We start from the raw sequence: 237,843 nt of genomic DNA, 5'->3' as shown, positions 1-237,843 counted from the left end.
CATGTGAGCCCCAGCCACCTCTCAGTGTTTAGAATTTTACTTGGGTAGGAGTATGAGGCACAAAATTAAAGAGGGCTTCTCTTTCCACCAAATCCTAGGGTGGTGGAAGCGTCGCCAATGCCGCCTCTGTCTTGGGATGGCTCCCAGACCAGACCTCTATTTGGCCCTCCTTTACAAGTGGGGAACATGCTTCGGTTGAACTCATTCGATGCTTCCTTATATTCAGTGGCTGGATTTCAACTATTTTATTTATTCATTGTACTTTTAAACCGCCCAGTAACCAGGTTCTCTGGGCGGTGTACAATACATTAGAAACATAAAATACAAATGTTAAACGATAGCCCAGAATAAAATGAACATAAACCCAGTAGCAAAATAAAAACACTAAAAACAGTTCTTAAAATGCCAGGGAGAACTACTGAAGGAACTCCACGCAGACAAGGAGCTCTCACATCTGTAAACATTCACTGGAGTGCAGAGACTTGCTATGGCCCAGCAAAGAGGAAGGGTCCCTCCTCGCTAGTGCGAGACAATTACGCTTATTGGTGTGGCTCATCACAGAAAGCAGCTGTTCTGGGTTCTGGGCCACAGTCAGTTCTGCTAGTTTTCAGAATTATCTTGCAAGCATGGGAGCGCAAATAATGCTCTTTAAAAATGCTCAGAACACCATACTACGCACCAGTGGAAACAAAGGCATCCCCTGAGCTCAAGGGGTTGTGTCCAGTCATGGCCTTAGCAGAAAGAGCTTCTCCTCGTGCGAGTCAGAGCACCAATTTTTTGCTGATTAAGCTTCCCCTCCCCAAAAGCTGCTCCTAAGGTTTTGGGGACCCTTTGAGACAGAGCGCTGCAGGAGATAGGGATCTGCAAAAACCGGGGCCCCCAACTTGCACAAGCAGAAGTACTTTCCACTAAGGCAAAGGCGCTATTGGGTAGAACTTGAAGCTTCATCAGGCCGGCAAAGCAAATCACACCTTGATTTAAGATCATGGGTATTGTGCATTGCAGGAGTGTGAGTGCAACAAGAGGAGAGAGAGAGTCCAAAGCCTGCATGATTCCCATATGAATCTGTTTGGAAACTTCACTCATTTGTCATTTTATTGCTATTATCTGTTTTGTGTTTTAATTGTCATAGAATCATAGAACAGTAGGGTTGGAAGGAGCCTACAAGGCCATCGAGTCCAACCCCCTGCTCAATGCAGGAATCCAAGTCAAAGCATCCCTGACAGATGGCTGTCCAGTCTTATCTTGAAAGCCTCCAGTGTGGGAGAGCCCACCACCTCCCTAGATAACTGGTTCCATTGTTGTATTGCTCTAACAGTCAGGAAGTTTTTCCTGATGTTCAGCCGGAATCTGGCTTCCTGTCACTTGAGCCCATGATTCCGTGTCCTGCACTCTGGGATGATCGAGAAGAGATCCTGGCCTTCCTCTCTATGAGAACCTTTCAAGTACTTGAAGAGCGCTATCCTATCTCCCCTCAGTCTTTTCTTCTCAATGCTAAATGCTCAGTTCTTTCAATCTCTCTTCATAGGGCTTTGTTTCCAGTCCCCTGATCATCTTTGTTGCCTTCCTCTGAACCCTCTCCAGTTTGTCTGCATCCTTCTGAAAATGTGGTGCCCAGAACTGGACACAGTACTCCAGATGAGGCCTAACCAGTGCTGAGTAGAGGGGGACTAGTACTTCCTGGGATTTGGAAGCTATGCTTGTATTAATGCAGCCCAAAAGAGCATTGGCCTTTTTTGCAGCCACATCACATTGTTGGCTCATATCTACAACAATTCCTTCTCGTTTGCCGTGTTGTTGAGGCGCATATCCCCCATCTTGTAACTGTGCCTTTGGTTTCTTTTTCCTTGGTGCAGAACTTGGCATTTATCCCTATTAAATGTCATTCTGTTGTTTTCTGCCCAGAGCTCCAGTCTATCAAGATCCCTTTGAATTTTGTTTCTGTCTTCCAAAGTATTAGCTATCCCGCCCAATTTTGTGTCATCTGCAAATTTGATCAGCATTCCCTGCACCTCCTCCTCCAAGTCATTCATAAAAATGTTGAAGAGCACTGGGCCCAAGACTGAGCCCTGTGGTACCCTGCTCATTACCTCTCCCCAGTTTGAGAAGAAATCTGCTCCTGAACTTGCATGAAATAGCATCGGTTGGGAGAGAAGAAAAGGTCCTCCAATCCTGTACTAACATCCTTCTCCTGATCTGTAACCATGGATCCTAATAGTGAGTACGGCATAATTTGTGGAAAGCACTTTTGCCAGAGCTGCAGGGAAGGAGGGAAGAGATGTGAGTGTACAACCCTAATATTTTAAAAGCACTTCGTAAATTCCTGTTCTGTAAACTATACACACTGGTTGCTGAGGAAGCTGTAACTTGGAGAGAGAACTGAGGAGAAATAAAAGGCTGGCCTGACTGCACAATCAACACAAGTTGTGCTGATAATATTTTAGAGGTACCACTGAAATTCCTCATTACCTGAGAGCTTCTTCTCCAGTCTACTTGAAGATAGCAGGGGGTTACTGGAGGGAGGGCCTCGGGGGGGGGGGTACATTCTGGGAGTACTTGGCACCTTTATTACTTTTTAGGTACACTGCTAAATGTGTTGTAGTCTCCCACGCCTTTAATGGCTTTTACTAATGTCTGAGGTGATTTTAAATCACCTTCAGTTGTTTAATGGTCTGGTTTTACTGTTTCCCCCCACTTCTGTTTATATAACGGGTGATTTTTGTATTTGAATTCTGTTATTGTAAGCTGACTTGGTACCATGAGTGACTGCATTGTAGAAATCAAATGTAATTAACACCGGAAGGAATTTGGAGTGTTCATCTCTTGGCTCTTGGGGTCAGACTTGGTGTGCCAGAATTCTCTGTGATTCAGAGACCGACCTGTTCTGTTACTGAATTTTGAGCAAAAATTTCCAATCTCTGGCGATCCAGAAGAAGCAGATTTAGATGGCTTCTTCCGGGAACTGTGAGGTCCCCATCCCTTTGTCCCCAGTATTTTGCCCACAGTGAAAGAAAGGCAAGAAAATCAGGGCAGATATTTTTAATGACTGCTCTCATTCAGATCATATATTTCTAAATGCAGATTCAAAGCAAAACCACTTCAGTTTTCCTCTTGCTGTGCTTTGACATGGAACATTATCTTGAGCTGGAACTAAGACCTTTATTCTATACTCTTCGTAATTTCTAACCTAGGAATCTTTGTCTTAGCTTGTTGGCAGAGAAGACTTGAAACTAATTGCTGGATTGCTCAGTCTTGAAGTCTGGCGAGACCTGCCTTCAGGACCTTAGATCTGCATTATCCAGCCACTCCATCTTAGTAAAGTTCTCAAAGTGGGAGATAAGGAGGTAAACTTTAAAAATGGAGTGTCATTTCTTTGGTGGGAAGGCAGGGTATCCATCAGTCAATAAAGGTGTTCTGCACTCGGAGAAGGGAGGAGGCAGACTTGTGCTGCTTACACGTGCCTTTCCCCCTTGTTTCATAAAAGCAAGAAACTTTGCCCGCCCACCCCAAATGGAAATCTGCATTAAAACAAAGTAATCGGAGCAGCCAACTTGTTTTCCACCCTGTACAGTGACACTACATGTGTGCCCTAATCTACGTTGTTTACAGATCTGTGCAAGCCAGGACGTGGTTTCCTTCCCCCTCCTCTCAGCAAGGTGGGATGTCCTTCACTCTTCACGGCCGCATCTCAGCCTCTCCAGCAACAGCTCTTGTCACTGAAGACCGGTGTAGGTCAGCTGGGCCATGCCGTCGGGAATGGCCCGGAAGTACTGCAGACTGGTCCTGTGGACGCGCCACTTGTACTTGCCACAGGCCTTGACGTATTGGAGGAAGTGGGGTGCCCCAGGGAAGATGACGCTGTCAGCCAAGATGGTGGCCCCCTCAGGTAGAAGGTCATGGGCCTCCAGCAGCTGCAGGTCCCGCAAGTAGCAGCGCTTCCAGTGGTCCATGAAGACCAAGTCCGCTCGGGCCAGCCCATGCTTCTCCTTGAGCTGGGGGATGACTTCCTCCGAGGGCCCCACGATGAGCTCCACCTGTGTGGGGGAGGAGCGGGGACAAGGTCAAGAGAGAGGCGCTGTGCTCCCAAGCTCCTGCAGCCCCCTCAGGGGGGACGTCAAGAAGGACTGCCAACCATGCTGGATCAGTCCAAGGATCCGTTGAGTCCAACATTTTGCCCCTGTCAGAGCTGTCTGAAAGCTCCCTGGCCGGACACGGAAGAGACACTCTCGCCCCTGCCGTTCGTCCATCCCCGTTGCCTGAGAAAACCTCCTCTGAAGATGTTAACTCAGCCTTCCCCAGCCTAGTGCCCTCCGCTCTCTGGGCCATTCACAAAACAAAACTTAGAACCATAACATAATAGCACAGTCAAACATGGTAGAGAAGCCTTTACATTTTAAACAATAAAACCAAAATGAAAAACCAAGAGAAAAGCCAACAGCAGCACAAAGACCTAAAAACGCATTAACACAATTTATAAAAGTGAAGGACTAAACAGCCTGAGAAAACAAGGAGGTGCCAAAATGACCACAACAGAGGTGCCAGGGGAGGGCCTTCCACAGCTGGGGTGCCACCACTGAAAAGCCCCTCTCCTTGCTAGCGACTTGGCCTGTTTCATTTGGTGGGGGCACCCAGAGGAGGACCTCTGAAGACTGTCTTACTGGCTGAGCAGGTATATATGGAAGGTGACCTGCCCCCAAGCCATTTAGAGCTTTGTAGCTAAACACTGTGCTGGCCTGGGGATGCTGGGAGTTGTAATCCAACACATCTATGAAATAAATAAATAAAACATCTAGAGGGCAGGAAGTTGGGGAAGGCTGTGTTAAACTAAGGCCATGTCTCCCGCTCCTTGCCACGCTCTCTTGGGAATGCAGAGGCTTTCACTTGGTGGCTCTGCTCGAACTGGCTCTGTCACGTCTCAGGCCCACCGCCCAGGGCCATTCCCCAGCCATTGGGAGGCACTGTGGCGGAATCTAGAGCTGCTCACCGTGTCGTCATCAAACCCAGCGAGCCGGATGGTCTTCTCTGCCACTGATGCGTTGCGTGCATCCATCTCCACAGTGTACAGCCGGGCACCCAGGGGCAGTGACTGGGCAATGAGGATGGTGGCATAACCACAATACGTGCCCAGCTCCAAGACGGTGAGGGGGACCTTCTCATAGATCAGCCGCTCCAGGATCTTTGCTAGAAGCACCAAATAAAGATCACATGGAGGTGGGGGACAGAGGAAGCATCGCAGCCGCCCAGCAACTCCAGCCACCTCCTGGTTTCTTAGTCTACTACAAAGTGAAATGTCACAAGTCTGAATCTCAGTTGAACTTTAGAAAATCAAATCTAAAACTTTGAACCCTGGGGATTTAACATTTGATTTTAAAATGTGATTTGGAGGGACACTTTTAAAAATCTAATCCTTGAATCAGTGTTTTAACTCTTAACATGTTTTATTCTTTTACCATGTTGTTCACTGCTCCGAAATCTTCTGATGTGGAGCGGTATATAAATATTGAAAATAAATAAATAAAATAATCTGGAATTAGTTAAAATGGGAGGCTTTTGCAGGGGATTGTTCCCAAATTGTTCCCAATCCCAAATTGTTCTTTGGGATTCTGATACAGGATTAGTAGCTGTGTTGTCTGCTTTTGACGTTTCACTGCTTCCACAATGCTCTGCTTGCAAACTTGGAAATAGACACATAATAAAAGGGCACAAAGTCTCCAGGGCTCTCTATCATTACAAAGAAACACACCCTGTAAACTAGGAGCCATTTCTGGAACATTTGCAACAGTACTTTTATCCAGTTACCATATGTCTCAAGCCTTCAGTATGGGATGGATAGAGAGAGGGAGGGAGGAAGGGAAAGGAAGGAAGGAAGGGAGGGAGGGAGGGAGGGAATTTAGGGTTCTTTCTTTCTTCCCTGGATCTTCATGTTCCCAGTCCTCACCCTTTTGAGGTCCTAAATTGCTGAGGTACTCGCAGTGGTAGCTCCACTGGTCAAAGGTCTCCAAGATGTGCAGTGGGTCACCAGGGATGGCATGGGTCAAGACATACTGGAAGGCCCTTTCCTCCTTGGGGATGCCAGTCAAATAGTCCTGCAGCCGTCGAACCAGCACCGCTCGGTAAAAGAGCAGGAAGTAGTGGCGGTAGCGGATGAGCAGAGTGACCACGAAGGGGATAAAAGCCAGCGCGATGGCTGGGGAGACCATTGCGGTGCACGAAGAAACAGCAGGCTGATCTTCTCGGTGCTGTGGGAGACACAGATGGGCAGGGAGGCCTTGTTGACCCAGGCTCTGGTTTAGGCTGCAGTCCTATAGCTGCTTACCCAGGTTAAGCCCTATTGAACTCAATAGGACTTGCGTCTGTGTAGACATGTGTACTGCACAGTTAGTCCATCTTATTTATTACATTACTGTGACTGTCCAAAATCTGGTGAATATCGATCACTGCCGGCTCCAGGTTTTGAGGGCCCCTGGGCAAGACGCCCTCCACGGGCCCCTTCCCTCAGTGGGTCTGCCTTCTCACCACTGTTCTTGCTCCTCATCCTCTTTCTTATCATTGCTACCAACTGCATGCTTGGCAGGCAGAGAGCCAATGAGTGAATAGGCTGTGGCATCTCCTGCTCCTCCTTCCCACCACCGCCCTTGTCTGGGCCAGAGCAAAAGGCAGGTGAACAAGCAGGTTGCAACGTGGAAGCGGAGCAGCAAGTCCAGAAGGTTCTTGTCAGTGGGCCCCTACTGGGGTGTGGGCCCTTGGCAGGTACCCAGCTATGCCTACCCTTGATGCTGGTATTGATGTCAAGCATGTGGGAACACTGACCATCTCACATTAATTTCCTAAACGTCTGAAAACAGATATTCCAAACATACATCAGTGGATTCTGACCATCAGGTTTAGGTGGCTTGCAATTATTTTTATTGCATTTATATCCCCACCCCACCGCCTTTCTTCCAAGGGGCTCATGTTGGTGTATGGGTCTCTTCCCATTTTATCTTCACAACAGTCCTGTGAGGTAGGTTAAACAGAGTGGCTAGCTTAAGATTCCCAGCAAGCTCCATGGCTGAATGGGCATTTGCATCTCTGTCTCCCCAGCCCTAGTCCAACATTCCGACTGCACTGGCTGCCCACTCACTGGTGGGCCTGAGTTTAGGGGCCTAGGTGAAGCTGCTGGCTGTTCAATATTTGTTGCTTTTAATCAACCTCTTATGTATGTCGTTAATTTGGTACCCACCAGCTGCCACCATGTGGATAGTCGTAAGATGCATTCAGCATGTAAAACTGAGAAGTAAAAATAATCTGAAGGTCACTTCGCTATCAAAATGTTGGACATAATTAGGAATCAAAAATAAAACTGCCACTGTCATACTGCCCTTCTGCAAATCTATGGAGGGGCCACCTTTGGAATACTGTGTACAGTTCTGGTCACCTAAAATAGGATACTGTAGAGCTGGAAAAAATGCAAAAAAGGGCAAGTACAATGATCAAGGGGCTGGAGCAACTCCCCTATGAGGGAAGATTACAATATCTGAGACTGTTAAGCTTAGAAAAATGGCAAGTGAGGGGGGACATGACAGAGGTGTACAAAATTATGCATGGTGTGGAGAAAGTGGACAGGGAGATAGTCTCTCTCCTCCACCCCTCATATAATACTAGAACCATGAAGCTGATTGGTGGGAGATTCAAGAAGATAAAAGGAAGGATGTCTTTACAGTGCATAATCAAACTATGGAATTTGCTACCACAAGATGTAGTGATGGCCACCATAGAATCATAGAATAGTAGGGCTGGAAGGGGCCTACAAGGCCATCGAGTCCAACCCCCTGCTCAATGCAGGAATCCAAGTCAGAGCATCCCTGACAGATGGCTGTCCAGCCTCGTCTTGAATGCCTCCAGTGTGGGAGAGCCCACCAGGTAATTGGTTCCATTGTCATATTGCTCTTACAGTCAGGAAGTTTTTCCTGACGTTCAGCCAGAATCTGGCTTGTTCAATTTGGATGGCTTTAAAAGGGGATGAAACAAATCTATGGAGGAGAAGGCTATCAATGGCTACTAGTCCTGATAGCTCTATGCTACCTCCAGTATCAGAGGCAGAGTGCCTGTGTACACCAGTTGCTGGGGAACACGACCGGGAGGGTGATATTGGGCTCCCATCCTGCTTCTGGGCTTCCCATTGGGGCAGCTGGTTGGCCACTGTATGAACAGAATGCTAGACTAGCTCTTCTTATGTACAAATGTGGATGTGAAAAGAAACTGTGCCCAAGTGAATGCTGAAAACCCATTATACATTTTCCAAACAGCCTGGGAGAAGGGAGGGGGTTTGCATTTGTGGAATGAGAAGGAACAATGATGTAGTCAAGAAAACCAAGGGGATTTGGTTTGAGGAAATTGGGGATTTGGGCTGTGGGAGTTCCTTTCTTTCCTGTGTCTTACCTGAATTGGTAAAGGCACTGCTGGCATACAGGAGCTTTTGTCACTCTTGTCAAGATGCTGAGGACAGGAAAAGCAGCTCTTACCTGCCTGTAGCTGTAGTTGCCAGTCAGTTCCTTGCTGGAGACTGAGATGCAGAGCCCCTCTAGGTTCACCCCAGCATCAGGGCAAGAGACCAACTAGTCTGCCAGCCCATTCATATAAATGATTGATGATGTCACGGAAGCTGCCTCTTGGGTTACCTGCTTGCACCTGTCATCCTGGAACAGGTATGGAGGAAGAGTGAACTCTCCTTCCAGAAGCATGGCAAACTCCTCTCCAGCCTCATGAGCTCTATAAAATGACCCTTAATCTAGTGGTGTAGTGGCTAGAGTGCTGGACTGGGAGTCGGGAGATCCGGGTTCTAGTCCCCACTCGGCCATGGAAGCTCACTGGGTGACTTTGGGCCAGTCACAGACTCTCAGCCCAACCTACCTCACAGGGTTGTTGTGAGGATAAAATGGAGGAAGGAGGAGGATCATGTACGCTGCCTTGAGTTCCTTGGAGGAAAAAAGGCAGGATATAAATGCAATAAATAAATAAATAAATGTCCCACTCACTGCAAACTTTGGTGGGTTCATTGGTGCAATAAATAAATTGATGTATTCATCTCAGATAAGAATTTTATCCCCAGTTATAAGTGGAGCAGCTGATAACAAATACACCTTCCCCAACTGAGGACTCTTATAGACATGTTAGCATTGTCCTCTTCTGGAGTTTTGATGAAGGAAAAGAAGCCGGGGTGGGGAACCTCCCCCTGGAAGGGCCGGAGGAGGCTCTGTGGGCCAGATTAGCTCCCCAAGCTGGAGAGAGCATGTAGATGGTGGTTCTTCATATACTCTACAGTGCTGTCTAAATGCTAAACATCCTGTTGTTGTTGTTCAGTCGTGTCCGACTCTTCGTGATCCCATGGACCATAGCATGCCAGGCCTTCCTGTCCTGCGCTCTCTCCCGGAGTGTGCTCAAGTTCATATTCATTGCATCGGTGATGCTATCTAGCCACCTCATCCTCTGCTGTCCCCTTCTCCTTTTGCCTTCATTCTTTACCAGCATCAGGGTCTTTTCCAGGGAGTTTTCTCTTCGCATTAGGTGGCCAAAATATTTGAGCTTCAGCTTCAGTCCCTGTCCTTCCAATGAGCACTCAGGGTTGATTTCCTTTAGGATGGACTGATTTGACCTCCTTGCAGTCCAGGGGACTCGTAAGAGTCTTCTCCAGCACCACAGTTCGAAAGCATCAATTCTTCGGCGCTCAGCCTTCCTTAGAGTCCAGCTCTCACAGCCATACGTTACTACTGGGAAAACCATAGCTTTGATTATGCGGACCTTTGTCGGCAAGGTGACGTCTCTGCTTCTTACTATGCTGTCTAGGTTTGCCATAGCTTTGCTCCCAAGGAGCAAGCGTCTTTTAATTTCATGGAGATGCTGCCCATGAGACATTTTGGATATTGGGCTGCAAACGTTTCCGCGAGAAAAGCATAAAAATAAAGAGCAATAACCAAATCCTGCTTCCCTGGCAGCCCCCTGCCCCCTTCCCAGACGTCTTGAATATCATCTAACCACCCAGATATGATTTCCCGTGGGGAGTGGGTACAGAGTAGTAAGAACATAAGAACAGCTGTGCTGGATCAAACCAAGGTTCATTTGGTCCAGCACTCTTTTCACACAGTGGCCCACCAGCACAACAGGAAGCCCACAAACACACAAGCACAACAGCACCCTCCTGCCCATGCTCCCCAGCAACCGGTGTACATAGGCTCACTGCCTCTGCTACTGGAAGTAGCACAGAGCCATCAGGGCTCGTTGCCACTGATGGCCTCCTCCTCCTCCGGGAATTTGTCCAATCCCCTTTCAAAGCTATCCAAAGTGGTGGCCATCACTACATTTCATGGTAGTGAATTACCTAGTGTGACTGTGCTGTGTGAAGTCCTCCCTTTGATCTGTCCTGAATCTCCCACCCCTCTGGGTTCTGGTATTAGAAGAGGGAGAAAGGTGCCTCCCTCTCCACTTTCTCCACACCTTGCAGCTTCGTACACCTTTATCATGCCCCCGCTCACTCACCCTTTTTGTAGGCCAAACAACCCCAGCTGTTGCCACCTTCCCTCGCAAGGGACATGCTCCCTCCAGCCCCTTGATCACTTCAGGCGCCCTTTTCCAGCTCTACGATGTCCTTTCTTAGGTGCAGCGGCCAGAACTGTACAGTGTTCCAGGTGTGGCCGCATTTTTTACAGCTCTGCAAAAGTGGGAGCAAATCCCCATCGCGCCAGCAGCCTCGTCTCCCTTTAGAGCGAAGCTCTTTCACAGAGTTTGACGATGGCTGCGACATTCCACGCAGTCCCCTGCGAAGAAGCCCCATCGGACCGAGCGGGACCTCCTTCTGAGTAGACGCGCGCGAGATCGATCGGGCGCTGCGTCCGCGCTACACCACATCGTCGAGAAGAAAGCAGGCGCTTTAAGCGAGAGACGTTTGCTCAGATCAGGGAAGCTTCGAAGCGGCTGTTTTGGGGTTGTTTTTATTCGTTATTTATTTCACACGTGCAACGTCCCAAAGCAAAATCGGGGGATCATGTCAACCGCCTTGGGCTCCTTGCGAGGGGACGCAAGGCGGGATAGACACGTAATAATAGTAATAATAATAAACCACGCGGTCACTATGAATAACAGCGGGAGCGAGGACGACGGAGCAACACAGGCGAGAGCCGCAGGCGCGCGGCTCCGGAAAGGCGCTGCGCAGGCCCCCGGGGGGGAGCCCGGCGCCCCGCCGCCCGGGCGCGCCCTGTCCCCGGCCGCGTGGCGGGCGCGGCGCGGCGGCCGATCCAGGGCGCGCCCCTGCAGCGGCGCCTTCCCCGGCGGCCAGGCCAGGCCGGCGGGGAGGGGGACACGCGCTCCCTTTCGCGGCCCGCGCGCCCTCGGAGGGCTGGGCGCGCGCACGCTTGCACCGAGCACGCGTCGCTGAGCGCGTGCGTGTGAACGCCGCCCGAGCGAACACTGCGGCAAACAGAAGCGCCGCACGGAAGTTCTGCCGCCCTGCGGGCTTTGCTGGGCCACGGTCCCATCATCCCCAGCCAGCACGGCCAAGGGCGCGTCGGCTGGCGACGATGGGCGCTGCGGCCCGCCCCCTCGGGGCGGCCGGCGCTCCCCGCCCCCGGATGGCGCCACGGCCTCGCGCATGCGCACTGGGCGGCCCCGCGCGGCCCAAAATGGAGGCCTCTGCGGAGACCGGAAGCTGGGTGCCGGCGCATGCGCGGGCGGAGGGGGCGAGCGCGAGGCAGAGATCTCGCCCGCGCCGCTCGAGCCGGGGGACGCGCCGGTGAGGAGGCGCCCGCAGGCCGCCCGGGAGGGGCCGCCCGGGGATGAGGCGGAGCCTGGCTTTTGTTTGGTGGACGGGGCAGCTGGGCGGGCCGAGGCCGCAGGCCCCCGCGGGTCCCTGGCCCGGCCCGGCCCGCCTTCGTGCTGACAGGCGCCTGGGGCGGGGGGCGCGGCGGGCTGCGGCCGCTCTGCGGCGCCCCCGGGCGGGCTTCCCGCGCGCCACCGCCGCGCTGGCCGAAGGCGCCACGGCCGGTGCCGCGATCAGGCCTCCGGGGGCAGCGGGCGCCGGGCGGCGGCCTCGTGGGTGGGCGCGAGCCCGCGGCGCCGCGGGAGGACGCGCCGTGTGCGCGCAAGGGCCGGCGGGACCGACGCGGCGCGCCAGTGCCCCGTCCCGTGGCGGAACGGGCGGGGCCTGCGGGAGGGCGAGAGCTTGCGCGGCGTGTGGCCGCGGCCCGGCGATGCAGCTCTGGCCGGAGGTCCCGCGTGGTCGACGCCGGAGCTCCGGCCCTGCGGCAGCCGCCTGCCCAAGGCTGCGCGCGGGAAAGCGCGGTGGCGCCACCGCCGGATCGGTGTGATGGACCCCGAGGGCGGTGCGTTGCGGGGCGCAAGCGCGGCCTCCGGGTGGAGGGCTGTCTCGCGGCCGCGCGGGCTTGGGTGCTCGGCCGACCGGCGACTTTGAAGCGACGGACCGAATAAACGACAACAACGAGGGGTCAGGCAGGATAAGGAGCAGCGTAAGGAGGCCGTTTCCTCCAGAGGCTGCTGCTTCATCTTCTGTGCAAGCAGAACTAGTACAGCAAGAAGTTCACCTTGTTGCCATTGTGGTGGAAGTTCCGAAAGGAACTCGGGGAAAAATGGGGATTATTTTGAAACTATTGGGGAGTAGGCAGTTTGACTCTGGAGTGAATTGATAAGCTTTTAGGGCATCCTGCGGCATAATACTGTTGGTTTAGGAATTTTGAACTGGAGTGCACACTGTCTGGTGGCGCTTGGGCAAGAACTAAAGTAGTTTTAACTAACCTACCCAAGTTACCTGCTGTAATCTGTATTCAGGGAACTTGGCTTGTGACAGAATTGAGTTTTGTGATTTCAAGTTATGTTGCACTTTGTAAAGATGGGGATTTTGGAAGGGGCGGAGGTGTTGCCTTATTTGTTAGAGAGAATATGCATTTTGTGGAATAGGAGATTCAAGAAACTTTCTGTGTATTTTTCAATAGATATCTCTGTAGATCTGATGGACATATTGTAGGTTTTTTAAATATATATAAACTTTGTCTTCCACTAGATGTTGAGGGAGTGGGTCATTTATTGAAAACAAACCTGGACCCTTTACAGTTATGTGGGGATTTTGGCTATAATTTTCTGTGGGGAAATCTGACTGATGCAATTTGATATGATGGAACCCCTACTTGGTTTGATTCTTGTAATAGTACTTTCTCCTGTCATAGGAAGCTGCCTTATCCTGAGTCAGACCCTTGGCCCATCTAGCCCAGTATTGTCTAGCCTTACCTGGAGATGCTAAGGACCGAACCTGGGACCTTCTGCATGCAAGGCAGGTGCTCTCCCACTGAGCTGTGGCCATTTCCTTAATTTAGGGATTGATTTGGTGATTGTGTCTCAGGCTATTGTCTCTAGAAATGGGTGGATGGTAGTGCATGAAACTAATATGGGTAGTGATCCAAGAATTATTTCCAAGATTTACCATTTACCAAGAAGTAGAGCGCAAAAGCTGGTTTGAAACTCAACATTAAAAAAACGAAGATCATGGCATCTGGCCCCATCACTTCCTGGCATATAGAAGGGGAAGAAATGGAAGCACTGACAGATTTTACTTTCTTGGGCTCCAAGATCACCGCAGACGGTGACTGTAGCCATGAAATTAAAAGACGCTTGCTCCTTGGGAGGAAAGCTATGGCCAACCTAGACAGCATAGTAAGAAGCAGAGACATCACCTTGCCAACAAAGGTCCGTCTAATCAAAGCTATGGTTTTCCCAGTAGTAATGTATGGCTGTGAGAGCTGGACTATAAGGAAGGCTGAGCGCCGAAGAATTGATGCTTTCGAACTGTGGTGCTGGAGAAGACTCTTACGAGTGCCCTGGACTGCAAGGAGGTCAAATCAGTCCATCCTAAAGGAAATCAACCCTGAGTGCTCATTGGAAGGACAGATACTGAAGCTGAAGCTCCAGTATTTTGGCCACCTAATGCGAAGAGAAAACTCCCTGGAAAAGACCCTGATGCTGGGAAAGACTGAAGGCAAAAGGAGAAGGGGACGGCAGAGGATGAGATGGCTAGATAGCATCACGGATGCAATGAATATGAACTTGAGCACGCTCCGGGAGAGAGCGCGGGACAGGAAGGCCTGGCGTGCTATGGTCCATGGGGTCACGAAGAGTCGGACACAACTGAACGACTGAACAACAACAACAAGGTTTTATTTGAAAATTATATGGATAGGGCCCCTCAATGGAATTTTAGGAAGGCTAATTGGAATTTATTTGAACAGCTATGTCTGGAGTTTGTTAATTTGTGGGGAGGTAGTACGGATATTGAGGATTTTTCTGGCAAGTTGACGTGGAACTATGGGAGCAACTATACAGGCTATTCTTAGGCAGAAACAGGTACAAAAAGGTTGGTAGTTAGTTCCATGATGGATGATTTAATGTAGTGAGGCAATATGGACAAGAAATGTGGCCTTTCTTATTTATTTATTTATTTATTTATTTATTTCATTTCTATACCGCCCAATAGCCAAAGCTCTCTGGGCGGTTCACAAAAATTAAAACCAAACAACACACAATAAAACAATTTAAAATATATAGAACATTAAAACCACAACCTTTCTGAAGGTTAGGCATATGTTAGCAGGGGAGGATTTGATGGAGTATAAAGACTGTAAATAACACTATTAAAGTGATTCAAAGTGCTAAGCGGAAGAGTTGGAGCTTTGCAGGAATCTCACTGTTGATGCACCAACTTTGTTGATGTATACACAGATGAGAAAGATGAATGGTGTACTTTGGTGCTTGATGATGATAAGGTTTGTACCATGAGTGTGGATAAAGATGAAATATTAGTGGATGTTTTTCAGAGGGTTAGGAATGAGAATTGGACTGAAGATCTTGGATCGTATTGGAATAGTTCTTTGATTTGCATGGTGTGTTATTGGGTGATTGGAGTTCAAGGAGATGATTCATTAAATGCAGATTTTTCTATTTGAGAATTGGATAAAGCATTAGATTGTTTCAAGAACCAGGAGAGGATGGAGTTAATTATGACATGTTAAAACATTTGCCTAGAGAATGTTTATAAGTATGTTGTTAGGATCTCCAGACAGAATTATATAGATCTGTGTCTTACCAAAGTCCTGGAAATGTGCTATTGTTATTCCCCTAGGAAAACCAGAGAGTTGGGAGAATTATCTGACCCTTTTTCGTATAGGCTAATAGCATTCACCTCATATGTGTAAAGTTATGGAACAAATATTAAATGAACAGTTAGGAATTTTTTGTAGAAATTTCAGCGAGTGGATTTTGAAAGGGACGGAGCACTTGGGATCAAATTTTACGTTTAGAGATTGATTTTGGGAAGAGTTTCTGTACGGAGTATTTAACCACTGTTTTTAGATATTGGGCATATGATATAGTATGGAAGGAAAGGCTGTTGTACAAGTTATATCAGGTTGGTGTGTGGAGTAGGATGTTTTGGTGGATTTTTGAGTTTTTACGAGGTAGATAGATTTGTGTTTGGGTCAGTTTTATCTGAATCTTATTCAGTGATGAATGCTATTCCTTCATATAATGGGAGTTACATCCGGATTAGAGACCACTTTGTTTCAAAAGAGGGTTGCTTTTAGACATTTTATTTATTTATTTATTTCATTTCTATACCGCCCAATAGCCGAAGCTCTCTGGGCGGTTTTGCTTGTTCCTTCTTTGCGTGGTTTGTACTCCCCCAGCAATAGTTCTGAGTCATGTAATGAAAAGGTCTATTAGTATGGGAAACATAGATATTAAAAACAGAGTTATTGAGTACCTTTTGTCTAGTTGGGGGTTCTTATTGTAAAATGTATATTGATGGTTCCAAGAGCATGTGAGATGTTAGGGTAGCTATAGTGGTTTGTGTCTGGGGTTGGAGTACAGAAAAAGTACAGGTTGTCTTGACTGGATTTCTGTTATGATGGCAGAACTGATGGCTATAGTACCAGTATTGGAATAGGTTTGGGACCTCAGGGCAGAGAGGGTGGGGGCGAGGTTGGCATTACCTCCTTGTTATCTTCGCCTACAAATGGTGACTGTAGGCACCACTGAGATTTAGGCTGTGTAGGGCATAATCCTATGGCTGCTAGACAGCCATAGGATTTGTCGGTTTTTGGGAACTGACCCCAGAGCCAACACTCCAAGGTCAGTTCCCAGAAAACTGCCTACCTGTCTCCTCCCCCACCCCCTCATAGGCAGCGCGGTTCATCCCTGGCTGTGCCGCCGGAAGAGTGGGGGAAAAGGGGGTGTTCCTGGGGGTGGGGAGAGGATGGAGGAAGTGCCAGTACGACACTTCCTATGCGCTGTCCAGTTCCCTCCCCCTGCTCTGAGCCATGCTGGTCAGACAGCCAAAATCAGCTGTCTAGGCACAAATGCAGGGCGGCCGGAACTTGGAGGAGAAGATCCACTCCGTCTGCCCCTCATTAGATAGTTGGTCATCATCAAGTTTGGAGGCGGCCAACTATCCTCATAGGATTGCGCCCTTATACGTATAAGGCCCTTAGCTCAGTGGTAAAGGCATGCGGAAGGTTCCAAGTTCAGTCTCTAGCAATTCCAATTAAACTAGAGGAGTTGCCATCAGCCAGTGTGGATTGAGAATAGGTAACTTAATCATATGTTCAGTTAAATCCAAAGAATTCGGTGGGATTTACTCCCAAGCAAACATGACTTAGGGTTAAATCAGTAAGATTTTTGTCCGTTGATTCTATAGCAGCAGGGTTCCACCTATAAGTTATTTCTCTTCATATAACATTCTTTATATAAAACTCCAAATAAACACATTCAACTTAGTTAATATATAGTCTACTGGTTCAGGGCATCACATCATCTGCCACCCTCTTAACAATCAATCCTGTGTGAGTGCGAGAGGTCACTATATTACTACTTTTTTACTCTCTGGGAACAAAGGCTAGGAAATGATGATTGCCCAAGACCATTCAGTGAGTCTGCTGTGATTGAACAGGGGCTTTGAGTCTCAGATGCTCAAATAAACTGGCTTTTGATAAGAATTAAAGATTTTAAAGGTATGTAAGGAGGTCCTCTTATTTAGTCCCTTGACTTGAGCCGTTTCTGATCTAGGGTAATGGGAGCAACTGCAGATCCTGTGTGGAATTGTATTGGTGGTTTTAGTCAAAAAGTTTGAGAAGTTAAAACTTCTGCTCTGCAACTCTTTCTTGTGTTTGAGCAGAAGATGCCTGCTGACAAACCTCAGCCAGAAGGTAGCATTCAAGGACAGAATCATGGTGCTGGTGGGAGTAATTCAGGTCATGTGGAAGTAACAGAGGCCAAACAAGGAGGCGACTTGTCCACCAGTAAAACTCACATGGGGCACCACCGGGAAGCGCCGGCCTTCGAGAGCAAGTTACTTGCATCAGCAGCAGATGCTTCTTCTGGAACACCGAGAAAGGGACCACTGCTGCTCATTGATAGGCAGCAAATCCAGTCTGTGGCACCTGGCGCGCAGGCAGATGAACTCAAAGGCCTCGATGTTGATGTATATGACCAGGATGTATTGGAACAAGGAGTTCTTCAGCAAGTAGACAATGCAATACATGAAGCAAACAAGGCAGTGCAAGTTGCTGATGCAAAAAAAGAGCACCAGTCTGTATTGGATGACTTGAGGTAAGCTGGGTGACTTCTTACTTTTTTTTAGAAGATAAGTATATACGCATCATGGGAATTAGATTTTATATATATATGTATGTATGTATATGTATATCAGATTGGAGGAGAGGTAGGACACCTTCCACCAGCTGAACTAGGAGCCTTATCCTGTACTTCAGTGAAAGCTGATTTCATCCCATCCAGTGTCTTCCTTATTTGTGTTTTATGTACATCACCCTGAAATCCTTTTTGAGATGAAGGGATGGTTTATAAATTTTTCAAATATATAAAATGTTCAGAACCTGGTCAGCTGATCCAGCACTGAAAATATTAAGGTAAAATCCACTGGTTGCTTACACTGGCTAAGTCTCATTGAAGCCAGTGGGACTACTCCCGGATGATTATGATGTAGTTTGTGGAGTGGTGCCTGCAGGTGAACACCTGGTTCCACCCATTAGAGCCCCACTGCTGGCCTTATAAACCATTGCCGGAACATCACAGCTCAACGTAAAGGAGGAGGTGTCTTGCTTTTCTCATAGTTACCTTCATGACCCGGCAGTGGAGAGCTGCCAGTTGTGATTTTAGGCTGCCATCCTGTTCCATTGAAGTCAGTGGATGCTTTCTCACGAATTTCTATAGGAGTCAGACTGTGCTCACAGTTACCTCCTTCTGTATAAAAAGGCATGAGCCTTGGCATATGGAGGGCTGGCAATGCTCTTTAACCTGAATTACTCTCCTCCCATCAGGGTAGTGGGCCAGCCCAGTGAAATGGGGTGGGTAGGGTTCATATAATATACTCTTAGCCCTTGATGGCCTTTACCATTGCTCTAGCCCTGTGTGTACACCTCTACTGCTGTGATGATGTAGATGTCCCTTGTTGTACAGAGTAAGTAACAAACGTTGGCTAAATAAAGACTGATAGTTACCAGGGAAATATCTGCAAACAAGCTTTGTGGGGGTTGCACATATAAAACAATTTTAAAATTACTTTATGGATGTACACTGTTTCAGCAGATATCTGTGGGCCATTTAATAGATGGCTTTTTCAGTCAAAATCTAGTTGCGTTCAAAATAAGCTAGTGACTGGTCTTAGCGCAGATTATTATTATAACAATTATTTTAATATTCTGAACTGCTGAGAGATTTTATTATATTCAGCGGTATATAAATGCCACAAATAAATAATAATAAGTAACAAATTACTTGATCATCTACCCTAAATAATTCCCAGTATGATCACAGAGTACTATGGTATAAAATAGTGAATGTGTAAGGCAACATTTAAATAAATTCTAGTTGAGAGTTAAGCAAGAATTCATTAACCAAGCTTTTTTTTGCTTGCAGAATAAAAATGCTGTAGTAAGAATTGCTGTTTGTCATGTCTGCAAACTTGTAGGTTTTATGAACTCCTGTTTTTTTGGGCATTTAAACACCAGCTACTACTTTAGAGAAACAATATTGGGTTTTCAGGTTTAAACATTGCCCAGTATTTCAGTTGAAGATGCTCTTGTTTGTCAACGTTTAAATCTTCACATTGAAGCTTAGTAGATGATTGAATTTGCATTTTCAGGTCATGTACAGCATCCCTGAAACAAATCACTGCCATTATTGAACAATTTACTCCTCAAGCTGCCAGTAACAAAGATATTAAGAGAAAACTAGATTCCGTGAAGCGGCAAAAATACAACAAGGTAATGGGAAGTTACTATTCTATGTGTGTGGTGTGTGAAATTCCCTTTACATCTTAAGTTTTGATGTTAGAATGAAGTCTGTATAAGCCTCTTTGAAAGTCATTTGAACATAACAATTTGTGGCTGCGGCTTCAAGCATCAGATTTATTTTTTTAAATAACTGCTGTAGATGTAGGTTGCAGTTCTATTAAACTGTTACATAGTTTTCAGCAGTCATTGGGCTAGGTATATTTGTGTGTCTGAAAATGAATATTGGTTGTAGTAGGTTCATATTTATTTTGAAGTTCTCGGAGAACCAACCAGTAGCTGTTTTTGAAAATGGTGAATTTTTAGAAGATGTCTTCATTGGAGTTTTTTTTTTTTAATAAAACAAACTATAAACCATGAAGCCTCATTAAGTTTATATCTTAACTTTTTCTTTTTATTACGGGTTACTCAGTTCCCCAGAACAAGAGTTATTGTCCTAATTCTGCAATCACTTGTGTTTACTTGCTTCTCATAATCATCACTTTTACAGACATTAAAAACTAGTGATTTTTTTTATCCTGATAGCATATTTGCTGAATAACATATACAACCTGTAGTTAAACAGCTAAAAAGGTGGTCACTTGTAAAAGTCCACAGTCCATCCTCAGTCATTTGCTGAGCTTGTGTGATGTCATGGAGTGCTCCAGCAAAGGAGAACCTGCTGCCTTCCTAGGCAGTGTGTTCCACTCTCTTAACACCCCTTACCATTAGGAAGCTTCTCCTAATGTTTAGGTGAAATCTGCAGTTTCCACCCATTGCTTCTAGTCCTTCCTTCTGGAGCAACAAGGAATAAGTCTGCCGCATCTTCTGCATGACAGCCTTTCAGATATTTGAACACTGCTGTCATGTCTCCCCTTAATTTTCTTTTCTCCAGGTTGAATTGGCCCCAGGAGTGTAACCAAGTCACCTGTAGTGTTAGAGGGGCCTGGAGATCCATAATGCTTGCTTAAGTTCATTATTGGTGCAATTCCATTGCTAGTAGGCCTCTGAGCATGTTGAGATGAGTCAAAGGCAGATATCAAGATCTGCCTGGGAAGCGAAGTTTGTTTGTCTTAAAGCTGCAGGTGGCTGTGCTGAGAACCAAACACTTCTAGCCTATGCTGGGAATGAACGCTGGGTGGCACTTGCTGCTGTCATGCTGCCTCACTGCCCACATGTATAGTATAAAACCCATTGTACCCCATGGCTCCGGGTTCAGAGAAGCTGTCTGATCCAACCATTGGGTACGCCTGTGTGCTGTAAGTTACCCAATAAACTACTCCTTGTAAGTAAACCCAGGTCTGATTTATCACTATCTTGGCACCTCTAAACTAAGAGTTCAAAGCCTACGGCCGGGGCAATACACGGGTTAAACATATCCACCTCTTTCAACTGTTCCTCATAGGACTTGGTTTCCGCTTTCCAGCCCCCTCACCATCCTGTTTGCTCTTCTTTTGATGCACTGCAGTTTATCAATGTTTTTCTTCAATATTCTTCTTAAAATGTGTCACCCAGGACACAGTACTCCAAACATGGCCTGATTGATACAGAATAGAACAGAGTGTTTACTTTCTGTGTCCTGGACACTATGCTTCTGTCTTAGGCTGCATTAGCTTTTGAAGCAGCTGCATCACACTGGTGGCTCATATTCAGTTTGTGATCCATTAAGACAGCTAGATCTTCCATCACACGTACTACATGCAAGCCAGGTTTCCTCCATCCTATGCTTGTGCCCTTGATTTTTTGTACCTAAATGCAAGATTTTACATTTCTCTGAATTTCATCTTGTTTTTGTTTATTCATTCAGTCGCTTTCGACTCTTCGTGACTTCATGGACCAGCCCACGCCAGAACTTCCTGTCAGCCGTCGCCACCCACAGCTCCCCCAAGGTCGAGTCCGTCACCTCCAGAATATTATCCATCCGTCTTGCCCTTGGTCAGCCCCTCTTCCTTTTGCCTGCCACTTTCCCCAGCATCAGCGTCTTTTCTAGGGTGTCATCTCTTCTCATTATGTGGCCAGAGTACTTCAGTTTTGCCTTTAATATCATTCCCTCAAGTGAGCAGTCTGGCTTTATTTCCTGGAGTATGGACTGGTTTGATCTTCTGGTAGTCCAAGGCACTCTCAGAATTTTCCTCCAACACCACAGTTCAAAAGCATTTATCTTCCTTCACTCAGCCTTCCTTATGGTCCAGCTCCCACAGACATAGGTTATCTACTTCTGCTTCATCATCTGTGGTTGGGGCGTATATTTGGATCACTGTGATGTTAAATGGCTTACCCTGAATTCAAATTGAGATCATTCTGTCGTTCTTTGGATTGTATCCAAGCACTGCTTTAGCCACTTTATTATTAATTATGAAGGCTACTCCATTTCTTCTGTGGTCCTCTTGTCCACAGTAGTAGATCTGGTGGTCATCTGATGTGAAGTGGCCCATTCCAGTCCATTTCAGTTCACTGACACCCCAAATGTCTATATTCTTGACATCTCCCCAGTAACCACATCCAATTTGCCCTGGCTCATAGATCTTACATTCCAGGTTCCTATGGTGTGTTGATCTTTAGAACATCGGATTCGTCATTCAGCACCAGCACAGTCAGCCGTTAGCCATCCTTTCGGCTTTGAGCTAGCTGCGTCATCACATCTGGGGCTAGTTGAACTTATCCTCTGTTCCTCCCCAGTAGCGTTTTGACCATCTTCTGACCTGGGAGTCCCATATTCCGATGGTATATCGACATATCTCTGGTTGTACTGAATCATAGAATCATAGAATAGTAGGGTTGGAAGGGGCCTACAAGGCCATCGAGTCCAACCCCCTGCTCAATGCAGGAATCAATACTGATCCATTGAGTTTTCACGGCAAGAATACTGGGGTGGGTTGCCGTTTCCTTCCCCAGGGATCGTATTTAGTCTGACCTCTCTGCCATGACCTTCCCATCTTGGGTGTCCCTTCACGGTTTAGCTCATGGCGCCATTGAGGTGCTCAAGCTCCAGCACCACGACAAGGTAACGATCTTCATCTTGTTAGTTTCGGCCAAAGTTCCAGGCTGTCAAGGTCCTTTTGATCTTGATTCTGTCTTCTGTGGCGTTGGCTGTCCATCCTAGCTTTGTGTCATCTGTACATTTGATAAGCAGCCCCTCTACATCCTCATCCAGATGTGACAGTATTTGTACACATATGAAATACATTGTTACATTTGTCTTTACATGTATACGCATAAAATGCAAATAGTTTATATTTAAAACAGTTAAAATGCAAATCCAACCGAAATGTTGTATTTTTATGGTACTCAACAAAATTTAAAATGTGCCTCAGAACTTGTGCATAAGAACCTGCTAATCTTCCCATTATGTCCTGCCTTGGTTTTTGAGAATAAAAAATATGTTTTAATGTTTACTCTCCTTATGTCAGGAACAACAGTTGAAAAAAATCAAAGCGAAGCAAAAGCACCTTCAAATTATTCTCGGTGAGGAGATTCCTGATGGAATAGGTGATGCTGTATTTGAACAAGATGGAGGTGAGGAATGAAATGGTGGGTTTTGGGTGCTATTTTCAAATTTCAACACTTTTCAACTTTCATTACTTTGCTTAAAATAATGAACATGGATTAATAAATTTCATTGGGCTGTTTTTTGGAGAGATTTAGCACTGTTTCAGTTTTGTGCACCTGCAGAACTGCTTATCTGAGTACTCGTATGGAATCTTCACGAATGAAAATAAATCTTGGCTCAGTTCAAAAGGGATGTCTGTTCTCTAGAAACACTAGAGCATTGCTCTCAATAAATTGGAAGTGTTAATCAGACTAGCTGTGCTGCAAAAAATGTTTACGTTGACAAGCACTGATTGGATTAAATCTTCCAATGCAGTGCTATCAACAGGCACAATTGTTAACATCTTGACTTGGTTCACATGTAACGATGGCCCATTGGTTTAAAAGGCAGTGGGTTGTTATGTGTGAACGGGTTGGTAGAAAGAAAATGGTGTACAGCAGCCCTCCCCAATTTGGTGTCCTCCAGATGTGTTGGACTGCACCTCCCATAATTCCCAGCCAGCATTGGCCATGATGATTCCCAAATCTGTCTGCTCCCACCTTTGGGTTGTTGTCAGGTCCTATTGCTTCTTTCCCTTCTGCATCTATAGGAACCACCCTTCTGTCTGTACCTATTCCTACGTTCATTCCCTCTGTCTCTGCTCTTTATTCAGTTCTCTCTGTATTGGTTCTCTGCCATTTCTCCACCTCTACCCTGTGCTCCTGCTGTGTATAGCACAAGGTTAAAACCACACTTCATTTGAACTCCAGGAAACTCACTACAGTAAACAATTTGTCTTGGGGACTGCTTCATATACAACACTTCTCCTACATGGATTAATGAGTGCACTTGTCTTTCTTGCACAGATTATTTCCATTTGGAAAATAATTATGTATAGATTCTTTAAGACAAAGATTGATTTTTAAAAGATGATTATGATTATTATTTGTAGACCCTGGTCCCTCATCCCTTGGCAGTATGCTTATGCCCATTCAGGAAACTGAATGGGAGAAGCTTGTCCGAACTGGTCAGATGACTCCTTTTGGAACAAAAATACCCCAGAATCAAGGAAAGAAGCCTCGTCAGATAATGCTAAATGAAGCATCTGGTTTTGAAAAATATTTGGCAGATCAAGCAAAGCTCTCATTTGAAAGGAAGAGGCCTTCTGTTCGAAAAGGGACCAAGCAGAAAGCACCTTCAGAGAAGAATCACACCAAAGCTCCAGTACATCTCACAAAAAGCAAGGGAAACAAGAGGAAAGGGCTATCAAAAACAGACAGCCGCCTGAAGAAGCGTATGAAAAAACTTCAGAATCATGTTCTTCAGATTCGGGCGAAGACCAGACTCCCTAACGCTAGGGAGATAGAGGGAGGGGAACAACAGGAAGACAGCGAGGAGTCTGAATATGTGCCTGATGAAGAGCTCAACAGTTCAGAGGAGGAAGAGGCTTTCTTTCAAGATAGTGATGCTGATGATTATAAAGTGAAACCTCTCCCATGGAGAAAGAAATATTCATTAACAGAAGGATTCCAAGAAGAAGAAATTGGGGGGTCTGACTTTTTCCCAAGCTCTGATGAAGAGGATGTTGTTGGGAAACGGAGAATAAAGAGACACAGAGATGATGGCAATGAAGATTTCTATAAGCAAAGGTTAAGGTCAGTATAAAGCAAATTGTTGCATCTTGGGAGTCCCAGAATATGGATTGGATCCAGGCAAAGTTAGTTGAGTTTGATTCCCATTGAAATCGATGGGAGAAAGTAGATATGTCCCATTAATTTCAGTGGGAGTTAAGTTCAACTAATGTAGTCTGGATCCAGCCCTATATTCATATATGCAATCAATTTGTGGTTGGGTATGGCGGTGGGAGGAGTAAAAGGTATAATCATGAAGTGTTGGATTTCTTGCATGCCTAGTCTGCTAATATTGCTAAGTAAGTGACGATTCTTACTGTTATTCTAGGAGGTGGCACAAACTGCAACTAAAAGAGAGAAAGGAGCAGCAGATGGCAAGAGAAGATTCTGATGAAAGTGATGCTGAATTTCTCGAGGGTTTTAGAGTTCCAGGTTTTCTCTTCAAGAAGCTTTTCAAGTATGTATGTTAAAGTAGCTAGTAATAACTCGTTGTGTGTATGGGGGTGGGGGAGCATTACCCTAAATGGTTTAATAACTTATGATATAAACTGAAAGTTTAAGGCAAGTTGTCAAGGTTCTGTCCTGACATTCTACAGCTGACTAAACAGCGAGCATCTCAGTGTGTTTATAAGTACTTTTTATTTTGGTCTAGTTGCATAAGGGGTTTGTCCATCCTACACAAGCATGATCAGAGTGTACAGCAGAGGAATCTTGTTGCCCCATTCATACATCTTTCTATTCAAGCCGTTTTAGCAAGTGATTCAAACAGAGTAACTTATAAGCCACCACATTACAACACTTGGTTGAGCATCGTGTTTTGAATAGTGTTTAATTCCTAGAACTCCCAGCTTGGTTAATATGTCCCTCATCAACCGCTATGTAGACTTAATAGTATGTTATGCGGCTGAGACCGTTATTCTCCAAATGTATCTATGATCAGGGATATCCAAAGGGAAATCAGCCAAGACAGGCAACTAAAAATGAGTCTTGGCAAGATAACCCTCCCTAATGAACGGTAACCTCATGCAAGCATGAGTCAGCTGGCAAAACATCCTGAGTTGTTAAAAAAGATCACTTGAACTGAAAGACTTGTCTGTTTCACTATTTAAAAGCTGGGATCTCCCCAGCAGGTAAGGGAGCTAGCAGTCAGTATGCATTAGAGCCTGTTCTGAACACACTGGAGCACAAAGATGACAGTGATGGATCCTGAGGCAGATTAACCAAATTCCAGATGAACTTCTTCCCATCTCATAATTTTCCTTAGCAAACCGTCTGAAACCTGTCATCTTGTAAAGCTGTTCTTTTCATTGAGGATGAATGAGAGCAAGGTTGTGGTCCATAAGTTATTCAAAAAATCCTGGAATATTCAGCTTTCCGTTAAAAAAATACTGTTTCTGTCCTTTGCATTTACATTTCTGCAAAATACATTTGGAAAAGTGCTGAAGGGCTGGAAAAAGGGGCAAATAGGAAGGAGTTCATTCATGTTTTCCCTAGCTCCTGGGAGTTCTTTTCATATATCAATAATATAATGGCTTGGATCCAGATTTAGTCATATTTAGAGCAGACCCATTGAAACAACTTGGGACCAGGGTACCTAGTAGGCCGCCTTCTCATATATATTCCCTGGCAACAGCTGAGATCGTCAGGGGAGGCCTTGTTGGTCATTCCAAAAAGAAAGGAATGTCGCCATGAAAAACCCCAACGGCGGGCCTTCTCTGTAGCAGTACCTACACTCTGGAAAACCCTCCCTCATACTGTTCAGGAGGCAGAAAATGTGGCATCTTTCAAGTGCCTTCTAAAAATGCACCTTTTCACCCAGGCTTTCCCTGGATTGTAACTGCTGTTGGGTTTTACTTTGGTTTTACCTGCTGCTTTTACACTTTTAAAGTCTTACATTAGGTTTTATTGTGTTATATTTTATGGTTTTAATTGTTGTGAACTGCCCAGAGACCCTTGGCTGTTGAGCAGTGTATAAATGTAATAAGAAAGAAAGAAAGAAAGAAAGAAAGATCATTGGGACTTAACTTACTCATGACTAGCTTAAGTCTCGGTGATTTCAGTGAGTCTATTCAAAGTATGAGCAAATTTAGGTCCAACCCAATATGTCCACTAATTGTGATTTAATATGTACTGTATTGCTGAAAATTATGCTAAGTTGCATGCAGCATATTGTCAACTAATGTAGAAAGGCACAAGAAACCAGGGACCAGGACATGTGGATGCAACTCTGGTAGGTCCACTGAGCCCATTCATTTTCAGAGAACTTAGCCCACTCACTTTTAGACTCTCATCCCTTAGGATGAGACAGTTGCACTTTTGTTACAATGAAGCCATTGGACCTCATGGTTCACCTTCAGCTGCCAAATTCCGCAGATATGCAGATTCTAGACTCCTTGGCTTCATAGCTGTGGCATAAAATCTAGGCCAATAAAACACACACCTAGACCCCAAATTTGGAATTAGATGGTCAGCGAATGGTTGTGTACATGGTCTTGGGAAGGAATGTAGTTCTCATGATTACCTTGGTTTGAATCATAATGAATAACGTCTGAAGGAGCTCTCAAGTACATTTGGCAACTATTTCTGTATTAATGAGATCTACACTGAGAAGTGCTGTTTCAGCTTCAGATCCAAAATCCATGAGGACCAAATGACACGTGATGCTAAATGTGTCATTGGAAGCAGGTCAGGTTTCCTTGTAATGCTAAGTGAGGAGCCCCCAGCTTCCATTTAGACCTCAGCATGTGGGGAAGGGGCTTTAACTCATCTCTGCACTGCAGAGTTCGGCCTACAATTCCTATCAGCCCTAGCTAGCATAGGTAGTGATGAGGGAAGTTGTACATGAAAACATTTGGAGGGCCTTGGTTAATGTTTTTTCTTAGGAAAGTGAAGCTAAAAGTGATGTGATGCTCCTCCAGTAGTAGTTTTTAGACCTTCTCTCTTAGTTGTATTGGCAGAAAATTATGCCCCGTTTGTTTTTTAAAAAATGATTAAAAAAACAGCAAAAAGGGGTAAATCTCCAGAGTCCTCATTTGAAAGAAGCTGATCTGTTAGTATCTTGGTATGTCTTCATTTAATGATAAATATTTTTAACATTGCATGAACATTTTGTTTATCATAACTGATATCTAAGGGAATAAAAACATGCAAAAACTGTAAATATGGCCCTCATGTAAAACATTCAGCATGTTATAGTACCTAACTTTAGAACCTCATGAATGACTCCTTCATGAGTTGTGTCTGTTATGATCTGTATTTGCCATCTTACTTTGCCTTTTTATTTGTAGGTATCAGCAGACAGGTGTTCGGTGGCTCTGGGAATTGCACTGCCAGCAGGTGGGAGGAATTCTGGGAGACGAGATGGGGTTGGGCAAGACCATACAGATCATTGCTTTCTTGGCAGGTCTGAGCTACAGCAAGATCAGGACTCGAGGTTCAAATTACAGGCAAGTGCTCTTCTGCCGGTGGTCAGTCTGTAAAGCTCAATTAATATTTCATTGGCTGTATTGCTGTGGAGGAGGGCCCTGTGAATTATTAATGACATTTCAGTTTCAATATTCCTTTAATTCTTTTAGTGGGGGACATCAGAAGAATTTTATTTATGAGACTAGGGATCAGGAGGGCAGGAAAAATTAAACATATCTTAACACTCTTAATGAATTCCAAGCACTGATACTTCATTTTGCAGATGAATCTCACCAGATACTTCGGGTCAGTACTGGGTCTAAGGTTAGATGGCACAGATGGGTTGCTTACAAACTCAATTAGGTTAATATTGATGGTTTACACAGTATGGAATTTTCAAAGATGTAGTTAGCTTTACGTTATTTTATTATGTTTTACATTAAAATATTTGCTCTGGCAGGATACCAGGTGACTATTTTATAGGAAATTACAATCCTATTGTGATGATGGAAGTGAGATTCAAGAGCAAGCAAGGAAACCTCTTTGCAAAATCCTTTCTCAGGTCAGCATAGACAGTTGATGTTCAGGAATGGTGAATTGGCTTTTCTTCTAGAACATTCTCCATATGTAGCTATCCAGCATTCAGAACAACAAGGAAGAATGTCTTGAAACTCCTAGAAGACCAAACGAGCACCCACAAATACAGATGTAAAACTTTTTGAAATTTTGAAGCCATGGAAAAACCTGCTTTTCTCCAGGTTTGTCAGAAAAAAGAGAAATTTGGGGCAACATCAAAATTATTTTTTATTTATTGTACTTTTAAACTGCCCAATAACTGAAGTTCTCTGAGTGGTGTACAATCCATTAAAACATTAAAATACAAACACTAAAACAAAGAAATAAAAACAGCACAGAATAAAACTAAGATAAAACCAGCAGCAAAGAATAAAACCATCTCACCATATAAAACCAAATTAAAACCAGTAGCACAATAAAATACGAATAGCACTAAAAACAGTTCTTAAAATGCCCAGGAAAATAAAAAGGTTCTCACCTGGCTCTGAAAAGATCATTGCTTAGACACCAGGTGAGCCTTTCAAACGGGATGCCACCACTGAAAAGGCCCTCTCTTTTGTAGTCACACACCTCATCTCATTTGGTGGAGGCACCTGGAGGAGGGTTCAGATGATCTTTATGTCCATGTAGGTAAGTATGGGAGAAGATGTTCCTTTTGGTAACCTGGCTCTAAGCCATTTAGCTCTTTAAAAGTTAAAACCAACACTTTGAATTGGGCCCGGAAACAGACTGGCAGCAAAGCACTGGCATAATCACATCAGCCAGCTCCAGTTAGCAGTCTAGCCGCCCTGTTTTGAACTAAGTGAAGTTTCTCAAAGGCAGCCCCACCCATAACATGTTGCAGTAATCCAAACAGGAGGTTACCAGAGTGTGAATAACTGTTGCAAGGCAATATACAGTAGTTATTTTCTCCCCTTCATGGATCACTACCTTGTTGTGGTGAAGGGGCTTGCGTAACTCAGTGAAGCCATAAGCTATGCCGTGCGGGGCCACCCAAGACGGACAGGTCATGGCAGAGAGTTCTGACAAAATGTGATCCACTGGTGAAGGAAATGGCAACCCACTCTAGTATTCTTGCCAAGAAAATCCCATGGAACGTATCACAAGGCTAAAAGAGATGACACCGGAAGATGAGCCCCTCAGGTCGGAAGGTGTCCAATATACTACTGGGGAAGAGCAGGGGGTATTTCCAAGTAGCGCCAGAAAGAGTGAAGTGGCTGGGCCAAAGCCGAAAGGACACTCAGCTGTGGATGTGTCTGGTGGTGAAAAGAAAATCCGATGCTGTAAAGAACAATATCGTTTAGGAACCTGGAATGTCAGGTCAATGAATCAAGGTAAGCTAGAGGTGGTCAAACATGAGATGGCAAGATTGAACATCAACATCTTGGGAATCGGCGAACTCAAATGGACAGGCATGGGCGAATTTAATTCAGGTGACCATCATATCTACTATTGTGGGCAAGAATCCCGTAGAAGAAATGGAGTAGCACTCATAGTCAACAAAAGGGTGGGAAAAGCAGTACTGGGGTACAATGTCAAAAAGGATAGAATGATCTTAGTACGAATCCAAGGCAAACCATTCAACATCACAGTAATTCACGTCTATGCCCCAACTACTGAGGCCGAAGAAGCTGAGGTTGATCGGTTCTATGAAGACCTACAACACCTTCTAGAACTAACACCAAAAAAAGATGTGCTCTTCATCATAGGGGATTGGAATGCTAAAGTCGGAAGTCAAGAAATCACCGGGATAACAGGCAGGCATGGCCTTGGTGTACAAAATGAAGCAGGACAAAGGCTAATAGAGTTTTGCCAAGAGAACACGATGATCATAGCAAACACTCTTTTCCAACAGCACAAGAGGCGACTCTACACATGGACATCACCAGATGGTCAATATCGAAATCAGATTGATTATGTACTTTGCAGTCAAAGATGGAGAAGCTCTATACAGTCAGTAAAAACAAGACCTGGAGCTGACTGTGGCTCAGATCATGAGCTTCTTGTTGCAAAATTTCGGCTTAAATTGAAGAACGTAGGGAAAACCACTAAACCATTCAGGTATGACCTAAATCATATCCCTTATGAATATACAGTGGAGGTGAGGAATAGATTTCAGGGATTAGACCTGATAGACAGAGTGCCTGAGGAACTATGGACGGAGGTCCGTAACATTGTTCAGGAGGCAGCAACGAAATCCATCCCAAAGAAAGAAATGCAAGAAAGCCAAGTGGCTGTCTGATGAGGCTTTACAAGTAGCTGAGGAAAGAAGGGAAGCGAAAAGCAAGGGAGAAAGGGGAAGATATATCCAACTGAATGCAGAGTTCCAGAGAATAGCAAGGAGAGACAAGAAGGCCTTCTGAAATGAACAATGCAAAGAAATCGAGGAAAACAACAGAATGGGAAAGACTAGAGAACTCTTCAAGAAAATCGGAGATCTCAAGGGAACGTTTTGTGCAAAGACGGGCATGACGAAGGACAAAGAAGGCAAGGAGCTAACAGAAGCAGATGAGATTAAGAAGAGGTGGAAAGAATACACAGAAGAACTCTACAGGAAATATCTTCATGTCCCTGATAGCCATGATAGTGCGGTCACTGAACTTGAGCCGGACATCCTAGAGAGTGAAGTCAAGTGGGCCTTAGGAAGCATGACTAACAACAAAGCTAGTGGAGATGACAGTATTCCAGCTGAGCTATTTAAAATCCTAAAAGATGATGCTGTTAAAGTGCTGCACTCAATATGCCAACAAATTTGGAACACTCAACAATGGCCGCAAGACTGGAAAAGGTCAGTTTACATTCCAATTCCAAAGAAGGGCAACGCCAAAGAGTGTTCAAACTACCGCACAATTGCACTCATTTCACATGCCAGCAAGGTGATGCTCAAAATCCTACAAGCTAGGCTTCAGCAGTATGCGAACCAAGAACTACCGGAAGTACAAGTTGGGTTTCGAAGAGGCAGAGGAACTAGAGATCAAATCGCCAACATTCGCTGGATCATGGAGAAAGCAAGAGAATGCCAGAAAAACGTCTATTTCTGCTTCATTGACTACGCTAAAGCCTTTGATTGTGTGGATCACAACAAACTGTGGCAAATTCTTAAAGAGATGGGAGTACCAGACCACCTTACCTGTCTCCTGAGAAATCTGTACGAGGGTCAAGAAGCAACAGTAAGAACCAGACACGGAACAACCGAGTGGTTCAAAATTGGGAAAGGAGTACGACAAGGCTGCATATTGTCACCCTGCTTATTTAACTTATATGCAGAGTACATCATGAGAAACGCCGGCTTGGATGAATCACAGGTCGGAATTAAGATTGCCGGGAGAATTATCAACAACCTCTGATATGCAGATGATACCACCCTAATGGCAGAAAGCAAAGAGGATCTAAAGAGCCTCTTGTTGAGGGTGAAAGAGGAGAGTGCAAAAGCTGGTTTGAAACTCAACATTAACAAAACGAAGATCATGGCATCTGCCCCCATCACTTCCTGGCATATAGAAGGGGAAGAAATGGAAGCAGTGACAGATTTTACTTTCTTGGGCTCCAAGATCACCGCAGACGGTGACTGTAGCCATGAAATTAAAAGACGCTTGCTCCTTGGGATGAAAGCTATGGCAAACCTAGACAGCATAGTAAGAAGCAGAGACATCACCTTGCCGACAAAGGTCTGTCTAATCAAAGCTATGGTTTTCCCAGTAGTAAGGTATGGCTGTGAGAGCTGGACTATAAGGAAGGCTGAGCGCCGAAGAATTGATGCTTTCGAACTGTGGTGCTGGAGAAGACTCTTACGAGTCCCCTGGACTGCAAGGAGGTCAAATCAGTCCATCCTAAAGGAAATCAACCCTGACTGCTCATTGGAAGGACAGATACTGAAGCTGAAGCTGAAATATTTTGGCCACCTAATGCGAAGAGAAAACTCTCTGGAAAAGACCCTGATGCTGGGAAAGACTGAAAGCAAAAGGAGAAGGGGACGGCAGAGGATGAGATGGGTAGATAGCATCACCGATACAATGAATATGAACTTGAGCACACCCCGGGAGAGAGCGCAGGACAGGAAGGCCTGGCGTGCTATGGTCCATGGGGTCACGAAGAGTCGGACACGACTGAACGACTGAACAACAACAACAACAACTTATTTTCTTATTAAACTTAAATTTATTTTACTGCCTTAACAACATTAAATGCATCATTCATAACTTAGCATATAAAATGGTACTATTAAGCATACTTATGAAATTTACAGAGCAATTCTATGCGTGTTTATTCAGAAAACCCACTCTGTTCACTGGAGTTTAATCTCAGGTAAGCACACACAGGATGGCAGCCTCAAAGGTATAAACTGCTTACTTTGTACAAGCAACACTCTGAATATATCCAGTACTAGAGAGAGATGCAAATGCTGCACCCTGCAGTACCTAAGCACATGTATCTTAGTGTTCTGCCATCTGACAGGAAAAAGTAAACATTGAAATCACAAATTTCGGAGTAAACAAAAGTATATTATTTGGACAGAAATGGTCTCATACCATCACAATATTAAGAATTAACAGCATATTTGGATATCAAGTTAAGCTATGTAACAACATTGAATACAGATTAGCATTGCATATGTCTACTGTATACACAAGAATTCTTGTTTCTCCTCTTCAAGGCCCCTCCATTTTATTTATTAATTAAATTTGTTACCTCTTTTCATTATAAAATAATCCCAAAGCAGGGTACAACTAATAAAACACAGTAAAATCATATAACATTGACTTCAAGGCAGCTCATATCTGTCAATCAATCTAATAATAATAATAAAAAAATTGATCTAATAATAAAATATCATTGATCCACTGAACAGCAAAGAAACTCCGCAGTTGAGACTTAGCAGTATTAGCAGCTGGAGTCCACAGTCACCTCTAGCCAGCCCCTTCAAAGCCCTCCTGGAATACAAAGGTCTTAACCAGTCTCTTAAAGGCCGGATGCCAGATATTTCCATGAATGTATGTGTGCCCCCACTGAGTATTGATTGGAAATAATACAATAACAATACTCATTTCTGGCTTGAATAAAAAGTTGTACGTGGAGCTAATAGTTTATTTCCTTGTACAATAGGCAACTTACTCTGACTGCTCATAAAATGTCTGCTACTTATCTCATGATGCTGTGGTCTTATAATCTATGATAGGTTCAAAGGACTTGGTCCAACAGTGATTGTGTGTCCAACCACAGTGATGCATCAGTGGGTGAAAGAGTTCCATACTTGGTGGCCTCCATTTAGAGTAGCAGTTCTGCATGAGACAGGCACTTATGCCAACAAAAAGGTACATGTTCATTCAAAACTATCAAGTCAGACTTCCACGTTTTCTCTACGCTTCATTGATTCTCAGTATATGAACAGTTTGTATTTAATTCAAAGGTTCTAAAGTTGCAGCCCTTTAACCTGTAAATAGCACCTGCTTTATTTGTGGAGCACCTTAAGAATCGGTGCTGCTTTTGTAGCATATTTTACACCCTTTTCATTTGAAGTTGCCTGAGATTATTTGTCCTAGGTTGCCTATAGTGAGATACCTAGAGTGTTCTGCAGTAGACCATTGCTAAGAAATAAAGATGCAATAAATGCATTTTGAAAAAAACATGCATTACTGCCCTGCAGTTGTGGTTTCTTTTATGCAGGCCGTGTTAGCCTAATGTCAGATTTTGCTATATGGGTAAGTGTTCATGTATTTCTCGATCATTGATACTGGAGGGAAATTCTTTGACTCATTTTACAAGCATCACTGAAGTTGAAATTAAGCCACTTACCTCAGGGCAATCAACACTGTATGGGTGAAGCACATGTCAGAGTCAAAGGAAGCAGGGGGTGTTTGTTTGTTTGTTTCATTTCATTTCCATACTGCCCAATAGCCAAAGTACTCTAGGCAGTTCAGAGATTTCATTTCACCTGTATCCTGCTCAAGGTAGCATACAGGGATCTATTGGGGGTTGGACTCGATGGTCTTATAGGCCCCTTCCAACCCTACTGTACTATTCTGTGATTGTCCCTCATCTTCACAAAAAAACTGTTAAGAGAGTTACTGGCCCCAAGGACATCCAGGCAACTCCATGACTAAGTAAGGATTTGAACCTGGGTCTCTCCAGTCCTTTTCTATAACTGTGTTCACACATAATGGTGACAGATCATGGGTTAATTAACTCAGTTTCCCATGCTGCATGTTGGGCATAAGCTGCTTCCGCTTTGCATAAACAGTCTGCGATTGGCAGGTGTGCAAACATGCAAACCTGGACCCAGCAGTAAACCCAATAACAAACCATGAATTAACCACTGAGTCGTTTAGCCCCTAAGCAGCTCAGCAGTCCAAGTTCACTTGTTATGGTCACAACCTCCAATCAGGGTTGTTTAAGCAGAGCGGAAGCTGCTTGCACATGGCATGCAATGATTTGCTTCATTTGTGTGAACCGGCTCCGCCACTCTAACCATTACAGCACACTAGCTTATTATTCACATGTTCCTTATATATGGGGTGGTTCTGCATATCACTGTGGGTGCAAATGCTTAAGCAGGAAGCACAAAAAAGCGTGTGCATCTCTCTCTCTCTCACACACACACACACACACACACACACTTCTTGCATTGTTCAAACCTGCTGGAAACCCTTGGTTTGAAGTGCTAGTGTCGCAATCCCTGGGCTCCGGGATCTGTTCATTCATCTGGAGGAGGAGGAGCTGCCAGCAGAGCAGCTGCCCAAGTCACTGTAGCACTTCAGCTTTCAGTCTGCTGCTCTGCTACAGTCCCACATGAGCCCAAAGTGTGTTCTCAGTATTTTGTGCCTCTCTGATAAGTCTCAGCCATATCTGAGATGGTACCACATCTTTACCGCTTTCATGGTCAGAAACGAAAGCAGGTGCCTTAACTCGAAATGTCCATGCTTTTGGAGGGCATGAGGTAATTTGTAAGCCCTGTAAGTGATCCCTTTAAACTGATGGGGTTTTGTTCCTAGAACTTCTTTTTCAAGTCTTGGTATTTTTCTTATGGTTTTGGAATTAAATGTGTTCTAATGCATGTTTACCTTCTGTAACAAGTGGTGCTATGTTACTGCAGCGGGAACATTAGTAATGCATCCTTTATTTGACTTCTCAGTGTTCTAATAATTGGCAACGTATCATTCTTTGCAGGTGAAACTGATTCGGGAAATTGCAGCATGTAATGGTATTTTGATAACTTCCTATTCATATATTCGCTTGCTGCAAGATAACATCCACGGCTATAATTGGCATTATGTGATTCTAGATGAGGGACATAAAATTCGGAATCCAAATGCTGCAGTTACACTTGCTTGCAAACAGGTATGATCCTAAAAATCAAGTTTTTAAATGAATGCTAAACTTGGTCATAGATTATCCAGTCATTTTTTGCCCCAACCCACTCTAAATTCTGTCTTGAGAAAACCCAAATACTGTGGCATATTATATAAGTGAACACTTACCTACATATTTTCTTCCTGTGGTTTTTCTCTGCTCCATTGAGATTTTGGATGGGGTATAAACTTAATAATTTTGTTTTTTTCTAATTGCATTTATTTTGAACTTTGTTTAGCTCTTTACAAAAAGACAACCAAGTTATGAGAATATATAATTCTTAGGAATGTGGATATTGTTTATCCAAGTGGCATGTGGACAATATATACAGCATGGACTTTACAAAGAAAGTCAAGACACATGTACTCTTCTTAATTAATTTTTGTATATATTTCTGGAGCCCAAAGATCTACTTTGGACACACTCATGGACTTGAACATGTCCAGTGGGATTTTTTTACTTTCTTCTTTAAACAGTACCCCCCCGCCCCAACTGCTTCTGGAAGTCCTCTCAGTTTCCATTGGCAGAATTTATACTTTTTCTGTATTTCATCATAACCTGAACATTCTTGCTTATTTCCTGTTGTAGTTCTGCACTCCTCATCGAATCATTTTATCTGGATCACCTATGCAAAATAACCTAAAGGAGCTGTGGTCCCTCTTTGATTTTGTATTTCCAGGAAAACTGGGAACACTGCCTGTCTTCATGGAACAATTTTCTGTTCCAATAACCATGGGAGGGTATTCCAATGCCTCCCCAGTTCAGGTACAGTAAAGTATGCAACCCACAGTGGATGTGATTTGAGCAAGTCCCGTTGAAAGCTCAGTTGTAGGTCTAATGAGCAGAGTTAAGTACAGTCAGTAAGCAAATCTTAGCTAGTGTGTGTCCATTAGCCAGGGGGAAAACCCATACTAGGAGAGAGTCCTAGAAGCCTTAATCACAAAATAACTACACGAGACCATAAACCACTTAACACCTGGAGAAATGAAATAAACATAAATTTCAGAGTTGCCACTGAGCACAGCGATTGGCAGAGTAGCTCAGAGTCTGAAGAGCAACCGCAAAACGTGGGGGAGGAAGTTTCCCAGGCCTGGACAGAGATGGATAGGCAAACTCCTCAGGCTTCAAAGGCACAGCTGGATGGAGAGCGCCCCTCTTCATGCACCCCTGTGAGAGATAGCGAACAGAGAGAAGTGGGGCTGGTAGAGCCTGCATTCTTAAGACTCCAGGCGCAGATGCAGAGCCGAGAGAGATGGGGGCGGAGCTTAGGCGATCTGCCCGATTGGCCCTGTGGGAACAGCTGTGCTTAGTCCTCGCGAGATAGAGGGAGATTCCCCCCCCTTAAGTTAGGATAGCAAGCTCGCCTGTTCCTCAAAGCAACTTTTGTAGCTTTCCTCTGAACTCCCTGAAGGCATTTCCTTTGTAGACTGTGGGTCACTGACAATTAGCATCTGAATGACCCAATGAATTAAGTGGATTAAAGAGCCTTGGAACTGAAGTCTCTGGTCTGTGTTTTGATTTGGCTTTTGAAGTTTACAGCAGGGGCAAAGGGAAATGTGACAATAATTAGGTCTGGCCTGTGCAGCCCTTGACCCAAGGGAGATTGGCCACCCTTGCTCTCAATCAAAGGAATTCCACTGGGTAATTAATTGCAAGGTGAATGATGGTTCTGAGGGGCGCCGTTACTTTAAATACAACTTGTGGTCAATGTGAGTTCTCTTAACTCTGGGTAAAATCCAACCTATGTCCTACTCAGTGTAGACCCATTGAAATGAATGAGACTTAAATTAGTTGTAACTTAAGTCCCGTTCATTTCAATGGGATTTTTCTAAGTAGGGCTGGATGTTACCCTTTGACTTTTAAGTGTAAATAAAAACAGACATCTGTAGAAAATGTCAGCATTGCAAATTACTTGCAGTTTTCTCTATCTACTGAAGAAGCATTATTTTAAAAGTATATTAAAATAACAATCCAGCATAGCATATTGATTTGAGTGTTGGGGAGACCAGGGTTCAAATCCCTGTTCTGTCATGAAGTTTACTGGGCAACCAGTCTGTCACTCAGCCTAAAGTACCTCATGGGGGGTGGGGGTTGTCAGGATAACATGGGATAGCCTCCATGCATGTCATCCTGAGCTCTTCGTAGGAAGCGTGGGAGAATAATGTGGGAAAATGAGTATCACACTAGCGTTGTAAACTAGCATTGTTCTATTCTTCAAAAGGTGAAAACTGCATACAAGTGTGCTTGTATTTTACGGGACACCATTAACCCCTATTTGCTGCGGAGAATGAAGGCAGATGTTAAAATGAGCCTCTCACTACCGGATAAAAACGAACAGGTACTGTTCAGTTGTGCCATCTGTGTGTTTGGCATCTTCATACCTCTGTAAAAGTCTTTGTGTATGAGGAAGTGCCTTGAGCATCTCCCTCTTGGGGGAGAGACCTTTAGTACATTAGCCCCCACAAGGTGAAAAAGGAGGCCCAGCTCATTTGAACTTGCTGTCGGTTTGCTTTCTCATGACACGTGAAGCCACTCTTGATTTAATGAAATCCTGGCACAGCAGTAGGAAGTGTTGTTTTAAAACCTTAAAAGAATAAGGGATTGATTGATTTTCCTGAAAACAACACAATGGGGTGGGTGGGGATGAATAGAGGCCAGAACCTCCTTAGACAGAGAGCAACAGGGACAAAAAGGCTATAATACTCCAAAAACTTCTTATAGTCCAGTCAGATACATAAAGCCTGTGTGTTTCAGGAGGGACCTTTTTAGTTTTGAAATTCATAGCTGAGGAAGAAGTTTAGTTTGGGGGTCCACTTTCCTCATTTTTGGCCACAGATGCCGTATTTCAAATGTTGCTATCTCTGTTCCTATGAGGTTGGTTTTGAATTTTTAAACGGCTTTAAATAGGCTTTGCAATAACCTACAAGATTTTGGTGAGCAGTACCTACTATTTTGGAGCCATCAGCCTTTCAGTGCAAAATAAAAACATGACAACCTCTTTTTAAGACATAAAATATGGCATATAAGCATATATGCTCTTAGTGTTTTGGCAGCCTTATCTTTTTGCTGTTGTTTCTTGAAAATTGTGTCGGGAAGAAGGGAACATGCGGGAACCCAGTTCACGTGTAACGTTGCTGGGCGCGAGCGTGCTGCCCGCCTGCTGCTTCTGCTTCGCATCTGACTTCCAAAACAGCCCAGGAATGGGTTAGAACTCTGGACTGTTTCCCCCCTCAATACCCCAGAGTTCTGGGTTTGTGTATCATGGCAAATGGAAACTGGATGTAAGGTGGAAGTGGGTGGGAGGCATCACGCTCGTGCGTGGCCCTGACTATAACCAGGGGTTGTTTAACCCATAGTCGGTCATGATGTGTGAGCTTGATCAATGTTAAATATGGTACATGCAGCCTCCAAGCAAATGCAGCATTATAGCTGTGTTAGATTAGTGCCAGACAATCGCTTTCCTCAAGAGGTTTCCAGGGATTTGGTTGGCTGCAGATTGAGCAGTATAGTAGTATATTGGCTGTATTCACGCAATGCTAAGCCAGGACTTGTTAACCGTGGTTTGTTGATGTAACCATGAATTGCCTGGCAGATGACATGACGTGAGGCTTGGCAGATAATAAGAGTCCAAGGGCTGTGGAATTGCTTATGGAGATGCTAATCCCTGTAATGAAAGCAACCTCTATACGCGTTCCTTGATTGTAAGCTCTTTGGGGAAGGACTTGTACCTGCCATTGCTGTGTGTAGTTCCGTGTTCATTTATGATGTTTAAGTATAGTAACTGCTGCAGTATCTTTCTCTAGGTACTGTTTTGCCGTTTGACAGATGAGCAGCACCAAGTTTACAAAAAATTTATTGATTCCAAAGAAGTTTATCAGATTCTCAATGGAGACATGCAGGTCAGTGCAAATAAAGAATAGATTGCCAGGTTGCATGAAAGAAGTGAGAGCAGCTAAACGACCCAGGGTCAATCCCTCCCTCGGCTGTTTAATGATGACCAAACCAGGAACTCTGGCTTATTGGTGAAGAGAGAATCCAGAGTTCCAGGTTCGGATGTCAGGCCCTGCATGAGCTAGGTTTCCTGCAGTGACTTTGACTCTGGATGCATCCCCATTATATGGGGGGAGTTTTAATGTTGAATTCAGTGGGGGAGCCCCATGTGCACATTAGAGCAAGCATGGAGCTTCATATTGGAGTGAATAGTCATCAAAGAAATTAGTAACAATTGTATTCAGCATGGTTATTTATAACTTGATTTATGGGCCATCTGCCTTCCATTTTTGCATTACTTATGTATAAAAGTTCTTTAAACCTCCCTAATAGTGGTTTTAATAGATGCTGAAATAATTCTGGGACTGCCCTACTACATTTGTGCTTCTTAGATTTATTTCAGTAAGGCTTCTGCAGAGAAGCTCAGTGAATTTACTTTGAATGAGTTCAAATCTCCAGGGCCAGATGAACTGCATCCTAGAGTCATAAAGGAACTGGCAGAAGAACTCTCAGAACCGCTGTCTATTCTCTTTGAGAAATCATGGAGGACCGGGGAAGTGCCAGATGACTGGAGGAGGGCTAACGTTGTCCCTATCTTCAAAAAGGGTAAAAAGGAGGAACCTGGGAACTACAGACCAGTCAGTCTGACATCAATCCCTGGGAAAATTCTGGAGCAGATCATAAAGCAATCCATCTGGAAGCACCTTGACAACAATGCCGTGATTACTCGAAGCCAACATGGATTTGTCAAAAACAAGTCCTGCCAGACAAATCTGATCTCATTTTTTGATCAAGTCACCTCCCTTGTAGACCGTGGGAATGCTGTGGACATCATATACCTCGACTTCAGCAAAGCTTTCAACAAAGTGCCCCATGATATCCTGATGAGCAAACTAGCTCGAAGTGGGCTAGATGAAACAACGATCCGGTGGATCCACAGTTGGCTACAGAATCGGACTCAAAGAGTGCTTATCAATGGGACCTTCTCAAGCTGGGGAGAGGTAACGAGTGGGGTACCGCAGGGCTCAGTCCTGGGCCCAGTGCTCTTCAACATTTTTATTAATGACTTGGAGGAGGAGGTGCAGGGAATGCTGATCAAATTTGCAGATGACACCAAATTGGGCGGGATAGCTAATACTTTGGAAGACAGAAACAAAATTCAAAGTGATCTGGATAGACTGGAGTGCTGGGCAGAAAACAACAGAATGGCATTTAATAGGGACAAATGCCAAGTTCTGCACCTAGGAAAAAGAAACCAAATGCACAGTTACAAGATGGGGGATACGTGGCTCAACCACACTACGAGCGAGAAGGATCTTGGAATTGTTGTCGATCACAAGCTGAATATGAGCCAACAATGTGATGTGGCTGCAAAAAAGGCAAATGCTATTTTGGGCTGCATTCATAGAAGCATCGCTTCCAAATCCCGGGAAGTACTAGTTCCCCTCTACTCAGCACTGGTTAGGCCTCATCTGGAGTACTGTGTCCAGTTCTGGGCACCACACTTTAAGAAGGATGCAGACAAGCTGGAGAGGGTTCAAAGGAGGGCAACAAAGATGATCAGGGGACTGGAAACAAAGCCCTATGAAGAGAGACTGAAAGAACTGGGCATGTTTAGCCTTGAGAAGAGAAGTCTGAGGGGAGATATGATAGCACTCTTCAAGTACTTGAAAGGTTGTCACAGAGAAGAAGGCCAGGATCTCTTCTTGATCATCCCAGAGTGCAGGACACGGAATAATGGGCTCAAGTTACAGGAAGCCAGATTCCGACTGAACATCAGGAAAAACTTCCTGAGTGTCAGAGCAATACGGCAATGGAACCAATTACCTGGGGAGGTGGTGGGCTCTCCCACACTGGAGGCCTTCAAGACGAGGCTGGACAGCCATTTGTCAGGGATGCTCTGACTTGGATTCCTGCATTGAGGAGGGGGTTGGACTCGATGGCCTTGTAGGCCCCTTCCAACCCTACTATTCTATGATTCTATGATTCTATTCTATGAATTGTGCCTGCAGTGCCTCAGATAATGGAGGATGTCTTGGCTTTGACAATTATATTACCATTGTAATATTGTTATTGAGGTCTGCTACTATTGAAAACTCTCTCTCTCTCTCACTCTCTCTCACACACACACACACACACACACACGAACACACGAAAAAATGGCTGCGTGCTTTCATTTTGGCCTGTTTGCTGGTTTAATGTGCAAAAGAATAGGATCACTTTGAGAATGAAAGTGTTTGGCTGTGTCTTCTGTGTAGATTTTCTCCGGACTGATAGCCCTGCGGAAAATCTGCAACCATCCAGACATCTTTTCTGGTGGCCCTAAGATTCTGAAGGGTGTACCTGATGAAGAATTAAATGAAGAGGACCATTTTGGATTTTGGAAACGTTCTGGGAAAATGATAGTTGTAGAGTCTCTGTTGAAAATATGGCACAAGCAGGGGCACAGAGTACTTCTCTTTTCTCAGTCTAGGCAGGTAAGTGCAGGTAAGATACCTGGCAGGTAAGATACATGTTTGGTATCTACTGTGACCTGTTGCTGTAAATGAGAAACTGGTTTGCAGAATACTCCAAAGAATGCAGTGTTTTAAAACCATCTAAGTGGGGAGGTTGCCCTTCCTTGCTGATCAGTTCTGATCAGAACACACACACACTTTTAACCAAATTCTGCTGCTCTAGTAGATGCATTCCCTTCCCTAGTTCAAGTTTGCAATAATACCATCTTTAGGTGGACCTGGGCTATGTATTTGTATTCTTCCACAGTAAGCTAGTGGAGTGTTTCAATGGCTGCAGAAGTATGATCATCAGGAGTAATTCCCACATTATGCTTGGAAGGCATCTGTGGAGGGATTCACCTTTCTTCCAAGAGAAGCGTGTGTAAAGCTTAAATGTAAGCATTCAGCTGCATTTTTTAAGATAGCAGGCAAAGCAGCCCTTATAATCTCTGCCAGGAGCTCTTGCGATATTAGGTAGCTATTTTAATTTTGGTGCCCTGTTCAGCAAAACCCTTTTCTCTTAATGCTGCAGATGCTGCACATCCTTGAAGCATTCCTGGAGCAGAGAACTTATTCCTACCTCAAAATGGATGGCACCACAACAGTCGCATCAAGGCAGCCACTTATTGCAAGATACAATGAGGTGAGAAACTCCTGGGCAGACTGTTCCTGATACTCATTTGAGAAGCATGGATTAAAACATTTGGTTTGGTAAGGGTTAAAAGCAGGAGGATATTATGCAGACATACAAATTAGTAGCAAACTTCTGGAGCTGTACAAAGATTTATTGGGTGCAACATTCCAAATGTATTTCAAATGAGAGTTCTTAGAGATGGGGGGAGGGGAGATTTACTCAAAATAAAATACTGGCCCAGTTCAGATGATATTCTTCTCTTCTTGCTGTTCGCTTTTCGGGTATCTGAAACTTTCCAAGTGCTGTACAGAGATCAAAAGATAAGATAGTCCCTGCTCACAGGATCACAATTTAATAGACATGATACAAAAGGAAAAAGGAATGGAGAGGGAAGAGGAAAATAAGCCCTGGAGCAGAGCATCCTTTCGGGTGCGGAGGAGGGAAGTAAGCTCCCTGCAGCTGCTCCTTCTCTGACTGATGGATGGGGCCAGGTTGGCTGATCTCGTGTGTGTGTGTGTGTGTGTGTGTGTGTGTGTGTGTGTAGAGTGAAGATGCCTTGCCTTCCCACCCATCTGGTGCACCTGCCCTGCCTCAGATATCCACTCATAGGTGGGAATAGGATGTATGTGAATGTGCACCGTTCTGATGTTACGGCCACACACGGATTCCAGTGGGAAGATGCAATCTTGCTACCAGTCCACCACCACACATAGGAAGATTTGGGAAGATTCGTGGTGCTTCCAGCCAAGGCTTTTATGCATCATTCACAGAATTTGACAGGAGGTCCAGATGCTGTTGTCTTCCACTCATGCCCTCCCACGTTTTCCTGCTGCTTCTTCCATCTTTTCTCTTACCACAGATAATCTGTTAAGACAGAAAAGATGGAATATCTGCAGAATGCCTTCTCATCTGGAAGCACACTTTGTTTACTTGTTATTTCTGTTCTGGAATTTCAGGCTGGTAGAGTTTAAATCTGGTTTCACATTTCAGGTAGAACAGTGAATAAGTGAATCATGCCCATCTGCAGTGTGGTGACTGGTTGTTTGCTGAACAAAATCCCAGCACTGAGTAGTCAGGCAAACCATCTTTAGAGAACTGACCACTGTCAGGCTGTTTTGAAGTGTGATATCATTTGATTGACTTTTGAATGAAGTTGATGCTTTCTTTTGGCCTGGTACATTCTTTTGGATGTACCATCCAAAAATGATTATCCCACTGCAGAGGCATGGGATATCTGATCAGGTTGTATATCACCAGCAGAACATAGGCAGGCTGTTGAACAACTCTACCCTTGTATGCCCTGGCCGTGGGCTGCTAAGGTTTGGAGGTGCCGAGGTAGTGATAAGCCAGATCCAGGTTTGCTTACAAGGAGACTTTATTGAGTACTTACAGCACACAGGCGTACCCAATGGTTGGATCAGAGAGCTTCTCTGAACCCAGAGCCAAGGGGTACAATGGGTCTCATACCATACATGTTAGCAGTGAGGCAGCATGACATCAGCAAGAGTTAATTAGCGTTAGTCTGTGCTGGAAACGTTGCAGATGAACAGCCCCACGTCAGAGGGGAAACAATCAGAACTTTCCCAGCACAGACACCTGTAAACAGAGCCTAAACAGAGCCTCACTTCTCAGGCGCATCCTAGGCATGATAAGATAAATGGTAGCTCATTAGCATGGAATGTGCTGAGGCAGTGGTATCAACCTTTGACTCATCTCACAAGCTCAGAGGCCCACTAGCAAGGAAATTGCATTTAATAATGAACCAAAGCAAAGCATTATGGATCTCTAGGCCCCTCTAAAACTACAGGTGACTTGGTTACAGGCCTGGGGCCATTACAACCCTTCATCACTGGAGTTAGCAGTTTCAGCAAATCTCACGGTTCTGTTTCTCCCAGTGCCCCCACAAATGTGTGAAGTTAAGTAGCAAAGTTTTCCTGAAAACTGGCCTCTGTTTGTTTGAATTGATGATGTTGGGGAAAAAGGGTATCTCGAAAAACTAAACTGGATTTTTCTGCCTTGACCCAACCTATGCAAGCAAATAAACTGAAAATTCGTAATTGTGGGACGATTTATATTTTGTACTGGGCTTGAAAGAGGAATGATAGCAAATGTATGCAAATCCTTTTCTCTGCAACCCCTCAGAAAGGTCCCTCTTTTGTACAACAGTTTCTCGATGATGGTTATGATCTCTGATTCTGTTTCCATATTCATTTATATGTAATCACCTTTGTTTGTCTGCACACCAAAACATAATTTCCGTGGCACTTTTCTTTTAATCACCTTGTCATTCTTAACTCTGAAAATTTGTCAGTGTTTGGCCTTGCGCCTTCTAATGCACACACAAGGATTGTATGTTACATTTGCTGTGTGTGGATCTTTTGATTTATTCTCAGACCTTGATGAACTTTAGCATTAATTTCCCTTACATGCTAATCCTAAACATGTTGACTCAGAAGTGAGTCCCCATTGATTTCAATGGGACTTGTTCCCAGGTACAGATGCTTAGAACTGTACTGCCTTGGGCATCCAAAATGCATGTTCAGTTCTTTCATAGGCTTGCAAGACCGAATATATGCAATTTTAAACTTTTCCTAAAAGTGCCTTGTGTTGTATGCCTTTACAGGATACATCCATATTTGTATTCCTTCTTACTACTCGAGTTGGTGGGCTTGGTATTAACCTGACAGGTGCAGACCGAGTGATTATCTATGACCCTGACTGGAATCCCAGCACAGACACCCAGGTAGGTTTTGTGGAAGAGAACCATACATCTGAGACGGACCTAATAAGTAATGCAGTGCAGCCATGTTCCTCGAGTCATGATACCGTAAGTACATGTGGTGGATAAACGTGTAGCTTTGTCTGAAGAAGAGAAGAATGAAAACAAACATTCAAAGGCATGCAACATTCAGGATGTTTAACTCCTATGAAAAGTCTTTCCTGGCATATGAAGTTACTTGCTAAGGGCCAAACTACCCATTACATCAAAAGTCTCATAAACTAAAGCATTAATGAAATGTTGTAGCCTAATTTTTTCTCCATATTTTTATTAATCACTTCCCAGTATTTTCTGCCAAGGAACTTTCCCACCATGAAAGATAGAAATCTATTTGTTTCTGACACTTCCAGCAATTAATCAGGATAGTTCTCCTGCACAGTTTAAACATTGGGAATTGGCCCCTGAGGCTGCTGCTGCCGCCTCCAAAGATAAATAGCAGGGTTGGCAGATAGTTTTCAGCAAGAAAATAGCATTGCAAGTGTGCATGACAGGCTAGCCAGTCCGGATTGGGAGGCCTATGGCTGCTTTTTCTAAAGAAAGAGATGTGGCTGGTTCTAAGGACATTATATTTATTTATTACTGCATTGATATCCCGCCTTTTTTCCTCCAAGGACCCCAGGGTGGCTTACATGGTCCTCCTCCTGTGAGGTAGGTGAGGCTGAGAGTCAGTGGCTGGCCCAAAGGCACCCAGTGAGCTTCTGGCCAAATGGGGACTAGAGCCCAGATCTTCTGAGTCTCAGTCCAACACTCAAACCACTACATCACACTGGCTCTCAATGTTTTTAATGCAACAATGTTTTAAATGTAACTGTTTAACTCTAGGACAGGGTTTTCTCCATTTTGTGTCTGAAAATGTCATTTGCAAACACTTCTGTGTTCTAGGCTCGAGAACGTGCATGGAGAATAGGCCAAACAAAAGAGGTGACAGTGTACAGACTTCTTACTGCGGGTACTATTGAAGAAAAGATTTACCACAGGTCTGTGGGACTGTATTAGTGAATTAACTTGTTTTACCAGATGCAGCTCTAAGGAGCAGCATTTATTTAAGGGCTGCAGTTGTGGCTCTACATTAAGGGTGAGTCAGATGAATCGCGTTCTGCCATTATATTCAGAAAGTGGAGGGCAGGCAGTAAGACCTTTGGCTTATATTCGGAAAATGGCTCAACGGATTGATCTGGAACTTGGCAGTGTAAGAGAGGCACTCTTTTTCTTACTCCTCTAACTCTTCTGCTCATTCTGCATTATTTGGAAATGTACGGTACAGGATTTTGGTTTCAGGATTATAAAACTAATCAAAACCCTGTCGGAGATGCAGAGAAGGAGTAAGAAGGAATGCTTTACCTCTAGCTATACTGCACTGAGCAAGGGGTTGAAATGATGACCTTCAAGATCACTTCCAACTGTATCATTCTATGTATTTGTTGCCAGTTGCATGCTTATAATGTGGAGTGTTAACTTCAGTTGCCTAGACTCTGTGTGTCTATTCCAGTGAACAAACAAATCTGGACCATAGGTCCACCCCTGCCTCTGACTGCTGTCCAGCGCCGAGGTAGAGGTGAAGCTGGAACTAACCACAGCATTGGGTACCATGCCCAGCCATGTTACCTAAATAACATGTCCGTTAAGGATGTGGCCTTTAATAGTTTCCATTTATCAGGATTTGGAGCTTGAGAGAACATGGAAAGCCCTTAACACAAATGTTAAATAGAAAATTTTTGTGTTAATTGAATTAATTACATTTGTGTTGCCCCTTTTTTCCATTATGGAACTTAAGATTCTTAGGCAGTCTCCCATCCAGGCGCTGACAAGACCCAGACCTGCTTCGCTTCTGCCAGCTGGCCATATCATGTGCTGCAAACCATGCCCTGAGCATGATAATGTGTCCTGTATATGGGCTGGTGTCTTTTCATTTATTTGGTTGGCTCGGTTTGGAGAGAGGAAAACCCAAAACAAAAGGAGACAATGGGGGCGGATCCGAAAGGATTTGTTCTATTTCAGGGGGAGAAACAACTTTTCTGATAAGAGTTCCATAGATAGGGTTACGACAAGCCAAACTCTCTTAGGTTCATGTTCTCATCCCAACCATTTTTTCCCTTTCAATCTTTCCATCTCACCTTTAGAAACTGAGCTGACTTCATTATGGCTTGTTGATTTGGATCCCTCTGCTAACTTTTTGCTGCATTTTAGCATTTATTTTTTCTTTCCATCGCTCCTTTATATGGATTTCTTCTTTGTAAAACAAAATGCAGAGTTTTCAATTATTTGTATGTTCTACTAGTGATAAACAGTGTCTCATAGAATATTTATTTAGTATGTTGTGGGATTTTTAAATGCAGGAATTGCATGGTTAGCAGTTGGTGAATTGCTTAAAATTTACCAAAGTAAATCAGAGCATCTGTGTGAAACAAGAATTTTGTTGCACTATATAATTGTTCTCTAGGATAAAATTCATATCTTTACTTTTTCTTGTGGCGCCTCATATTCAGTGTTTTGAACAGATCGCTACTACTATCTTACCACAACATTTTACTTTTCCAGACAAATCTTCAAACAGTTTCTAACAAACAGAGTGTTGAAAGATCCAAAGCAAAGGCGCTTTTTTAAATCCAACGATCTCTATGAACTCTTTACATTGAGCAGCCCAGATGGAACTCAGGGGACAGAAACCAGCGCTATTTTTGCAGGTATGTCAAAGGAAGGAATTGTAACATCTTTACAACAAAATCGGGGACAAGAACAGCTAATGATTTTCTGCGTAATGCATTCCAGGTACTGGTTCTGATGTTCCGACACCAAAGTCACAATTAAAGTGTAAAGTCGCAAAACTCTCTGTTGTTCCTAAAAGATGTCGTCATCTTGCAGAGTATACCTCGTCCACATGCACCAAACTGTCAGATTATTTCTCAGCAAGACAACATGATAATTCACCGAGAACATCAGTAGAATCTGCTGGAAATATCAAGAGAAACTTGGAAAGGTCTCCGTCCAGTCTTCCAAAATATGATGCCCAAATTACTGCTGCTGATACAGGTTCATTCATTAGAGTGGAAGAGAAGCCTTTAGAATCAGTTGAGGGATCACAGCTGGAGAAGAAAGGGGCATCTGAGAGTATGGGATTGTTGAACTCCTTGCCAGTTGCTGAATCTAGTGTAAGTGATGAGAAGCAGCAAAATCTGGTAGAGGAGAAAAAGAGTCATTGCAGGGAGCAGGATGGTAATGTGCAACTGCAAAATAATCATAAGCACACCTCAAAAACAAAACATCATGAGGGCAGCCTAAGGAAGCACAAACATTCCCGAGATGCCAGGTTTGAGGGTGAACGAATTCCTCACCTGGTGAAGCAGAGAAAGTACCAAAAGGAAGACAATGAGGAAGAGAAAGATCCAAAGAAAATTGATGACTATGTTTTGGAGAAACTTTTCAAAAAATCAGGTAACTCTTTCCTTGTACATCATTTTGTAAAAGAGAACTAATCCTGAGATAGATCCAGAAAACCTATTACAAGTGGCAGCAACAATAGGAGAGAATCCCAAATTCTGCTACTGGAATATGTAAATATTTCCTTATTTGCATCCTTTGTTTCGGTTTTCTTGAAACAATTGAAAAGCTTGTCAATAAGTGCATGCTTACATACATACGTGCATGGTTATATATGCCAGCTTCTGTTAATCAGGTGCCTTAGGCCAGGGCTGGCATGACAAATAAACTGAACCAGGTTTTTTATCCACCCTCACTTAAAACCTGGTTTTTATCACCCCAAGATGTAGTTGCCCCATTTAAAGGCATAAATGTTTCCTAACTGAATTTTTTTTCTGTTAATACATACCAGGTTATACTGGATTGCCACTCAGTTTAGTTATATAAACTGTTACAGGGTTATGCAAATAAACTCTTGTCATACAAAAACTAATAGAGTACTGGAGAGCATCCCCCTTTTGTTAGCCAGTCCATACAGCTAAATCCACTCTCAGCTCTATTCCCCAGTGAAGTGGCCAAGGCAAGAAAGGAAGCAGCCACTCTGGCTGGCCACCCTTTCATAGCCTTCTAGCCACTCGCCTTCATTGCCACCCTTTAATTCCATCTGGAACTTAGGCAGTCTAACCCTAGCCCAGCCTGCCCCCTCACCCAAACTAGGACTTCCCCCTTGCTGTATTTTCTCTCTGTTCCTGTTCCTCTGTGTTGCTGCTAGGTTTTATTTTTTATTTTATTTTCATTTTATACTGTTTTAAACTGTTATATTATATCTTATGATGTATTTTATGGTTTCAATTGTTGTAAACCACCCAGAGAGCTTCAGCTATTGGGCACTGTAGAAATACAATAAATAAAATAAATCCCAGGCCTTGAGAGGATGGGCCCTTGTCCTGACCCAAAGGAACAACCTGAAGGGCAGTCCTCTTTGCTACACTTTGCTACACCAAGGCCAAGGAGTGATATTGATGTCAGGGTGCTCTGGCTGGCTGTGACATCTGTCACCCCATTGGATCTCCAGGGTTGATTTGTGCAACTCTCTTTGTCACTCCCTGTTGGGGTGACCTGTCCCCCGTGGCAGGCTTCATAATACACTGCCCACTTCTGGGGAGTGAGCCAACAATGTGATGTGGCTGCAAAAAAGGCAAATGCTATTTTTGGCTGCATTAATAGAAGCATAACTTCCAAATCCCAGGAAGTACTAGTTCCCCTTTACTCAGCATGGGCTAGGCCTCATCTTGAGTACTGTGTCCAGTTTTGGGCACCACACTTTAAGAAGGATGCAGACAAGCTGGAGAGGGTTCAGAGGAGGGCAGCAAAGATGATCAGGGGACTGGAAACAAAGCCCTATGAAGAGAGACTGAAAGAACTGGGGAACATGTTTAGCCTTGAGAAGAGAAGACTGCGGGGAGATAGGATAGCGCTCTTCAAGTCCTTGAAAGGTTGTCCCAGAGAGAAAGGCCAGGATCTCTTCTCAATCATCCCAGAATGCCAGACACGGAATAATGGGCTCAAGTTACAGCAAGCCAGATTCTGGCTGAACATCAGGAAAAACTTCCTGACTGTTCGAGCAACACGACAATGGAACCCATTACCTGAGGAGGTGATGGGCTCTCCCACACTGGAGGCATTCATGATGAGGCTGGACAGCCATCTGTCAGGGATGCTCTGACTTGGATTCCTGCATTGAGCCGGGGGTTGGACTTGATGGTCTTATGGGCCCCTTCCAACCCTACTATTCTATGATTCTGGAAGGGCCACCATCCAGCTAGATGTTCCTCAGCTTCCTGGGGTGGCTGACAACTCGCTGCTGGTTCTCTTCATCCTGCTCTCACCCTTCCTGTCTCCACAGCCACAAAGGCACTTGGGAAGCCAGATGGAAAAAAACTCCCCCCGGGCAGATGGTGCCGTACCCTCCAAATAGAGTATAGCATTCCATGAGTGTCGTGTTCCACATGATTGCTTATTTGCTGTGATGGATGATCAGACAGCTATTCCTACCATGAAGTGGAGGAAGGGAAGTACTTTAGGGGTTGGACCCGATGGTCTTATAGGCCCCTTCCAACCCTGCTGTTCTGTGATTCTGTGTACTGATCTCCAGTTGCGTTCATCGTAGGATTGTAGAATAGCAATCCTTACTGTTTGGACTTATGCCCTGTTCTTTTTTAATAGGAAACTGTTGCAAGTGTTGTAAATACTTAAGCTTCTCCATTAGTACTGTAACACATAATTTTAGATGGTTTAAAAAACAAGCCATGTTCCTCCTCCTCCTCCTCCCAGGAATACATAGCGTAATGAAGCACGATGCCATCATGGAAGCCTCCAGTCCAGATTATGTGCTAGTGGAAGCAGAAGCCAGTCGTGTTGCTCAAGATGCCCTCAGAGCCCTCAAGATATCTCGACAGCGATGTCGGGGAGCTGCTTCTGGTGTTCCCACTTGGACCGGCACCAGCGGCCTGCCTGGCTTTCCAGCAAGAGTCAAGTAAGGCCTGTGATGGCTCTTCCAGATTCATTGGCTGGTGCTAGTTTATATGTTTGAGGTGTGCGTTTAGTATGCCTGCCTGCAAAGCAGAATTAAGAGAGGTGAATGGCCAACCAGATCACAACTCCCATGCTTTTTACTGACCCCTGCGACTTCCCCACTTCAGCCCTTACAGTCTCCCGCAGAGCAGCACTTAACTGGTCCAGTGTCTAAATGGAAGACTTGCAGAGCGTACTGGTGCTGCCTTGTGCTGCTGAAGAAGGCAAAGAACAAGTTCGTTGGTGCTCCTTGGCTCTTTGATTTTTCTGTTCTATAGCCGATTCTGAAACTCGGGCAAGACGAGAAAATGTTACCTCATTTATCTCCATGCTTCTTTGTGAGGTGGTTAATCATGGTTCCCATTCCCCCGGTGGTAAACAGGGCGCGACAGGCACTGATTTGCCTAGTGCGATTGTTGCCCTGGTCGAAGTCCGGCGGTGTACACCAGGAGTCCCCAACCTTTTTGGACCTGTGGGCACTTCTGGGAATTTGAGACCATGCTGTGGGTGCCACCACAAAACGCCTAGTCAGTGGATTGCGACTTTGGCGTCTCCTTGTCATGTCTCAGGGATCTTAGGCTGTGTCTTACTCAGCCAAAATATTTGTTTCGTATCCATTGTATACAGTGATGTCCCTTTAATAAGGGACAATCTAATTTGGCTAATTGCTGGCAGTGCAATGCAGTTAATGCTTCTTTTAAACGTATGTTCTGGCAACTTCCAGTAGTTGCTGCATTTGAGGAGGTTATTACATGGATAAATTTTATCTACCTGCTTCTTGGAAATTAGTAAATGGATTGTCTGTGCCCATTTGACAGCTAAAAGACTGATATTACAATATTGGAAGGATAAACGCTCAGCTTCTATATTGCAATGGATTGAGGACCTTACAACACTTTCAATATTTCAATGGGTAGCATATTGATGCCACCTTCAAATGGATACTTATTTGTATATTTGGTCCACTTTTGTTGCAGCCCATGTATAATTGCTAGGAAGTTGTATGCATTTCGTACAAATCTGTGTATGTATATTAAAAAAAATAGGGGATAAATATGTTGTGGATCCATTTGTGGGTGCCATTGGAGGTGTCCGTGGGTGCTGTGTTGGGGACTGGAGTACACTTCTGCTGTTCAGGAATGACCCTAGTGCTAGATTAACCCTTCTGATACTGGCCCCCCCCCCCAATTATGCCTTCCACAAGGCAATTAGGCTTAAGAGAAAGGGTCCTGTTTGCAGAAGGAGGGTGGGGAAAGGAAATGGTTGTGTGAATTGGGCGGATGGGGGGGTGGATGGATGAATTTGTGAATGGGATGTATATGTGGCTTTAACCCCGCCCACCGGTGGCATGCAACCCTTGGGCAGGAACAGGTTTCTCACCCCTGTGTAATGTATCTTATATTACTGTCTGTTTGTAAAGAACGTGTCTCTAATTCTGTGGTATGTTTCAGAAGCAGGTTTGGTCAGAAGAGGAACCCGAATTTGGTGATACCATCTTCATCCTCTCCATCTCTGGGAAAGAAATGCAAGGTGAAACATGAGCACATTATAGCTACCACAGACATACAGCATTGTAAAACATGTTAACTGTTTGTTCATTCTAGCTCAATAAAATGTATAACAGCCAGTAATGAGGATCATAGCATTATCCCTTTATTGCAAATTGGGGCTTGCCTAAAAGTTCAGTAAAAATGTGGTTTCATGTCACATGAAAGGCAAAAGAAACTAAAATAAACCTGTCTTATTTTATCCCTTCAAATCCTATACTGAACATATAAAATTCTAGAAATAGGTATTTAGGGGAACATTTCCAAAAGGCAATTTAAGAATGACTGTTGCTTTAATATGACAGAATGTGATATATTTCTCAAAGGTCAGTGCTATCACAAGCACTAAGGGGATTTTCCTTTCATTTCCACTTACAATAGCTTTCTGCTTACTTATACACAGAATATGTAACTTGGTTAATAAGTTCCAGAAAGATAATAAAAAGTGCTTAAACATGCTAGAAATCTCTTTAGAAGATAATTGCTGTCTCTGTCACCTTTATCACAAAACCTATAATAAATATATCATATATGGAAATTACAATGACCTTGAAGCATTTTAATTTTAAGGAAATTTAGGAGTAATTTCCCCCAAACCATAGAACTGTTATCAAAATGGTAGACTATTCTTCATTTGTTGGGAGTAGGCCATGCAAGGTATTGAACCTTCCGTGCTTAAATATCATGTCTGTCAGTGAGATCAGTCTGAGGAAGGGCTGCTGAACTGGAACAGCTCACATAACCCCCCCCCCCCATCCATTTGCTCAGTATTGTATGGTACATCCATGAACAACTGCTGCTGTTACTGACCAGGTTCCAACAATCAGCGGAGGAAACAACACGATGTTGGTTGTTTCCCTTGCCCATGCTGCTCGCGCAACCGGGATTATCCTAATTACCTACGCTGTGGCATCCAAACCTGTTGTGCAGTGACTGTTCACCCACCCTACAATCCATGGCTTGCAGTAGGAGTTGTAAGGTGGGTGAAAAGTCATAATGGTGACACCGTGCACTGGGTTTGGATGACATGGCAACCTGCAACGCGGCGCGGGTAGTTGGGGTAATCCTGGTTGCGAGGGAGACAACTGACACTGCGCTGTTTCCCCCGCTGATCATCTGAACACCCCCAGGTCAATTGTGTGGAATGCTACTCAAAGCTTTCTCAAAAGCAGTGATAGCGCAGTGTGTCCAGGTTTTCACCAGGTTAATCATTGTACAGGTAAGCTATTGCCTCTTCAACAGCTCTTCCATTTTGGAAATGTTCCCTTAAATACTTTGTTCTAGATAGTTGATTTGTTAAATACCAGATTTGAATGGGTAGAATAAAACAGGGTTGGTGTGATGTCAGCCCCTCATTGCCACTGGACTACGGATCACTTAGTGAGTTCATGGCTGAGGCAAGATTGAACTGGGGACTTTGCGCTCACGCTTCCTTAGCTGCTAACCTTCTACGATAACCCTCGTTCTTGTTGTTGGTCAAGCCATCAACTGCTGTTTTCCCCAGTGGCTGCATTCCGTAAATGTGAGAGCTCCACCCAAGACTTTTCCATTTCTGTTTGCAGGATGCTGAGAGTGGGAGAGAGGAGAATAAAAATATTTCTACTGCTCACTTCGATGGAAATGTGGAAGCTGGAGAGTCCTCTTCAAGTACCCTGAACTCCTCATCTTTGCTGGCTAAAATGAGGGAAAGAAATCACCTGGCTGTGCCCCAGCGAACAGAGAATCAAATGGAGGATAGTCTCCAGCAGCCAGCGGCTGCCCTCCCTGTAGCAACAGACCATGACGAATTGCTGGTGGATGTCCGAAACTTTTTGGCTTTCCAGGCCCATGTACCTGGTCAAGCTAGCACTCGGGAAATATTGCAAGAGTTTGAATCAAAGCTGACAGTGGAACAGTCTTGTGTCTTCCGAGAGCTCCTGAGGAACCTTTGCACTTTCCATAGGCAGTCCAGTGGGGAAGGACTCTGGAGCCTAAAACCAGAGTTCTCCTGACAGTTCTTTTGGGATGCATAGTCCGCATCCCTCCTTCCTGATTGATGTGTTTTTAATCCTCTTTGAAAATGACACTTCATGGACTGGTGCGTGTCGTTCCACTTCTGTACAGTATTTTATGTACGCAGTGCCTTCTACCTCATAATGCAGCAATAGAATCCAAGCAGACCTTTGCATGAAAAAAAAAAAGGGATCTTACAGTGGATGGACTCAAAATGGATTTCTGTTAAGCTTTCTGATGAACTAGGCCATACATCTAGACTGCACATGGGTGTTGGTTTGGATGCATATTGCACATTATATCTTAATCAAATGGTTAAACATAGTATTTAACAGCATTAGTAAGAATTATTATTTTCAGTGCAGTCTATTCTTTTAGTGGCACTTATTCTTAGGGTGTGTCACCCATATGAGAGAAATTCTGGCACTCAGAAAAGTTAATTGAAAGATCTAGAACCCAATAATCTCAGTGGGTGTTGGAAATTGGGATGTAGCAGATTTCTGTTTCAGTACTGCAGGGCTCACCTGTTGGGAGTGGCTGAGCGGAAGCACAGACTTGGTCTTGCAGTACCCTCTTCTGTGGGCAGAGAGAGGACCTTGTTTTCCCTGGTTACCAACTCAATGCGCTTGCACCTAGCCTGCAGATTAGTGTTGCGTTCCCCTTGTGATCAATTTCACATTTTGGTCATTCCAGTGTATTTAAACGTGAGACACTGCTGCTTTTCTGGTGCCTGTAGCTTTGGTGGTTTGTCCAGCATGACATTTTCAAGCATTCTGCCAAATTTCAGACAGATGGGTGCCCGTTTTAAGGGCAGTTCAAAAAGGCACATGACGTAATGGTGCAATCCTATACATGCTTGTTTACTGAGAAGTCCCACTGAGTTCAGTGAAGCATATTCCCAGACAAATGGCTATAGGGTTGTAGCCCAAATGTTATTTAAAATCTCATCTATTTTTAGATCAAGTCTTGGACAGTAGATGCTCAAGAGAACAAAATAAAACTCTGAAGCAGATTTGTGAGGCTTAGGGACTGATGAGCAAGCCCAGTGACCCCCCAAGCTTTGCAGGGAAAGGAGGTGGGCAAATCTAGAGCTCATTTAACCAGGGTCAGAGAAAGCCGGCCTGAGTCAAGAAGCAACAATCTAGGCAGCCGAGGTCACTTCTTCCCCACCCCCTTCATCTCTTTAGGTTATGGTGTGACTGAGGCAAAAAAGACTTCCTTCTGCATGCCTGAGCAAATGTTGCTCCAGACTAGCTTAAGAAGTCTGGGAGGTCTGTGAACAGGCTGGCTATACAAATCATACTACATGCTGGCAAGCACTGCCCAGGGTGGATGGGGACCGTTCAGGATCATGCCAGATATGGCTTTGTGCTGTTGGCAGTGCAAATAATTGGTCTGACAGTGATCGCAGCAGTCCTATCCGGGATTGGCAGGAGGAAACCCTGAAACATCTAGAGAACACAGCTGAGCTTTCCTTTTGTTGGGTGTGCCCTGTGATTTTGTAACTTGTGTTGAATGGTGTTGATTGGCAAGTCTCCTCAAATGAGTGTTGCTGCTTTCTAGGGGCACGAGCTGGTGGTACTTGGTTCAGTGGAATACTTCTAATATGTATTGCACAGCAAGAAATTGATGTGTCAAGAATCCACTAACATTAAAACAGTTTGTAATAATCAACACTTCTGCAATCCAATCTGTGATCAAATATTAGCATCACTCGCTATGAATAGGGTTACTTTATAGGTCACTGTCATTCAGCTAAAACAACCTTCCCCATCCTGCTGTAACAGGTAGTGCTCTCTGGCTACCACTCAGAATAGACGCAGCATCATAGGAATTGACTTAAACTACTTGAGTATAAAAAACACAAGCTATTTTTTACTCAAATAGTGTAACACAGTGGGGGCCAAGAGCCTCCTAACTCCAGCCGTCTTAATGGTAGCAGCCAACCAAAACAACTTCCCTGCATCCTGCCCCTAAGAGGTAGATGGGCTCTTTTATATTAGCTCTCCATTCAGCAGAGTCTGTTTCATGCACTTTACCAAAGAGCCTTACAAGTCTTAGCACTGATACAATAGCCCTGCAGTATTTCCAGTTTATGGGATGATTCTAAAACACACATACAAGGCATTAGCTGGGTGTGTGTGTGTGTGTGTGTGTGTGTGTGAAAATGAAGGGACCGATTCCTTTTTGTTCAGGAAGGCTTACTTCTGAGTAAGCCTACACAGGATTCCAGCAGCATGCCCTATTCACTTCCCTCTTCATCAATGTATCTGTCAGCCTTAAAATTATCCCACATGTGTCTTGGTTGACAGTTTTCTGTTACTCCTCCGGCACTGGGAGAACTGACTGCACTGGGAATGCTTGACTTCTGTGATGAGAAGATCGCATTGACTTGAATGGACTGGGCCACTTAAAAGCTAACTAAAAACAACCACTGAGCTAATCTCTAGTTTATTTACTGACTATTCACAAAACTCAATTTATCCAACCATTATTAGCTTTCCACCTAGATGTCAAAGGCTTAATATTTACAATGGGAAAACTCCTATGCCAGTGTAATTATCATGCTTGTTTGTTTAAAATGCCAGAGAAGGAAGCTAGCAAGTCAACAGTTAGTTTGCTGCCTCTCTTTTACGTACATACGTTCTGATTTTTACTAGCTCCCTGTTGGAACACTAAGAAAATGTACCTTAGCATACTCAACTTAAAGTAATAATGATGAACAAATAATGAGGGAACACAAAGAGGTATGTCACGTACCCACACAATAAATCCTTTTAATTCTTTTATCATATTTGTATCCTCAAACAAACCCCTTAGGGCAGCTTGCATAGTTCTTGTCCTCTCTGTTTATCTTCACAACAATCCAGCGGTGCAGGAGAGGCTGAGAGAAAAAGGTGTTCGCAGAACTAAAAAGGATTGTGCTTCAGGCATCCCGCAGGCAGCTACACTTTATACCATTACATAAAAGGAGTGTTCATACATTACAGTGAACACATATTCATGCTATGTACACACATTCAGCTATTTGTGAGAATTTGTCTACATACTTTTGTATCTATACACGGATAATAGATTCTCACTTAATCCAGGGTGCAGATGTGTACAGCTGTATCTGGGCTGAATGAAGACACACATGTGTGTGTAAACTGATAAGTCATTTGAAAAAGAAAGTACACCCTCTTTGAGTTCTATAGTTTTACATATCAGGACATAATAAAAATCATCTGGTCTTTAGCAGGTGGAGAAGCCATGTGTGAAAAACGAAGGACACCCTTACTGCTTCCATTGGTGTGAAGAGGCTAAGTAGCAGCCAGGTGCTGCTAATCAAATGCCCTTGATTAATTGATCATCAGCAAGTGTGTTGTTCAGTTGTGTCCGACTCTTTGTGACCCCATGGACCATAGCATGCCAGGCCTTCCTGTCCTGCGCTCACACAGCAAGTGTGGCCACCTCTATAAAAGCCGAAGTCTCGGGAGTCTGCTGGTCTCGGGCATTCAGGTGTGTGTTAACAAAATGCCAAAGAGTAAAGACATCAGCAGTGATCTTAGAGAAGCAATTGTTGCTGCCCATCAAGCTGGGAAGGGTTATAAGGCCATTTCCAAACAATTTAAAGTCCATCATTCTACAGTGAGGAAGATTATTCAGAAGTGGAAAACATTCAAGACAGTTGCCAATCTTCCCAGGAGTGGACGTCCCAGCAAATTCACCCCAAGGGCAGACCGTGCAATGCTCGGAGAAATTGCAAAACATCCAAGAGTTACATCTCAGACTCTACAGGCCCCAGTTAGCATGTCAAATGTTGAAGTTCATGGCAGTACAATTAGAAAAAGACTGAACAAGTATGGTTTGTTTGGAAGGGTTGCCAGGAGAAAGCCTCTTCTCCCTAAAAAGAACATGGCAGCACGGCTTAGGTTTGCAAAGTTGCATCTGAACAAATCACAAGACTTCTGGAACAATGTCCTTTGGACAGATGAGACCAAAGTGGAGATGTTTGGCCATAATGCGCAGCGCCACGTTTGGCGAAAACCGAACACGTCATATCAGCAGAAACACCTCATACCAACTGTCAAGCACGGTGGTGGAGGAGTGATGATTTGGGCTTGTTTTGCAGCCACAGGACCTGGGCACCTTGCAGTCATTGAGTCGACCATGACCTCCTCTGTATACCAAAGTATTCCAGAGTCAAATATGAGGCCATCTGTCCGACAGCTAAGGCTCGGCCGAAATTGGGTCACACAACAGGACAATGATCCCAAGCACACCAGCAAATCTACAACAGAATGGCTGAAAAAGAATCAAGGTGTTGCAATGGCCCAGTCAAAGTCCAGACCTCAACCCAATTGAAATGCTGTGGTGGGACCTTAAGAGAGCTGGGCATAAACAAAATGCCTGCAAAACTCGATGAACTGAAGCAATGTTGTAAAGAAGAGTGGGCCAAAATTCCTCCACAATGATGTGAGAGACTGATAAAGTCATAAAGAAAACGATTACTTCAAGTTATTGCTGCTAAAGGTGGTTCTACAAGCTACTGAATCATAAGGTGTACTTAGTTTTTCACACGTCTTCTCCATTTTGGCTTTATTTCTGTAAAAAAAAAATAATGGCACAGTGTAATACTTCACATCCCCTTCATGGATCACTGCCTTGTTGTGGCGAAGGGGCTTGCGTAACTCAGTGAAGCCATAAGCTATGCCGCGCAGGGCCACCCAGGATGGACAGGTCATGGCAGAGAGTTCTGACAAAATGTGGTCCACTGGAGAAGGAAATGGCAACTCACTCCAGTATTCTTGCCAAGAAAACCTCATGGAATGTATCACAAGGCTAAAAGATGTGACGCCAGAAGATGAGCCCCTCAGGTCGGAAGGTGTCCAAATACTACTGGGGAAGAGCAGAGGGTATTTCCAAGTAGCGCCAGAAAGAGTGAAGCGGCTGGGCCAAAGCCGAAAGGACACTCAGCTGTGGATGTGTCTGGTGGTGAAAAGAAAATCCGATGCTGTAAAGAACAATATTGTTTAGGAACCTGGAATGTCAGATCAATTAATCAAGGTAAGCTGGAGGTGGTCAAACATGAGATGGCAAGATTGAACATCGACATCTTGGGAATCGGCGAACTAAAATGGACAGGCATGGGCGAATTTAATTCAGGTGACCATCATATCTACTATTGTGGGCAAGAATCCCTTAGAAGAAATGGAGTAGCACTCATAGTCAACAAAAGGGTGGGAAAAGCAGTACTGGGGTACAATCTCAAAAACGATAGAATGATCTCAGTACGAATCCAAGGCAAACCATTCAACATCACAGTAATTCAAGTCTATGCCCCAACCGCTGATGCCGAAGAAGCTGAGGTTGATCGGTTCTATGAAGACCTACAACACCTTCTAGAACTAACACCAAAAAAAGATGTCCTCTTCATCATAGGGGATTGGAATGCTAAAGTAGGAAGTCAAGAAATCACCGGGATAACAGGCAAGCATGGCCTTGGTGTACAAAATGAAGCAGGACAAAAGCTAATAGAGTTTTGCCAAGAGAACACGTTGATCATAGCAAACACTCTTTTCCAACAGCACAAGAGGCGACTCTACACATGGACATCACCAGATGGTCAATATCGAAATCAGATTGATTATGTCCTTTGCAGCCAAAGATGGAGAAGCTCCATACAGTCAGTAAAAACAAGACCTGGAGCTGACTGGCTCAGATCATGAACTGCTTCTTGCAAAATTTCGGCTTAAATTGAAGAACGTAGGGAAAACCACTAAACCATTCAGGTATGACCTAAATCTTATCCCTTATGAATATACAGTGGAGGTGAGGAATAGATTTCAGGGATTAGACCTGATAGACAGAGTGCCTGAGGAACTATGGACGGAGGTCCGTAACACTGTTCAGGAGGCAGCAACGAAATCCATCCCAAAGAAAAAAAAATGCAAGAAAGCCAAGTGGCTGTCTGATGAGGCTTTACAAGTAGCTGAGGAAAGAAGGGAAGCGAAAAGCAAGGGAGAAAGGGGAAGATATACCCAACTGAATGCAGAGTTCCAGAGAATAGCAAGGAGAGACAAGAAGGCCTTCTTAAATGAACAATGCAAAGAAATCGAGGAAAACAACAGAATGGGAAAGACTGGAATTCTCTTCAAGAAAATCGGAGATCTCAGGGGAACGTTTTGTGCAAAGACGGACAAAGAAGGCAGGGACCTAAGAGAAGCAGATGAGATTAAGAGGTGGAAAGAATACACAGAAGAACTATACAGGAAAGATCTGAGTGTCTCTGATAGCCATGATAGTGCGGTCACTGAACTTGAGCCGGACATCCTCGAGAGTGAAGTCAAGTGGGCCTTAGGAAGCATTACTAACAACAAAGCCAGCGGAGATGACAGTATTCCAGCTGAGCTATTTAAAATCCTAAAAGATGATGCTGTTAAAGTGCTGCATTCAATATGCCAACAAATTTGGAACACTCAACAATGGCCACAAGACTGGAAAAGGTCAGTTTACATTCCATTTCCAAAGAAGGGCAATGCCAAAGAGTGTTCAAACTACCGCACAATTGCGCTCATTTCACATGCCAGCAAGGTGTTGCTCAAAATCCTACAAGCTAGGCTTCAGCAGTATGCGAACTGAGAACTACCGGAAGTACAAGCTGGGTTTCAAAGAGGCAGAGGAACTAGAGATCAAATTGCCAACATTCGCTGCATCATGGAGAAAGCAAGAGAATTCCAGAAAAATGTCTATTTCGGCTTCATTGACTACGCTAAAGCCTTTGATTGTGTGGATCAGAACAAAATGTGGCAAACTCTTAAAGTGATGGGAGTACCAGACCACCTTACCTGTCTCCTGAGAAACCTGTACGAGGGTCAAGAAGCAACAGTAAGAATCGGACACGGAACAACCGAGTGGTTCACAATTGGGAAAGGAGTACGACAAGGCTGCATATTGTCACCCTGCTTATTTAACTTATATGCAGAGTACATCATGAGAAACGCCGGCTTGGATGAATCACAGGTCGGAATTAAGATTGCTGGGAGAATTATCAACAACCTCCGATATGCAGACGATACCACCCTAATGGCAGAAAGCAAAGAGGATCTCAAGAGCCTCTTGTTGAGGGTGAAAGAGGAGAGTGCAAAAGCTGGTTTGAAACTCAACATTAAAAAAAGAAGATCATGGCATCCGGCCCCATCACTTCCTGGCATATAGAAGGGGAAGAAATGGAAGCAGTGACAGATTTTACTTTCTTGGGCTCCAAGATCACCGCAGACGGTGACTGTAGCCATGAAATTAAAAGACGCTTGCTCCTTGGGAGGAAAGCTATGGCCAACCTAGACAGCATAGGAAGAAGCAGAGACATCACCTTGCCGACAAAGGTCCGTCTAATCAAAGCTATGGTTTTCCCAGTAGTAATGTGTGGCTGTGAGAGCTGGACCATAAGGAAGGCTGAGCGCAGAAGAATCGATGCTTTCGAACTGTGGTGCTGGAGAAGACTCTTACGAGTCTCCTGGACTGCAAGGAGGTCAAATCAGTCCATCCTAAAGGAAATCAACCCTGACTGCTCATTGGAAGGACAGATACTGAAGCTGAAGCTCAAATATTTTGGCCACCTAATGCGAAGAGAAAACTCTCTGGAAAAGACCCTGATGCTGGGAAAGACCAAAGGCAAAAGGAGAAGGGGACGGCAGAGGATGAGATGGCTAGATAGCATCACTGATGCAATGAATATGAACTTGAGCACACGCCGGGAGAGAGCGCAGGACAGGAAGGCCTGGCGTGCTATGGTCCATGGGGTCACGAAGAGTTGGACATGACTGAATGACTGAACAACATTTCACGTGCTGTTGTTCATCTGAGGTTGTATTTACCTAATTTTAAGACCTGCTAAGGACCAGATGATTTTTATTGTGTCCTGATACGTAAAACCATCGAACTCAAAGAGGGTGTACTTTCTTTTTCAAATGACTGTATATGTTAACTTTATGTAGCTATTTAAAGTGTAGCTTGGTGTACTGAATGTAACATATCACCCCCACAAAGCGAACGTGTGTTCATCAATTCACAAGTATATGTGCGTTCATTCAACCCAGGCTCAACTCTATGCATCGTCTGCATACCATATGAAGGAGGATTCTAGTCCCTGCTTATAAATCAGGTATGCATACATGTAGACAGTAGCCTTATTCAAGTGTTAAAAAATCTTAAGTGTGGGGTGGAGATGGGGATATACCACACCATCAACAGAATGTTCAGGCTTACCATGGCAGAACCTTTTTTGGTGACTTGCCATCCCCCTTATTTCTACACAAGATGAAGACAGTAGACACTGAACACAGTCAGTCAAAAACTGACTGGCAAATACAAGTAGGCTGCATGCATGCACACAAGCAATGAAAATTCGGGGAGGGGGAGGAATTTAAATAGGCAGGAGAAACAAACTACAATTGGAAGAACTAAGTGAGAACTTGGATTGGAAACAAACTACAGGATAAAGACACAATAACGTGATAATGTAATGGCGACGAATGCCTGGGTGGAGGCTGAGAGCCAGACCAAACTGAAATGCATTATTTGGCAGGTCCGGCATTAAGGCTAGGCACGGCCGGGCACCTGCTCAGGGCCCACATCCCAGCAGGGCCTCCTGGCTCTCTGCCCGTCAAGCAAGCAAGTGGCAGCAGTGAGGAAAGAGGACGAGGAGCTACAGCAGCTGGTCACAATGGCCATGAGAAGGTGGGCTTGCAGAGGGAGGGGGCTTGCCTAAGGGCCCACAGACACCTGGAGCAAGCACTGAGACCTGGCTTGAGCCGTGTGTGGAGCGAAGGGAAGCCGTGGCCAGGCGTTGCCTCTAGCACTGGAGCTTCCGCACTGCCCTGGAGAACTTCTTCAGCTCCGTCTCCCCCTGCCGCCACCTCCTGACCCATGAGATGACCAGCTGGCCAGCAGCCCTGTGCCCCATGGCCAGGACCACGGAGCCTGGGCCCCCCGCCAGCTCCTGGCAGGAGCAGGCCTCTCCATCGGTTAGCCACAGGACTGGCTTTTTCAGCTCTGCTTCCGACCAGCCATCCTGTTTGTATAGCGTGCGGCCCCGGAGCTCTGGAACCACTTGCAGGTCTCCCTCCAGGCCAGAGAGAGATTTGATGCTCATTTTTAAAGCTGTGGGAGACGGAGACAAGAAGACAGAGACAGGCTGAACGTCAGCGTCTGTGCTGCTGGTTTTCGGCCATTCTCTCTCCCGTCAGTTGCCCCCGCGGTTCCTCCCATCTCCCGCCCAGCCTGCGGAGAGCACCCCAGCCCGAAGTGCCTCATGGAGCAGTGAGTGGACGGCAGCGCTGGAGCTCCAGCTGCTGCCGTCGTCCTCACCAGCATGGACAGGCCAGGAGGAGACTCACCAAAATCCTGGCTGCAGACGTTTTCCAGGAATTCTTTCTCACCAGGGCCAGTATCAAGACAGGCTGCACACACCACATCTGGAGGAGCAAAGGAAGACGGGGTGGGGGAACAGCTGGAATAACAGCAGCTGGAGGCTGAGCTGGAGCAGCCGAGGAAATGCACTGAACCCCCACGCCTGCCCTCCTGCGCCTTATAACTCTCATAGCTGAGAACCCAATGGCTTTCTGATCCACACTGGCTTCTACTCCATTTCTGGGCCCAATTCAAAGTGCTGGTATCAATTGTTAAAGCCCCAAACGGCTTGGGGCCAGGTTACCTGAAGGATTGCCTCCTTCTGTATACACCTGCCCAGACCCTCAGATCACCTTCAAAGGCGGCCACCAAAGGAGGCGGGGCACCCTGTTTGTGGGATTACCTCCCCAAAAGATTCAACAGGTGCCTATAGTGTGGTCTTCTCATCACCAGGTGTAGACTTATTTATCTTCCTGGGCCTTTTAGTCCTTCGGGCTTGTTTTTAAATGTGTCATTGTGTTTTTAGATCTTTACGCTGCTGGTTTTTTGCTTTGGTTTTCTTCTGTTCTCAACTGTTAGAGGTTTTATATTATGTTTTATCATGTTCCATTTTAGGGTTTTAATTTTTGTGAACTGCCCAGAGAGCTTTGGCTAATGGGCAATTTAGAAATGTAATAAAGTAAAATAATAAACTAACAATTTGTGCCCCTGCCACTAAACTGCATCTGAACAGCAGCAACCCCGCCCCGCCCAGAAATGCGCCAGTGACCTTAACTACTGGCCATCTGCTTTGTGGGTGCGTTGGAGAAAGAGATGCTGGGGTGGGGAGGAGGATGCGGGATGGGTGGGTGTGGGTGGGGGGACAGATCTACTGGTGAGACTGCAGTGATTTATGATACATCAGCCAGGGCTTCTGACCCCCAATTTAACATTAGCCACAATAAAGAAGCCTCCCCCCGACCCTTCTAAATCAGGTGAATAGAATCCCTGATCTGTTATAACATAAAAATGTTGGTTTGCACTTGTCTATACAGATCATCCTAGGACATGTCTGATGGGGGTGCAGGAAGCAAGCCCCCCCTCCGCCATTTTGTGCCTGGCTCTGCTTTGAGGATCTTGGCCTTATAGTCACAAACTAAGTAGATGCAGCAAGCCGCGTGGTCTAGTACAAAAGGATTTGACCTAGAACTAATTGCAACAGAAATTATTCCTTCTGTGTTATGTTTCATAGACCATTAAAAACAAAGAACTAAAAATCTAGAAAAATCTAGATAGGGGAACACATTCAAAATGGTGGATTCAATATGGCGGCTGCTCCTAAGAACATGACAGGTTTTGCCACATAACCAAAAAATCTATCCGTCTAATTAAATTTTTTGTAATAACCTTTTTTATTTATGTTCAATTAAGTTTTCAAACCCCATTAAAAAAACCCTAAAATCTGTTCAATAGGTCTCAAGAAATATAAATCCCCCCCACCCCCCACGCCAGCCATCTCTACAAAAAGAAGCCCTGTGGGGAAATTCAAAATTCACCCATGGTGGCTTCCTGACGTGCACACTGGGTCCCCATTTTTACTATCGTATTGCTTTTATTCTGTGTTTTATTGTGGTACGCCGCCTTGAGAGGGCTCCTGCTGTGGAAGGCAACCAAGAAGTATTTTAAATACGTGAAATACATAAATTCTCTGCCTCTGATCTGCAGTGAAAATGTCCTGTGTCCCTGATCTGGCATCACACATGCACAATTTCTCCACTCCAGATCACTGCATGCTGCCAGGTTCGGCCAGGTGCGGAAACGCCTGATGTGATGACATCGCCAGGGAAGAGGAGAAGCTTCACTGCAAGCAGAGGGGAAGCAGAGAACTATTTTCAGTGGCTTGTTGTTGTTCAGTCGTTCAGTCGTGTCTGACTCTTCGTGACCCCATGGACCATAGCACGCCAGGCCTTCCTGTCCGGCGCTCTCTCCCGGAGTGTGCTCAAGTTCATATTCATTGCATCGGTGATGCTATCTAGCCATCTCATCCTCTGCTGTCCCTTCTCCTTTTGCCTTCAGTCTTTCCCAGCATCAGGGTCTTTTCCAGAGAGTTTTCTCTTCGCATTAGGTGGCCAAAATATTTGAGCTTCAGCTTCAGTATCTGTCCTTCCAATGAGCAGTCAGGGTTGATTTCCTTTAGGATGGACTGATTTGACCTCCTTGCAGTCCAGGGGACTCGTAAGAGTCTTCTCCTGAGCTTCACTGAGTTACACAAGCCCCTTCGCCACAAGGCAGTGATCCATAATGGGGCTGCCCCACGGTTATTGCAATGCACAATCCTGCACTCAGGCTCTGCCCAACTCTAAGCGTAAACCAGCTTTAGAGCACTTTAACTGCCAAGGTTAATGAGTTCCTACAGGAACTGTGGATGGGAGGGGTGCTGATAGCTCTAGGAGAGAAAAGCACAGGGGCAGCATCTGTGCAGAACCACTGTCCCCAGGCGCCTTGGGGCAGGTGTTGTGATGCAAAACCAGTTTGCAGTGTAGCCTGGTGTGACTGTTTAAGTAAAGGTAAAGGTGTCCCCAGCCAGTCGTCTCCGACTCTAGGGGGTGGTGCTCATCTCCATTTCTAAGCTGAAAAGCCAGCACTGGCCAAAGATGGGTCTGTGGTCATGTGACTGAACCTATTTATCTACTTGCAATTTCTTGCTTTTGAACTGCTAGGTTGACAGGAGCTGGGACTGAAGACGGGAGCTCACTCCGGGTGTGACTGTTAGGACCTCATAAAAGGGATCTACAGCCTCCCTTCTGTTTGTTTGGACAAACATTTCATAACGTTTCCCGTTCCAGCCATCATCCCACATCTCCTCTCCTTCGTTAACCCCCCCCTTTTTTTTTTTACATAAGCTCATCAGCCAGTCCTATCAACTTCCTCTCTGCCCCCCCTCTCTCACCAGGCATTGCCCCACACTTTTAATCTTCATTATCATAGGGGCTAGAAACGTCTTCATTTACAGCAACGGAGTTTCTTAGGAAGCGGGATTCTGCAGCGACTATTACACTGCAGCATGCTTCCCCGCCACCCCTGCGCCAGCGGTCCTGCAGCATGTGCTCTCCCTTGGTTCCAATGTTGGGAGGGGTGCACAGCTGCCTGCACGCATGTGCTGTGATGAAGCAAGGAAGGAAAAAGCCAGCCCAGAGCTGAGAGCTGACCATGATTTCCCTGCCCCTGCCCCCACTGGCGTTTCACTCCCCATCTACCGAGGGGCTTCTGTGGACGCTTTCCCAGCCACTCCCTCCCTCACCTTCTTGGAGGAGCTGCTGCCTGTCGTCCTGGCTGAGGGGCGGGATGCAGAGCTCATTTCCTCGAGGGAACCTGCTGCAGTTGAGCATCTCTGGCCAGGGGAAGCCGAAGGTGGCCATGACGGGGGTGCAGCCGTCCCGGACGGCCTCGCAGAGGGAGTGGCAGGGGAAGATGGGCTTGTCCAGCTCGCTGATGCAGACAGGGGCAAAGAGGGAGCAGAGGAACCTCTTGGTGTCTCGGTGGCACCGCTTGGTCAGCAGGGGCACCCAGGACGCAGCCTGCTGCAGCGCCTCCTTCATGGTCTCGTGGCCCAGCAGGTTGGGCAGCCGCATCGCACTGTAGCCCACGCCGTGGCACAGGCTCATGCTGCTGGGCACTGGCCTGCAGCTGCTGCGCCGGGAGCTCAGCTGGGCCAGGCGGTGGGGGAAAGCAGACGGGGAGGAGGAGAAGCTCCAGGCGGCCAGCAGGAGAGCAAAGAGGCCCCGGACAGCCATGAGGAGCCTGCGGGAGGAGGACATGCACAGGAGCAGGAAAGGAAGCTGCACGCCTGGGGCGGGGAACGGCCCGGAGAAGCTCTTGGGGCCGCATCCCAGTGGTGGGATGCCTACTGCAGCTGAGCCCGCTTCCCAGCGGCTGAGCCCCAGGCACAACGGCACAGAGGCCGGGACACCACCAGGTGTTCGCCAGGAAGGGGGAGGCGGGGGAGGGGCCCCGGAGAGCCCCAGGGGGCTGGATTTGGCCCCGGGCTGCCCGCCCCTGCCTTAGGGGGAGGCCTGCACGCCGGCTGCCCCACCCCCTGGCTGCAAAGGCAGGGCACAGCCCCTGCTCCACGAGCGGCCTGCAGGCCAGATGGCGGCGGAGCGCCCGCAGCCCCGGCGCTCCCCGGCGGAGCCCGCTGGCAGGCGCGGCTGTGCGTCACGGGCGCGAGGCCCGCGTGCGCGCCGGCCCTCCGGGCGCCCCCCTCCCGAACTAGCGCCGGGCGGGGCAGGGGGCCGGCCTGCGGCAAGCCGGGGGAGCGCTGCACAGGTCGTCCCGGGCAGCCGCGCCCTCCCGCGGGCGCCCGCGCCCGGCCTGCTCTGCAGCTCCGCGGAGGCGGGCTCCGCACCGAGGGCTCCGTGGGGCTTTCCGGGCGGCCCGGGAGGCGCCGCGCGCGCGGACGCGCCGGGGCCGGGCCTGCGCCGCACGGCCCGCCGTGTGAGGGGCGCACCGCGCCAGCGGCACGGCCGGGGACCCGCCCGCCGCCAGGGCGGGGGCTCGAGGCGGGCGCTGAGCCGACGGCCGGGCCGGGCCGGGCCGACGCGACGCGGGTGGCGCCCGGCGAGGCCTGCGGACCCACCGGCCGCCCAGGCAGGCCCCGCCCCGCGGAGCGCGCAGGCAGGTCTCGGGGGCGGCCGGGCGGAGCAGGGCGGCGGCGGCTTTCTCAGCACAGGGGGCCGCGGCGGCGGCGAGCAGGGGGCCGGCGGAGCGAGGGGGCAGCGGGGACGGCCGGCGCCTGCGGGAGCTTTGCGCACGGCACGGCACGGCTCGGCTCTCCTGCCCCGCCCAGCGCGGACTGCAGCGGCGCCCCGGCGTCTCGGGCAGGGCCTCTCCCTACCCGGGGGGCGGCCGGGCGGGAAGCGGGCCCCCGCCCGCCCGCCTGCGAAGCACGCGCCGCCCCGCCCCCCCCCCCGCGAGGCGCTCTGGCCCCGGGCGCGCCGGCGCGGCGAGCCGCTCCTGGTCCCCGCTGGCCCCCTCCTCACCGCCGCCCCGCCTTCCCGGGAGCCCCCGCTCCGGCTTACCTGGGAGCCCCCGGCCTGGCCGGAGGCCCTGAGCCGGGGCGCTCGCCCCCGGGGAGCGCGGGTCCGCGTCACCGGCCAGGCTGGGGAGCGCGGGCCGGCGCGTCCGCTGGGCCGGCACGAGCGAGCCCACGAACGCAGCGCGGGAAGCCCGAGGCGCCGGCGGGGGCGGGTGGGGCGGCGACCCCGCGCGCAGGCCTGGGCTTCCGGAACAATGCCGCCGGCCGGGGGCTGGCTTTCCCCCGCCCACCCGGCCCCGGCGGGGCGTGGGGCAGGCTGGAGGGCCTTCAGCGCCCCCCGCAGCCGCCGGAGGAGGCGCTGACCGGCTGCCGAGGAGCGCGAGGGTCCCCCGCGTGGGGCGCAGTCCAGGGCGCGTCTGGTCCGAAGGAGCCCCGCGGCCCCCGAGGGGCTGTGCTCCCTGGCCTAGCGGGCGTGCTTGGGATCGTGGCCATAATAGTGCCCCCCGCTCTGTAGGCCTTGCGGGGCGCGGCCCAGCAGTGCTCTTGCGCACGCCGCTCCGCAAGGCCGGTGCAGGAGGGGGGCCCCTCGGTCGCGCCTGGCCCCGGCCGGCTGCCGCGCTCCCCCGCCCCCTCCGTGGAGCGCCCTGGCGAGGGAGATCTGATGGCGCTCTTCAAGTCCTTGAACGGTTGACCCAGAGAGGAAGGCCGGGATCTCTTCTCCATCCTCCCAGCGTGCAGGACACGGAATAATGGGCTCAAGCGACAGGAAGCCAGATTCCGGCTGAACATCAGGGAAACCTGGCTGTTACAGCAATGCGACAATGGAACCCATTCCCTAGGGAGGCCTTCAAGACGAGGCTGGGCAGCCGCCTGTCAGGGATGCTCTGACTTGGATTCCTGCACTGAGCAGGGGGTTGGACTCGAGGGCCTTGTAGGCCCCTTCCAACCCTTCTACAATTCTGTGAATCAGGCATATTAGAGATGGAGGGACTGAGGCTGAGACGGCATTGCTTACCTGAGGCCATTTCATGAGTTCATGGTGAAGTTGAGATTTGAACCAGGGACTTCCTGATTCACAACTCAGTCTCTTAGCCATTGCACTGTGCCAGCACAGGGAGGGTACAGAACCGGTGGGCTTCCCAGTGCCTTTCCATGTTCAACATCAGCTCTCATCGCAATGAATTAAAAGGTATCTGAAAATGATGTCTGGCGACAGAGTCAGGGTTTCTCCTGTAAACCATCCCAGTGAACCAGAGTGTGTGATGAAAAAGCTTCGTCTCACAATTTAGAGGAAATATGAAAGCAATTCGGCTTAAGAGGCCTAGAAAGGGGCAAACCATTCCAGCCACTGTACTCTTCCCAGGACTGGATTAGCAGAGGGTGCCCTTCTCGAAGGGCTTGTCTGCCCCAGGCATGTGAGGCATCCATTTGTCTGGACTAGCCTTCCCTGGGGCTGCCTCTCAGGTCCACAGTGTGCCCTCACTCCTGTAGCTTTCCATGGGATCTTCAGAAGATAATCAAGATGACCCCTGAAAAAGCTGTGGCAGCGGCCCCACTCCCCGGAAAGACTGCATGCGCCCTCCACTAGGGGAACTCTCGGCATCTTCCCAGCCAGAAGGCACTTTCAGCTCATGTCGAGCGATAAGAATGTAAACGTGACCGTTGGGCTCGTCTCCTTGCCACGAGAACTCCATTTGCAGAGGAACAGGGTAAGGCTGCTGACACCTTCCTGCCTCCCTGGTGGGCTTCTCAGAGGCATTTCATAGAATCAGAAGAGCAGGGTTGGAAGGGGCCTACAAGGCCATCGAGTCCAACCCCCTGCTCAATGCAGGAATCCAAGTCAGAGCATCCCTGACAGATGGCTGTCCAGCCTCGTCTTGAAGGCCTCCAGGGTGGGAGAGCCCACCACCTCCCTAGGGAATGGGTTCCATTGTCGTGTTGCTCGAACAGTCAGGAAGTTTTTCCGGATGCTCAGCCGGAATCTGGCTTCCTGTCACTTGAGCCCATGATTCCGTGTCCTGCACTCTGGGATGATCGAGAAGAGATGCTGGCCTTCCTCTCTATGAAGAGTGCTATCAGATCTCCCCTCAGTCTTCTTCTCAAGGCTAAACATGGCCAGTTCTTTCAGTCTCTCTTCATAGGGCTTTTGTTTCCTGTCCCCTGATCATCTTTGTTGCCCTCCTCTGAACCCTCTCCAGTTTGTCTGCATCCTTCTTAAAGTGCGGTGCCCAGAACTGGACACAGTACTCCAGATGAGGCCTAACCAGTGCTGAGTAGAGGGGAACAAGTACTTCCTGGGATTTGGAAACTATGCTTCTATTAATGCAGCCCAAAATAGCATTGGCCTTTTTTTTTTTAGACACACCACATTATTGGCTCATCTTCAGCTTGTGATCGACAACAATTCCAAGATCCTTCTCGCTTGTAGTGTGGTTGAGCCACGTATCCCCCATCTTCTAACTGTGCCTTTGGTTTCTTTTTCCGAGGTGCAAAACTGGGCATTTATCCCTATTAAATGTCATTCTCTTGTTTTCTGCCCAGTGCTCCAGTCTATCAAGATCACTTTGAATTTTGTTTCTGTCTTCCAAAGTATTAGCTGCCCAGTTTTGTGTCATCTGCAAATTTGATCAGCATTCCCTGCACCTCCTCCTCCAAGTCATTAATAAAAATGTTGAAGAGCACTGGGCCCAGGACTGAGCCCTGCAGTACCCCACTCGTTACCTCTCCCCATTTGGAGAAGGTCCCACTGATAAGCAGTCATTGAGTCCGATTCTGTAGCCAACTGTGGATCCACCGGACCGTTGTTTCATCTAGCCCACTTTGAGCTAGCTTGCTCATCAGGATATCGTGGGGCACTTTAGCTGGCTGTGGTGGCAAACAGACTGTTGGGCTAGATCAGCCTTCCCCAACCACTGGCCATGCTGGCTGGGGATGATGGGAGTTGCAGTCTGACACATCTGGAGGGCACCAGGTTGGGGAAGGCTGGACTAGATCAGTGGTGCAGAGCCTCTTTCAGTCAGAGGGCCGAATTCCATTTTGGAGAAGCTTTTGGGGGCCAGATTCCAGAGGTGGGCAGGACTGAAGGCAAAAGGGGCAGGGGCAGAAATACAAAACATTCCAGCCTTGTGTGGCTTGAAGCTCTAAGTGCCCGGAAGGAACTCTGCCATGGGAGGGGCACGTCAGCCTTTTAGGATGGAGGGGGAAACAGCACAGAAGCCAGGAGACCTCCTGAATGATCAGTGGCTGGGGGGAAGGGCAGGGCAGGCGGCCTCTGCGCTGCTTGGGGCTCAAATCAGTCGTTCTGTTTATAAGGGGATTCGCCGGATCCCTGGAGCAGACAGGAACAGGCAGACGCCGGGCGGCCTCCGCCCCGAGGAGGCTACAGCCTCCTACGTTGTGCACGTGTATTTTGGTGTTTCTGTTCTAATCTTGTTTTGCGTGACAAGCAGTACAGAAATACTGTTACATAAATAAATGAATGCATCTAAAAGCACCCACGGGGCGAAAGGGAAGAACTTGGAACTTCAGGAGCCCTTCTGCTCGAACTCGCAGCTTGGCCTAGTGGTTGGAGTGTCGGGATGGGCAGAATCAGGTTCGCTTGGCCATTAAGCTCACTGGGTGACCTGACAGCTTCCAGCCTAACCTACCTCACAGGGTTCTTGTGAGGATAAAATGTTGGGGAAAGGAACCATGCACTGCTTCCCTGAGCTCCTTGGAAGAAAGGTGGGATATACGTGTATGAACTAATGAAATTACAGATATACAATGTTATTTATGTATATTTACATCTTACAGTCCGCTTCTCCTTGTACAATGATTTACAGTAGGCATACCAGAAAGTCCATCCCATTCTGCTGCAGCAAAGCCTGATCAAGAGCCATCGGAACAGAGAAAACTGCCATGTCCTGAGCCAGACCCTGCTGGTCCATCTAGCCTGGCACGGTCCACGTTGACTGGTGGCTCTCCAACGGTTTTGGGCAGGATTCTTTCCCAGCCCCATCTGGAGATGCTGCTGGGGACTGAATTGGGGGCTTCCTACATGCAAAGCAGGGGCTGTACCCACTGAGCTACCCCCCCACACACACCTCCTGCAGAGGGCAGGCTTTCACTGCCCTTTGCAGGCGGAGACCCCCCCCCCCCGCCTTTCTCTTGCCTGGCCAGGCCCTCACCTTCAGAGTGAAGTGAGGCAGCCCACCGCCCCCACTTCCTAGCAGTCATGCCTTCATCTTTTGGGAGGGCAGCAGGCTCAATAGGAACCATGTTTCCGGAGGCAACTGTAATGGCTCCACCGCCGTCTGTTTGTGGTTGAGACTCCACTCAGGGCACAGATCTTGGCAGCCGCCTCCTGCTGTTAGCCGCCTCCTCTGCAAATACCGATGGACCTGGATTGAGTTTCCGCCCTCCAATAAATCAGTTAAATTAAGCTCCAGTTTAAGCTGGTTTCCATTCCCAGATGGTAATTCCTCCTCAGGACTCCTGCCAGACTTATCCAAGCAGCCCATGCTGGTCCTTTACTATAAAAAAATATAACGAGGACCAGGGTAAGAGCATAACAGCAGCCTGGCTGGATTAGGCCAAAGGGCTGGCTGTTTCAGCAACTTGCTACCCATAACAAGGGCACCTTAAGGCGCAATCCTATGCATGTAGGGAAAAAGTCCTACAACACCCAGCATTCCCCAGCCAACATGCTGCAAGTCGTCAGACTTTTTTCTGTCTTAGCAGGCATAGGATGGCACCCTTAAAGGCTAACACACTTAGGGCACGATCCTGTGCAGTTAGGCGGCCGCCTCCGAACTTGGAGGCGACCGCCTATCCAGTGCAGGGCAGGAGAAGCACGGAGGGGATCGTTCCACCCTCCCCGTCCCGGAACGCCCCGTTTTGGCACTCCATGCTCCTCTTCCGAGCATGGAGCGTGGGGCCATTCCGCGCTGCCTGCAAGGCAGTGCAGAATGGGAGGAAGGTCAGTTTTCTGGGAACCAGCCTCGGAGCGTGGGCTCCAAGGTCAGTTCCTGGAAAACACGATATCCTATGGCTGTCTAGCTGCTGACTAGCAGCCATAGGATTGCTCCCTTAGTATGGCATAAGCCAGGGATGGAGAGACATTCTGCCCAGCCGGTCTTGCCAGCCAGCCTGACGGGGTCCCCGCCACTGCCCCCACCAAAATCCCTCCCTCTGAGCCCCTCCCCAAACCAGCTCCACTTGCGCCCCCGAACCTTTGCCCTTGGCTCCTGACGGAAGCACTGCTTCAAGGTGCCCCTTGAGGCAGCAGGCCCCACAGGCTGCCCTGGCCACCGTGGGAAAGGCTAGGAGCAAGTCAACCCTCTCTGTGTGTGTGTAAGGATGGCAGATCTGAGGGGGGGGGCGGGGGGATGTGTCCAAGAAAGTGCACATGGGGGGCCGGATGTCAGCAGTGCGGGTGGCCCTGCCCATGACTGCCCTGCAGCTGCTAAGCCATTCCGCTCCGTTCCGCCCTCCCCCTCCCCTCCATCCACTATGGATTCCTGTACCGGTGTGCGGAAGATGCTTTTTGCATTGGGAAGCGACACGTGCATCTCACGAATACGGTCACTGGCGTCGTGCTTGCCCGGAGCTCGCACCGGCCTCGGGCGGAAAAAGCTCCCTCAGCCCCGGGAGCAGCTTTCCTGGAGCGGGGAGCCACGCGGCGTCGCCCTGAGCCAGCGCAGACAAGGCCTGCAGCTCGCTGCGGCGCGGTCTGGCCAGAGCGGACTGGTTCGCCTCCCGAGGGCCGCAAGGCTCCTCCTCGGCGTGGCTGAAGCAGGCGCCTGCGCAGCGGCCGTCGCTTCCCTGGGGCGGGTCGCAGCCACGAGGCGCTTGAGGCCGCCAGCAACAGCCCCGCCCCCCGGCCCCCCCGGCCCCAGACTTGGCGCTGTTCTGCCCCAGAGCACAGGCTGTCCGTGGCGCGGCCCGGGCACCGTGATGTGGCCAGAGCCCCGCGGGCTCCTCCCGCGTCGCGCCGATCTGCGCTTCCACGGCGTTCTAAGCCGAGCCGCGCTGCGCGGGAGCGGTCGGCTTCTGCGGCGCATGCGCAGTACATGCCGCCCAGAGGGGGAAACTGACCACGTCACGTGGTCGGGGGAGGGGAGGAAACGGGAAAGTCCTCTTCCTTGAGTGCGCACGCGCACCGCATGGGGCACGTGAGCGACAAGGCCCGCCCTCCGGGGGGCGGAGGAGGAGCCCCACGCTGCTCCGCCCGCCCGCCCGCCCGTGTTTGCGCCCCTGCGCGCGGCGTCGAGTCACGTGAGCGCGCCCCGCCCGGCGGGCCCGGATGTTGTGGCAGGGGTGTCACGTGCCCGGAAGGAGGAGGACGAGGAGAGCCCGGGGTCGGGCGCCGCCGCCTGTGACCGCCCGCGCCGCCATGGGCTGCTGCTACAGCAGCGAGAGCGAGGCCTCGGACCAGGTCGGGCGGGGCGTCGAGGGGCCTCCGCGGGGCGGGCGGGGCGTCCCGGGCCCGCCGCTCTGCGGGCCCCGTGCCTGGGCTTGCGCGCCGGCCCTGCCGCGCCGCCCGGGAGGGGGCTTCCGCGCTGGCCGGGGCAGCCCGGCGGCCCCCACGAACGGCGGGGGCGGGGGCGGGGGCGGGGGCGGGGGCGGGGGCGGGGGCGGGGGCGGGGGCGGGGGCGGCCGCCCTTCCCCAGCCCGGCTCCCTCCGGGCGGGGTGCCCTCGAGCTGGGAGCCGGCCCGCGGTTCCTCCGGGCGCACGTCGTGGGGGGCGGCTGGGCTGGGCTGGGCTGGGCGGGGGCGAAGCCGCCTCGGGGCTGCCGCGGCGGCGGGGCTGCCCGGCCGGGCTCCTGGGCTGCCCGGCCGCCCCCTCGGCTCTTCCCCTGCCTTCCCGCCTTGACGGCGGCGTGTTCTCTCGCCCCCGCAGTCCGCGCTCCCGCAATCCCCTTTCCAGGCCGGTGGTGCTCCGGGCTGGGCCCTGGTGAGCCTGCAGCGGTGGCTCTCGAGCCCGTGCGGCTCTTGGCCACGCAGCGCAGGGCAGCGGTGTGAAACATCTCAAGTGCCTGTTGTCGCCTCGCAAAACCCGCCGGTGCCTAAGGCACCAGAGCAGGCTGGCAGTGCCTTCGGGTTGGGTTCCACCTGCACCTGAACGGTCTTATCCGTGTACGCCGGTGGGGTGTGACCGCAGGAGAGCTGGCCCTGCCGCTTCCTAGCCTGCCTCTCCTTGTGGATAGATAAGCTCAGTCACAAGGGGCTCCCTGTCATCGCCCTGTCGTCTTCTTCTTGCAGTGTATGTGATGAAACGCCAGAAGGCTTTCCGTGCACCCGGGCCTTCCGCGCGTGCTGGGGTTGCCACATTTGGCGTTCCCTTTTCTCTGAAGCACAACTTCCTGAATTCAAGCCCTGTGAAACTTCCTATAAGGCACTGAGTGGTCTCTTCCATTATCACCAGTACGGTTGTGCAGGCAAGGAAGGGATCATAGACAGGTCTGGAAAAATATTTTGCATTGTGAGGAGCCAGCTCTGGACATCGAGCAATCTTGGAAATTAGTCAACATGTTTTTACTTGCCTGTTAGTCCACACTTGTGCAAGCACACTGCCAGTCTAAAAGAAACAAGCACCTCTACAAACCTCTCTGCTTGGTCACCTGGATACAGCCCATTTGCTGTAGGTGACCAAATGCGTGGCTGGGGTGGGGACTCTTGTCTTTTAATTTTTAAAATGTATGAACCTCCCTTCGTCCACAGGATACCAGGGTGGTATGCATAACATTAAAAACAAAACAATCTACATATAGACTGTGATAACATAGAATCAGTAAATGGAAATATAACCATGAAACGAGTGTATTGCCATCCACTCCAGGGATGTGAAGCCTGGGAGAGAGCCCTCCTTGCTTTTGAAAGGGTTTTTGTGTAGAATTTCTCTCTCCAAAGATGTCTCTGCTTTGGCCATGTGTTTTCTTTGTGTGGGGGTGGGGGGAAGAGTGCTGAAAATCCCTTGGCCTTCTTCCACGCCTGAGCTGCAGCATGGCAGCACTTTCCCTTGGCAGGCCCAGCCAGATCAGCTGTCCTGGGCTGTCAGTCTTCTCCCTTTCCATCTCTCCTGCTACTATTTCTCGTGACAGCTATCTCTGTCATCTCGAATAGCACTGAGAAACTTGGCCTCAGAACCTGTAAAAAGTTATAGTTTAAGCTTGGTGGGTTGCATGTAGTGGGATCATTGAAGCATTTGTAGCAGCCTTTCAGATATTTGGGTTGGCAGCTTTCCAGCAAGACAGGACGGGTCTTCCCTCAGTTTAGGTGTGTCTGCTGAACTTATCACAGCGATGGTCTTGTAGGCCCCTTCCAACCCTACTATTCTATGATTCTGTGATGGGAGTACCCGATTATGTCACCCCGATTATGGCTTCCGGAGCCATCTGGTTTGTCCTCTGTCATGCTTGGCATCAAGGCCTTACTGTATAAAGCTTTCTGCGTTCTTCTGTTACTTGCGTGTGGAATATGGACTGCCTGAAAGGGAGAAGGAGTCCCCAGGCTCCCCTGCCCCCCACCAGCCCCCAAGTTAAAGGAGATTGTCTACCAGTTTGCCTTGAGACAACTTTTTTTTACTTGGACCATTGGTCCAACTCGATATAAGGTGAAATTCCTTTGGTGGAATCACAGGTAACCAAACCACTCTTAAGTACCTTTCTCAGGGGTGGCCCCCAGTATGGCTTGGTGGAGGCAGAATGCAGGCTTGGAGTTAGCACAGACTTCCAAAGAAAAAGAACTGATCCGTAGAAGGTATTGCCTTGCCCATCTTCCATAGGTTGATGACAAATGACAGATACTGTAGCTGAAGCTCAAATATTTTGGCCACCTAATACGAAAACTCCCTGGAAAAGACCCTGATGGTGGGAAAGATTGAAGGCAAAAGGAGAAGGGGATGGCAGAGGATGAGATGGCTAGATAGCATCACCGATGCAATGAATATGGACTTGAGTACACTGCGGGAGAGAGCGCAGGACAGGAAGGCCTGGCGTACTATGGTCCATGGGGTCACAAAGAGTCGGACATGACTGAACAACAATCCTTTGGTTCACCTTCTTAACCTTGGGCAAGAGGGGAAAGTAAAACTTCACAGGCACGGTTCTACAACATTTCTAGGCCACTCTTTACTCACAAAGGTGTGCTCTAAGGTAGTGTGCAAGGATAAAATAACACATCAACAATACAGTAAACTTCTGGTTGCTGCTTTACGCTTACTGGGTTCTTTGGGGTGGCCATCCCTCCATGAAAAAAATGAAAGCTCTCTTGCATAGACAATGTGCAGCTGCCTAGGCAGCTAGGAGCAAGGAGACCTTTTTGCTTCTGCCTTCCAGGCTGTGCAAGGCTCACAAGGTGGCTCAGATTAGTAAGGAACTGTAAGTAGGGACCAAAAGTCAGCCCTTGCTTGGTGGTTGTAGGGACCCACGCCTGGAAGTCAGGCTTCGGCTGCTTCTGGCAGTGTGTGAGCAGTGGAAGACTTGAGTGCTGTTTTTAGTGGAGAGGTGGGAGACACATTTAATAAATAAGCCGGCCTTGGGGAAGGACTGCTTGTGGTTTGTGAGGCCTGCCTTGATGCTGTTTTGGGACAGCACCGCCCATGCCATTGGCTGCACTCGTTAGATTCCTTTTCGGCCTTGACAGCGGTCAACCGGCCCTATACTGCTGCCCCAGGACTTCTCGGGGTGTGCTGGCCGCAGCCTCCCAGCCAGCGGGGGGACTGGCTTCCAGAGCCAGGGGCTCCAGGTTGTCCCCAGGAGTACGGATGGAGCTCTTGTCAGGTGTTACCATGGGAGCAGACAGGCTTCCGGGGCAGGCGCTCAGAGCCTGATTCGCAAGGCGGCAGTCGTGGCAGCTCTGTGGGAAGGTGACTCAGAGGCTCGGGTGGAAAAGGCCTTGGACATAGGCATGGGTCCTGTGATGCCTTCCTGCAGATGGAAAAGCAGTCTCCATTGTGCCGAGGTCCTCACGTGCTTTGTGGGGGGGCCTTTGGGGAGTTGCTGCACTTAATGGAGGGGGTCAGTGTTGTGGGTAATGCCTGCTGGGGGAAATGAATAGTGTGTGTGTAGACTTTGAGTGGGAGCCCCGCAAGCAGCAGCTGGGGGAAGAGGCAGCTTGGCCCTGTCACTCAGCCTAGCCAGTGCTCAGAGACACCCAGTGGACTCCTGCCGTGTGGCGGGGTGCTCCTGCAGACCTTCAGGATGAACTTGCCGGCTGGCCCTTCTGTGCAGCAGCAGGGCTCTGCCGCTGGGCATTGGAGGCCCCACGTGCTGCCCAAGCAGATGGGAGCCGTGGGATTTGTGGTGGATGGGAGGTCCTGTAAGGTTAAGTTTAGAAAGGGGTGTGTGGGGGGGGGCAAAGTTCAAAGCATGTGGAAAAAACACTGCCTGCTACAGAGCCCATTTTCCATTGTCAGTCTTCCAGAACACCTGAAGGTTACTCCAAGGCCTTTCCTGCAAATAATTGAAACCTTGGCGGGAACTGGCACCTTTGGATTTGGAATTAGAAGTTAACTGTAGCCTTATGAATAGGTGCCCAGAAGTTACTAGCTTGTGTCTCCATTTTGGCCACGGAAAGGGGGGGGATCCCTCCTCCCCAGCCAGCATGGAGAAACAGGACACAGGGCTCTTGGCAGGCTAGTGAAAAGGTTTTTTCCTTTTGCCACGTGGGCCAGCGTAGGAGGCATGGAGCTGAGGGTCGGGCTTCCCTTTCTCTGCAGCCAGCACCAGTTCATGAAGGATGAAGCTGTCAATGACTGGTCAGGATGGCTCTGTGTCACCCCCAGTATCAGGAGGCCAGTTACTGGGGAGCAGGAGGGTGCTGTTGCACTCAGGCCCTACTTGTGGGCTTCCCATTGGGGCACCTGGGAACAGAACACTGGATTTGGCGGGCCTTTGGTCTTATCCAGCATGGCTCTTGCATTCTTACGACGGAGAGATCTATTCCTCCTCTTCCAAGCCATTAACTCATGTGCAGGGAATTTCTTGTCACCTGCAGGTGCCAGGCAAGTTGTGAAATACTAGGCTGGTATAATGTGCCCAGTCATGATTATACAGATGGAGAAGTTCATGTTGACTGAGAGGAGGCTCTGCCTGTGGGTCTCCCTGAGGCATCTGGCCAGCCACCTTTGGCGGGTGCAGTGAGTGGGACCGTTTGCACGGGGGCCTGTCTTGCGTGGGAAGCCATCTGTCTGAGAGGGGCTTGGACTGCTCCTCCATCATGCGTAGCCCTGCCCCCCCCCCAATCTATGGCTCAGGAATGTGTTGGGCAATTCTGACGGCTGCTCGTGTGTCCTCCGCAAGTGTGCGTGCAGCAGGCAACCAGAGAGTGCTGCAGCTGCCCATTCCCTTGCTCGCTGGTGGCCTGAGGCGGACATCTGAGGTCCGCCGGTGGGCCTGGAAACTTGTGCCCCAGCGCTCCGGTGCATCTTCTGCAAAACCGCAGCTTGATTTTTCTTTTTCTTGCTCCTCTTCCTGCTTTCCGGCCTCCAGGGGGAGGAGTCCAAGCCCCTGCTGCCACCTGCCCCCAACCAACCCAACAAATCCTTAAATGGAGCAGAGCCCAACTGCTACAGCCTGCTTTCAGCCCGGACGGATGAGCAGGCTCTGCTGTCCTCCATCCTTGCCAAGATAGCCATGTAAGTGTTTTTTGTCTTGCACAAAGGAAAAAGCCAACCTCCCCCCCAAAGCAGGGTATATTGTGCCAGAAGCATCTCTGTTGGGGAGCCTGTTGAGCTTTCTTCTGTGGACCCATGAGAGTTACATGGAGCCTCTGAACTCAGTGGCAGTCTACCTCTGCATGCTAGTCGCTGGGGGGCAAACCGTGAGAAAGGACTGTTTTGGTGGTCCTGCGTGTGAGCTTCCCAAGAGGCATCTGGTTGGCCACTATAGGGAATAGGGTGCTGGGGTAGACAGGCCCTCCCTCTGCCCCAGAAGGACTGCTTGTGGGTTCCTATGAAAGCCTCCAAGGAAGGGTTCGGCTCTGCCGTGCCCGAGACAGCTGCGATGAGCAGCCCTTCCAGTGTGGTGGCTCCTCCCGGGGCTGTGCCTCAAGAGGCGAACGCCTGGAACCCTGCATCAGCAGAAGGTCAGTCCTGCAGCCGATGGACCCGAGGGCCTGCACGTGCTTGGATGCTGGCACGGTCCATCTTCAGGACTTCAGCCATGTGCTTGGCCCTGTTGCCGAGTGTTTCTGCAGCAATGTCCTGCCTGCTGCAAGATGCTTAGCTGTCTTCCAGCAGTGCCCTGGGCAAGCTGGCTGGCACACTGCTTTATTGGTATCATGAAAAATACTGTTGCCCCAGTGAGCTATACGGGATGTTTGTGCAGTTGGTCTGTCCAATGTCTCCTGGCTCTGTTTGGGCCATCCCTTAATATTGCCCCCAGAAGGCCCTCCTCAGACTGAGTTCATGTGGCTTTGGGATACCATCTCTCTGGCCACTGTCAGGCTGTGGTTCAGCAGTCTCTCTGCCTGAACTTCCCAACCGCAGTGAATGTGGTAGGACAACAGGGCAGGGGGCAAGTCTAACCCCAGCCTCTGCCTCCTCGCAGCAACATCATTGACGTTTCTGCTGCAGACCAGCAACAGATGGAGCAACATGAGTACATGGACCGAGCCAGGCACTACAGGTACGCCATGCAGCCTTGCAGCGGGGACCCAGCGCAGGGAGCCCTGAGCCTGCCACCTACGTGCTTCTCCTTCTCTCATTCAGCCTTGCGATGAGGTAGCATTACGCGTATTCCAGCCTAGAGTGTCGCATTGACACTTTGGAGGAATCTTTCCCATGCTGTAGAAAGTGCAGCTCCGGCCAACGTTGTTCTGAAACCGCAACACTTAATGCGGACTCCCAGATACTCGAGTCGGGTGCCAAAGGGTTGGCAAATGCTGTGGCCTGTGACCCTGGAATTCCAAAACTGGTTTGGGACTGAGTACTCACAGGCTTGGTCACAAGTCACTTTCTCATTGCCCTGAAGTGGGGATAACTCACTTGGAGGGGGGGGGGGGCTGCACCCAAGGCCGCTGCGTGTAGGTGGCATGTTTCCCACCCCTTCCTTAAAGCAAAGTGGCAATGAGTTCCCGCATTGCTCCGTGGTGTTTCTGCTGGGGCCTCCTCCTCACCCTCTTGCCTTCCCTCCAGTACCAAGCTGGCCACGCTAAGCAGCAACCTGATGCACTGGAAGAAGCCGCCGCCACTCCCGTCGCTGACCAGCCAGCCGCATCAAGTGCTTGCCAGTGAGCCTGTGCCCTTCGCAGACTTGCAGCAGGTTGGTGTGTGGGCGGGCAGGGGCACAGAGCTGTGGTGTCTTCCCCCGCACTCCCCTAAAGCACCTGGTGGGGTTGCGTTTGCTCCTGGTGTGTTCATTGCTCAGTGGAAACTGCCGTCGGCGCACCTGCGCCATCTGTGCCCAACGGGTGTGCTGCTGCATCCGCCCTTCCACTCCAGTCGCTACTTCAGATCCCTGTGAGGGAGTCAGGCAAGCCCATCTCAGCAACAGCCTTATCAGCAGGTCTTGACCACATAGCTGTCTGCAGCCTCTCTGCACCAAGAGGGCTGCTTGTGGGATTCTGGGTTGGGTGGATGCTCGGATGGGTCCAGCAGAAGGGGGCGCTGGAGCTGCCCCATGTGCTAGCTGTCTGTGCTGGCAGGGGCCAGGTCTGACCTGTCACTTTCTGTCCTCTTGGCACGGGCTTGGTGGGCGGGGGAATCCACTCCTGGACAAGGCTGGGAGCAAAGCAGGGGGTGGCGTAGACCCTGCTGGGAAGAGGTGGTGGGCCCAATTTGGCCCTGAAGGCCTGTTTGAGGGATATCTGTCCTTCCTGAAGACACCGCGCAATTGATGCTGGCCCAGCAGAGGCACGGGGTGGGGAGCTTCTGTGGCATTTCTTGTCTTCTGTCAGTCAAGCTGTACTGCTTTTGAAGGGGGGGCTCATCTTGCTGGGAAACCTTTGAATAAAGTGGAACGTGTGGGGCTTCTTTAAGCCTCTTCCCCAGCTGAGCTGGTCTGTTCTGGTGCCCCCCCCTTGCTTGTTCCCTTGAGTTGCTGTTGTCCCATTAGTCTGGCACAAGGTGGTTCTAGACCAGCTGGGCCCATTTTCAACTTGGCTCGTGGAGGGTGGGGTGGATGGAGACGTTCTTGTGAAGTGTCCCCCACCCCACCCCCGGAAGGCTCACCCCCCTCTTCTCCCCCTCCCCCCAGGTCTCCCGGATAGCTGCATATGCCTACAGTGCACTCTCCCAGATCCGAGTGGATGCAAAAGAAGAACTGGTTGTACAGTTTGGGATCCTGTGATGCCAGTCGTCACTCATTTACTTTTGTTTTTTTCTTCACCTTTATTTCTTTCCTTTCCACAATGGGCTTGTCACTGCAGTGGAACTTGTACAGATAAGACACAGAATCTCCTTCTCCTTGCTACAGAGACAGTAACCTGTGAAAAGCCACCTATGGCGGGGGCTGATCTGACCCACACGCCCCCCCCCCCCCCCCGGTGTGGGGTGCATGTTTGGGCAAGCCAGGACATGCAGGGCTGACTGAGGGGGCCCCTGGAACGCTCGGCTGGGCTCCGAAGAAGCGCGAGACCCGCGCCGTGATGGCCACCGCTGGGAAGCCGGGGGCGCGTCGGGGGGGGGGGGCAGCTGGCATGCTTGAGCTTTTACCTGATAAAGCTCTGAGATGCTGATGTCCTGGGTGGGGGGCTGAGGGGGGAGAGGGAAGTGGGTTGCAGAGTTGGTGCTGGCCTGTCACTTCCGACTTCGTTTACCAGAATTGCTGCTCCTCTGCTGCCCTCACCGTTGGGGTTTTTTAGGCTGGGGAAACGGGGAGGAGGGGGAACGGGGTCTTTTTAAGGAAAAAAGCAGCACAACAGCTGAAGAGGAGTTTTGTGCCCCAGCGCTCTTCTTGGCGTGTAACCCTCCACCCTGTTTTACATAGCTGAACTGTCATTTTGTTTTAATTTTTTTGTTTTTGCTAAAGTAGATAAATACATTCATCCAAGCCACAGGCTCTTCTTCATTTGGACTGCAATGTGTTTGACAGCGTAAGGAAGGGTGGGGGAGCTGTTGCCTGTGTGAGAGCTGCACGTGAGGCCGGGCCTCAGAACTGCCTTTTTGATGGGGAGGGGGTGGTTTGGAGATGGCCCAAACAGCAGGATGCGGGGGCCTTTTAGGAAGTACCAGCCAAGTAATTTGCTCCTGGCCTGCGCTCCCCTGGCTCTGTGGTCTGCGCTACAGTGCAGGAGGAGGCGGAGCACCTCCCAGACAGAGGCATCTTTTATCAACAGAAGCAAACACACTCCCCAAGCCAAGGGACTCTTTGCTTTTCAGAGGCATAATTGACCCGCTGCACATACTTTGGCTGGCCTCCATAGCCAAGCCAAAACTTCATTGCCAAACCTTGCCCCTCCCATGAAATCCTTTGCGTTTACTCAGAAGTAAGTTCTACTGTGTTCAGTGGGGCTTACCCCAGGTGAGCGTGTTGAACCCAAGTCCCTGGCTTTGTGGTGGGAGGTCAGGGACAAGCCTTTCTCCAGCTCCAAAACCTTGGATCTTGGGGCCAGGGGCTTGTGTTGATAGTGGTCACCCAGCTGTAATCTCCCCCAGTGGGGGAGCTCACCAGAAAGCTTTCCTGCACAGTCTTCACAGAAAGGAGCTGGAGCTGTACACAGACACCGATGAAGCTGCCTTATAACTGGCATTGTGTTTGGGAGCCGCTCTCCAGGGACTTGGGCAAAGAGGCCTTTTCCCCATTGCTTGCTCCCAGAGCTCCCTTTAATTGGTGATGGTGGGGATTGAACCCAGGACCTGGGTGGAAAGCAGGTGCTCTACCCACAAGCTAGGGCCCCACCTCCACCCCCGGACCGGCTTTGCAGCTCCTGTGAGCTTCCTGCTGATTGATGGAGATAGCTAGCAAAGGGGCTGTTGTCCTTCTCTGTCCCCAGCCTGAAGCTACCTTGCTCTCCAGCGCTGCTGTGGGCTGTCTCTTCGTAACTGCCACCTCTTGGTCGGTGTCACCCTGCAGCTGCATCATCTGTGCATGTGGGAGGGTTGCGTCTGTAGTACCACTGTTGGGGTAGCCTTGGCAGTGGCTAGAGCATCTGAAGTAAACGCCACCACTGCCCAAAAAATGAATGGGCACATGGGCTGCAGCCAGAAGAAATGATGCCCAGTGGCACTCTTCAAATCCCCAAAGGACTGTCATCTGGAAGAGGGCAAGCCTTGTCCTCTGCTGCCCTAGAGGCCTGGCCTGGGTCTCGTGGGCTTAAAACAGGATGGGGGAGTGCAGTTAAAATGCAGGATGCATGTCTTGGCAGTAAGAGCACTTTGGCCGTGGAGACCATGGCCTGGGGGTGTGGGCTGGGCTCTCCTTTGCTGGAGGCCTTCAAAGAAAGGCCAAGCAGCTGTCTGTTGGGGGTGTCCTTGCTCTGGATTTCCTGCCGTGAGCAGGGGGTGTTGGGGCAGGCAACTGGGTACCCTCCAGACTACAATTCCCATCAACTCCAGCCACCATGGCCACACATACAGAATACTCCTCAGTCTACAAAACACCTGGAGGGTGTGTCACTGCTTACCCTGCAAGGCCCTCTCCAACCCCCACGATTCTATGGTATGTGCCAATTTCCTGTTTTGCACAAATGGTGAAGATGGGGGGGCACAGAAGGAGGAGAGAGAAGACATCGCAGGGAAGTGGTGCTTTATTCCTTCCCTTTTTGATGAGGCCATCTAGAGGGCATCTTTTCCTTCATCCCCACCAACCCCCTTAAAAAACACACCGCTAATCCTGGATCTTTTCTATGTGCACCTAGAACATTCCCTTTCTAATCGAGAGGTCTAGCTCAGCTAGAGCGCTGTTTCCCTGGCATTCTCCCCCCACACCAGTGCACCCCTCATTCCCATTGCTATCCATGATCTGCCATGCAAAAGCTGCTCTAAAGCTTTATTCCTAAGCGATGGCACAGCCTGCAAGGCCCCCTCCCCCCTCAGCAGCTCTTCTGCTGCCCCAGCCGCCAGGCGGAAGCAGAGCGGCATGGTGCTCAGTAGTCATCCCTTCTCTTCCGGACCACCTTGGGCTTGATGTTCATGCGCCTCCAAACAGCAGCAGTTGAGCGGTCCAGCTTTGTGACGCCGCTGAAATCGAAGGACTTCAAGTGGGGCAAGGTGGACAGAACGTAGCTCCTGCGATAGGGCACAGAGCTGCGGTAATTTCTGCTCAAACCTGGGGCTCGCTCAACCAGAACATCGGGCACCGTGGGCGCGAGGGAGAGCTTTCTCCCCAGGGGTGCGTGCAGGGAGTAGTAGCATCTCTGCAAGCCAGTTAAATCAGCCTTGCTAACGCTCAGAGTCGTTGCCCTGGGGCTGCCGAGCAGTTGCTGCAACAACACCCTGGGCTTATGCAGCACAATGCAAATGGTACATTTTTTAGCTTTTTCAAGTCCAGAGAACATTGGTCATTGGGCGGATTAAAAACATAACTCATGAGTAAACACAGTAACGGTCTAGCTCCCTCCCCTGCCCTTCACCACCGAAACCAAAAGGGAGGCTGGAGGGGCAGCTGCCACAGTGCACGCAGCGGGGCTGTAGGGCTAGTGTGGCTGCTTAGAATCATAGAACAGTAGGGTTGGAAGGGGCCTAGAAGGCCATCAAGTCCAACCCCCTGCTCGATGCAGGCATCTCAGGTCAGAGCATCCCTAACAGATGGCTGCCCAGCCTCGTCTTGAATGGCTCCAGTGTGGGAGAGCCCCCCACCTCCCTAGGGAATTGGTTCCATTATCGTATTGCTCTAACAGGAAGTTTCTCCTGATGTTCAGCCAGAATCCGGCTTCCAGTAACTTGAGCCCATTATTCCGTGTCCTGCACTCTGGGATGAGTGAGAAGAGATCCTGGCCTTCCTCTCTGTGGCAACCTTTCAAGGACTTGAAGAGCACTATCCTATCTCCCCTCAGTCTTTTCTTCTCAGGGCTAAACATGCCCAGTTCTTCCAGTCTCTCCTCATAGGGCTTTGTTTCCAGTCCCCTGATCATCCTTGTTGCCCTCCTCTGAACCCTCTCCAGTTTGTCTGCATCCTTCTTAAAATGTGGTGCCCAAAACTGGACACAGTACTCCAGATGAGGCCTAACCAGTGCTGGGTAGAGGGGAACTAGTACTTCACGGGATTTGGAAGCTATGCTTGTATTAATGCAGGCCAAAAGAGCCTTGGCCTTTTTTGCAGCCACATCACATTGTTGGCTCATATCTACAACAATTCCTTCTCGTTTGCCGTGTTGTTGAGGCGCATATCCCCCATCTTGTAACTGTGCCTTTGGTTTCTTTTTCCTAGGTGCAGAACTTGGCATTTATCCCTATTAAATGTCATTCTGTTGTTTTCTGCCCAGCGCTCCAGTCTATCCAGATCACTTTGAGTTTTGTTTCTGTCTTCCCAAGTATTAGCTATCCCGCCCAATTTTGTGTCATCTGCAAATTTGATCAGCATTCCTTGCACCTCCTCCTCCTCCAAGTCATTAATAAAATGCTGAAGAGCACTGGGCCCAGATGCTGGGCTTGTGCTCACCTTGCTCTTAAAAGGGCCACACTGCTTCCAGGGGCTAAAAAGCGGGAGGGCGAGCGCAGCACGGTAGGTGCCGCTGCTGCTATCGCCAAGGAGGATGCAAAAAGATGACCCAGCCACACTGCACGAGGTGGCAATGTCCGGGGGAGCAGGGGGGAGGTGCACTCCTGCAGTTCAGCTTCTCAAAGGGAAGGAGCTCCCAGTTCTCAAGCGGTTGACTTCACACTCCTTTTACGAACTAAGAGCTCCGCACTTCACATAAACAGCCAGTTCAGACAAGGGATGTGTATTCCTCTAGGCTGCTTTGCCATGCGCGAGGTGCCATAAAAGACCCAATGGGCCCAAAGGCAAGGCAGACTGTGGAGGTCCTCTGCAAGGAATTATGCTGATGCTTTTGAAGATGGGAGGGGTCTTCCTATCGACTCATCTAGCACTGGACTTCTGGAGTTTGGGCTGTAGCAGTCTCGCATTATCTGATTTCACTACAATCAGTACTACTCTTTGGCAGATGTATAAAATGTATGTTTTTATACTCGATGTATGGTGGTTTGGTTTCCTTTTGAGGCCTCTTCCTCCCCCGGCCCACCCAGCCCACCCCAGGCGAGTGCCTGGAGCGTTCTCCAGCTGGTGTGGGCAGTCAGTCACCTGGACCGGCAAAGGGGGGGCCTTGTTTGCTCAGGAACCCTTCTTATGCGCCAAATCAGATTGCATGGCGGACGCTGGTATCCAAAACAAGATCTGAAGAAGGCCACATTTCCCCTCCCTACTCCATTATCTTCTCCTCTCCATTACCAAGTTCCTTGCCATCCTTCTGCTCCCTCTTTTCACTACGTAGTTCTCCACTCCCAGGCCTGTCTTCACAAACTTGTCTAATGTCTTGGGCTGCAAAGTTTAATTGACTAGGGGCCAGGAAGAAAATCCTGCAACTCCCATCATTCTCCTGCCAGCCTTTCTGGCTGAGGAATGCTGGGAACTGTAGGACTTCTTTCTATCTAAACATGCAGAAGATTGCACCCTAGTTTGATTGATGAATTAAAAAGCACCTTTTCCTCAACTAAGAACATGCCTTAACTGTGGGTGGCAAGAAGACCTGTCTTAAGAGGTATTCCTTCCCGTTTCCCTCCATCAGGTGGGAAGGCCTCTTCTAAGATGATGCCTGCTGTACATATCCTCCAAAAAGCAAAGCACAGTTTTCGCTTCACAAGGACAGCTTTTACTCTGTAACTTACTAAAGAAACCTTTTAATAATAATACCGAAGGTTTCTTCTAAGCTGATGAACACTATCTTAAAAACAAAACAAGCATACATTTTTCTTTAGAATTATTGTTTTTCTAAGATCAGATTTAATCCATTGATTAATTAATATACTAAGTCTCACTCAATTAATTAACCAGGATTTCTTTGATCGGCTGACTGCCCTGGGACAGAAATGGCTCTGAACGCTAGGAATTCTGCAGCCACCACCATATCCTGCACATCACTGGGCTACCGTGGAGTGGCTGCACACCCTCTCCCCGCCCCCAGGCAGGATTTGCCTCCCTTTCTCCCAGAGCTCTGCAGCAGTTACCTGTAGCCCTTCTCCTCTTCGATGGGGTTGCCGTGTAGCGTCAGGCTCCGCAGGTGAGGAAGCACAGCCAGCTTGTCCACTTCAGACAGTTGCTGGATGCTGTTCCCATGAAGGTTGAGGTTGTGGAGATTGTAATAGGTGGCCAGCATCTGGGGAGAGACCAGCAAGCAGTGGGCTTAGAAGGGCAGGAAGGGAGAGGCTGGATCTCTTCATTTTCTCTCTCTTACGTGCATTTTTGACAGAGGGCACAGCATTCTGCAGAGATTGCCACATTTGTACCCTGCCCAAAAGGCCCACAGGGCAGCTTACAGCAGTGACAAGGCAGTTGCTGCCCTCAGACTTGCAGTCAAAAATATGTGGCAAAAGAAGCGGGGAGAAGGGACTGGGCGGAAGGCGGCCTTTTGATGAGGAGGGTTGAATGGTGTGCCTTATGGAGTCACTGTGAATCTCTGCAAGAAGCCCAGGGAGAGGTCTCCAGTACCGGGTCGATGTTGGGCAGGTCATTGAAGGAGAGGTCAATCCAGTAGATTTCCTCCGGGTACTCCACCAGCTGTGCCACGATCTCTGGGAAGTCGGTCAAGTCGCTGAGCGTGTTGTTGTTGAGCCGGATGGCCTTGGTCAGCAGCCGGCCTGCACCCGACCGCTTGATGGGCTTGATGCCGGGGCGTGGCTCCTCCGTCAGCAGGTCTGGCAGGGAAAGCCGAAGCAGAAGAGCCATTGGTGAGAGTCTGAGGGCAATGCAGCCAGAGCCCAGGAGCAGCATGTGTGTGTTCCATCCGAAGCCTAGGCAGGGGCGTAATGACCTAGTTTGCACATGGCAACCCAGTGTACAGGTTGAATCTTGAGTTGTTACGTGTGAACCCTGCACTATGGTTTGTCTATGGATTGTTAACCACCAACAACCTAGGAAGAGAACCTATGGTTTGTTTGTTGTTGGGTTATGAACTCTGGGTTAACAACCCATAGTTATACCATAGTGTAAGTACGTATGAACTCCTACATAACAACCCACGATTCAACAACCCATGATCTGGGTTGTCATTATGTGCAAACCAGGCCAAGGTGTGCCAGGGCCCAGGGGTGGGGGGGAAGCAAGCTTGAGTGCCTTTGGAGGCATATCCTTTGCCATTGTGCAGCGACAGGATCCCCACCATCTACACATCAAAATGGATGCCGGGTGACATAGACTTGTCTCTGCCTGGGATCTTAGAGAGGCCCTGCTAGCCGGTGGGTGACAGCTGGCCAGATAATCTGAGTCCGTCAAAAGCAGCTTCAAGTCGTTCAAGTTCTGCTATGTTTCTGTCTAAGATGTGCCTTTTTTAAAGGAGCCATCATTCTACTTGGATCCAGGAAGGCTATCAACACCCCCCCCCGCCCCCAGTTTCACTGATCTAAGCTCTAGGGGAGTAAATGTGTCTCAGGCCCAAAAGACAGATGATCAGTCACTCCTCAGCTATGAGCAAAACCCATCCAGCAAGTCACTAGTGGGGAAATCTGATGAATATAAACCCACACCACCACCCAGCATCCTGCCTCTGTAGTCACCCCACAGCGCGTTTCTGGAGTGTACAAAATCTTGTGACATGCTGAAGCAGAAGCACTTACACACGTGTCCGCAATGTGTCCCCATTAACTGATGTGTGAAGAGGCACACCGAGAGCCTTTGCATGAGACATAAGCAGGGCTTTATGGAGGGGCAACTGCACCTCTACCCCAGCACCAAGTGAGGATAGGTGCCAACTACCCCGGCCCCAACTAACTGACACTGTGTGCACACGTGTGCGTAGGGGGACGGGGCGATGAAAGAAGTGCCCGAACTCCATGGTGTTTTCTGCCTAGCCTGCCATTTTTCTGGCTTGAAGAACCTGCCAGTGCTCTGGGCAAGAGAGGCAGCCAGCAACGGAACTCGGTCGTACCTTGCACAAAGCTGATGCCCCGGAAGGAGTAATCCATAGGAGGCGCCTGGATGGAAGACGTGCTGTAATTCCACCGCGTGCACATCTTTCCAGCTGTGCTAGCAAGACACAATCGCCCACGCAGAGAAGTTAACACAAATCGCCCTGTGGAGCTGTGACTGTCGGGGTGCATTAGCGTAGCTGCCCCAAGCTATGGTGTCACGGCTGCTACTTGGAACTTCTTAGCAACCTGTGAAGAACCCATTTTCTCCATCAGGCAAAGAGGGGATCCTGAAGGAGGGTTGTTCCAGGACCGAACATCTCTCCCTGCAACACAGGCCTTGCCTCGAGGTCCAATGAGAGGAGGGCATGGCAGGTTTGACGCCCCCTCCCCCAAGGGTAAAGTGTTGTCTGTCACTGGGCCGATTTTGGGTTACCTGGCAGAGGCGGCAGCCTGAGCAGTATTACAAGCAGGCCCAGGTGGCTGAGCCTGGGTGCCACTGAGTGCCCCACAATGCCCCAGAGTGATGCTGTGCCAGCGGCATTGTGAGAAATCAATGTGACAGCTGCCTGGCCCCCAGCACTGCTCAAGAAGGCTGGGCTGGATTTTTAAATTTTTCAACGTGTGTGTGACTGATTGTGGCCCTGGGAAATGGGAAAACTGCTTGAGTTCTGGGCTTGTGCCCTGGCCTTCAGGATGAAAATCCCTGTAGACCTGTGGGGGGTTTAAGCAAGCTGTTATCCCTCAGCCTCATCTCTCCCCCTGTAAAATGGGAACAGCTGTCACCTCCCAGGTACAGTTGGTCCTGGGGGGGGGGGGCTGGAGACAAAAGTGATGGGAGACTGATCTGGCACCTTAGGGAGCAGGGCGGCCTGCAGCCTCTTTGGCTTCGTCTCGTAAAGAAGCTTCCTCAAGGGGTCTTTTCAGGGCATCTGCAGGCTTGTCCAGCCCCGCCTCCGCTGTGCAGGTATTGCTGGCCCAAGAGACGCTGGAACACTTCCCAGTGGCTGGACCACACAGCCCAGCTGGTGCAAGGCGTTCCGGGGCACTGTGAGGGACGCTGGGGCACTCTCAGAGTGCCCGCTGCTGCTGCTGCTCAGTGATTTGGAGCATGGTCAGAGGTTGACCTGCTCCGTCTCTATCCAGCAGCGGGCAGCACAGCACGCAGCCTTGCTGTGAAGAGAGCGGGCAGCACTGGGGCTGGATCGAAGGGCAGCTCTATGGCGATGCTGCCAGCTTCTGGGCTTGGAAGTAGGTCTGCCGAGGGGCTGCCCCCGACCACAAGCAAAGCAGGCAAGGCTGTGGGTGGAATTCATGAATAAGCCCTCTAGACAACCTGCCCCAACGAGAATGCTGCCCTGCTAATAAAATCAAGGCTCCCTGTATTTGCCATTTGCAATGTGGAAAGCAAAAGATTACGGGCATGATCCACCAGACGCGTCTCCTGTGCTCAGGGCCCAATGAAATGATGGACTGGTTCTGTTGCTGATTTTGTTCCTGGTTTTTGTGTGGCTTAATACTTTATCTGGTATTGAATGTTCTTTGTTTTGATTTTACTGTATTGCTTTTTAAATGGTTGCTTATGTCTTTAGTCTCTGTCACCTGTTGGGTGGAAAAGCAGTCTATAATGCTTAGTATTTAAACGAATAAATACAATCTGTGCCCGCCCACACTCTCATTCCACAAGCCTGTTCATTTCAGTGGGTCTTGCGTGGGAGATTTCTCAGTGAGTTGGGCCCAATATTAGCATGCCATAAGATGGCTTTTGTGCTAAATCAAAAAAGATCCCAGAATCCTTTCCAGGCCTGGAAAAATGTTTCACATTCCTGGAGACCACCAGCAGCAAATCTGGAGTGGTTTACAGCAGCAAATCACGCAATAGCAGTTTGCAGCATGCCACCAGCTGCATCTGTGTGTGCTCAGATTTGGCATGAGCCTGGCTTCAGCCTCACAGATGCATCGGAACTGGGCGCCTCTGCTTTCAAGGTGCCCCTGCTGCGATTAACACCCCCCCCCCCATAACTCCTCCTTGTTTGCAGGAGCTGGAAAACCTGGAGTGAATCTCTAGCAATGGGCGCTGCTGTTGTGGCTCACACTACACAAAAACAACTCTGGGTAAAGACCCTGGCATGGAGCAAATGTAGGATCCCCCTCTGAAAAACCCTCTCCTCCCCGCTCTTGCTGCCTAGATGACATGGTTTCTGAACTAGTGAAGAGGTCTAGGGGGTCAGATTGGAAAGCGCTCCAAACACGCTGCTTTGCAGCAGGAAAAACGTGTGTGTGGTGCTGCGGCTGGTGGTAGCAGTGGTGGCGGCAGCAGCAGCAAACACAGTGGCTGGGAAACAGAATCTGCCCTTTCACTGATGGGGGACTTCCACTCACAGAAGGTCCCCTCCCCCGACCCCAGCTCACCCCCTTCAGCAGGGTCCCTTGACTTTCTGTGTAGCATGTTCAGGGGGCTGGAAGGGTGGCAGTGGGGAGGAGGGGGTGGGGACAGCCCCTTCTGCCAGCCCAGCTGCATGCCTCCAAATCTGGATCCGACCACACGTGACGCAGTTCTATACATATGCAGTGCAACTGTGTTAAGGTCATAACCCACCTGGGAAAGGATAGAGCAGAACTCGCCTGGGGAAGACATGAAAAGAAGAAACACCCTGTTATGGACAGGGAGACCAAACATGCACAATGCCATCTGCCGAGCCCCCCGCCCCGTGGCCACGCCAGGGTGGGTCGCCTTGTGAAAAACGAGGATAGCAAGAGAGATCCCACAATGGAACATTGCATCGCCCTTTCTGATTTTGGATGTGATGCTCCTGCAGCACACACTGCTGGAGCATTTCAGTGCACATGGGCCGCCATCACTGTGGAGGCCTTCCCGCAAAGGCTGACAGAGCAGGGCTGCTTCTGAGGGGGCCGGCTTGAGCAGCCTGATGCTTCCGGCTCTGACTGGTGGCCCAGTCCTGGCTTAGCCTGCTGGAGTTTTTGTGTGCGTCAGTTGAGGAATGCCTGTACAGCCCAGCCTTCCCCAAGCTGCTGGTCTTCAGATATGTTGGGACTACAACTCCCCGCATTCCCAGGATGCTGGGAATTGTAATCCAACACATCTGGAGAGCACCAGGTTGGGGAAGGCTGGTATAGCACGTAAATAATTTTGTTAAGCCCTAGGCAGATCCATTCTCTTGCAAAACGCTGAACCCTGGAGAAATCCACCAGCGCAGGCAGGGCGCAAGTCTGAAATGAGCAGACGTTTTTCTTTCCATCGTGTCTGTCTGACTGCTGACACTTGTTGTTGTGACAGCCACTGTCATAAATGGGGTTAGGTATTTGCAAAGACAGGCTTGCGGGTGGCTCCTAGCCGGAACACTTCCACGTTTAGACACAGGTCATCTGACCACGAGAGGCAGGGACTGAAGGCTGGGACAGGGGCTGTCCCATGTGGTCTGGGAGCCTCCCAAAGGCCGCTCCACCTGGCACTGTCAAGGGGGCCGGTGCTGGATGAGCTCTGGCCAAGGTCCAAAGGGGCTTTTCTTCCTACTGTCTTGTGTCCTAACGGACTGGAGCCAAAATGACCCTTAAAACCTGGGACCCAGAGTTCTGTAGGACCTGTTCCCAGTTCTGACAGAGCCCCTGTAAGGTCGGGCTCTCTAGCCTCCTGCTTCAGATTCAGGATGCAACGTAATGGCAGCGCTGTGTTACAATATTAGTGTTTAAAGAGCTTCTAAATGGTGTAGGATCAACACGGAAGACAGAGAGATGCTCTGTTTACCAACAGTAGTGGCAGGCTGTTTCTAGCTGCCTTGCCCCCCTCCCCACTAGTTTAAGCCCTCACATGTTCCGCTGAATGTCTAAATAGGGCTGACATCTAAATCAGGTAAGGCTGAGCAAGTCCTGGATCAGTGCCTAGACTCAGTAATCCACCGCACGAGTGCCAATAATCTGAGGCTCGGCCCAGGCAAGGCGTGGGGCGAGCAGTGCCCAAGTCCAGGAGATAAGAGATGTTGCCTGTTCTGGATGGAGTTGCACTTCCTCTGAAAGATCGGATTTGCAGATCTTTGTCACTGGAGGCCCAGGTGGCCATGGCAGCTCGGAGTGCCTTTTATCAGCTCCAGCCTCTCCCGGACAGGGATAGCTGGCCACAGTGGTAGAGGCGACAGGCTGGATTACTGCAACGCGCGCTGTGTAGGGCTGCCCTCGAGGCTGGTCTGGAAGCTGGAGCTGGTGCAGAACGCAGCAGCTCGGCTGTTGTCAGGAGCTGCCCCTTTGCAGCATGCAATGGGACAGGTCTAAAGTTTTGTGCACTAAAACAGTTTTGTTTCTGACACCCATTGAAGACATTTTTATTTAAACAACTATCAGCTTCCTGTGGCTGGTGATACCAGTAGCACCCCTGCTATCATCATCATTATCATTAATTTCATGTCTATACTGCTCAATAGCTGAAGCTCTCTGGGCGGTTCACAGTGCTATGAGAGGACACAGAAGAGGCACCTGCCCAGGTAGGCCAGTGAGCTTTATCATCCTGCTTCCTGACTTCTACCTGTGGTTGCTCCACAGAGACCTTCTGGGGCCACCAAACAACTGCCTCTTTGCAGGACCAGACCCCTGGCCTAGTGCTCTCTGTCTCGGCTTCCTGTGGCTGGTGCAGAAAAAGTGAGCAGCCTGGGGCGGCACGTGTTGCGTGAGTGTTGCCCCGTTAAGGAGGCCACTCTGGGGGTGAACGAGGGCAAAGGCCATCCCGTCTGTTGGACCCTGGGGAGGAGGGGAGGGACTGCCTGTGTATCTGCCTTCTTGGGTATTCATCGTGTTATTGGACCTACAACTGCTGCCTGTTGTCGGGAGAGATGTGTTTTCAAAGGGCACAGGAGGTGGAGGGGTACAGGGGGCGGCCACTGGAACAGGAGAGGGCAGAGGGAGAGCCAGCTGGGTCACTATGGGGGTGGGGAGCGCACCAGGGTGTTGGCTGCTCCCAAACCATCCCCCATATCAGAGACCCCGAGTCGCCCTGGGGACAGTCCCCCTGGGGTGAAGGTGCTGCTGAGGAGAGCCAGGTTGGTGCGTGGGGAAACAACCACCATCTACACCTCGATCCTGGATGAGCATGCGGACCTGGCCTGTATCACGGAAACCTGGCTGGGGCATCCATCTGAGATGGGACCAGGAGGCACAGTTATATAGTGGCTCCGGTCCTTCTTGGAGGAGTGATCTCGGAAGGTGGCGCTGGGCGATTCCTGTTCACTGCTGTGGCCACTAGCCTGTGGTGCCCCGCAGGGTTCCATCTTTTCCCCATGGCATTTCACATATAACACGTTTAACATATAAAACATTGTAAATAAAATATACACGAAACTGCTGGGAGAGACTGTCCAGAGTTTTGGGGTTCGGTGCCACCAGTATGCTGATGACACCCAGCTCTATCCCTCCTTTCCATCTATATCCAAGGGAGCCGTTCTGGTTCTAAATCGGTGCCTGATGTTGGGAATGGCCTGGATGAGGGCAAACAAACTGAAGCTTCATCCAGACAGGACAAGGGCGCTCCTGGTCAACTGAAAGGCAGATCAGGGAACAGGGACTCAGCCTGTGCCAGATGGGGTCACCCACACCCCCTGAAGACTCAGGCTCGCAGTGTGGGCGTGCTCTTGGGCTTGGTCCTGAACCTGGATGCCCAGGTCTCGGCGGGGGCCAGGAGTGCCTTTGCCCAGCTGAGCCTGGTGCGCCAACTGCGCCTGCCCCTAGAGAGGTCTTATCCGGCCATGGCTATGCAGGCCTTACTTATATCCCGTTTGGACTACTGTAGCGTGTTCCCCGTGGGGCTGCCTTTGAAAACTGTTCAGAAACTTCAGAATGCTGCGGCCAGACCGTTACAGGCAGCACGCAATGCGCTTGTTGCAGCAGCTGCACTGGCTATGGGTCCGTTTCCAGGCAGAATGTAAAGTGCTGGTTATGACATATAAAGCCCTATACAGCTTGGGACGAGGCTACCTGAATGACTGCCTTCTCCCATATGAGCCTGCCCAGTTCTTAGGATCTTCTGGAGAGGCCCTTCTTTTTGGAACCCCCGCCATAAGAGATGTGTCTGATGGCAACATGAGAGAGGGCCTTTTCGGTAGCTGCTCCCAGGCTGTGGAACTCTGTGCCCAAGGAGGCTAAGTTCACTCCCTCTCTGCTATCCTTCCAATGGCAGGCAAAGACTGCTTTATTCAAGGCCTTTGGACTGGAAGTGGGTCTATAGGCTGGGTGCTGTTTTTGTTCTGCAACTGTTATGTTTTTATTGTATTTCAATGTACTGTTTTGTTTTAATCAATTTTAATTGTTTCTGTAAGCTGCCACGAGGGCCATTTTTTGGTAGAAAGGCAGGGTACAAATCAAATAAGTAAATAAACTCTCCCTGACTAGCCAGCCATGGTTTTGTTTGCATACTCTGCTTTTAAAGATTTTATCTCTGTTTTTATTCCTTTTTTAATTATTCACCACTTGGGAATTGTATTGGATGCAAGGCAGCATATGGATCTTGTAAACAAGCGCGGGCGCAATCCCTGCAGGACAGCGGGCTGCCTCCGAAGTCAGAGGCGGCCGACTTTCCTGCGCAGGGCGGCCGAAGCACGGACGGGGTCCTCTCCTCCGCGCTCCGCCTGCCCCGCTTCTGCGGCGAGCCGGCCAGCTCCGGCTGCCTGGCCGAGGCGCGTCGGCGCACAGGGGGGAAGCCGCGTGGCGCGCGGGAAACCTTGCGAGCACCCCGCAGCCCCGCCCCTCCTCGCCCCCGCACTCCGTCCCCGGCGGGGCGAGCCGGCCGTGGCTCCGCCGCGGTGCCGGGCTCGGCCGTCCCAGGGATGCTGCCCGGGCCCGTCCGGCTGCGGCGGAAGCGCCGGTGCGGCGGCACGGGGAAGGCGGCGGCCGAGGGCGAGGCGGCGGGCGCACCCCGGCGCAAGGAGGGCGGGAGGGAGCGCGGCAGGGAGGCCGGGGGCCGCGAGGAGCCGCGCCCGGCGAGCGCTGGGCAACGCGCTGCGGCGCGGCTCCCCGTGCCAGGCGCGGGCTTTCCAAAACGCCCGCCAGCCCGTTCGGGCCCTCGCCGCCGCCGCCGCTGCGGGGCCGGCAGAGCGGCCGACGAGGCCTGCGCTGCGCGCCCCGGCGGGAAGCAGCAGCCCTCCGCGGCTCGGCTGGCGGGGCGCGTCCCCGGGCGGAGGCTGCCGCCGCTCGCGCGCAGAACGCGAGCGCACGCACCGCGCGCCTGCGCTTCGCGGCGCGCCCTCCCCGCCGGCCCTGCGCGGCCCCGCCGCCGGCGCAGTCGGCGCTCGCAGCCGTGCGCGGCCCCGCTCGCGCGCCGGGCGCCGGGCCGTTTTCCGCGGCCCCGCGGCCGCCCGCGCACTCACCATCTCGCCTCCCGCCGCCGCGCCGCGCCGCGCCCCGGAACGCGGGGCGGGGCGGGGCGTCGCCGCGGCAACCGGGACGCACCGCGGGGGCGGCGCGGCCCCCTCCTGCAGAGCCGCGCGCGCCGGGAAACGTAGTTCTCCGCCTCTCGCCGAGACGCCGCCGCGCGCCGGACGGCGGCCAATGGGGAGCGGCGCGGGGGGCGGCGTTTGAACCCGCGGGGCGGCGGCCGAGGAGGCCCGGCGGCGCGGCGGCGGCGCTCGGTCGCGGCCTGCTCGAGCGGGAGGCGCCCAGGCCCGCGAGGCGAGGCGAGGTGAGGGCCGGCGCGCGGGGGAAAGGCGCCGCGGGGCGGGGCGGGGCGGGGCGGGGCGGGGGCCGCTGCCTGCCCGCGGCGGCTTCCGCGGCCCCGCGCCCCACAGACCGCGCAGCCCTGCCTGCGGGGAGCCCCCGGCAAAGGGGCGGGGCGGGGCGCCCCAGGGGCGGCGGGGTTTCGCCTCTGCTGCAGCAGCGGGGCCGTTGCCCCTGCGCGAGGCCGCCTCCGCGCCCTGCTGCTCTTGCTGGCGCTGACGACCCGCCTGCCCGCCGTCGTGCTCGCTCGCGTGTGATGCACACGACCGCCCTGCAGGGTAGGCTCGGCCGAGGGGGTACGGGCGGTGGACGAGCGACTTGCGCATGGCCGAAAGAAGAGGACACCGATTTGCATGACGTGCTTATGCAAGTCTGTGGGTACTGGTGCGAAGCTAGTTGTTGTTGTTGTTCAGTCGTGTCCGACTCTTCGTGACCCCATGGACCATAGCACGCCAGGCCTTCCTGTCCCGCGCTCTCTCCCGGAGCGTGCTCAAGTTCATATTCATTGCATCCGTGATGCTATCTAGCCATCTCATCCTCTGCCGTCCCCTTCTCCTTTTGCCTTCAGTCTTTCCCAGCATCAGGGTCTTTTCCAGGGAGTTTTTTCCAGGGAGTTAGACACAATAACTATGATGTGAACAGAAGCGCGAAACCTGCCGGCTGCAGCATAGGAAGGCAGAAAGCTGCCTTATCCTGAGTCAGGCCGTTGGCCCATCTAGCCCAGTACTGTCAGCAAAAACAGCACTGTTTTTCCCAGCAGTCCGCTGTCCGGGCGCTGAGTATGGACGGGCAACTGCAAGCCCCCTCGTTGCTCTCCCTCCTTCTGGCCTTTGACCTTAGACCTTGGGCTGCACGGCTCCTCGAAGAGAGGACACCTTCAGACCCACGACTGTCCTCTGCAAAGTAGGACACGTGGCCACCTTGGTGACCACCCCAATCGCGCCCAAGCAGGTATTTGAACCTTGGTCTCCCTGGCCTCAATCCAAGGCCCCTGCTATTAACAGCGACACTTGTTTTTCTTTTGCAGACAAGCACGCTTGCATTCTGCGGCTCTGTCTTAAACAAGTGAACTCCCCCTCCCTCCCCGTGCAAGGCAGCCAGCGAACCTTGGTGGCCCATTAGAATACGCTTAGCAGGTGAAATTGACCAGAATGCAAATAGTCTGTTATTCATTCGCCGCCGCCACCCGTGCTCAACAGAAGATCCACATCTTTCCGATACTGTGTTGTTTTGAAGCACTGCGTACGTGCGAGTGAGAGGGCCTTTTTGGTCATCGTGGTGCCCCAGTTGTCCTCTTGAGAGAGGCCCACCCGGCCACATTGCTGCTGGGTTCTACAGCTGTGCTTCCATGACTGGCAAGACCCTCTGGGCTGGGGCAACTTGAGTTCAAGCCCCCCACCCAGGTGACCTTGTGCCAGTCGCTGTCTCTCAGCCTAACCTGCTTCACGTGGTGGTTGTGTGCGGGAAGAGCAGGGTGTAAGTGCAACAAAGTGCCCCAGCAGAATCTCTGTGACAGCGATGGAGGGGTGTGGTTGACTGAATCTCCTTAGCAAGGGTAGAGTGGGGCTGTTCGGGCGAGGTCAGGTAGGGTGTGCTGGATTCCCTGGTGGTGGCCAGAGTCTGCCCAGGGCTGACTCTGTTCTGTTTTAGGCATCAGGTTAAAATGGTTATTTAAGTAGGGTGAGAAAACTAGCAGGGCATTTCTAACGGCTTGTCATTATGTAATTGCAATTAGTTGTCTATGGTTACATTGTGTTAATTATATTTTAACTGTAACTATTAAAGACAGATTTGCAAAGCAGGTCACTGATGTCTTACAGATTGATGTAGCCCAGCCTTTGTGAACCTGGTGCCCTCTAGATGTGTTGGACTACAACTCCCAGCATCCTCAGTCAGTATGGGGATGCTGGGAGTTGAGGTCCAAAACATCAAGAGGACACCAGGTTAGAGAAGGCTGTTACAGCCCTTTCATTTTGTGCCTAGTAATTGTGCTCTGTTACACTTCTACAAAGCAACTCTGGATAGTTATCTTTAAAAAAAAACACTCTTACTCCCCTCCCCTTTGCCTCCCAAAGTGTGTGCACCTCCCAGAAATGTATTGTTAAAACCAATGCAAATGATACAATGCAGAATATACTTTCTTGCATTTGGTGTTTTGCACAGCAATGTATCTGGACTAATGCACTCTCTTGCATTGCTTGACCCTTCCCACACCTATTCCCACATGTGCTTATATACCTATCAGCCTTGCAGACCCCCTGAAAGCATCTGATGAAGCTTCTGCCACAATATATTTCTTAGTCTTTAGCTGACACAGGATTCTTAGTGCTTGGCCAGTTAGTGCTTGCCTCCCTGTTTGTCTAGCCTCCCCAGAAAAACTGAGATAGCTGCTAGGGGAGGTAAGTGGTGAAAGTGTTGGACTAGGTCTGGAGAGACCCAGGTTCAAATCCACATTCAGCCATGAAGCCCACTGGTGACCTTGGGCTAGTTGCTGTGTTTCTGCCTAACCTATTTTACAAGGTTGTTGTGAGAATAAAATAGAGGGTCGGGGGAAGAACCTTGAACTCCTTGGACAAAATGTGGGTTAAAATGTAGTAAGTATTTTCCCCCCTAAGACTTTTTAGTTGCTCTGTTGCTGATAACTCTCAGAGTAGCATACAAAAAAAAAGTTTTAATTCTTTTAACATGCTGTTTTATTCTTTTACTGTGTTGTTCACCGCTCCAAAATTGTCTGATGTGGAGTGGTATATAAATATTGTAAATAAATAAATACAATAAAAACACAAATAAAATCTAAAATCCACATAACAACAACAACAGCATAATAAAACAATCAGCTGCAGCAGAGGCTAAAACAGGCAGTAGAAGGAGGATTAAAATATCAAACATAAAACTACTTCAAAACACAGCGGAGTAGCAGAAATAGAGAGGATTAAAAGGCCAGTCAGAATTAAAAAAAAGTCTTTACCTGGCATAGAAAGGATAATATAATGGCGCTAGGCAGACCTCTCTGGGGAGGGTATTCTGTAAGGGAGGCAGGGGGGCTACTACTGAATAGGCATTCGTGAATAACCACCCGCCATACCTCGACACAAGAGGGCTTTCTCTCTGAATAAGGCCTGTAATTATGACCTCAGGGTTCGGGTAGAAATATATGGGAAGAGGCACTCCTTCAGCAAGTAGACCATGGACTGCTGCTTCTGCCAGACTGCTTCCTAAACAGGGTTTCCCTATCCGTTCTTAACAGTTTCCTGCACCTTCCATTTTAAAACATTGCTGTGTGTTGCACCTGTTCTTCTGTGTGTGTGGAGGTGCCTGCTGGCTGGGCCCATTTAAAGATAAGGTCCAGCACATCATAAGGTGGATTATTGGGCAGATACGTGCAAGCCTCTTTTGCAGTTGGTCTCTTTCCAGAAACTTTTAAGATTCATCATATTACTCTGGAGTTGTAAGACATAAATTGACTGGTTGGCTCTCAGTAACTTTCCAGACCTCTTCATTCATGTATAATCACACGTTCGCGTGTCTGTGTGCTTATCCCAGAGTAATTCCTACTGTGATTCCAGTGCTTTTTTTCATCTGCGTTTGCACACATGAGTCTGAAGCAATTTCCTCTCACCCTTCCATCTCCATTTTGTTCTCTTATTTCTTGTCTCCCCTGCCCCCAAGCCTTACTGCATTTACATCTTAATAGCACACTCCTGGAGAGAGCGGAGGACAGGAAGTCCTGGAGGACAGGAAGGCCTGGCTATGGTCCATGGGGTCACAGGACTTAACTACTGAACAACAACAACAACAACAACAAGCACAGCTGGGCTATTTCCAGTGGTGTCCATCCCTGCCCCCCCTTGGTGGAGATACTGCTAAGGTCTAGACTTGCTTAGTCCTGGATCTCCCTATTCTTGGCCTTTGTGGCTTCTCCCTTGCTAACCCTTGAAATTTCTGTCAAAAGCCAGTTCTTCCATGAAGTCTTTGGTTTAACCCCTTTTTGTCATACCCAACTGAAACGCAGCTGAGCATGTGCAATTGAATTCTCCCATGCTGCTTCTCCCTTACCTGTCTATCCTTCTCCAAATACACTGCATGCTCTGTGGGGCAAAAATATGTCTTTTGCTCATGTTACCCTGTGAAGCACCGTATAAGAACATAAGAAGAGCCGTGCTGGATCAGACCAAGGGTCCATCTAGTCCAGCATTCTGCTCTCACAGTGGCTGCAGGAAGCTGACAAGGAGGACATGAGTGCAACAGCCCCTGCCCATGTTCCCCAGCAACTGGTGTACATAGGCTTACTGCTTCTGATACTGGAAGTAGCACAAAGCCATCATGACTAGTCACCACTGATAGCCTTCTTCTCCAGGAATTTATCTAACCCCCTTTAAAGCCATCCAAATCAGTGACCATCACTATGTTTTATGGTAGCAAATTCCATAGTTTGGCTATGTGCTCTGTGAAGAAGTACCTCTTTTTATCTGTCCTGAATCTGCCACGAATCAGCTTCATGGGATGACCTTGGGCTCTAGTATTATGAGGGAGAAAAATGCCTCCCTATCCACTTTCTCCACACCATGTGTAATTTTGTACACCTTTATCATGTCTCCCCTTACCCTCCTTTTTCCAAGCTAAACAATCCCAGCTGTTGTAATCTGCTCTCACAGGGGAGATGCTCCAACCCCTTGATCATTTCAGTTGCCCTTTTCTGCACTTTTTCTAGCTCAACAATATCTGTTTTTAGCTGTGGTGAAGGTTTGCAGAAGGGCAGTATGATAGTGGCAGTTTTATTTTTGATTCCTAATTATGTCCAACATTTTGATAGCAAAGTGACCTTCAGATTATTTTTACCACCTCAGTTTCACGTGCTGAATTCCTTTTCTAATTATGCACAACATGGAGTTTTCCTTTTTTATAACAGCTGTGCAGTGTGTTGACATTTTCACTGAGCTGTCCACCACAACCCCAAGTACACTGAACTGCATTTGCCATTTTTATGTCCATTCTCCCAGCTTGGAGAGATTCTTTATTTTAACCACCCTAAATAATTTGGTGTCATCAGCAAACTTGGCCACTTCACTGCTCACTCCTAATTCCAAATCATTTATGAACAGGTTGAAAAGCATTGGTCCTAATACAGATCCCTGTGGGACCCCACTATTTACTTCTCTCCACTGGGAGAATTTACTATTTATTCCTACTCTCTGCTTTCTGTTCTTTAACCAATTACTGATCCATGAGAGGACTTCTCTTATTCCATGACTGCTAAGTTTGCTCAGTGGAGAGGGACTTTGTCAAAAGCCTTTTGGAAGTCCAAGTAAACAATGTCTACCAGATCACCCCTGTCTACATAGAATCATAGAATAGTAGGGTTGGAAGGGGCCTACAAGACCATCGAGTCCCCCTGCTCAATGCAGGAATCCAAGTCAGAGCATCCCTGACAGATGGCTGTCCAGCCTTGTCTTGAATGCCTCCAGTGTGGGAGGGCCCACCGCCTCCCTAGGGAATTGGTTCCATTGTCACATTGCTCTAACAGTCAGGAAGTTTTTCCTTATGTTCAGCCAGAATCTGGCTTCCTGTCACTTCAGCCCATTATTCTGTGTCCTGCATTCTGGGATGATCGAGAAGAGATCCTGGCCTTCCTCTCTGGGACAACCTTTCAAGGACTTGAAGAGCGCTATCCTATCTCCCCTCTTCTCAAGGCTAAACATGGCCAGTTCTTTCAGTCTCTCTTCATAAGGCTTTGTTTCCAGTCCCCTGATCGTCTTTGTTGCCCTCCTCTGAACCCTCTCCAGCGTGTCTGGATCCTTCTTAAAATGTGGTGCCCAGAACTGGACACAGTACTCCAGATGAGGCCTAACCAGTGCTGAGTAGAGGGGAACTAGTACTTCCCGGGATTTGGAAGCTATGCTTCTCTTAATGCAGCCCAAAAGAGCATTTGCCTTTTTTGCAGCCACATCACATTGTTGGCTCATATTCAGCTTGTGATCTACAACAATTCTGTACCAGTTGTTTATTAACACTCTCAAAGAACTCAAAAAGATTAGTGAGACAGGACCTACCTTTGCGGAAGCCATATTGATTCTTTTTTAGCAGGGCTTGTCCTTCTATACGCTTAATAATTTTATTTTTAATATTGCCTTCAACCAATTTACCTGGAACAGACGTTAAGCTAACCAGCCTGTAATTTTCCAGATTCCCCCTGGACCCCTTTTTAAAAATTGGTGTTACATTGGCCATCTTCCAGTCCCCTACTATAGAAGCTGATCTTAGGGATATGTTGCATATTTGTGAAAAGATCAGCAATTTCAAATTTCTGTTCTTTAAGAACTCTAGGATGGATAGCATCTGGGCCCAGTGATTTAGGGCACAATCCTATGCAAGGTTAGACAGAAAAAAGTCCTACAACTCCCAAATGCCCCAGCCAGCTATACTGGCTGGGGCATGCTGGGAATTGTAAGGAGTGTGCCCTTATTTATTTCCAATTCATCAATAAGGTAGAGAACTTCATCTTTTCTCACCACTGTTTCCCTCAGTTCCTCGGACTCCCTTCCTGAAAACATCAGTTCAGGCACAGTTACTGCCCTATATTTTCTGCAGTGAAGACAGATTATAGTAATTCATTCAGCTTTTCTGCCATCTCCTTATCCTCCTTTAGTATCCCTTTAACTCCATTGTCATCCAACAGTCCAACTGCCCCCCTAGCTGCTTTCATGTTTCTGGTATATTTAAAGAATTCTTTATTGTTGGCTTTGGTGTTGTTAGCAATATGTTCCTCAAAATGCTTTTTTGCATCTCTTATTGCCTGCTTGCATCTCCTTTGTGCAAGCTTGTGCTCCCTTTTGTTTTCCTCATTTGGGCAAGACTTCCATTTCCTGAAGGAAGCCCTCTTTTTTCTAATAGCTTCCGTGACACTATTTGTTAACCATGCCGGTGACCTCTTACCTTTCCTAACCTGTGGTATACATTTTAGCTGAGCTCCTATTATTGTGGTTTTGAGTAACCTGCAAGCATTTTGAAGGGATTGAATCTTCTTGACCCCCTACCCCCCCCCTTTAACTTCCTTTTCATCAGTTCCCCCATTATAGAGAGGTTTTCTGCTTTGAAGTCAAATGTGACTGTGCTGGACTTCCTTGTCAATTTTCCACTTAAATATATATTAAATCTGATAGCGCTGTCATTGCTGTTTCCAGTTGATTCAACAATATTTACATCTTGTACTATGTCCTGGCTTCAGCAAAGGAGATCATTACCTTGTCGTGGTGCTGGAGCTTGAGCACCTCAATGATGTCATGAGTTAAACCATGAAGGGACACCCAAGATGGGAAGGGCATGGCAGAGAGGTCAGACTAAATACGATCCCTGTGGAAGGAAACGGCAACCCACCCCAGTATTCTTGCCATGAAAACTAAATGGATCAGGACAACCAGAGATATGTCGGTATACCATCGGAAGATGGGACTCCCAGGTCGGAAGATGGTCAAAATGCTACTGGGGAGGAACAGAGGATAAGTTCAACCAGCCCCAGATGACGCAGCTAGCTCAAAGCCGAAAGGACGGCTAGCAGCCGATGGTGCTGGTAGTGAATGACGAATCCGATGTTCTAAAGATCAACACACCATAGGAACCTGGAATGTAAGATCTATGAGCCAGGGCAAATTGTGATGCATGCCATATGCCAAGGTGATGCATGCCATATGCCAGCAAATTTGGAAAACACAAGAATGGCCAACAGATTGGAAAAAACCAACCTATATCCCCATACCAAAAAAGGGAAGCACCAAAGAATGTTCAAACTATCGAACAGTGGCACTTATTTCACATGCCAGTAAGGTAATGCTCAAGATCTTGCAAGGTAGACTCCAGCAATTCATGGAACGAGAATTGCCAGATGTACAACCTGGGTTTAGAAAAGGCAGAGGAACTAGAGACCAAATTGCCAATATCCGCTGGATAATGGAGAAAGCCAGGGAGTTTCAGAAAAACATCTATTTCTGTTTTATTGACTATTCTAAAGCCTTTGACTGTGTGGATCATAAGCAATTGTGGCAAGTTCTTGGTGGTACGGGGATACCAAGTCATCTTATCCACCTCCTGAAGAATCTGTATAACGACCAAGTAGCAACGGTAAGAACAGACCATGGAACAACAGATTGGTTTAAGATTGGGAAAGGAGTACTCTCACCCTACCTATTCAGCCTGTACGCAGAACACATCATGCGACGTGCTGGGCTTGATGAAGCCAAGGCTGGAGTTAAAATCGCTGGAAGAAACATTAACAATCTCCAATATGCAGATTATACCACTTTGATGGCTGAAAGCGAGGAGGAGCTGAGGAACCTCATGACAAAGGTGAAAGAAGAAAGTGCAAAAGCTGGGTTGCAGTTCAACCTCAAAAAAACCGAGATTATGGCAACCAGCTTGATTGATAACTGGCAAATAGAGGGAGAAAATGTGGAGGCAGTGACAGACTTTGTCTTTCTAGGCGCAAAGATTACTGCAGACGCTGACTGCAGCCAGGAAATCAGAAGGCGTTTACTTCTTGGGAGGAGAGCAATGACAAATCTTGATAAAATAGTGAAGAGCAGAGACATCACAACAAAGGTCCGCATAGTTAAAGCAATGGTATTCCCCATAGTAACCTATGGCTGCGACAGCTGGACCATAAAGAAGGCTGAGCAAAGGAAGATAGATGCTTTTGAACTGTGGTGCTGGAGGAAAATTCTGAGAGTGCCTTGGACTGCAAGAAGATCAAACCAGTCCATCCTCCAGGAAATCAAGCCAGACTGCTCACTTGAGGGAATGATATTAAAGGCAAAACTGAAGTACTTTGGCCACGTAATGAGAAGACAGGATACCCTGGAGAAGATGCTGATGCTAGGGAAAGTGGAAGGCCAAAGGAAGAGGGGCCGACCAAGGGCAAGGTGGATGGATGATATTCTGGAGGTGACGGACTCGACCTTGGGGGAGCTGGGGGTGGCAACAGCCGACAGGAAGCTCTGGCGTGGGCTGTCCATGAAGTCACGAAGAGTCGGAAGCGACTGACCAAATAAACAACAACAACTATGTTCTGGGCGACACAACTTAGGATTAAATGCAAAGTCGCCTCCCCTCTGGTCAGTTCCATGTGACCAACTGTTCTAAGGCACAGTCATTTAGCACATCAACAGATTTAACCTGTTTGTTGTGACTGGAACATGCATTTATCCAGTCAGTCTGGGAGTAATTGAAGTCACCCATCATTACAACTGTTAAGGAAATATCCAACACAGGTTGAACAGTCAGAAATTTATTAAAGCACATCACAGCCATGGAGAGCAGACGAAACTGTGTCTTCCTCCAAACAAAAGAATTTATTCAGACTGAAAGTTGGAGAACAAAGAAAATACATTATGCGTGCTCAGAAACCAATTAGTACTCAGCAACAGTCCTATCAGCACAGCGGCCTTCTTATCTTTAGGGGTGAGTTACTTTGGTGGATAGGAATTTCTTGCTTTTGAGCAAGTCACAATTACCTTCTCATGGTCAGACACACACCCACACTCTCAATCCCATCAGGCACCTCCCCTGAACCAAACTACTTACAATCCCTGGTCAGGCCTGCTTTCACAATCCCCCCTTTGAGCCTATCAGGCTCACCATCTATGCTTGTATTGTCAACAGTTGTTCCATCTCTTTACCTCTCCCTTTCTCTTCTTTTCACATTTCTCTTTGCATTCTACTGACCATCTGGTGCAGCTCAGCTTTATGTATAGTTTTTGTAAAGAATTTGATAGAACATTTAATCAAAGCAATGATCACATGGAACAAAACAATACAAACAACAATTATGCTTATTACGTTGCACATCTTGCTAGGTGGCTGTTTCTGGTAGATCTAGGTAATAGTGTTTAATCATTTTAGTCTGATTTAGTGGGATTTGGATTATTGGTGTGCCTCTATGGGCATGAACTGGCACATGGCCGCCGATTTAGCAGTTGGATACGTTCTAGTCTACTTGAATCTGGTTCACTTTCTTTGCTTTCATGCAACTGAAGATGTCAGACACACACACACACTCAATCCCATGAGGCACCTTGCCTGAACCAAACTACTTACAAGGCCTAGTCTGGCCTACTTTCATGCAACACTTGCTCGTTTGGGGGCCTCCCTGATTTCGTTTTCCATCTCAAGGTCACCCTGAGCCTCCTGGTCTGAGGGATGATGGCATGGTCCTAGTACTAAATTAGTTTTGGAACCACGTATTGTCACCCACAGTGCTTCTGTGGAAGAGCCTGCCCCTTTTAGGGGCAGCATACACAGCATAGGCAGCATACACTGCTGCACACACGGATACTGTTACATAAATACTAGTGAGCACCATGAATCTTAGGTGAGTAGGGAGAACTGTACTAGATTTATGTGGGCTTGTTACATACATCACCTCCTATTTATAGAGCTGCAGGAGTGGTTCTGTAGTTAAGGTGGAGTGGAATTTTATCATTTGTAAAGTATTAAAATTGCTACCTTTATAAAATCCACAGCAATTTGTTCTATTGATATCAGCGATAGTATGGACAATCTCCTTGGTACAAGCTGTTCAAATATCTGAAAAGTCAGATGTAAAAGGCTGAGTTGTCACAAGTTTGTAGCAGGGGGAGCAAGAATCTTTTCCTTTCTAGCCAGCTCTTCCCAGTGAGAAGTTACCTTCAAGTTGTCATGCTCAAAGTTGAAATAATTCCAGAAGTATTTTGCTGGGGTGTGCCTTTCATGGTGTGGTTCTAAAGTTTGGGGAAAGGCCATTGCTCAGTGATAAAGCCCTTGTTTTGCATGCAGATGGTCCCCGGTTCAGTCCCTAGCATCTCCAGGTTAAGGTTGGGAAAGACTCTGAAACCCTGAGGAAGCACTGCCAGTCAGTGTAGACAATACTGAGCTGGATGGACCAAGGGTCTGACTCGGTATAAGGCAGCTTCCGATGTTCAAAGAGTTCCCTTTTTTCTCAATGGGGAGAGAAGTGTGCAAGCTATGCAGCGCATACCACTTGTAGATCGTGAAGGTAGAATGTCTGCAGAGGGGAGAGTCTGCAGTAACACGCAGCTCCAGTTTAAAATGGTCTGACAAGGAGGAGGAGGTGGTGGTGGTGGAGCAGCACAGCAACAGTGTCAGTGGGGAGCATGAGTGCGTATACGGATGTGAAGGCCTGTGTCTTTCTATTGGGCATGTGTACATCCACAGTGAGGTGTGATGGTGTGCTTTGGGCAAATGTTTTCTAGATGCTTAATTTCTTGGCCATATGATATAAGCTGATGTGTAGTCTGCTCTGCATGTGTTATGAGATCTCTGCCATTAATTCACAGATCGTCCTTGATTCAAGGAACTCTTGTTTTCAGTATTTTCAGTTTGTAACATAAGTAAATGTTTTATTGCAGGAGTGGGGAACCTGCAGCCCCCAGATATTGTTGGACTCCCAACTCCCATCAGCCCCAGCCAACATGGTCAGTGGTCAGGAACAATGGGAGTCCATCAACATCTGGAGGGCTGCATGTTCTCAACCCCTGTTTTTTAAGATGTGCAGTAAGTATTTAGGGCCTTACTTATATGCTAGGTGCATATATATGGCAGTTGTTGTGTAGTCTGTGGCTGGAGTCTGCCTGCACTTAGAGTCTCTGCTTTGTGCTTGTGACACATTTATAATCCGGATTGTGTTAGGTTATAGCCTGATATGATGTGGCAGCACGCTTGTAAACATGCCTTAGCTGTACAATGTAATGAACAGAGCATGTTCCGCATATGTAGCAAATCATTAGGAAAGCTACACATGTTGAAAGTGTACACTTGTTGCTGTGCTGGTGGAGTACTGTGCATGTGGTGGAGTACATGGATGTATCAGGCAGAATCATGAACTAAGTATATAACTAGTGTTTTGGAATGCTATACCTGTTGAATGTCTTCCTGTAATTAATACTACACTCCTGACTGGAGAGAACAGCTCTAATAGCGCCCAGTAATAGTCTTTGAAAACATGTAGGAAGAAAGCTAGACCATGAAGCACGTGATCTTCGATGTCTATATACTAATGCCCAGAGTATGGGAAACAAACAGAACAAACTTGAACCCTTAATACGGGAGGGAAATTACGACTTGATAGGTGCAACTGAAACTTGGTAGGATGACTCCCATGACTGGAATACGGCAATTGAAGGATATAACTTGTTGAGAAAGAACAGAAGGAACAGAAAGGGAGGTGGGGTTGCACTATATGTGAAAAATACTTATCTCTGCACAGAAAGACAGGAGGAGGAGCTTGGTAGCCCCATCAAGAGCATCTGGGTTAGAATAAATGCAGCAAAGAATGAAAGGAACATGGTGGTCGGAGTCTACTACCGGCCACCCAATCAAGGAGAAGACGAGGATGAAACTTTTGAAAAGCAAATAGCCAATGTTTCAAGGTAGCATGATGTAGTAGTAATGGGGGACTTCAATTTCCCTGATATTTGTTGGGAGACAAATTCTGCAAAACATGGCCCCTCCAGGAAATTCCTGACTTGTGTGGCGGATAACTTCCTCCTACAGAAAGTAGAGGTAGGAACTAGAGGATCGGCTATCCTTGACTTGATCTTAACCAACAGAGATGACTTAGTGGGTAAAGTAGCAGTTACAGGAACTCTGGGGGAAAGCAACCATGTTGTACTTGAGTTCTTGGTTCTAAAGGAAGCAAATGCTGAGTGTAGCCAAACACTGATTTTAATAAACTCAGCTGATTTTAATAAACTCAGAACAATGATAAGTAAGGTCCCATGGCAAGCGACTCTGACAAGAAAAGGAGTCCAAGATGGGTAGGAGCTTTTAAAAAAGGAAATTCTCAAGGCAAAAATACAAACAGTTCCAACAAGAGGAAAAGGTGGAAGACAACAGAAGAAGCCAATGTGGCTTCACAAAAAGCTTAGAGATGACCTGAAAACAAAAAAGGACACATATAGGAAGTGGAGAGAAGGACAAGCAACAAAGGAAGAGTACAGGCAGGTAGCACAGAATTGCAGGGATGGCGTCAGGAAGGCTACAGCTGAGAATGAGCTGAGGTTAGCGCGGGATGCTAAAAGCAACAAGGCGGCTTTCTTCAGCTACGTGCATTGTAAAAGGGAGAGGAAAGAAATGGTGGTTCAGCTATTCAATAAGGATGGCAAAATGATAACAGATGACAAAGAAAAGTCAAAAGTGCTCAGTTCCTACTTTGGCTCAGTCTTCTCTCAAAAGAGGGTCTATGACCCTACTGGCAAAGGCGAAGTACAGGTTGAAGGGGCAGGATTGCAGCTTGAGATCGATAGGCATTTGGTCAAGGAACACCTAATTACTTTGAATGAGTTCAAATCTCCAGGGCCAGATGAACTGCATCCTAGAGTAATAAAGGAACTGGCAGAAGAACTCTGAGCCACTGTCTATTATCTTTGAGAAATCTTGGAGGACGGGTGAAGCGCCAGATGACTGGAGGAGGGCTAATGTTGTCCCTATCTTCAAAAAGGGTAAATAAGAGGAACCTGGGAACTACAGACCAGTTAGACTGACATCAATCCCTGGGAAAATTCTGGAGCAGATGATAAAGCAATCCATCTGTAAGCACCTTGAAAACAATTCAGTGATTATTCGAAGCCAACATGGATTTGTCAAGAACAAATCCTGCCAGACGAATCTGATCTCATTTTTGGATCAAGTAACCTCCCTTGTGGACTGTGGGAATGCTGTAGACATAATATACCTCGACTTCAGCAAAGCTTTCGACAACTTGCCCCATGATATCCTGATGAGCGAACTAGTTCAAAGTGGCTAGATGAAACAATGATCCGGTGGATCCACAGTTGGCTACTGAATCGGACTCAAAGAGTGCTGATCAGTGGGATCTTCTCCAACTGGGGAGAGGTAATGAGCAGGGTACCGCAGGGCTCAGTCCTGGGCCCAGCACTCTTCCACATTTTTATGAATGAGTTGGAGGAGAAGGTACAGGGAATGCTGATCAAATTTGCAGATAACACAAAATTAGGCGGGACAGCTAATACTTGGGAAGACAAACAAAATTCAAAGTGATATTGATAGACTAGAGCACTGGGCAGAAAACAACAGAATGACATTTAATAGGGATAAATGACAAGTTCTGCACCTAACAACACTACAAGCGAGAAGGATCTTGGAATTGTTGTCGATCGCAAGCTGAAGATGAGCCAACAATGTGATGTGGCTGCAAAAAAGGCCAATGTTCTTTTGGGCTGCATTAATAGAAGCATAGCTTCCAAATCCCGGGAAGTACTAGTTCCCCTCTACTTAGCTCTGGTTAGGCCTCATCTGGAGTACTGTGCCCAGTTCTGGGCACCACATTTTCAGAAGGATGCAGACAAACTGGAGAGGGTTCAGAGGAGGGCAGCAAAGATGATCAGGTGACTGGAAATAAAGCTGTATGAGGAGAGACTGAAAGAAGTGGGCATGTTTAGCCTTGAGAAGAGAAGGGGAGATCTGATAGCACTCTTCAAGTACTTGAAAGGTTGTCCCAGAGAGGAAGGCCAGGATCTGTTCTCGATCATCCCAGAGTGCAGGACATGGAATCATGGGCTCAAGTGACAGGAAGCCGGATTCTGGCTGAACATCAGGAGAAACGTCCTGACTGTTAGAGCAATATGATAATGGAGCCAATCCCCTAGGAAGGTGGTGGGCTCTCCCACGCTGGAGGCATTCAAGACGAGCCTGGACAGCCATCTGTCAGGGATACTCTGACTTCCTTCATTGAGCAGAGGATTGGACTCAATGGCCTTCTAGGCCCCTTCCAACCCTACTATTGTATGATTATATACAGAGATAAGGAATAACTCACTCCATTGTCCAGAGATGGTTAGCACATGGAATAAGTTGTAGGTGATCATGTTGTACCAATGTAGAATGTCTTTGATGTTTCTATGACATGGTAGTTTAACTTGCAGTCTTTATGCTTTTTAGTGCACGATTTGTAAACGTCACAAGGTCTTATAAACCAAGGCTTTCTGCTCGTAGATGTTAATATTAACTGGCAGTTGCTACACAGGACATGAATGGAAATGACCTGGTCTCCGCTCTAGGATCTTACTGTCAGAAGTAATGCCAATGGGGCAAAGGTGGAAGGTGCAGATGGGGCTTGGTAAAGGAGTAGCATAGAAGTGGGAAGATCTGGTAGCAGATTTGGGATGGAGAATTTTCCAAAACAGAATATTTTCCAGTGCTTTATAATTTTGTGGAAATTTTTCATTTCATAAGTTCATTAGGAACAAAGTAAATGGATGTCAACTGCCATAACATTAGGCAAGCTTGTCAGTTTCAGAGTTGTCGATGAGCATGGTCCTCAGCATATCTTGCACAGTTTTGTGGGTTGCTAAAATTTATTAGTGTGTCAACAATTTTTAGTACTTTTGTTTTTTCCTTAAATGTAAATAATGTAAGGGAAGGACATGCTGTTGTCTTTAAATTTTTAACAAGTATTCAGATTTTTTTTTACATAATCTAACATTTAAATTGCATTCAGTGTGTTTTAATTCTCCCCCTCAAATATTTCAGGTCAAATAGTGGTGGTGTATTGGGACAAAAAGTTAACATGGGGTAGTTTTGTTTAGCTGTGTTTACGAAATACAAGTAAAATAAACATGCTAAATTAGATTACGCTCCATGGTGGGAGTGGCCAACTTGTGGCCCTCCAGATGTTTTGGCCTCCAGCTGTCATCAGCCCTAGCCAGCATAGCCAGTGGTGAGGGATCATGGGAGTTGTTGGCTAAAACAGCTGGGAGGCCACAAGTTGCTGATCTCTGTTCAAAATGCAGAGGAGAAAATGACGGATTGTGTTTCTCTGCTTCTGCCTGGGCTGGTGGTTTTTCAGTCCAGGACTGGAAAAATTCCAGGACCATGGTGATTCTATATGGATGGCTAAGAAGTGGCATTTGTTTGGCATTTTTTCCATCCTTGCACAGAGTCAGCTCCTTACACATTTGATTCTGGCTTGTGCTTAGGAATTGGATTTTCCCCCTGAGCCCTGGCTCAGGGCTCATGTGAAGGGGAGATTTTGTGTATGGTGCAAGGTGGAAGCTGAGGTAGTCAGAAAATGGTGTTTATATCCAGATATTGTGGTGGCCTCATTAGGAGCCCAATAGTTCCAAACATCATCTCAACTCTCTCTTTCTCTCTGTATATATAGCAAATGCCTTATAGTCCATGGGTAGTGAGAGATGAATTTAAGCTAAATTGTATAGCCTGTCCTATACCAAAGGGCATAGTTAACTCAGTTACATCTGATTATATTAAATTAAAACCTGCCGAAACCCTATCTCTGACTCATCATATTCCATTCAAAAGACAAACAACGCAAGTGTGACCTTTTGTGATGAGTGTTTGATTTCATCATCACCACTGCTTGATTCAGAAATCCAATGCAAATTTAAACCACGTGGCATGCCATTCTTCCCTCAGTATATGTTGGGATCATGAAGGATGCTATACTCTGATGCTTAATGTTACTGCATTCCTGAGCACTATGTGTCCTTGGAGAAATGAGGAATGTCAGAAATGAGGTTACTTAGTGCCAGAATACAGTCTTTGTGCTGGAACCACAGAGTAGTTCCTTGTCATCTCTCAGAGCACTAGCACAACTGTTGACCTATTAGGGACACTTAATGTGTGACATTATTCCTATGTAGAAATAATGTCAGTGGTGCAGGCCATGTACTCAGCAAAATGTTGGGGTAGCTGACCCCACCCCAACCCGAGGCTACCTAAAGACCTGGGTGTCCTCATATAAAACCAGACAAGGAGGGGCTCGTGCCAGAGAACATATGCCAGCAGCTCCTGAGACCACCAGTAGCCCTGGCACTCCAGCTGGGATAGCCCCCCACCTTCCCAGGGGCAACTTAAAGGCCTGCATGCCCTGTGAAGGAGGCAGAAGAGGAGACAGCCAGGCAGGGGGGCTCTTGTCATTAGCTACCTCAAGAGACCACCAATGGCCTGAGGGAGTTCTGCTATTTTACTGTTCTGTCTTTTGCATTTTTTTATTTTAGTATTTTAAATTGAAAATCACCTTGACTGCAGTGGCAGAAAAGAGACATATAAATAAATTGGAATAATGTCCCACTTCATACATTATGATCATAATGTGCATACTTTAACTTGTCTGAAGACTCTTTGTGTAGGAAAATAGCCACCCATGAACCATTCAGTTCCGTGCCTGGGTCAGTGCCCTGAGAACTCAAGGAATTGGTCTTGGCAGGATCTGGAATGTTAACAGGTAAATCCAGTTGTGCTGGGTGTGCTGTGAGTAACTACCACGAGCATCTGTAACAAGCTGGCCTGTGCCGATGCTTCAGTCTTATCAAGCTAATTGCTTAGTGCACGTATTCTTGTGCACTCTAAAAATGTAACCAGAGCTGTGATTTTGAGTGTCAGGCCAATGTCCCTCAAAGGGGGCGGGGGGAGACAATTGCTTGGAAAGACTTGATGAGAAGCAGCGTAGGTGTGTGAGTGGGAGCAAGCCTCACATTTTGTAGGTGCAGTATGTTGGCATTACTGAGTGTGGCTTTCTGTAAAAGTTGGATAGAGTTGGTATAGCCCATGTTCCAGTCAAACGCTCCCTTGTCTATGAGTTTGGGTGACTAGGCTAAAAATTTACACATAACCCAACAACTGTTATCTGTTGGTGAAAGAGCAAGAACAATATTGAGGGAGGGAGAGGGAACAGAGAGTGATGCACCTCCCACACGCTGCTTGAAGATTACTCTCTAAGCACTATTTCTGATGTAACATTGATCTTCAGGAAATACATGAAAATTTTACTTTCTTTTATCCTGCTCTCCTCCAAACAGGGTAGCACATGTGGTTTCCTTTCCCCTTTCATCCTCACAACAACCCTGTGAGGCAGGTTAGGCCGAGATTGTGACTGGCCAAGCTCACCCAGTGAGCTTCATGGCTGTATGGAGATTTGAATCCAAGTCTCCCTGAGGCCAGTACTTTGCCCACTATACCACACTGGTTATCTTCAAAACTGCCATCCTCATGACTTTCTCAGAAAAGAGCTATGGTACAAAACCATGTGGCCACAAATTTTGGCAGACTTTGGCAGTCACTGTTATTTTGTGGATGCCACTAAGTGTACACCTTGCCTGAGTCTTCTGGTAAATACTTGGGAGAACGGGAGAGGTCAGTCTCTTACTTCCTGGGGTTCTGGAAACATTTGGAAGGCTCTAATTTTAAAATTCTTAATAAGAAAATTATGAATTGCATTGTGATGCCTTTCCCACAAGGTGTACACGTTCCCTCCCCCTCTCCTTGCCCTGAGGCTCTTAACTTGCTTCTTTCATTCATGGGTAAATTATCATGTCAGGGTTATTGCCTCGGTCTGCAAAGATGGGAGAAATACGTATTTCTGGCCTGTGAATGACACTATAGAGAGCCACAGTATGCTGCTGAAACACACTGAGCCTACATGTGGACTGGGATGGCTTCTACAGAGGGATCTTCTCTGGCATCCACAAAATCAAGCCATGGATAGAATTTCCAGAGAGGAGGGTGTGGGATTTCTGCTTGTGCAACAGATAAATTGAGCCAAAAAATGGTTCCCTGAGCCTACTGATGAGGCCTCCTTCTAAGGAAGCCAAACTCAGCTGTTGCTGGCTGACACTAACCAAAAAAGTTTACAAAAAGCCAGTGCTGTAACCTATAAAATGTACTTTCTGAAGCATATATTACAGATTGTTTGGTTTGGTCCTGCTTTTACTGTGAAACTAAATTTAATATTTTTTGCTAGGGGCATAACTTGCTGACTTGCCAGGAGCATACTTGCTGATAAGTATCTATTTAGTTTCCTCCCCACCCTCTCTTTTGCTACCAAGTAGGGAAGACTACCAGTCATCTTTACTCATGAGATTTGAATGGTATAAAACTGCAGAGTAAATTAATAAGAATTCGTACATGCTTCCATTGCTCTTTAAAACTGCAGCCTTAGGCATGCTTAAATTGTAAGTTGCCTTTCGAGTACTATCTGGACCAAAAAACAATCCTTAAGTATCTAAATAAATAAATGCTTGCTTGGGGGCAGGCCGCATGAAACTTAGTGGGACTTCTAAATAAGCATTCATATGACTGGGCTACATGGCAGCAAGAACCTTCCAACCTTTTCCTCATTCATCCTTGTTATAACCCTGTGAGGCCGGGCCCCATGTGCACCTTTTAAAATGACAGATGGGGAACTGAAGCTGAGTGAATTGTGCAAGGCTGAGAATCTGGCCTCTAGTCTGGTGCCTCCTCTTTGGCATTCTGTTTATGGCCCTCAGCTTATATAATTAAAAGGTGCCGTGCGTACCCAGACTGTGTCCAGGGTCAAAGATAAGATGAGCTTTCCCAAATGGCAGAAAGGTGGGACACAAATTTAATAAATAAGTAAAAATAAAGCTCCAGCTGAGTTCAGAACACTGCAAGTGGCTACCTATCCTTGTGTGAAATATCAGTAACAGTGAACAGATTACACTACAGCAAGGTTTGTGGAATAGTTTGCACATAAACATTGCTGAGTTGCTTTTTTCTGGATTGTTGGTAGTGCTGCCAGATGGCAATCCTGTAAACAACTTGAAGTAGGCAAAGACAGTGCAGCTGTCGTGTCCCTTGCTCCATTCATCCACTGGTCCCTATGTCCACCTCCTACCCTTTCTGTTGTAGCAGTTTTACCTCACGGCAGACGGGAGGAGGCACAGCGGCTGCAGCTTCCTCTTCCTCCCGACCCTCCACCAAGCACGCTGGAACGCTTAAAGGGAATGTCCGGATCTGGGGTGCAGTCTGGTATCCCCAGTCACTTGTGTTGGCCTTCCTGCACTCTCATTAAGGAGAGTGTAGTACTAGAACCCAACAGGGTCATCCCATGAAGCTGATTGATGGGAAATTCAGGACCAATAAAAAGAACAATTTCTTCACGGAACACATAGTTAAACTATGGAATTAGCCACCAAGGATGTAGTGATGACTTTAAAAGGGGATTAAGCAAATTCGTGGAGGATAAGGCTATCAACACCCAGTTCTCATGTCACGGGGCAAATCGTGGGTTAATTAATTAACCCACGATTTGATGGGTCACATGCGGCATATGAGCCACTTTTGCTTTGTATAAACTACCTCTGATTGGCCTGATTGTGGGTTTTTTGTGGGTTAAAGAACCCAACGTTAACCTAAGAACAATTTGTAGGTTAACGTTGGGTTGTTTAACCCACAAACGACCCATAGTGCCCAGGTTCACATGTCATGCAACAACCTACAAACAGGGTGTTCGTAGATTGTTTATGCAAAATGGAAGTGACTTGCATGCAGCTCGGCAAATTGTGGTTTAATTAACCCATGATTTGTCACTGTGAAGTGAGAACTGGGTTACTGGCTTCTAGTCCTGATGGCGATATGCTGCTTCCAATATCAGAGGCAGTATGCCTATGTACATCAGGTATGTGTGTGCTATGTTCTACTTGTGGATTTCTCACAGGCAGCTGGTTGGCTGCTGTCTGAGCAGAATGCTGGACTAGATGGACCTTTGGTCTGATCCAGCATGGCTCTTCCTCTGTTCTTAAGCCTTGGGCAATTTGGAGAAGCACTGGCATGAGTTAGGCTTAGTACCAGGCCTCACAGCCCAAGTTACATTCCCTTTAAATAGGAAGGCATTTCTTTCCCTGGTAGGAAGGCGGTTATGTTTTCCAGTGTGTCACAGTGCTGCTGTTCTGTACCTAGGTGTTCTGTTGGTCCACACAGCAGCCATTGTGGTCAATCCTTGAGGCTGGACCTGCTGTGAGCAGACTTCTTCTGGTCCTAAAAACATCATTGCGTTGGTATTTAATGTTGGAGAGCAGGGGGGTAAATAGTAACAAGAGGCAAAGTAAGCCTCTCTTCATTGGTTGCCAAATTGGCCAGGCGTTTAAGATCCCTAGGGGCTATTGCAGGAATGTGTCTCTGTTTCTAACAGCTGTTTCTAATAAGCTGTTGCAAAGGGCAGCTGCATTTCAGCAGATAAAAGGTTAATAAAGACTTTATGGTCTTATAGGCCCCTTCCAACCCTACTATTCTATTATACTATTCTATGAAATACATGTTGTTGTTGTTCAGTCATGTCCAACTCTTCGTGACCCCATGGACCATAGCACACCAGGCCTTCCTGTCCTGCGCTCTCTCCCAGAGTGTGCTCAAGTCCATATTCATTGCATCGGTGATGCTATCTAGCCATCTCATCCTCTGCCGTCCCCTTCTCCTTTTGCCTTCAATCTTTCCCAGCATCAGGGTCTTTTCCAGTGACTTTTCTCTTCGCATTAGGTAGCCAAAATATTTGAGCTCCAGCTTCAGTATCTGTCCTTCCAATGAGCAGTCAGGGTTGATTTCCTTTAGGATTGACTGATTTGACCTCCTTGCAGTCCAGGGGACTCGTAAGAGTCTTCTCCAGCACCACAGTTTGAAAGTATCAATTCTTCGGCGCTCAGCCTTCCTTATAGTCCAGCTCTCACAGCCATACGTTACTACCGGGAAAACCATAGCTTTGATTAGACGGACCTTTGTCGGCAAGGTGATGTCTCTGCTTCTTACTATGCTGTCTAGGTTTGCCATAGCTTTCCTCCCAAGGAGCAAGCGTCTTTTAATTTCATGGCTACAGTCACCGTCTGCGGTGATCTTGGAGTCCAAGAAAGTAAAATCTGTCACTGCTTCCATTCCTTCCCCTTCTATATGCCAGGAAGAGATGGGGCCCTCGTACAGGTTTCTCAGGAGACAGGTAAGGTGGTCTGGTACTCCCATCTCTTGAAGAATTTGCCACAGTTTGTTGTGATCCACAGAATCAAAGGCTTTAGCGTAGTCAATGAAGCAGAAATAGATGTTTTTCTGGAATTCTCTTGCTTTCTCCATGATCCAGCGAATGTTGGCGATTTGATCTTTAGTTCTCCTGCCTCTTCGAAACCCAGCTTGTACTTCCGGTAGTTCTCGGTTCACATACTGCTGAAGCCTAGCTTGTAGGATTTGGAGCGTATCCTTGCTGGCATGTGAAATGAGCGCAATTGTGCGGTAGTTTGAACACTCTTCGGCATTGCCCTTCTTTGGAATTGGAATGTAAACTGACCTTTTCCAGTCTTGTGGCCATTGTTGAGTGTTCCAAATTTGTTGGCATATGGAGTGCAGCACTTTAACAGCATCATCTTTTAGGATTTTAAATAGCTCAGCTGGAATACTGTCATCTCCACTAGCTTTGTTGTTACTAATGCTTCCTAAGGCCCACTTGACTCTCCTGTATAGGTCTTCTGTGTATTCTTTCCACCTCTTCTTAATCTCATCTGCTTCTGTTAGGTCCCTGCCTTCTTTGTCCTTTATCATGCCCGTCTTTGCACAAAACGTTCCTTTGAGATCTCCGATTTTCTTGAAGAGATCTCTAGTCTTTCCCATTCTGTTGTTTTCCTCGATTTCTTTGCATTGTTCATTTAAGAAGGCCTTCTTGTCTCTCCTTGCTATTCTCTGGAACTCTGCATTCAGTTGGATATATCTTCCCCTTTCTCCCTTGCCGTTCGCTTCCCTTCTTTCCTCAGCTACTTGTAAAGCTTCATCAGACAGCCACTTGGCTTTCTTGCATTTCTTTTTCTTTGGGATGGATTTTGTTGCTGCCTCCTGAACAATGTTACAGACCTCCGTCCATAGTTCCTCAGGCACTCTGTCTATCAGGTCTAATCCCTGAAATCTATTCCTCACCTCCACTGTATATTCATAAGGGATATGATTTAGGTCATACCTGAATGGTTTAGTGGTTTTCCCTACGTTCTTCAATTTAAGCCGAAATTTTGCAACAAGCAGCTCATGATCTGAGCCACAGTCAGCTCCAGGTCTTGTTTTTACTGACTGTATAGAGCTGCTCCATCTTTGGCTGCAAAGTACATAATCTGATTTCGATATTGACCATCTGGTGATGTCCATGTGTAGAGTCGCCTCTTGTGCTGTTGGAAAAGAGCGTTTGCTATGATCAGCGTGTTCTCTTGGCAAAACTCGATTAACCTTTGTCCTGCTTCATTTTGTACACCAAGGCCATGCCTGCCTGTTATCCCGGAGATTTCCTGACTTCCTACTTTAGCATTCCAATCCCCTATGATGAAGAGGACATCTTTTTTTGGTGTTAGTTCTAGAAGGTGCTGTAGGTCTTCATAGAACCGATCAACCTCAGCTTCTTCAGCCTCAGTGGTTGGGGCATAGACTTGAATTACTGTGATGTTGAATGGTTTGCGTTGGATTCGTACTGAGATCATTCTGTCGTTTTTGAGATTGTACCCCAGTACTGCTTTCCCCACCCTTTTGTTGACTAGGAGTGCTACTCCATTTCTTCTAAGGGATTCTTGCCCTCAGTAGTAGATATAATGGTCACCTGAATTAAATTCTCCCATGCTTGTCCATTTTAGTTTGCGGATTCCCAAGATGTCGATGTTCAATCTTGTCATCTCATGTTTGACCACCTCCAGCTTACCTTGTTTAATTGATCTGACATTCCAGGTTCCTAAACAATACTGTTCTTTACAGCATCGGATTTTCTTTTCACCACCAGACACATCCACAGCTGAGTGTCCTTTCGGTTTTGGCCCAGCCGCTTCACTCTTTCTGGCGCTACTTGGAAATACCCTCTGCTCTTCCCCAGTAGTATATTGGACACCTTCTGACCAGAGGGGCTCATCTTCTGGCATCATATCTTTTAGCCTTGTGATATGTTCCATGGGGTTTTCTTGGCAAGAATACTGGAGTGGGTTGCCATTTCCTTCTCCAGTGGACCACATTTTGTCAGAACTCTCCACCATGACCTGTCCGTCTTGGGTGGCCCTGCACAGCATAGCTTATGGCTTCACTGAGTTACGCAAGCCCCTTCGCCACAAGTCAGTGATCCATGAAGGGGATGAAATACATAGCCGCCCTTTTAGTCTCTCAAAGGGCACTTCCCTGTATTTCCTCCATATATAGATTCTTTAAGCAATTAGTAGAAAGGTAATAACCCACTGTGTCAATGGGTATTTGTACACATATCAATATCAATGGGTTATTGTACACATATTGTGCTATCATGTGATGGAGAGAGGACTGTAGTTACTAAATATTGTCTGTCCAAGTGCATTGTCAGCTTTGGAAGGTGTATTAGCATTACACTGAACTGTATTAGCTTTACAGTGTCATGTGTGGGGAAATCATGAACTGTGTGTTGAACTGGGCCATTAGGCTTTTGTGTTACCTGGGTCTACTTAGAATCTTGGACTGTGGTTTAACTTGGCTCTCAATGTTGTGTGGAAGACTGAGGACATAATTGCATCTCCTAGATTCAGAAACCAGAACGCCAATGAAAGGGCCCTGATATTTCTCAAAAAGAACAGTGGCTCTTCAAAGACCTGATTAGTTGTGTCAAACAAGGTTAGTCTGGATTTATTTTAGAGACATATCTTTTCAGAGAACTCTGCAGGCAATCCCTGAAGGCCCAAAATATATGGTACAGGGCTGAAACATGTTAGGGTTAATTTGAGGAATAAACCTATATATTTTTTACATCTTTAGACTGTGGCATACTGGTTTCTGATGGAAGAAGACAATGAAAGGACCCTGATATTCTTTGAAAAAGACAGTGGCTCTTTGGAGATCGAATTAGTTGTATCAAATAAGGGGTTAGCCAAGTATTCTTGGTCTTTGCAGCTGATTATAAAAATAGGGTTCTCCCACTCCTAAAATGTTTCCCCCTCCTCCCCAAAGATTGGTGCTGTATTTCTGCACCAATCTGGCAATCTCTTCACCTTCTCCTTAGGTCTGAGTGACTCTCTTGGAGAAGTAGAATCATGGCAATGGCCCCCAAGTTAAACTTGATATCTTAGTGTGCTCTGGGTGCCTAGGCTGCCTTGGATATAGTGTTAGACTATGAGACAAACTCCCGATTTCTTTTCCAATGTTTAAGATGCTAAGGCTTCTGGGCAGGGTGTTGAGGATAGCCTTTTGGGACAAGGATGGCTTGTTTGTTAATTGCTATACTGTTCCCTAGCAAAGTTCCCTGAGCACAGCATAATAAAACACAAAACTGAAGAAACAGTGAGCAGTAAAATAAAAAACACCACTATATAACAATAAAACATTAAGCACAACAGAACTTTAAAATTCTAATTTAAAGCCAAACTTAATAACTGTATTCTACTTATTCTATTTTTATCCCACCTTTTCTCCTAGGAGCTCAAGGCAGAGTATGCAGTTGTCTGCTGCCTGTTTTATTTTTACAACAACCCTGTGAGGTAAGTTAGGCTGAGAGATGATGACTGGCCCAAGGTCACAGTGAGCTTTCTGGCTGAGCAGGGATTTGACCCTAAGCGTCTGCTGTTGACGTACAGCACTCATCAGCCACTAATGAAGTTTTTGCTTTCCCCCTAAAAGACTGTGCGGACGGTGCCAAGTGAATCTCCCGGGTAGAAACCCTCCTACTTGGGTGCCACCAGGCTGCTACAGCCCCCTGCCATACTTCGGATGGTGGAGGTGCACAAGAGCCACCTTGGACAACAGGGACAGGGGAGGAGGCATCCCGTTAGACAGGCAAGACCCAGATCTCGGAGGGCTGTAAAGGCCAAATCCAGCCCTTTGAGCTGAGTCGGCGTGAAGCCAACAGGTATCTAATGCAGGTCTTCTAGGACAAGGTAAAATTCGGTCTGCACTTTACGCCAGTTGATGTTTCGAGCGCCCTCAAAGGTCGGTCTTACTGCCTTTCTTGCCAGAACCCAAACCTCCGCCTGGCGAATTAGCCCCTGGCCAGCTTGCTTGGGGCAAGTAAGGGCTCCCTGGCCCGCAGGCAGGAGCCGGCCCGCGCCCGCAGTGCCCGACAGCGGGATGCGCCCCTGGGTCCAAGAGCGGCTCGGCGCGGACGGGGCCGAGGAGAAGGGCCGGTCGCGCCGCGCGGGCTCCCCTCCCCTCCCCTCCCCTCCCGGGATGCAGGCGGGGCCGCGCCCTCCCTGGGCCGGGCGCCTTTAAAGCCAGCCGGCTCCTCGCTGTGACGTCCGCTGGCGCCCGGCCCGGCCCGGCCCGGCGAGGCGAGGGGGGAGGGGCGGCGGCTGGCGCGGAGGGACCGCCTCCTCCCCGCCCGCCCGCCGCCGCTGTCAGCCCGCCAGCCCAGCAGCGGAGCAGCAACTTCCCTTGTCCTCCGCCCGCCCGCGCCGCCCCCTCCCCGCCGGCCTCCTCTCCAGATTTTAAACACTAATGACGGATTAAAAATCCGGCGCCCCGAAACTGTGGCTTTAGAAGTCCGGTAAGGCCTGAACAAAGACGCTCTCGCGCGCGCCCCTCCCTCTGCTGCCTGGCTCGACCTGCGCGGCGGCCCGCGGGCGGCCCGGCCCGGGCGAGGGGCCTCGCCCCGCTTCCCGCGGCCGGGGGGCCCCGCGGGGAGCCCGCTCCGGCGCCGCCGCCCCCTCCGCCCGCCCCTTTTGTCCTTCCCGCTGAGGCGGCGGGGCTCGCCAGCATCCGGGAGGCGGCCTGCTGGGCGCGCTCCGAAAGGGGCCGGCCGGGGGCGGCGGGGCTGGCGCCTCCCGCGCCCAGGCCTGCCGCTGGCGCGGGGGGCTTTCGGGGCGCCCGCCCGCCCGCCGCCCCAGGGGCGACCCCTCCGTGCGGCCCGTTGGCGTCTGCGGCGGCTCGCGCGCCCTCCCGCTCCGCGCCAGAGCTCGGCGGGGCGAGAGCGTAAGCAAGAGCGGCCGCCGCGCGCCTTCGTGTCGTGTCCTGCCGCCGGCCCCGCGGCGCCTTTTCGGCAGGAGAAGCCCGCTGGTGGCGCGCTCCGCTGCCGCCGCCATGAGCGCCCCCGCCGCGCCGCCTCGCTGCTCTTCGCCCCGTCCCCAGCGCCTCTGCTCGTGGCCAGATCCAAGCGCGGCAAGGAGCGGGCCGCGCCTCCTTTGTTCCCCGCGTTAGGGATCGTTGCACGCGCGCGCGGCTTCGGGAATAGCCTCGCAAGAGCCGCCGTGTATCCTGCAGAGATGCCCGGGAAACGGGGCCGTTGCAGCCCTTGTTTGGAACCTGGGCTGGCAGGCGCCGCGCAAGGCAGGGCCTGGCTTTCGAAGTTCAGACGATGCGGCCTGCCTGGTTCCATTCCGGCCTGCTGATCTGCGTTCTCTCTTCTCCAAACCGGACGCTTTGCCAGAATGCAGAGCTCGCGGTTTCTAGGCCTGCAGTCTCTAAAGCGAGGGAAGGAGCCGATAAAAGGAAGGACTTCGGCGCACAGTGCGTAGTTGCGGAATTCACTACCACAGGATGTAGTGATGGCCACCAATTTGGACGGCGTTAAAAGGGGGTTAGACAAATTTCCTGGAGGAGAAGGCTAACAGTCCTGATGGCTCTGTGCTCCCTCCAGCATCAGAGGCAGTATGCCTCTGTACACCAGTTCCTGGGGAGCGTGCCGTTGCACTTGCGTCCTGCTTGTGGGTCTTCTCTCGACAGTTGATTGGCCACAGTTTGAGCAGAATACTAGACTGGATGGACCTTTGGTCTGATCCAGCAGGGTTCTTCTTATGTGTAAGAGGGGCCTCTCTTTGTTCTCTGTAGGCAATTGGGAATATGCAAGACTTTGCCAAGAACCATAGAACTTGGCAAAATTCATGGCTAACTTGAGGCCCAAGGCTGGAAGTCAGGAGTGTTTGTTTCAGGAACCTCTATACTGCAGCCCTCTCTTAGAGTGTGTACACGTATTCATTTCTAAACCGTGATCTATTGAACTCCTTTCTGTTGGACTGTAGTATGCAAAGAAAATGGAGGAAAGCCAGTATGACTGCAACGAAGTGTTGCCCTATGTCCTCACCACGTATGAGGAGCGCTGCCACTCTGGGTTCCAGACAGCCTGAAACAGGAACCTTACAGTGGTGGTTTGGTCTGGGCAAGGGTATTTCAGGAGGGGGGAATGGGTGAGGGATACCTTTTCTCTCCTCCCACCGTATCCTGCTGTACTGCATAATGCTAGTTGGGTGGCAGCCCCAACCTAAGCATTTTATTGCTATAGCATTGGGGGGGGGGGGGAATCTGGAAAGCAGGAAAGGTACCTTTCCCTTTCATCCTGAAATAGCCATGTATGGTGTAGGAAGAGAAGTTAAAAAAAAAAAAACTCAATACAAATCCCACCCCACCCCAATTGCTCCTTCCCAGAAACTTACTATAAGTTGCTAGGGGCTTGAGCTGGTGAGTCTTGCTCTCCATTTTCTTTTTTTTTAACTGACAGCCTAATCTTCCATATCAACTGACTTAAATAGACTTAATTGGTAGATTCAATTAGTCCTGTTGAGGTCTTTATCTTACTCTTTAAGTAAACATGTGAGTGGGGAGTGGGCTGTGCTGAGTAGTTCGGCCCCCCGCATCGTGTAGCCCACCCCCCTGATGCATACATGTACAGTGCAAGCATCTGTAGAGAGGTTGCCTCCACATGTACAGCCGTTCCTCCTCTCTGCAGATTCTTGCATTATATGTGCAGACAGGAAGGTACTATATGATGTATGTGATGTTGGGTGGAGTTAGTTGGCCTGGCCCCGTTCCTGACACATGTTTTCTTAAAGTGTGAATGCCTGAATAGGGCTGTAGTTGGCCTCACCTGGTTCCTTTTAGACCCTTCTTTCATTCCACTGGAGCAGAAGTAAGAACTGCCTGTAATTACTCAAATATCTATACTGTCAGGATTCCACAACTCCTGGAAGCCCATGGCCATTTTGGTGGTGGTGCTTTTTTTACCTTTTACCTTTTAATTTAAAACATATCTTTTTGCATACTTAGGGAGTTCCCTGAGTATGAAGAAACCACTATCTTATTTTTGAGTGCACGGTTTCACTTCAAAATTGATAGGCACTCAACCACCCAAGTTCGCTATTAGAAGGAATAATATGTTTCCACTGCAGCTGTGTGTCCTGCTTAAGCAAGCTAGCTGCTGTTTAAATATTAAAAGTTTAAAATTTTAGACTGAAAAGCCACTTCACTGCAGCTATGTTGCTGTTCAATAGGGTAGCTTTTCAGTCAAGATGTTTAAACTTTAATATGTGAAAAGCAGCTGACTTGCTTGAGCAAGTACATGCAGCTGCAGTGGAAACTTCCAAGGAGCCTTCAGCTGTGAGCAGTCAGGGTCAAGGTAAATGGGGAAACATTGATAGGTTTACATATGCTCTATTTCACGGTGATATTTCAGTCAAGCCGTTGCTATTCTGGGCCTATTCTTGCATTAAGGCCAATAGATGGGAGGCCACTTGAAAGACTTCCACATAGCAGCTGCTCTGAGCAGTAGCAGCATTCAAAAGTTACACACCTTGTGCATCACCAGCATCACCAAGCCTGCCTGCTTTGAAATGCTGGTGATGCCAGTGCTGAGTAGTTCTCCATAAATTATGGCTGCTTGTGTCACCATGTGGAAACCTTCCAGGTGACTTCCCACATGGCTTCAGATAGTATCTTGACTGACAAACACTCAGTGACATGAAGCTGACTCAAGCTAGCAGCACCTATCCTCTAAATTAACAATTCATTGCCTTCTTTTCACCCCACACATCTGGTAGAGCTCCACTGGAGAGCAGAAGGAGTGGCATTTTAAAAAATGTGGAAGCTGTTCATGTAGTTGTAACATAAGTAAATGTGGTCCCAAAAGACTGCCAATTGGAACAATAGTATGTGATTAAAATTCAATAATTGCTGAGATACAGTGATGCTCTGATAGAGTAATCATCCACTTGAGACTTCCTATTCCCATTATCTCAATAACTAACTAACCAACATATTGTTCAAGAAGGCCACAAAAGGTAACTCACCCATGCAAATGTGAACTACTCCTTTCCACATAACTGCATTAGTCATTTGTGGCACATAATTTGCCTGAAACGCCCCTACTCCAATTTACATGACATATCCGGTCTTGGTACCTGGAGACAATTCTTTCTGCTGGCTATCAGACAATTGACTACCTACATGTCTGTATTGAAAATACCTTCCTTCAGGAAAGCTTTAAGTAGAAACATGCTGCCTATATGTGGGCTTGGATGAGACCCAGTATGTTTTATAAGTGACCCTCCAACTAGGCTGTTCACCCTTGTCTCAAATTTGTCTGTTTAATGTCTCCTTCCTGCCCAGAGTTAACAAGGTAACAAGACCGGATAGACTCTTGGTCTGATTCAGCAGGGGGTTCTTGACTTAAGAGCAGAAGGCAGCCTCATGCTCACTTCTTTGAATTGCAGCATGGGGGCAGAACAGCATTTCATGTTTTTCACTGGAGTTGTGAGGCTAAAAGAGACTCAGAAAAGAACATGTGACTGCAGCACTTACAGAAATAGAAGCTTTCCACCTTGTAAATAAGTGCGGAAGTTAGTAGCCTGAAAAAAATTACTAGCCTACTGGAGGCTGATCGAGGAGGGATGCTTTGTGCCTCATATATAAACCCACCACATTTCTGTGCTGGGCACAGAGGAGGGATGAAGCTCTTGATCCCTCCTTGCCAGTCCACTCAATTTCCTGCATGGAATTTCTTGTAGTCCGTGGCTATCAGGCGAGTGCTTAAATATAAAGCTGCTCACTGCTGTAGCATTTGTGGATTGGAAAAGGACAAATGTAAGAAGAGCCATATCTAGTCCAGCATTCTGTTCATATAGTTTCCTCCAATACTGGAGATAATATAGCCATCGTGACTAGCAGCCATTGATGGCCTGATCCTCCAAGAATAGGAAGATTATCCTTACAAAAGCCACACTTTTGTGCTTACCTACTTCAAGGGTAGAGTATTCCTACAATGAACTCTAGGATTATTGTTTTCTGGGGTTAATTTGACTGGCTTGTTTATGTCTGGAGATGGATTATTTTCCCATAGCGTTCTTTGTCTTGCTTCTGAACAGTGGGGTAAAGTCCACAGGGGTATTGCAGAATGCTGTGGTAGCAGTTGTGTCTGTCATGGGTCAGGGCTACAGAGTGCCCATTGGATTTGTCTCAGGTCTGTAAGACAAGGGTAGTAGGTTTACACACAGCGTACAAGCGGAACACCAGAAAAAAAGTGTTCAGGCCAGCTGTGAGAACAAATGCCTTGATGCCAAAAAGAGTGCTAGGGGATTGAGCTTATGCAGGTTTAACACACACACACACGGTGAAAAAAAAATCCTAGATACCTGAGTAGGCACATGGGATTTTTCCAATACTTGAACCATATACAAGGCATGAGTAGGTTTGAAAAGGTTGCCATCTTTTCCTGTTCAGTCTTGTCTTCTTTTTTTCTTTTTTTAATGTAGAGTGCAAGTACTGATTGTATCAGGTCTTACGTTCTGAGCAGAACCTTTTATGCTATTGCCATGTATTTAATACATCTGCTATAGCCCACCTTTTTACCCAATTCTGGATCCTCAGTGTAGTGAACAACCATAAAATATACAATTTCATTGAAGGATGTAGTATACATTCCTAAAATAAATATATCAAAACAACAACCACCCACTATAAAGTTAATTCTAATGTACACATGAAACAGTAGAAAATTACAAGCCTAATTCCCAAAGAACTAATGAAGCAAGTGTTCAGCTGCTTCTTAAAGAAAGTCAGCTGTTGTCTATCTAGCCTAGAGGGAGAGTATTCTGCTGAGAAGCCCCTGCTCCTTGAGCAAAGGGAAAGCATTTGGATCAGGCCCCCCAGCAGATGACATAAGTGCCTTGCAAGGTCCATGTGGGGCTGAATAAATGTAGAATACATATTGGCTGTTGACTTTAAGGGAGCCCATTAGCAAAGTAGAGGCCTGACTTGTCTAGCTTTGAGAAATGGTTGGTTGATATGCCTTGGATTATGGCCAGGCACTGTTGTGGCCTATGCTGCTGTTTTGGGATGGGCATCATAGATGTAAAAAGCCGAAGCCACCAGAAAAGCACCTTTTGCTGCCCCTGCCCTGGATACAGATATAGGCAGTATGGATTTGTTATACCTAGGCTTTGTTTTCTGTGTTGATAAGGTGAAAAATGTGCTGTTAAGTTATACATATTTCAGCATATACCAAACAGTACCAATCATGAAATAAAAACATGTACAGTCTTTAATTTTTATGAAAACAGCAATTACAGATTATTTATATAGTACCATCAGTGTGCATGGAGTTTTACAGAGTATAAGAGGACAGGCACCGGTAGAGCTTTCAGCCCCATTTTATTTATTTACCATATTTATTTTCTGCCTTTCGGCCAGTCAACTCCAGGCAGTTTTCAATTCAAAATACAAAATAAAACAAAATACATTAGATGGAACAGTAAAATAACAGAATTCCCTCAGGCCATTGGTGGTCGTCCCCCCCCTTCTGCCTCCCTCTCGGGGCCCACAGGTCTAAGTAGCCTCTGGAAAGGTGGGGGAGGGGCTGTCTCTACTGGCCTGTCTCACATCAGGGGTGGTCTCTTCAGGAGCTGATGTCGGCTGGCTGGCTGGCGGGCCAGCTGGCCAGCCTTTTCCTTGTAGAGCTGGAGCTGCAAGGTGCCTCAGCATCTATATCTGCGGCTTGGCCAGAAGTGAAAAAGAACCGCAGGGGCTTGCAGCAGAATGTTGTACGTATCCCCCCAGCCTGTAGGAGGCTCTTGCCGAGGGACCCAGCTGGTGTGGAACAGGAGCCTTGGGCTCACAGAGGATGCCTTTCAAACGCTCGTAAAGCTTCTCCAGCTGGGTTATATAGCACGAAAGGGCTCAGAATCAGGGTTGGTGCCCAGTGCTGAACCTGTATGCTTTGCTTTATGGCTGGGGATGGGAGTTCTGCATCTTTTAACCACATGGATCCCGTCCTCTTTTTAATGTAACACCTTCAACGTTCTATGGTTCAACGGCTCCTAATCAGTATTTTTATATTATTGTTGAATGTTTTGTTTGTATTTTTGTGTTTATATATTTGTAAAGCCAACCAGCCAAACATATTTTGTAGGGTGGGGCAGAAATCCATTCTAATAAATAAACCATAGACTGACTGACTAGACTTTCACAGTCTTCCTGCCTGCTTGCCAGTTCCTTTAAACCCTTGATTTCACCCCGCCCCGCCCAGGGTGGACGTGACTGCTATGCATAGAAAACAGTGGAGAAATCCAGGATTTTAGCATAGCTGTGATTGAGCAGTAGGATGGATTCCCCACCCCAAACAAAAGGTACAAGTAAACAGAAGTTCCTATCTTTGGTATTTATTTATTTATTACATTTCTATACCGCCCCATAGCCAAAGCTTTCTGGGCGGTTTACAGAAGTAAACACAGATAAGGCATTATCAGTGAATCTGCAACTTGCCTTCAGTCCAGATGATATGAGTTACTCTACAGTTTTATTATCTCTATGCCTTGAACATTTAAAAACATACCAAGGGACTCCCCTGAGTATGTAGAAACCATTATCGTATTTTTGAGTTCTCCATTTTGCTTCCAAACTGATCGGCACTCAACCATCTGACTTCACAGTTAGAGGAATGATACTAAAGAGCCAGATGTTTGTTGGAAGCTCCCACTACAGCTATATAGTTTGCTTAACAGGGAAGTGGCTTTTCAGTCTAAACCAACCAAGCTTGCTATTAGAGGGACCTGCAACAATGTTGCAGTTTATCCTCACCTTTTAGTTCTGGTAGGTAACCTATTGCCTCCATCTGTTGGGCTCCAGTTCCCATCAGTCCTGGCCAACATGGCAAGTGGTTAGAGGTGGTGGGAGTTGTAATCCAATAACATCTGGGGGCAGTAGAGGTTCCCCATCCCTGCCTTAACTGTAAGAGGTTCAAGCAGGCCAATTCTCACTCCCCTCTACCCTCCCAGTTTTCCACTTTTCCAGGTGACACTCAACATTCCATGGGTCCTGGTTTCTGCAGACAGGGCCTAAATCCTCCACTTCGGGCTTAGGAAAATGTTTTCTAAACTTTTCAGTCTCCCCCCCCCCCCCCGATGCGTCACATTTCTGGATTGATGCGTGTTCATTGGGCATCCATCTCTTCTCTCTCCGCCTCCACTCTTCCATCCACAGCTTCCTTGTGTAATGTTTGCCTCCCTGATCACTTTGTAGTGATGCTTCTTGGAAAATGGCAGGCCCTAGTTGGGTGTATCTGCTGGGTTTACTGCCAAAGTGCTATTGAGAAGCTCTTGTAGAATGCACGTGTAGAATCCCAGCTTTAATTTGATGTGCAAAGTATTTTCTAGCTCTTATGATTGTAGAGACATAGTTGGAAGTGGGAGGGAATGTTAGGTGTGGTATGCACTTGCACTCAAACAGTAATTAAAAGCAGCCATCCCATGAGCTAGTATTAATTTAGTCCTGACATTTACATATGTATACACTACTATTTATTTATTTATTTATTGCATTTATACCCCGCCTTTCTCCCTCTCGCAAGGAACTCAAGGCAGCTTACATTATCCTCCTTCTCACCGTTGTATCCTCACAACAACAACCCTGTGAGGTAGGTTGGGCTAAGAGTCTGTGACTGGCCCAAAGTCACCCAGTGAGCTTCCATGGCCAAGTGGGGACTAGAACCCGGATCTCCCGGCTCCCAGTCCGTCACTCTCACCACTACACTACACTGGCTCTCATACTAGAAATTAGTTGCCAAATGTTGTGCCTTCATCTTAAATTTTTAGTTATTACAGTGATGTAGATAAGTGTTAAGAAGAATCTACGTGCCCCTCAAGTAACTTTATTAACCTGCTCACTTGAAAGTGTTTGTGTGTGTCTTGAGTTTGGCAAGTTACTCACATTGGGTGGGTTTGCATGTCACTGCAAATAAGGTATGCAGCATGGGTTAGTTTTGGAACAACCCGTGGTGCACCTAACAGATGATCGGGCTTGCCATGGGTTGTTTTCCTCCTTGGACTTCCAGCCAGTATGCCAATGTCCTTCACAGCAGATGCCATCTTGGCTGTCCATCCCATCCCCCTCCCATTCCTATCATGACCCTTTTTTCTCCCCCGGCTTTAAAAAAAACAGCCCCAGGAATTTGCACAAATGGACCTGTGATCTAAGCCCTCCCCTTTTCGTGATTCCCTTTTGCAGTAACCGCAGCATGTGGAGTTAACTGCTCTGAATGGGAGTCGCGAAAGGGGGGTATCGCCTAGATCACCCTTTTCTGGAGCAGCTGGGAACTCGGGGAAGTGCTGGATGGAAGCTGGACCCTGACAAGGTTTAAATACCTCAGGGTTTTAGGTTTAAATACCTAAAACCCTGAGGATCACCTTGCTAAGTGGCCGATCTTGTCCCAGACTGCTTTTTGGTGCACTTTTCTGACTTGTCACTGTTAATGGTTTATAAATTAGCCAGTATGCAAGTCTCCTCTCGTCAATTTCCTTGTATGTTTCCTACTGTACTTCCTTCCCTTTGATAGCTGAAACATACAAAGGCATTGACAAGGCTGTACATACTGGACAGCTGTAAGTATGCACTTGCACACCTCCAAAAAACTGACAAAATAATAATGAAAAAATGTGGCCCCATTTGTGCATATTCTGGGGCCGAAAAAAGTTAAAGAATTATGGACCCAGTTGCGCAAATTTCTGGGGCCGAAAAATAATTAAAAAATGGAGTTGGTGAACAAGTGACGGCCCCTCCAAAGTGCCATTTGGGCATCGTTGGAGGGCCAGTCATAGGCAGGGGAGGCTTGAGGCAGCATGAGCGGGAAGAATGGCAGCAGTTTTTGCTGTTCTTGACAAGCGGCTCTGTGCCCGACAACCCGTCAGGTTCGGATGACATGCCAACCTATCATGGGTGGAACAACTCCTAGAACAAGCCATGGGTTGTCAGGCTGGCTTGTTGCCAAAAATAAACCACCCTGGGGGAAGTGGTCTGAGTTCGGACAACAAAACAGCCCACCATGGTTAGTTATCCACGATGGATTGTTGTGTTGTGCAAACACAGTCACTGTCTCAGTTGCAAACTTGTAAGGCTGTGTTAGACCTTGTGAAGGCCTGAAACATCAGCAGAAGGCAATAACAAATGTTTAAATACATATTTTGCTGTTCAGTCTCAGAGAATTACTTGGTTTGCAAATAACACTATCCCATGGTTTGTTTATTTAAGTACTTGCATGTAGAGTGGCTGGCTTTTTTTGCTACTCTTGCTCGCCCTCTCTTTAGTGAAGCAACCCACCGTTCTGGGTTCACATGTAACGACACCTCATGGTTTAAACAACCCTGAGTTTACAACCCAACAACAAACCATGGGTTCCCTTTCTGGCTTGTTTGTTGTTAGCGAATCATGGTTTGTTAGCATGACTGGGTTCGTGTGTCACAACAGCCCAGAATTCAACCAATGGGTTAAATATACCATGGTTTAGTGTTATGTGTGAACTAGGTCAGTCTTTCATATTAAACTTTATAGAGTTTTCCAGTAACATGCAGCTCTATTTCAGTTGTCAAAACTGTCCTTGTAGTAGCCTGTGAATTTTTACTAGCCAAAGGGTACCACTGTAAGTCATTTGTGGCACATCAGTACTGTGAACAAAAGTGTTACTATTCCTCAATATTTGAATGCCTAGGGAAGGAATTCCTTACTAAAGCTGTCAGATATCATAACAGAAATAGAACTTGCATGTATAATTCATTCTGATCAAATAAAGTTCATATGTTTGGCAAGTTGAAGAGGCAGTATGTGTAACAAGCTGTAGACTAGTAAACATCAAGGCACGGGGGCACCATTGAACAAAATGGTCACTATACGCAGGGTGTACACACCTACCAATACTGAATGTGTGCTTTTTAAATTTCTCAGCCTTTTAGCATGCCGTGACTGCACGCTTGCAAGTTTCAGCCTGCAGTTGTGAAACCTAAAGATTTCCTCTTTTGTCATGTGAAAGCTAACATTGCCACATTTGATATCCTAGCACAGAACCTGACTACTTGAGTAACATGAAAAAGTTAATGGAATTAGGTACTCTTAGGGGCAGCTGCAGGTTCAACATGTACTCATCACATGACCTGCAGAGCCTAATTTGATTGTCTGCACAGACCCTTGCTCCCTAACTTCATCTTGGGACTCTGAACATGCAGGCACTGTGACTTCACCATCAAGTCAGGGAGTTTTCTTCCCTATTCTACCCCCACCTCCACAAACCTGCTTTTTGTAACATTTTGTCTGATGAAGATATCTGGTGATCTCAAAAGCTTGCATATTTTCAGTGATCTCTTCCTTGGCCTAATACAGGTATTATGCTTATATGGATTAAGGATGATGTACTTCTCTTTTGTACCATTCACGTAAACTCTTGAGAGAAAATTAAAATGGTATTTGAGGGGGGGACCCATTAAAACAAAGCAAATTAGCTTGTTAGCCATAAAATAATAAAAAGCAGCATGTCAGCTGCCAAATGCCTTCCAGAGCAGGTGATGGTTGCACACACACCCGAACCTCCTCCCCACCCCCGGTGAAAGGAGGAGAGGAAGGGACAGCTGGGAAATCGTTCCACAGCTTTGGAGCCATTACAGAAACATCCTGATCCTTTCCTGCAGATGGTTTTCACTTATAGCAGAATTTGACCAGTAGAGTGGTTGATGTGAAGGGCGAGGCTCACGCTTAGAGGGACAGTCTCCAAGACATGTAGATCCAGCCCATGAATTTGAAAGCAAGCAGTGGTACTTTTAATTGGGCCTGGGAGCAGATAGGCAGCCAGTGTAACTGTTGCATTGCTGGCTGGAAATGTTCCTTACATCGTGCAGGTGAGCAGTGATATACTGCAGCAGCCGTGACTTCTTGGTTGTCTTCAGGGGTAGCCCAGCATAAAGCAGACTGAAGTCGTCTATCCTAGAGATTATCAGAGCATACATAAGCATGGCATGATCCTCCCTCTCTAGAACAGGGGGACCACCGCACTAGAGGAAGCTGGTAAAAGGCACTCCCAGCCTCTTCCGCTGCCTGCTTTTCCGGGGGTATTCCAGTCTCTGAGCCTGCTCAGGCGGGAAATGGCTGTTCTGTTGAACACAGGCTCAAAACATCCCTCCAGTGCATTACCCACCAGGATCCCCTCCATCCTGTCTGGATTTCCACTGCAGCTTCTCTACTAGCAAAATCCCATGGTTTTATTGTGTGACTGTAGTTCTGTGGGTTTCTAGACCCCTGGCAGTACTTGGGGTGGTGATGGTGGGGTGATGGAATAGATTACAAGTGAACTGCTCATCTCTGCCAGATGTTTGATCTCCTTGACAGCTGTGATTTGACAGCCACAGGAAGAAAAAGTTGCTCTAGCTGAGGTGATGTGGCAAGAGCTAGTGATATTGAGGCTGCGTGTGTGAGCATATGGGGTAGGACTGGGCAGTGGACTGCTTATCTCGTCCTCATGTCACTGCTATTTTTCTTTGTTTTGCCACTCTGTAGACTGGAGCTTCAGCAAGTGGTTTCTGTCTCAAGTCAACAACTGTGTAGTGTTCTGAGTGGGGGAGACTGGATCTTAACCCTCATGCTGACACACCTGAAATGATATACATTTTCAGCAAATTTTCAGTGGAGAAAGAATGAATAGGCTTGGTTGCTTCCAAAAATGACCGTCTTGAAAGAAACATTGTGGTAGTCTTAGTGATACTTGCATTTTGCGTAAAGCTCTGGAATAGAGCAAGATTGGTGGCTTTTTTGTAACTAAACTGGAAACATCCCAGAAAAATTATAATTTTAATTCTATAGGTAGTAGTTTATAATACAGACTAAAGAATGTGTGAACAAGCCTTTGAGGCTGTGTATCTGCTATGATGTTTATGCTAAGCTTCATAATTTCTGCCCCACTTCTTAGTGTCTGAACTGTTTTACAGCAGTGAACTTCAGGTTTGTGGGATCTGCTTTGCTTTTTACAAGAGCGTTGAGGTCCACCAGCTGGAGCCAGGGGCAAAATGGTGAGCCAGGGCGGAGCCTGTTGCCTGCTGTACTCTGGGATGACCTGTATCTACAAAATACAATTCTGCATCTGAGTCACTAAAGATCAGGGATTCTAACAGCCTAGTAGAGGGTGGAGATGAGAACCATTTTAGTACCTCTCTACTTGCAGGGCTGAGTGTATATGCAGAGCCAGACTTTTGAGATTACTCTTCCCTTCATCCTGTTGATCTTTTGGGTGTAGCTTGCTGCATAATGAAGGAATAGCCCCTGTTTAGGAATCTTTGGGCTGTGGCCAACATTAACAACCCTAAGTTCACATTCTGAGCCTGACTGTGCTTGTGACAGGGCACATTCGATGCACAGATACGGGGACAAGCAATATAAAATTAGATTTTCATTTATGGCATTTTACTAAAACCAATTTATATTTGAAAGCTCATAAAGCCACTTTATGTAAGATCAATGAATCAAGGTAAGCTGGAGGTGGTCAAACATGAGATGGCAAGATTGAACATCGACATCTTGGGAATCAACGAACTCAAATGGACAAGCATGGGCGAATTTAATTCAGGTGACCATATCTACTACTGTGGGCAAGAATCCCTTAGAAGAAATGGAGTAGCACTCATAGTCAACAAAAGGGTGGGAAAAGCAGTACTGGGGTACAATCTCAAAAACGATAGAATGATCTCAGTTCGAATCCAAGGCAAGCCATTCAACATCACAGTAATTCAAGTCTATGCCCCAACCACTGAGGCCGAAGAAGCTGAGGTTGATCGGTTCTATGAAGACCTACAGCACCTTCTAGAACTAACATCAAAAAAAGATGTCCTCTTCATCATAGGGGATTGGAATGCTAAAGTAGGAAGTCAAGAAATCACCGGGATAACAGGCAAGCATGGCCTTGGTGTACAAAAGCAGGACAAAGGCTAATCGAGTTTTGCCAAGAGAACACGCTGATCATAGCAAACACTCTTTTCCAACAGCACAAGAGGCGACTCTACACATGGACATCACCAGATGGTCAATATCGAAATCAGATTGATTATGTCCTTTGCAGCCAAAGATGGAGAAACTCCTACTGTATTTACTGTATTTTTTACTGTATAGTCAGTAAAAACAAGACCTGGAGCTGACTGTGGCTCAGATCATGAGCTTCTTGTTGCAAAATTTCAGCTTAAATTGAAGAACGTAGGGAAAACCACTAAACCATTCAGATATGACCTAAATCATATCCCTTATGAATATACAGTGGAGGTGAGGAATAGATTTCAGGGATTAGACCTGATAGACAGAGTGCCTGAGGAACTCTGGACGGAGGTCCGTAACATTGTTCAGGAGGCAGCAACTCAATCCATCCCAAAGAAAAAGAAATGCAAGAAAGCCAAGTGGCTGTCTGATGAGGCTTTACAAGTAGCTGAGGAAAGAAGGGAAGTGAAAAGCAAGGGAGAAAGGGGAAGATATACCCAACTGAATGCAGAGTTCCAGAGAATAGCAAGGAGAGACAAGAAGGCCTTCTTAAATGAACAATGCAAAGAAATCGAGGAAAACAATAGAATGGGAAAGACTAGAGATCTTTTCAAGAAAATCGGAGATACCATGGGAATGTTTTGTGCAAAGACGGGCATGATAAAGGACAAAGAAGGCAGGGACCTAACCGAAGCAGACAAGATTAAGAAGAAGTGGAAAGAATACACAGAAGAACTATACAGGAAAGATCTGAATGTCCCTGATAGCCATGATAGTGCGGTCACTGAATTCGAGCCAAACATCCTAGTGTCAGGGTGGAAACTGAGCCAATAGAGCCCCAGAGCAGTTCTGATTCTGAGGAGGAACAGCAATCCGTGGGAGAGGAGCTCGCTCATCTCTCACAAGCACAGCAGCTGGCAGAGATTCCTCCTGCCAGCATTCCTGGGATAAATAGTGACCCTGGCAGTGAGAGAGCGCAGGTGGGGGGCTTGCTGGATGTTCGGCACAGACGCAGGGAGCAACGACAGATGGAGGGCGCAGAAAGGAGGCGTAGCGCTCGTTTGGCGCGCAAACAACAGTTGCGGCCCGAGGACCTAAGGGAAAGAGGGAGGATCTCTCCCTAGCCCATAAGTTCAGTGTCTTCTCGTGGTTCTCCTTCAAACAGGGACCAACTGCCTTCCTGGAGCTTAGGCTACTCTGCTATCTTTCCCCAGTGCTATTCCTTGGTTTGTCGCTAGTGATTAGTATCTGAAAGAGTCATAAAGTAATAGAGGAATAATGTCTTGGAAAGAATCCTCGTCGTCTGTGTCCTGAGTTGGCTATTGGTGGGGACTGCAAGAGGCAGTTAGGGCGCTCCTGACACCTAGAGAGTGAAGTCAAGTGGGCCTTAGGAAGCATTACTAACAACAAAGCTAGCAGAGATGACAGTATTCCAGCTGAGCTATTTAAAATCCTAAAAGATGATGCTGTTAAAGTGCTGCACTCAATATGCCAGCAGATTTGGAACACTCAGCAGTGGCCACAAGACTGGAAAAGGTCAGTTTATATTCCAATTCCAAAGAAGGGCAATGCCAGAGAGTGTTCAAACTACCGTACAATTGTGCTCATTTCACATACCAGCAACGTTATGCTCCAAATCCTACAAGCTAGGCTTCAGCAGCATGTGAACCGAGAACTACCGGAAGTACAAGCTGGGTTCCGAAGAGGCAGAGGAACTAGAGATCAAATCGCCAACATTGGCTGGATCATGGAGAAAGCAAGAGAATTCCAGAAAAACGTCTATTTCTGCTTCATTGACTACACTAAAGCCTTTGATTGTGTGGATCACAACAAACTGTGGCAAACTCTTAAAGAGATGGGAGTACCAGACCACCTTAACTGTCACCTGAGAAACTTGTATGAGGGTCAAGAAGCAACAGTAAGAACCGGACATGGAACAACCGATTGGTTCAAAATTGGGAAAGGAGTACGACAAGGCTGCATATTGTCACCCTGCTTATTTAACTTACATGCAGAGTACATCATGAGAAATGCCGGGTTGGATGAATCACAGGTCGGAATTAAGATTGCCGGGAGAATTATCAACAACCTCAGATACGCAGACGATACCACTCTAATGGCAGAAAGCGAAGAGGATCTAAAGAGCCTCTTGTTGAGGGTGAAAGTGGAGGGTGCAAAAGCTGGTTTGAAACTCAACATTAACAAAACTAAGATCATGGCATCTGGCCCCATCACTTCCTGGCATATAGAAGGAGAAGAAATGGAAGCCGTGACAGATTTTATTTTCTCGGGCTCCAAGATCACCACAGACGGTGACTGTAGCCATGAAATTAAAAGACGCTTGCTCCTTGGGAGGAAAGCTATGGCAAACCTAGACAGCATAGTAAGAAGCAGAGACATCACCTTGCCGACAAAGGTCCGTCTAATCAAAGCTATGGTTTTCCCGGTAGTAACGTATGGCTGTGAGAGCTGGACTATAAGGAAGGCTGAGCGCCGAAGAATTGATACTTTCAAACTGTGGTGCTGGAGAAGACTCTTACGAGTCCCCTGGACTGCAAGGAGGTCAAATCAGTCTATCCTAAAGGAAATCAACCCTGACTGCTCATTGGAAGGACAGATAATGAAGCTGAAGCTGAAATATTTTGGCCACCTAATGCGAAGAGAAAAGTCACTGGAAAAGACCCTGATCCTGGGAAAGACTGAAGGCAAAAAGAGAAGGGGACGGCAGAGGATGAGGTGGCTAGATAGCATCACCGATGCAATGAATATGGATTTGAGCACACTCCGGGAGAGAACGGAGGACAGGAAGGCCTGGCGTGCTATGGTCCATGGGGTCACGAAGAGTCGGGCACGACTTAACGACTGAACAACAACAAAGCCACTTTCAGTAATGCTCTTTAGTGAGTCTTGCTGTGTAACTTGTAGCAGATACTAAGACACATCCCATTTCCCCCACACACACTTTCCATTTTAATCCCAACATAGTTCCCCCCACGCACACCTTTTCTTGTTGACAAGGCCACCTAGTCCATTTGATCCTGATTCCCCATTGCCTGGGCAGTGAAAACACTCATGTTGGTGCCTGGAAAAGCTGAGTGGGTGCGTTGGCCATGCACAAGACTGTTCTCTCCCTTTTCTCTCCCCCTAACCACCCCCAAATGCTGGCATGACAGAACTGGAAATATTCTTCCAGCCTTACATGTGGTTTGCTTTTTGTTTACTAAAATATTCCTATCTAACTTTTGCATGAAAAAATGCTCAATACTGAAATAACCAAATACATTTAAAAAGAAAAAAAACATGAATTCAGATAGCATACATGAAGATTAAAATTAAACAGATTAAATATTTAGTAGGTTAGCAGATCAAATGCCTGTTGGAACACGCTATTATCCACTTCTGATTGGTTGTGGGATTAGCTGCTGAGGTCCATGGATGAACTCTGCTAAGGCCTCTGGTGCTGGAGGGAGGAATTAAAAGAGCCCTGTGTTAAGGGGTGGGGCCAGTATTGCCTGCCCTTCACGGACATTCCTAGGGTGCGCACGCGTGTGTGTGTATGCCTGCCTTTTCTCCCACACTGGTGGCATTCAAGGTGAAGCTGGACAGCCATCTGTCAGGGATGCTTTGGCTTAGATTCCTGCATTGAGCAGGGGGTTGGTTGGACTCGATGGTCTTGTAGGCCCCTTCCAACCCTGCTATTCTATGATTCTATGATTTGTAACTTGCATTCTCAGTCAAAATGGTGCTCGGAGCAGTCTACATTAAAGACCTGTCCAAAAAATCCTGGAAACATCAACCTAAAAGCCAGATTGATTCAAAGAGCAACAGTGTTTGTGGCTTACACTGTCATTTGAAGGGGTTTCTTGGCTCCTTTGCCCTCCATGCTAAGGAGAAAAGTAACGTACGTGTGTGTGTGAGAGAGAGAGAAAGACAGACAGAGAGAGAGAGAGAGATGGGCAGAATGGAGGGAGAGATGTTTTTGTGTTTGCTTGCACTGAGCAGGGGAGAAGATTCTGAAAAGGGAACTCCACCTTGCTGTGGTTATGTTCTACTTCCAGACTGCCCATTCTGTCTCTTGTAACAAACTGTGTCCAGCTGTGGACATCACACTATAAGAAGGATTCAGATAAATTGAATGAGTTCAGAGAAGGACGTCAAAGGTGATCAGGGGACTAGAAGTTACTTTTCTTGTAGGACTTAGCTACAAGGAAAGATTGAAAGAACTGACAGAGGATTTGATAGGATTTTTCATGTACCTAAGGGGTTGTCACTCCGAAGAGGGTCGCAACCTGTTCTCTGTCATCCAAGACTGTAGGACATGAAATAACAGGTTTAAGTTACAGGGAGGCAGATTTCAGTTGAACATCAGGACAAACCTACAAACGGCCAGAGCAATCAGACAATGGAACCAACTGCCAAGGGAGGTGGTGGGCTCTCCGTCGCTGAAGGCATTCAAGCAGAGATGCTCTAAACTGGATTCCTGCACTGATGGCCCCTTCCAACTCTGATTCTATGTAAAACATCCCAGTGGGAGATAGCAATAAAATCTTGCAGATCTTGCAGCGATATTTCTAATCCCAAACTCCCTGCTATTTCTTTAGTGAAAACCATACAGCAGTAGGGATGCATCCAGCAGTGAAATTACTAGTGCTAACCCGTTGCCTTGCACACTTTGTATGTGACACTGAAGTGAGCTCGGTGCCTGTGGCTCACCATAAATGCAATGTGAAAACAGAAGGAGTATCCACCCTCAGTGGTGCTCATCATCTTGACCGTGATAGTCAACCTCATGCACCTGACGGAGGTAGGCTCTTGCCTATGAGAACTCCTGCCTCAATGGACTGCTATGTCTTTCTGATACCACAGGGCACATGCTTGGTGTTGGGATAAGAATGCTCTTAAATGCTGCCTGGAACAGGTAGATGTTTCTGGCAGGCTTAGTTTGGATCTTCCTAGGAGCATAGCTTTAACTGCCCACTGGCCAAGGCCATGCTTACTAGAAGCTCCTTGTTCAGCTGGAGTTGGCAGTTCTCCCCATCCAGATGTATTATTTGATTTTTAAAATTATATGCCACCTCTCTAAATGCTGGAGGTAACTAACAGTCTAATAAGCAACTATGTCTCCTTGTTGCTGTAGCTGGACCTGTATCTCCTGGCTCCATTTGAACTGCAGATTGCTCTCCCATGTCTCTGTGTGTGCATCCCCTCCCCACTTACACACGCTTCAGAACATTGATCTCAGTGCCCACCCTGGAGATAGAGGTGATCTGGGTAGTAGTAAGTGTCAAAACCTCCTTGGCTATGGGCTACTTGAAAACATTGTGTGATCACTAGTAAGGATTTCAGCACAAAATATGGTCACCTAGCAGCTGCTAGAATATTTTTCAAAAAATAAAGACTGTCTTCAGAAGGTGATGATTTTCAGGAACAGAGCTTTGTGTGTGATGGCCTCCTTGTGTACCTCTCCTCCACTGTTTGCCTCCTCCCTAGACAACTTTGCTGGCTGGTGAGGTTGCAATCTAGCTATGAAGAAGAGAATATGGCCTGTTCTGCAGAATCTGGAATCTCTGAAGTCTCCTCCTCCTCCTCCTTTTTAAAAGAGCTCTCATGGTTGTAACAGCCTGCATATTTATGGACGATTATTGATGAAAGCATTGAAACTAAGGAAGAGTTCTAGCCCATGGTTTCCCATAGTTAGGGAGGATGTGGTGTTGGCAGCACTTAATTTAGCAAAAGTTCCCAGTGTTTCCTCATGGGCCTTGATCATTCCCTCTAATAGAGAACTTGGGTAGCTGACCTATCATGTTGGAAGCAAAACAGGGCCACCCAAAAATAAGTTAGTGGCTTATACATACTTGGGACACTCTACATATGCAGAATTACAGAAATTTGTTCATTTAAAGAAAACATTTAAAAAATGAATGCTGAACTGACAGGAACCTGTGACCTTACATAATGTTGCGGTGTTGGGACGGGCATGCAGGTAGATGTTTGAGCCTACTATCTGTGCCCCTTGGTCGGTCAGTCAGTCTCTCTCTTTTAATGGCTGCGATCTATGTGTTGGCAGTTACTAAAGCCAATTTTTGAATACATGCCAAATACTACAAGTGCATCCAATAAAGTGAGACTGCTATGCAGATTTGTCTGTTCTGCACGTTTCCATTTCAGCTGCAGAATTTGGTGCATATTAGCACAGAAGTCCAATTCAGTTGCCCACGTGTTTCCTATCAGCTAGCTGATTTCCATGTTGAAGATACACACATTCTAGGGGTAGAATCATAGAATAGTATAGTAGGGTTGGAAGGGGCCTACAAGGCCATCGTGTCTAACCCCCTGCTCAATGCAGGAATCCAAGTCAGAGCATCCCTGACAGTTGGCTGTCCAGCCTCGTCTTGAACGCCTCCAGTGTGGGAGAGCCCACCACCTCCCTAGGGAATTGGTTCCATTGTTGTATTGCTCTAACAGTCAGGAAGTTTTTCCTGACATTCAGCCAGAATCTGGCTTCCTGTCACTTGAGCCCATGATTCCGTGTCCTGCACTCTGGGTTGATGAGATCCTGGCCTTCCTCTCTGGGACAACCTTTCAAGTCCTTGAAGAGCGCTATCCTATCTCCCCTCACTCTTCTCAAGGCTAAACATGCCCAGTTCTTTCAGTCTCTCTTCATAGGGCTTTGTTTCCAGTCCCCTGATCATCTTTGTTGCCCTCCTCTGAACCCTCTCCAGTTTGTCTGCATCCTTCTTAAAGTGTGGTGCCCAGAACTGGACACAGTACTCCAGATGAGGCCTAACCAGTGCTGAGTAGAGGGGAACTTGTACTTCCCAGGATTTGGAAGCTATGCTTCTATTAATGCAGCCCAAAAGAGCATTTGCCTTTTTTGCAGCCACATCACATTGTTGGCTCATATTCAGCTTGTGATCGACAACAATTCCAAGATCCTTCTCGCTTGTAGTGTTGTTGAGCCACGTATCCCCCATCTTGGAACTGTGCATTTGGTTTCTTTTTCCTAGGTGCAGAATTTGGCATTTATCCCTATTAAATGTCATTCTGTTGTTTTCTGCCCAGCGCTCCAGTCTATCCAGATCACTTTGAATTTTGTTTCTGTCTTCCAAAGTATTAAGCTATCCTGCCCAATTTTGTGTCATCTGCAAATTTGATCAGCATTCCCTGCACCTCCTCCTCCAAGTCATTCATAAAAATGTGGAAGAGCACTGGGCCCATTTATGTGTGACACAATGGCAGGAAAAGCCTCTCGGAGTTCAGAATGAAGAAATGCTGCTGCTGAAAACTCATGTAAAATCTAGGCTGTCTCCATTGTGTCACACATAAACCAGGGCTTTGTTGCAGATTTGAAGTGACCAGGTCTACTCTTTATTCTGATTTGTGCTGTTGGCCTGTCCAGCTTCGCTAAAGAGCCTGAAACTGTGGAGCTTCGCTAAGGAGAACTGCTGCTTTCTGGAGCAGCAGTCTCTTTGAAGCCCTGGAACAAGTTATGAGGAGGATGACTTGGGCTTCCTTGAGGAAACAGGAGTCTGTCAGGTATCGGCTACAGTATTATAGGATGGCTTTGGCATAAGTTGAGACTTGGAGCTGGGTACCAGAATTGTGGCTCTCCAATCTTCTATCTGGGCCAGAAGTGCTACTCCCAAGGCTTTGTAATGCCTTGACTTTTTTCTTTCTTTCAAGCAGGTATAACAATCAGCACTCACCCCGCAACCCCCACTTTCATATCTGTAAAATAGGTATAATTGCCTTTCACACAAAGTCATGTGGATTTAAAAATCAAGGATTTTTAAAATTAAAAATTTATATGAGTGCCTCTAAGACAAATAATCTGGTTTAAAATGATATCTGAATGTAATGCAAATATATAAAAATGACTGTCATAGTATTTTAAAATTGAACACAACCCTCGATTAGTCACATTGAATTAAATGTCTGTTTTTTTTATATAAAAGGACAAACCAGGAACAAAAGTACACAGTAGGGGCAACTTATTATTATGCAACTTACTAATATTTAGTCTTTGTCAGCCAAACAGCATGGATATTTACTCTTCATGTCATGGAGCAACATTGCTCTGACCAGTAGCTACCAGCTCTTGCTTCTGGAAAGTTCTGGGCACTACATTCTTCAAAGGAGTGATCTTTCTTAGGGTCCTTACATGTGGATAGGGAGTCAAAGAGAAATCCTTTTATTTCACATTTGTTCCTGGAAGCAAGCATAAATTCTGTAGTGCAAAAGGCATGTGGAGTACATAACTAGAGGTTTTCGATTGTGCTCTCAACTATTACAGAGGGCTCTATTTAGTGGAAAGCAGACTTTTAAACAAGTTGATACTTTAATACAAACAATGAAAATGTGACACCCCCCCACACACACACACACACACACAATAACTCTAAGGTAAAGTTCCATATCACTTGTGAAAAAGTTTAACATTCAAGACAATAAGGGAAAAATGCAATCAAAGAAGATGGCAGTTAGGTAGACCAGTAAAAAGCAGGAGGTTTATACTTGGTAAAACAAGAAAGGATGCCATTTTGGCGTCTGTCGAAAGCTTCAGGTTTAAGCAGTACCTTGGAAAGCCAGATTTGGTTAGCTGTTCCCCTCAAAGTTGGCAAGCAGACATCTTTTAATTGGTGTAGCAACCAATTACAAATCATGCTTGTTTAAAAAATGTATGACATAGAAAGCTGAAACTTGATTTAGATAATTTCATCCTGCTCAGGGTTGCTGTGAGGTTGGATGAGATGAGGATAGTAAGGTAGTCGCTCTGGATACAGGAGTGCTATATAAATGAATCATTGTTTCCCCTGTTCTCACAGCGGTGTTTGTGGAAAACAAAGCTCAAGTTATGTAAAGTTCCAGCTTCTAATTTAAGATTGTATGCAACTGCGAGAAGCTTTCATGGTACGAATTCCAAAAGGCAATGTCATGTTCATCCCTTTCCTTGGAATCTTGGTTCATAGCAGCCAGCCCCAGCTCAGCATTTCCCTGATAACAGTTGGCAAGTTGAAGCTAGCTGAGCAGCACCCAGCTCTCCCTCTGCCACCACATCAGGGCAAACAGCAGCTGTAGCTTGGGGCAACTGAATCATGTTTTGATTGTGCTGAAAGGCTGGTGTTTGCTTGCCTTGCTTCTGGGAAAAAATATTCTACTTCTTCAAAGTCACTGAAAGTTCTCTGTTTCCCACAGAAACGTCTTTAGTTTTCCCCTAGTCCTGTACTGGGAAATCCTAACAATTTGAAGCCAAGATCTAAAGCTTTTTCATGACAGTCATGTCCACGTAGAGCCAGTCCCAGCACTTAAGTACTAAATAGGACTGTGGCAACGTACATATGTTTTGTGGGGAGTTGTATATTTGGATGCACCCTAGCATACTTTTGCCTGTGCAGAGAATTCTTAATCTGGCAGAGCTTTCGAAGATATGAACCTCCTTGTAGATATGTGAGATGGTGCAGTCCTGTGTAAATAACATAATGGCTGTTCTTTACAAAATAGATTATTTTTCATCAGGGGAGGAGGTGAGTGACTTGGGTATTATGGAAGCTGTTGCAAGTTATGGGGATAGAAAGATTGGTAGCTGGAGAAATGAGGATAGATTGGTTTTATATCACTGACATGACATCCATTTCCCATTTGCATGTCCTTGCTAGAGAAAATGCATACTGAGTGGCTGGTATAACTGTGAAACCTGGTTAATACGAGCACATCCTGTACACACATAATGTCCCAGGTTCAACCCCCAACGTCTCCAGGACTAGAGGGGCCAGTAGTCACATCTGTATATGGTAGATTCATACAGTAATAGAATAGCCTTCTTACCATCAAGGAATGTAACACTAAACCTTAGTCCATGCCTTTTTCACTGTAGTGTTCTCTTGAATATGAGATTTGAGGTGCAAGAACAGGTTGTGAAAGGAGTTAGTGTGTTTTTGTCTGTATACCTCAAGGACACTGAGCAAGGCCATTTTCTTGAATACTAAGTGCCAAGAACGTTTTAGAAGCAAGGGGTGGTGGTAAAGTTTCAAACCCTTTTTTTCCTTTTGTGAAAGATGTTGTGATTTCCACAAAGACAGAACAGCTGCTTTTACTTGTGTCTTGCTGTTGAAGTGTAATTTCTTGAACGGGGATGAAAACGTCTCAAGACGTTTAACTGAGTTTTCCCTTTCTTTTGGCCTTTCTAGGTTGGAAGGTAACCTGACAAAGCACAAAGATGTCTCTTCACAACACAAGAGCCTCAGCTCTCCTTGCCTGGGTAAAGTATCCCTTCCTTATTTTTGGTAGGCACTTGGGACGTGATTGCCACTTGAGTTGTAGCACCTGTATTTACCTCCAGCCTTACTGTGCTGTGTGATCACTGTTCAAAGTGGTAGTATAACTGATTGTCTCCTTTGCACTGCTGTCTTGCCAATCCAGCTAATACTCCTGTGAAAAAAGGACAGTTGTAAGAACCAGTTATTTTTCAGGGACAAGTGAGGAAGACTGAAGGGAAATGAAGGCTGGAGAACAGGAGCAGTAAGCAGTGCAGGAGTCCAGTGACTTTTATGCAGTCAAAACAATCACACTTAACTTGGGTGGTAAACTAAGGAAGTTGTGCAAGTTTATTTCGTGTAATTCTGGGTGCAAAGTTTGATCAGTCCTGTGGCGTTTGGGTGATTTGGGGAATAGGGGGCAATAATGTGCCGTAAAAGTTGGAAAGACCTTCTCTCCATCCACCCCTGCCTTGTGGAAAAGGAGCTCGGGAATGGGTATACTGTATGCATCTGTACGTTTAAGGCGTTGCTCATTTTGGCGGTGGGGGATTGCCTTGCCTCTGGGAGCTGGAATAGCTGACTTGGAAAGACTGAAATGGTGGGGGGGGGGGTTTGCTCAGTCTCTGTCTAACGGGGTTTGTGTGTGTGTGTTTAATTTACTGGAGGGATTTGTACCTGGTCTTCAATAAAAACCCAGGGTGGCTTACAGAATTTCAAAACACAATAAAACAAATGAAAACTATACAGATGAAAAACTTACCAAAATAAATTAAAAACAATAAACTCAATGTGAGCAACATAAAAACAACAAATCCAGCCAAGGCAAAGCAGGTCAGATTAAAACAGATGGAAATAATTAAAAGGCCTGAGAAAATATAAAGGGTCTTCACCTTGTATTGAAATGACATCAGAAAAGTTGCCAGAGGGAAGTACCTGGGAATGCTGTCCCCTTCCCTGGCGAAATCACTCCGTAGTCAGGCCACCTTTTCCCAGTAGTCAGGTGTCATACCTCAGGTGGCATGGGAACCTGGAGAAGGGGTCTGCTGAAGATCTCTGTGTAGCGACAGGCACCTGTGGAGAAGGGCAGTCCTGGTCCCAAGCTAAGAAGGGATGTAAAGGTCAAAAGCAGCCCTTTGAACTGAGCCGGAAAACAGACTGGGAACCAGTGCAATTGGTGATGCACCAATGTCACCATGTCTTACCCTAGTGGCAGTAATGAACAACAGCATGCAGTTTCTACTGAAGTTCCAACACTTAGAAAGAAGTGCTGAAATTTTCATAATGCAATGGCAGAAGCATCTGAAATCTGGAAGTGGTGTTTTTGAAAGTATCATAATTGCCCAGTCAAGACTTCTTAAAAAGTAAACCAGGCTACATTGGCCTGGATACAAAGAACTGTGCTTAATGTATCTAAGGGAGGTTTGGGCTTGTGTTTCCTGTACAGGAGTGCCCCCCCCCCCATTTTGCCACAGGGCATATCTCTTTTTTAAAAACAAACAAACAAACCAACACTGAAAGGAATTCCATAAACAGTTGGATGTGGCATATTGAGAAGAGGGCTGCTGTTCCAAGGGAAATGGTGAGAAATTCCACTTGCACGTGCCTAAAGTAGTTCTTTGGATCCTGGCCGTTGTGTTAACTTGCGTTAGGAAAACTCCACCGCACAAACAGGAATAGGTTTAGGAATTTTCCTTAACTTCCTTACAAATAGAAACAGATGCTGTATGCCATTCTTCCTCTGCCCCCAGTTCTTTCTGCTTCAGGCTTCTAAGATTATTCAGATGTTTCAAGGACTACTTGCTGAAGTTTCTTCTGGTCAGACATGAAATAAGATCCTAAAATATATTATGTATAACTTGGTTTGCTCATAAAATGATCACGTTTGGCATATTAAATTTAAAAGTATAGTTTATTCAGACAATAATTACAAATTTACTAACTGAATTTACTTATAAACATTTTAAAATGTAACTATAATTTTATAAGCAACCCAATTATATGTAATATAACTTTAGGAGCATGAAGGCTGCTTTATAGTCCTTAAGCAGCCGTCCCTAACCTGGTGCCCTCCAGTTATTTTAGACTATAATGCCCAGCATTCTGACCATTGACCATGCTGCCTGAGGCTGATGGGAGCTGAAGTCTAAAATATCTGGAAGGCACCAGCTGGGGAAGAGTGCTAAAAAAATAGGTATTGCTTATTTTTGTATTTTTCCCAAAATTTCCTTTTTTCCCTGAAAACCCCAGGGAAAAGACCTATTTTTTCCCATGGCTTTCAAAATTTCCAGAAATTTTTGCAGCTCTATCCCCAACAGATCCCTGATGAAGCTTTTATTTTTAAGCCTTTGAAGATGGGAGAATTCTATCATAGTTGGCTGCTTCCATTTCTGGATAACTTCTAAACTGGGGCATTAGGGGAAAGGAAACTATCTAATTCTGCCATATCCTTCAATAAATAGGTCTGTCTTGGTTAGTGTGTGTGTGTGTGTGCCTTTGTTTTGGGCTGTTCCATGGAGCTGAGGCTTGGATTTCTGCCCTTCTGATTAAAAGTAGTTTTTTGTTCTGGGCTGGCTTGAAAATTTGAGCACATGATTGGATACAGGAAGGGAAGCATTTGCGTGGCTTGGGAGGGAGGGCTGAAGTGGTGGTTCCTGGCAAAGCAACAGCTCCTTGCATGCCAGTAGGGTTGGGAAGCTGAATCTGAATGCAGAGAGCCTCTTCCCAGATCTCCATTAACCCTTTTGGTATCAATGTCTCAAAGAAGCATCGATAACCAGCACAGATCACAAATGGAATCTTTATTTCCAAGTTGCTATTCCTAAATGTTCATGGCCTTTAGTTTCTTGTTGTGAATGTGGTACTGGACTGGGTCCCCGTCACTTGAACTTTACTAATGTGTCAATATTTAGAGCTTCTCTGGTAACTTAAACAAATAGCATGACAGTATTGGAAATATGGAAGTGCACCAACAGCCATTGAACAAAGGGTGATGGATTTAAATGTCCTGGCAACCAGGGAAGTATCATATACAAGAAACAGTAGATGCTACACGTTTTTCTTAAAATATGGATACCAAATGGAGTCTTTATCTGAAGGCAAGGAAAAGTGTAGGCACGTAGAGGGAGTATATTTTTTTAAAAAAAAAAAAACCATGAGCAATTGACTAGTTAAATGTTGATCAGATGTCACTGAAAATTACTTAAAAGCATTAATTTATAAGGACAGTGTTATGCTGTTTCCCAAACTGCTGTCTAGATGGTTCACCCTGTCTCCCCAAATCTTTAACAGATCAGATGGAGACTCCCTGTCTCTGCACCAAACAGATTGGCTTGGATCCTGACTTTTCCATGCACAGACAGAATTCATGGAATGGGGCTTTCCTACCTCCCCCTTTCCATTTCAGCTCCCTGCACCTCCCCTGGAAATCCGCTTCTGCGGGAGTTGGCAGACATCAACCGTTAGGTGAACAGAGAAGCAACGTAGGATCCAAGCCTGTGGCTGTCCTGGCTCCTTGGTACTTGTGACCTATGCCACTTGGAAAATGGGCTGTGTGTATTGTTGCTCAGAAATTCCAGTAGGAGAAGCTGGCTGTGTGGCTTAATTGGGAGGGGAGAGAGCAGAAAATGTCTAGTGAGTTGTAAGGCAAGGGGTGCCTGCTCTTAAATGGGGCATGTGTGACCCTGACTCGTGTAGGGCTGGAGAGCGAGTGGGTCTTGCTCCTACCATTGCTACCACATGACACCCATGTTGCAGTTAAAAGGCAGGTTGCCATTTATATGAGCATACTTGACCTCATGGATATCCGGCAGTAGTTGACCACAGTTGAATAATTGGCTGGTGTCCCAGTCTGGTGATGCCAAGACACTTTGTCTGCAGTTTTGTGATTTTAGGAGTTCTTTGTTGTTTTGACTGTTGGATGGTATGAGATACACCAGAGAGGGTACTGATTACTTCTTCTCAACCTGGGGAGAGGTGACAAGCGGGGTACCGCAGTGCTCAGTCCTGGGCCCAGTGCTCTTCCACATTTTTATGAATGACTTGGAGGAGGAGGTGCAGGGAATGCTGATCAAGTTTGCAGATGACACAAAATTGGGCAGGATAGCTAATACTTTGGAAGACAGAAACAAAATTCAAAGTGATCTGGATAGACTGGAGCGCTGGGCAGAAAACAACAGAATGACATTTAATAGGGATAAATGCCAAGTTCTGCACCTAGGAAAAAGAAACCAAATGCACAGTTACAAGATGGGTGATACGTGGCTCAACAACACTACAAGCGAGAAGGATCTTGGAATTGTGGTAGATCACAAGCTGAAGATGAGCCAGCAATGTGATGTGGCTGCAAAAAAGGCAAATGCTGTTTGAGGCTGCATTAATAGAAGCATAGCTTCCAAATCCCGGAAAGTACTCATTCCCCTCTACTCAGCACTGGTTAGGCCTCATGTGGAGTCCTGTGTCCAGTTCTGGGCACCACATTTTAAGAAGGATGTAGACAAACTGGAGAGGGTACAGAGGAGGGCAACAAGGATGATCAGGGGACTGGAAACAAAGCCCTCTGAAGAGAGACTGAAAGAAGTGGGCATGTTTAGCCTTGAGAAGAGAAGACTGAGGGGAGATATGATAGCGCTCCTCAAGGACTTGAAGGGTTGTCCCAGAGAGGAAGGCCTTGATCCTCCCAGAGTGCAGGACACGGAATCATGGGCTCAAGTGAGAGGAAGCCAGATTCCGGCTGAATCTGACTGCTAGAGCAATATGACCATGGAACCCATTCCCTAGAGAGGCGGTGGGCTCTCCCACACTGGAGGCGTTCAAGACGAGGCTGGACAGCCATCTGTCAGGGATGCTCTGACTTGGATTCCTGCATTGAGCAGGGGGTTGGACTCGATGGCCTTGTAGGCCCCTTCCATCCCTAATATTCTATGATTCTGTGATAAGCATTTTTTTGAAGTTGGCTGTGGGGGATAATGGGGTTTTACTTACAGTCGCAACCATTCTAGATTTAAAAGTTTAGCAACCTAATGTGGTTGTAAGCAGGTTTGCAATTAGCAATTTGTCTGTGGTGTGTAACAGAACTGCTTTTGGGTGAGCACCTTTTCAGACCAGTACATAAATGTCCTGTGATGCACATGTGAACAGATGGGTAATCTTGGCTTGATCTGTAAAGATCTGTTCTTCTTCGTGGTCTCCGTGCATCACACACATGGGCTCTGCGCCTGCGCAGAGACTCATTCAGGAAACTTCTAAAGCTCAGCAGCGTTTGGGCGGGAACCCCTCCCCCACCTTCTGTAGTATACACTGCACGGGTTCCCGCCTTTCCCTCGGTTCCTTTTTGACTGCCTTCTCGGTTACCTCATTGGGAGCTTCTGTGACTGTTTCGTCAACACTGAGCTGTTTTAGTGACTCTTCACTAGTTTTTTCTTTCTATTTATTTGGTTGCATTTAACCACTGTTTTATTCTTATCATGTTGTTCACCACTCCAAAATCTTCTGATCAGGAGCGGTATATAAATATTGTAAATAAAATAAATACATAAATTTAAAAATGTCTGTGTGTATATATAAATTATTATGAAGACAGAGGAGGACGGGGAGAGGTGTTGCTCCATCGACGACAGTGGCAGCCTTTGGCCCAAAAGGCCCCTTTCAGAAAATGTACAGCTTGTGGCAGTAAAGTGCCTTCCTCGAATGGTCACTCACTCTGCCTAATTTGTTTGGGTGAATCCCACAGGGTAGAATCCTGCTAACGTTGCCAATCGCTCTCTAAACAGGCATGTAAGAATCAGGCAGACCGACTAAAGGACATTCTTTGGTAACAAGCCCTCCAGGCAGTAGACATGCCTAAAGCTCAAACGCCTGGTGAGCAGGCTCCTGCAGCACAAAAAGAGGGGCCGTGACAACCAAGACTTCTCCCCCTCCACTGATAGCGGAGGAAGGTAGAACGGATCCACTAACACTGGGTAGATCCTTAGCCATTTTGGTGGCGAGAAAAATTTCTAAAAAGGTTAAACGCCTGAAACCTTCTGCTGATGCACCAGCCAAGAAAAAGAAGGTGGCTGAAAAGTCTGAGAAGGAAAGGGGCATCCCACCTTCGCCTCCTCTACTTAATTCTCCAATATGTGCGGTACCTACCTCTCTGCCTCATATAGTGGTCTTGAACCCAGTCTCCATGGCCTTGGAGGGTGAATGTAGAGACAGGCCGCCTATTCCTCCCCATCCGACCCCATCAGATCGGGACCACAGATCCAGGTCTCCTACTCCAAGTCGCCCAGAGGCAATGTTGCAGTCTCCTCATTATCGACCTCAGTTTTTGCCTAGACAAAGAGACTTACCTCCTTAGTGTTGTTGTTGTTCAGTCGTTCTGTCGTGTCCGACTCTTCGTGACCCCATGGACCATAGCATGCCAGGCCTTCCTGTCCTGCGCTCTCTCCCGGAGTGTGCTCAAGTTCATATTCATTGCATCGGTGATGCTGTCTAGCCATCTCATCCTCTGCCGTCCCCTTCTCCTTTTGCCTTCAGTCTTTCCCAGCATCAGGCTCTTTTCCAGAGAGTTTTCTCTTCGCATTGGGTGTACTGATCTCCAGATCCATACCAGTCCAGCTCTTGATGTGGTTATTACGATCGGGACTGATCTCATTCTCAAACCGGGAATGGGATCGCTACTCCTGACTGATCGTCATCCCCCCATAGGATCATGGGGGGATGACGATCAAGTAACCTCCCTTGTGGACTGTGGGAATGCTGTAAACATATACCTCGACTTCAGCAAAGCTTTTGACAAAGTGCCCCATGATATCCTGATGAGCAAACTAGCTCAAAGTGAGCTAGATGAAACAACTCTCAGGTGGATCCACAGTTGGCTACAGAATCGGACTCAAAGAGTGCTTATCAATGGGACCTTCTCAAGCTGGGGAGAGGTAACGAGCGGGGTACCGCAGGGCTCAGTCCTGGGCCCAGTGCTCTTCGACATTTTTATGAATGACTTGGAGGAGGAGGTGCAGGGAATGCTGATCAAATTTGCAGATGACACAAAACTGGGCGGGATAGCTAATACCTTGGAAGACATTCAGCACTTATATACTAAAGGTCTGAAATATTCATCCGTTAAGGTATATGCTTCAGTGATATCCACGATGAGAACTCCTTTACACTCTGCTTCGGTTTTCACCCATCTGCTATGTAGACAGTTTTTACAGGGGCTTAAGGATTTGGCACCTCGTATAAGAGGTTTCATTCCTCAATGGGATTTGTTGTTAGTACTTCAGAAGTTAACTTCGGCCCTGTTCAGGCCTCTCGTTACCATAGATTTAAGGCTACTTTCGTGAAAGGTCTCTTTTTTGATAGCGATTACAACATCCAGGAGGGCTACTGAGCTTTCTGCTCTACATATAGACTCTCCTTATACCATTTTCCACAAGGAGAAAGTGATTCTCAGACCGGACATAGCTTTTCTTCCAAAGGTTGTTACAGATTTCCACGTAAATTAGCCTATTGTTCTCCCTGCTCTTTTCCCTTCTACAACGGATCTGGAAAGAAGCTTCACACTTCGGATGTGAAGAGGGTGCTAGCTTTCTATAAGTCGAGAACTAAGCCCTTCCGTAAGTCACAATGTTTATTTCTGTGCCATGGAGGATTTACTAAAGGGTGTAATGGCCCCAGGCCAAGTCACCTGTAGTTTTAGAGGGGCCTAGAGATCCATTAATGCTCTGTTTAGGTTAATTATAAGTGCAGTTCTCTTGCTAGTGGGCCTCTTGGTTGGTAAGATGAGTCAAAGGTCAATATCGCCACCTCAGCACATTCCGTGCTAACGAGCTCTGAATCTTACAGGGCCTGGGAAGCCCCTGAGATGTGAGGCTATGTTTACAGGTGTCTGTGCTGGGAAAGTACTGATTGTCTCCCCTCTGATGTGGGCCTGTTAGTCTATGCTGGAAACGTTGCAGATGAACGCTACTTAACACTTGCTTCTGTCATGCTACTAACATGTATGATATAAGACCCATTGTACCCCTTGGCTCTGGGTTCAGAGAAGCTGTCTGATCCAACCATTGGGTGCACCTGTGTGCTGTAAGTACTCAATAAAGTCTCCTTATAAGCAAACCTGGATCTGGCTTATCACTTTTATGGCACCTGCAAACCTTAGCAGCCCACGGCCGAGGCATACAAAGGATTACCAGTATCTTCCCAGAGACTAGCATCTTGGATTCTACAGACTATTAAGTTAGCCTACCGGGTCTCGGGGAGGGAACTACCACCTCGAATCCGAGTGCATTCAATGCAGGGAGTGGTAACATATGCTGCTTTTGCAAAAGGAGTGCCTTTGAGGGACCTATGCAAAGCAGCCACTTGGTCCAAGCCTTCGACTTCTATTAGGCACTATAGATTGGATGTACAAGCCTGATCGGACTGTGCTTTTGGCAGAGCTATACTCTCGTTGGTACTGAAATGAAACACCAACCTGCCTCCAGTAAGTTAGCTTGTTATTCACCCATATGTGTGATGTACAGAGACCACAAAGAAGAAAGAGAGCTTCGGCTATTGGGCGGTATAGAAATGAAATGAAAATAAATAAATAAATAAGACAGGTTGCTTACCTGTAACCATAGTTCTTTGAGTGGTCACCTGTGCATTCACACAACCCACCCACCGTCCCCACTTCAGTGTCAATGTTTTTGAGTGTATTGATACCAAGATGTATTCTCCTCGAACTTGCAACTGTCATTTGTGGTCTTAAGAAACTGAGGGGAAAGGCGGGAACCCGCACAGTATATACTATAGATGGAGGGGAGGGGTTCCTGCCAAAACGCTGCTCAGCTTTAGAAGTTTCCTGAACGAGTCTCTGCACAGGCACAGAGCCCATATGTGTGAATGCACAGGTGACCACTGAAAGAACTACAGTTACAGGTAAGCAACCTGGTTTTTTTCTACTGCATTTATGCCTTTAATGTGTAACAAGCAGGGGACGGAGGTGTGCATGCGTGCGTGATTGATTGATTGATATTTATGAATCACTTATATTAAAGAAATTTCTAAAAACAGGTCTTCACACAGAGGACAAGTTACCTTCCTGTTGGAAAAGGCATTCAGTAGATGCCGAAAACCCAGAAGCATTGGTAACTGCCTAATCTGTAGTGGTAGGGAGTTCCAGAGAGAGGGCACTGCAAGAGCATTACCTTCCTCTTCTGCAAAAGCTGAGCAACTAGTAATATTTTTAACAACTTTAACATCAGTAACTTATAAAACAAAAAAGCTTGCACGTTCCATTAAGTGGTGGTAAAGAGAAGAAAATTCCCCTTCCAAGTCAGTTTAACACACACCCCCAACCCAGCTGAAACAAGAAAGCTTGACACTGTCAAGCTTCCAGTGTGAGGAAACTTCACTATTTGAGGGAGAGCCACAGAATGCCTCCCTGCCCTTTTCGGCTCACGGGAGGGTATGCTTAGTCAAAGACAGTGGTTAACCCAACAACAAACCATGGGTTAACCACTGTGTTGTTTAGCCCCTAAACAACCCAGTGATCCAGGTTTGGACAACCTGCTCAGCAACCCATGAAGGAGCCGATCACGGATTGCCGATTAAAACCGGAAGTGGGCACGCCGCAGGCAGACATCCGCTCCCTCCACTCGTGCATAACAGCCTGTGGGTTGTCAGCCTGTGGGTTGTCATGTGCGAACCAGGTCAGTACCTGTGAGAAGTCTTCCCAAAGCTGTCTGAGAGAACTCCTAGCAACATTTGTTGTCCTCTTTCTTTTGGAAGAGACAACAGTTGAGGATCTGTAAAGCCCTACTTGCTCTGTAACAGACCATCATGGTTTTGTTTTTTCATTAGGCTTTGGGGCATCCACCTCTTCGGGTGTCATGGCCACTGTCATTTGCTCTTGAGGCAGATTGTCTGGATTTTGGGGTGGGGAGGGGTTGGCCCTACCTGCCAAGGGACAAAGCTCTGTATCTTTTTCTACCCTCCTTTCATTGGGGAGGGATATATTTGGACAACATGGAGATATCAGTGCCTTATGCCAGTGAAACCCCTTTTTTAGAGATCATACATCTAGAGATATACAACATATCCAGGCAGTTAGCAATGATGCAAATACAATTCAAATATAAATTATAGCTAAAACAATCAATTATACAATAAAACCAGAAGGCCCTAATTGAAAATCATTGTTGTTCAGTCGTTAAGTCATGTCTGACTCTTTGTGACCCCATGGACCATAGCACGCCAGGCCTTTCTGTCCTCCGCTCTCTCCCGGAGTGTGCTCAAGTCCATATTCATTGCATCGGTGATGCTGTCTAGCCATCTCATCCTCTGCCGTCCCCTTCTCCTTTTGCCTTTGGTCTTTCCCAGCATCAGGGTCTTTTCCAGAGAGTTTTCTCTTCGCATTAGGTGGCCAAAATATTGGAGCTTCGGCTTCAGTCTCTGTCCTTCCAATGAGCAGTCAGGGTTGATTTCCTTCAGGATGGACTGATTTGACCTCCTTGCAGTCCAGGGGACTCGTAAGAGTCTTCTCCAGCACCACAGTTTGAAAGCATCAATTCTTCGGCGCTCAGCCTTCCTTATAGTCCAGCTCTCACAGCCATACGTTACTACTGGGAAAACCATAGCTTTGATTAGACGGACCTTTGTCGGCAAGGTGATGTCTCTGCTTCTTACTATGCTGTCTAGGTTGGCCATAGCTTTCCTCCCAAGGAGCAAGCGTCTTTTAATTTCATGGCTACAGTCACCGTCTGCGGTGATCTTGGAGCCCGAGAAAATAAAATCAGTTGCTGCTTCCATTTCTTCCCCTTCTCAATGCCAGGAAGTGATGGGGCCAGATGCCATGATCTTAGTTTTTTTAATGTTGAGTTTCAAACCAGCTTTTGCACTCTCCACTTTCACCCTCAACAAGAGGCTCTTTAGATCCTCTTCGTTTTCTGCCATTAGAGTGGTATCGTCTGCGTATCTGAGGTTGTTGATAATTCTCCTGGCAATCTTAATTCTGACCTGTGATTCATCCAACCCGGCGTTTCTCATGATGTACTCTGCATATAAGTTAAATAAGCAGGGCAACAATATACAGCCTTGTCGTACTCTTTTCCCAATTTTGAACCAATCGGTTGCTCCATGTCCGGTTCTTACTGTTGCTTCTTGACCCTCATACAAGTTTCTCAGGAGACAGTTAAGGTGGTCTGGTACTCCCATCACTTTAAGAATTTGCCACAGTTTGTTGTGATCCACACAATCAAAGGCTTTAGCGTAGTCAATGAAGCAGAAATAGACGTTTTTCTGGAATTCTCTTGCTTTCTCCATGATCCAGAGAATGTTGGCAATTTGATCTTTAGTTCCTCTGCCTCTTCGGAACCCAGCTTGTACTTCCAGTAGTTCTCGGTTCGCATACTGCTGAAGCCTAGCTTGTAGGATTTTGAGCATCACCTTGCTGGCATATGAAATGAGCACAATTGTACGGTAGTTTGAACACTCTTTGGCATTGCCCTTCTTTGGAATTGGAATGTAAACTGACCTTTTCCAGTCTTGTGGCCACTGTTGAGTGTTCCAAATTTGTTGGCATATTGAGTGCAGCACAGACAGATTATTCCTTGACTAATATAGTGCAGATTAATCTGTGTCGATCCATCAGTAATGGCTCCTGGTGCTGTTAAGAGAGTCATATGTGTCTTCACACGAGTGCTGGCTCTTCCACAGAGCCATAAGCTCTCTTGTGAGAGCAAGCCTCGGCCAGGTTGCATTGAGCATGGGGGGGGGGGCTTGGCCACTGCTTCATAGCTAGTGTGCTGAGTGCTATACTGATGATAGATGGTTCCATACTAATTATAGATGTGGAGACATAATAAAGAGCATGGCAGGAAGCACAGCAACAGGAGTGGGAGAAAGAGGCAAAAGAAGTTGCTTAGGATGTACCAGTGGAAATGGCCATGAACAGAACCTGAGAGCAACCAGAATTACCTTAACTAATATCTGGGAAATATTGCTTGGCTCTTGATCGGGATGGGGCAGATAAGGGGAGTGCATCTCTTTTTGAATAGCTAGAAATCTCTGCTGCTTCCTGGCATTTCATTGTTTCTTCTGTGCTTCTTGGACCTCAGGAAAGATATTGATTCACTTCTGTATATTTAGAAATTCTTCTAGGGCATGATACATATGAGAGCTGCTTAAACTAAGTTGGCTGTAATGGAGAAGAAATTTCAAGTGCCACCACGCAGTCATGGGGAATGAGAGTTGAGGGTTCATTTAAGCTATGTTCTACTACGGCTCCATTCTGAAATATGAGGGCAGAGTACCTTCCAACATCACATAGATAGGGGGGTTGGTTTTAGTTCGTACGTGGGAGCTGGGGAGGAAGGTTACCAAGGCAGAGGCAAAAGAAGAGCCCTGTTGGAATACAGACCAAAGGCCTGGGAGGGCAATAGCCCTCTCTCACTTTTTTCTCCTCAGCTACTGGCATTGAAAGCTACACTACCTCTGATCCTGAAGGTAGTATATAGCTGTTGTGATGGACATGCTCAGGTGGAGTTGCATCAAACAGGAGGCACAGAAATAAAATAATTTAAATTTCTTTTGCATCTTCTCCCAAAGCTTCAGGATTGGTTGCAGATCCCTGTTTAATTTTATCTTCACAACTGCTCTGTAGGGTGTGTTAAGCTGAGAGTTGGGAACTTGCTCAAGGCCATTCATAGTTGGTCTGGGATTTGAATCCCACCACCAAGCACAGCACTGGTTTACGCTGAATCATGCCCTGTATGTTATATATTGTTAACTTTCCACATATTTTCCTAATGGGAGTTTCCGCCAAGCATACATACAGGTAGACCGCAGTTCACAGAGTTGATGTCTGTTCACAGATTTCAAAATGACACGTTAGCAGAGCTGTAAGGTGTTGACTCTGTTCCTTAATACTGCATGTTAAGTGGGTTGCTAGCCTGTAACGTGGTTCATCTCTTCTGTAGGTGAACAGTCTGAAGTTGGGTGATACCTTGAATTCATTGTCTCAGCTCCAGGACTGCAGCATCTTCATCAAGATCATCAACAAAATGTAAGAAGCACCGAGGATACTTTTCCTTCCTTCCCGCCTTCAGTATGTTGCCAATGTGCACACTAATGTAGAGGTTTCCTGCGTTGAAGTGACAAGAAAGGCTGAAACTACAACCAGTAAAAAAAAAATTAAAAATCAACTAATATATACAAATTTGGTGAGCATAATTCTGCTAACTATGGAGGGCACTGAGACCCCATTCCCTGGCCACTGGAAGGTCTACCAATTAGCCAAATTAGTCTTGGGAACAGTCTTGGTAAAGCGAGATGTTGGATCACGTTTTTGTGAACCGCCCAGAGAGCTTCAGCTATTGGGCGGTATAGAAATAAATAAATTTTTAAAAAAAATCCAATGGGACTCCTCCATTCTTTCCTCCCCCCTGCCCCCGACTCTGCTCCTGAGGGTTCCCCCAGCCCCTGGAGCAGATTTGGGGCACACGCAAGGGGCTGCAGAGGGAGGGGAAATCTGTTACACTGTCGGAGGGACAGAGTTGGATCCTACCCAAGGAACTGTAGCTCAGTTGCTTGTTCAGATATATTTCTGTAGCACTGAAGACAAAGAACATTAATCGGATCAACATCCACTCTCTTACAGTAAGGCAGACAGCGACAGCTGCCCCCTACTTGTGCACAGCACTGACTAATTGGCGGTATAACGACAATGAATCAAGCGGTTTTGTTTCTGGTTCTCACAGCTGATAATCACTGATAGTTACATTCATAGAGGACTGACCTATTTCTAAACACAAGTTGTGTTAGTGGCTATTTCACCTTCTTGTGGCACTGGGTTTTAGCTATGCCTTGCATGAAAGTATATCTTTTATTCATCCTAAGTGACTTTCAGTTGGTTTCATTCACTGATGCTGAATTCTGGCTTTGTTGAAAAAATACCTTGTCTATTCACTCTCGCAGCACTACTCATAATCGTATACATTTCTATTGTGTCCCTCCTCAGCAGTTGTCTTTTCTGAGCTAAAAATCAAAATTACTTAAGGATTTCCTTTTGGCGACAGGGATAATGAAAAGCCTCTTGCCCAGATCCTGAATTAAATGCGGAATACATTCCAGTATAATGATTCTTTACTTGATGCATGTTAGTTTACATTGTACCTCTTCTGGGTGCTTCTTGACTCTAGTTATCTCTCCTGCTGGACAGCTGGAGTTGTGCTCTTAGAAGTGGGCTCCAATTGTGCTGGAGGCATCAAGGAAGAGGTATTCCTGGAGGGGCTATATTGAGTCAAACCCAGCTTAATCCCCTTCCATCTGGAACTCAGGTTAACACATTAGCCAAACAAGCAGCCAGACCAGACGCTGTGCAGTGGAAGGGTCTTTAAGGATCTGCAGGTTTGTACAATTGGCTGGCTAAGGAGATTTAAAAAACAAACATACACAAACGCCCCACTCTGTACTGATATGAAAACTACCATGCAAAAGAATGTCAGGTTTTTCCTATTTCCAAGGGGTAGCTATGTTAGTCTGTAGCAGCTAACAATATGAAGGAAAATTCACAATTAAAATACTAAAAGCAATCAGACAATTGCAAAATGAACAACAGCAAGAATCGAGAAATCAGCAGGTTAAAAATTAAACCACTAAAACAGAAGAGCACAATTAAAAGACCTTCTTAAATTTTGGTTTTAAAACGTTTTAATCTGGTGCCCAAGTATTGTTAATGAGTGTGCCAAACAAATCTACCAGAGTGCTCTAAAAATGAGGTGCCACCGCCGAAAAGGTTCTCTCCCTAGTACACAGCATCATCTCACCAGACCTTTGAAGATCTCACAAGTTGGGCAGATTTATATGGGAGAAGGCGGTTCTCAGAGTACCTGGTCCAAAGGCATTTGCTATCCTTTATCTCCCTGTTTCAGACAGTTTGCTGTGAAGCAAATCCATTCCAGGAATTTTAAGAGCTAACATTTTAATCCTTGGAGGCTTGCTGTGTGGAACCTCCAGAGTAATTTGGGTCCTGCTGAGCCAAGAGTGATGAAGTTGGCCTGCCTCCTAGGCAGCTAAAAGGGTCCACTGTCCAAACCAGATTACTTTCTGAAATTCTGTTAAAAGTGGTTCTCAGCTTGATGCTTCTGGGGGGACATAGCTTTGGGCACTTGGCCTGACATTTAAAAGGAGTGTTGCAAACTTGAGGAGCAGACCAGTCAGCTCCTCCTCCTGGCTCCCTGGATGCTTTATCATTCCCTCACCAACATGACCAGCGTCACTGGTCATGCAAACAAGGAAGTAACGGGAGCTGTAATCATTGGTAATTGAGTCTGGGGAGTTCTGAGTTTGTAAGCAAAGGAGAAGTGGAGGACACGAGAGACGAGAGACGGCAGTCCGCTGTCAGAAATGGATGTTCTTCCCCCTTTGCAATAAATACCACAAGGAGACAAAGCTTCAGGCTAGGACTACTTTATTTTGCTAGAAACTAGCCTCTTTACAAATGCAGATTCCAGGAAACTCAGACTGCCTCAGGCCCCTAAACGACTAATCTGCAATCTCTAATTAGAGGAGATGAACTGAGGGTAGTAAAGTTTGGGCGTGAACCTCATGGCCAGACTTGCTTCACAGTGATGCCCCTCCCTTAGGGTGGCTCCCTCCTATGTTGGCTTCCAAAAGTGGCTATCCTGACTGAGCATCTGAGCCCTGCCCCTAACTTTTCCCACTTTGCTGTGCGATGTGCCCTAGTGTCTCTCAAGTCATGCCCCTCTTCCTCCTCCCCTTCCTCAGAAACTTGAGTTCGGATGGTGGAAGGAGGGGGAAAGGACTCAGCCTGGGCCATCTGTTTGTCAAGGGTTTTGGAGGAATCTCTCCCAGCGTCTTGGCTCACTAGGGAAGGTCCCTCCCTCAGCCTCTGATCTAGCTGCTCCAACTCTGATTCGGAATCGGAGCTGTCAGACATCTGAAGGTGCTTGGAGTCATCCCTGACATCCTCCTTCTGAGGGTTTTTGTTCTACTTGGTGGCAGTCTTCAGTTGAGTCAAAATGCTCAAGATCTGTGTTCCCCATCCCCATCTCCACTGATAACTTGTAGTAACAACCCACCTAAATGCTTCAGATGTCTCTGCCCATGTAGAAGAGCCAATGGCATGAATAAGCACTAGGTAATTTTGGATTTTACTGCTACTACCTTTTCAAGACGAATTAGACAAATTAGTGGAACTGTTATTTCTAATAGCCATTGATAGCTCAATTGAGCCTCCATGTCCAGAGGTTGTGTATCTGATTGCCTCATGCCAAGGATTCCCATCTTGTGAAGTTTCCTGAGGCGTCTGGCTGGCTACTGTTGGAGCCAGGGTACTGAACTGGGTGTTGATTTTGCCCAGCAAGGCAATTCTTTACATTCTTTCTCTTCTAGTTAGATCTCCTGCTTCATTAATGGTTTAGTAAATGAAAGAGTGAAGGTCTCTCCCCTTAATGTAATTAAATGTCTGTCTGTCTGTCTCTGTCTCTCTCTCTCTCACCCCCCCCCCCCATACACCAACCTCTTAAGAACTGGCCATACCAAACTGCCCAGTTTCATGAGGGTTGCGTCATAGTTGGGGTGTGGTTTTGTCATGTAAATAGCTTCAGGCTTTGAAGATAAATCTGTTGTAAGTCCTATAGAAAACAGGCTGGGCACTTCTTCCCCACTCGTTCCTGATTCTTAGTTATTTCACCATAGGGAGACTTGTCAGGAATGAGTCTCTCTCTCTCTCTCTCTCTCTCTCTCTGTTGAAGTGACCACTTTGTTTTCTTCCAGTCATGGCTCTGAAGAGGGACAGGGCATTTTGCAGCAGAGTGTGCAAGATCGAGTTGCCTACGTCATCAGCTTTCTTGAGAGTAAGTGCTCCTGCCACATGGTGCCTCTTGATGCTTTGTGAGTTATTAACTCAGTCGGCTCCCACATGCATCAGTCAGCGATCTGTTACCCACACACCTGCCTCAGACCCTCTCTGCCCCACCCACAAGATGGAGGGAGCTGGAAAAGTGAGATTAATGCCCAGTCCTGTAACATCCCCATTCCTCCACCACTTGTAGAAGATAGTGAGGAAGGTGAGGGGGCGGCCGCCACTCCTTCCCACGGTGCACTGTTAACAGGGGCTGCTGTTTTGTTTTCCCGTGTCTCTCCTTCCAGAACTTTGCAAGCGCCAATCGACTGCACAGAGCCTGGTGTCTGAGGAGAGACTTCTGGCTGCTGAAGAGCTGGAACTAGCCAAGGTGATGGTGTGGATGTCGCGCTATGCCTGCTGCACCCTGTATGGGGGGCTCTGCCTGACCTGCGAAGTTGTACTGCAGGGGCTGGGAGCCTATTTGATCTGGGGGCTAAACTGCCAGAGGATGCCAAGAGCGCGCCCCCCCATGACATCATCCAGTCCCACCTCATCCCAACTGGAGTGCAGGCTGGGTGCATCTTGGGTGCTGCTCACACCCCGCTGGGGCACCAGCAGCGCACAGCGGGAAGGGACTCTGCAGACACTTGCAGGACCAGCTTTTGCAGGCACCTGCTGGCTTGAGCTTCGGCTTCATGCCTGCTTCTTGTTTCCAGTTTGGGGAACAAGAAGCAGGAGTGAAGCACCCTTGGCTGGAGCTTGTGCAAGCACCAGCCAAGTGTGCGGTGACTCCCCTAGGGGAATCCCCTTGTTGCCTCCAATCGCAAGTCAAAGAATAAGGACATTTTTCTCCCCAAGCCTCCAGGCCAGGGAGGGGGCAGGCTGTGCAGGATACCTAACTCTCCACTGGCCAGAGCTTCCCCACCCCTGCCTGACTGGGTGGAGGGAAACATGTTTAGCAATGCCATGAGATCAAGTCATTGTCTTGAGCAGCTGCACTAATGACCTGGCATGTGGTGGGAGCTATTGCTGGGCTGTAGAGGCCAGGCTATGATGAGAAGAGAGCGGCCAGCCTTGAACCTACATCCAACTTACCTTGAAAAGGTTCTTAGGACAGCTGCGGAGTGCAGTCAACCTTATTCATGGCATCTGGCTGCCGAACTGTGTAGCTGGAGTCCCTCTTGTTTGCCTTTGGATATGGCATGTGACTTTACTTCTCTCTGTCTCTGCCTCCCTCCAGGTGGTCACGTTGCTGCTTTACTACGCTTCCATGAGTGATAAGATTCCTAGGGAATGGACCACGGTTGAGTATGACCTCCAGGTAACATTAACCGTCTGCTTCTGGCTACCAATTCCTGTCCGCTAGGTGGCTTGTTTGGCTTCTCTTCACAGCTTCTTTTTTATATATTTGAGTTCCTGGCTAGTTTTTCTCATGTGAACCCCACTAACACCTGAACAATTACTTGTGATGATGGTTGGAGGGGGGAAATACTCCACAATGGTTAGCCCGATCAGAAGTTGCACAGGAGGGCCTGGGCTAAGGGCAAAAGGCCTTTTCCCTTTGCAGCCTCCTCCTAGCTTGAGGTGTGCTCAGGAGCACAGCTGCTCACATGGCCCTGCCTCTCTTCTTCCTTCGCCCCCACCCCCTGCACACCCAGGCGGAGATGGCCAAGTTCCTGAACTTTATGCTCTACAATGAAGATTGCCTTGGTGAGAACCTGGAGATCTTCCTTCAAGAGAAAAGTAAGTGCTGGGTGAGCATGCATGACTGGCTCGCAGGGGGCACTGCCACGCCTGCTTCGGTGGCCTGGCGCTTAGCAGCGTGCATGGTTTTTGCCCTTGTCGCTGCAGGTTGCTGGCACACCAGGGAGCCCTGTGTCTTTTAGGCCCCACAGCACCAGTGGCTGTCTGGCCCATGACCTTAGGAAGCCTCTGCTTTCTATCCTGTGGTCCAAAGAGGTTAAAGACTGACCTGTCAGTAGTGGGGAGTTATTCAGTCAGGAGTCAGCTCTCTGTTGTGGTACGAGTATTTTATGGGAGGCTAAGGCAAAGGATGGGCAGCATTGTGCCCACGGGGTCCAGTGTGCCCAAGACACCTTTCTGGGCAGCTGCCAAGGTGCCCTACTCACTTTTAATTGAAAACAAAATAATGCATTTTCTTACAGGCAGCCGGGCTCACTTCCAAGCCAGGCAAGGGCTTCTGGCTGCCGCCATCTGCATTCGACTATTTGAGAGCCTCCCGCCCATTCGCTCAGGTCACGAGATGAGGTGCTCCTGGTGGTTCTGCATGGACCAGAGGTCCATCTAAAGTCCCCTTGGAGTAGAGCTTTTAACAGGATTTCCCTGCCAATTGATGTCAGACAAGTGCCGTTGCTTTGTTTTTGGCATCTGCTGAAGACATACAGTCATGTGAAAAAGAAAGTACACCCTCTTTGAGTTCGATGGTTTTACGTATCAGGACATAATAAAAATCATCTGGTCCTTAGCAGGTCTTAAAATTAAGTAAATACAACCTCAGATGAACAACAACACCTGACATATTACACCGTGTCATTATTTATTTTACAGAAATAAAGCCAAAATGGAGAAGCCTTGTGTGAAAAACTAAGTACACCTTATGATTCAATTAGGGATGTACGAAAGTCACTTACCTGTTCGCGGATTACGCTGATGCTGGGGAGGAGGTGCTCCGTCCCTCCCCCCGAAATTCTGGCCGGGCGGGGGAGGCGCTCCCCCTCCCCCCCCCCCCGAATCCTGGCCGGCCGGCTCCGCTCCACAGGGATTCTGCTGGACATCCGTAGCCACCGCCATTTGCATCCCTGCAGTCAGCCGTGATAGGCTATGTAAATGTTTACGTAGCCTATCACGGCTGATTTTAAAAAAAAAAACGCGCGTACGCAAATTTGCGCGTATGCAAATGGCAGCACCCATGGGCGTTCCTTATTTTGGCACGTCTTAGTCTACGTAAACATTTACGTAGACTACGGCGAAAATAAGGGGAACGCAAATAGCACAGCGTGACCCAATTTCGGCCAAGCCTTAGCTGTCGGACAGATGGCCTCACATTTGACTCTGGAATACTTTGGTATACAGAGGAGGTCATGGTCGACTCAATGACCACAAGGTGCCCAGATCCTGTGGCTGCAAAACAAGCCCAAATCATCACCCCTCCACCACCGTGCTTGACAGTTGGTATGAGGTGTTTCTGCTGATATGACGTGTTCGGTTTTCGCCAAACGTGGCGCTGTGCATTATAGCCAAACATCTCCACTTTGGTCTCGTCTGTCCAAAGGACATTGTTCCAGAAGTCTTGTGATTTGTTCAGATGCAACTTTGCAAACCTAAGCCGTGCTACCATGTTCTTTTTAGGGAGAAGAGGCTTTCTCCTGGCAACCCTTCCAAACAAACCATACTTGTTCATTTTTTTTCTAATTGTACTGTCATGAACTTCAACATTTGACATGCTAACTGGGGCCTGTAGAGTCTGAGATGTAACTCTTGGATGTTTTGCAATTTCTCCGAGCATTGCACGGTCTGCCCTTGGGGTGAATTTGCTGGGACGTCCACTCCTGGGAAGATTGGCAACTGTTCTGAATGTTTTCCACTTCTGAATAATCTTCCTCACTGTAGAATGATGGACTTTAAATTGTTTGGAAATGGCCTTATAACCCTTCCCAGCTTGATGGGCAGCAACAATTGCTTCTCTAAGATCACTGCTGATGTCTTTACTCTTTGGCATTTTGTTAACACACACCTGAATGCCTGAGACCAGCAGACTCCCGAGACTTCGGCTTTTATAGAGGTGGCCACACTTGCTGATGGTCAATTAATCAAGGGCATTTGATAAGCAGCGCCTGGCTGCTACTTAGCCTCTTCACACCAATGGAAGCAGTAAGGGTGTATTTAGTTTTTCACACATGGCTTCTCCAATTTGGCTTTATTTCTGTAAAATAAATAATGACACAGTGTAATATGTCATGTGTTGTTGTTCATCTGAGGTTGTGTTCACCTAATTTTAAGACCTGCTAAGGACCAGATGATTTTTATTATGTCCTGATACATAAAACCATAGAACTCAAAGAGGGTGTACTTTCTTTTTCACATGATTGTATTTATTTGAACAATTTTTCCCTGGACGGCTAGCCATGAAGAAAAAGAAGGGTAAAAAGGGCTCCTGTCACTTCTACCTGGTAAACGGGGTGGGGGGGGCAGCTAAAGAGAGCATTAGGAGGCTAGTGGGAGCAGTGGGGAACTAGGAAGGGCAACCATAAGCCAGCTTGGGGGGGCGGCCACGGAAGCCAGCGGGAAGCCGGGGGGAGGGGGAGCAGCAGGGCCTGGTTTGGAGTGATCCTGAAAGAAAGTGAGCATGGTTTTTCCTGTGCCTGCAGTGAGGAAAAGGAGGGATGTGTGTGTATATGTGTATGTATGTGGGGGATTGATAGCTCTGTGTGTGTGAGAGAGAGACAGAGAGGGAGAGAGCATCTATGAGTGATAAGTCGGGATGAGAGAAGGTGTAGGAATTGAGCACTTCTCCCTTTTCTTTGTCAACTGTTATCATTTTGCCATCCTTATTTAATAGCTGAACCACCATTTCTTTCCTCTGTCTTTTACTATGCACGTATTGGAAGAAAGCCTTTTTGTTGCTTTTAGTATCTCTCGCTAACTTCAGCTCTTTCTCAGCTTTAGCCTTCCTGACGCCATCCCTGCAATTCTGTGCTACCTGCCTGTACTCTTCCCTTGTTGCTTGGCCTTCCTTCCTATATGTGTCCTTTTTGTTTTCAGGTCTTCTCTAAGCTTTTTGTGAAACCGCATTGGCTGCTTCTGTTGTCTTCCTCCTTTTTTTCTTGTTGGAATTGTATGTAATTGTGCCCTGAGAATTTCCTTTATTAAAAGCTCCCACCCATCTTGGACTCCTTTTCTCGTTAGAGTCACTTGCCATGGGACTTTACTGATCATTGTTCTGAGTTTATTAAAATCAGCTTTCCTAAAATCCAGGGTACGCGTTTGGCTACACTCGGCTTTTGCTTCCTTTGGAACCAAGAACTCGAGTATAACATGGTCACTTCCCCCCAGAGTTCCCATAGCTGCTACTTTATCCACTAAGTCATCGCTGTTGGTTAAGATCAAGTCAAGGATAGCCAATCCTCTAGTTCCTTCCTCTACTTTCTGTAGGAGAAAGTGATCCACCACACAAGTCAGGAATGTCTTGGCGGGGCCATGTTTTGCAGAATTTGTCTCCCAACAAATATCAAGGAAATTGAAGTCCCCCATTGCTACTACGTTATGCTTCCTTGAAACATTGGCAATTTGCTTTTCAAAAGTTTCATCCTCGTCTTCTCCTTGACTGGGTGGCTGGTAATAGACTCCGACCACCAGGTTCCTTTTATTCTTTGCTCCATTTATTTTAACCCAGAAGCTCTCGATGGGGCTACCAAGCTCATTCTCCTGTCTTTCTGTGCAGAGATACGTATTTTTCACATATAGTGCAACTCCACCTCCCTTTCTGTTGCTTCTGTTCTTTCTGAACAAGTTATATCCTTCAATTGCTGTATTCCAGTCATGGGTGTCCTCCCACCAAGTTTCAGTTACACCTATCAAGTCATAATTTTCCTCCGGTATTAAGAGTTCAAGTTCGTTCTGTTTGTTTCCCATACTCTGGGCATTAGAATATAGACATCGAAGACCATGTGCTTTATAGTCTGGCTTTCTTCCTACGTGTTTTTGAAGACTATTATTGGGCTATTCTCTCCATTGCAGTGCATGAGCCTTCGTCCATTGTTACCCCCAACTTTACATCTCCCTTCCCCGTAGGATTCAGTTTAATGTCCTCCTGATGAAGTTCTTCATGCTGTGGCCAAATGCATTCTTGTGAGGTGCAACCCATCCCTTGCCAACAGTCCGTCTTCCAGGAAGTATAGCCCGTGGTCCTAGAATCCAAATCTCTCTCGTCGGCACCACCGTCATAGCCAGTCATTCACCCAGAGTATTTTTCTTTCCCTTTCTATCCCTCTTCTGACTACTGGAAGGATGGATGAGAAAACCATCTGGGCCTCGAAGTTCTGGAGTTTCCTTCCCGAAGCTTCAAAGTCTGACGTGATTTCTTCGCAGCTCTGCTTGGCGGTACCATTTGTTCCCACATGGATGAGAAGAAAGGGATACCTGTCAGTGGGCTTTATGAGCGCAGGCAACCCTTCAGTCACGTCTCTAATCCATCCTCCCAGGAGACAGCATACCTGGCGAGTCCATGGGTCTTCGCGACATACTTGGGTTTCAATCCATGCAGCAAGGAGTCTCTCACTACTACTACTCTTCTCTTCTTGTTGTAGGCTTTGGTTTCATTGCCTCTGCTTGACTGACCTTCAGCCTCTTGCTCGCTCTCCTGCGGGGTCCCCTGTAATTCTTCCTCTGCAGGCTGTCCTCCAGTCTCATCCTCAAGTACCTGGAAACGGTTCCATAGTTCCACTGCTTCCACTGGTGCAGAGTGGCTTCTAGTTCTTCTCCTAACTATCATCCTTTTCCAAGGAGTATGCCCTACTTCATTTTTCCTCACCTCAGCATTTCCCTCTTCTTCCTCAGTTTGTTGTTGCTCTTCTAGCTCCTGTACTTCACTTTGCTGCTGTAGTTCCACCATTCTGTCCAAGAACTCTTCATGTTCTTGTATTCCCTGGAGGGTCAACACTCGCTGCTCCAGTCCTCTTACTTTTTTTTCCAACAGCGTGATCAACTTGCACTTGTTGCAGGTGTAGGCCATGTTGTTCTCAGGCAAGAAAACAAACATTGCACAGACCTTGTAGGTCATCACCACTGGAGAGTCTTGTCCTTCCATAGTCTCTATTCCCTTTATGTTTCTAGCTTTCTGATTGTACTGCAATAGTCTGTGCTTTGTCCTCTGTTCACTGGAGGTTAACAACCGTACCACTGGTATGGAAGTGTGTGTTGCAAGAGAAAGAAATCAAAAAAATCGTTAGGGACCTCCCCCTTTACCTCCCCTGCTGAACTCCTTTTTGCTCGCTCTGACCACTCACTCTCTGGGAGCTTGCTTGCTTGTGTAGCCCCTAGACCAGGTGGAGCAGCTTCCTCTGCTCTGCTCGGAGACAGGAAACAGACAAACTCCCAGCCCACACAGCTTCTGGCCACACCCCCTCAATTCAGTTGGAGCTCTCAGGAGCACATGGTGAGCTCACAGCCACTCAGAAGGGAAAGAACAGCCCCCTGGGCTTCCTCCAGCCCACTTACCTCTTTGCCTTTGTCTCCTCTTCCACTGCAACTCCCCTGGCAAACTCCTGTTTGCTCTCCCTGTTTGCTCGTTCTGATCACTCGTTCTCTGGGAGCTTGCTTTCTTGTATAGCCCCTAGACCAGCTGGAGGAGCTTCCTCTGCTTTGTTCAGCTCAGAGACAGGAAACAACCTGTTGAACTTCTCTAAAATAATTTTCCATTGATGCAGAAAACCGAGTTCAAAGGAGTTGTTTGGTGTGTTAGTTGTCAGATCCTGCCTCTCCCTTGTACCCAGTCTTTTGGACAGGTTACTTGTCCTTTGTGACTAGCTGTGCTTCCCATGGCAGCCATTTTGTGGTGGTGCCCAGGACAGTTTCTCAAATTGCCAAATGTGTCCATTGGCCCCAAAAGGTTGCCCTCCAGATGTGTTGAACTACAACCACAACCTCTGGCCATTGGCATGCTGGCTGGGGCTGATGGTGTTGTAATCCAAAGCATCTGGAGGGCAACAGGTTGCCTACACCTTAGCTGCTAAGGCATTGGCTTAAAAAGACTTTGTCAAGCCACTGTCCTTTCTTCCTCTGCAGTCATTCTTTCAGCAAAGTGGAACCAGACGTCAGTATTAGCATGAGAGAAGGCACAGAAATGGGCGTGTCAGAGGGGCCAATATTGGACAAACTTGTGCAGGATGGCTAGAGTGAGCAGCCACTTGACAGACTGGAAATACGTATTGATGAAACTTTGCCCCTGTTGAGAGTTGACTCTGCTGGTGTGGCCCCATCTGGAGACTGCTGAAAATCACGTGCCTGGGCAGGTGCTCTGTCTGGGAGGTGAAGAAGCACCTTTCCCTGTGCTCGTCTCCCCCCCCCCCGGCATGTTGTCTCTGCACCCCATTGCTGCACAGCCCAACCAGGGCTCCTCCAGATGTTTTGGGCTGCAGCTGCCATCAGCCCCGGCCAGCATGGCCAGTGGTCGGTGATGATAGTCCAAAACATCTGATTGGGGGAGGCTACCTTACAGAGTAAACATTATGTGGCAGTCTCCATATGGAGGGCCCTAGACTGTAGAGCTTAAACACAAGAAGAATACTAGTTGTCGTCAGAAAGTGCTCTGACACACACAGATCTATGGGTGGGCTTTGTACTGTTTGCAGTATTTACCTTCTGTTTTGTCTTTAGACTTACTGCCTGTTAATGTCAGTGGATGGTCCTCTGTATTTTTGGAATTACTTGTTTTCCCTTTTTCGTTCTCCCCTTCTTTATTCCTGCTTCTGTAAACCTCTTATATCCCCACTTGCGTGCCTTTTTCCTAAGCTAAAAAGCTGCAGATGTTGAACGCTTTTCTTCAAAAGCAAGTTGATCGATCCGCCTGATAAAACTGAGTAGTCCTTTCCTTCAGCTGACCAAAACTGGTGTTGGCCCAAACTGACTCTGGACTGAAGATGTTGGTCTTCTTTGCTCCTGCTAAGCTTGCTATGACATCCTGCATGCTCTCCTCTTCCTGCAGTGCCACAGTCATCAAGTATCTCCAGCACCAGCTCGGAGGAGAACACTCCGCCAAAGCGAGAAGTGCACTTCTTGAAGCTGCAGAAGGTTGCATCTTCATCCAGTATGAATAAGTAAGTGATGGTTTGCTTTCTAAACCTCGTGGAGGTTATTTCTGTGTTCTTATTCCACACAGGCAGACTGTAAGCATTCAGAGTGATTAAGGGGTTAGGTGTGGGCTCTGCAAGTTTGAACCCACATTCCATGTTAAGGAAACAGAGGGGCTTTTTGGATGATCATAGGGGTACAAGAAGCCATTGTGGCTTCTCCCCCTTTCCCCACGTGTGCTGCATGAGCGGCCGTAATTTGCGTAATTACCCATGGGGCAGCATGGGTTGCTGAGTCGTCCGAACCCAACACACAGCGAGGCGGGGGTGACTTTGTGCCCACCCCACAACCGGTACTGCAAGTTGTGGGTTGTAGGGTGGGTACAAAGCCATGCCGTGCACTGGGTTCGGACGACCTGGCAACCCACACTGGATAATTATGTGGATAATTATGCAAATTATGGTTGCACGCACGGGGCAGGGGGAGAAGCCACGAATTTTTCGAACCTTGGCACTAAGTCCTTCCTTTGAATCTAACAAAATTTCATGACATTTTTCTCCCCTTATGAAGGTAGGACCTAGGTTTTTGCAGAATTTTGAATTTACCTTTGGATGAAACTCACAGTATGCAAGGAAGGGGGCAGGAAGAGCATGAAGAGGTGGTGAAGGGAGAGAGTCAAGCAGGCAGAGGGTCAGAATTCAGCCTATTCTGGAAGGAGTTGTGCTCCCCCTGAATGATCAGATCTGTAACTCCTTGATCCCAGACCGTTGGTCGGGCACGCATGAGAGGGCTTTCTCCTGTGTTGTTCCCAAGCAGCGGAATGTGCTCCCTCAGGAACCATGGTTGGGGTCCCCACTCTCTCTGCATAGAGAAAGGGCGCGAAGCTGCATTGTTTTAATCTGCCGTATTAAATTATGTAGTTGCTTTAATGTTCTAACATTTTACTGTTTTGATATTCTTATTTCATTGTTTTAAACTGCTATATTTGATGGTTTTTTAGCAAATAAGATGGTACGTAGATGATGATGGTGATGACGATGGCGATGATGATTTTTTGTTAACTGCCCAGAGAGCTTCAGCTATGGGGCAGTATGGAAATGTAATTAATGGGGGGGGGGGGTGATGATGATAAGCCCTTGCATGAGGCTCACTTATTTGGTAACCGGGTGAGGCTTGAAAGCCTGGAACACAGTTCCACCCAGAGAAGAGACCAGAGAGGAGTTAGGAACAGCGACCTCCATTCTCTTGCTTGATATGCTGTTCTCTGACCCTGATGATGATAGCTGTGGTGATGGCCAAGTGCCCTGGTTGGCTTACCTTGTTGCACAGACCCCACCCTTTCTACAGCAGGGAGGTCTTGCCCTCGGGATCCTTGCTGTGGTCACTTCAGTTGGCTGCTGCAGTGTGCTTTAGATGGCATTCTGCACCAGGTGCAGCTCTGTCGCCCACTTCCTGGCATAAGGTGTAGATGGGAGTGACCCCTTTTGCAGCCACCCCCAGCTTCCAAAGCTCATTCGAGGCGCTGGTTCTCAGCTTTTTAAAGCTGTTCGTGGCCTCAGACTTCCATTCCTTGGGGACATTCTCTTCCTGTAGTGCCCCTCTGCCAACTGCAATCATCGGATCAAGCCTAGTGCAGGAAGAGAGATTGGCAGCTTAGGGGCAAGGCTTTTCCCGCAGTCAGCCTGAGGCTTTGAGATGACCTTCCAGGTGAGGCGAGAACTCCTGTGTCCCTGGCGGCATGCTGGAGGCATTGCAAAACTCATCTCTTTGCATGATCTCTGGCAGCTAGATAAATTGGGTGGCTGTGGGATGCAGTTTTTCTTGGTAGGCTGTGGAATTTTTTAAATGGAGTTTATTCAGTCTGAATTGGTAAACATTTATACTTTAAATACTAGCTTCATTTAATATATTGTAATGTAAGCCACTTTGAGCTTAGGAAAAATTTTATGAAGTCAAATGTCTTCGATTTAAAACTGAAATGAAATTCATGTGCCCTTGGCTATATTTCTTTGCAGGTTGCTCCCTGGGACATCTACCTCTCCCATGGGTGACATTATGCAGACCCCTCAGTTTCAGATGAGGAGGCTGAAGAAGCTGCTGGAAGCAGAGAGAGAGAACCGAGATGAGCTGGAGCATGAGCTGGCAGAGAACCGAAAGCTCCTTGATGAGAAAGGTGAGGCACCCAGTCTCTGAAGTGGAGAGGCTGGTGTGGCCTTTGTTGCTAACGCTGCCCTTCCCAAACACTTGAGTGCCCCTGTCTTTGCAGGAACAGATCGGTCTCTCTGAGGAGGTGTTTCTGCCTGCTTTCAGGCCCTGGAGCAGCTCAGGAAGTGCTCCTGCACCTTTGAATTGCAATGCGGGAACTGCATGATTGGAGGGGCCCAACAGGGATGGCCCTGACAGCCAGAGCACAAGCAGTTCCTGGCAGCAGCATCTGGGAGGGGGACCCCAGGAACCCTTGCAGTGCTGCACAAGATGCTGTAGTCCAGACTTCTGTTCGTCCCATGGTGGGTGCTCATGAGTCAAAGAAGTTGGCTTCCATTGCTCCATGCAGCCCAGTTTTGTTTATTCCAACTGGTAGCGGCTAGCCAAGGCCTCTGGCAAAAGTCCCTTCCAGGCCTACCACCAGATCCCCTCTGGGTGGGGATGGCAGAGACTGAACCTGTGATCGTTTCTAAGCAAAGCGTATGTTCATGGCTGCACTATGGACCCTCGTGAGACTGCCCAAATGATCTAAAGACCATCTCATCTAGTCGGCTGTTGTGAAGCAGGACTATCCACCAACCAGCCCCAGAAGAACCTACCCAATTGCAGACCTGCAAGCAGAAAGAAGGTTCCTTATAGAGCATATAGTTCAAGATTATTCATGAAAGTAGCTAAGCCAACCATTGTCCTGCACTCAGTGACAAAAGTCACTAGATGAGCCTTCCCCAACCTTGTGCCCTCCAGATGTGTTGGACTACAACTCTCAGCATGCCTCAGCCATGTTCCCTGGGGCATGCTGGGAGTTGTAGTCCAACACACCTGGAGGGCACAAGGTTGGGGAAGGCTGCACTAGATCATCTGACCTGGGAGAATATTCCTTCCTGATTCCAAATACAGTGATCACTCATATCTAACATCTGAACAAAGCCTGTTCTCTAGATCATCCCAAGGAAAATGTTATCACATGAATGCAAAATTCTGCTTCTAACCAGGGTCACCACTAGATCCTTCCAGCAGCCTCTTTGCTGCACCCGCCCCCCGCCATTTAGTCAAGGTGGGCAGATGCACATGCAGAGACATGCACAGACATTCTCCCCATCCCCCTTCTGTGGCCAGAATGACACCTTGGCAAAATCAGCAAATTGCCTAATACATTCAACTTCCAATGTTGTTTCTCCTTCTTGCATATCTTGATCCATCCACTGTGCCATGGTGTTTGTTTAATTGCTGGGCAGCAAAGTCTGCTGCTCCTCCCAGCATAGCGTGGAGCCCGTTGGTTGTAGGGGAAATGTGCCACCATTGGGAATGGGCCCTTGAGCTTCTGAATGGTGCACGTGCTTCTTTCTGCCCTCCTGCTCCAGATACCCGAATCCTGGTGATGAAACAACGAATTGACCGTCTGACTCTCCTCCACGAGAGACAAGCAGCTGATCAGCTGGAACCCAAGGAAATGGAGGAGCTCCGAGAAAAGAATGAAAGGTGCTTCCCCAGGCTGCCCCCATTTGTGCTGTTGGACTCAGATTTGGGGTGCTTGATCACATTCTGCATCAGTTTAGAAATGTAGCATTCCTAATCCCTCCCCTCTTCAGGCACCAGTAAATCTGTTTGCCCAGGCAGGTGTGGCACCACCTATTGGTGAGCATGACGAGCGGCCCGCAGTCCTCCTAGCCTTGGCGCTAGACAGGTGGGCAGGGCTGGTCCAAGCAGTGGCAGTGCAGTCTCCGCCACCTCCCCAGTTCCAGAGTTGGGAGGAAGGCTGGGGAGTGTTTGGGACCTGTTTGACCAAGGCAAAGAGCCATGGCCATGCTGAGCCAAGCTGCCCTTCCCCACTGGCTTTTCCTGCTCCGGAGGACCATTGGCCGCCATTGCCTAAAGGTACCCATGGCACCTTTAGGCAGCAAAGCTCAGTGGCGGTTGTTTTCCTGAGAGAGGCAGGGAGGGCTGATGCCCTGGGTGAGCAGCAGAGCCCAGCGGTACAGGCTCCTCGCTTCAGGAAAGGGCAGTGGGAGGGAGTGTTGGGCTCAGCTGCTTAAAGGCATTCAGGCACGTGCTCCCTCCCCAAGGGAGGCTGGGAGGAGCGGAACGTTGGTCTTCCCAGCCAGAAGATGCCCAGGCGCCTTGAGGCAGCCCTGAGTAGCAGTGCACGCTTCTTCTCCTGCCTGGTCTTTCCTGAGCAAGGCCAGGATGGACGGAGTGTGCTGGTCGTTGTGCCTTGGGGCCGCAGAGCGCCAAAGGGTGTGCTCCCTCTCCTCGGGAAAAGCGCGGGGAGGGCTGCCTCAAGGCAGCAGAGCCCAGCAGCATGCGCTTCCCCCCCCGGGGACTGGAGGCTGCCATTTTTGGCTTGGCTGGCAAGGCCACCCATCCGTGGTAGCCCCCTGCGCCGCTGCTTCTCACCTCCATCCCTCCCTTGCTTGATGTACTCTGCCACGTTCCGGTCCTACCACTGCCATGATGAGCTCCCGAAGCCTGGAGCAGCCTCTCCTCCTCCAGGTTCCTTGTCGGGTGCTCTCTAGCTCCCGAAATGGTTTTTGTGCCCTGTGACTACCTGATACTCTGGTGCAATACAGCCTGTGTGTCATGGGGGCTTATAAGCCCAAGCCCATCTGCTCTCTGCCTTCACAGCTTCTTGGTACATTTTGTCCGCTCGGGTCTCCGCTATATCTTCTCCACCATGACGCTCACTGGCTGGCCCAAGCCAGTCACTGTCTCTGCCTGATGTGCCGCACAGACTTACAGTGGGAAGCACCTCGTGAGCGCGACTAGAGATGTGAAGGCCAGGGGGAAAATAGGAAAAATTGGGGGAAACTGTGGGGGTTTTTTGAGGACTGTTTTTGGGGTTTTTTCCCAAAAATTGAACAGCTTTGGATTACGAAATATTTTCTTTTAAAATTTAAGACAAAGTATTTATATAGTTATCCAGCCTTTACTCCCTGCAAAATGATTTCTAAAAACACTTCTATAGAAAGACTAGAGATGTAAAATCTTTGGGAGTAATGAAGCCATGGGGAAAAATATTTTTTAATCCTCTCTGTAAGATTCCCAGCATAGTTCTTTCTTTCATTATTAAAATTATTGATCTAAAGTATATTTTACTGATAGACATTTATGCTCAGTTTCCCAACATGTGAATAGAGTCACCACTGTGCATTCTTGATAGTGAATGTGCATTCTTGACAGCTTGGGGTTTGTTCTATAGAGTCCTGTGTTTCTGAAGCTGTAGAAGTCATTTAATATAGTTCTAATCTATTCAGACAGTAATTACAAATTTACTAACTGAGTTTACTTTTAAAGGTGTTAAACTATAATGATAATTTTATGAGCAAACTAGGTCATAAAATAACCTTAGGAACAGCAAGGCTGCTCTGTGTTCCTCAAGCAGCCCTCCCCAGCCTGGTGCCCTCCGGATGTTTTGACTACAGTGCCCAGCATTCCTGACCATTGGCCATGCTGCCTCAGGCCGATGGGAGCTGAAGGCCAAAATATCTGGAGGACACCAGGCTGGGGAAGGCTGTCTTAAAGCAACAAAGTGGCTTTAGATCTGTAAAGAGCGCTAAAAAAAGAGGTATTGGTTATTTTTTAATTTTTCCAAAATCTCCCATTCCCTCCCGCCCCCCAACACAGACAGGGCGTCAAAATTTCAGGAAATTCTACATCTCTATGCATGACTTAGCTCCTTAGAGGAGGGGTGACATCAGTGTGTAGTGGATGCTGAGCTCTCTGGCCAGGGACCAAGCCCTTGTTCTCTTAGTTGTAGCCCTGGCCCACCTTTCCATTAAGAAACTGGGGGTGGGCAGTTTAGATGCTGCTGCTGCTTTATCTGTACTGAAGCTGTAGCTGGCTTAGTATTGCCTCACTCTGCTCGGGGTTGATTCTAATGAAAATTTGCTGGGGATGTATTTAGCTTAGAATGTAATATATATGCCGCTTTCCTCAGAAAACTCTGCTCAAAGCAGATCACAGTATATCAGCAACAACAACTATATGAATCAATAAAAAATGTAGGGACTTGGGTATGCCACCTTTTCAGGTGTGTGACTGTCATTTGACAGAGAGGGGGACACTAGCCTTGCTTTCCTTGGATTACTCCTCCGTCTCTCAAGCTTCTGGTCACTCGCTTGGAAGGTGGGCGAGAGGTAGAACGTTGGTCCATATCGATCCTAGATATCAATGGAAGTGGGAAACAGGAACTCCTGTATTGCGTTTAGGGTGGTGGTGGTGGGGTTACCTTCAGCTTATCCCTTGACTAAACCTCCTTAAAGAAGTTGACCTGGGCCCTGAATCTCTGGGGTTCTGGTTCATCAGCACTTGAAGCGTCTTGTGCAAATGGCATCTTTTCAGAGTTCTTTGCATTGGGCTCCTCATTCTTTCATAGTACTTTGCAGTTGCTGCTTGTCCAGCCGCTGAGTTGGTCTAAGGGTGGTGCTCCATAAGGCAGACGCAACAGCAGCAGCATTGTCTCTGTGTGTTCTGAGAGCTGTGGAACAAGGCCAATAACCCAGGGGTCCCCTCCTTCCTTCCGAACTGAAGAGCACTTGACCTTACAGAAGGCTCCAGCCCTGGTTGGGGATCACCTGCTTCCTGTGAGCTGCATCCCCCCACCCCCCCAGTATGCAAAGGGCTGTCCAGAGCCACTGCCCTGATTTTGGCTTCAGAATGAGGCTAAGGCGCTAAGCTACATTGCTGGAATCAGCTCTGACCCTTCCCTCAAGTAGCTCCCCTGCTTAGTCTCATGTCCATCTTCCTCTCTTTCTCCCCCAGTCTCCTCATGCGCCTGCATGAGACACTGAAGCAGTGTCAAGACTTGAAAACGGAAAAAGGCCAGATGGACCGGAAAATCAGCCAGCTCTCAGAGGAGAACGGGGATCTTGCTTTCAGGGTATGGCAGCTCCTGTTTTCTGCTGCAGAACTGTAGTCGTTGACCTTTGCAGGGGAGGGAAGAGGGACTCCTCCACTGGATCTTCAGGCTTCCTGTTTGAAAAGGATGGAGCCCCTGATCTAGGCTGAGGGGCTGCCTGTCTGCTAGAAACTTGGGTAACCCTTTGTTCCTTTGTCGTATCTTGTGATCTTGAGAGGTTTTGTTGTGTAACTGGACAGGATTCTGTCTGGGGTGTCTCAGAGCAGAAGGGGAATGAGATGGTAAGGTTGAGTCGGTACTGTGGAGAAACAAAGCCTGCTCTGTGCTGTCATGTGCAAGCCACAGTGAACTTGAGTAAAATTTTGAAGCACCATATGGGGAAGATAGATGGTGCAACGTTTCCTTACACAGAGGTAGACCACTGGTCCATCTAGCCCAGGATTTTCTGCTGCAACTGGCAGTGGTTCTCCAGGACCTCAGGCCAAGAGAGGTCTTTCCCATCACCTGTTACCCTCTTATCCTGAAGAGACCAGAGATTTGCCTGTAGTCTTCTGCATGCAAAGGGTGTGCTCTACCCTTGAACTGTAGTCCCGCTTTTCCACAACTTGCAGGCTTGTCTAGGAATTGAACACATGCCCCCCTGTACTGGGGAGCCTTTTAGACCAACACATGCATGTTCTGCTGGGAGTGAGAATGTATGGCATGGTCTTGTACAATTTTTTATGAATGTATTTTTTTTATTTATTAAATTTATTAATCGCCCATCTGGCCGGTCACCCAGCCACTCTGGGCGATGTACAACAATAAAAACAGTTTAAAACAATAAAATTCTACATTAAAAACATAACATTTCTAAAATTACCCTAACCCACCCCAAATGCCTGCCTGAACAACCATGTTTTTAATGCGTGGCGGAAGCTCATTAAAGAGGGGGCATGGCGGAGTTCCCTAGGGAGGGAGTTCCACAGAGTGGGGGCCACCACAGAGAAGGCCCTCTCCCTCGTCCTCACCAGCCTAGCGGCCCTGGCTGAGGGGACAGGGAGAAGGCCATCCAAGGCTGATCTTGTTGAGCGGCCTATCTGCTGTTGCTGGAGGCGCTTGAGATAGGCTGGGCTGGAACCACATAGGGTTTTAAAGGTCAAAACCAACACCTTGAATTTGGCCCCGAAAACTACTGGTAACCAGTGCAGCTCCTTCAGCACTGGAGTGATGTGATCTCGCCAGTGGTTTCCTTTCATCAGGCACAACTTGAATGTACACTTATAGTTGCCCATTTGGTGTGCTGCCTCCTCTGGGCAGGGGAGTTGGTACCAATGCTAAAGTCTGTCCCTGTTTTTTGACCCAGCTGCGAGAGTTTGCTCGCACTGTCACAGAACTGCAGGAAACCATGAATGAGCTCTCTGAAGAACACAGCACGGCTCTGAGGGAATGGGAGGAGAAGAGAAGCCGCCTGGAAACTGAACTTCACAGTGCCCTGAGTGAGAAGGTCAGCGAGCAGAAAAAAGCCCTCGGTTGTAAGGCCAGGAGTTCTGCTTTCCTAATCCAAGTAGTCCATAATATGGGGGAGGCGTGCCATCTGCATGAGCATCAGTGTGCAGAAGCAGAAGTTGCGGGAGCAGTGCTGGAGTTCTCAAGACCTTTGCTTCTGATCAGGAATATTGGTTTTTAATCTTGTGCGCGGATTTCCAAAGTGGAGCTTGAGCACAGCTTTGAGAACACTGAAATTAAGTTATGCTATGGGGCTCCCTCCCCCACTGCACCCTGTTCTGGGAAGAGCTGTTTAAGAAGGTTGTGGCAGCTGAGCTAATCAGGATAGCTTCTCCTGCCGTTGTGCTACATCCATGCAGCACATGGAAGGCTGGCCACCTGGCAGACCACACTCATGAGCCAAGTGGAAAGCTGTAGCGCCCCTCCCCACTAAGGGAGAGGGGGAGGAGGTCATCTCTGTGATCAGAGCAGAACCCTACCCTTGGAAATGGGAAGGAAGGGTGCACAGGCTCTGAGCAGAGAGGATGAGGAAGAGTTGCTGGTAATGTCAGGGGTTTTAAGAACATAAGAAGAGCCCTGCTGGATCAGACTAAGAGTCCATCTAGTCCAGCATTCCATTCACACAGTGGCCCACCAGCTGTTGACCAGGAACCCACAAGCAGGGCACAAGTGCAACAGCACCCTCCTACCCATGTTCGCCAGCAACTGGTGTACATAGGCTCACTGCTTCTGGTTCTGGAGGTAGCACATAGCCATCAGGACTAGTAGCCATAGACTCCTCCTCCAGGAGTTTGTCCAGCCCCCTTTAAAAGCCATCCAAATTTGTGGCCATCACTACATCTTGTAGCAGTGAATTTCATAGTTTAACTACGCGCTGTGTGAAGAAGTCCTTCCTTTGATCTGTCCTGAATCTCCCACCTATCAGCCTCATGGGATGACCCTGTTGGGTTCCAATATTTTGAGAAGGAGAAAAATGTCTCCCTATCCACATAGGTTTTCCTGGTTGGTGCCACATGCAATCACATATGGGTGACTGGCAAGGCTGCCTGGATGGGGAGGAGGTGCAGTGCACTCGTGTGCCTTTGCCTACTCTGGAGCCGAAGAGGTGTGAGCAGGCAGGGTCACTACCAGCAGCCAGAGGTGACATGGCTCTTTGCAGTGGAGAGAGATGGGGGTTGGACCTCCAGTTCTATTATTTCATTGCTTCTCTGTGTGTTTTTCCCTAGAGGTGTGTGGAAGAGAAACTGGAGATTCTGCAGGGGAAGATCTCCCTGCTGGAGGACCAGCTGGCTACGCTAAAGGAGAGCAGCTCCCTGCCAGAGAAAGGCGAGGTCATGGGTGACATCTTAAAGGTAGGAGCACAGCACTGAGGGGGCTTACTCCAGCAGAAAGGGTCTGTGCACGAGCTGCGGCTCTCAGCTGCTGAGAACAGGAGGCGGGTGGGGCGGAGTTACTCTGTCAGGGGTACTCTGTTACCCCTGAGCATCTCTTGGGGTGGTTTTCAATTGATCCCTAAGAGACAAAGCGTTTTTCAGTTTCTTGAAACTAAGCTAAAGAGATTTCCCTGAATCTGGCCTACCTGAGAGTATTGATCCTTGGCTTCTGGTCTTTTTATTACTCCATTGTGGCAGTTTTTAAGGGTAAGGTCCAGGCAGGGGCCAGGGGGAGAGAAGTGGTGCATTAAAACAGTTTCTCAAACTTTTAAAACTTTGGCTCACTTCTACAGGTGTTTATTTAATTCTTATATTTATACCCTGCCTTTCTGTAAAATATTCAAAGCTGCATGCAAGGGATGATAGCACAATTGTGCCTATTTAGGAAATGAATCAGCATGCAGGCTGGGCTTGTTAGTAACGTGTTAATAGGCCAAGCTGTTTGCCCACAGCAAAAGAGAACATGTGTGCTTTCTAATAGTCCTGGGTGGCAGAAGTCCACATATGTGCCCCCCTTCTGATTGACTCGTACCCCACTTTGAAAAGCATTGCACTAAAACCTGAGGTTCTATACAGGCATACCTTACAATTGGGACTCTCCATTTTTCTTTTGGAAAGTAGAAAAAAAAATTGCTCCAGTAAGGGGCAGTGGGGGAGTGACCTGTGCCAGGCCACTTCCCCCATTGGCCAGCCAATCAGCACTCTGCATGGCCGGTTTCTTCTACAAGCAGGAAGAACCGGTTCCCCCCAAGTTTGATGCTGAAGAGAAGAATATGCACGAGTACAAATCCCAGTGAGTGCTTTCTCCGCACGCTCATCACTCAGCTATGTGTTCCTGGACACAGCCTGTGGGTCAATGAAGAGTGACATTCAGGCAGTAATGGAGGGGAAGGGACAGTGATCGGCCTGGTGTTCTCCAGGTACATGGTCTTGCTTGTTCTTGCTTGTCCCAACAGCTTGAAGGCCTGAATCAACAAGTAGCCAGCCTCAGCAGCAAGCAGGCCGAGCTGCAAGCAGCCATCGTCCGTCTGGAAGAAGAGAAGCACCTGCTGGAGGGCAGCCTCCAGTTGGAAAGGAGAAGCTTTGCAGCAGAGAAGCTCCAGCTCACCGGCCTCCTCACCGACCTGCGAAATTCCGCCTCTGAGATCTCTCAAGCCAAGGAGAAGCTGGAGCAGGACTCGCAGGCACAAGCAGAGCACTGGGCAGCTCAGGTCAGCACCCTGACAGCAGAGACAGCGAAGCTGACCGGCTTCCTTCATCAGAAGGATGAGGAACTGCTAGTTCTGCACCAGCAAGTGGAAACAGAGAGGAGCCAGAAGGGCCAGCTAGCAGAAGACTTGCAGAAAAATGAGCAGGTATCTCAGGCAGCCCTTCGAGGACTCCGTGACCAGGTGGATCAGCTGAGCAGCGCGCTGGAGCAGAGCAGCAAGAAGCTGGTGCAGGCGGAAGCAGCAAGTCAGGAAGAGTGCAGCAAGGCTGCTCAGGACACAGAGCTGGCTCTGAGGCAGCTCCAGGAGAGAGAAGCGGAGCTGTCTGCCCTAGCAGAGCGGCTGCAGTCTCTGGAGCAGGCTCGGAGCACCTCTGCTGCGGAGGCTCAGAGGGAGAAAGCTGAGCTGAGTCAGAAGGTCCAGGAGTTGGATGGCAGGATTTTGGCCCTCACGGCCCAGTGCCAGCAGAGTGAGGCCCAACTAGGAGCCATACCAGGACTCAAAGGCCAGCTGCGTGAGGCCCAGCAGAAGCTGGCTGACAAGGAGAAGGTGGCCAAGGAGAACACCCATCTCCAGGAGCGGCTTCTGATCCTGGAGGAGTCTGTCTGCAACACAGAAGGTATCTTGGAGGATGAAAAGAGGAGGGCGGCAGAGTCCCTGGAAGGCAATCTCCGGCGAATAGCAGAGCTGGAGGAGCAGGTCCAGGAGCTGACCACGCACCGGGACCAGGCCGCACAGGAACTGGGGGAGGAGAAGGCCAAGAGGCAAGCTCTGGAGGAGAACGTGCAGCAGCTGGGGAAGGAATCCCGGGCCAAGGTGGAGGAACTTCAGCGTCGGCTGACGGAGCTGTCCTCTGCTGCCGCTGCCAAAGAAGACTCTGGGGTGTGTGTGAGGCTGGAGGAAAAGGTCAGAGCCCTGAGCACAGATCGGGAGCAGGCCCACCAGAAGCTGCAGGCTGAACGGGAGAAAGCAGCAGAACTTGAAGCCCAGTTGAAATGCCTGAACACCAAACACCAAGGAGCTCTGGCTGAGCTTCAGGCTGATGTGTCTCGCGCACTCTCCCAAGTCAAGGAGAAAGAGGTCGCAGAGGAGAAGCTCAGGGCTGAGCTTGTCTGTTTGCAGGAGGCGGTGGCAGCAGCTCGCCAGGAGGCAGCCCAGAGCATGGCAAAAGCAAAGAAGGACGGGCGCGAGGCTGCACAGGCCCTTGAAGCTGCCACCAGAGACCTGGCGGAGGAGAAGCTCAAGGTAGCAGCGCTGGAGGCCAAGGTGAAGCAGCTGGGAGAGCAGAGCCATAAAGATCTGACCACAGCAGAGTCCAGTCTGTCCACCATCAAGTCTGCCCTGAAGGAAAAGGAGCATGAGGTGGAACAGCTCGTTAGCCAGATGAAGTCCCTGAAGGCCAAGCTGGAAGAAGCCACACAGCAGCAGAAGCGTGAGCTGGCTCTGCGTGAGGAGGAAGCAAAGTGCCTGGCGGGCGCGGAGGAGCGCCTCAAGGCAGAGTTGGCCACAGAAAAGGCTGGCAAGGCAGCCCTGGAGGTGCAGCTGCAGAACGCCACCAACGAACACCGAGTGGAGGTCTCTGGCCTCCAGGAAGAAATGGCCAGAGCCCAGGACTTAGTGGGGGAGAAAGAGAGGGAGCTGGAGGAGCTGCGCTTGAAGAATGTCTCTCGCAGCGAGGAGCTAAGGGATCTGCAGAAGACGGTGAGCAAGCTGAAAGGGGAGCTGGCCTCTGTGGAGGCTCTCAAGGAGAGGGAAGCCAAGATGGAGAACGAGCTGCAGGGCTTCCTGGAGGTGGCCAGGACCCAGGAGGCGGAGATGGACAGCATCCGATCCATGATTTACTCCAAGGACCTGTCGCTCAAAAGCCTGGAGGAGGAGAAGCGGCAGCGGGAGCAGGAGTGTGCCTCCAGCCGGGAGCTCTGCGAGAAGCAGCTGAAGGAGTGCGAGGCCCTCCGCTGCCAGGTGGGCACGCTTGAGAGGCAGTGCAGGGAGCAGCAGAGCACCGTGGCCAAGCTGGAGAAGGTGGCAGCTGCCTCCCAGCAGCAGCAGCAGGCAGAGGTGGGGGCTCTGAAGCGGGAAGTGGTGCAGCACAAGCAGAGAGCCTCTGAGCTGGAGAAGCTCCTGGAGGCTTCCAAGTCCGTGCAGGACACCACCGTTGAGAAGCTGCGGCGGGAGCTCCTGGACAAGGGGCGGGAGCTGGCCCAGAGCAGAGAAGCTGTGTCCAGAGCCGAGAAGGAGCTGGCTTCCCTGCGGGCCTCAGCTCAGGAGAAGGGCAAGTCCGAGGAGAACTGGAAGGAGCAGATGTCGCGGTGCCTCCAGGAAGGCGAAAGGAAGGCCAGCCTCATCAGCAGCCTGGAGCAGGAGACGTCCATCATGCACAGGCAGCTGCTAGAGAAGGAAGCTGAAAGCAAGGACCTGAGGCGGCTGGTCATGGCTGAGTCTGAGAAAAGCAAAAAGCTGGAAGAAAGGCTGCGGCTTCTCCAGTCTGAGATGGCCACTGCTGCTTCCCGAGCAGCCGAGCGGTGCTCGGCCATGAAGGTCGAAGCACAGAACTTCCAGGAGCAGGCGGAGAAGCTGAGGGCGTCCGTGGAGGCCCTGAAGAAGGAGCTGAGTGTGCTCTCCAAACGGGAGGAGGACCTCTGCAAAGAGCACAAGTCCTGGCAGGAGAAGGTCTTCCAGAAGGAGCAGCTCCTCTTGGCCCGCCAGCAGGAGCTTGCTAGCGCACAGGCCTTGATTGGGGAGCTGATGCCCATCAAGCATCTCCATCAGCAGCTGCAGGTGGAGCAGGCCTCCCAGGAGCGCGAGCACCGAGAGGAGATGGAGCAGGTGCGGAAGACCACTGGCATCCTGCAGGCAGAGCTGGCCAGAGCTAAGCTGGAGCTGTCAGAGCTGCTTTCCATGAAGGAGAGGCACCTTGCACAGGAGCGTGTCGTCCAGCAGCTGCAGGTGGAGAAGGGCAGCTGTGCAGAGCGGCTTGCCACGCTCCAGCGGGCCCATGCTCAACTGACAGAGGAGCACAGAGCGCTCAGTGAGAGGTCCAGCCATGGGCTGCAGCGCCTGGATGCGGAGCTGGCTCAGGCTAAGCAGAAATACGCTCAGGAGCTGGAGGCCGCCAGGCTCGACTCTGAGAAGCTGGTGGCTGTGAGCAAGCGGGAGGCTGAAGAGGCCCAGAAGAAGCTGGAGGCCATGACAAACAAACATGAGGAGGCAAGGCAGAAGCTGCTGGTGCAGGTAAGACCCTTCCCCACCCTCTCATGGTTGAGTTGGACTCTGAGTGTGTGTGTGTGTGAGAGAGAGAGAGAGAGAGAGAGAGAATTGAGTAGGTTTCATAGGGAAAGGCAGGCACCCGTTATGTCTGCCCCATGCTGCCGCCAGAGCACAGCATGTCTGTGTTCCCCTTCTGAATGAGGAGTATGCCTCTTCATTCAGCTTTCCTACGTTCCCTGGAGTAACCCTTTCATGGGAGTCTGGCCAGTGTAAACCCATGAGATCTGGTTCAGATGTACAAGCCTGGCAAGTTGCTGTTATTGATGGTTTTCCAAATTGCTCAGAAATGTTTCCACAGCTCACTTAAGGCAGGGGAAAACTCTGCAAGCCACCCTTTAATGATGAAAGCATCCCACTAAAGGGTTTATTAAGCCCCAAGAGGTCTATAGGGGCTGCCTCACTGCATTCTGTGCAATACAGTCCAGATTTAGAGAATATGCAGAAAAGAGATGCATCGCACATTCTGTCCAGGCAGCACCGAGTGTCAAGAGGGCCAGCTCCACCTACAGGCTGTCACCTGGGCTATGCATCTCTTGCCCTTGGTGACTCCTGGAACATGGCCATCGGGTTTCTTGCATGCAGTGTGTTCTCGTGGCTGCTGGCTGGGTCCCTAGGCCCGTTGGCCATGCTCCTTGGGAGGGGGAGAGGGGCAGACGTAGTGTGCTGATCAGAACAGCTCAGCAGACCTGATTTGACTCACGGGGTACATACCAAGCAACAGGCTGTTCAGGGGATGCCCTTCCATCTCCAGTCCTCCACATTCTTGGGGGCTGCTACACAACAGTGGCGGGAAATTAAACTTCCTGAAGGATGGAACATCCAAGTCAACAAACGTGATGCTATTCCAAGTTGTGGCTAGTTGTCCTCTTCAAATGGGAGTGCTCAGCTCCCTTTGACAGCATGCACACCTCAGGGTGCCATAGGCAGGCTCTGTAGTGTTCTCTTGACTGGGGGTGGGGGGCAGCTTCTGAGGTGCACACTTGGCCCGATCTGGGTTTACAGTTGAATTTCCACCACTGCCCCAAGCTGTCCCAGCTGCTTTTTAGTTGTGGTGTTTTCACATCTGCCTTCATTGCTTCCCCCTCCAACCCCCTACCCCCCAATCCTACAGGTGGAGCAGCTAGAGGTATATCAGAAAGAGCGAGCTAAGCAGGTAATGCATGCCAGGGGTCAGCTGCTTAAACGATGACAGTGCATGGCTATAGCTGCTGCCACTGCCGCTTCCCCTCCGTCGTGGCTGCCACCTCCTGTTGTGAACTGTTTGAAAGGGGGGCTTGTGGAGGGTGAACCGGGAACACTGGTTTGCTCCCGGTAACGAGGCCTCCACCATCATCGTTTTTGGGGTGCGTGGTAAAATGGGGCTTTATCATTTCTAACTAAACATCTTCCTTAAAACACTGCACCTTTTTGCCCAGATATATCTTCTCACGCAGGTCAGCAAAACTCTTGCTCTCTTACCAAAAAAGAAGAAAAGAATTTGAGATGGCAAGAGCCAAATGCCAACTAATCCAGTCCCCTGCACCAGAGATGGGGCTGTTGATGCACAGATCAGCCTGTGCAGCCCAGAGCAGTCTGCAGGCCATTTTCCTCTCAGTAGGTTTTCCCAGCAGGATGTAGTTTTCTTTGGCACAAAGAATTCAGGCAGATGCATTTTATTGGACCAACTCCTCTTATGAGGTGTTGTGCAAGATTCTGAGTTTCACAAAGCACCTGCTGGAAAGAACAACCTGTAAAGTCTAAAGGGCTGCATGCCTTTCCTTATGTCTACTTACACCTGTTTTTTTCTGATAGCACAGCAGTTGCGCTCTTCTGAATGTACGGCACTGGGAACATCTCTTGTGCAAGTCCATGTCTACCGCTTTCTGGGAAGTCTTGGGAGTCCCTTCCTTGAAAAGCAGTTTGGGTGGGTTACTGATAACATCTCCCATAGAATTGTCCATGTGCCATCTTAAATCCTGGTGACAGGAAAGCATAGCTGCATATTCTTCTATGGGCTGAGGAATTTGGCATCCCTCCTGGCCCTGTTTATGGGTCTGCAGCCTCCCTCTGTGGTCTTGAGGAAGCAGGATAACATTCTTACAGCTGGAAGACAGAATGCCATGAGATGCACCTAGTTGAAGTATATAAAAATGGGCACTGTTATTTTGCACATGTCAGCAAGGCTTCCCTAGAAATGTAGGGCCTGTGTTTTGTAAATGGAACCCTCTGAAATGGTCCCCTTCAGAAATCCTGCAAGTACCTGATGTCGCCCAGGTGCACCAGAGGCAAACAGTTGACAACGGGGAACTGCTTTGGGATTGCAGGAAGAACTTGGGTTTGGTAATTCATTTCCTTCACCAGGTTCCTAGTTTGTCACAGCTTAAGGGCTATCTGCTTGCAGCATTTCATAGCTGTCCTGCTTGTAGAAAGCTACTATTCCCACTGAGGAGATGCTAACTCACTTGCACCATTTCTGCTTCTGAAGGCCACTAACCAACCCTGTTCCTGACAGGCGGCGTGTGCACAGCATGGAAGAAGCGGGGGTGGAGGTTTGCTGCTTTGAAGCTGTATGCAGATTCTTTCTGGAAGATTCTGCCAGCGGATGTTGTGGGAGAGGGGTTCTGGTGAGGCTTCTGCTGGTTGGTAGGAAAGTTGTAGAAGAACTGTAGCTGGAATAGCATTGGGAATGTTCCTCCAAGTATGAGGGAATCTGGGCTGCATGTATTTTACATTTGATTCCTGCAGTAACTCTGAAGGTATCTGATGCAGAATTCAGAATCTCCCAATTCTAGCCCTTATGGCCACAGAAAGAAGCTCGAGCATGCGTACAATGGCAGGTGAAACCCCCAAAGCCAAAGGGAGGCTGAGCAGGATGTGGTGTGAGTTGGGGCCTCCGGGCTATGTGTAGTTTTCTGCCTCCTGCTGACAAGCAGAGTCGTCATGCCAGTGGAGGTGCAGAGACTTCCTAGCCTGCCTGTTCCGGTCGCAGAACTTGGATGTTATGTTTTGAAGGGGGCTTGACTTAATGAAAAGGCACCTCATGCTCAAGGGGCCAGGCCAAGCCAAGGAACGCAGATGGTGGCACCAGACTCCTCCTTCCCACCTCCAAACTGGAGCTTTGTCATAAAGAACCAAGGATAACAGGGTCACCCTGGGATATCCTGAATTGTGGCTCTGTGGTGCCGTGCCATGCTGTTGGTTCAAGAAGGACATCCTTGGCCCCAGCTAATCCCTTTTCCAGACACGGCTCCTCCCAACCGGCAGGTGTATAAAGACATTGGAGCCGTGGCCTGGTTCTGCACAGTGCCTAGCCCCCGCTGTGGACAGCCCCTGGCATGCGCAGGCTTGGAGAGCCAAAAGGGGCAGCAGAGCAGGAGGGGGAGGGGTGAGAATAATGGCTCTTTTTCTCCCCCCCACTCCGTTCCAGGTGGATGAGCTGAAGCAAAAGCTGGCTCGGCAAGAGAAGGCTGCCCAAGCCCAGCAGCAGAAGGCAGAGGTAAGCTCTGGGGGTGGGAGCTGGAGAAAGAACCCCCACGGTGTTGAGGCCTGTAAATGGAGCTTTGAGCCCGGCCCTTTGGGTGCGAGGAGATTCTGGCTCAAATCCCAACTCGGCTGCTATGCCTTGGGGCAGGGATAACCTCTCCCCGTGCTCAGAAGGGCCTGCAGGTACAGAGCAAGGCAGGCCAAGCCCATGCAGCGTAAGAATGTCGTCGGTTTCAGGGGCTGGACTGTCCCAGGGATTTCGGGTTCTGATTAAAAGATGCATCCAGTTGTGGTTCTGATGGTGAAAATAGCTTGCCCACAGGGCTGCGCTAGATGAGTGGCATGTAGGAGGCATTACGACAGGCCGGCTTGGAGAGCCAGAGGTGCAGAAATTGTGCGTGCATGTGAGTGGGCTGGGCCCTGTGCTTTGCTCTGCCACACGTTATGATTTCTAGAATTCTTACCGGGAGTGCTGGCCAAGCCACACCAAACATAGCTGCCCTCCTTTACGGGCAGCACATGAATATTTCATGCCTTTCTTCATGTGTTTCTTCATTCATTTCAACACTTCTAACTTGACCTTTCAAAGGGGCACATGAGGCATTTACGCCTCAGAATTGAAATGGTTCATTGTAAAACCAAGGCCTCAAACCCAGTATTGAAATACGATTGGAAAGACAACAAAGCTTTGCACTGTCCTCCAGAAGCCTATCAGGATGGAGCCAGGCGTGTTTCAGGGAGAGCGGCTGTTTGGCCACCACTAGGTCCTATGTCTTCTCAGCTCCAGTTGTGGCGTGTGCTAGCTCAGGTTTAGCCATGGGGAAGGTTCAGATGGACGGAATGAGGAGGGTCTCTGGCACAGACAGTGTCCCTCTTGTCACCACCCCATCGTATTTTCTGGAGTTGATAGGGCTGGGAAATAGCCCCCCCCCCCCAATGTATTGTGCAGGACACACGTGCAAAGTGTCCCCTGCAGCACCAGCAAGACGAGAGGCGTGGGGACGGGGAAGTCAGTGCTCAGGCCTTGCAGCTAAACAAGCGGAGGATGAGATGGCGGCGGCGGCAGCAGGAAGCCCCCTCTGCACACAAGCGGCTACAAGCCGTTAATGTCATCCATGTTTGATGCTCCCCCAGGGAACTGGGTAGCCGAGCCTTCCCCAACTGGGTGACCCCTCCAGATGTGTTGGATCAGCATAAACGAATTATGGGCGTTGTAGTCCAAAACATCTGGAGGGGTGTCTGCCTTGCTCACTTTGCCCTTCTGTGAAACGGGGTGGGGTGCGAGTGATCCCTTGCCTGTCCTGCCATGCTGGGTCAGACTAGGGGCCATCCAGATGCTCCAGGGAGGTTCACCAGCAAGGCAAAATGGAATTGCTTTCTGTGCAAAGGGTAATACTTTGTCTTAGGTCATTGGCAGTGTGCCGTCTCCGAACAGGAGGGCCGTGCTCTTGGATCTTCACAGACAGCCTTGCCCACCACTCACTCACCGAACCATCCTAGGATCTGCTCATACTTGTGGCTCTCTTGTTGTGCTGCTGCAGTGAGTTCCTTTGGCTGTTGTCAGCGTAACGTGCGCGCTTTCCCCAGCACACCAGTCTAGGCAGAACGTGGAGAGAGTTGCAATGCTGAACCATCTTAGAGTCTGGTGGGAGGGGGACATATTCTGAAGGAAATACTTTTCCTCTCTGGCGTTGTGAGGAAACCATGGATGTCTCCCTTTTGATTAGGTGCGTGAAAAGGCGCTTGTGTCAGACAGAGAACACCTGAATGAGAAGACGGCAGATCTCCAGGCTCAACTGGCACAGAAGGAACAAGCCATTGAGCATTACAAGGCCCAGGTACAGACAACTCGGCTGCCTCCCCCAGTCACAGGTGGGGATTCTCGCTTGGCCATATTTCTCAGAAGGCTTGGAGTGCTTGACCGTTTCCTCTCTTTCTCACCCCTCAGATGGAGAAGGCCAAAGCACACTATGATGCAAAGAAGCAGCAAAATCAGGAGCTGCTGGAGAAGGTGAAAGGCCTAGAGCAGCTGCAGAAGGAGAACGCGGAACTGAAGGTGGAGTCGGAGCGCCTGGTCAAGGAGCTGCAGCACGTCGTCATGCAAGCGAAGGAGTCGGAGCTCAGCTGCAAGGGCCTCACCAGCCGGGTCCGGACCTTGGAGGCACAGGTCTGGCCAGGGGCTGTTGTTGGTCCCAGGGGCTGTGTCTGTGCTGCAGCGCCAGCAACTTTCACTCCAGCCCCGTATGCATCTGTACATTGCCCCGCGCAAGAGAGGCCTGTTCTTGAGACTGGGCGCAGGGGGCCCTCCTGCATACTCTGCTTAGGCCAGGGGTGGGGGATGTGTGGCCCTCCAGATCGTGGTGGACTACCGCTCCAGTCAGCCCTAGCAAGGATGCCCAGTGGGGAAGGATGATGGAAAGAGCAGCCCAGCAACTTCTGGAGGGCCCCACGATCTTCCCACCCCTGGCTTAGACCAATGAGGCCAGCCAACGCAGCGTGGCAAAGACATGGTGCACTGGAGCGTGGTGGCAGAGCACCCTCTTTGTATGCAGAAGGCCTCACGCTCCGTCCCGGGCCACATCTCCGTTTACAGATGGGCAGGTAGCCAGATTCCACCTGAACTTCAGGAGAAACTTCCTGACTGTTAGAGCAATGCGACAATGGAGCCAATTCCCTAGGGAGGCAGTGGGCTCCCACACTGGAGGCATTCAAGATGAGGCTGGACAGCCAGCTGTCGGGGATGCTCTGACTTGGACTCCTGCATTGAGCAGGGGGTTGGACTTGATGGCCTTGTAGGCCCCTTCCAGCCCTATGATTCTAGGTAGCAGGTAATGGGGATAGACCTGGAGGCCAGCTGCTTGGACAGGGATAGATGGACCGGTGGTCTGAGGCGGTGTAATATGTCCGCATGAGAGGAACTGCTGGAATGGAAGGAAGGGAGAATGCAGCAACCCACAGCAAGGATATTCCAAAGCTGCTTGTGTTGGGAGGGTCCGTAGAGCCCGGCCGTTGCGTGCCAGAGCTCCCAGGTGTGGCTGAAAAGCCCTCCTGTGGCAGGCACGGGAAAGGCCTCGCTTTGCCTGAGGCCCTGGAGAGCCACAGCCAGTCTTGGCAGGCAGGAGCGGGCTAGACAGACTGAGAGTCTGGTATACAGCAGCTGCTTCATGTTGGTTGAACACCTTATAATGTGTGTACATGATATGAAGGGCCAGAGGACACGTTGTTGGTTTGCAGCATATGTCTAGCGTTGTCCTGAGGTGGGGAGAAGGCAGGTGTGAAGCTGAGAAAAGTGACGTCTGGGCCTGTTTTTACTCTGCATCAAAAATCCAGTTCCTGAACTGAGGCAAGCACAACTCTGCAACCTGTAGAAACCATGTAAACTAGCATATTTACTTTGTTTTCTGGAAGTGTTACTCAAGCAGGCCTCCTCCTTGCAAGGCCAGTCATAAGGGCTAGTCACTTTGGTTCTTAAAATGAAAGTCGGGAGTAAGTCCCATCCCCCCGCTATAAATAAATGTCCTTTCTGAAATACTTTTCCGTCTCTAAGGTAACTTTTCTGACTAAGATACAAACCTTTATGGCAGAATCCTATGCCTATTTAGACATAAGAAAGTCCTGCAACTCCCAGCATGCTGGCTGGGGGATTCTGGGAGTTTTAGGGCTTGCTTTCTGCCTAAACAGGCATGGGATTGTGCCCTCAATACTATTGACAGAATTGACTATCCTTACCTAAGTTGGCACTACTTAATCTTGGGCTTGGCCCAGAAGGGGGGTTGAAAACACTTCTGCTCTGCATACAGCAGTAAGGAAGCACAGCATCAAGTAATCCAGTATACCAAGGAAAAATGAAGAATTCTGGGAGTTCCATGCCTTTTTAGCCTGACTTTTGCATACAGTAACATACTTGAGAAGTGTAGGTAATATTTATAGGTAATATAAATGAGGTCAGGTGGGCGGTGTCCAATTATGTAATCGTATAGAAAAGTGTTTAATTGGGGACTCTGAACTTGGATGTTATTGCTGTAGTGCTCTCCCGTGCAGTCTGTTCCTTACCATTTACAATCCCAAACGCAGGTGGAGTTTGCAGATCGCCAGCTGCGGGGGCAAGGCAAGTTCCAGGTGGCCATGGATACCTTAAAGAGCCGTGAGACCTTCAGAGAGAGCCCAGCTGACATCAGCTCAGACAGCCTGGATCTGAGTACCAGCGATGAAGTGCAGCCACTCAACTCCACCAGGTACTGCCTGCAAAGGCAAGGGCAGATTATCTTGTTAGCAGCGCTGGAGATGTGCGCCTTGGCTACAGCAGAGCAGATCAGCTCCCTTGGCTTTACCTGCCCTATTTCCTTGTGCAGTGGTTTTCCTTGCAACCCAATTTGACATAGAACAGGGGCCAGCAAAACTGGAGTCCCTGGGCCAAATGTGTGCCCCTCCCGGGGTTTTTCAGTGGGAAGGCCTGACAGCAGACATCCTAGTGGGTGTGGGTTCTGATTTCACAACATAGCTGTCTGTACAGCATTGGAGCCTTCTCAGTCTCCTCATTCCTTAATCTTCAAAATGCCAGCAATCCAGAGATCTCTGTGCAAAGCTGTCATGACGGCTGTGCCAGTGATGTGGTTCCCCTTTGCATCTCTTCCCAGCAGGAGGACCCGCCGTTCCCTTTCTGAATCTGGGGCAGCAGAGTCATCCAAGTCATTGCACCAGCTGCCTCGTAAGATGGAGTCTCTGGAGAGCCTCTATTTCACACCCATCCCCACCCGTGCACGGTCCAAACTGGAGAACAGCATCGGCTCCATGGGCGACGTTTCCTTTGATTCAGGACGGAAAACTCTCTCTGGTCGCCGGCGCACCACACAGGTCATCAACATCACCATGACCAAAGTAATGTGAGGGCTGCCTGGGGTGGGGGCAGCAGTGTGGGGCAGCAGTTGTAAAGGTGGGCAGCATGTGTGGTGTTTCCATACAGCAGCCAAATCTGTCACGTGCTTTTGGCATCCTGAGAATGAATCCCCATTCCCTGGGCATGTGGGCCAGCAAGTGACCCTGAAGGGGCAACATTGCCAGACAGACCAGCAACTCTTGAGAAGACCTGGGTCACAGAGATAGGATAAATCATGCTGAAATGACCATGCCTGTGCAGAGTTTGGGTTGGCTTGGGTTCCCTTCCTGCCAGGGGACACTGTGTTTACACAGCCCTGCCTTGCAGTGGCTTGGGAGTCTGGGGGCCCCGGCGGCAGGGTTCTGCTGTGGCAGCCCTTCCTTCCTTGTGCTCACCTCGCTGATGCTTCTTCACAGAAACACACTGAGCCAGATGCTCCATGCAGCGCCAACGAGTCCTTCTTCAGTGTGCAGTCAGCTGGGTCCCAGGCAAGTGCCCCGAGCCAGGAGACGGTCAAGACCCGCCTGCGTTCCGCAGCTGCTTCCTCCGCCCGCTCCCTTGCCAGCCTCCCCTCCCAGGAGTCTCTCACCAGGCTGGGCGCCTCTTCCCCCGACGACACGGCAGGCAACGCCGCGCTGATGAGCCTGCCTGGCTACCGGCCTGCAACCCGCAGCTCCATGAGACACTCCCAGGCTGGAGAGGCAAGCACAGGTGAGTGCTGGGGCCTGTGGCAGGACCTGGGGCTTCAGGCTTTGCACAGAAAGGCCATCCGGCGGAAGAGGCTGTTGCCATGTGGAGGGGAGGCTTCCCCTGCAGGCAGCGGCGCTCGTGGGCCCGAGTTGTCTGGAGCAACTCCCTCCTTGGGGCCGTTTTGCAGAGCCCGCGTCCTTTGCTGTGGTGTCCTCTGCGACACACGGCTGCGTGAACAGGAAGGTGCTGCTGCTGGCCAGCACGGCTGACTGGTGGCCCTGGGCCTAGCCTTGACGACCTTCATGTTGAGCAGCCGCCCCAAGGCCTTCCAGCAACCGAATGGCTTGGATGAATTGTGCGCCGGATGTCCCTCTCTGCCTTATCTTGCCCTCTGCGCTGCCTTTCCATGAAGGTGGGTGGTGGGAGGTGTGTCTTTGCAACCCGTCACGAGATTTGATCATCTTCTGAAATGTGGAGCACCACTCGGGGCGACTCCCTCTTGTGATGCTGCCGGGGGAATGATCCACCTCACACTTCCCCTACCACTTTCTCCACTGCCAGGCCGCCGCAGTAGCTTCTTCGTGGGCATGTGCCACAACGAGCCCGAACAGCTGGACGACTGGAACCGCATTGCCGAGCTGCAGCAGCGCAACAGGGTGTGTCCGCCTCACCTGAAGACCTGCTACCCCCTGGAGTCCAGGGTGAGTGCAGATGCAGCAACTGCTGGGGGACCCACAGGGCCGTGGAGACTCCGGCGTCCTGCAGTTGCTCGCTGGAGGTTTTCAGAAAATGTACTCCAGGGGGAGGAGGGCAGGAGTGGGAGAAAGGGAGAGCTGAGCCGGGGGATGCAATGCCTCCACCTGTTTCTAATTAGTCAAGGCCTTCAGAATCGGAATCGGGCTACTTGGTAGGGCTTGTATCAGACTTTTGACCTTTGAAGGCGCGCACAGAGCTTATAAAAACAATATTGAATAACAAGGGAACTTCTTTTAAAAAAATCAGGTGTGTTAAAAACAACTTGGCTCAGTGCTAGCCAAAAAACTCTTGGTGTAATGAAATGCCTTTATTACTTTCTGAAGGTCACAGGCAAAATCCCAAACTTTGGGTTTGTGTTGCATAACAGACTGTCCCCTGTGTGTACAAAAGCAGCCCGTTGATTACAGCAGAATTTGCCACTTTTGGTTGAGAATTGCTAACGTGGACAAAGGACTACACTTTTCTCCACCCCCCACCCCCCTTTGTTAAATGGTTGAAGGGCTCTTGTCAAGAATTAGAAGCCACAGCATTAGGTTGGCCGGTAAATTGGGCTTTATTTATTTAAAAGTATCGATACACCACTGTCCATAAAATATGCCGCAGTGGTTTACACATTTTAAAAGTAACAATGAAATACTGCACTAAATAGAAGATGGGCATCTATTCCCTCATCTGTGCTGCTTCCGCCACCTCCCGTTACTTGCCTCAGTCTTGGCCAAAGAACTCCAAATGCTTCAGACCCTGAAGTGTTACTATCACTCGTACAAGGGAACACAGCTGTGCAGAGTCCACAGTGGTGAGTGCAGCACGTGTGGTGGCCGGGCTCTGGCCAAGGAGGGCCTGCCCGCAATTGGGCAGAGCGCTGCGTGAGCCCCACTGAGCCCTCCATGGGTTGAATGACCTCGCAGGGGCAGGCCACGCCCCTGACATCTTTTGAGCCCCAGCAGGCATGTTGGAAGGAGCCAGCTCATCTGCTGGCTCATCTGCCAGGAGCTGGCTTCCTTGCACATGGAGCTTTTCCCGCTGGAGAGGGCCCGGCCCTGCCCAAAGCTGCTTCGCCTTCCCTGCACCTTCTCCCACTGGGGAGAAGATTCAGGTCGGACGAAGCTGCTCAGGCTGCCGCTGCTTGTCCTTCATCCCTCCATGAAGAGAAGGCAACGGACAAGTGACGCCCGCTCCCTGGGTGCTTGCGTGAGCAGCCCCCCTGCCCGGAATCCCACATCAGAGATAACAAGCGGATCCGCTTCCCACTTCCTCCCCGCTCTCCTAACGGGAGCGGGCGGGGCTGCAGAGCGATGTTGCCCACCTGCAGTTCCGGGTTGGCTGTGTGGCCTGCTGCTCTTCCTCTGTGGCAGCCCTCTTTGCGGGTCAACGGCCTTTTTCTGACGGCATGCTCCTTCTCTTCCCCACCGCGCAAGCCATCCCAGTCGCTGACGACTATCACAGATGAGGAGATGATGACTGGGGATCCCAAGGAGACCCTCCGGCGGGCCAGCCTGCTGCCCTCTCAGGCTGCCGAGGGTCCTGCCACCCGCCGGAGCATGCTGAGTTCCGCCTGGGCGGCTGGAGGCGTGGCCACTCGGCAGCAAAGGAAGCGTGTTTCGAACGAGTCCCAGCTGGGTCCAGGGACCCCTGAGGTGAGCAGCCCTGGGGTACTTTTAACGGGTCTAAAGCACATGGCAGCCTCAGGGGTGGGGGGGGTATTATGGGTATATCAGTCTGGCTGGGGGTGGCTGTGGCAAACGTCCTTGTGTGCTCCAGAGCCCTTCAGCATGTCACGGGTGGCCCCCTTTTGTGGGCTTCTGCTTGTGACGGGCAGTGCTGGCTGATGGGTGGGCAGCTGAGGAGGCCGGGTTGGACTTGATAGCCCCGATGGGAGCACCTCTTTCCCTGCTGATTGCTCTTCCATCCATTCGGTATACGTTCCTGCTGTTTGGCCCATGAGAGGATCCCCAGGCAGGTGTCTTAGCAGGGTAACGTTACGGCCGCTCCTGTCTTTCAGGGTCTTGGGAGTTCAGAGCTTCCTCATGTGCAGATGTGGGGAACCTCCCCCTCCCATCCGTGATGTTGTCACGTTAGAAGATGTCTGTAGGGCAGGACAGGGAGGAGAGAGTTCCCCTCGGAGGGGGATATGGGCATCCTGCAGTTTAGTGGGTATTGTAGGATAGCCATATTGAATCCCATGGTGTCATCAGCTTTCTGAGTAGAAAGAATGATCATGACAATCCAGTCATTTCTTCCTCTTCTCTCCTGCTTCTCTCTTGATAGTTGCCTTCCTTTGGTGTCTCATCAGTGTGGAGGGAGGAAAGGCCCTTTGTGTTTCAGGAGTTGTCAGTTCCCTCTGACCACAAAACTTTTGTCCAGTGGCAAAGAAGTCCCAACTCTCCCCTCCTCTCTCTCTTTCTCTCCAGTCCAAAAAATCTGCCAGCTGCTTCCCACGGCCGCAGACCCCCAAAGGGAGGACCGAGGAACGCAAGCACAGCACCCATGTGGCTGGGAAGAGGGGCAAAGCCCAGGCGCCTGACAAACAGGTAGGGAAGCTCCAGAGCTGCTCCTCCCTCAGGCAGTTGCGGGAGGGCTCAGGGAAAGCTCTGGGAGCAGCATCCGGTTCCCCCCAGCAGGACTTGCTGAGCTTCAGCATCAGCTGCCTTCTGAAAGTTCTCTGCTGTCACTGTTGTGTCTTCGGGGGGGGGGGCATAAGCAAGCGCAGAGTTTCAGATCCTCAGTTGGTCCCCTTGCCTTGGGGATGGAGTGCATGTGGGAGGGAAAAGGAGTTGCTGAAATCCCCTAGTGATCCTTACCTTGCTCCCGCCCCCCGCAGTCAGAGAAGCGTCAGTCATTGGCTTTCAGCATTCTGAACACACCCAAGAAATTGGGCAACAGTCTTCTGCGTCGCGGGGCAAACCGCAAAGTGACTCCTAAGAACTCTCCCCGGGGCCGCAGCCAGAGATCCCCAAGGGCCGGAGCATCTCCTAAGGGCAAGGTAGGGGTACAGAGCGAGCCAGCGAGCTGCCTCTGCTGCTCTGTAGCACCACTACAGTGCTGTGAATGTCACAGCCCCCATCCTGGGCTACTTGGAGCACATGCACGCACCAGCTTTCTCACAGGGCGGGGTGCGCTGCTCCCGGCCTTCCGCCGACAGAGCCGGCGCCTGTAGTCCAGGCCGGGGCATTCTCCCCAGGGAATCATGGAATACTAGAATTGCAGGGTTGGAAGGGGCCTACAAGGCCATCGAGTCCCACACCCGGGACCTCAGGCCGAATGTCCCTTTGCTTCTGCAGGGTCTCTGGGGCTTCCGGAGCGGTGGGCACCCCCCGCCCAGCCCAGCAGGCCTGCATGCAAGCTCTTCCAGTTGGGTCACCCCAGAAGCAGCGCATAGGCTCCGGGCAGCACCCTCTGCGCTCCCACTTGGCATGTGTGGCTACCAGCACTTCTGCTTGCACCCTGGGGGCAGCCTGGTAGCCTCTCTGCCACTCTTTGATCTGCTGCACGCAGAGCAACGAGGAGCTGGGCGGCTCTCCTGCGCACGCCGTGCTTCGGGGACAGCGGAGTTCAGCTTGGCTGTTCCAGCCCAGGGTCTCTAGGGAGGGGCAGCCTGTGTGGAATCTGGGGGCAAAAAGCCCCACGGGGGGCCTCCTTCCTTCAGGGCATTCTTGCTGGGCCATGGTGCTGGGAACACGGACAGAGGCCTGTGAGCTTTGGCCTTCTGGTGACGAAGGAGACCAAGCCAAGCAGCTCCATCAGCTGCCGGCTTTGGGTGCCACAAAGGCTGGCAGAGCAGGAGGCGGATTGTTTCTCCGAGGCACAAGTCCCCCGAGAAGGTCTCCTGCGCCAGCTCCATCAGCGGCGACGGGAGCCACACAGGTGGACGGCCATCGGGGCCCTTGCACTGCTCCCATCTGTCTCTGCAGGGATTGCGCAGGAGACGTTTCTGGAGGATCGTGCCCTGCGAGGAGTGAGGGGCAATTTGGATCTTCCACCTTTTGCCTCAGAATGCCCCGTCTCCTGCTATTCCAACTGTCCAACCGTGTGTGTTCTCTTGTTCCCCCAGGCAAACTCCAAGTCACTGAAGAACACGAAATTCTAGTGCCGTTTTTCCTGGCTGAAAACACCCTCCTCGTATGCCATGCCTCCCCCGAGGGAAGGGAGCGAGGTGCCAACCCCCCCACCCCGCCTCTTCTGCCAGCTGAGTTGCCAGCAGCCCCCCCTTGCTGCAGCCCCTCCCAGCCCAGATGAGGCCTAGGACCGCCGCCTTCTCATGGTCAGGATGCCGCCTGGTGCAGTGACATCCCCCGCCCCCAATTCCCATGTGGTGGTGCTGCTGAGTGGGAGAGCGGGAGGGCTTTCCCATCCATGGTCGCACTGTGTGCATGTGTGCGTGCGCCCATGCACACGCGCACTAATGAAATGGGAGAGTCTCCAGCCATTCCAGCCTCTGCCCAGACAGCCTCGAAGGAGGGGCCTTGGCAAGGGTGGGTCGGGCAGCAGCAGCATCTGCACACACTGCACACGAAGGGGGCGTCATGCTAGGGATCAAGGCTTACTCTTCCTTGCTAGTGCACCACGAGCCCAAGGCCTTCAGCCCCTGGGCGGCCCCCCCTTGTGCGTAGTTAGGTTTTCCTTGGCCCTGTGCCTCAGGCCGGCAACGCCCCATTCCCACTGGGCAAGGACGGGCGTTACCGCTTGCGTCGTCGGAGCGCTGCCATCGACTTCCCAAGGCATCTCGGGCGGAGAGCTGTTCCCTGCCCCTCCTCTCTCGCTGGTGCCAATGCTCCACTCTGCAAGAAGTCTCTTCCCTTTTTACAATCCCAGCTGTGAAGCGAGAGTGGATGGACTGGAGAGTCCAAGTGGAAAGCTTCTGGCAAAGACATTGACGATGAGCTGCTTATCCTTTTATGGGAAGGGGGGAGACACTGTCTCATGCCCAGAACTTTGCTCTGGTCACCTTAGGAGTCTCGTGGCAGCTTCCTAGCAATGTTAGCACCATCTGGGAGCTGGGACGGCTTGCACAAGCGGGGAGTAGAATCCTGCAGTGAAAAGAGGATCTTCAGCCATTCTTGGAAGGGAGCAGAGGCAGCTGTCTTAAAGGCCTCTTGTTGGTGGGTGGGCAGGAAGAACTGCTATGTACGTAGCGTACGCCTTCCCTTTATTCCGCAGGCTTTACTTAGCTGTGTCGCCTTGTATTGTACTCTGTAGACACTGGTGTGGGGTGTGGGGAGACTTCAAAGCAGTGTTCCTCTTGGAAGGGGCCAGTGGATACATGGCTGTCGGAGGGGGCTGTGGGGAGCTCGCTGGGGCCCATGGTGGGGGCGGAGGGCTGAAGGTTGGTTCTTGTCTTTCAGGGCCGGGGTGACTGTGGATGCAGTCCAGCAGGGAGTTCTCTTGCGCAAGCCCCACGGAAGTGAGTGAAAGCTCTGCAGGAGAACTTCCTGCCGGATTGTGTCCTGTATCTGGAATTCAGTGTCACAGTTCGTCGGCCCAGGAAAGAACGGTCCCCTCCTTCAGCTCCATGTGGGGACTCTGTCCCAGTCGAGCCTTTGCACCTGCAGCCTGGTCCTCCCATCTTTCCAGAGGCCATCACGTTCTGTCTTGATACCAGCTGGCTGCCTCAGCGCAGAACCCGCTGTCTTGTGGGAAAGAAGAGGAGTGGGCAGAAAGGAGCCCAAGGGCTGGTCCTGTGTGGAGCTTGGCCTCTCTCAGCCTAGTGGCAGCTCGGAGGCCTTGCTGGAGTGTTCCTTGGCCGGGGCGCCCTGGTGAGTTTTTTCCTGGACTGGGGGAGGGACACTGCCTGAGGGTGGCCCCCACGCCCAACCCTCTAATACTCGCCTTTGTAGAGAGTTTAGCAATCAAATGTGTCATTTTAAATAATGTTTCTACTTGTAAATAAATGGTATTTTTCTCCCAATAGTGGCTTGATTGTGGCCCCTCCGTGATTCTCCAATACTGTGCCGCCCATGCCTACTCGAGAATAAGCCCAGTTGGGTTCAGGGGGACTTACCCCTAGGTAAGGGAGTATAGAATTGCAGCCTGAACCATCTTGCTTCAAGTGATGGATGGAATTTACCCAGGGTAGGCACAAGGGCTGCAGGTAGTGTTGTGAGAAAGGGGAAAGTGCCTCCCCTGTGCGCAGAGTGCATGTTCCTCAACACTGAGCTCCCACACAGGCCCATTTCCCCACACCTTGTACCCCACAGAAGCAGTGTATTTAAAAAAAAACCAGAACAAACAGCAACATGGCCATTGCTTTTCTGCTTCCTTTCATCAGGAAGGCAGAGTGTTTGTGTCAAAAGTACCATGGGACCTTGCAGATCCCTACCTTGTCAGCTTCCAGAATGGAGCTTGCCAAGTGGAGATGGCGCCACAGGTAAGGCTGCCCCACACAGCCTCGTCCTCACACCCTCTTGCCCTTGTGCACGCTGTGCACCCAGAATGCCGTGCGTGTGAAGGTGCCCTTGCCCACCTGGCCTGGCATCGCCTCCCGACCCAGCAGTGGCTCCAGAAGCTCTCAAGCAAAGACCAGCCTTCCTGCTCCAGCTCCCAGAGGTGCTTTTAACTTGGGGTTCTGGGCACTGAACCAGAAAAAGCTGGAGAACAGAGCAACCAAAACGATCCGACAATTGGGGTACTCGCCTACAGGGAAAGATGACTACAGGGGTAGGTAATCTGGCGCCCCCTGGGCAATTTAGACTGCAACTCAGCCCCAGCCAGTGGTCAGGGATTGTGGGAGTTGTAGGTCAAAACACCTGGAGGGCACCAGGGTATGTTTACTTGGACTAGAGTCCATGATGCTTTTTGTCTAGAAATGAGATGGCTAATGGGCCGGGGGGAGAGAAACATAATAAGTTATATTAAATTACAAATTGGGGAAGGGGGATGTAGCTGTGTGTCATCAGGACATTGATAACATTATGCTCCAAACCCTTCAGTGACCTCTCATAGCAGGTTCATATAGATGTTAAAAGAGCATCTGAGTCAAGATGGAACTGTACGAAACCCCACAGCACAATTCCCAGGCAGAACAGCAGACATTTCCCTGCACCAGCTTCTGGAATCTGCCTACCAGATATGAGTGGAAGCACTGTGTTGAGTGCCCTCCATCCCGATCCCATGTGAGGTGTCTAGAAGGATGCGACCGTTGGTGGCATCTAAAGCTGTCGAGAGGGCTCCAGTCCCCCGCTCCTTTTCTAGCGGAGGCTGCCTTCCATGGCAACTAAGGCCGTTACATCCTGAACCCAGACCATAATAGATCCAAATCACCTGTCTGTGTGGGGTGGGGGCACAGCTCTTACTTAAACAGCTCCAGATGGTGCTTGGCACCGTTATTGGGGTGCAAAATTAGCTTCCTCCTGCCAGTCAGTGAGATGCCCCAGACCTATGTTTTCTTCTTTCATTGGGGGGTAAGGTCTACGTCCAGACTTCAGGATGACTCCAGCTGCTGGAGCAGTTGTAGCCCGGAAGAGACAGCTTGCAAGACTAAGCCATGCAGCGTTAACTGGGCAGAGTTAGTGGAGCTACAGGTTGCAGGAATGGGTCAGCCTGCCCCTTCATCGCTTGGGCAGGTGCTGTTTGCACCCCTGCCTTTGGCCCTGTGGAGTCATGAAAGGTGGTCAGTTGTGCCTTAAAGGCTTAACAAGTTTATTGTAGCATGAGTTCCCATGCGCCAGGGCCTGCTGCATCAGATGCACGGAGGACGTGATCGCCTAAGTGGCCAAGCATGCATAGGCTAGGATCAGAAGGAAGAAAAAGATGCTGGTTATTTTTAAGAACAAAACGTGGTGAAAAGGTCAAGCAAAGCAGAGAGCTTTGGTACAAGGAGAGCATAAATGAAGGCAAGAGCAACACCGTCTTGAGTAACTGACCCCTGACTATCTGAGGAGGTAAAGAAGCCAGCCTGCCCCAGCTGCATCCACTAGCATTTGCAATAGCCTCTTCCCCCACACACACCCCTCTCAGAATCGCACACACCAGCAGAAAGGTGGGGTTCCTGCTATTTTTGGCTCCAAGCCTAAAGACCATCTTGAGGGGATGCTGGCTATGCCACAAATTTAAAGCCAGTTTTGCACTCAAGAGTTGGAGAACCTGGGGAGGGGCTTCTGCAAGATGTAGCAAAGGGTGCTCAGCAGCACTGCTGCAGGCCTGCATTTCCCAGATGCTGTTTGGGGCGGGGGGGGGTGTGCTACCTCCCCACTTGAACCTGTTATATAGGTAAATCCACCTGTTCCTTTCCTGCTCGTAACAGGTACTCTGGAGGTGTGGGATAAGCCCAATTCTGAGATTCATTTAATTACAAAAATGGTGGAACAAAACTCAAAGGAAGAGGAGATGACCAAGTCTTGGCTGCTGCCTTAGGAATAGGACTCCATATTTCTTCTATTTCCTAGAACTCCTGACCTATTGTGTTACAACTCTGGAAATAAGGTGTGTGGGAGAGCTCAAGCCATCTCCCATTGGCATTTTCTGATCCAAGAAGGCTGCTCTTATGGATAGAGAAATGGATCCTGGGAGGGTGTGCTAGTTCTAAGCCCCAGCCTCTACATGGCTCCTATCCTTACAGGGGACCCTGAGGGTCACACTCATGTGGAATGAAAAAATGGAAGATGCTGAGATGTTGGTGGCCCCTGTGTGCTATGCCTGTGGTCCTCCATACCACATCCAACGGGCTCGCCTTACCCAGCACTCTGCTCAACAGCCCTCTGGCACGCCCTTCCCCTTCTCTTTTGTGTCTTGAAGCTCCCAGGTGATGGTCTTTCGGACTGGGCCGGATGGATCAAGGATGATGCACTCGAATTTTGTGTCCATGTCCCTTGGCGCGAAGGAATAGAATAACAACTCCCGTGCCAGGAAACAGCCTTTGTCTTTGGCGTTCTCTCTGGGGGGTGGGGGAGGCAGAAAATGAGTTGCAGGTGAAAATTAGAAACTTGGAGGGGATGTGGGTGCAGGGTGAGTAGCAGTAATGGTACCATCAACCAGCAGCAGGTTCCCCAAAAGTCCTAGGGTTCTTTCGGTGCCTTTTTAAAGAGTGGGGGAGATGGGGGGCTACTGGGGGGGCTCATCAGACACTATAGAATTGTATCACTTCCCATCAGTATGCCCTTTTTCTTCTAAAGGCTAGTTCTTTGAGCCTTTGATTAAGAAGATCTTACTAACAGACAGGTTTTAGAAGGTTACATGTTTTCAAAACATACATTCTTATTTATGATCCAAATGCATCTTTAGGCTTTGGTGAAGAGTAACTTGGAGTCTTGGGGAGGGGGTTGATGTTCAACAGGTACAAAGCAGGGTAAATTTTGTAGGGCTTGTTGCAACTAATTTCAGGTGCCAGTTGTGCAAATATATCACCAGTGTGCCTTGGGCAGAGAGTCGTGCATGCATTGCACCTAAAGATGGAATAATCTAAAATGTTACAGTAAGGAAGCCCACATTCCCATCCAAGTTGAGTTTGATGGCCTGTTTAGTAGTTCACATCTGCATAATCCTGCTTTTTGCTAGTCTGGCCTTATCCAGATTTGGGGGCCAGAGCTCCCATGATTCCTGGCCATTGGCTATGCTGACTGGGCAGTTGGGAGTTGAAGCCCAAGAGGTTTGAGGATGCCTGTGCCAGTCCTAGAAAGAGCAATGAGCCCCAGTCATTGTCACTAGGTACTGAGAATTTGCCTGATGTTGCCCACACATTTTCCACAGCCCACATGGCTGGACACTTAGCGTTCCTTTGTTTTAGTTGCATTTCTCAGTATGAAGTTCAACCATTGCAGGATGCGATTCAGAATCACCCAGCCTTGTTTAATGGTTTTTGCTCAAAGGTGATTCTTGGGACCGAGAGGAGTACTGGATCCTGATGAAGCCGCAATGTGTACTTACTTGGTGTCCTCCTCGCTCACTGCTTCATCCGGGTACAAGTTGTCCACAAAAGTGCCATTCGCCAGCCAGTACATGATGCCACTACACCCATAGGCCGTGTAGCCCTCGCACAGGACCCTGAGCTTCTGCCCTGCAGAAGAGGGAAGTGCAAGGCGCTGTGCTATCCATGAGGAACTCCGAAGGCAGGCTTGCTGCGCCCTCACAGGGCGTTGCCGCTCCATCACCTCTACCAGGGCAAGCGCCACTCCCCCAGAATGTGGCTGAAGTTAGGGCGGCGGGGGGGACCCCAGCCTCGTAAGAGAGAGCAAGGGCCTCTTGCACTGGCTGCAAGGAAGTATGTGGGCAACATGCAAATGGACAGAAACAAAGAGGGTCTGCTTTGCACATGCATGTTGTTCTATGCCTACACCACCCACTTGCACGTGCAGCAAAGTCACCATCACGTAGATAAACGCCACTGCAGGAACCTTCACATCCCTTCGGCTGCAGAGCTTTTGGGTACAGTCCACATATTTAGCTGCCAGTCATCAAGCGCACACAGCGGGGGGGGGCCGAGGCAGGTACATGTATGTGTGAAGCCCCCCTGGGCCTTGCTGCTAAAAACCCAAAGGGGGCGATGTGCTCAAGAGACTTGTTCATGTTGTGCTGCCAAGAGTTTGTTATGGGCGCCTGAGTGCCATGGGCTGAGCACCAGCACCAACGGTTTTTTAAAACCACAGGATGGATCTACTAAGAGACCTGCCCTGAAAGGTGGCCTGCGTGTCCGGAGTGTGATGGGGGTGTCCTGGTCCTGCCCTTCTAATGCCCCCACCTGGGCAAGGGCCAAACGGGGTGTGTGGAGGGAGCCTTGTTTCACATGGCCATGCGTGAGCCTTTCTGTTCTATCACAAACACAGAGGACGCGGGATGTGGCCCCACGGGATGCCTTTTCCATGTTCCTGCCATTATGTGCAGCACCTGTCATCACATGACTTCCTAGCTGTCAACAATTGCCTCCAGGAACTGGTGCTGCTGGTGTGGGACTGAGCCGTGTGTTGTGGCACAATCATACCTGCATGTTGCAATCATGGCAAATGGGAAAGTGAGAAAAAAAACTGTTGTGCTGGATCAGACCAAACTAAGATCCATCCAGCCCAGCATTCTGTTTCCACAACTGGACAGCCAGATGCACCTGGAAAGACCACAAGCAGAGCCGGAAGGTGAGAGCCGCCCTCTGTGGCTGCCCCCAGCATCTCTTCTGAAGCAAATGGGCCGGGAACATGGTGGTTCTGTTTGGTTTGTCAGGACCTGATAGACCTGTTCCCCATGGATCTGCTTAAACCTTTTTGGATCTAAGCCAGTTCCTTACATGAATTCATTATTTTCTGCATGGTCAGAGAGAGAGAAGTTCCAGTTTCCGTTGCGTGATAAAACTAGCGTGCAGACCTGGCCAAATCTTACACTTCCTTGCAAAAACAAACCTTGTGGCACCTTAAAGACTAACACATTTCTTACAGCATCAGCTTTCTTGGCACGGCTTCTACCTGGGCCCTGGTTCACACAAGCTTACATCACAACCAATCTGTAGTCTTTAAGTTGCCAGAAGACTCCTCTTACTTCTTGCTGTAACAGACTAAGATGCCCACCCCTCTGGAATTTCTGTTCTTACCGACTTCCAGATGTGGAAGGCTGCTGGAACGGGGCTAGAGAGGAACATTTCTAAGCTGTATGGCTGTGCAATGACACAGTGCCTTTGGGTGTCTGCTATGCTTGAGATCATGGTCCTTGGACAAATGTATTTTCCAAGGCAAGGCTGGAACCTCTATCTGAAGTAAGAACAAAAGAGCCCTGCTGGATCAGACCAGGGCCCATCTAGTCCAGTATTTTGTTCACCCAGTGCTTTGCCATTGTTCACCCACTGGCAAACCAGCTACCTGCAGAAACACACAAGCAGGCCATGAGTGCAACAGCACCCTCCTGCCCATGTTCCCTAACAACTGGTGCACGTGGGCATACCGATGTTGCAGGCAGCGTATAGCCATCGGGATCGGTAGACACTGATAGCCTTCTCCTGTGGGATGTGTCCCATCCCCTTTTAAAGCCATCCAAATTGGTGGCCATCACTACAGCTTGTAGCAAATTTCATTGTTTATATGCTGTGTGAAGAAGTACTTCCTTTTATCTGTCTGCAATCTCACACCACTCAGCTCCATGGGATGAGCCTGGGTTCTAGTATGAGAGAGGGAGAAAAATGTCTCCCTGTCCACTTTCTCCACACATGCATCATTTTGTACACCACCTTCATGTCTCCCTTTACTCACCTTTTTTCTAAGCTAAACAGTCCCGGACAACCTGTTCCCAGCTTCCCTCATAGGGGAATTGCCCCAGCCCCTTGATCATTTTAGTTGCCCTTCTCTGCGCTTTATACAGCTCTACAATATCTTCTTTTGGTTTGGTGACCAGAACTGTACACAGTATTCCAAGTGTGGGTGCACCATAGATTTGTATACAGGCAGTATGATATTTTCAATTCCTTTCCTAATTATGCCTGAATTTGCCTTCTTCACAGCAGCCATGCACTGGGCTGACATATTTTCATCAAGCTGTCCACCACAACTCCAGGGTTCTTGACCAGTCACCACTAGTTCACATCCCATTAGTGTATACATGAAGTTGGGATTTTTTGCCCCAGCTTGGATTTCTTTACACTTGCTTACATGGTGCTCCAATGTGCATCACTTTATACTTGCTTACATTGAACCACATTTGCCATTTTGATGCCCATTCTCCCACTTTGGAGAGATCCTTTAGGAGGACCTCTCCAAGTCCTGGGTGGCATGCTGACAACTTTTGAAACTGCTCCTTGTGTACCTGGAAGAAACACCCCTTTGCATTAGTTCCTGGAGCCCACCTCCCTCTGGTACTAAACTTTTCACAGCCACTTACCAAAGGAAGGTTTGCATTGGAGGGGAGAGGAGATAATTGACTGCAGTTTTCCTGCTGAATCTGAAAAGAGAAAGCTATTGATTAAAAGGGTAGGGAGGGTGGATTGTGCCCCTTCCAGGAGCCCATCACGCTTGCACTGGCCCCTGGCCAGGCAGACTCCAGGAATTTTTACCTCTCCATGTCTCCTCAGTGTCTACAGGGGTGGGGGCTGGGCAGTATTTGAGGCTGCAGGCCCAAGGGGGGACACTTGGGTCCCTGACAAAGCCTTTTCACTGGTGCAGACTGGTCACCATCTAAACATACATTACTAATGTGATTGCAGATTAAGAAGCACATGGCTGGTTAGGGGAAACTGGGAGCTGTCCTCTTAACACATGTGGAGGACACCAAGTTGGGGATGGTTGACTTCAATTGTGTTGCAAATAGCATGGGGGGGTTCATATGGTGCTAACTATGGGGTGCAATGCGTTCTGTCACATGTCCCATTATCCAGTGCATGTGCGCACTCCAGAGCATTCGGTTGACACCCCCGCCCCCCCACTGCACACCCACACACTCCCCAACCACATGGCTGATGAGGACAATGCCTGGAGGAGCCTTGTTGCAAACGGCTCAGGGAGCCTAAGGGGTGTGTGTGCTCTGCTGGGGAGTTGATACCTGTTGGCAGAGTTAGTCCACCCCCTTTAAAGGGGCCAAGCCCTTGGGGCCATTTCTTCCTACGGGTCCCTTGCCTCACCTGTCCTTTGGAAGCAGCTGCAGAGCAGGGCCAAGAGGAGGCCTCTGTGCCTGAGAGCTGGAAGCAAAAGCAGAGGGTGGGGGGTTAGCATGGCCAACTGGAGCTCATTGCTTGACCCTGGAGGCCTGGGTCACAAGAAAGCCCCTCCCCGGATGGTGGTGGTCCCTGTGAAATCCTCCACACAACTTGCCATTAGCCTATGGAACTGGCTGCCACATGGTCTGGAGATGGCTATTAGGTGATGTGGCTCTAAAGGAGGCTTAGGCACATGCACAGAGGAGGAGGGAGATATCCATGGCTATTAGCTCTGGGCCAGAGGCACCATGCCTCTGAGAAGAAGTTGCTGGGGAGACATCGTGGGAAAGAGGGCTCTTGCCATCAGGCTGGGCTTGGGGGCTTCCCATTGGGGCATCTGGTTGACCACTCTAGGAAGCGGGATGCATAGCATCAAAAGCATCTTAAAATGCTACTATCTCACTCATGTCTATACAGACACCATCTCTCCCTCTCAGCCATTGTTATGTGGTCTGGGAAGGACTGCATGAGGATCAGAAGCAGCCCTGTGAAAAGAGATCTCTGGAGGAGCCCATAGCAAGCATTTAGGTCTGACCCTTCATTTAAATAGATATATTGGAAGGGGAGCTGAAATCTGAGCCAGAAAACAGCCCCCAAACCCATTTTTCCATGCCAAGGCTCATTAATCATAGAAGACTGCCCCTGAGCATGTACAGAGTGCTTTTCACACACCACTGAATGGGGACAGGAAGAGAGGTGTGTGGAATGTGTCATTCTGTAGTTTAGGCTACGCACATGTGGGAATAAGTCCCACTGAATTCAGTGGTGTAGGATGGATAGGATTTGGATGTCTTTACAATATTTGGAGGCTTCCCCTCCCCAACACTACAACCCTCCCTCGAAAAATCACAGCTGTCTATTATACAGGGAAGGAGGGAGGGGCAGAGAGCCCTTTCAAGGCAAAGGCACAACCCCCAGCCCACTGACCACAGAAGCCTTGGCTGGAGGCTGTGGAGAAGGTCCAGGACAGAAGCGGCTGCAGCTGGCTCCCTACCTGTGATGGAAGAAGACATCCTTTGTTCTCTTGGGAAGGATGGGGACGGTGAAGCTGAGGAGGACAGAAGCATTTTATATCCTAATCTGAAAGTCACCAGTTCTCTGCTTGAGTCACAGGGGAAATCCCTCTGTCGCCAGCAAGAAAAACAATTTTGCTTCATTGATTTACCAGAAATGGGGAATGTCTACCTACCGGATAGAAGCCCTCTGTTTTCTTGTTCCTAATTGCTTCTTAGAACTACCTGGAAGTGGGGTTCATGTGAGGCTGCAGTTTCATTAAGGGCTCTTCTATTGGAACTTTTTAAAAAGTGAGTTAATCAGAGCATGGTCTTGCATCATTGGCCCTGGCAGAAGTTGCTTACAGCTGCAATGCCATGCACACTTTCCTGGGAGTAAGCTCCCCTGAACTCAGTGGGATTTATTTGTGAATATACCTCTGTAGGATTGTGCTGTAAATAATTATGTTAATGGGAAGGCAGACAAGTGGCGAGAGAGAGAGCCCGTCTGCTGAAAGTCAGCATAGGAAAACTACTGTGCAAATAATGTGGGAGCTTTGGATAGCTCCACTTCTCTGAGAGTTCTTAGAGAGCCCTCCCTCATTTGCCAGATGGGGCACAGATGACATGGTTGCATACCAGAGTTGGGCTCCCTTCTAGGGTGCTGGTACACACAAAACCCCAAATATGTAATGGGAATGGCAGATGTTGGATTACCTATCAATGCTTCTTGGAACAACCAGCATCTGGACAAGATGTACTAGGGAGCTGATGTTAATTTATATGTAACTGGAAAATTGTCAGGGGAGTCCAACACAGCCACATTTGACTTTTAAAAAAGAAACATCTTTTTTTAACAATGAGAGGAATGGTAAAAAAGGAAGTTGAAAGGGACAGTCAAGAGGGTCACATTTCTCCTGAATGCTCAGGGGGTTCCTCAAAACCACAATCCTAGAAGCTCAGCTAAAATGTATCCCGCAGGGCAGGAAAGGGGCAACTCTCTGCACGATTCATGCAGTTCAGTCAAGAAATAAAATGTTTATTGGCAGTTCCCTTGAAAAAAATCATAATATAAAGGTGTATAGCACAAAGATGGCCACACCTGTTTTTCTGACACCAGGCTGGCATAACCCTCTCCTAAGGGACTGACATGCCCTCAAGTATCTTCCAGGTCTGACCAAGAGCCTGCCAGATTTTGGAACAACAGCCACTGGTTTTGTACAAGAGCAGTCTTGACATTTTGAGGGTCTCTAGAAGGGGCCTACAAGACCAACGAGTCCAACCCACTGCTCAGTGCAGGAATCCAAGTCAGAGCATCCCTGACAGGTGGCTGTCCAGCCTCGTCTTGAATGCCTCCAGCGTGGGAGAGCCCATCACCTCCCCAGGGAATTGGTTCCATTGTCACATTGCTCTAACAGTCAGGAAGTTTTTCCTGATGTTCAGCCGGAAACTGGCTTCCTGTCACTTGAGCCCATGATTCCGTGTCCTGCACTCTGGGATGATCAAGAAGAGATCCTGACCTTCCTCTCTGGGACAACCTTTCAAGGACTTGAAGAGCTCTATCCTATCTCCCCTCAGTCTTCTCTTCTCAAGGCTAAACATGCCCACTTCTTTCAGTCTCTCCTCAGAGGGCTTTGTTTCCAGTCCCCTGATCATCTTTGTTGCCCTCCTCTGAACCCTCTCCAGCTTGTCTGCATCCTTCTTAAAGTGTGGCGCCCAGAACTGGACACAGTACTCCAGATGAGGCCTAACCAGTGCTGAGTACAGGGGAACGAGTCCTTCCCGGGATTTGGAAGCTATGCTTCTATGAATGCAGCCCAAAAGAGCATTTGCCTTTTTTGCAGCCATATCACGTTGTTGGCTCATCTTCAGCTTGTGATCGACAACAGTTCCAAGGTCCTTCTCACTTGTAGTGTTGCTGAGCCAAGTATTGCCATCTTGTAACTGTGCATTTGGTTTCTTTTTCCTGGGTGCAGAACTTGGCATTTATCCCTATTAAATGTCCTTCTGTTGTTTTCTGCCCAGCACTCCAGCCTATCAAAATCACTTTGAATTTTGTTTCTGTCTTCCAAGGTATTGGCTATCTTTCCCAGTTCTGAAAATTACAGGCAGCCTAGAGGTGTCCTTAAATAATAAACCAACAAAATTTCAGAAGGATAAGTGCAGCTCTTCATGTGGAAGGTATGTTTCCAGTTTGGGAAGGATGTGAGTCACTTTCCCTCCCCTCCTCCCCTCTGTGGTATTTTGGTCAATTTCTATAAAAATGGCACACATCACAGTGTGGCATCCTGGTTCAGAGATTTTCTCAAACTATATTTTCAGTATGTTGGCAACCACTGATTACCTGTTTACTGAGTATACAGCCAGATTTCTCCTAAAACCAGATACTATCTAAGAGTAAAGTACTCTTAGTACTTCACTCTGCTATAGGTAATACAGAATTCTAATTCTTAAAAAACACTCTCAGATTTTGTGTTTTATTCCAAAGTATTAGCCTAACAGTTCTAAATACAAGAGCTTGTGCATGCATAAATTCAAACACATGAAAACATCTGACATCATTCTTATAGGTTTCTAAGCAGAGTCAAGTACATTTGCTAGTTCTCAGTGATAATCAATATCAAGATTACCAGATTGATTCTACAGGCAACACGTTGGGGAAGCTGATCCCAAAGGAGAGTGCCCTCCGTTTGCGTGTTCTGAGTCTCCTTCATATACTTCTTGGATGCTATAAAATATGTCCAACCTATGTTTACTACGGTTTATCTTATTCAAGAATTCCAAAGATAACCTTTCTACTTTAAATCTTCCTGTGTCTAAATAAGGTTATCAAATTTTGAAGCTTCTTATAGAGATTAATGTGCATACCAACATACTATTCAAACATTTTAGCTTTCTTTGACATGTTACAGGAATGTTGTTGACACAAATATATTTCTTCGACATCATCTTGTCTTGTGAGCTTGTTTTTCTTACATATTTGTGGTCTGAAATTAGGATTATTGGTCACTTATCTGATGGCCCAATCCTATTGAGATAGATGGTCACCTCTGACTTATCAATGGGATCTTCTCCAACTGGGGAGAGGTAACGAGCAGGGGACTGCAAGGCTCAGTCCTGGGCCCAGTGCTCTTCCACATTTTTATGAATGACTTGGAGGAGGAGCTGCAGGGAATGCTGATCAAATCTGCAGATGACACAAAATTGGGCGGGATAGCTAATACTTTGGAAGACAGAAACAAAATTCAAAGTGATCTGGATAGACTGGAACCCTGGGCAGAAAACAGAATGACATTTAATAGGGATAAATACCAAGTTCTGCACCTAGGAAAAAGAAACCAAAGGCAGTTACAAGATGGGGGATACGTGGCTCAACAACACTACAAGCGAGAAGGATCTTGGAATTGTGGTAGATCACAAGCTGAAGCTGAGCCAACAATGTGATGTGGCTGCAAAAAAGGCAAATGCTCTTTTGGGCTGCATTAATAGAAGCATAGCTTCCAAATCCCAGGAAGTACTAGTCCCCCTCTACTCAGCACTGGTTAGGCCACATCTGGAGTACTGTGTCCAGTTCTGGGCACTGCACTTTAAGAAGGATGCAGACATGCTGGAGAGGGTCAGAGTAGGGCAACAAAGATGATCAGGGGACTGGAAACACAGCCCTCTGAAGAGAGACTGAAAGAAGTGGGCATGTTTAGCCTTGAGAAGAGAAGACTGAGGGGAGATCTGATAGCGCTCTTCAAGGATTTGAAAGGTTGTCACAGAGAGGAAGGCCAGGATCTCTTCTCGATCATCCCAGAGTGCAGGACACAGAATAATAATGGGCTCAGGTTACAGAAAGCCAGATTCTGGCTGAACATCAGGAAAAACTTCCTGCTTGTTAGAGCAATACGACAATGGAACCAATTCCCTAGGGAGGTGGTGGGCTCTCCCATGCTGGAGGCATTCAAGATGAAGCTGGACAGCCACCTGTCAGGGATGCTCTGACTTGGATTCCTGCATTGAGCAGGGGGTTGGACTCGATGGCCTTGTAGGCCCCTTCCAACCCTACTCTTCTATGATTCTATGAACAAAGATGATCAGGGGACTAGCAACTAATGTTGACTAATGAGAGCCAGTGTAGTGTAGTGGTGAGAGTGACGGACTGGGAGCCGGGAGATCCGGGTTCTAGTCCCCACTTGGCCATGGAAGCTCACTGGGTGACTTTGGGCCAGTCACAGACTCTCAGCCCAACCTACCTCACAGGGTTGTTGTTGTGAGGATACAACGGTGAGGAGTAGGAGAATGTAAGCAGCCTTGAGTTCCTTGCGAGAGGGAGAAAGGCGGGGGTATAAATGCAATAAATAAATAAATAATGAAACTAATGAACTCCCTGATCAAAGATGATCAGGGGACTAGCAACCTCTGAAGTTGGAGGCAGCCGCCAGTCCAATGCAGGGTGGCTGAAGCATGGGGGAGAGGATTCCTTCTGTGCTCTGGCTGCCCTCCAGTTTTCCTTAGATGCCTGATTTTGAGCATCTATTTATTTTATTTATTTATTTATTATTAAATTTATTAATCGCCCATCTGGCCGGTCACCCAGCCACTCTGGGAGATGTACAACATACAATAAAAACAGTTTAAAACAATAAAATTCTACAATAAAAACATTTTCTAAAATACCCTAACCCACCCCAAATGCCTGCCTGAACAACAACGTTTTTAATGCACGATGGAAGCTCATTAAAGAGGGGGCATGACGGAGTTCCCTAGGGAGGGAGTTCCACAGAGTGGGGGCCACCACAGAAAAGGCCCTCTCCCTCGTCCCCACCAGTCTAGCTGTCCTGGCTGATGGGACAGAGAGAAGGCCATCCGAGGCTGATCTTGTTAAGCGGCCTGTCTGGTGCTGCTGGAGGCACTCCTTAAGATAGGCTGGGCCGGAACCATATAGGGTTTTAAAGGTCAAAACCAACACCTTGAATTTGGCCCGGAAAACAACTGGTAACCAGTGCAACTCCTTCAGCACTGGAGTGATGTGAACTCGCCGGCGGCTGCCTTTAATCAGATCTAAGCACTGCTTCGGGGAGGGGGCAGGAACAGGGCTGGAGAGTGCATAGGAAGCTGTTTAGAACAGCTTCTGCGGTCTCCTCCCCGCCCCTGGGAACACCCCCTTTTCACCCTGTCCATGCTCCATGTTATGAGCACAGACAGGCACAGAAGGGCAGCCGCCACGTTTCTCTCTGCCCCAGCTACAAGGGGGAGGGGGGGTGGGGAGCACGGTTTCCCCGCTACGAGGTCAGAGTGCTGTCTACGAGCTCAGAGCTGGGAAATGGAAAAATCCTGTCTCCCCCAGATGCTGTCTAGGGGACCTAAGATTGCTCTCTAAGTGAAAGTCACAACCCTAATTTTGACATTGACACCCCTTTATCTGGATTCCTTTGCAATCAGTAAAAGGGCACTAATTATCTATTTCTAATGGCCTCGTACAATTGTCTCTTATCTGGCAAACCTCACAGATGCAATAGTTTTATTACTCCTGGGTCAGAAGGCTATACTGGGTAGTATTAGGCATTGGAATCTCATTTTTGATTCCAGAATTGTCTTGGAGGCATTTGATTATAAAATTTCCTAATCGAGCAGCAGAGGTAAGATCATGAAAAAATGTAAGATGTGCTTGATCTGCCACAATAGATGTGTCCCCAATAGGGATGTATGAACCCCCCACTGTCTGGGCGGGGGGGGGGGTCCGTGGAGGGGCAAGTCGGGCCACTCAGGGTCCCACAGAATCCTCCAGAGCCCAACTGCATCTGCCAGAATTGGAGGAGCGGCTCTCCAGCTCCCTACAAGATGCAAGACGCTAATGGCGGCTGCCATTAGCCTATCATGGGAAAAATACAGCTGTAAATGGCATGTTGTACACCATTTGTGGCCATAAAGCACTGACTTTGACCTAAATGGCAGCTGTTTATTATTTATTTATTCATTCATTCATTTCATTTCTATACCGCCCAATAGCCAAAGCTCTCTGGGCGGTTCACAGAAATTAAAACCAACAAGCACATAGTAAAACAATATAAAATATAAAACAATTAAACCACAATATAACAATTTTGTTGTTGTTGTTCAGTCGTGTCCGACTCTTCGTGACCCCATGGCCCATAGCACGCCAGGCCTTCCTGTCCTCCGTTCTCTCCCAGAGTGTGCTCAAGTTCATATTCATTGCATCAGTGATGCTATCTAGCCATCTCATCCTCTGCCGTCCCCTTCTCCTTTTGCCTTCAGTCTTTCCCTGCATCAGGGTCTTTTCCAACCAGAATAAAACCAGCATAAAAACCTAGCAGCAATGCAAAGATTTAAAATACAGATTTAAAACAGCAAAGCTAAAAATCTAGAAAGCTAAAATGCCTGGGAAAATAAAAAGGTCTTCATCTGGCACCGGAAGGAATACAATGTAGGTGCCGGGCGAACCACAGCACTGTGGGGTGCCACAGCAGAAAAAGCCCTGTTCCTAGTAGCCACCCGCCTCACTTCCTTTGGCAGGGGCTCATGGAGAAGGGCTGCTGAGGATGATCTTAAGGTCCGGGCAGGCACAGATGGGAGGCGGCGATCCTTCAGATTTGCAGCTGTTTTTAGGTCAAAGTCAGTGCTTTACAGCCGCAAATGGTGTACAATACACCATTTACGGCTGTAACGTTCCTGCAATAAGGTAATGGCAGCTGTCATTAGCATATCACTCTCTACGATGCCGGAGAGCCGCCCCACAGGAATTCTTCCAGACCAGGAGGTAAGTGTAGCCGCTCCTCTGCGGACTCCGGAGGTCAGATTCTTTGGAATCTGGCCTCATTTGAGTCCACAGTGGAATTCTCCAGCCCCCCTAGTCCCCAGGCAAGAAATCTGCAGTGTTTCAGAGGGATAGGAGTACAGGCTAGTGAGTTATGACGATTGAAAACCAGCTTAGGGATTTTTTCATCGCAGAACATGGTGGCATTGGACAAATGGCCATCTCACAGTCCCATCCTTGCCCTCCCCCAAAGCACAGTGATTGGAGCCTCTGATAAAACATGGCTTAGGATTAGAAGGTGGACCTGTCAGTCACTCAACCACACTCCCTCCCTCCCTAGAAAAACAAAAGCAAAGACGCTGTTTGGACAGTAAAATCTGAGCACGGATCTGAAATGAAGCCTTATTCTGGACCAGCTTCAGTTCTGTTGGCTTTAGAGCCAGGCCTGATTTGCCTCGGGAGCCAAGAGAACCAGGCTGAAGCTGGCCACTTCAGCTCGGGTTTTAGATTTTGTCTGAATCCGATGTTCATCTCAGTTCCTAGTGATATGCTCCTCAAAAACCTCCCCCGCCCCCCATCTCTTGTTGTCCGCTTGCATTCTTTTGTGCAAGCTTGTATTCCTTTTTGGTCACCTCTTTTGGTGTTGCGGTGACCATTTGCTGTAAGAAATGGTGGTGAATCTGGGAGCCAAGCTGGACTGTTAGAAGAACAAAGTGACCCCTCTGGGACCACATCTGTTCATATGTGGCAAAGGGAACAATTGATGATTGTACTCCTTGAAGTCTCTGATCTGCATGTCAGTGCTGATTAACCTTGAACTGAAGAGGTTCCACCTTTCTTCCCACTTAATTGCACATGTGAAGTCTTTGGCCACATTTTCGTTTCCAAATGGCTTCAGAATTGAGATGGAGGGAACCAGTCCTGTTCTTTGATCTTTACTGTCTGTCTGCTCTCTGTGAGTTGTGCCAGTCAGAAGAGACCATTGTGGACAAGACAGACCATTGTGGCCTAGTGCAAGGCAGGGCTCGGCAACTTGGCACTCAGGGACACCTTTCTTAGTGCCCGGCCCACTTGTTAAAAAAATGAATGCATGTTCTTACCAGTAGCTGGAATTGCTGTGAAATAGGTTTCTATTGGTGCTGAAATCTATGGGTTCAAAGGAGTTGTTTAGTGTATTGGGGCTCAGACCTCACCCCTGCCTTGTACTCAGTCTTTGGGGCAAGTTACTTCTCCTTTGCCATGCCTCCCATGGCAGCCATTTTGTGGTGACGCTCAGGACCGTTTCTCAAATTGTCAAATGTGCCCATGGCCCAAAAAGGTTGCCTACCCCAGGTATAAAGCAGCCTCATATGCTCATATCTCTAAGACCAAGGGAACGTATACTTGTGCTCCCTTCCTTTGGCATGCATGGGAACCCATGCATGCCAAAACAGTGTGTGCTCGTTGCAGTGCTCACAGGCATCTCTATTAGTGCATATCCACATTACATTATCTTTGAAACAATTTTCTGCCTTGAGAAACAGCAATTGCAAGGTGGAACCTGACAACAAATGGAGACGGTCAATGCAACAGCAAAAGCCCCTCGGCCTGTTTGGACGGGTGGCTGCCTGACATGTTTTTGGGTATGCTGGGAGTTCCCTGGAAGTTCCACCCCACTCCCACCTCACCTCTGTCTTAGTGAGGGTTGAGAAAGGTTTGGGAGAGGAAGATTTAGGTTTCCTTGGGTTACAAACTGAGTTGCAGGAGTGCTGGGCAGGGCCGCCCACCCATGAAGCAGCGTGAGGCATCTGCATCAAGCAGGAGAACTGGAAGAGCTGGAATTGCTCCTCCTGACCCCACCCCAGCCAGGGAGGCCCACTGCTGCCACCTCCAGCTGTGCTCTAGGGAGCCCCAGTAGCTGCTCTCCCACCATGGCATTTGCTGCAGCAAGAGAGAGGCCAGCAGGGCTCTCTGGAACAGCCACTCACCCTCAGTTTCCCCTTTGACAGCCCCGTCGTTTGAAGACGTGGCTGCAGGGCTCTCGTGAGACCAAGGCGAGCTCCCGCAAGACCCAGGAGGCCATTTCTTCCTGCTGTGCGGCTCTCTCTAGTACTGGGGCAGCAGAAAAGGCAAAGGGGCATGGGACGGGGACTGGAGGTGCAACTGGTGTCAGGAGGAGGGAAGGTGCACGAGGTGGCGTGAGGTGTCAGCAGCAGCGCACGTTCTGCTTCAGGTGACGAGAGAACTTGCACAGGGGCTGGTGCTGGGGGGGATCCTGGAGCCCTTGTTTTGGGATTGAGTTGCACAGGCGGTCCGTGTGCTTGGTTCTTCTTCACCCCCATGATCTCCGCTCGCCCAGAGCATCCGTAGTCGTACTCCTCATTTCAAACGCACTAGAAGTCCCCAATGTTCTTTCAAGGAACATTATCCCTCAAGAGCTATCTTGAACTTCTCCATTTCAGAGAGGGGCCACCGTGACACTATTGGTTCCACTGGAGGACTCCTTTTGCTTTTGCTTTCCAGATTGTGCCTGAGTCACCGAGAACCTGCTGAATCACTGACAAAGAACATGACAGAAGGAACATGACCCATCCAGATGTTTTAATCAATTATCTTAACAACCACAGCATAAATTTGGGCAGGGGAAAACCCTGCCCAGTCGCAAAATGTCAGAAATGTGTCGCTGGGCACTTTCATGATGACTTGCGCAGATTTGCTACAATGTTAGTTATGTACATCTTTTGATACCGAATGGAATTATTTTTTTTAAGAATCTCTCACATGCTCTCCCAACGCTGTTCGGAGTTCTGGGGCTATTTTTAAGCTGGGGAGCTCCAGCCTCATGCCGTAAGCTCACGGCAGAGCTGAGACTTGAACCCAGCGGGCTCGGCACAACTACTGGAACTCCAATGGACACCAGATGTTAAGGGGAGGACCACAGCTCAGTGGCTGCACAGCTGCCTTGCAATGTCTAACATTCAGTCCCTGGCCACTCCAGGCAGGGCTGGATTGGACCCCCACGTGAAACCACCCTGATGGGCACAAGAGCATGGTCTGAAGGCACCTGAGGCAGCCACCTTGCTGAAGCTAAGCAGGTCTGGGGCTGGTCAGGGCTTGGAGGGGCGGCCACCTGACCCTAGCGCTGACGATGCTGGGTTCCTGCCATAAACATTAGGCACAATCACTGGGCACAATCCAGCATGATATTCTTCTCCACAAGCTCTGTTGAAATAACTGGAAGATGTGCAGGAGCTACTGGATTGTGCCCACCACAGCCTCAATTAGGTGTCTCCTGATGCTTTGGGATAAGTACAGACCCACGTGGTTTATTTCAGGGATCAGAGTAGCCTGTCACCTCTACAGTTCACACCAGCTGGGGGCTGCCTTCCTGACCGTCCCAGATTTTAGGTTCTACAGCAGACTCTTTCTCTGCCTACATTCACGCATGGCAGGCTGGTGGATGAGGTGGGGGGGGGGCCTTTGGCCCATGGAGAAAGGAGCCTGTTTTTTGCAGGAGATATCCATGCATCTGATTGGGTGGCATATGTATACATGACCTCACTTCCAGCACACACTCACACATTCATCACGTTTGCACGTGATGAAATTCCCATGAAATTCCATGGGCAGCCCAGCTCAAGCAGAAACCTGTCTAAATTTAGGCTTCAGGAGGCTTTTTGCAGGTTGGAAATGATGTCCCAGCCCCAATCCAGCTCTACACATGTGCAATTAAAGGCCTCCAATACAATTGCACATCTCTGTTGGCCTCAGACGCATCCCACTGCTGATTCTATAGTTGTCTCATTTGCTGCTTCTTAATGCTTTATTTGATTGTAATTGTGATTTTTAATTTGTTTTTAGTTTTTGTCACCCAGAGAACTGCTATTATTGGGCAATGGATAAACTGGGTTTTTGAATGACTTACTGAGTGAGTGAGTGAGTGAGTGAGTGGATATACCCACCTCACGTGGTGCAGGCAGCAAAGTCTTGCAGGATGGGCACCTGCCACCACGGTGCCCGGGTCTGGGAAAGGAAACCGAGACAGGACTGGAACAGTAACATGGCAGAAAGAGCAAAAGAAAAGGTCATTTGAGGTTCTGCCCTTGACCACTGGGAGAGGGCAGGCAGCTGACAAGCCTTTTCTCTGGGATTGGCTGGTCACACACATAGCTCTTTCGGAGAATCCAGCTGCTGTGACTTCCAGGCTGCTGCATCCCAGAATTCCCACCCTGGAGCATTTTCACACCAGCAGCCAGTTTTCACTGGAACTGACACCATTTATTCACGCAGAGCGACTATTCCCAACCATCCGGGAGATGTGGCTGCCAAAGCGTCGCAGGCGGGTGTTTCCCGTTATAACCTCCTGGCTTTGTTTCGGGTTGCCTTGTTTTAGAGGGTTTGTGCTGAAAAATCATGAAGACCACAAAAGAACAGACAAAGGTACCATGTGGTCCAGCGAGGTGTTTCCACAGGGGTCAGGGAAATGCTTTGAGGGAGTCCACAAGCCGGACATGGGGGCCAAGGCCCTCCCCAGCGGCTCGCCCCTCCACACAAAGTATTTTCTGTGCTACGCCACCCCTGCATGTGGCAATGGCACAGAGGCCTCGCCACGAAAGAGCCCTTGACCCATCAGACCTGTTCTCTTCCTCCGTTACGTTGTCGACTTCCCTTTTGAACCGGTGGCCCTTGTCCCCACATCTTGCGGCCACAGTTCCTGTAAGCTAAGCCTGCATGGGGGAAGAAGCCTGTTCTTTGCTGTCTCCTGAATCAACTGCCCATCCATGTTGCTGGCTGAGCAGTATGACAGGAGAGCCAGGGCCTGCAGGAGAGGCCACCACCACCACCGGGGAAGAGGCGGGCCTGCTGCTGCTGGGCCTGCTGCTGCTGCCGCCGCCGCTGCCGCCACCACCACCACCGCCACCAGGCCTTCCCTGTGGACTCCTGCCTGGCATTTTTAAGGGGATTTTAATTGTTTTGTTTGTTTTATTTTGTTGGGGGGATTTTGTTGTGTTTTTAGGGGTGGGTAGCCTGCCTGATAGGCGGGAGCGAGGGGGCATGTGTCCACCTGATGGAGGCAGTGGGGGGAGTGTTGGGGGCCAGAACATACCAAGGCTGGGCGGCAGGCGCTGGCGGAGCGCTAGGGGCAGGCCATGCCAGGTAAGGGGAACAAGGGAGAGATGTGTAGTATCTGTCCCCTGCTCCGGGTCTGTCCAGAGCCAAAGGATGGCTGGGGGAGGCGTGACCCCATCTTCTGGCCTTCGTTTGCTGCTTTGCAATGCCAGGTCTGTTACCCAGAAAACCTCCCTCATCCATGACATGATCCTGGATGAGGGTGCAGACCCGGCATGTATTACGGAGACCTGGCTGGCCGAGGCTGCTGCTCCAACCCTTGCAGCCATGTGTCCAGCCGGAGTTTCGTATGCACAGCAGCCGAGGGCTGGGGATCGGGGAGGGGGAGTGGCTGTTATCCAGCGAGAGTCCTTGGTCTTCACCAGACCCCCTCCCCGGGAGACCAAGGTTGCTGAGTGCATGTACTGGAGGTTGGGCCCGAAGGGCAGTCTGGGGATTCTGCTCGTGTACCGTCCACCCCGCTGCACGACTGACTCCCTGGCTGAGGTGCTTGAGGTGGTCTCTGATGTGCGTGTACAGTCCCCTAACTTACTGGTGTTGGGGGACTTCAACGTACATTCGGAGGCCATCCTCACAGGAGCACCTCGGGACTTCATGGAGACCATGGCCTCCTGGGAGCTGCACCATATTCTAACTGGGCCCACCCATGTAGCCGGTCATGCACTAGACCTTGTGTTTGTTTCTGGAGAAGCGGGGAGTGATCTGGAAGTCAGGGGGTATATCCACCACCCCCTTGTCATGGTCAGATCACTATCTGGTGATGTTGGACTTCTCGGTTCCACAACCCCTCCGCAGGGGTGGAGGACCCATTAAAATGGTCCGCCCCAGGCGTCTTATGGATCCAAATGGATTCCTGAACGCGCTTGGGGATTCTCTGGGGCATGCCAACGGCCACTCGGTCGAGACCCTGGTGGGTGGCTGGAATGCCGCAATCACTGGGGCATTAGATCGGGTGGCTCTGAAACGCCCTCTCCCCCTGAACAGGGCTCGGACTGCACCATGGTTCAATCCGCGGTTACGAGCTCTGAAACAGGAGGTGAGACGGCTAGAGCGCCGGTGGCGGAGGTCTCGCTCCAAAGACGATCAGACACGGGCTAGAGCTGTATCTTCAGCCTATCACGTGGCAGTGAAGGCAGCAAAAAAGGAATATTATGCTGCCTCCATCGCGTTTATGCTGCCTCCATCGCGTTTATGCTGCCTCCATCGCGTTTATGCTGCCTCCATCGCGTCTGCAGAGTGCTGTCCCAGGAGGCTGTTCCAAGTGATCCGGAGCCTGGTCGGTCCTGTGGCTCCGGAACCACTGGAGCATTCTAAGGCCTCCTGTGAGGCCTTGGCAAGGCACTTTGCAGATAAAATTGATCAGATTAGGTGTGTTACTCTGCACGCTGTGGATACAGTTAGTGAGCAAGAGGCGGCCTGTGGCAAACCGGTTTTGTGGGTTCGGTTCCAGCTTCTTTCTCCTGATGAAGTGGACAAGGTGCTTTCATCGGTACAGCCGACCACCTGCTTACTTGATCCTTGCCCATCTTGGCTCATTATGAGCTGCAGAGAGAGACTGGGTGAGGGGATCAGGGCGGTGGTGAACGCCTCCCTTGAGGAGGGAGTGATGCCATCAGCCCTCAAGGAGGCAGTGATAAGACCGCTCTTAAAGAAGCCCTCCTCGGATCCCCAAGTTCTGAACAACTTTCGCCCAGTCTCAAATCTGCCATTTTGGGGCAAGGTGATTGAGCGGGTGGTGGCGGTGCAGTTGAAGGCACACTTGGAAGAAACTGATTATCTAGACCCATTTCAGTCAGGCTTCAGGCCTGGGCATGGGACAGAAACGGCCTTGGTCGCCTTGGTGGATGATATGAGGAGGGCTCTGGATAGGGGTGAATGCTCCTTCCTTGTTCTCCTCGACCTCTCAGCGGCTTTCGATACCGTTGACCACGGTATCCTCCTGGACCGCCTGGAGGGGTTGGGCATTGGGGACACCGTATTGCGGTGGTTCCGGTCCTTCCTCTCCGGCAGGTACCAGAGGGTAGCACTGGGAGAGGAGGTTTCGGACCCGTGGCCACTTACTTGTGGGGTGCCACAGGGTTCCATCCTCTCCCCGATGCTATTTAACATCTATGTGAAGCCTCTGGGGCTATCATCAGGAGGTTTGGGGTGCAGTGTCATCAATATGCGGATGACACGCAGCTCTACCTCTCGTTTAAATCTTCACCAAGGTTGGCCGTAGAATCCCTGTCCAAATGTCTGGAGACGGTGAGTGGCTGGATGGGGAGGAATAGGCTGAAGCTGAACCCTGACAAGACCGAGGTACTTTTGGTGGGAGACAAGAGGGGGCTGGGGGATGTTGACCTGGTGTTGAATGGGGTACGGCTACCCTTGAAAGACCAGGTCCGCAGCCTGGGGGTCATTTTGGACTCCCAGCTGTCCATGGAGGCTCAGGTGTCAGCTGTGAGCCGGACAGCACTGTATCAACTCCATCTGATAGGCGGCTGCGCCCCTTCCTTCCCGACCATCTGCTCCCATCGGTAGTACATGCCCTGGTCTCCTCTCGTTTAGACTACTGTAATGCGCTCTACGTGGGGTTACTCTTGAAGACAGTTCAGAAGCTGCAGCTGGTACAGAACACGGCGGCTCGCCTGATTAAAGGCAGCTGCCAGCGAGATCACATCACTCCAGTGCTGAAGGAGTTGCACTGGTTAGCAGTTGTTTTCCGGGCCAAATTCAAGGTGTTGGTTTTGACCTTTAAAACCCTATATGGTTCCGGCCCAGCCTATCTTAAGGAGCACCTCCAGCAGCACCAGACAGGCCGCTTAACAAGATCAGCTAGACTGGTGGGGACGAGGGAGAGGGCCTTTTCTGTGGTGGCCCCCACTCTGTGGAACTCCCTCCCTAGGGAACTCCGTCATGCCCCCTCTTTAATGAGCTTCCGTCGTGCATTAAAAACGCTGTTGTTCAGGCAGGCGTTTGGGGTGGGTTAGGGTATTTTAGAAAATGTTTTTATTGTAGAATTTTATTGTTTTAAACTGTTTTTATTGTGTGTTATACATCGCCCAGAGTGGCTGGGTGACCAGCCAGATGGGCGATTAATAAATTTAATAATAAAATAAAATAAAACAGGAAAGGTCTCCTCGGTCCATGTTAACAGGGACTGGCCAATATGATCACGTTACACCAGGGCTTTACAATCTGCACTGGCTGCCAGTCCACTTCTGAGCCCAATTCAAAGTGCTGATATTAGCCCACAAAGCCCTAAATGACCCAGGGCCAGGCTACCGTATGAAGGATTGTCCTTTTCCATATGTATACTGTTCTGTATTTCCACCAAATGGTGCTCAAGGCAGCTAACACTATAAAAACAATAAAAGAGAATAAAAGCATAAAAACAAGGCAGTTAAAACCAATCACAGCATATTGGCAAGCCAGTTTATAGGTCAACAGCCTTTTTGAAATAAACAAACAAAGCTGCCTGCCAGCGGAAGGTCCTCGAGATGGGGCTGGCCAAGGCTGCCCTGCTGAGGAGCGCCGAGGCCTGAGGCCACAACAGGACGCACCTCCCTCGGCTTCCAAATGTGCTTCAGACGTTGGCGGGACAGACAGTGGGGCCTGCCCTGAGGATCCTGGAGCCCACGTAGGCCCCTTCGGGAGAGTGCGGTCTTTCAGACAACCTGGTCCTAAGTCATGTAGGGCTTTAGTGGGGAGAAGCAGCACTTTGAATTGCGTCCAGAAACAGACTGACAGAGCTGGTGAGAAGATCAGAATGGACAGCTTTCATCAAACAGAATAGTGACAATTGTCCTGCCCCTTCAACTGTTAATATTAATTTTATATATATTTTATATAAACTTGATATCAAATTCATATAAACTTGATATTAAATTAGTATACCTTTACATTATAATGTATACTTACAAGTTGGGTCAGGCATTTTGTGTGTATTTAGGGCTGATTTGTGATGCCTGCTCATGACTGGTCGCCTTTCCCCGCACCCTTGGATCTTACCAAGGAGTGTTTTGGAAGGCCGGGGCATGCCACCCCCAGCGCTGATGATATATGAGTCTGGGCCGCTTTGGCAGCCTGCATGCTGGACCCTCGGCCTCGAGCCTCCCCTCATAGCCGTGCCTAGCCATGCAATCCTGCGGAGACAACATCCCTGCAGGGCCCCTGCCTCTTGCTGGCACCAGTGGGGCTCCTTTGAGACAGTATGAGATGATTCCATTAGCAGTTCTGATGCAGAGGATGGTCCTACCATCGAAAGCCATCCTTACAACCTCAGATGGAAGCCAAACATCCTCCCAGCAAAAAGAGATGTGTATGGAACACTGAGGTCTGAGGATGTTAAAGTGTGTGTGTGTGTGTGTGTATGGGTGTGTGAGGGGCATGGCTGAGAGGTCGAATTCATCACTTTGAAGCCTCTACACAATGTCAAGCTACTTGACTTTATTTTCCAGGAACAAAGAACATGCCCAGATACCTTGAAGAAAGATACTGCATGTGGGAAATGTGTCTGTCCTGAGACCCTAAAGGGAGAAGGGCCACAGTGCAGGTGATTAAACACCTGGGATTAGAGATAAAAGAAGAGGATCATGTCCCGCACAGAAAAATTTGCTGGGCTATGCATTCTGCTGCCAGGCCCACCATGTTCGCTGTTCTAGAATATCTGCATAAAGAACATGGGTTGGGAATGGCGAGGATGTGCATTGAAATGCCCTGGCCAGAGCTCCCATGACCGTCCCTCCTGAGACAAGTATTTCACAAACGCTTTTTAAAAGATCTCTGTAACACGTTGTGCTCGGGAGTCTGCACTCCATCTCATTTGCATGTTCGCTGGCAGTCTGCAGTGCCTAAGTCTGAAAAGGAGTAATATGGTAGAAGCTGTGAAATGCAGAAGAAATGCTGTTGATGCTGATGAGACAGAATCAGGTGACTCTTCTTAGACCATGCGATTCGCAGAAGTAGACTGGTTTTGCCAGGAACGTTACCAAGCATCGCCACTGAGGACAAAATTGCTCGTCTCCACAGCGAACAGCATGCTGTTGTTAATGCAGTACCAGTCGAGGTGTCTGATGCCACCATCTGCCCAATTTTGTGGGCTCAATTCCAGTTGTTGTGGTCTGATGATGTGGACAAAGTGCTTGCAGCAATGCGACCAACCACATGCCCTCTCGATGCCTGCCCCTCCTGGCTAATAAAAGCTAGGTGAGGGGGTATGACTGGGTGGGTCCAGGGAGTGATAAATGCTTCCCTATGGAAAGGGGTGGTCCCTGCTGTCCTTAAGGAAGCAGTAGTGTGGCCACTCCTGAAGAAACCCACTCTGGACCCAACAGTATTAGACAACTACCGCCCAGTCACAAATACCCCTTTTTTAGGGAAGGTACTTTCCTAAAAAACTTCCTCCAGGCACTCTTCGGAGGTACTGATTATCTAGACCCATTCCAGTCTGGGTTTCGATCTGGTTATGGGACTGAATCAGCCTTAGGCACCCTGATGGATGACCTTTGTCGAGAGAGGGACAGGGGGAGTGCAACCCTGTTAATTCTGCTTGATCTCTGATCGGCTTTTGATACCATAGACCATGTATCCTCCTGGATAGACTGCAGGATGGGTATTGGAGGTACTGTGTTACAGTGGTTCTGGTCCTACCTGTGGGGCTGATCTCAGAAAGTAACGTTGGGTGACTATTCCTCGGCCCCTTGACAATTGAACTGTGGGGTCCCGCAGGGTACCACCTTGTCCCCAATGTTGTTTAACATCTATATGAAGCCGCTGGGAGCGGCCATTAGGGGATTTGGAGCCAAGTGCCATCAGTATGCTGATGACACACGGCTCTATCTCCCTGTGACATCTGAATCAGGAGAGGCTGTGCAAGTCCCGGACCAGTGCCTGAACTCAATAATGGGCTGGATGAGGGCCAATAAACTGAGGCTGAATCCTGGGAAGACAGAAGCCCTATGGGTGAGTGGTTTCCGGGTCCATGAGATAGGCTCATTGCCTGTCCTGGATGGGGTTGCACTCCCTCTGAAAGATCAGGTCCATAGTCTGGGGGTCCTCCTAGATCCATCATTGTCGCTGGAAGCCCAAGTGGCCATGGCAGCTCGGAGTGCCTTTTACCAGCTCTTGCTGGTTCAACAGCTACGGCCTCTCCTGGACAGGGATAGCTGACCACAGTGGTACAGGCGATAGTAACCTCACGACTGGATTACTGCAACGCGCTCTGTGTGGGGCTGCCCTTGAAGCTGGTCCGGAAGCTGGAGCTAGTGCAGAGTGCAGCAGCTCAGCTGTTGTCAGGAGCTGTCCCTTCTCAGCATGTATCTCCTCCACTGAGGGAACTGCGCTGGCTGCCTATTTGCTACTGGGCCAGGTTTAAGGTATTAGTTGTAGGGTACGAAGCCCTAAACAGCTTGGGACCAGGATACCTGAGAAAGCGCCGCCTTCCTTACCAACTTGCCCAGTCACTGAAGTCATCAGAGGGCAGGTCCCTGGTGGTTCCACATGGACCCGTGGCCCGGTTGGAGTCCGCCAGGAAAAGAGCCTTTAGTGTGGTGGGGTGAGAAAACGTTAAAATAATTTCAAAAAGTGTAATCTTTTCAAGCTGTGTAGCAAGCTTCAATTTTTCATTTATCTTGCATTCTTTTCCCCTTGTATGGTTTGTATTAATGGTTTGTTTAACCTCTCCCCTCATATAAAGTGCTTTGAGGATACTTGTGTAGTCCAACTGTCATAACTTTCTCCAGTTAAAAAACAACAACAACCTTCTTTAACTTGCACAGCTCCCAGCCCAGGACCCCATGCATCATGGTCCTATGAAGGGTCTAGAGATCTTTATTGGAGGGTTCTCAACACCCTCACAAAGCCCACTTGTATTCACTGATTTGTGGAGGTGCAGGATAGAAATGTTTTGCATAAAATGAATTCCAAGACATCTTTATCATGGGCCATGGGCAGTTGAATGAACCAGTTTAAATTAATATATTAATAATAATTCTTATTTACATTTTTAAACAGCTTTTTTTCTATTGCATTCAGGGTGGCATACACAGTCCCCCCCCCATTTTATTCTTACAAGCCTGTGAGGTAGGTTAAGCAGGGGAGACAGTAACTGACCCAAGAAGGTCGCCCAGTAAGCTTCATGACAGAATGGGGATCTGAACTCCCCAGTTGGTCTCCCCAGCTGTAGCCTGACACTGTGTCACCGCTACAGCACACTGGCGGTCCCAACGGGTCAGGGCCCCCTCAGAGAACGCACCTGGTTCCACTCCACAGAACAGAGTCAGGGAAAGGGATGTCACCAACTCTTGGCCATTGAAGGGGGATAACACGGAATAAAACTAAAAGTGGTTATAGCCTATAAGCATTTACAGGAAGGAAGATATAATTCAGTCAACACATTTCAGTATAACTGGACTTTATTCAGTTTTGGAAGAGGTAAAGGCCTGCTGGCTTAGCACCCATAGATGCTTTGACAAAGTGATGTAACAAATACAAATGTAGCCTCCTCACTGTATTCTTAGGGTTTTATATTTGTTGGAATGTTGTGACTCAATAGATGACTGGATGGGTTGTTTTTATGACTTATATGACAACAAAATGTTTTAGGAAGAGGGATTTCATTTAGTCACTGACTCATCCACAAAGCTCAAGGCATAGTGTTGGGGCTATCTAACTTCCTTACAATTACTCTGCAACTAGTGATACATCTCCTTCTTCCTATTTCCCTAAAATATGATGAAGCTGAATGAGTATTTGTAAAACCACAGAAAGGTCAACAAGAGCCATGGCCTAAAAAAAAAAAAAAAACCGCAGCTTTAGGCCGCCCACCCTGTCTAAGAATGCCGCCCAACTGTGGGACATGCCTGCTTGTTCTCATGATACATAGAATGAAGGGCAAAAGCCTTGGACTGCTGATCTTGCATCCTTTGGCCCTCAAACAGGGAAATGTCACCTTCTTGGTCAGCAATGGCTGTGATTTTGCGGGGGATACAAGTAATTCCCATTAAACACCAGAAAGGTCATCAAAATGCTTGTGTCCTTGTCCCATAGGAGTATGTGCTGCGATGATGAGGAAAGGCATTGCTTCATGCTGGCCCAGTTCGCAAGCAACCATCAGCAAGACTTTCTTTAAACCCTGGGCTGTCACCACCACGCTGGTACACACACTGCCCGATCGCTCCTGCTGAGAGCAGGAGCAGCTAAAGAACCCAGGGATGCTCCGTCCCTCGGTTGCTTAGCGTTGCATCAGAACCTAGACTTCTGGCTTGTCTCTCCCACAAGAAGCCAGGGAAAGAACCCATGATTTCTTCTATGGTGGTTTCTATGGCTTGTAGGGGAAGACACAAACTAGACTTCCAGGTTCGGGGAAGACACAAACTAGACTTCCAGGTTCGGATGCAACACTAAACAACCCAAGGATGGAGTGTTGCAAACCGAGTCATTCTTGAGGAGGCAAAAAACTTATCTATATTACAAGCAGGGCCTTTGTAGTGGCAGCATTTTCCTTGTGGGACATCCCTCCCAGTTCGGCCCCACTTTGACGCTGTTCAGTGAAAATATTAGATGCATGTGACATAAAGTCAGATTGTTACTCCATCTAGCCACCTACTGACTACTATGACTGGCAGTGATTCTCCTAGAGCTCAGGAAGAGAGAGGAGCCTTTTGCCAGCCTTGCTGGGAATTCTTACTGTTCAAGTTTTCTGCTTTATGAAAGTGGCGTTCCCCCCATCACAAGCTACCTTGAGCCAAGTCAACAAACAAAGTTCATGTCCAGCGACCTCACTTGGCCTCCACACACTAACCCATGACCCTGGGGGGAAAGGCTTTAATTTTTCAAAGTTTATAACCCGCCTCTGGAGTTAACAATTACAAATTAAAATATGATAAAAAAAAAAAATCTCAAGAGGACAATGTACAAAATCAGTTTACAATCCAGGGCACGGGCAGCTCAATCAACAGCAGTGATATTTAGCTCAAATTCTGCTCCAGAAGAATCAGTGGTCACCACGACTGGAGAGTCGTGTCCTTCCACAGTCTCTTTTCCCTTTTTGTGTCTAGCTTTCTGACTGTTCTAGAGTAGCCTGTGCCTGCTCCTCTACTCACTGTCAATGTTTGTTTTCTTGCTTGAGAGCAACATGGCTTACATGTGCAACAAGTGCAAGTTGATCACATTGCTGAAAGAAAAAGTAAGAGGACTGGAGCAGCAACTGTCGACCCTCCAGGAAATAGGAGAACATGAAGAATTCTTGGACAGAATGGTGGAACTACAGCAGCAAAGTGAAGACCAGAAGCTTGAAGAGCAACAGCAAGCTGAGGCAGAAGAGGGAAATGCTGAGGTGAGGAAAAATGCAGTAGACGAAACTCCGTGGAAAAGAGAGTTAGGAGTAAAAGAAACAGAAACCACTCAGCCCCAGTGGAGGCAATGGAATTATGGAACCATTTCCAGGTACTTGAGGATGAGACTGGAGGACAGCCTGCAGAGGAAGAATTACAGGGGACCCCGCAGGAGAGCGAGCAAGAGGCTGAAGGTCAGTCAAGCAGAGGCAATGAAACCAAGGCCTACAACAAGAGAACAGTAGTAGTAGAAGTAGTAGTAGTAGTACATGACGACGACTCCTTGCTGCATGAGATTGAAATCCAAGTATGTCGCGAAGACCCATAGACTCGCCAGGTATGCCATCTCCTGGGAGGATGGATTAGAGACATGACCAAAAGGTTGCCTGCACTCATAAAGCCCACTGACAGGTATCCCTTTCTTCTCATCCATGTGGGAACAAACGATACCGCCAAGCAGAGCTACAAAGAAATCACGCCAGACTTTGAATCTTCGGAAAGGAAACTCCAGAACATTGGGGCCCAGATAGTATTCTCATCCATCCTTCCAGTAGTCAGAAGAGGGATAGAAAGGGAAAGAAAAATACTCCGGGTGAATGACTGGCTATGAAGGTGGCGTCGACAATTGAGATTTGGACTCTGGGACCATGGGCTATACTTCCTAGAACATGGCTGTTGGCAAGAGAGGAGAGGGTTGCACCTCACAAAGGCTGGGAAGAATGTGTTTGGCCACAACATGAAGAACTTCATCAGGAGGGCTTTAAACTGAATCCTACAAGGGAGGGAGATGTAAAGTTGGGGGTAACAATCGATGAAGTCTCATACACCACAATGGAGAGAACAGCTCTAATAGAGCCCAATAATATTCTTCAAAAACACGTAGGAAGAAAGCCAGACTATAAAGCACATGGTCTTCGATGTCTATATACTAAGGCCCAGAGTATGGGAAACAAACAGAATGAACTTGAACTCTTAATACAGGAGGGAAATTATGACTTGATAGGCGTAACTGAAACTTGGTGGGATGACTCTCATGACTGGAATACAGCAATTGAAGGATATAACTTGTTCAAAAAGAACAGGAGGAACAGAAAGGGAGGTGGGATTACACTGTATGTGAAAAATACATATTTCTGCACAGAAATACAGGAGGATGAGCTTGGGAGTCCCATCGAGAGCATCTGGGTTGAAATAAATGGAGCAAAGAATAAAAGGAACCTGGTGGTCGGAGTCTACTACCAGCCACCCAATCACAGAGAAGACGAGGATGAAACTTCTGAAAAGCAAATAGCCAGTGTTTCAAGGAAGCATGATGTAGTAATAATGGGGGACTTACATTTCCCCGATATTTGTTGGGAGACAAATTCTGCAAAACATGGCCCCTCCAGGAAATTCCTGACTTGTGTGGTGGATAACTTCCTCCTACAGAAAGTAGAGGAAGGAACTAGAGGATCGGCTATCCTTGACTTGATCCTAACCAACAGATGACTTAATGGATAAAGTAGCAGTTACAGGAACTTTGGGGGAAAACGACCATGTTGTACTTGAGTTCTTGGTTCTAAGGGAAGCAAAAGCTGAGTGTAGCCAAACGCGTACCCTGGATTTTAGAAGAGCTGATTTTAATAAACTCAGAACGATGAAAAGTAAGGTCCCATGGCAAGCAGCTCTAATGAGAAAAGGAGTCCAAGATGGGTGGGAGCTTTTAAAAAAGGAAATTCCCAAGACCCAATTACAAACAATTCCAACAAGAAGAAAAGGTGGAAGACAACAGAAGAAGTCAATGTGGCTTCACAAAAAGCTTAGGGATGACCTGAAAACAAAAAAGCACACACATAGGAAGTGGAAAGGAAGGCCAAGCAACAAAGGAAGAGTCCAGGCAGGTAGCACAGAATTGCAGGGATGGCATCAGGAAGGCTAAAGCTGAGAACAAGCTGAGGTTAGTGGGAGATGCTAAAAGCAGCAAAAAGGCTTTCTTCTGAGACGTGCATATTGAAAGACAGACGAAAGAAAGGGTGGTTCAACTATTAAATAGGGATGGCAAAATGATAACAGATATCAAAGAAAAGGCAGAAGTGCTCAATTCCTACTTTGGCTCAGTCTTCTCCCGAATGAGGGTCAATGACCCCCTTGGCAAAGGCGAAGTACAGGCTGAAGGGGCAGGATTGCAGCTTGAGATCGACAGGTATCTGGCCAAGGAACACCTAATTACTTTGAATGAGTTCAAATCTCCAGGGCCAGATGAACTGCAGCCTACAGTCATAAAGGAACTGGCAGAAGAACTCTCAGAACCGCTGTCTATTTTCTTTGAGAAATCATGGAAGATGGGGTGATGTGCCAGATGGCTGTTGTCCCTATCTTCAAAAAGGGTAAAAAGGAGGAACCTGGGAACTACAGACCAGTCAGTCGGACATCAGTCCCTGGGAAAATTCTGGAGCAGATGATAAAGCAAACAGTCTGTAAGCACCTTGAAAACAATACAGTGATTATTCGAAGCCAACATGGATTTGTCAAGAATAAATCCTGCCAGACAAATCTGATCTCATTTTTTGATCAAGTAACCTCCCTTGTGGACCGTGGGAATGCTGTAGACATAATATACCTCGACTTTCAAGATGAGGCTGGACAGCCATCTGTCAGGGATGCTCTGACTTGAATTCCTGCATTGAGCAGGGGGTTGGACATGATGGTCTTATAGGCCCCTTCAAACCATACAATTCTATGATTCGGCAAAGCTTTCGACAGAGTGCCCCATGATATCCTGATAAGCAAACTAGCTCAAAGTGGGCTAGATGAAACAACGATCTGGTGGATCCACAGTTGGCTACAGAATCGGACTCAAAGAGTGC

At 48.5% G+C, this 237,843-nt stretch overlaps 8 protein-coding genes across 34 annotated transcripts; 3 read left to right on the top strand and 5 right to left on the bottom strand.

Moving 5' to 3' along the window:
- Positions 1-3,025: 3,025 nt before the first annotated feature.
- On the bottom strand, positions 3,026-6,200 carry TOMT (transmembrane O-methyltransferase). Its single transcript, XM_084842298.1, has 3 exons — positions 5,939-6,200; positions 4,985-5,181; positions 3,026-4,034 (listed from the first exon to the last, which is right to left on the bottom strand). Exons 1-3 carry the CDS (start codon positions 6,198-6,200, stop codon positions 3,714-3,716), a joined length of 780 nt encoding a protein of 259 aa, XP_084698424.1. The 3' UTR covers positions 3,026-3,713.
- A 5,437-nt stretch (positions 6,201-11,637) lies between these two features.
- Positions 11,638-56,044, top strand: ERCC6 (ERCC excision repair 6, chromatin remodeling factor). Of its 5 annotated transcripts, XM_084842291.1 has the most exons (22): positions 12,467-12,497; positions 13,212-13,315; positions 17,207-17,640; positions 19,193-19,313; positions 22,730-22,835; positions 23,801-24,503; positions 24,808-24,936; positions 27,767-27,925; positions 33,637-33,772; positions 35,625-35,795; positions 36,396-36,572; positions 38,029-38,145; positions 39,611-39,706; positions 42,056-42,274; positions 42,825-42,935; positions 45,550-45,669; positions 46,588-46,682; positions 48,244-48,389; positions 48,475-49,137; positions 51,457-51,658; positions 53,148-53,226; positions 54,806-56,044. In XM_084842291.1, exons 3-22 carry the CDS (start codon positions 17,210-17,212, stop codon positions 55,232-55,234), a joined length of 4,410 nt encoding a protein of 1,469 aa, XP_084698417.1. In that variant the 5' UTR covers positions 12,467-12,497; positions 13,212-13,315; positions 17,207-17,209; the 3' UTR covers positions 55,235-56,044. The 5 variants fall into 5 exon arrangements, with proteins under 5 accessions (XP_084698420.1, XP_084698419.1, XP_084698418.1 ...); XM_084842294.1 differs by lacking the exons at positions 12,467-12,497; positions 13,212-13,315 and adding an exon at positions 11,638-11,764; XM_084842293.1 differs by lacking the exons at positions 12,467-12,497; positions 13,212-13,315 and adding an exon at positions 12,134-12,353 and having other exon boundaries at positions 53,151-53,226.
- Positions 56,045-57,983: 1,939 nt separating this feature from the next.
- LOC146349242 (secreted frizzled-related protein 2-like) lies at positions 57,984-68,657 on the bottom strand. 2 transcript variants are annotated; one of them, XM_084842297.1, is made up of 4 exons: positions 67,909-68,657; positions 64,616-64,693; positions 63,037-64,379; positions 57,984-58,631 (listed from the first exon to the last, which is right to left on the bottom strand). In XM_084842297.1, exons 1-3 carry the CDS (start codon positions 68,423-68,425, stop codon positions 64,072-64,074), a joined length of 903 nt encoding a protein of 300 aa, XP_084698423.1. In that variant the 5' UTR covers positions 68,426-68,657; the 3' UTR covers positions 57,984-58,631; positions 63,037-64,071. The 2 variants fall into 2 exon arrangements, with proteins under 2 accessions (XP_084698423.1, XP_084698422.1); XM_084842296.1 differs by having other exon boundaries at positions 57,984-58,467; positions 63,146-64,379; positions 67,909-68,525.
- Positions 68,658-73,404: 4,747 nt separating this feature from the next.
- Positions 73,405-75,795, bottom strand: LOC146349241 (uncharacterized). 2 transcript variants are annotated; one of them, XM_084842288.1, is made up of 2 exons: positions 75,150-75,795; positions 73,405-74,006 (listed from the first exon to the last, which is right to left on the bottom strand). In XM_084842288.1, exons 1-2 carry the CDS (start codon positions 75,695-75,697, stop codon positions 73,994-73,996), a joined length of 561 nt encoding a protein of 186 aa, XP_084698414.1. In that variant the 5' UTR covers positions 75,698-75,795; the 3' UTR covers positions 73,405-73,993. The 2 variants fall into 2 exon arrangements, with proteins under 2 accessions (XP_084698414.1, XP_084698413.1); XM_084842287.1 differs by having other exon boundaries at positions 73,406-74,156.
- Positions 75,796-75,958: 163 nt separating this feature from the next.
- On the top strand, positions 75,959-84,634 carry LAMTOR1 (late endosomal/lysosomal adaptor, MAPK and MTOR activator 1). Its single transcript, XM_084842289.1, has 5 exons — positions 75,959-76,060; positions 81,117-81,262; positions 82,176-82,253; positions 82,763-82,889; positions 83,823-84,634. The coding sequence occupies exons 1-5, from the start codon at positions 76,019-76,021 to the stop codon at positions 83,913-83,915; spliced, it is 486 nt and encodes a 161-aa protein (XP_084698415.1). The 5' UTR covers positions 75,959-76,018; the 3' UTR covers positions 83,916-84,634.
- Positions 84,635-84,967: 333 nt separating this feature from the next.
- Positions 84,968-99,030, bottom strand: LRRC51 (leucine rich repeat containing 51). Of its 10 annotated transcripts, none has more exons than XM_084842276.1 (6): positions 98,995-99,030; positions 94,040-94,252; positions 91,648-91,740; positions 90,213-90,418; positions 89,732-89,880; positions 84,968-86,794 (listed from the first exon to the last, which is right to left on the bottom strand). In XM_084842276.1, exons 2-6 carry the CDS (start codon positions 94,191-94,193, stop codon positions 86,653-86,655), a joined length of 744 nt encoding a protein of 247 aa, XP_084698402.1. In that variant the 5' UTR covers positions 94,194-94,252; positions 98,995-99,030; the 3' UTR covers positions 84,968-86,652. The 10 variants fall into 10 exon arrangements, with proteins under 10 accessions (XP_084698402.1, XP_084698405.1, XP_084698409.1 ...); XM_084842279.1 differs by having other exon boundaries at positions 91,648-91,745; positions 94,227-94,252; XM_084842283.1 differs by having other exon boundaries at positions 84,968-86,746; positions 91,648-91,745; positions 94,227-94,252.
- Positions 99,031-99,142: 112 nt separating this feature from the next.
- NUMA1 (nuclear mitotic apparatus protein 1) lies at positions 99,143-205,132 on the top strand. 12 transcript variants are annotated; one of them, XM_084842263.1, is made up of 27 exons: positions 99,204-99,305; positions 124,541-124,602; positions 149,281-149,351; positions 162,288-162,373; positions 166,108-166,187; positions 166,483-166,565; positions 167,418-167,498; positions 167,836-167,920; positions 174,900-175,011; positions 177,001-177,158; positions 178,552-178,669; positions 181,949-182,066; positions 183,391-183,531; positions 184,760-184,885; positions 185,923-189,405; positions 190,553-190,594; positions 192,848-192,916; positions 194,631-194,741; positions 194,852-195,070; positions 196,978-197,138; positions 197,541-197,781; positions 198,196-198,490; positions 199,031-199,170; positions 200,644-200,862; positions 201,637-201,756; positions 202,047-202,208; positions 203,277-205,132. In XM_084842263.1, exons 3-27 carry the CDS (start codon positions 149,310-149,312, stop codon positions 203,310-203,312), a joined length of 6,528 nt encoding a protein of 2,175 aa, XP_084698389.1. In that variant the 5' UTR covers positions 99,204-99,305; positions 124,541-124,602; positions 149,281-149,309; the 3' UTR covers positions 203,313-205,132. The 12 variants fall into 12 exon arrangements, with proteins under 12 accessions (XP_084698397.1, XP_084698390.1, XP_084698389.1 ...); XM_084842266.1 differs by lacking the exon at positions 99,204-99,305 and adding an exon at positions 99,592-99,618; XM_084842271.1 differs by lacking the exon at positions 124,541-124,602 and having other exon boundaries at positions 99,143-99,305; positions 197,544-197,781.
- Positions 205,133-206,835: 1,703 nt separating this feature from the next.
- On the bottom strand, positions 206,836-213,860 carry IL18BP (interleukin 18 binding protein). The gene is made up of 6 exons (XM_084842290.1): positions 213,814-213,860; positions 212,745-212,801; positions 212,009-212,068; positions 209,084-209,213; positions 207,896-208,094; positions 206,836-206,948 (listed from the first exon to the last, which is right to left on the bottom strand). The coding sequence occupies exons 1-5, from the start codon at positions 213,830-213,832 to the stop codon at positions 207,908-207,910; spliced, it is 453 nt and encodes a 150-aa protein (XP_084698416.1). The 5' UTR covers positions 213,833-213,860; the 3' UTR covers positions 206,836-206,948; positions 207,896-207,907.
- Between the last annotated feature and the right edge of the window lie 23,983 nt (positions 213,861-237,843).

This window comes from Heloderma suspectum, chromosome 3 (genome assembly GCF_057233095.1).
Source record: "Heloderma suspectum isolate Gila_16-S chromosome 3, 16-S_ref, whole genome shotgun sequence".
NCBI classification, from domain to species: domain Eukaryota; kingdom Metazoa; phylum Chordata; class Lepidosauria; order Squamata; family Helodermatidae; genus Heloderma; species Heloderma suspectum.
This window is presented reverse-complemented; position numbering and strand designations above follow the sequence as displayed.

Bases quoted from the DNA above. Each gene is read 5' to 3' on its own strand.
- TOMT (XM_084842298.1), bottom strand. From the start codon at position 6,200: ATGGTCTCCCCAGCCATCGCGCTGGCTTTTATCCCCTTCGTGGTCACT. The intron at 5,182-5,938 runs GTGAGGACTGGG...TGGTGCTTCTAG, and splicing joins CAATTTAGGACCTCAAAAGG to CAAAGATCCTGGAGCGGCTG. The intron at 4,035-4,984 runs GTGAGCAGCTCT...TCCCCCACACAG, and splicing joins CTGGGTTTGATGACGACACG to GTGGAGCTCATCGTGGGGCC.
- ERCC6 (XM_084842294.1), top strand. From the start codon at position 17,210: ATGCCTGCTGACAAACCTCAGCCAGAAGGTAGCATTCAAGGACAGAAT. The intron at 42,275-42,824 runs GTAAGTGCAGGT...TTAATGCTGCAG, and splicing joins TCTTTTCTCAGTCTAGGCAG to ATGCTGCACATCCTTGAAGC. The intron at 53,227-54,805 runs GTGAAACATGAG...TTCTGTTTGCAG, and splicing joins CTCTGGGAAAGAAATGCAAG to GATGCTGAGAGTGGGAGAGA.
- LOC146349242 (XM_084842297.1), bottom strand. From the start codon at position 68,425: ATGTCCTCCTCCCGCAGGCTCCTCATGGCTGTCCGGGGCCTCTTTGCT. The intron at 64,694-67,908 runs GTGAGGGAGGGA...TTGCTCCTCCAG, and splicing joins GCAGCAGCTCCTCCAAGAAG to ATGTGGTGTGTGCAGCCTGT. The intron at 64,380-64,615 runs GTGAGTCTCCTC...CGTCTCCCACAG, and splicing joins CGTCTGCAGCCAGGATTTTG to CTTTAAAAATGAGCATCAAA.
- LOC146349241 (XM_084842287.1), bottom strand. From the start codon at position 75,697: ATGTACTGCGCATGCGCCGCAGAAGCCGACCGCTCCCGCGCAGCGCGG. The intron at 74,157-75,149 runs GTACAGGAATCC...ATTTTTTTATAG, and splicing joins AAAGCATCTTCCGCACACCG to TAAAGGACCAGCATGGGCTG.
- LAMTOR1 (XM_084842289.1), top strand. From the start codon at position 76,019: ATGGGCTGCTGCTACAGCAGCGAGAGCGAGGCCTCGGACCAG. The intron at 76,061-81,116 runs GTCGGGCGGGGC...TCCGGCCTCCAG, and splicing joins AGAGCGAGGCCTCGGACCAG to GGGGAGGAGTCCAAGCCCCT. The intron at 81,263-82,175 runs GTAAGTGTTTTT...GCCTCCTCGCAG, and splicing joins ATCCTTGCCAAGATAGCCAT to CAACATCATTGACGTTTCTG.
- LRRC51 (XM_084842276.1), bottom strand. From the start codon at position 94,193: ATGTATAGAACTGCGTCACGTGTGGTCGGATCCAGATTTGGAGGCATG. The intron at 91,741-94,039 runs GTGAGCTGGGGT...TTGCTAGCACAG, and splicing joins AAGGGACCCTGCTGAAGGGG to CTGGAAAGATGTGCACGCGG. The intron at 90,419-91,647 runs GTACGACCGAGT...TTTCCCTGCCAG, and splicing joins GGGCATCAGCTTTGTGCAAG to ACCTGCTGACGGAGGAGCCA.
- NUMA1 (XM_084842264.1), top strand. From the start codon at position 149,310: ATGTCTCTTCACAACACAAGAGCCTCAGCTCTCCTTGCCTGG. The intron at 149,352-162,287 runs GTAAAGTATCCC...TCTCTTCTGTAG, and splicing joins CCTCAGCTCTCCTTGCCTGG to GTGAACAGTCTGAAGTTGGG. The intron at 167,499-167,835 runs GTAACATTAACC...CTGCACACCCAG, and splicing joins CGGTTGAGTATGACCTCCAG to GCGGAGATGGCCAAGTTCCT.
- IL18BP (XM_084842290.1), bottom strand. The intron at 209,214-212,008 runs GTAAGTGGCTGT...CCTCTTCTGCAG, and splicing joins CCAATGCAAACCTTCCTTTG to GGCAGAAGCTCAGGGTCCTG. The intron at 208,095-209,083 runs GTAAGTACACAT...CCCACCCCCCAG, and splicing joins GTGAGCGAGGAGGACACCAA to AGAGAACGCCAAAGACAAAG.